General features: G+C 52.1%; 9 protein-coding genes across 14 annotated transcripts; 7 read left to right on the top strand and 2 right to left on the bottom strand.

The window, feature by feature from the left end:
- Positions 1 to 4,432: 4,432 nt before the first annotated feature.
- Positions 4,433 to 37,781, top strand: Sin3b (SIN3 transcription regulator family member B). Of its 2 annotated transcripts, XM_051169466.1 has the most exons (19): positions 4,433 to 4,573; positions 5,173 to 5,279; positions 6,460 to 6,613; positions 11,547 to 11,744; positions 14,169 to 14,312; positions 20,476 to 20,595; positions 22,379 to 22,468; positions 22,701 to 22,819; positions 25,405 to 25,612; positions 26,443 to 26,559; positions 27,273 to 27,511; positions 28,498 to 28,681; positions 30,432 to 30,975; positions 31,101 to 31,270; positions 34,439 to 34,612; positions 34,783 to 34,875; positions 36,742 to 36,836; positions 37,079 to 37,283; positions 37,395 to 37,781. In XM_051169466.1, the coding sequence occupies exons 1-19, from the start codon at positions 4,475 to 4,477 to the stop codon at positions 37,623 to 37,625; spliced, it is 3,291 nt and encodes a 1,096-aa protein (XP_051025423.1). In that variant the 5' UTR covers positions 4,433 to 4,474; the 3' UTR covers positions 37,626 to 37,781. The 2 variants fall into 2 exon arrangements, with proteins under 2 accessions (XP_051025423.1, XP_051025424.1); XM_051169467.1 differs by lacking the exons at positions 22,379 to 22,468; positions 22,701 to 22,819; positions 25,405 to 25,612; ... (8 more) ...; positions 37,079 to 37,283; positions 37,395 to 37,781 and adding an exon at positions 20,780 to 20,954.
- A 5,424-nt stretch (positions 37,782 to 43,205) lies between these two features.
- On the top strand, positions 43,206 to 44,773 carry F2rl3 (F2R like thrombin or trypsin receptor 3). The gene is made up of 2 exons (XM_051169680.1): positions 43,206 to 43,431; positions 43,667 to 44,773. The coding sequence occupies exons 1-2, from the start codon at positions 43,326 to 43,328 to the stop codon at positions 44,743 to 44,745; spliced, it is 1,185 nt and encodes a 394-aa protein (XP_051025637.1). The 5' UTR covers positions 43,206 to 43,325; the 3' UTR covers positions 44,746 to 44,773.
- Positions 44,774 to 75,047: 30,274 nt separating this feature from the next.
- On the top strand, positions 75,048 to 162,881 carry Myo9b (myosin IXB). Its single transcript, XM_051170042.1, is given in 42 exon segments — positions 75,048 to 75,127; positions 92,513 to 93,407; positions 110,044 to 110,138; positions 116,110 to 116,172; positions 117,180 to 117,279; positions 117,508 to 117,608; positions 118,215 to 118,344; positions 119,962 to 120,051; positions 121,110 to 121,226; positions 121,681 to 121,815; positions 124,421 to 124,542; positions 126,580 to 126,721; positions 126,935 to 127,139; positions 127,529 to 127,607; positions 130,806 to 130,919; positions 132,744 to 132,783; positions 134,921 to 135,043; positions 135,679 to 135,759; positions 136,134 to 136,244; positions 138,203 to 138,325; positions 139,741 to 140,057; positions 140,415 to 141,242; positions 142,100 to 142,160; positions 142,904 to 143,025; positions 153,555 to 153,682; positions 153,844 to 154,019; positions 155,695 to 155,793; positions 156,407 to 156,580; positions 156,865 to 156,906; positions 157,546 to 157,657; positions 157,971 to 157,987; positions 157,989 to 158,045; positions 158,362 to 158,478; positions 158,480 to 158,555; positions 158,641 to 158,769; positions 158,883 to 158,988; positions 159,102 to 159,233; positions 160,775 to 160,898; positions 161,294 to 161,341; positions 161,630 to 161,773; positions 162,007 to 162,130; positions 162,235 to 162,881. Coding segments are annotated over 41 exon segments (6,360 nt in total). The 5' UTR covers positions 75,048 to 75,127; positions 92,513 to 92,567; the 3' UTR covers positions 162,651 to 162,881.
- A 5,472-nt stretch (positions 162,882 to 168,353) lies between these two features.
- Use1 (unconventional SNARE in the ER 1) lies at positions 168,354 to 171,114 on the top strand. 2 transcript variants are annotated; one of them, XM_051169794.1, is made up of 8 exons: positions 168,582 to 168,857; positions 169,182 to 169,231; positions 169,306 to 169,384; positions 169,492 to 169,644; positions 170,046 to 170,058; positions 170,367 to 170,394; positions 170,511 to 170,682; positions 170,890 to 171,114. In XM_051169794.1, exons 1-8 carry the CDS (start codon positions 168,723 to 168,725, stop codon positions 171,070 to 171,072), a joined length of 813 nt encoding a protein of 270 aa, XP_051025751.1. In that variant the 5' UTR covers positions 168,582 to 168,722; the 3' UTR covers positions 171,073 to 171,114. The 2 variants fall into 2 exon arrangements, with proteins under 2 accessions (XP_051025750.1, XP_051025751.1); XM_051169793.1 differs by lacking the exons at positions 170,046 to 170,058; positions 170,367 to 170,394; positions 170,511 to 170,682; positions 170,890 to 171,114 and having other exon boundaries at positions 168,354 to 168,857; positions 169,492 to 169,701.
- A 1,053-nt stretch (positions 171,115 to 172,167) lies between these two features.
- Positions 172,168 to 173,995, top strand: Ocel1 (occludin/ELL domain containing 1). Its single transcript, XM_051169629.1, has 4 exons — positions 172,168 to 172,649; positions 173,152 to 173,317; positions 173,570 to 173,623; positions 173,756 to 173,995. Exons 1-4 carry the CDS (start codon positions 172,318 to 172,320, stop codon positions 173,882 to 173,884), a joined length of 681 nt encoding a protein of 226 aa, XP_051025586.1. The 5' UTR covers positions 172,168 to 172,317; the 3' UTR covers positions 173,885 to 173,995.
- Positions 173,996 to 175,191: 1,196 nt separating this feature from the next.
- On the bottom strand, positions 175,192 to 182,378 carry Nr2f6 (nuclear receptor subfamily 2 group F member 6). The gene is made up of 4 exons (XM_051169741.1): positions 181,597 to 182,378; positions 179,034 to 179,128; positions 176,480 to 177,004; positions 175,192 to 175,521 (listed from the first exon to the last, which is right to left on the bottom strand). Exons 1-4 carry the CDS (start codon positions 181,875 to 181,877, stop codon positions 175,250 to 175,252), a joined length of 1,173 nt encoding a protein of 390 aa, XP_051025698.1. The 5' UTR covers positions 181,878 to 182,378; the 3' UTR covers positions 175,192 to 175,249.
- A 3,127-nt stretch (positions 182,379 to 185,505) lies between these two features.
- Ushbp1 (USH1 protein network component harmonin binding protein 1) lies at positions 185,506 to 196,742 on the bottom strand. Its single transcript, XM_051169755.1, has 12 exons — positions 196,614 to 196,742; positions 196,328 to 196,449; positions 195,654 to 196,089; positions 192,692 to 192,817; positions 190,961 to 191,094; positions 190,687 to 190,827; positions 190,230 to 190,397; positions 189,011 to 189,260; positions 187,267 to 187,503; positions 186,586 to 186,671; positions 186,341 to 186,463; positions 185,506 to 186,214 (listed from the first exon to the last, which is right to left on the bottom strand). Exons 1-12 carry the CDS (start codon positions 196,665 to 196,667, stop codon positions 186,037 to 186,039), a joined length of 2,055 nt encoding a protein of 684 aa, XP_051025712.1. The 5' UTR covers positions 196,668 to 196,742; the 3' UTR covers positions 185,506 to 186,036.
- A 1,541-nt stretch (positions 196,743 to 198,283) lies between these two features.
- Positions 198,284 to 205,486, top strand: Babam1 (BRISC and BRCA1 A complex member 1). Of its 3 annotated transcripts, none has more exons than XM_051169787.1 (9): positions 198,284 to 198,449; positions 199,243 to 199,598; positions 200,129 to 200,187; positions 201,049 to 201,169; positions 201,626 to 201,704; positions 203,055 to 203,079; positions 203,716 to 203,845; positions 203,929 to 204,015; positions 205,261 to 205,486. In XM_051169787.1, exons 2-9 carry the CDS (start codon positions 199,293 to 199,295, stop codon positions 205,462 to 205,464), a joined length of 1,011 nt encoding a protein of 336 aa, XP_051025744.1. In that variant the 5' UTR covers positions 198,284 to 198,449; positions 199,243 to 199,292; the 3' UTR covers positions 205,465 to 205,486. The 3 variants fall into 3 exon arrangements, with proteins under 3 accessions (XP_051025744.1, XP_051025742.1, XP_051025743.1); XM_051169785.1 differs by having other exon boundaries at positions 201,049 to 201,211; XM_051169786.1 differs by having other exon boundaries at positions 198,285 to 198,655; positions 201,049 to 201,211.
- Positions 205,487 to 207,921: 2,435 nt separating this feature from the next.
- Ankle1 (ankyrin repeat and LEM domain containing 1) lies at positions 207,922 to 211,687 on the top strand. Of its 2 annotated transcripts, none has more exons than XM_051169768.1 (9): positions 207,922 to 207,983; positions 208,058 to 208,210; positions 208,538 to 208,643; positions 208,723 to 208,828; positions 209,024 to 209,521; positions 209,643 to 209,814; positions 210,895 to 211,054; positions 211,147 to 211,276; positions 211,512 to 211,687. In XM_051169768.1, exons 1-9 carry the CDS (start codon positions 207,922 to 207,924, stop codon positions 211,682 to 211,684), a joined length of 1,560 nt encoding a protein of 519 aa, XP_051025725.1. In that variant the 3' UTR covers positions 211,685 to 211,687. The 2 variants fall into 2 exon arrangements, with proteins under 2 accessions (XP_051025725.1, XP_051025726.1); XM_051169769.1 differs by having other exon boundaries at positions 208,723 to 208,845; positions 209,107 to 209,521.
- The last annotated feature ends 68,190 nt before the right edge of the window (positions 211,688 to 279,877 follow it).

Below are 279,877 nucleotides of genomic sequence, written 5' to 3'. Positions count from 1 at the left end.
CCTTGGCTGTCCTCTACTTGCTTTGTAGACCCGGCTGTCCTCAAACTCACAGAGATCCTCCTGCCTCTGCCTCCTGAGTGCTGGGCTTAAAGGCGTGTGCCACCACCACCTGGCTTAAACTTTAAATTTATGTTGTTATGTGTGCAGGTTTTTTGCCTGTATGTGTGTCTGTGTACCGCACAGACAGTGCAGTGTCCACAGAGGCTAGAAGAGGCTGGTAGATCTCTGAGACAGGAGTTACAGTCAGTGGTGGGCAGGGATTTGAACCTGGGTCCTTTGCTAGAGCAAGCAGTGCTCTTAACTGCTGAGCCATCTATGCAGTCCACTGTTGTTACTGTTGTTAAAGATTTATTATTTTTAATTGAGTGCAGGCATTCGTGGAGGCCAGAGAAGAGCGCCTGGTCCCCTGGAGCTGGCGTTACGGGTGGTCGAGAGCCACTTCATGTGGGTGCCAGGAATGGAACCCAGGTCCTCTGCAAGAAGAACATGGACTCTTAGCTGCCGAGCCATGGCTCCAGCCCCCATGTGTTCTTGTGAGAGAGGCTCTCGCTTGTCCCAGGCTAGCCTGTGAGCATCCAGGCCCCCGTTGCCACGCCCATCTCCCTCAGGAGTGCTAGGCAGCCAGGCTTTTGCAACTCCATCTTGTTTTATGTGGATATGTGGGACCTGAATCCAATCCTAACCCTTCCATGCTGCGTGCTTTACCCAGTGAGTCATCTCCTTGACTCCAAACAAAAAGCTTAAATTATTTTTACATGTTTTCTGCGGCGTGTGCGGGTGTATGTGGCTGAGTGTGCTGACTTGAGTAAGAATGAACCCCATAGGCTCATGTACGTGAATGCTTGGTCACTAGGAAGTAGAACTGTTTGAAAGGATTAGAAGGATTGGGAGGAGGTGTGGCCTTGTTGGGGGAAGTGTGGCACAGGGCTTTGAGGCTAGCTCTCCCTCCCTTCCTCTCTCTCTCTCTCTCTCTCCCTCTCTCTCTCCTCCTCCCTCCCTGCCTCTCTGCCTGTGGGTCAGTGTGTCTCTCTCAGCTGCTGCTCCAGCACCACGTCTGTCTGCAGCCATAATGGACAAACCCTCTGACACCGTCGGCAAGCCCCCAATTAAGTGCTTTCCTCCCTAAGAGTTGCCTTGGTCATGATGTCTCTTCACAGCAATGGGACAGTGACTAAGGCACTGGGTGTGTGACATAGCTTACAAGTCAGAGGACAGCTTGCAGGACAGGAGGACAGAAGGCCTGAACTCACATACACCACCAGGCTTGGTGGAAAACACCTTTACCCACTAGGAGCATCTGTTTCATTGGACCTCAAGCTGTAATTTTTCTTTCTTTCTTTCTTTCTTTCCACAGGTGGGGGTTAGTGTCAGGGTTTCCCCTGGCTGTCCTGGCACTCACTCTGTAGACCAGGCTGGCCGATCTCAGAGATCTGCCTGCCTCTGCTTCCTGAGTGCTGGGATTAAAGGCTCAAGCCACCACTGCTCAGATCAGTACATTTTTATAGTACATGTTTGTTGTGGTTTCGAGACAGGTTCTCATGGTGATTCTCCTGCCTCCCGTCTCCTAAGTGCTGGCTTTACAAACCTGAGCTGTAGTGCCTAGAGCAGGTTTCTCCTCCTCCTCCTCCTGGTCTTCTTTTTAGATCAGTTTCTCCTTCACAGCCACACTGAGAGGAAGTTCCAGCACCCCCACCCCCATCCCCCAGCACCCCTAACCCCTACCCCCATCCCCCACCCCTCAGCACCCCCACTCCCACCCCCAGGCCCCCACCCCTTCAGTCTTCCTGCACACTCAGCCCCTCACAGTCAGCCCTTCTCCCAGGCCAGGAAAACAAGGGCTCTGACTCAGCATTCCTGCAGGGGTGGGGGGCACCCTAGGAAGCTGTATTCTCTGGGGCAGGGACTTAGGGCCTGGGTTAGTTCTTTGTTGCTCAGTAGCAAATTGTTTCGAGATGGGTCCAACCCCACCATGCCTTTATCTGGTTGCTCCTGTGGGTTGACAGTTCTACCCAATGTCACAAGGCCTTTTGTTCAGTGTTTCACAGGATGCCAGGTCCTCTGTGTCCTCAGCCCAAGGCCAGACCTCAGCTCCCAGGGACCTGCCTTCCTGGGAGCTAGCCAGCAGGCCTGATGTTCTGTGCTGCCATTGACCTGCAGGCTGGTCTTTCTCTTGGGATGCTGAGACCAGGCCTACCTGGTGGACTCTCTTTCCTCCAAAAGCTTGGTGAGGGTGTCTCTGTAGCCCAGGCTGGCCTCAAACTAACGATCCCCTGCTCCCGCCTCAGCTTCCAGAGTGCTTGGGTGACAGGTGGGCAGCACCACAGGAAGCTTTTTTTTTTTTAAAGATCTATTTATTTATTTATTATACAGTATTCTGCCTACATGTACATCTGCACACCAGAAGAGGGCACCATATCACATTATAGATGGTGGTGAGCCACCATGTGGTTGCTGGGAATTGAACTTGGGACCTCTGGAAGAACAGACGGTGTGCTTAACCTCTGAGCCATCTCTCTAGCCCCCACAGGAAGCTTCTTAACATCTCTCTCTGGCCTGCATGTTTGTTTAGTCCCATGCACGCATTGCATAGTCACTTGGAGACGGAAGGTGGACAGTAGGTGTGTCCACCTTGCTCACACTTCCCCTCCTGCGTTGTCGGGGTCTCTGGCTGTATGTGTGCTTCTGTGGCTGGGAGGAAACTCCACGACCCCAGGCGGCCTGGGGGAGGAATGGGTTTATTCTGCTCACAGCTGTACATCACAGCCCAGCACTGAGGGAAGTCAGGGCAGAAGCTGGAGGCAGGAGCTCAAACAGACCATGAAGGTGCTGCTCACCGGCTTGCTCCCTATGCCTTGTCAGCCCACTTCCTTAAACACCACAAGACCAGCTCTTCGGGCTCTGGCTTCGGTTCCGGCAAGATGGCTAAACGCATCAAGAAGGTGGGGATCGTAGGGAAATATGGGACCCGCTATGGTGCCTCCCTCTGGAAAATGGTGAAGAAAGCTAAAATCAGCTTTGCTGATTTCTTGCTCCTTCTGTGGCAAGACCAAGATGAAGAGACAAGCCATTGGCATCTGGCAACGCATGGAAACAGTGGCTGGTGGGGCCTGGACCTCCAACACCACTTCTGCCGTCACAGTGAAGTTGGCCATCAGAGACTCACGGAACTGAAAGACCAGTAGAAGCGCTACTGTTTGAGACTTGCCTAGCCTGCAATAAATGAGTGAATTTACATTAAAAAAAAAAAAAAAAAACCACCACAAGACCAGCAGACAAGGACTGGCACCACCCACGGTGGGCTGGAGCCTCCTATATTAACCAGCAATCAAGAAGGTGCTCACAGGCCATAGAGCACTTGCCTAACATGCGCAGGGCCCTGGGCCCTAGCCCCAGCTTCCCCAAAATACAAAATAAAGTAAAATTGGAAGCAGTGGTGGCCTGGTCCGGGCTTTGACCCAGCTGTGGATGGGATCAAGACAATGGGACTGCAGAGATGATTTAGTGGGTAAAGGGCTTACCCTAAGCAAGCAGGAGGATCCATGTTAGCTGGCTGTGACTCTAGCACTGTAGGCGTGGAGACAGGTGGATTGCTGGCCACTGTGTCCAAAATATAAGGTGGTGGGTGGTAAAGACCATCTCTGGCCTCTGTATGCACATGCAGGAGTGAGCTTACCTACACACACACACACACACACACACACACACACACTGTGCAAGAATTCAGTCCACAATCCGGGAGTAGTGGATCTCTGTGAGTTCGAGGCCAGCCTGGTCTACAAAGTGAGTCTGGGGCAGCCAAGGCTACAGGGAGGAACCTTGTCTTGAAAAACCAAAAAAAAAAAAAAAAAGAATTCAGTCCACGAGGCTCTAGAATGGTGGCTGTTCACCTACATGCAGCCCAATGCTCCACCAACCCCTCAGAAGACTCCAGAAACTTTCCAGAAAGAACCAGATCCTTACAAATATCACTCTTCAGGTCTTGAGTCAAAACAGACATGTAGACTTGTTTTTGCTCTATCTCTGTCTCTCTTTTGGGGACAAGGTCAACACCTAAATGTCAATTTCTTTTAAGACAAGCTCTTAACTATGTAGCCCAGTCTGGGTTGGAAGTCTTCGGTGATTCACCTGCCTTAGCCTTCCTGGTACAGAGATTCCCAGGCGAGCCTGAACACCGAAATGTGAATTTTAATTAAATCATGCGTTTTGAGGTATTTTTCAACTTTGCTCTCCTTTTTTTTCCTCCAACAAAATAAAGCAAAGGCTCTGGGCTTCCGGGGTCGCCTCAGCTCTCCAGGTCACGCCGGTTTGGAACGACCTCCCCCGAGCCCCTCGGGCAGCCCCGCCCTTCCAGCGAGCCCCTCGTGCGGACCCGCCCATATGACGTCACGAGTCTCCACCCGTTGGGAGGCGGGGCCCGCGCAAGCGCGACCTGGGCTCAGGCGGAGGCGGGGCAGACGCGGCTCTGACTTCCAACATGGCGCACGCAGGCGGTGGAGGCTCCGCGGGCCGGGGATTCGGCGGCTCCCGCTGGGGTCGTTCAGGTTCCGGGGGCCACGAGAAGCTGCCGGTGCACGTGAGTGACGCCCCCAGTGTCCTCCCGGGGGCCCGAACTCCCGCGGGCTGGCGCCCCGCCGCGCGGCCCCGCCTCGGCCTCTGCTCTGCGCAGCCGGGCCCCGCGGCCCCTACACCCCTTCTCCGGAATCCTTCGGATATCCCGACGGCCCCTCGGTTTCCCCCTAACGCCTCATTCCTTCCCGCCGTTCTTCGGACCTCCCGGAGATGCCGCGGTCCTTCTCGGCGTCTCCCACTCATTTCTGCGGTCCCTGTCATACCCGGGACCCCACGGTGCGCCCCGGAACCCCTCGGTCCTCCTCTCGGGGCCCGTAGTTACCCTCGCCGTCCCTCGGTTTTCCAAGGGACTTCGCGACCTCTCCGAGACCCTTCGGTCTTCCCCGCCGGTCCTCGGTCTAACCCGGAACTCCTCGAGGCCCCTCGGGACTACCCGCTGGCTCTCGGTCCTCCTCGTCGGCCGTCGATTCTCCCCGGAACACCGCGGTTGCCCGCGCAGCCCCGCGTCTCCCCGCGCCACTCCTCCTCTGTCCCTGGCCTTCCAGCCCTCCTCCTCCACATTAGCGTGACCCCGGCTACCCATGGCCTTCTCGTTCCCCGCAGGTGGAGGACGCTCTCACGTACCTCGACCAAGTGAAGATCCGCTTTGGCAGCGACCCTGCCACCTACAATGGCTTCCTGGAGATCATGAAGGAGTTCAAAAGCCAAAGGTAATCTGCAAGGGCCTCTGGGGAGCAGTGCCACCCCACCCCACCCCACCCTCACCATGGCCCCACAGCTGGTGGTCTTGGGCAGGTTGGGTAGCTCTCAGGAGCTGATGGCGATTCTGGAAAGGAGTGCAGAAATTGGGGAGTGGGGGAGATCCAGGCCTGGACAGAGAGCGCTGGGTGCAGTCTTTATTTAAACCATTGATTTGAGGGTCAGGTGAAGGTGCCTGCGAGCGAGCCTGCCCACCTGAGTTCCAGCCCCAGACACTCAATGGGAGGAAGAGAGAACTGGCTCCTACAAGTTGTCCTCCAAGTGGCCCTTGGCAGCTGTGGTACACGCCCACACGCAAAAAATAAATTGATACATGACATTTTTGAGATGTTTGTTTTTAAAGAGTTTTGATTGTGAAAGGCTAGGGGGTACAGATTTTGATTGTTAGTTTTGGAGAGTATTTTCTTGTAAATACTGCAAGAAAATGTTACTTACAGAGGCATACACTTTCTCTTCTTAAGTCTTATCTCTAAGGTGCTTTCCTGCAGCACTTCCCAATCTGGAGCCTGTGTGGCTATAAAGAACACAAATCACAGGACCTGTTTGTAGACACAGAACAGTTAGGTATAGTGAGGTGTCATGGAGTTTTATGCCTATGTCTTCTAGAACCTTCTGGGGGGGCATAGCTTGGTAAGGGACAGGTAGGTGGAGCTAAAGCCAAGGCTGTCAGTCAGTGTCCCCCACATGTTGGCACTACCCTGCCACTGCAAGGCCTGGGCTGCTTTCCTTGTGGACATTCAGGGCACTGAGGCCAGAAGAAGACGTTCCCCATGGCCGTCCTCCATTTTTTCCCAGTTCCCCAAGTTGAAGGCTCTGGTGTTTATATATCTCCTTTAGCTTAAAAAAAAAAAAAAAAATCAAAAAGTATCCTAATTCGTAAAATATGAGGAAACACATTGCTGGGCTATTGATTCTTAGCCCTGTACCCAGCTTTTGGGACCCCTCAGGAGCTCAGATGGCCTGGAGAGCTGTGAATACTTTACAGTTCCTGCCAGACCTAGCCACAGGTGGTCGCACATGCTGGGACCCATTTTAGGAGCCTGAGCTGTGACAGCCTCATAGGCATTTGAGGGAGTGGGGTTTTCATGTTTGCTCCCAGGACTCTTGCCCACTTGCATCTGTTTTTCCCAGCATCGACACCCCTGGCGTGATCAGACGTGTATCCCAGCTTTTCCATGAGCACCCTGACCTCATTGTGGGATTTAATGCTTTCCTTCCACTCGGATACCGCATTGACATTCCCAAGAACGGCAAGTTGAACATGCAGTCGCCTCTGAGCAGCCAGGTAGGCTTCGCTTGAGTGATGTGGGCCTTGAGAGCCACGCCCACGGGGAGCGCAGCCAGGTGGTGGTGGTGTCGTCGCAGGAGCCTCTGCGGCCCATTCTTCTCTAGGTTTTCTAGTCCAAGCCAAGATACACAGAAGCAGTGTCTACAGCCCGAAGAGAGTGGTGGGGAGGTCCTAAGTATGTGGCTGGGCTGTGGTCCAGTGTGGCATAGTACACTAGCATAGGCAAAGCCCTGGCCCAGTCCCCAGCATGTGGGGGTGGGCGCTTAGGGGAGGTGACGCCAAGGTCCAGGAGTACTTTATGTTCAGAGTTGTTGCATCACCAGCTGTGGGGCCTGCCTCAGGGCTGTCCCAGCAAGCCTACCGGGCCAAGTATGCGGTAGCCTCCGATGGCTTCCACTGATCTCACGCCACCAGTAACCCAAGTGGTTGGGCTGTGTGCATGCAGATAGCTGTTTTCTGTCACTGTCATGGGATTGTCAAAGGCTCTTTTCTCAGCTCAGGCTTGCACTCTGCAGCCTTCTGCCACTCTGACGTCAGCACAGACAGGTCTGAAACTGTTCCTCCTGCCTCAGCCCTTCGAGTGCTAGGATGACATGTGACCTACCACAGCAGGCTTTCAGTAAAGCTGGAGAGGGGCCCTGGAAAGGTGGTGTGGCCCGCGGGACCTTCTGAGTGGCTCCTGTGGATGTTATGCCAGGCCCGGAAGTGCTGCCCAGTTTGCAGAGGGAGCTCTAGGAAGCGCATGCTGCTGAGTCCGCACGGCTCTCCATTTCCTGCCTGTGCCTGGAACCCAGGCTCCATGGCGACCAAAGGGTTCGCTGCGCGGCAAAGCAGTAAGACCTTTGTTGACAGCAAAGAGCAGTTCCTGGATGTGTGCACTGTCTGAACATCCTTGCCATGCACGAGAAAGCTGCAGGGAGCCGGAGCTGGGCAAGTGGGGCTGAGCCATGGGTGGCTGAGGCAGAGTGAAGCCAGGAGCAGTTTTGTTTCTTTGATGGGTGGCTTAGGTGACCAAGGGGCTCCAGGGACTTAACAGAAAGGATGACAAAGACAGTCTCACGTCCATAGACAGGTCACAACTGCCAGTCGTAAGTCGCCTGTGAGTCTTGGTGACAGTGATGGCCTGATCTGACCCAGGGGTTTCCTGCTTTCTACCTTTAGAGTTCACAGGAGAAGTCCTTCAGGGTTCCTAGGATCTTAGCGACATCATCGCAGCGGGGAACCTCAGGTCCCCACATGGCAGTGCCCTGCAGATTTCCATTCTTTGAGCCTTTGTTCTCTTGGCTGTTTTCCTCATTTGAGACAAGGCCGGCCCTGGAACCTAACATTCTCCTGCATCAGCTTCCAGAGTGCTGGGATGACAGTCACCCATGATACGCACCCAAACACCGCTGCTGCAAAATGTTGCTTTCATTCACTCTCTGTCCCTTTCTCCCCTCTTTTCCATTTCATTAGTGTGGCCTGACACCCTCAGGTGAGCACTGTCCCCTTATGTGCTGAGAGTGGAGTTGAGGGAGTCCCCATGTGTTGGGATGCCTCTGGTGGGGTTTTGTTTTGTGAGGAGTTCTGCACTCTGGCATGTGGTGCAACCCAGGATACCTGTGCCTTCGCTGCAGCAGCTGAAAGAGCCAGGCTAGTGAGCACTAGGTCCCAGTTGACAACACAGGGCTTGAGGGCAAGCAGAGCTGGGTGCTTTGATTCAAAGTGCCAATTCCAACACTTGGGAGGCAGGAGATTTGCCATGAGATGAAAGCCAGCCTGGGCTACAGAGTGAGACCCTACCTTATCTGTCCTGTCAAAGTCAGGAACAGATAGCCAGGCCCTGCCATAAGCAGGAGGCTCAGAAAACATTCACCTGCTGTTGCTTCCGCCTGAGTCAGCATCTTGGGAACCGTCATGTCAGGGCCCTGGCACTGCAGAATGCCCTTGTGTGGCTGTCCTCCTGACAGCCTTTACCTGTGCTTTTCCAGGTCCTCTCCGTCACTGAGCCGTGTTAGGGAAGGGATAGGAAACCAGCCGTCAGTGGACAAGGGAAGATGGGACACCTAGCTTCTGGGGACAGTTAGAGGAGGGCCTTTGCCACCCTCTTTGGAGAGGCTGGGTCAGTTCTTGACAAGGACAGAAAGTGTCTTGTGTCGGATGAATTCTGAACCACCACTTCCTTGGAGCTGGGTCCTCAGTTTAGCTTGGGGTTTGGATTTAAGACTCCCAATGAGAGACCAGTTGACAGCAGGGATTTTGTGGGGCCCTTAGAGGGATGGGGCGCTTGAGAGAGTTGTCTGTAAAGTGTAACAGGGCTGGAGGGCAGCCGAGAGGCCAGCCTGCAGGACATGGCCTGGCCAGGAAGACTTCTGCTGCTGGGCCAGGAATCAGCCAGTCCAGAGACCCCTCAGAGGGTGGGGAGGACCCATACCTTGGAGTATAGGACCCAGCGGGGGTGGGGGGCGCAGTGAGATAAGGTGTGTGTGACCCAGGCTGGCCTTTGTGGTGGAGGTTGGTCCCTAGGCCGTGGGGCTGGCTGTGCTCGTGTAGACTCTTGAACGTCATGGTTCCTGGGTAGATGTGGGGCTCAGCTGTCTACACATCACCCCATGGGGAAGGGGGTGTGAGTGCAGGCAGGGAGAAAGCAGAGATGCAGCAGGGCCTGTCTGCTTGTAGGCTTGTAGGCTGTGTAGTGGTGGTTTTTATATTTTCCAAAGATCACAGTAGAACATTTTATTAGAGCTGTACAGGTATCACCACTAATGCCAGAACATTCCATCACCCCAGGAACAAGCCCCTGCCAGCCATTCCTGCTTTTTTTTTTTTTTTTTTTAAGTTTTATTTATTTATTATGGACACAGATCTTGTTGTAGAGCGTTGTGAGCCAACATGTGGTTGGTGGGAATTGAACTCATGACCTCTGGAAGAGCAGTCAGCGCTCTTAACCTCTGAGCCATCTCTCCAGCCCCATTCCTGCTTCTTGTCTGTGTATTACCTGCTGTGGGCATTTCATCAGTCGTTCATACTGTAGTATGTGTCAAGCTTCCTCTTGGCTAAGTACTGTTCCACTGGGTGGACACCATGTTTTGTCTGGTTTTTTTTTTTTTTTTTTTTTTTTTTTTTTGTGTGCATGTTTTGAGCTGTTTCTGTTTCCACCTTGTGTTGGCTGTTGGGAGTGGTGCCTCACTGAATGTTGCTGTGTTGAGTCCTTTCCAGTTTCTGGATCTGCTTATAGGATTGTGATTGTTGGACCATAGGGAAATTCTATGTTGGGTTATTGGGGAGCTGAAGGCTGTTTCCATAGTAACTGTTCTTATCACCATCTAATTCCATCTGCAGAGTCCCTGGCCAGAGGGCTGGCTCTCTGTCGTGCCATACTGGCTTATTCGGGGGACCCATGGGATCATGTGGTGCTGGCATCTGAGTGGCTGGGGAGGCCCCAGTCTTGCCAAGGACTTATCCAGACCCCCGTGACCTTGAGTGCAGGCAGGCAGGTTCCTAAGAGTCTTAGCCTTCGCTTGTGATTAGTTTCTGTGTCCTCAGCTTTGGCTTCTGGCACTGTGTCTCCACCCTCGCCATGGTTATCTGTCCGGGCACTAGTACCACTAGTTGCCTCTGATCCTTGAGTTCTGCACCAGCAGATTTGCCACACAAATTGCGTGTTTCAGGAAATGCATGCACCTGTGTGCTGCACATATGGACTGGCTTAGGGCCCTGGGAGTCTCTGTGTCTGAGCCCCACCCCAGCCTGTACTTGTGTTGTGTGTAATCGTCATTCTAGTCCACAGGGTAGAACCATTGACAGCGTACCTGGTGTGAAACGCCTGCGGATGATGTGTGCTTGTGGGAGGCGCTGAGTAACTGTGTGATGCTGGTCCACATTTGCAGTCGGTGGGGGGAGGTCCTGGAGCCTCTTACCCATTGGATACTAAGGCACTGCTGTCTGGAGATGGGATCTTGAATGCGTAAACATGAGCCAGATGAGGCCATTTGGGTGGTCCCTAATTAAATTTGGCTAGTATTCTTCTTTATGTGTGTGGCTTTTAGAGACAGGGTTTCTCTGTGTATCCCTGACTGTCCTGGAACTTGGCTCTGTAGACCAGGCTGGCCTCCAACTCACAGACATCTGTTTGTCTCTGCCTCCCGAGTGCTGAGATGAGAGGTGTGCATCTTCACTCAGGAACCCGAGTCCTTGGTACTGGCACCTCACTCACTACACACACTTTCTGCCTCCAGCCTGTTAAGGGAAATTACCTGTTGTCCAAGAATCCACTCAGGTGCTGTTTGTGCGCCTGCTACCCCGAGGCAAGAGCTGCTGGGAAAAACAGGAAAGTTGTTCAAAGTCACTAAAAGATGACTCTGGAAGATCATGTGAGTGTGCTGTCCGACTAGAACCTTCTGTTCCCATGGAGAAGGTAGGGTGCCTTCTCTAGGACTCTAGACCTGAGCACTTGCCTGTACTGGAGGCCCCAGGTTCCACCTCTGTAACTGCCAGGAAACCAGACACCAGGATGCTGGTTCTCCCTGTAAAGTAGGCTTCCATAGGAATGAGAGAGACATGCTGTGTGTCTAGCGGGAGAAAAATGTACACAAGATGCTCTGATGACTGATGCCTCTCACTTGAGGTGTCCTGGTGCTGTGCACCCAGAGTCCCTGTTGTCATCTGAGGACACTCTTGCTAAGATGGGCACGTCACCCACAGCCCCGCACATAGCTGCAGCAGGGTTCTTTCTCCAGGGTTTGTGACTCCCTTGCATGCTGATCTCTCAGAGTGGAAGCTAGCCAGGCCACATAGATCCTGCCTCAGGAGTACAGGGATGGCCCTGCTGAAACTGCAGTCCTAGGCACGGTGCTTGGAGATCTAGGGAGGCTCCCTTGGGCCCACAGGAACAGTCTCGTCAGCACCGTTCTCTGGCCATCCCACGCCACTCATTGCCTGTGTTCTGCAGGAGAACTCCCACAGCCATGGTGACTGTGGCGAGGACTTGAAGCACATGTCCTACAAGGAGGACAGAGGCCGAGTGCCCCTTGAGTCAGACTCTGTGGAGTTCAACAATGCCATCAGCTATGTGAACAAGATCAAGACCCGCTTTCTGGACCACCCTGAGATCTACAGGTCCTTCCTGGAGATCCTCCACACCTACCAGGTGAGGCCAGTCCACCACAGCACCTGGGGCCTCTCCCTACCCGGGCACTGCTTGGCATTTGGGAGCTCAGGGCCCCAAAAGCTGGCCAGACACTTGCAGCAAGTCACAACCCAGCCAGACTCCATTGGTAGCGTTTCTCAACCAGGTCATAATGCCAGTGTTGAGTCTGGTTCTGGGGGAGTCAGAGGTGGAAAAAGAATGGGTGTTGAGAGGTGTGTAGGCCAGCCATGGCCATCCCTTGGTTCAGTAGCAGGGAGAAAGAAGGCTAGAGACAGCCAGTGAAGGGTCCAGAGGTCAAAGTACACAGCCCTGAGTGTCACATAGGAAATGTTGTGAGCCAGCTCAACAGCCAGCACTTGGAACAATAGGATATGTCTCCAGCACTACACAACACATAAAGTTGCAAAAAAAAGTTTTGTTTGGCATACAAGGTCACAATTATAAAGCTGACCCTGGCTCACCATGAATTTGCAGAGCCCCGTTGATGACCCACATTTGAAGCACAGCTCCAGTGTGTGGTGGGATGTCCAAACCTCAGGTAGTGCCAGTGTGGCTCCCAGCACAGCAGCACCGACCTCCAGGGTGTGCACAGGTGTGGGATACTGGTGTAGTTTTGTGTTTTGGGGAACATACCAGCCAACTGAGTGTATCTTGCTACTGGACAGTGTGTCTGAGACATGTCGTACCACAAGCAAACACAGTTCATTGCAGCATCATGTGAGGCGGCCCTGCTGAAGCTGTCCTGTTAGTTTAAGGAAGCTTGGCACCGTCTGCAGAGGCCAAGCCCAGAGTTCGGGCCACGGTTAGGCATATGCGCTCAGCCTGTTCCACAGCAGCGTCCTCTGCTCAAAGTTAAGAGGCTCAGCTTTGTCTGTGTCCCTGGGAAAGCACAGGTGGCCAGAGCACTGTGCTTGTTACTCTTCCAGTTTGATTTTCGTAGGGGACGGACCTACCCAGGCTGCTGAACTGTCTTCCTTGCCTGCTCCTAAGGTTTTGTTTTGTTTTTGTTTTTTGAGACAGGGTTTCTCTGTGTAGCCTTGGTCCTGAACTCGTTTTGAGACCAGGCTGTCCTTGAACTCATAGCAATCTGCCTGACTCTGCCTCCTGAGCACTGGTCTAAGTTGTATGTTTTAAAACAGTGCTTTGAAGCCAGATGTGGTGGCACATACCCTTATCCCAGAATTCAGAATGCTGAGCCAGGGGGATTGCTGTAAGTCCAAGGGCATCCTGGACTACACAGTAAGCCCAGACTCCCTCCTGAGCCGCCTTGGGATCCTTAAAACCAAAGCAGTCTGTTGGGGCTGCAGTGTTGTCACAGCCGTGGATTCTCAGCAGAGGATGCTCTTGGTTCTCGGGTCCAGAGCATCAGGGTTTGGGTTGGAGTCATCTTACCCTTTCCCTTAGTCGCCCTGCAATGCCGACACTTTCCCTACCAGGTGAGGGTGCTGTTCAGAGGGCTGCTGAGGGTGTGTGAGGCGGTGGGTTCATTCCTAGCACTGTGCAGAAAAGCCACACAAAACAGCTTCCCTTCCTGAAAGGGCACTCCACAGGGCTGCTGTCACGTTGTGGCCACGTGGCCATTGCAGTCTGGGCCCAGTGCTGTGCTCTCCCCTGCCCCGTCTGTCTGTCTGTCTGTCTCCTTCTCTCTTGTTTATTTGGGTAGTGGTGGTTGTTCTCTGAGACAGGGTTGCTCTGTGTAACCTCGCTGTCCTGGCCTCAGAGATCCACCTGCCTCTGCCTCCCCAAGTACACTCAGCGCTGTTCTCTTGACTATGACAGTTACTGTAAGGTGGCATATTTCTACCAAAGTCCTTTTCTTTGCCTTTTTTTTTTCTTCTCTTCCTTTCTTCCTTCTCCCTCCCTCCCTCCCTCCCTCTCACAACATGTCTCGTCCTGTAACTCAGCCTAGCCTGGTGTTGGCAATCCTTCTGCGTCAGCCTTCTGTAATGCTGGAATGTCAGGTGTGTGCTATCACGCTGTCCTGAAGGCCGCCTGGATTCTGCATTCCTGCCTCCATCCTCTGGCCCACCCTGTTGCCTCCAGCCCAGGGTGTGCTGTCTCCTCACACACCTCCATCCTCGTTCTCCCACACCTTGGTCTCCCTCGCCTCTCTTCTCCCTCAGCTTGCTCTTCCACACGTGAGTCCTCCCACACCTCCTCCAGTGGAGCACCGAGAGCCGCTCTCTGTTCATCACTCACCCCTGATCCAGTAATTACGGCTCCCTCTCAGGAAGGGCACCAGGGCTTTCTCTTACTAGGTGCCCTGCTCTCTATTGCCCTGAGCGCCATTGTACCCTCCTCTTCCAGTATGGCAGGGCTCAGGCCACTGAATGTAGAATACACTTATAGTGTAGGCCCAGGGCTGACAGCTACCCATCGCAACACTGGGGCCTGTCTCACCCTCTTTTCTTTTCCCACCTGCAGAAGGAACAGCTGCACACTAAGGGTCGCCCGTTCCGTGGCATGTCCGAGGAGGAGGTCTTCACAGAGGTGGCTAATCTCTTCCGTGGTCAGGAAGACCTGCTGTCGGAGTTCGGACAGTTCTTGCCTGAGGCAAAGAGGTCCCTGGTGAGTGCCAAGTGCCTAGGATCCTGCCTGCAAGCTGAGTGTGAGGAGCTATTCTGCCAGGCGTGTCTCACACACTGTGACTGCAGTTCTTTGGGAGGAAGTGTGTCTTCACATGGAGATGGGCTCTCGGGGTAGGTGAAGGAGGGCTCGGCCCAGGACCACACTGCACTTGGCTTTCTCCTCACCTTACCCCATGTCGTGGCCTGAGGTTTGCCACAGGTGCCTTGTCTGTGCCTTCTTTTTTTATGCATACTAGTCATCTTTGAAAAGTAGAGATGAGCTGCATGAACCATAAAATTCACTGCTTTAAGGTACACAATTCTGGGCCAGGGAGTGGGGTTGGGGGGTTGTTGGTGGTGGTAGTGGCATTACACACCTTTAGTCCCCACACTTGGAGGCAGAGCCAGGCGATGCCTGAGTGTGAGGCTAACGTGGTTGGCAGAGCCAATTTCCAGACTACTCAGGACTGCAAAGGATAAGAGTTCAGTGTCATGCAGTCTGCTTACCGTGTAGTACAATTGTGACCTTGCTAGTTATAGGCTACATGGCTCCCAGAAGGAGACCCTGTCCCCATCAGCACTTGCCCAGTCCATCCCCCGGCTTCTGATCTGCCTGCTCTGGACTTTTGTCACTGGGGTCTGTGTTTTTTGAGATTTGTCTGTATTTAGCCTTTGCTAGTGTTCCCTCTTGTTTGCTGATGGCTGGGTGGTAATGTTCCCAAGTGTGCGTTTTCCCGTCTCATCCACTTGTGTTGTGGACATGGGGCGGTTTGCTTTGACACCATTGGGAGTGGCCAGACATGTACAAGTGACGGTTTAGATGCCTAATGGCCGCTCTGCATCTGAGTGCCCATGCACTTCCTGGGTCACATGTAGTTTCATTTAACTTCCTGAAGAATTTAGTGCTTTCTGCAGTAGTGACTCCATTTCATGGTCCACCAGTGGTCCCATTCCCCGGGTCCTGCCCATACGTGGTCCTTTCCATTTTGTATTAAGCTGTTTTACAACTGTCAGAACAAGATGTGCCTCAGCCTGGGCTGGTTTCCCCAGTGCCGACTGATTCTGTTGAGTGTCGTGTTTGTGTGCTGCCTTTTAAGATAAGTTGTTTATTACTGTTCATGTGTGTGCATGTTTTGCCTGGATGAGTTTTTGTGCACCACATGCATGCAGGTGCCTTTGGAGACCAGAAGAAGGCGTTGGATCCTCTGGAGCTGGAGTTACAGATGGCTGTGGGCTGTCATGTGGGTCCTGGAACTTGGACCCGGGTCCTCTGCAAGAGACCTGTCTCCACAGCTGCAGCTGAGTTGTCGCTGTTGCCCCACGAGCTTCCTACGTGTGTGATCCGCAGATTCTCACCTCTGCCTCCTGTTGTCTTTTCCCTGCTTTTCATGTTTGTGATACACAAAATCTTTTGATTTTTGATTAATTTTTTTTCACATCACTCTTCACCTTAAACTTTAGAAGCTGTTGCTGTGCAGTTGAGATAATGAGATTTCCCTTGTTTTGTTACAGTTTTACTCTTTTGGCCCTTGAACTGCATTTTGTATGTGGGGAGTTGGGTGGGCCTAGCACTGCTGTGCTTGGCACCATGTTGACAGTGTGAGCACTATGTGTGCAGGTGCTGTGGCTGCGCTGCTGTGCAGCTGCCTGTGTGTTCTCAGGCCTCACACGGGCACTGTGGCCTTTGCAGTGACTGAAGAGCAGGAAGCCAGCATCCTCCACCTCCTTGCTTGTCAGGCTTGCCTTCAGCGTGATCCTCCTGCCTAAGGCTCCCTGAGTGCTGAATCACCGTCATGGGCCACTATTCCCCGGGTCATTCTTTTTTTTTTTTCCTTTTTCCAGTTGTAGTTACTGTTTCATGCATGAGTGCGTGCACAGGCCAGCCACAGCTGATACGGAAGTCAAAGGAGAACTTGGGGGAGTTCATTTTCCCCTTTTCACCTTCTGTGTCTCAGGATCACCCTTGAGTCTGCTTTACTCAGTGGACCATGTTGTTAACCTTGGCCTGGTTTTTGGTCTGGTCAGGTGTTTGCATCCTGGCCTATTCCCATTGTTTTCTCAGGCTTCTTACTTGGGCCAGTGGCCAGTTACCTCAGGGTTTGTCACCGTGCCTTGAACCATGTCAGCCATGGGTAGGATGAAACCTGCATCGTCCAGCATAGGGCTGTGGCTTGACTCCCTTCCACATGGCATCTAGGTGCCCTCCAGGGCGCAGATGATGGCAGAGCCTGGGGCCACTGGCCTGCTGTGCGCTCCATCTTCAGCGAGAGCCAGGCTGTACGTTGCCCTTGGGCCTTGCTTCCTCCTCAGAACTGTGACCATCTGTCTACCCAAGTGAGACCGTGAGCTGCTGGCTCACTTCCAGCTGGTGATTGTAGTGCCAGCTCCTGTAACAAATGCAGAAGCACGTTCGCTCTCATCTCCCTGAATGTCTCCAGAGCTGCATGACCTACAGGAACCCTTGAGTGTGCCTGGAGGGGACGAGGCCCTTCCTTTTTGAGTCTTTGCCTCTTTTTCTGTAAGGCTTAGACGTACTAGTGAGGGTCCCCTTTGAAATAATGGCTGTTGTCTTAGTGGCTTCTCTGTCTTGTTTGGTTTTAGTGTCACTGTGACAGACATGGGAGAGCACCTAAGGGAAGAAGGTTCATCTTGGCCCATTGTCTCCTAGGTCTCTGCTGCTGTCCCTGGCTCCCTGGACTCTGAGCCTGTTCTGAGAAGACCCTCAGGGCGGTGGGGCTGATGCAGAGGCTACTTATCTCCTAGCTTCTAGGACCTCCCACAACAGCACACCTAGCTGGATACCATCAGTACATGAGCCTTTGGGGGTGCTCATCTGGATACCATGGTAGCCTATTCTATCAGCAGAACCCCCTGGCTGCCGCTGGGGACCTTACAAGTATGTAGGAGATGGGTGTTAACTTCAGGGTCCTCATGGCACGGCTGCAGATTATAGGTTAGGGTGAGTTTCTTGTCAGCTGCTTCTCAAGCTGGGGCTAGTATGGGTCCTCAGATCTGGCTGCTACATCTGAGAGGCATGGCCCTGTCCCAACCCCTCTTGGAATTGGGAGCCTATGCCGTCCTCTACTGCCCTCCCTGAGCTAGCCCTGAGTGAGTGAAATGATGCTGAGGTGGGGCTGGTGGAGCTGGTGGAAGTAGAGCTTGAGCCTAGTTGCTCCCTCGCTTTCTGCAGTGGTGGGCCTGGTGCTGGGCCTTGCAGGCTGTACACACAGCTCTGACCCTGGGCTGAGGCTCAGCAAGCACCCAGTAAAGCTGGCTGCCCGCCTGTGGCCCTCTTCAGTCCTAGCCCACAGGAAAACCAGAACAGCCAGACAGCTTGTCTGCTGGACCAAGGTGATAGTCCAGACCTTTAATGCCTGTACTCTGGAGGGAGAGGCCCATCACCTGGGGCTACATAGACACTGTCTCAAAAACAACTGCTAAGTCTTAAACCTGGGATGGGTGGGTAACTGGAGTGCCTGTTTAACACATCAAACCCAGTGCTGGCCACCTGTTGCTCAGTAGCTAAGAGTCCTGGCTCTTCCCACTGCCCCCTCCTCCATCCCTGTCCCTCTCTGCTCCCCAGCCTGATTCCTACATAGCGCAGCCCTTTTGGCTCCCGCCTGCTCCCCTGTTGGGTCTTTCTTGGTTGTGTCCTCCCCACTTCATGGCCCAGTTCAGCCGGACCCTCCCAGATGCCTCTGGCTGTGTTCTTCCTCATACCCACAGTAAATCTCCTCAACCATACCTGGAGAATGATCATGTCCTCACCAGATGAAAGGAAGAGAAAAATGGCATGACCACTGAACGTGGCCATGGGGGGTGAGGGGAGCGAGAGGGGCGAAGTGAGGGTGCCTGGGAACACAGAGGCCAAGAGGGCATTAGCAGAGTGAGAAGTGCAGTAAGTGGCCAGGTAGTACTGGCCATGCTGAAAGACTGGTGGCCAGTGTCCACTTCCTATGTTAGATAGGTACCTCAGCGAGTCATTTATGCTGGGTGTCTTTGAGACCTAACAATAGTAACAACCAAACAGCTCCTGCTAGGGAGGCAGAGACAAACAGACGTGAGTTCGAGGCCAGGTCAGCCTGGTCTACAGAGCTAGTTCCAGGACAGCCAGGGCTACACAGAAACTGTCCGGTGGGGGTAGGGGGAGAGGTAAGGTTTCGGGGGAGAGAGACTATTTCTGACACAGCATTCATGGAACTCTGCCAGCTTCCTTCCCTGCACTTCCTCTTGAGTCACTGCCATGACTGAGGGTCTACAGTCCCCCCACCCCCATCCACCCACTCCCGACACAGCAGAGTATGTGAGCAGCGTCAGCGCAGTGTGAGGAGAGCTGCCCTGTGTACCAAGCAGAGGGTGCCTCTCCATCTTACCAGCTGTTGAGTGCACATCATAACATTACAGACTTCTGTAGTTCTCATTTTAAGCCAGGGATAAACTGGTGTCATCCTTTTAAACCTGGCTGTCAGGTACCACCAGTTGAGTCCAAGTGTTCCTTGTACATTGGAGAGCCAGCCCTGCTCTAGTGTCTCAGTAGCCTCATCATAGCTCAGGCGAATGAGCACAGCTGTGGGCCAGGAAAACTTTGCAAAGTGAATGGGCGTAGCTGTCAATAAAAGTTTATTTGTGAGTGGGCTATTTACAGAGTGAACGGGTTTGGCTATCAATAAAGCTTCACAGAATGAGTGGGCTGCCTGCAAACCAATAAAACCTCCTACAGAATGAATGGCTATGGCTGTTGGCCATAGGCCTCATGTGAGTAATTGGCCAACCCAGCCCTGATTTTGGGTCTGCGTAGGCAAAGAGCATTAAACAACTAGTGTGAGAATGAGGGGGCAGTGGCAAGCTCAGCAGTGCAGAGTGCTCTGAAGCTAAGCTGCCAAGCTTCCGCTAACCCCTGGAGGCCTGCTGCACTGCACAGCCCCTACCTGCCTCTGCAGAATTGGGAGTTTGGATCTGTTTGAATTGGAGGGAAAAAGAAAAGTTGCTGGGACAGTTTAGAATCTTTGCGTAACTAAGCTCTGTTTTGGGGGCTGGTTCGGTCTTGTGCTTCTCCTGCCTCAGCCTCCTGAGGGCCAAGGTAACAGCTGTGTGCCGTCATACCTAGCTATTGGGTTTAGGGGATTTGTCTTACCTGAGGCTGAAGGGTAGACTTTTATGTTGTAAAAATGTCTTACCCTCAAGAGAGTAGTTTCTCCTCCAGAGATGATCTTTTAAACCATTTCTTCAGAGCCTTGCTGTGTGCATATGCGGTTGGGCGCTTTCTCCGTAAGACATGGTAACAAATGGCTTCCTGCTGATTCTGCCCTCTGTGTATTTTCTTTTGGTTTTTCGAGACAGGGTTTCTCTATGTAGCCTTGGCTGTCCTGCAGACTCGCTTTGTAGACCAGGCTGGCCTTGAACTCACAGCGATCCACCTCCTGAGTGCTGGGATTACAGGCATGTGCCACTGTGCCCCGCTACTGATTTTTTTCTTGTTTTTGTTTTTACCTTTTTCTTTTTGCCCCAAGCATTGCACATAGCTGCCATGGCAGCAGCACAGGGTCAGCTGGCATAGCTTGCTGCTGTTGTTCTGTCCAGATACATTTTGACTGCGTTTTGCCCACGGCCTGGGCGGGTAGCACATCTTTCACATGGTATCTGTGTGTCTGTGTCCCATGCAGTGGGAGCCGGTGTTAGCGAGTCTCGGCCTCTCCTAGCTTCTGGGAGGAGTACCATCTGCGCCTTGTCAGTTAAACCATCCCTCTTTGTGGTAGTCCACAGACAAGGACACTCCCAAGACATGTCCGTCACTCATGACAAACATTCAAGGCCCCTAGCAGTGACCTGGATGATGTGAGCTATTTCCTGCTGCCCACCCCCTACCTAGAATGCTTTGTGTCTTCTGCAGACACCCAGCCTACCAGAGAAACTCAGTTGTCTCCCTGATAAGCCTCTGGCTCCTTAGAGGCCACAGGGAGCCAGCCTCCTGCAGCCTTGTGCAAGGAGTCTGTACACTCGCTCTCTGCTCCAGAGAAGAGGACCATCTCCCTGTTCTCCTCCAGAGACCCTGGCCTGTGGCACACAGTGCCCACCAGGGCTCTAGACAAAGCAGAATCTGCTGCATGTGCCCAGCTGTGCTGTCTCCCTTTCCCCACATGACCACCACCTGTTTGTGTCCTTAGTTCACAGGCAATGGGCCCTGCGAGATGAGCAGCGTACAGAAGAACGAGGAGAAGAGTCTGGAACACAGCAAGAAGCGCTCGAGGCCTTCACTCCTGCGCCCTGTGTCTGCACCAGCCAAGGTGGGTGCTTGCTGCACATGACAGGAGTGAGGTGGAGGCCCATGCAGCAGGGGAGCCTAGTCTACTGGCCTGGCGCTCCCTCTCCTGCTTTCCTGACCTGAGCCTGTGAGGAGGAAGGGGGAGCTGGAAGGAAGGGTGTGGCGCGCTGCTGATTCTCCTTTTCACTGTCCTGACTCTTTCGTAGGTGGGGCTGCAGTTGAAATGTGCAGTTGTATGGTTTGGTTACTGCACAAATGAGGAGTGAAGGTGGCTGGCAGCAGTTCCTGTCCTACACATCACCCCACGATGGTGGATCTAGTTCTGTCACTGTGTGTTTTCTAGTTGACTTTCTATAGTAATAAAGTTTTTTGGCATTTCTGTTTATTTAGTTATGTGCAGCAGTGTCGACCTCGAGTCACAATTCACTACTATTACTGATATCTTGATACTCAAATGGTCCTGGGCTGGCCAGTGGGACCCTTCAGGCTGCCCGTGGGCCTCCTACCGTGTTCGTCTTTTTCATCCATACCTCACTCTTTAGGGTTGGCTATACAGCCGGGTGCTTCATGCCATGAGCCTGGGTCAAATGCAGGCCCAAGTCTGGTTTATTCATTTGTGTGTGATGCGTGTGTGTGAATGTGGCATGTCTTGGAGATCAGAGGACAGCTTCAGGTCACTTGGGAGCCTGTTTGACAGGCAGGCTTACTTGTAAAGTCATCCCATTGTCCGTATGTCCAGTTTAGAGACAAGTGTCACACACAGCCTTAGTTAGATGTGGCTTCCTCAGGATGCTCCTGATGCTGTCCCTCCCTGCCTCCTAGTCATCCTCTGGCCCACAAAACCACAGTTTCTGTGTTCCCGAGTCTGGGGTAAGGACTGGGGAGCTGCTCCCGGCACTGTGCACTCTCTAGTCCCTGAGTTCGTCCTCGTCCTTGGCTCCGGGCACCGAAGTCACAGCAGGATACATCACTGGCATCTACAGAGCATGCCCCTGGCCCACGCCTGACCCCCCACCCCCACCCCTGGCACACTGGGTGGTTTCCTTAGTGCTTGCCCACCGTTTCTCCAGTCAGTGTTAGTCAAACCCACACTAGGACCTGTTTTACAAAGGCCAAATTAATGTTTTCTGAGCACGTGTGAGGCCTGGCCCCTGTTTTTTCCCAGTCTGTCTACTAAGCATGGGCAAGGCCCTAGGTTTTAGTTCCCAGAGTGGTCTTGGATATATGATGCTCTGGCTTCTCTCAGTGTCTTCTGAGCATGCTTAAAGCCCTGGGTTCTATTTTCCCAGTCAGTGTTTTCCAGCTAGTGTGAAACCTCTACATTCTGTTTCTACGGAGCATTCACCACGCGTTGGTTCCACTTCCCCTTTAAGCACCTGCCCAGCACTTGTGAGGCCTGAGTTCTATTTTCCCAGCACTTACTACACATGCGTGAGGCCCTGCACTTGTTTCCCTGGCAGCTGTCAATCATGTGAAGGCTCGTGTCTTCCCCTGCTCTTCCAGAGTGTGGACCATTACTGCACATGGTCTTGGCCCCGACCTTGTTCTCCACAGCCTTCCAAGTGTGCTCAGCACCAGGTCCCATCCCCAGATCTGACGGTGCTGCTGTGGGCTGGTCCTGAGTTGGAGTCCCTGTTTCACACAGGGCCAAGGAGGGAGCAGCACCCTGATACTTGGTGGCCAGACATCACTGGGGTGCTGGAGACAGAGCCCTGCCAACTGCATCTGGAGCTTCCCCCGAGTTCATGTACCCCCTAGTCCCTGTGGTGGGGACCCACCATTAAGCCAAGGGTTTCTCTCTGCAGAAGAAGATGAAGCTCCGAGGCACCAAAGACCTGTCCATCGCTGCCGTGGGGAAGTACGGCACGCTGCAGGAGTTCTCCTTCTTTGACAAGGTGAGCGCGGCCTGCTCCCTCTGGACATAGCCGCTCTGCCTAGGCCTTCTGACGGGGGTCTGGAAGCAGGACCACTGGTGCATGGCTGCAGAACCAGACCAGACGGGGATGCGCGCATGCGCGCGCGCACACACACACACACACACACACACACACCTATGCAGCTTCTGCAGTGTCCAGTGTGCACACCTTTCATGGGTGTCCCTGTGCCCAACTCTCGTTACTCCCGCAGGTGCGCAGGGTGCTGAAGAGTCAGGAGGTGTACGAGAACTTCCTCCGCTGCATTGCGCTCTTCAATCAGGAGCTGGTGTCTGGCTCGGAGCTGCTGCAGCTCGTCAGTCCATTCCTGGGGTGAGTGGCTCCCACCCTCTGGGCTTCCTCCTGTCCCACTCAGACCCAGGGCGAGGGAGCCATGAAATGGGTTGTTAGTGTGTGATTCATTTCTCTTAAACGTTGGTTTACTTCGTATGTGTGCACAGGAGGCCAGAGGGCAAATTCTTGGGTGGGTCCTCTCCCACCATGTGGGTCTTAGGACCTGAACTCAGGTCATCAGAATTGGCAGCAAGCACCTTTACCCACTGAGCACTCTTGCACACCTGTGGTGGTCTTTATTAACTAAAGGTGTTCCCTAGTTATTGCTGGTGGACTCAACATTTGTAAAAATAATGACTTGAAAGCAGGGTCGCTAGTGCTAGGTGATCATAGGAGCTGACAGTCCTGGCTCCCCAGTGACCCTGTGCACTGTGTGGACAGTGTCCTTGGCTTCCCATGGCGCAGGTTATGACTCTTATGACAGTGTGAGAGCTACAACCATTGAGTAGATGTTTGACCTGCGATTTATAAGTCGTTGACATTGATATTTGGGAACCGGTGATGTATAGCTCCGTCCTCTTGCAGTGCGTCAAAGCAGCTTCTTGGCAGCCCTCCTGTTTTAAGACGGCACAACCCGTATCTGTGGTTCCTCTTTAATGATGTTTTTTCTTTTTTTATATTTTCAAGTTTTTTGTTTAGTTCTTTTATTTCTTATTTTTGGCTTTTTGAGACAGGGTTTCTCTGTGTAGCCTTGGCTGTCTTGGACTCACTTTGTAGACCAGGCTGGCCTTGAACTCACAGTGATCCACCTGCCTCTACCTCCCGAGTGCTGGGACTAAAGGCATGCGCCACCACCACGCCTAGCTGTTTTCAAGTGTTTACATGTGTGTCTACTGTGCTATGCGTGGTCCCCGTGGTGCCTCCTGCAGGTGGTCAGTCTGCTGACCTGCACACCATGTGTACCCTCCCTGGAACAGTAAAATAAGTATACAGAATACAAATGAACAGGAATTGAGGTGGCATTGGATGTGTCCCGTTTACACGTATCCACCCTGACTTTTGAGAATGAACCTACAAGGGCTTTTGTGGGAGGGGCTCCCCTCGTGAGGGAGGGACACTTCACCACCCAGGAAGGCAGTCCCGGTGGACACAGCAGATCTTTGTTCTGCCCTATAGAACAGCCATGAACAGAAGCAAACAAGCATGGCAGCATTGTGTGCCCATAAAGCTTTATTTACAAAAGCAGTCCATGAGCAAATTGGCAGCAGTGTGTGGTACATGGCCTGGCTCAGTGGCCATTCCCAATCCTAGGCTTCTGCCTTCAGAGTCCAGTTTGAGCTTCCTTAGCCTGCAGCAGCCAGTGGAGTCAGAGAAGGCAGCAAAACGAGACAGACGCAGCCTCCCCAAGGCCTCCAGCACAGGGCCCGGGAACTCTGACAGGAGTGCTCTGCCCAGGCCTGGGTACAGCCAGACACTAGAAGGTTGTGTGTGTGTGTGTGTGTGTGTGTGTGTGTGCGCGCGCGCGCGCGACGCGCGTTTTAAAGTTTGTTTTATATACAATGCTTTGTCTGTATATATGCCTGCAGGCCAGAAGAGGGCACCAGATCTCATCGTAGATGGTTTTAAGCCTCCATGTGAGTGCTGGGAATTGAACTCAGGACCTCTAGAAGAACAATCAGCACTCTTAACCTCTGTGCCATTTCTCCAGCCCCACCCCTACCCCATCTGTGTTTTGAGTAGCCTAAATGAGGTCACATCTAGTTTAGAACATCCAGATGGTGACTCAGATGGTGACTCGGGCAGCTCTGAACACCTGCAGCTGACACAGGGCTGTCGGGACACTTGAGTGTTTGTTGTTTTGAGACATGGTTTCTATGTAGCCCAGGCTGTCCTGGAACTCACTCTGTAGACCAGGCTGGCCTCAAATACAGATCCATCTGCATCTGCCTCCTGCATGCTGAGATTAAAAACATGCCACTACACCTGGCTTTGTTTTTTTCTCCCCTTAATTAATTGGCTTTTATGTTCACTGATGTTTTGCCTGCATGTATGTCTGTGTGAGGCTGTCATATCCTCTGGAACTGGAGTTAAAGACAGACAGTTGTAAACTGCTATGTTGGTGCTGGGAATTGAACCTGGGTCCTCTAGAAGGGCAGCCAGTGATTGCTGAGCCATCTCTCTAGCCACTCTTTGGTTTTGTTTTATTTGTTTGGGTTCTTCTGGGGGAGGGGGTTGAGACAGGGTTTCTCTGTGTAGCCTTGCCTGTCCTGGACTCACTTTGTAGACCAGCCTGGTCTCAAACTCACAGCGATCTACCTGCCTCTGCCTCCCACGTGCAGGGATCAAAGGCGTGCGCCACCACACCTGGCCTTGTTCTTTGTTTTTTACGTCAGGGACAGAAAATGAGTGTAGTAGCCACAGAGCTTGTGTTGTGGCTGTGGCTTAGTACAGCTGGCGAGATCTGACTGTAAGAGGGAAGGTGGTTAGTGTTGGTGGGAGCAGCCTCCTCTCTCCCCTGACACTGGTTCAGACCATCGCTGAAGAGCCCTCTCCAGAAGGCCGTTGTCACGACTAGATCATTCTAAGGCCCAGTGTCCACTTACAGTTGCTGTTTGTCTTTGAAGGAAATTTCCAGAGCTCTTTGCACAGTTCAAGTCCTTCCTGGGAGTGAAAGAGCTGTCCTTTGCTCCACCCATGAGTGACCGCTCTGGAGATGGCATAAGCAGAGAAATTGACTATGCGTCTTGTAAGCGAATCGGGTCCAGCTACCGGGCACTTCCCAAGACCTACCAGCAGCCCAAGTGCAGCGGAAGGACTGCCATCTGCAAGGAGGTAGCGCCTGTGGTCCAGAGTCTGGACCTGCTGGTGACATCACCAGAGGCCACCTGAGCTTTATGCTGTGTTGGTTGGCCGTGCTTAGAGCTCATCCTGGTGTGGGGACTTGGTCAACTGCCTGGTTCTGCCCAGTTGCCAGGGGTTTCTATTGCTGTGGCGGAACACCATGACCATGAGAGAAAAGGTTTATTTCACAGTCCCAGCATCCACACAAGGCAGGGCAGGAGCTGTGTGCGCGTGGCTATGAGGGGTGCTGCTTACTGCCTTGCTCACCCTGGTCTCTTAGAACCAAGGCCCTCCAGCCCAGGCACGGCCCCACCCACCAGCCAATCTAGGGGTTCTTTTCTTAGTTGAAGTTTCCTCTTCCCAAATGCCTCTAGCTTGTGTCATACTGAGATAAAGCCAGCTAAACACTGTGTGTGCATGTTCAGTGTGACCCTGGGACACCTTTTCAGGCTTGTGGACAGTTCTTAAGAAGGAACTCAGTCCCACTGAGGTCCAGAGATTTGTACCTGAGGGTCTGCTAGGCACTGCACAGCAGATCTGCCCCACTGCCTGTGTCTGTCAGGGAAGCTTCACTGGCACACAGCTGTACGCATCTGCAGCTGCACTGCCTGTGCCTACTCTCTCGGGATGAAGGGAAAGTTGGGTGTTCAAGACAGAGTAGCGGTTCTCTGAGTATCAGGCCCTCTGTGCAGATGGGTGCTGGACACGCTGTCCTGGGCTCTGCACCACAGCCCTGGCCCCGACTTAGGAGCAACTAGAGGCCTGGGAGGTGACTGCCTTCTGCTCACACCTTCCAAGTGACACCCACTCCTCTGGCCCAGGTTCTGAATGACACGTGGGTCTCCTTCCCGTCCTGGTCTGAAGACTCCACCTTTGTCAGCTCCAAGAAGACGCCCTATGAGGAGCAGCTGCATCGCTGTGAGGATGAGAGGTTTGAGGTAGGTCACGCTGCAGGTCTAACCTGGCTGCACCCTGGCTGCCTGTCCGCCCTGCCCGTGCCTTCCTAGTGTAGGCCAGTCCATCAGTCTCTTTCCTCGGCCATGAGCGGGTGCAAGTGCTAGGGAGCAGCTCCCAAAGCTCCCTCCTGCCAGCTCTTGAGCCGCCAGCACAACAGCACCCTCCACACCACCACCACCACCCTTTGCTTTCAACTAAGACGGGGTTAGTTAACTAAGTTAACTTAGAAGTAAGTTAGCTTTATTTATTTATTTGTTTTAATTTGCCTTTTCAAGACACGGTTTCTGTATGTACTTTTTGCTGTCCTAGATTTCACTCTGTGGACCAGGTTGGTCTCAAACTCAAAAGATCTACCTTTCCCTGCCTCTCAAGTGCTAGGATTAAAGACGGGCACAACCACACCCAGCCTGTTTTTTGTTTTTTTAAGACAGTGTTTCTCTGTATACTCACTTGTAGACTAGGCTGGCTTCAAACTCACAGAGATCTGTCTGCCTCTGCCTCCCTGAGTGCTGGGGTTGAAGGTGTGCGCCTGGCTCTCTTTTCTTTTTATTTGTTTTTATTTTATGTGTATGGATGTTTGCCTGAATGTGTGTCTGGTGCCCATGGAGGCTGGGGAAGGGTGTTGGATCACTTGGAACTGGAGTTAAGGGAGTTCTGAGCCGCAGTCCCCAGCTCTGACCTGCTGCCCCTGCAGTTGGATGTCGTCCTGGAGACCAACCTGGCCACCATCCGTGTGCTGGAGAGTGTGCAGAAGAAGTTGTCCAGGATGGCTCCTGAGGACCAGGACAAGCTCCGTCTGGACGACTGCCTGGGTGGGACATCAGAGGTGATCCAGCGCCGGGCCATCCACCGCATCTACGGCGACAAGGCCCCCGAGGTCATCGAGAGCCTCAAAAGGAACCCCGTCACCGCTGTGCCTGTCGTTCTGAAAAGGTGTCCCCCCTTGCACATCCCTCCCTGACTCGGCATTGCAGGGGAACTGCAGGGACTTCTGACCGATGGGGTCTCTTGACCCTGTCCCCAGGGCTGTCGGCAGGTGCTGGCCCCAGCTGACCTCTCCTTGCTCACTGTGGTCATATCTGTCTCCAGGTGTGTGGAGAGGTCTGAGACCCTCCAGACCCTTCTAGAATGGGAGTCACTGCTTACATAGAATCACACATGCACCTTGTCCATGCCTGCCCGTCACCTCTGGGTGACTCGGCACCTGTGGCAGTGCCCTTGCAGTATGTCCAGGACAGACGCAGTGTTCTCTTCACGTGCCCACCTGGGCCTGGCTAAGTGTCCTGGATGCCAACGATGGACTGTCACTATGAAACATGAGCCCTTTGCCTGCTGTCTCCTCCCACAGCTGAAGCCCTGTGCTAGCCCCTAGGTTTAAGCTGTTGCTGCTCAGCAGGATGCCTGTGAGGAGATGGGGACCCTAAAACCAACCACTGTGGAGAGCTGGCTCCGCAGTTAGGAGTGCCCTGTAACCCAGAGACACGAGGCATGCATGTGGTACCTGTGCACACACGCAGATAGACACACATGCATACAAAATAATAAGGTTTTTAAGTAGCCATGCCCTCTGTGGTTTTGGTTTGGTTGGTTGGTTGGTTTGGTGATAGGGTTTCATGTAGCCCATGTGGACTTGGACTTAGCATGTACCCAAGGCCAGCTTTCCAGCTCCAGATCCCTGAGTGCTGGGATGACATCCCTCCACCACCGTGCCAGGCTTTTTGTTTGTTTGTTTTTTGAGATGAGGTTTTCTCATTGTAACCCAAATCGGCCTAGAACTGGACATCCTCCTGCCTCAGCCTCCCACATGCTGGCTTGCTCTGTGCCATGCAGACCATATGTGTACTTGCTGGGAGGAAAGTAGGCCCTTCCTCCGGGGTCGTAGGAGGCCTGCGTCGGGCACTGAGCCCCTCTCTCCACAGGCTGAAGGCTAAGGAGGAGGAGTGGCGGGAGGCCCAGCAGGGCTTCAACAAGATCTGGCGCGAGCAGTACGAGAAGGCGTACCTCAAGTCCCTGGACCACCAGGCCGTGAACTTCAAGCAGAACGACACCAAGGCGCTGCGCTCCAAGAGCCTGCTCAACGAGATCGAAAGTGTCTATGACGAGGTGAGGCCCAGAGCCACACAGCCCTTGCTGTGGGGAAACTGAGGCATGAACAGTTGCTGCTTACTGTGGTTTGCCTCTGGGCTTTTCTTTCTTCTGTACAGACTGATGTTGTTTGTGTGTAAGTCACTCAGAGGTCAGAGATGTGCTGTCCCCTTCGAGTTGGAGATACATGTGGCTGGGGCTCCCAGAACCCAGCTCAGGCCCTCTGTACGCTCAGCTCCTGAGCCATCTCTCCCATGCCCTAGTGCAACATTTAAGGGCCGAGGTGGTAGCATGAGGGTAAAGCACTTGCCTAATTTGAGGCCTGGGTTCCAAATTAAGGTCACCACGTGGGGGAAGAAAAGGATTTTTGAGGTTTCCGTGTATTGGTAAATCAGTCTCTGTTTCTGTGACAAGCATGTGAGAGAAACCATTTGACAAGAGGGAGGTTGGTGCTGGCTCCTGTGTTGGCACTGCTCAGCCTGGGGCTGCGTAGGGTTTCTGTTGCTTTAGACCCCCAGCGAGGTGGGAATGTGGTAAAGGGAGAAGCCACTGATTGCAGGAAGGCGTGGAGAGGCCCTTAGAGGCATGGCCGCAGGCACCACACCCCAGCCTGGCCCAGTACCCTCATGGTACAGTCACCCAGTGATTGGCCCTGCCAAGTAGGACTAAGCCTTTGGGCAACACTTTAACACTCTCCTTGACTTCCACGCTGTGGTAAAACACAAGGCAGCTTGGGAAGGAAAGTGTTTATCGTCAAGGCAGGAGCCATAGGCAAGAGCTGAGAAAATGCCCCATGAGCCAATCTGATGCAGTCAGTCCCTCTATGGAGGTTCCTCTGTCCAGAAGACCCTCCTGTGTCAAGTTGACATCCCAGCACTATGGTCTAAACAAAGAAGCAGCCCAGGGTGTGCTGAGGTGCTGTGGGGGGTAGGGCAGTGGGCCCACCTATCCTGGGCTCTAGCCATGGTCTCTGAGGTACTGAGTTGAGCTTCCTGGCCCTCAGTAAGGGAGTGTGACCTTGGATGAGGAGGAACCCCCACCCCCAGAAGCTCATTATGCACTGACCACTGAGAGCAAATAAGATACTCAGCCTTGTATAAAGACAGAGCCTGGAGCTGGTGCCACCGAGGGAGGGGCTGAGGTGGGGAGGGATAAGCAGTGGTCATCTGGTCACCGTTGAGTTTGGGAAGGTCATTATCCAGCTCAGCACTAAGGGGCAGTGTATGCGTGGGAAAGAGGATCGCCTGAACAGTGAGCAGCCAGCGTGCTCAAAGGCCCTGTGCACACAGCAGAAGGGAACCTGGCCCAGAGACTGCGCTGCAGAGCATCGGGCTAGGGGCCTGGGCTCCTGCTGACTGAGGAGCCAGGCAGGTGACAGCTGTTTTCATGAGAGTGGGGAAGGACGCCTGAGCAGGTTCCAGCCTGTGTAGTGGAGCTGAGTTGTTGAGTGTCAGGTGGCTGGATACTCTGAGCCTCACTCCAAGGAGACCTTACCCCATGGCCAGGTCATTGGGAAACCCAGAACAGTGGCTGTCTCCTGTTATTGTAGTCCTCATGGGGTTAACGTCCTCAGTGAGAGGGCCTTGGTTTGCCACAGCAGGCTGGGGACTGGACCCTGTCAGGAGAGCTGTGCATCTGCCCCCTGTCAGTGAGATGAGAGGAGAGGTGGTTAAATGACCCCCACTTCCCCAGGTGTGTGTTCACTTGCATGGTGGAGGCGGGGCTCAGGTGATGGGTAGGCTGTGCCTGTGACTCCTGCCCTTTGCAGCACCAGGAGCAGCACTCAGAGGGCCGCAGCGCGGCGGCCAGCGAGCCGCACCTAATCTTCGTGTACGAGGACCGGCAGATCCTGGAGGACGCGGCGGCACTCATCAGCTACTACGTGACGCGGCAGCCGGCCATCCAGAAGGAGGACCAGGGCACCATCCGGCAGCTGCTTCACCGCTTCCTGCCCAGCCTGTTTTTCTCGCAGCAGCGCCCGGGCAACTCAGACGAGTCCGCGGATGAACGTGATCGTGACAACGCAGAGCCAGTGCGCCGACGGCCTGCTGATGAGAAGCCCCCGGCAGATGCTCCGCCTGAGCCGCCCAAGGCCCTGGATGACGTGTACAGCCTGTTCTTCGCCAACAACAACTGGTACTTCTTCCTGCGACTGCACCAGACACTGTGCGCGCGCCTGCTCAAGATCTACCGACAGGCGCAGAAGCAGCTGCTAGAGCATCGGCGCGAGCAGGAGCGGGAGCAGCTGCTGTGCGAGGGCCGTCGCGAGAAGGCTGCAGACCCCGCCATGGAGCTGCGCCTCAAGCAGCCCAGTGAGTGCCTGGGCCTAGGCGCTGAGCCAGCCTCTGCCCCTTAGGCCCCTGGTGGAGGGTGGTGCACGTTGCGCCCCAGAGCCCTGGCCTCCCCGGTGAGTCAGGCATCGCCTTCCTTCCTCCAGGTGAGGTGGAGCTGGAGGAGTACTACCCTGCCTTCCTGGACATGGTGCGCAGCCTGCTGGAGGGGAGCATCGACCCCACGCAGTATGAGGACACTCTCCGAGAGATGTTCACCATCCATGCCTACATCGGCTTCACCATGGACAAGCTGGTGCAAAACATTGCTCGCCAGGTGAGGCTCGCCGGGCCACTGCAGGCTCAGGGGCTCTCCTCACCTGTCTTTTCCCACCTCACTGTATTTGTCACCTTGGAAACTGGTCCTTTCAACATCCCATCAGCCATCAGCACAGCACATCTTCCCTTGTGTTTCAGGGAGGTGGAATTTGGATAACAGTTAGTCATCTCAAAGTGCATCCAGGGTTCATAACATTTGGCGTTGTAACTATCTCTAAGCAAAACCTCTACACCCCAGCTACTCCATGCAGAATTAGGGTCCCAGCACAGAGCTCGCCTTGAGGAGGAGTGTCGTTTGTCTCCAGTCAGTCTCAGGGAGGGCTTTGGGGAGCTGGTTCTTTCCAGGGCTTAAGAGATCACATTACAGATGGTTGTGAAGCCACCGTGTGGATGCTGGGAATTGAACTCAGGACCTCTGGAAATGCAGACAGTGCTCTTAACCTCCAGCCCTAGAGACCTTTTTATTCCATAAGTTTACTCATTTACTTAGGTGTGGATGGACACGAGGGCTACTGTCAGAAAAACCTGCAAGACTCGGATCTCCTTCCACTTGGGGGTTGGTGTGGAGTTCAGCTCAGCTCACCAGGCTTGGTTGCAAGCACCTTTACAGCCCTAAGAAATTTTGTTGTTTTTACTTTTTGGTGCTGGGCGTGGAAACCAGGGCCTGGTGTGTGCTAGGCAAGCACTCTTTACTTTGCCAATTCCTGGCCCCCAAGGATTTACCATGTAAAGTCACAATACTGAAAGTACCCAGGTTTCCAGGGGCCACTCAGTGGATTTTCATGAGCAGAACTTCCTAACCCTGATTCTGCACAGAGGTTTCGAGCTGTGTGTAAGGAGCTACATGCCAGCCGTGACCTCTGTCCTGTGTCCCAGCACCTGCTGCAGGGACCCACCTAACTGTGCTGAGTGGCTGAGCCACATCTGCAATGGGCTCTGCCCTGGTATGGGACAGTGGTGTCCCCTGGTGGTGAGTGGGGCCACACGCTGTTTCCACCACCTGTTGCTGTTCCCACGTGAGGTTCATGATGCACTTCCTTCAGTGGCTCATGGCCTGACTTCTTGTGACCACAGTGGGACTGTGGGGAGCCAGAGAGCCCGTGTTGCACCCATGTTGCGCTCCATCCTCCATCCCGCCCTGCCCAGCATATCGCAGCCAGCAGCTGTCATGCTCCCCCAAATCCTTCTCTTTAAGCACCTCAACTTTGTTCCAGGAGTGAGTCTATGTGTCTTCCTGTCCCTGCGCACAGTAGTGCCACTGCATGTGGGTGGTGGGGAGCCAGGGCTTCTGGGGCTGCATACACTATGTCAGGTGGGGACGGCAGAGGACTACACTACCCTGGACAGCAGCTCATCGTTGGCCCAAAGATCAGGCCTTTTGGTTAAGCGTTTAAAGTAACCTTTCCAGGCTGAGGAGATGGCTCACCGGGTAAGAATGCTTGCTGTGGGATGAAGAGATGGCTTAGCAGTTAGAAGCACTGTCTGTTCTTCCATAGGTCCTGAGTTCAACGCACAGGGTGGCTTATGACCATCTATAGTGGGACTTGATGCCTTCTTCTGTTATACATGTAAATAGAACACTAAAATAAATAAATAAATGTTTAAAAAAAAAATGCTTGCTGTGTTCAAGCATGAAGACCTAAGTTCAAATCCCCAGCACCCTGTCGGGAGTTGGGCATGGCAACATGTTCCTAGTCATAGTTAGGGTTTGCTACTGCTGTGATAAAACACCGTGACCAAAGCAAGTTGACAGAGAAAGGGTTTATTTCAGCTTAGAGTTCTATATAAGAGTTCATCACTGGGGGCTGGAGAGATGGCTCAGAGGTTAAAAGCACTGGCTGCTCTTCCAAAGGTCCTGAGTTCAATTCCCAGCAACCACCTGGTGGCTCACAACCATCTATAGTGAGATCTGGTGCCCTCTTCTGGCCTGCAAGGGTACATGTGGGCAGAGCACAGTACACATAGTAAATCTTTGGGGATAAAAAAAAAAAAAGAGTTCATCATCAAAAGCAGTAACAGTGGGAACTCACACGTGGCTGGAACCCGGAGGCAGGAGCTGAAGCAGAGCCAATAGAAGGTGCTGCTTGCTGGCTTGCTCAGCCGGCATACCTACCCCAGCACCGCAGCGCAGGGCGGCTCCCCCACAGCGAGCTGGGCCCTCCTCACCAAGCGCTCCTTACAAAAGTGTCCTGCAGGCTCGCCTAGAGCCACAGCTATGGAGACCTTTTCTCAGTAGTGCTTCCCTCCTCTCAGATGACTTTATCCAACACACCCCTGTATCCCAGGATGTGGAGGACACAGACAGGAGGATGACTAGGGCTGGCTGGATGTAGTGATGGCTCCAGCCCAGTGGGAAACTGATAGAGCCGTACACCTGCTGTTCTCCTTTGGCCTCATGACAACTCTCACACTCACACTCCCCTCCCCCGACCCCACCCCCGTGTCTCTGTCTCTGTCTCTTTCTTCTCTTCTCTCTCATTCTGTCACAGACAGTGGAAACTATTTAAAAAGAAATAAATGAATTTGAGTAAGGATGGACCCTATCTGTGGCTGCCTCAGACCCCTGCTGCAGCCCCTGGCCAGGCACTCACCATGCCAGCACCATGACCACCTCATCTGCTTCAAGGCTGAACCCTGGGCTGTGCTTTTTTTTTTCTCCTTGCATTTTCAAGACAGGGTCTCTCTGAGTAGCCAGGCTGGCCTCGAACTCAGAGATCCCTCCCTGAGTGCTGGGATTACCAGTGTGTACCACCACTCCCGGCTCCTTTACATCAGCGTTCCTGGTCCCTGTGTCCTCACGCAGATGGTGGGTGGGGAGGATCCGGGTAGTCACCCCTGGGTGGTTGCCTAGCAGTACCTAAGGCCTCCCAGCTGCCTAGCCATCTTTGCATTGTGTCCTTGTTCATACAGTGGGTGAGAGGCCCGTCCCCAGACATCTGGGTGGAACCTTACGTGAGGTCAGTGCTCTCCAAGGGCACGTTTGGACACTGCTTATGCCTAGGCACCATTTGCTGCTCTTAGCTAGTTGGTTTAGTCTGGTGTGGTCTGGCTTGGTCAGATGGTTACTTGTACCACGTGATGTACTCTTCATTCCCCAACCCCAACCCAGTCACAGACTCTGCTGTGTGGGTTGTGGTCAGCTGTGGCCTTGCTCTCTCCCTGCCAGCTGCACCATCTGGTGAGCGACGACGTGTGTCTGAAGGTGGTGGAGCTGTACCTGAATGAGCAGCAGCGCGGGGCAGCTGGTGGGAACCTGGCCTCGCGCTGTGTCCGTGCTGCTCGGGAGACCAGCTACCAATGGAAGGCCGAGCGCTGCATGGCTGATGAAAACTGCTTCAAGGTGAGAGGTGGTAGGGTGGCCTGGACACGGAGAAGGATGCCAGTGGCGCTGTCGCCACCCTGTGGCCTGGGAGAGGCTGTAGGATTGCTGGGCCCCTCCATCTTGCTGTGCCAGGGCCTGGAGGGTGATGGGGTGAGTGATGGCAGCTCAGGCTGTGGCCACCTTCCCAGGTAATGTTCCTGCAGCGCAGAGGACAAGTGATCATGACCATAGAGCTCCTGGACACAGAAGAGGCGCAGGCAGAGGACCCTGTGGAGGTGCAGGTAAGTCCCCCTGTGCCCTCAGCTATGCAGTTCTGTCCTACAGCCTCCATCCTATGCTCACAGCACACAGCACAGCGGCACGGGCCTGCTCCCGCCCGCCCCAGCCTGCTTGTCAGCCCCTCTATCCTGCTGGTGCCTGTAACTCAGGGTGCACAGTCGCCTGTGCTCCGACAAGTGACCCTAGGCCAGGACTTTGCTAGAACAGAGCAGACCCTCTTATCCTGGAAGCCTGAGGTCCCAATTCTCAGAGGAAGCTTCTCATGACCTCTGCCACTTTTGACGGCCCCCGCTGTCCTTGGCTTATCGTGCTGTCACACCACCTCGAGCGCCGGCTTCTGAGTATTTCTGTGTCTGTTCTGTCTCTTAGCTTGTGCTACATGTGCTGACCCAGTCCTGGGACTCTTGTTCCCCAAGAGGCTGGGGATAGGAGCAACTTCACTGGGGCCCTTTCTCAAGTGTTATTTTAAAAAGCCGAGGGCAGCCAAGCATGGTGAGTTCAAGGCCAGTTTGGTCTACAGAGTGAGTCCAGGATAGCCAAGGCTTCACAGAGAAACTCTGTCTTGAAAAACAAAATAATAAAAAAATAAAAATAAAAAGGAAGCAGCAGAAGCAGCAGCTGTCTAGGGCAGCCGGGCGTGGTGACGCGTGCCTGGAATCCCAGCACTCAGGGCAGAGGCAGGTGGATCTGAGTTCAAGGCCAGCCTGGTCTACACAGTGAGTTCCAGGACAGCCAGGACTACACAGAGGGGGAAAAAAAAAGCAGTCTGGGGTTGTAGCTAGGTGGTAAATGCCTGTCTGCTGTGGGTAGACAGAGTAGAATATAAAATGAGGACTGCGCCTCCACAGCCTCACCCTGATCCTGTGTGTAAGGGCCTTACGTGTAAAGGAGCGCGCGCGCGCACCACACCTTTCCTGTCCCTGGCTGAACTATCTAAGCAGAGGGAGGCAGGAGGAGGAGCACCGTCTAGACCTGAGGGCACCAGTGCACACACACCCTGCTGCAGCAGACGCCTGCCTCCCACAGCCTGACCCTACCCGGCCCCCAGTACATACGCACACACACTCCCTGTGCCGGCAGCAGTCAAAGGCAGCTGACGCCCGCTCGCCTCTACCTTTCTCCCTTCCCAAATAGTGAGGAAACATTCCCTGGGGTTTGCTCTCTGCTGTGTGAGGAACACAAGGAGCAAGAACAGCCTAGGGAGAGAGGATGGGCCTGCCTTACACTGCACACCACAGCCCTCTAGGGGAGCACACAGGTGCTTGCTGGACAGGACAAGCTCGGGCCACCTGCTGCAGGGTGGCACTGCCCACGGTGGGGTGGACCCTCTGTCAGTCAGGAACCAAACGGCCCACAGGCCTGTGCACATGCTAGTCTGACGGAGCCACTTCCTCAGTTGAGGCCCTCCTGCTAGGAGACTCTAGGCGAGCCTCCACCCGAGCCACCTACCCAGCCCCTCACCTGGGATTCTAGGTTTGTCACTCTGCTCCCCTCCAGCCCCTCCCTAGAGGATCCTAGGCAGGGGCTCCACCCCTAAGCCACACCCCCAGCCTTTTTATACCTTGATGGCTCTGTACTGTCCACCTTCTTGGTTCAAACCATGTGCCTCCCATGTGGCACATGCCTAGACTGCCTGTGCAGCCATGAGACGCTGCTTCCAGATCTAGGCATCCTCAGGCTATAGCATCCTTTCACAGCAGAGCCCTTGTTGCAGGCATCAGTTGCACATGAGTCCCTCGGCCCTGCCTGGTCTCCCTTGTGTTTTGGGGTTGGAGTACAAACTCTCAAGAACTTCTGGTTTGGGATCCAGGACAAGAGGGGGCCACCTTATCTCAGGCAGTCATAGGGTGTATTTGTCCTGTGCCCAGCACCTGGCTCGCTACGTGGAGCAGTACGTGGGGACTGAGGGTGCAACCAACTCACCCACTGAAGGCTTCCTGCTGAAGCCCGTGTTCCTGCAGAGGTGAGAGCAGGGCCCCACGTGTGCTGCTTGCCAGTGCCTGGTGTGGGGATCTAGGGGGCCATCTCAGCAGGAGCCTCCACCCCTAGGGAGCAGAAGGGTTAACCACTAGCTGGGAGAAGCTTCCAGAAACGGAGAATAGAGTAATGCGGTATCATGCATGGTGGGTTCTGGGTGGGTCTCCATCACCATTGCCCGGGCCTCTGGAGCCTGTGAGTCCCCCTCCCCAAGGCCCCATCCTGCAGGAACCTGAAGAAGTTCCGGCGCTGGCAGTGTGAACAGGTGCGCGCCATGCGCGGTGAGGCCAAGAGCTCCTGGAAGCGGCTCATGGGTGTGGAGAGCGCTTGCGATGTCGACTGCCGCTTCCGCCTGGGCACGCACAAGATGGTGTTCATCGTCAACTCCGAGGACTACATGTACCGCCGCGGGACGCTGTGCCGTGCCAAGCAGGTACTGCATCCACATCCACTCACCCTAGCCCTGAGCCCTGCACCCCCAAATCCAGAGCATGTGAGCCCCACACCCTGGCCCCAGGAATTCACAAACACACCCCACACACAGGTGCAGCCCCTGGTGCTGCTTCGCCACCACCGGCACTTCGAGGAGTGGCATGGCCGCTGGCTAGAGGACAATGTAACAGTGGCGGCCGCAGGGCTGGTACAGGACTGGTTGATGGGTGAGGAAGAGGAAGACATGGTGCCCTGCAAGACGCTTTGCGAGACTGCACATGTACACGGGCTGCCGGTGACGCGCTACCGTGTGCAGTACAGCCGCCGCCCTGCCTCGCCCTGAGCATCCGGAGGGGGCCCCAGCACATGAACCCTGCACCATGCATCCGGCCCCCAGAGGGTTTTTGTCACTTTGAGCCCGGGGTCTCACCTTGACCTCAAGCAAGCAGGAGCTGTAGCTCTTGGCAGTGCAGACTAGACCCCAGGCCACAGCAGGGGCTGTCCCCCGATGGGTCCCCTTCCCTCAGAGTTGAAGATGCGTTCGCACACATATTTATTCCTTCCTGCTCTTGTAGTGGTTGTGACTTTTGCAGCAGCAGCTCCCCTAGCTTCCCATGGGTGAGCCCTCCCCGTGGGCCCGCGAACCACCCTCCATCCCTCAGCTGCCCTCTGCAGGGCCATGTCGCTGTGCCAAACCCAAGGTTCCAGAGAGCACTTGTTCTCAAAGTTTCCTGAGCCGTTTTCTGGCCTGGGCACTGGGGAGCAGGTGTGCCTGCCCAGGCCCGCTGCGTGCCTCTCAGGGGTCCACGGACACCTTCGGGGCGTCTTAGTTTCCTGAGAAGGGCGATGCACATGGGGACTCGGAGCTGCCCAGGACCTTCTGGGCCCCCCTTCCCCAGCGTTGAGCCCAGGTACCCTCGCATGCTTCTGGGGAGCCGCTCCTTAACGTTTTTTGAGGAATTTCTGTTCCAGCCTTGACCTCCCTTCGCAGCTGTTTTGAATGTAGTTTTCTTTTTCTATTTATTTGCACAATAAAGTTAAATATTGACGCCAAGCCGCCGCTGAGTGTCCAGTGGCTTCAGCAGCCTAGGCTGGGAGAAACTGCCCAAAATGACAGCAGCACCCCAACCTGGGAGTGCTTTACTCCCTCTCTGTGTCTCTCTGTCTCTGTCTCTGTCTCTGTCTGTCTGTCTGTCTCTCTCCTTTCTTAGTGCTCTATCTGCATGTGCACCTGCAGGTCAGAAGAGTGCATTATAGATGGTTATGAGCCACCATGTGGATGCTGGGAATTGAACACAGGACCTCTGGAAAAGCAGCCAGTGTGCTTAACCTCTGAGCCATCTCTCCAGCCCTGGGAGTGCTTTCTAGAATATTCTTTACTAGTTGTCTTCATATCCAACAGAGGCATCTTCCATACCTGGGTTGTACTGACACGGGGTAGGGGTGGGCCACCTCACCTCTCCACCACTACCAAGGCCTCACATACACACACTCATTTAGGAATTTCTCTGTGTTTAGCACTACCAACTGGGCCAGGTGTGGTGGTGCATGCCTTTAATCCCAGCACTTGGGAGGTAGAGGCAGGCAGATCTCTGAGTTTGAGGCCAGCCTGATCTACAGAGTGAGTCCAGGACAGCCAGGGCTACATAGAGAAACCCTGTCTCGAAAAACCAAAAGCAAAACAAAACAAACAAAAAAACTACTAACCGCCCCCAACCCTGTGACAGAATGCTGAGGGAACCACTGCCCCTTTCCCCTAGAGCGCCTAACACTATGACCACTCCCAACAGCTATGTAGCCCTTGAGGCTGAGGAGATGGCTCAGAAGTTAAGAGTGCCATCTGCTCTTCCAAAGGTTTTGAGTTCAATTCCCAGCGACCACATGCTGCCTCACAACCATCTATAATGAGATCTGGTGCCCTTCTGGCATGCAGGATTACGCAGGCAGAGCGCTGTATACATAATAAATCTTTAAAAAAAAAAAAAAAGCCAGCATGCCATTAATCCCACTTGGGAGGCAGAGGCAGGCAGATTGCTTTGAGTTTGAGGCCAGCCTGGTCTACAAAACGAGTCTAGGACAGCCAAGGCTACACAGAGAGACCCTGTCTTGTCGGGGGCGGGTCGGGGGAATCCATGTAGCCCTTAAGCAGTGACTCACTAAAATTTTAAAGTGGCTTGCTTCCAGTCCTCTTTCCCACCCTGGTGCTGTGGAGACTGAGACAAAATGGTGCCGGCCCTTGTCAGAACCTCAGTGGGAGCTGTCCATGATGAGGACCACCTTTCCTTCTTCAGCCGACTGCCTTCACGGTGGACTCTGTAAATCTTTGACACCTAGTGAACCTCATTACCCAACGAGACAGAAAAGCGGCCCCACCCCTGCCTGAGAAAGGCCCAGCAGGCCAGCTGTGTATGCCCCCCCCCCCCCCCCGTGCGCATTGTCCAGACCTCTAACTGCCATTTCCAGCCCCTCAGTGGGACTCATCCCAGATTATGCTAATTTGGGATGAAAAGTCTGGATAAAAACCCACCAATCCCTGAGCGTCCCCAGCTCAGGCTTGAAATCCCGCTAATCCACACTGTGGAAATCCCTGCCCCAGACAGTTCCGCCCCCTAAGGAACCCTACATAAAGGCTGTGTGCGCTGGTTCTCAGCTGTCTCCCCACCCCACCCCAGGGGTCGGGGGTGCAGAGGCAGCTGGTCTGTGCCTCCTCTCCTGGATGTGTCCGGTTACTACCTGCTGCGACTCACTCAGCAGAAGGAGAAGAAAGGAAGAAAGAGCCGGAGTCCAAGGCTCCTCAGTTCCTTGGTGTTTAGGGCAACCCTTCCTGGGAGCTACATTGTCTCTGTTAAGGAGGCTTCCTCTCAGAGCTGTGTGGAAGGCAGCCACACAATGCCTGCACAGTGATTAAAGGCACCAACAACCTGAGTTTGTTCCTCAGGTCACATGGACTGTGGCTCACACACACACAACTACTGTAGGTTGTAACAGATTTCTTGTTAAAAATTGTGCTGTGGGACCTGGAGGAGAGGACGGATGGGGCTATGACCAGGATGTAAAGTGAATAAAAAATAAACAAGTGTTTTAAAAACAACAACAAAAAATGACCCACTGACAAAAATTAATTAAAAAAAAAAAAACTGTGCTGAGGGTAGGTGGTGGCACACACCTTTAATCTCAGCACTCGGGAGGCAGAGGCAGGCAGATCTCTGTGAGTTCAAGGCCAAGCCTGGCCTACATAGAGTCCCAGAACAGCCATAGCTACACAGAGAAACCGTCTAGAAAGAGAAAAAGAAAACCAACCAACATTCATGTTGAGGAGCCAGCAAGATGGCTCAGTGGTGAAGAGCACTGGCTGCTCTTGCAGAGGACCCAGGTTCCGGTCTCTCTCCATTTAGAGAGCTCTGAAGGTTGGATATATATTCTCCCAACTTATAGATACTCTCCTGCCTCCTAGTCAGCTGGCACCCAGGTACCTCCAGGACCTCAGATATGTGAAATCCCAGCCTCTGCCTATCTGTGACAGACTTCTTTTACTCAGCTGGCTGCAACCCAGGATCACTCTGTCTGCACTTCGCACGGTGGTCCTCCCAGGGATGTCACAATGATGTTCCTGCAGAGGGACTGCTGATGAGGCCCCTCCTCAGCTGCTTCTCCCCCACCCCAACCCCAGCCACAAATAGCCACATCTTCCTCTGTCAGTGGCTCTGGCCCCTCTCGATGCAGGAACTAACCCCAACATTCTGCTAGACTAGGGCTTGTGAGGAAGGAATTGGCCACGTTGGCGTCTTCCTTGTCCATCTCAAACTGGTCCCAGACTTTGGCTACCCCATGGTGATTCTACTATTCCCAGAATTCAGCACTCTGGGGCTAGCCCTGCCTCTTCTCCATGGCATAACAGTGCAAGGGTCCTTGCTCGCAGACTTCTTTTTACATTGCTGGACTTGAGTTTAGGGTATCAGGCATGCAGTGTGGCTCTGCGCTACATCCCCTCAGACTCCTGTGTAACGTCTCTGAGCCTCAGTTTCTTTTTTTTCTCTTCCACTTTGCCCCACCTGTTTTCAGAAAACTTGTGTGTGTGTACGCGTGGAGGCCAGGGGTCTCAGTCCTATGGTTTCCCCTAGCACTTTTTAATTATTTTTATTTTTATTTTTATTGTTTTTCGAGACAGGGTTTCTCTGTGTAGCCTTGGCCATCCTGGACTCACTTTGTAGACCAGGCTGGCCTTGAACTCACAGCGATCCGCCTGCCTCTGCTTCCCGAGTGCTGGGATTAAAGACATGCGCCACCACGCCCGGCTTATTTTTATTTTTATTTATTTTTTGGTTTTTGAGACAGGGTTTCCCTGTGTAGCCTTGCCTGTCCTAGACTTGCTTTGTAGACCAGGCTGGCCCGGAACTCACAGAGATCCGCCTGTCTCTGCCTCCCAAGTGCTGGGATTAAAGGCGTGCACCACCACCGCCCGGCCCTTCTCTACTTATTTTTGAGACAGGATCGCTCTGTGAACCCAGACTTCACCAATGGACTATGTGAGCTAACTACTGAACCCCTAGGATCCCCCATCTCTACATGCCTGCTCTGCCATGCTGGGTGCTGGGGATTTGAGCTCAGGTCCTCATGCTTGCACAGTAATGTCTCCATAGCACCCACTTCCAACTCTGTGAACTGCTTCTCACCACACAGCTCAGGCTGCCCTACAAGTTGCATTTCTCCTGCCTCAGCCTCTAAGAGCTGGGGTGACGGGCATGCCCACCACCTCATCCAAACTTTGGGTCTCCACTGAGCAGTTCCTGTGACAACTCCCCAGAGTGTCCAGGGCACCAAGGCAGCTAACTGGCTCTCTGCAGCATCATAGCCACCTCCCTCACAAGTCACAAAAGCCATGGAGGGTGCTGCTTACTGGCTTGCTCCCCGTTGCTCAGGATGGCCCCACCCACCATGGGCTGGACCCTCCCCCACTGGTCACCAATTGAGAAAATGCCTCACAGCTGGATCTCAGGGAAGCATTTCCTCAAGGGAGGCCCCTTCCTCTCTGATGGCTTTAGCCTGTGTCAAGGTGACACAAACTAGGCAGGACACCCCCGAAGAGGACTTGAGGTACTCTAGGAAGCAACAGTTGTTGATGTGGCTTTTAGATTTTGGTTATAGACATACAATTATATATGTGTGTATTTATTTATTTGAGACAGGGTCTCACTATGTAGCCCTGGCTGTACTAGGACTCACTAGGCAGATCACACTATCCTCAAAACTCAGAGATCTGCCCGCCTCTGCTTCCTGAATGCTGGCATTAAAGGTGTGTGCCACCAGGCCCACCCATGTGTGTGCACGTGCGCGTGCGTGCGCACATGAAGGCCAGAGGACAACTTGTGGAAGTTCGGTCTCTCCCTCCACGACATGGGCCTGGCATATTGAATTCAGGGCATCAGGATAGCTTGGTGACAAGCACCTTCACCTGCTGTCGTCTTGTTGTCCCTTGTTGGCCTGCTTTGACAGAGCCAGGATGCCCTGGGCTGGCCTATTGCCCTGCCAGCCACAGACAGGAAGCAATGGGGGCTTCTGGAAGGGCAAAGAGCCCCACATGGTGGCGACTTGGAGGAGGAATGGCCTGTCATCCAAACAGAAGCGGTGTGGCTAGCAGGCAGGAAGAGGCCACTTGGTCCACAGATGTTTCCTGTGCTGGGTGAGGTGGGGAGGTTGTGAAGAGGCTGTGGGAGATGGGGGGTGGGGCTGTGGGAGATGGGGGTGGGGATGAAGCCCAGAACTCTTTTCTCCATTCTTGGCTCAGTTTCTTATGAGGCATCTTGGAGAGGCAGAGAGACTTAGGCAGGGTACCCAGACCTCCTGAATGCACACAGGGACCTCCCATGGGCTCCAGGGCGAGCAAGCAGACCACAGTGGGTCTGTGGGTCTGTGAGCTTGGATGTAGGGTTATCGGCCCAAGGTACAGTTTCTCTTCCCGCTGGGGCTCCGGAAGCTGGGGGTGGGGTTGACAGGGCAGGAAGCCCGAGGATGCAGCCTAGAAGCAGAGGCTGACCCTGGCAGCATGTGCTGGCTGCTGCTATGTCCACTGGTGCTGGGGCTCAGCCTGGCAGAGGGCACCCAGACCCCCAGCATCTATGACGATGGAGAGAGTACCGAGGGAGGCCGTGGTGAGTGACTCTGTCTCTTCAAGGGGTTGATCAGAAATGGGGGGGGGGGGGGGGCGACGGATGGGCAGGCTTTTACAGCCTTAGGGCCCTGAGCCCCGAGCCTCTAGGGCTGGGCTGTCCTCCCATTTACTAGCCCAGGGGTCCTGAGTGCTGGAATGGGGACACTGAAGCACTTGTGTCCCCACAGGCAGGGCAGAGCATGGGTTGACTGATGCCGCCGCTCCTTCTTCCACAGAAGGCACTCTGGCTCCCACAGCAGAATTCAACGAGTCGAAGGCCCCCGGCCAGCTTCATCCTCGAGGCTTCCCAGGCAAGTTCTGTGCCAATGACAGCGACACACTAGAGCTCCCGGACAGCTCGCAAGCACTGCTGCTAGGGTGGGTCTCCACCAGGCTGGTACCTGCCCTCTACGGGCTGGTGGTGGCCGTGGGGCTGCCTGCCAATGGGCTGGCGCTGTGGGTGCTGGCCACAAGGGTGCCGCGCCTGCCATCCACCATCCTGCTCATGAACCTGGCCGTCGCAGACCTGCTCCTGGCCCTGGTGCTGCCTCCCCGCCTGGCCTACCACCTGCGTGGACAGCGCTGGCCATTTGGGGAGGCTGCCTGCCGCGTGGCCACAGCCGCCCTCTACGGCCACATGTATGGCTCAGTGTTGCTGCTGGCCGCAGTCAGCCTGGACCGGTACCTGGCCCTGGTGCACCCTCTGCGGGCCCGTGCGCTTCGTGGTCAGCGCCTCACCGCCGGGCTCTGCTTGGTGGCCTGGCTCTCTGCAGCCACCCTAGCCTTGCCTCTCACTCTGCAGCGGCAGACCTTCCAGTTGGCTGGCTCTGACCGTACGCTGTGTCATGATGCCCTGCCCCTGGCCGAGCAGACCTCCCACTGGCGCCCGGCCTTCACCTGCCTGGCTGTCCTGGGCTGCTTCCTGCCGCTGCTGGCCATGTGCCTGTGCTATGGGGCCACCCTCCGTGCACTGGCAGCCAATGGCCAGCGCTACAGCCATGCACTCAGACTGACAGCCCTGGTCCTGGCCTCGGCGGTCGCCTCTTTCACACCCAGCAACGTGCTGCTGGTCTTGCACTACTCAGACCCAAGCCCCGAGGCCTGGGGCGATCTCTACGCAGCCTATGTGCCCAGTCTGGCGCTCAGCACCCTCAACAGCTGCGTGGACCCTTTCATCTACTACTATGTGTCCCACGAGTTCAGAGACAAGGTACGGGCCTTGTTGTGTCGCCATCCGGAGGCCAGCAGCTCCTCTCAGGCCTCCAGGGATGCTGGAAGCCGAGGGACTGCCATTTGCTCCTCTACGCTTCTGTGACTGGTGGCTGAGGCGGGAAGGGAACACACGTGTCGTGTCGCCCAGCACCAGGGAGATGGGTGGAAGAGGGTCAGGCGCTCAGGGTTATCTTTGCCTACATACTGAATTTGGAGCTAGCCTAGGCTATGTGAGACTCTGTCTTAAAAACAAAATAAAACACAGGACACAGCAACAGAGGGCAAGAGTTTGTGACTCTGGAGGCAGAGAATACTTATGAGGCCACAAGATATGGGATGCTGAGGGTCACTGCGGTCCTCCGAAACTGGGAACAAGGCATTTCCCCCTCAGCTCCAGGGGAACCAGCCCTGGACACCCCGATCTTGTCAAGCTGCCTCTCAGAACTGTGAGGGCACAAACCTCAAACGTCTGTAAAGTTGGGATATGTGTGTCTGCATAGTGTGGGTGTGTTTGCACACGTGCATGAGCTCGGGGTACACGAAAAGACCTGAGGATGGCAGAAGTCTGCCTCAATTCCTCCTCTGCCTTTAAATTAAAAAAAATAAGTGTGTGTATGTGTGTGTGTGTGTGTGTGTGTGTGTGTGTGTGTGTGTGTGTGTGTGTATGTGTGTTGCCCACATCCCCTGGAACTGGAGGTACATGGTTGTGAGCTGTCACGTGGGTGTGGGGATGGCACCCTGGTCCTCAGCCAGAGCATCAGTGCTCTTATCTCCTGACTGGGTCTCTCGGGGGATTTGAACCTCATCGCCTGTGTCTAGGCTGGCCTGCCCACAGCTCCCTAGAGTCTGCTTACTGTGCACTGCTCCTGGTTCTGGGGACCCAGCATTAGTGCCTCACACATGCACAGCAAGTGCCGCCCACTGAACCATCTTGCCTTCCCTCTATGATTACTTTTTTAATGCCACCTGGGTCCTTCACAGTGCTCTGCTGTGATTTCCCTCAGATTCTGCCAGGGGCGAATGAAGATGCCCTAGGCCCACCTGCCTTCTTGGCTATGCTCTTGGGGGTCTCTGCCCTTAACAAGTCTCATGGGCTGGTGCTACCACTCCGTGAGCGAAGGCGCTTCTGCCAAGACCCAAGTGTGATTCCCTGGACTCACGTGGTAGAAGGAAAGAATCCACTTCCAAGGCTTGACCTCTGACCTTCACACGTGTGCTGTGGCATGCACATGCATGACAGTCCTTGTGTCCATGGTTACCATCCTCCCCAACCCCAAAGGTGAACTACAGGATGAGCAATGGCATCTCAGGGGTTGGGCCACTGTGCCTCTAAGTCACCTGTTGCCGAGCCCTGTGTGCGAATAGGCTTGCACCTTTGGGACTGGCCCTAGGAAGTACAGCTGTCTGCCAGAGGTTCAAGATCTCCCATGACAAAGCAGGGCATGGTGGCTCACACCTGTAATCCCAGTGCTCCGGAAGCAGATGCAGGCGGGACTCTGTGAGTTCAAGGCCAGCCTGCTCTATGAATCGAGTCCAGGACAGCCAGAGCTACACAGAGAAACTCTGATTCCAAAAAAACAAAACAAAACAAAACAAAACAGATCACCCATAGCTTCGGGGTCAGCTTGTACTTACTAGTGGCTTCTCCAGCAGTCCCCCGGGATGTCCACCTTAAGGGGAGGGCTGGGGTCCTCCTCTGTGGAAGACAGACTTCCAGGCTGCAGGAGCCTTGAGCCTCAGCCTTTCCAGTGTGTGGGGCCACTGGAGTCCCCTCAGATCTGCTGGAAGGAGGTGCCAGGAGAGGTGGACCCGTGTGCAGGGTCTGCAAGTGGCCCAGCCCATAGCGTTAAGTTGGGGTGCGCTGTGAATGGGTCCTGCTGACAAGGCCACACAACAGCTTGTTCCTGGACCTGTTACAGCTGTGGGGCATGTCTTGTCTCGGGGTGTGACAACAGGTGCCGGAGGTGGAGGCTGCTGGGTCTGGCGGGCGACAGGCAACTTTCAAACCAGACTGAGGCAACTTAAGTTCAGAGTGGACCCTGCTCACAAGTCCGAGGTTCTGAACATGTGCCTCAAGGGACTCTGGCCCTACCACAGGCTGAAACTTGACAGCGGTGGGAAAGGAGACCAGCACAGATTTGCCTGGAAACCCAGCAGCACCGGGGAGTCGCTCCTGAGCTGCCCCACCTGCTCAGGCCCAGCCGCGGTCCTCCCTTTCCACAGCCCCTCCTGCCCTGCTTCTCCCTGCTTTGTGCCCTCAGCTGTTCCTAGCTGTGACCCTGATCTCTGATCTCAAGGGCAAACCCTCTCTGGAGTCAGAAGGGATGTGTCCTAGTGTGGGAGGGTGGGCAGCGACAGGGGCATCCACAACCTCACCAGGATCTGTGTCCCACCTACCTGCACATCTGCCCTGAGCACAGACCTGGGGTGAAAGGACTATGCACTCATGGCATACAAGGGCAAGGCTTTAAGCAAACAAGGGTGCCAGGGCACACACACACACACACACACACACGGTGCACACACACACACACACACACGGTGCACACACACACACACACGGCACACACACATGCACACACATACACATGAGCACATGCACACATGCACACACACATATGCGTGCACGCACATACACAGGTACATAGACACACACACACACACACACACACACACACACACACACACATGCCACTGGGGCTACTGTACCTGGTGGGGAGCACTTCTTTCTCTTTATTCACCCCAGCTTGCCAGCACCAGCTGGAAGAGCCCTTGTGGGAGAGCAGGGGCCTTGTCTGGTGCACACCTCCAGGCCCATCTTGTATTTCTGGTGATCCTGGTCCTCACCTTGGGAACTGGTCCTGGTTTAGTCACTACTGCTGTGATAAGCACATGGCCAAGAGGCACTTGGGGAGCAAAGGTTTGTTTGGGCCACCGTCCATGAGCAGAGGAATTCAAGACGGGGACCTGGGGCAGGTGCTTGCTCACCACTCAAGCACACCCTCTTAGCTGTGGAGCCATCTCTCCAGCCCTTTGATGGGACACAGCTTCATGGTGTAGCCCAGGACAGCCTCCTCCTGCCTCAGCCTTCTCACATGAGACTTACACCATACCTAGCTCCCACTGTGCCAAGAGGAGCAGCTGACCCACACTGCCTAGGTCTGCGTGCTATCTCCAGGACATGCCTCCATCAATGGCCACCCCTCAGCTGCATACTTCAAGCTAGACTCTGTGCAGAGGCTGTGTGACCTAGGCCGCTTGCTGCAGTCCTCTGAGCCAGTGCTGGAAAGCTCAGGTCCGGAGGTGAGTGAAGTTCCCTGTGGAAACATCTTGATCAACTCTGCTGTCGCAGGCATCAGCCCATCAGGTTTCCTCCCCCTTTCTAAAATACACACTTTTGTGGTACTCCTCTGAAGAGATCAAAGTCTGTCACTTCTAGGTAGCTCGGTATACAGTGATGGGATTCCCTTTCTCAGTGGGGTCCCTCTCCAACCCTAGAAATTCTAAGGACCATCACATAGCCAGCAGGAAATATTACAAGCTCAACCCTTTCCTCATAAAATGTATTTAGCAAGCACCTGGGAATTCCTGGAAATACCCCACTCTATGCTAAGGAGATCCTAGCCTTCAGCAAATGAACTTTAATCGTACCTGAAAGTTCTTCCCCCACCCATAGGATAATTAAGTACTGTCTTCTCCTTCTTGTGATAGGACTCTGTGCTGCTGCATGCAAATGAGGTCCTGTACCACCCCTAGCCCCAGCGAATCAGACACGTTCACCCTCAAACCCCTCCCCATCGCCCAACGTTTATAAATCCTTGATTCACAAAAACAAAGGCTGGCTGGCTTGCTCTCTCATGCTGGTCCCATTCATCCACCATGGCCATCTGAGACTCCATTTATTCCGGGGAAGAACATCCTCTGAATGCCTGGGGTTTGACTGAAGACTGTTCCGTTGCTGACAGCTTGGTGCTGACTGCGGGTGAAGCACTGCTAGGCCTGCATCTCACTGGACACACCTTCCTGCTGGTTTCAGGCATCCTCCTGCATCTGCCATGCTTAGCACAGCAGCTTGGCAAAGGGTTGTTGTTGGCTGTAACACTTTTGGTATCACCACGGGCTTCTGGAATTCCAGAGTTTCTACTGCTGCCTGATATCAGCAATCTCATTCTAAAAGAGCTAAACTGTAACACCCAGTGGAAAACTCTTCCCACACCCTGGCCTATGCAAGGCTTTGCCCTGAGTGAGAAATGGGACCTTGGACCTCAAGGTCCGTTGTCCAGAAGCAAGTAGCACCTAAACCGGCCTGCCAAGTGCAGAAACCAGGCCAACGCTGGACATTGAATGACACCCTCTGCCTCCTGACTGTGGGGACTGAAGGCCTATGCCATCCCACCTGGGTCAGGATGTTGTATATTTTAGAAACTTTTAACAAGACAATGTTTGATTCAAGCACAATTAATTTTTTCAGTTTTTCAGCTTAAACATAAAGCTTTGTATGTGTTAAGCAAGCCTACCCTTGAGCCATGCCCCCAGCCCCTCACTGGGGGATTCTAGGCAGGGGCTCCACCCTTGAGCCACGCCCCCAGCCCCTCACTGAGGGATTCTAGGCAGGGGCTCCAACCCTGAGTCATGCCCCCAGCCCCACTGGGGGATTCTAGGCAGGAGCTCCACCCTTGAGCCACGCCCACAGCCTCTCACTGGGGGATCCTAGGCAGGGGCTCCACCCTTGAGACACACTGTTCCTTTCTTTACATCCATTTACGTATGCATTTATTTATTCAGTGTGTGTGTGTGTGTGCGTGTGTGTGTGTGTGTATGTGTCCAGGGATGAAATTCATGTCATCAGTATGGCAGCCAGCACCTTTACTCGCTGAGCTGGCTGGCTGGCCCTGCACAAGCATGCCTTTAGAACTTCTCTGCCAACACTATGACCCTAAGACTCTGTGTGGGACTCTCAGGGGTGTTCGGTAACTGTCCACAGCTTTCCCACCAGCCAGTAGGGCTCCCTGGAGAGCCTGAGTCACAGGGACATACTGATAGGCTTTTCACTTGGGACTTGGGATTGCCACATTGGGGCTGCGTCAAGCAAGCTTTCCTCCGGGACACGACCCACTGACCTGTTTTGTTCTCTGAGGCCATCCAACATCTGCCTTGTGGAAACAGTCTGGAGGCTGTTATGGCTGAGGCCACAGCCGGGGCAAAGGGAGGTGGAGGGGCCATTGCAGGAGGAGGGCTGGCTGTCACTGTCACTGTCCACGGAAACTCCACAGGGTCCTCCACAGCATGAACCCATGAGTCATCTTGTATCCATCAAAAAGTAGAAACACTCCCACCCTGTGGTATGAGGAAAGTTTCCCACCACTGCGTCCCTGCCTGCGACAGGGTCTCTCTCTGCTGTCCGCGTTGGTGTCAGACTCCGGCCTCAGTCTCCTCAGAGTTGACACTGTGGCCTAGGTGGCTGCGCTGCCTCTACCGCCACCTGCAGGGAGTAACGGTGGAAACCACTGAGCTGAGGATGGAAACCAAGCTCTTGTACCTGCTAGGCATGCACACTGCCAACGGAGCCATGTGCCTAACCCATTTTTAAGTTCTCAAAAAAGGGTCTTATGGAGCTGGGTGGTGGTGGTGGTGCATGCCTTTAATCCCAGACTGGGGAGGCAGAGGCAGGGGGATTGCTGTAAGTTCAAGGACAGCCTGGTCTACCAAGTGGGTCCAGGACAGCCAGGAATACACAGAGAAACCCTGTCTTGAAAAACAAAAAACAAAACCAAAAACAACAAAAAAGGGTCTTACGTAGCCCAGGCTATCAAGTTTACTAGGGAGTGGAGGATGACCCTGAACTTTTTTTTTCCTACTCCCAGCACTTGGGAGGCAGATCTCTGTGAGTTCGAAGCCAGCCTGGTCTACAGAGCGAGTTCAGGACAGTCGAGGCTACACAGAGAAACCCTGTCTCAAACAAACAAACAAACAAACAAGTCCCTACAAAGTGCATGCATTTAAAGACAACTCCAGCAGAAGGGAGGAAACTGAGTCATGGGAATGTGTCCTTGCAGGCTGTTGCAGGACCACACCCCTTCTTTTTCCTGCCTCCAACATGGTGCAGCCGGGAGGGGACAGGGCTTGGGCTGAAGGCCCTAGCTGTGACACTGCCATGTCAGGGTGAGGGTGAGGGTGAGGGTGAGGCAGGTACCTAAGTGTAACATGCCACCATGTCTGGGCTGTCTTTAGAATCCAAAGGGACAAGCCAGCAGGGCGGTCCATGCTCACGGCCTCAGACCCTGTAGCCAGGGTCTCTAGAGGGTCAGCGCGGAGGGACAGACACCCGTCAGTCAAGGTTCACTCAGGCTGCTCTAGAGTCGCAAGGACAGGGGCTGAGGACCCAGGAGAAACTGGGCTCCATGACAGGCAGGGCGTCAAAAGCCAACACCAAAGTGTTTCACTGGATTGTAGTGAGACTTAAACACAGAATTATAAGAATACGTTTTCATTTTCTCAGATGTGTGCATATGCAGTGCCTTCTACTACAGCTGAGACTATGCCGTGTGGGTAATCAGGGAAGACTGCCAAAGAGCTTAAAGCAACTATTTGGGAGAAATTAACAGTAAATATCATAAAAGCAAGCGTCTTCAGTTCATTAAGAAAAAAAAAAAAATCCCCCCAAACCAAAATTAGTTGGCTACCCTCACACATTGTAAAAGGAGTGCCAATTGCTGAGTGCCAATTCTATATGGATGCTAAGAAGTTGGGAACGGCTGTAAGTCAGACAAGACGAGCAAAGCAACTCAAAGCCCACAGGTGCCAGCTTAGGAACCAGAGCCGAATGCAATTTTAATGGTGGCATTCGACTTTCCCCAATCTCTTCATTACTGACTCTCAATATGCAGAAAGAATCACTTTGCATATAGAAACTGATGAATTTATTTTGGATAATTTAGAATTGATATAGCTTAGCGGTGGCAATGAGAGGGCTCCACTACCGCTGCCTGACCACTGGCCGTCAGGCCCCAGGTGTCCAGTGGGGATGGATTCTCCCCCAGAATAAATGGAGTCTGGGACAGTCATAGTGGAAGAACGGCGCAAACGTCTGTCCCTCCGCATCCTCTGCTGGGCTTATAGAGTGGCCAAGGAGCGGGAACTCTGGTGTCACAGCAGGCTTTTGCAACATCCGAGTTTCCACTAAAAGAGCTAGCTAACTGTGACACTCAGTGGGAAACGCTTTCCAGCCCCTGGCCTCACACACGGGCCTCGCCCGCAGCCGCCCTGAGGGACCTTTGACCTCAAAGTCCATCTGTTCTCGTCCAGAAGCAAGCAGCACCTGGTGTGGCCAAGCCAGGCCACTGCCTGACGATGAATGACAATTGTGACACCTGTACAAATTAAGACGACAATGGCTCCCCTGAAGGAGAGATAAACCTGTTTTTTAGGATCCCAAGTGCGGGATTGGACCGGTCTCGTGAGAGAACAGGTGAGGTTAATTCACTAGAAGAGCAACCACCTCGTGCAGGAGCTTAATTGTTGCCAGCTGAAAAGATCCCGTGAACTGACTCTGGGAGGAGATATGTAAATGAGCCAGAACTGGAGGCGGGGCTTTTTGGAGACTTGGGATAGATTTGGCTGTTCATCGCTACACTTCAAGACGCTCCTAGAGAGAACCGCTCGAGGGAAGGCTTCGGGGCTTTGGCTCCTGCTGAGGTTCTGGGTTCTGGTTACCCTCGGGGTTCCAGCAGAAGAAATCCTGTGGCTCACGCCCGGAGAACCGTTCCTCGGTTTTGTTATTGTGTCCATTAATCCTCATTTCCTACTATTTTGGTTAGTCGGGTTATAAATGACGTATGCTCGGTCACTAAGTTGTTAATAAAATATATTGGTTAAGAAAATTGAGCCTACACTCCCCCATGTCTCCAATAAGATGAACTCTTTGCATTTTATAATATAAAGTACATACAGATATTTCACGCAACCTTATAGGACAAGCAGTTGTAGAAAGATCTAACTGCACCTTAAAGAAAATGCTTATAAAACAAAAAGAGAGAAGAGCCTCCAGGGACAGACCACACGATGCTTTGCTAAGTGACAGGTACTGAAGGACAAGAGAAAAGAGCAGCAGCTAAAAGACACTGGGTTATAGAAAAATATGTGGAGTCAAACCAACCTATACAGGAGAAGGCTGTGTGTAGTGAGAATTTTGGTTTCTTTAAAAAACACAGAAATAAAGCCGGGCGGTGGTGGCACACGCCTTTAATCCCAGCACTCAGGAGGCAGAGGCAGGCGGATCTCCATGAGTTCGAGGCGAGCCTGGTCTACATGGTTAGTACAGGACAGCCAGGGCTACACAGAGAAACATGTCTTGAAAAGCCAAAAAACACAGAATTATTATAGAAACATGTTTCTGTTTTACTCCCAAGAGTGGGACATGGGGCTCTTCACAGCAGCTGACTGTTTTGCCTCATGCTCTAGCAGAGATGTGATTCTGACAGCTGCAGAAAGTTTGTGCAAGTGTGTGACGTTTGGAATTCTGAGGACTTTTCAGAGACTATATAAACGCTCGGGCCAAAGGGCGGGTGGTTTTGTTGGCTGCTGTTTGTTAAGTGGTTGTGAGCAAGGAAACGAGAAGCTGAAAGTAGCTGGTGAGGACCAAGCTTTCCCCAATGGACTCAATGCCCCCCGATCTGTGCCCCCCATTCTCCCCGCCCACCCCCCCCAGATCTACCCCCCATGCCTCTCCCCAGATCTGCCCCCTCCATCCTTTTTCTCTCTCCTATCTAGTGTTAAGGGTTGAAAGGGAAAAAAGGGTTGGAGAAGGGTGGAAGAGAGAGGAGCCCACAAAGTGGCCAACGGTGGCTGAGGGCGGAAGGAGGAGTTTCACATGAGGATGCGCTCCCGCCTTTATTGCCCCAGGAGAAGCTGTGACACCATCAGAGCCGTGAGAGTTGGAGCTGAGCAGGGGGTTCTCCCTCCTGACAGCCTCCTAGTGATAGGAGGGAAACGGGGTGAGGGGGGATAAAGGGTAGGAAAAAAGAACCCACAAAGTAGCAAAGACCAGCCACACGCAATTAGTGAACTTCCTTCAGTCCATGAAAACAAGGCGTGAGGAATGTCAGCGTGCAGAAAAGGCAGCTGGAAAATGTCCCAAAGTAGCAGGACAGGGAGCCCGCAGCATTCAAGGCCCAGGCTGGCTCTGTGACTCATCCTGTCCTGGGAGGGGACTGTGGTCCTTGAGGGCGGCAGGACTGAAGTACCACTGGGCGCAGGTGGGGGCGCCCTGAGCCTCTTCCCAGACTTCCTGGTTCATCAAGGCTGCCTCTTTGCTGGCCTGAGAGGAAAACTCAACCACCTTGCTGACAAGCCTGTGGACAGAGAAACAGAAGGGACAGTTCTATCTGTGGCCAAGAACTCTAATGGAGCCCTTTGAACAACAGTAGTTCTTAAAAAATTACTGCACGCGCACACATGAGCGTGCAGATCAAAGAACATATACAGCGTCTGTTCTCATGTCAGTCACGGGAACTGCGCTCAGGACGTCAGGCTTCGTTGCTGAGCCAGCTCATGAACCTAGCGCTGTCTTTGCGTATGAGCAAAAGCTGTAAGGCAGGGTAGAATGATTGCATTGGCTGCACACCTGGTGGCCGTGTGTGTGTGTGTGTGTGTGTGTGTGCACGTGTGCATACATGTGTGTGCCCACATGTTGCTGGGGACAGACCAGGCCTTATGCTGAGTAAGAACTCTGAGTTCCCTCCAGCCCTCCCTCTTTTGCCTTTTAAAAAAAATATTTTTATTTATTCATTATTATGAATACAGTGCTTTGTCTGCATGTACGCCTGCAGGCCAGAAGAGGACATTAGATGACATTATAGATGGCTGTGAGCCACCATGTGGTTGCTGGGAATTGAACTCAGGACCTCTAGAAGAGCAGTCAGTGCTCTTAACCTCTGAGCCATCTCTCCAGCCCTCTTCTGACTTCTTGAGACAGCATCCAAGTTCCCTAGGCTGACCTTGAACTGATGATGCTCCTGCCTCAGTCCTCTGAGTAGCTGAGTTGACAGGCCTATGCTGGCAGGTGTAGCAGGCAACGAGTTTTGTAGCTAGGGTCTCACTACAACCCTGGCAGCAGGCAGCCTTGAACGCATGTCTTCCTTCTCCTGTCCCTGATCCCAGGGCATCTGCACCTCAGAGGCATGGCCCTCCACCCTCAACAGTGAGCACATTCTATGGGAGGAGACTGTTGGAGCCACACCAAGAGGGGAGACACAGCCCATCAGCACACGACCATGCCTTCCTTCTCTCCCCGTAGCTACTTGGCAGACACCTTCACAACTTGAACAGCCCCTAGGTGACCGAGGGCGACGGTGTGGGCACTGAGTGCATCTGCTGTGTTGCTCAGAGTCCTGACAGGAGACACTGTGCTGGCCAGAGAGTGCTCATGAAGGGCCCACCTCCCCACTCCACGTGACCAACAGTGCTGGTGTGGCTTGCTTCAGAGTGCCTGCACAGTCTTTTGGGGTATCTCCTTAAATGTATTTAGCATTGGGAGAACAGACAGAGCAAGATTCTTTTGGGGTGGCCAAAATGGCTCAGTGGGCAAAGGTCCTTGCTGGGAAGCCTGCTTCATGACCTCAGTTTGATCTCTGGGACCTACATAGTGGAAGAGAGACCAGACTCCCAAAGCTGACTCTGACCTCTGCACTCATGCCCTGCCGTGCACCTGCCCAAACACATGTAAGAACAAACAAATAAATAAAATTTAAAAATAAATCCACCAGCAAGAGTTGGGTGTGGTGGTGCATGCCTGCCATTCCAGAACACTAAGCTGAGGCAGGAAGAGATGCTGCAAGTTCAAAGACAGAATGAGCCGGGTATGGCGGCACACACCTTTAATCCCAGCACTCAGGAGGCAGAGGCAGATGCAGGTGGATCGCTGTGAGTTCAAGGCCAGCCTGGTCTACAAAGCAAGTCCAGGACAACCAGGGCTACACAGAGAGACTATGTCTTGAAAAACAAACATTCAAGAGACCCCAAACACTTTGCTAAGACTGTGCTATGGACAATGTTAGCCTGTGTTGAGCAGCTGTCTGGCCCAGGAAAGGCTTGCGCTGTCCCCTGCTGACCCAGGGCTGCGCTGCCTAAGAGAATGAGACCAACTGGGGTGCCTTGCCCTCCAGTGGCGGTCTCAGGTCCTGTTCTGCTGGACCCTGGCTCCACTGTACCCCGCACTCCAGCATCTCAGAACTCAGAAGCAGGCTGGGAGCTGAACAGTAACAGCCAGGAGGACACAGCTGGCCACCAGGGCGATGTGGTGGCTGTCCCCAAAAGGTGGCTGCCTAGACAGAAGCAGCTTTCACCTGAGATACCAGCCAGTGGGAGTCCATCCCCAACAGAAAGGGGGAGGGTGGAGGAGGAGGATGAAGTGGGGAGAGGGAGGATGGAGAGGGACGTCCGCCCCACACCTGCGGAGCTCCAGGTCCTTCTTGGTGACCAAGTCCTTGAGGTCCTCCAGCACGCACTGCACCTGCGAGCTGGCACCCAGGGAGCAGATGCCCAGCTCACCCAGGAGCTGCAGGGTGGTCCTCAGGGCCGGCTCCAGATCATCTGTGGAGACACAGGCCATTAGAGCAGGACTCTGGTGCCCACAACAATACCCCTTTGTGCCATGTGAAGTGGGGCCTTCTCCCACACTCCAAAAGAGGAGAAAAGGAGGGAGACCCCTCAGCAGAGGCCTCACGTGTCCCAGCTGAGTGAGTGCCAAGGGCACAGGCTGGAAAGTGAATGCGCCGGGCTGAGGTAGCGCCTGCACAGACAGCTGCCCAGGAAGACTCCCTGTGCACCAAGTGAGCTGAGGCTTCAGGCTGCCAGCTGCTGTGAGCTGACAAGCAAGGAGGGCCTGCCAGATGTGGCCTGGACCCTGCACGTCACCTCCTCCACTTACAAAGCATCAAGCCACAACAGCTTGTGAAGTGATGATGCTCCGACAGCCCACTGTCCCAGGCACAGGCCTGCACCACACATGCAACCAAGCGCGGGCCAAGAGGGTTAAAACACTCCTCCCTCACGGTCTGTAGTGCCTATGACCTGCCGCTGTCCTCCCTCACGGTGTGCAGTGCATGTGGCCTGCCGCTGTCCTCCCTCACGGTCTGCAGTGCACGTGACCTGCCGCTGTCCTCCTCCCTCACAGTCTGCAGTGCACGTGGCCTGCCGCTGTCCTCCCTCACGGTCTGCAGTACATGTGGCCTGCCGCTCTGTCTTCACTTGGCAGTCAGTGCAGAGGCCAGTGCTGCGTTCAGCGAGTCAGTCTGTGGAGGATGCTGCGGCTTCCAGGTCAACACTGCCTTTTTTGGAATCCAGTATCTCACGTAGCTCAGGCTGACCTAGAATTCACAGCCTCCCAGTGCTGAGATGATAGGTGTAGCCACTGCACCTCTTCCTCCTGCCTCAGTCCCCGAGAGCTGAGGTTTCAGACGTTAAGCTGTGCCCTGTCCCACCTTACTACTTCTAGCTCCAGAAAGGACTTATGGGTCTGTAACTCCAGTTGCCCTTGGGGGTCCTGGAAGTAATGGCTAGACAAGAGGACAGGAGAGCAGTGGCCAACCCTACGCAGCAGCTCAAGTGTCCCGGCGAGGATGTCTGCTCCAGAGACCCCGCCTCCCCCCTGGCTCACTTCCCAATGGCCCATCGGGGCTCCTCACCAACACTCCCACCCCACCACATACATAGGGGCTCAGGTTCTCCCCTCCACCCTCAGTGCCTTCCAGTGTTAGGGTACCAGCCTGGGTCTGGAATCCCTGACTCAGTTGCCGAGCCCTTCCCACACTGGGGAGGACACGGGCTCTGGCATCTAGGATTTGACAACTGTGGGCCTTGGGGCTCCTCACTGGGTGACAATGACACACAGCAAAGCTGTTCCTACCGAGGAGCTCCTGCCCACTCCCCTGCGTGTGGATGGCCTGCACGGGCAGCTCGTGCCGCGTGGTGTCCAGGGCCGTGGCCAGGGTCCTGTAGTGCTTCTCGAAGCGCTCTGCCACGGCCTGAAGAGGGCTCAGCACCTCGATCTGCAGGGGGAGGGGACACAGTGAGACACGTGGTGCTCACCCACACAGACAGCATCTATCTATGGGATGGAATGAGCCTTGCATATGCCATGTCCTGCTGTGATGCTGCAAGTCTCCAGACTCAGGGGCAAGCCTGTCAGGTGACAGGATCCCGTGACCTGCCCTGGATGGGACACAGTAGCTGTGCTAAGCACCAGGTAGGGGGCAGAGCCAGAAGGTGCCAAGGTGCACAGCATGTGGCAGAGACAGGTGTCACACACGTCCTGGCTGGTTTGTGTCAACTTGACACAAGCTAGTCATCAGAGAAGGAGGAGCCTCGGGTGAAAACAATGTGCCCATGATACAGCTGTGAGTTTTCTCAATTAGTGATCGATGGGGAAGGCCATCGTCACAGACATGACAAACTTTGCCTGTAAAGTCCAAGTGTAATTTTTCCTAAAAACTACTTTGAAATCTGCCTTTTCTCCCAAAACTGCCTTCCTTTTTATTTCTAAACCTTAATACAATTCACACAGGGAAAACTTTTCCCACAGAGAATATTGAAGGAAGGCATCTGGCCAAAGGCTTGAGACAGTGAACCTTGGCTTTGACCATTGTGAGCAGTCAGGCAGAAACTGCTTGGAAGAAAGTTAGGACCTTGACATAACAGCGCCTGGCTAGATACTGTTAGCCGTAGAAAGTTTCTTTAGAATCTGCTCGGAGAGCAAAAGAAGGTGGGTTTGGTATGTCATGCTTTGCAGAGATTTTACAATAAAGGACCCCTTGGCAGTTAGGCTAGGCTTGGACAGCACACCTGTTGGTTTGGGACTGGGAGCAAGTCAACTTTTTTGAATGCCCTATTGATGGTAAAAGATGAGAAAAATCACGATGCAATCTGTAATAAAAAATTGAACTTCACTTTAAAGTACTGGATTGGTCCAAGGAGTAAGCAAGTAACAGAAACAGACAGTAAAAGCACGTGAGAGAGATTAAGTTTTCCTGGGCTTTCAGACCTTCAGCTTGTACCACATGTGCCTGAGTGTCTAGTATTTCTTTTTCCTCTGTTCCCCAACCTCTCAACAGCCGCTTACTATAGCCGGTTGCTCCCCATCGCTTGGCTCCCTTGACAGCTGTTCACCGCCTGCTCAGTTCTCCTACCCTGGATCCACCAAGACTTTTTCTTCTCTCCTCTTCACTGGTTCCCGGAGCTGGTCTGCAGGAGCCCGTCCCACTGTGAGTGGTGCCATCCTGGGCTGGTGGACCTTGACGAGGCATGGAGAGCTCCTGCCTGCAGGTCACGCCCACCCCAATTTCAGTTCCTGTCTTGGTCCTCCTAAACTGTGACTCTGGATAAGTAAGCCAAAGAAACCCTCTCCTCCCCACCTCACTTTTTGGTCACGGTGGTTGTAAGACACAGTCCATGGTGATACCAGGAGCCTAAGCAGGGTGCAAATATGACACCTCGATGCCCCTCCCTCGGGCTCCTTGATGTCAGGAGCATTCTCAGACCCACCTGGGCATTGAGGAAGGCAGCCAGTGCCTGCTGCTTCTGCTGCATCAGCAGCTGCTGCCGCAGCTCCATTGCCTGCCTCTGCAACCTCTCTCTCTCACGGCACATGGCTGCCAAGTCCTTCTCAGCCTTCTCCTCCATCAGGGCCAGGCTGTTCTCCATCTGTGGGCACAAGGCCAACTCAGGCGGGGTGGGGAGATGACAGAAGACAACTGGGCTCATGAGGCCCCTCACTGCTGCTCACCTTCACAGACAGCAGGGTCAGCAGCAGAGTCTGCGACTCCATCATGTCCATGGTGTCCTGCAGATCCTGCGGGGACCCAGCTGTTCAGTCCCCAGTGAGCTCTTCTGGCACAGCAGAACCCTGACCCTGTGCACTTTACAGGTTCAAATACAAAGTGTCTGCAGGGCTGCGGATGGAGCTAGCCTGTGCACGTTGGGCCATTCTCTTATCTTGCCTGAGAATCTAGGGTGTCCCTGCTCAGTCTGTAGGCACCACAGCCCTGGCCTCCATCCCCCCGGAAGTCAGCCCTGTCCTCTCCCCCCACACTCACCCGTCTCTTCTTGCGAGGTGCCTTCTTTTTCTCATGGGTGGTCAAGGACGTGGGCTCTACTTTCTTTGCCATTGTCCTGTCTAGCTGGGAAGCCTTTCCAAACATGCTTTTGTCTAAGACAAAAACCATTTCATTTATTTTAAAAAGGAATGTTTTTCACTTGGTTCTTAGAGAGGTAGCCCAGGTTGGCCTAAGACGCAATCCTCCTGCCCCAGCGCCACCTGGGACTTGGCCCTGCTATTGCCACTCCACCTGGCAGGAGAGGGTCAGACCCTCACTGAAATCTGGGAACAGACTGGGGCTCACAAGCCCTGGCACATGCTGCTCTCCCAGCAGTGAGTGAAACCAGGAACAGGGCTATCTAAGGTTGGGGTCAGCTCAGCCCTGGGACAGGGGCTCAAAGAACCACTTACCGTTGATGGCTGAGAGGTCTAGATCAGGTGGAGCTGTGCCATGCCCTTCCAGCATGGTGGACTGCAGGTCTCCCGTCCCCAGCACTTGGCTGTCTTCTGCCAAAGAATTCCAGGGTCAGTGTCTTTGGGCAGCGAGGCCGAGGCCCGCAGGACTGTTTCTTCCAGTTGTGTGCATGTTGGACCCTCAGAGCCTGTGAGCTCTGTAGCTGAGGCGAGCGGCAGCTCTTCAGACGTCTCATCCTTGAGCACAACCTTACAAAACCATGACCTCAAAAAACTCTCAAACTGAGAGATCCATCTGCCTCTGCCTCCCGAGTGCTGGGATTAAAGGCGCGCGCCAGCACCACCCATCTAACGTCTTTTGTTTGTAATGAAGCTATTTACTGTGGTGAGTGAGACTGCTGTGTGGAGACTGCAGTAGGCATCTGCTCGCTCCTTCTACTAAGCTGGTCCTAGGGATGGAGCTCAGGTCATCAGGCTGAGCCACCCCACAGGGGAGAAGCCTTTTTAAAGATGTACTTTTACTGTTTTGAACAGTCTGTCTGTGTGTCTGAGTGGGCTGGTGCACTGAGTGTCGGCACCAGCACAGGCCGGAGGGGGTGGGTCCTCTGTGCTGCCAGCTGTCTGTGCGGGGACAACTCGGGTCTTGGTAAGAGCAGCATGTACTTTTAACTGCTGTGCCATCTCTCTAGCCTCAATAAATCTCTTTTTAGGAAAGCAAATTACTGCAAGGGGTGGGGGCACATGAAGCAAGTGGGCGTCTGAGTTTGAGGCCAGCCTGGTCTACAGAGCTAGTTCTGAGAGGGCCAGAAACCCTGTGGCATTCTTTGCACCCCTTGCTCCCTCACATGCTTCAGGGCTGAATTCAGCTACATAGCAATTTTGGGGCTAGCCTGGGCTACATGAAAACTTGTGTAAAACACACAAAAAACCTCCCTCGGAAGGCAGGGTGAGAGGAGGGCACGAACAGGACGCTCACCTGCCAGAGTGACTCTGACCCATAAGAATGTACGCAGACATTTTATTTGGCTTTTGAGCCTGGTAGCTCCCTTGTGACCTTTGGTGGGTGGAGTCACAGCTGCTGGTTGTGACCCTGATGAACAGGAGGTCCCAGAGCAGGACGTGGCTAGCCCAGAGGTCAGCGGCATCAAAGCGGAGAAACTAGATTTTACATGTCATTTCATCACTGCTGGTAGACATTCCTGGTACCATGGCATGGCTGGCCTCAATCTCCTCTTTTGGCCAGTGACCGAGAACTCCTGAGCTTCCTGCCCCCACCTCCCAAGTGCCCAGATGTCAGATGCCCCACTGGGCTGCAATTTCTGCACTAGTAAGCAGCAGCAAGCAGCTCCTGGCCAACCCTGGATCTGCAAGTAGTTCTGTGGACACAGGGCTGTGCCCTCAGACACTGTCCATGCTCCCATCACGAACACCTGACTCGGCCTTTCTGACAGAGACCCTGGGATGGCCAGGTTTCATTGTCAACCTGGCACAATCTAGAATCACCTATGTCTGTCTGGACCAGGCTGGGCTGTGGCTATGTCTCTCAGTGGCTGCCCTGGGGGAGGTCTGGCAGCCCCTTTCCTGATCCCAGGGCCCCCCGGGCCCCCCAGCCCCCCACCCCTCCCAGGTCTCACCTTTGCTCCTAGGCACTGCACTGGCGTCCCTTCCCTCAGGTGGTTTTTCTCCTTTGGCTGATACAGGAACCTGCTTTGGGAAGAGACAGTCAGAGGTCAAGCCATCTTTCCCTTTGTGTTCTCTCTCAAGAGGTCAGGGGGAGAATGAGGAGTCTCCAGACCGCGGATTTTGTTAAGCAGGGTCAGTCACATGCCTCAGACACAGGAAACTATCAGTGGGTCTGCAGGACAGCCTTCAACACAGGGCCTTCTCACTGCGCCTGCGCTTCTGTGTGCTGTGGCCCAGAGACCAACTTCCTGTATCATTCTCAGGATGAGATTGTTTTCTACACATATTGCTTCAGAGTTGAGCATTGTGGAAGTTTTGGTTCATATGTAAACATGTGTTTGTTTTAATCCCAGGTGTGAGATATGGGGGCAGGTGTGGGATATGGGGGCAGGTGTGCGATATGGGGGCAGGTGTGGGAAATGGGGGCAGGTGTGGGAAATGGGGGCAGGTGTGGGATATGGGGGCAGGTGTGGGAAATGGGGCCTCCTCCAGTTTTTCCAGTTGAAAACTGCCTCCCGAGAGGGCACATGATGGTTGTCAGCTGTGAACTGCCCTGTCTGGGGGCGTGGTCTTTGCCAGTAGCAATAAATGCCAGACCAGAGAAAGAAAGGGGGCCCTGAGAACGCAGATGGCTGCTGGCGCCCCCTGCTGCTCCTGGTGGCTGTTGATGTGAAGCTGGAGAGATGTCCTGAAATGAGGACTGGACTTGTCCCCAAGGAGCCCTGCGACCCTAAACAGCAGGAAGTAGCTAAGGAAAACCCCGGCCCCTCTCCCCACTCACCTTCTTTCTCCCCGGACCTGGTGTTGGGGTGTTGGAAGGGATTGAGGTGGAGAAGGGAAAAAGATATAAGAAACCAAAATAAAAATAGATTTTAAAAACATGCACACCACTCGAGGAGACAATACAGTTCTACACTGGTGTAAATCTTCAAAGCTTACAAATAGCAACAGCACCATCCCAGGCACGGTGAGTGCCAGTTACCACAGATAAAGCAAGAAAAGCACAGTGGGGGGTGCTGTCAGGGCTTGCATCCCCTCTCCTTCACCACTGGGGCAGCTGACCCTCTGCAGGAAACACGGAGGCAGCAGATCAAACAGGAAAACTAAAACCCACACCTTGCAGGAAACACACAAGCACTCAGACTACAGGCTATTCAGAATAGTGTGAGTGAGAGAGGGAGAGTGAGGGGCACTCTGGGCGAACAGCTGCAACAGCTCTGGCTGTCTACGACAGCATCAGGGCCAGCAGGCTGCGGACTCCAGGCCCACATAGGTGGTGCCAGCCAGGCCCTCAAGGGTGTGAAAAGAATCAGCTGTGAAGAACAGAGCACAAGCTCTGCTTCCCGCCCCGCCTAACAGCAGCGCTCTCCTCTGGCCATGCTCACACTGGGACCCACGCTGCGCTGCCTCAGCCTTGACTCCAGAACTTGGTGTCATCTTGTTCCACAACTGTTCGTGCCTGTGCCTCAGAGCTAATCTGCATAATGAACACACGTGCACAGGCAGCCCTGCTCCTTGTCCTGGCGGGCACTTTACTACTCCCAGGGCTGCGTGGCTCAGGGTCAGTTCAACCGGAAGAACACGCTTTGAAAGTAACTGGACTGAGTGTGGCCCGGGAGCTGCACAGATGCTTAGAGGTGAAGAGCACTTGCTGCTCTTGCAGAGGGCGTGGGCTCAACCCGCAGCTCCCGCCGGCAACTCCAGTGCGCTCTTCTGCCCTCCAGGAGCAGCAAGACTGCACACGATGCACAGACATACACGCAAGTGGGACATTCATGCGCATAAATTCTAAAATTAAACAAAAGAAATAAAGAAAAAAGAGATAAAGGGAAATGTAACCATGAGCCTGGAAGAAGAAGAAGAGGAGGAGGAGGAGGAGGACGAAGAGGAGGAGGAAGAAGGAGAAGGGCTCGCTGGGAGCTTGCCTAGCATGGTGAGTCCTATATTTAACTTCAGCATCAGGAGCTAAAAACAAGAAGCTGGGCCAGCGAGAAGGCGCAGTCAGAAAAGGTGCTGGCCATAAGCCAACAAACCGAGTCTGACCCGTAGAACCCATGTGGTGGAAGGTGACACCAAGCCCCACAAGTTGTTTTCTGAGAGCTGTGTGTGCAGCTGGCCTGAACCCTGCCTCTAATGAAGTAAGAACGCAGTAAGTTTTAAAGTCACCATGAAACTCATTATTTGTACAAGCAGTGCTAATTAAAGTGGTGTAAAGGCACATCCTTAACTGTTGGGCTGACCACGCTACAAAAGATGTGTGATAGTTCACTCTGCCATCCACATGTACATGCATGATTGCACAAGCTGGCATAGTCACACCTGCATCACACACACACACACACACACACACACACACACACAGAGACAGACAGACACACACACAGATACCCCTCCCCCCAGACATGCACACACTGGTGAAGGGTGGTGGCAGAAGTATCCCTGGGACTCTCTGGGCTGGCCAGCCACGCCACAGGTTCTGTGTGGAGCTCGTTTGCAGACAAGGTGAACAGTGATTGAGGAAGGCCCCTGTGTCCATCTCTGGCCTGTACATGCACACAGAGACTCATACACACATGTGCAAATGCACAAGAAGGAAAAAAGTCAAGCAACGAGTGTAGCGCAGTGCTCACTAACTGACATGGAGATGCCATCTGAAGGTGCGCGGAGCCAGGCCACACTCCCCAGGAGGACCTGTCCATGTCTGCGGGAAATGTAAAATGATGTGGCAGGTTGAGCAGCCACCAGACAGGTCCCCTATGAGCCAGCTTCTGGGAGGAATGGAAACACACAACACTGGCCAAGCACCCCTAATCCAAAGCCTGAAATCTGAAAACACTGAATTTCAGATCAAAGTGTTCTCCGGCCCCACAATCTGGAAAAGGCTGCTTGACCCAAAGCGGCTTCCCTCAGGACAAAGACATGAGATCCTCCAAGATTCCTCAGCCAGTGAGAGGATGCCCTACTGGCCCAGCCCTTCTGAGAATCAGTCTGCCTCAGGGGAAAGCTGCAGGCGTTACTATGACAACATAGACACCCAAGACTCCAGCCAGCTGCATGGGCCACCTGCTGGGGCAAGAGGCTCAGCTACAGGGTCCTTGAACCAAAGGACTGCCCGTGAGTTCAGCGTATGAACACACGGGGGCGCTGTGGCCAAGCCTTCAAGGCAGTGGTGGTGGATTGGAAGCTGCCTGCAGGGTGATGTTCAGAATCCCTTCCCTCAGGCCAGCTCTCCAGGAAGCCCCACCATTCTCCCAAGGACAAAGCCAGACAGAGGCTCACCAGAACATTCTGATGATCATCAACTGACCTTCCAGATAACCAGGAACCCGAAGGCCAAAGGCCCAAAGGCCAGCACTGCAGAGGTGAGATGGCACCAACAGGGACGCCCATCAGCTGACTGAACCCCCTCGGACACTTTCTGACTTGCTTCCCAAGTTCTAGCTAAACACTTCAGCTTTTAGGGTGCCAGGGGGTGTGCAGGAAGAACTGACAGCCTTGCTAACCCACCGCTGAAAATATCACACTGGAAACTCCAGAAGCGACGGCACCTACATTGGACATTTCACACCATTCTAAGTGGATGGCAAATGCCCCACGCCAGCTGTGCCTGTGACCCGCCTCAAATGCCTGCTGTCAGTGCCCACCCCTCAGGAGCCACCTGGGATAGTGAGGGGATGGTGCTGAAGGGCAGACTTGACAGAATAAAGGCCCCAAAAGCAAGCCGGTGAAGAAGGTGGGGGGCACAGAGCATGGGGACTAATGTTGGTGCCACTCTAGCCAGAAATTCGTCACTGTGCCCCAGGCCTGGAGGCCACATAGACACTTGACAAAAGCCCCTACGGTGTCCTCCTGGATGGCATCGTGGCTGCCGTGTGCCCTCCGCCCCACCCACTCACAGTGGCTCAGGAGTAAGGTCTTCCTTACCTTCTTCGTTTTCTTCTCGTACTGCAGGTATCGAGACTCAACCACTCTTCTTCCTGCAGACAACAGTGTTTGCCAGACATGAGCAGAAAAGAGCATCCAGAGCCCCCAGCGGAGGGAGCGCTCCCTGCAGGCTGACCTCTGGACCCTCCCAGGTGTGCACTGGCAGCGGTGTCCTTCACAGGACACTTAGTGTGACAGACATTTCTAGAACATCCTTGAAGGAGGGATGAGCATCAAGGATCCAAGCCAGATCAAACACAGAAACATCCCAGGAAGTGGCAGCCAGGGCTGGCGGGGCCACTCACTGGGCAAGCCAGGTGAGGGCGAGATGACTTCCAAGAGCTGTCTTCTGACCTCGGTGTGATCCATGGCAGCCCCCCCCCCTTCCCGCACACATAAGGCGGTGTAATTAAACACCAACCAAACAAGAAAGAACAGGTACCTCGACGGCTCTGTGGTTGGGCGTTCGCTGATCCCAGCACCTAGCGGAGGCTCACAACCTTCGGTACAGGGGATCCAATGGCCTCGCTAGCCTCCAAGGGCAGCTACCCCCTTCTCACTCACCAAAAAGCAATACAACAAAAGTCCCACACCATCTTGGGTCTGCCCTTCTGGGGGAGTCTGTTGTGTTTCACTCCAGTAAAGCTCTGCTGGCTGCTGAGATGCGATTTTCCTGCCTCATCTCTCCATCGGCAGAGAAAGCAGACCCACACCTGTAACCCTAACCCTAGACCGTGCTGCCACTCTGGCACCGCCATGCTGGCACCACCACGCTGCTGTGGACTTGGGGCTATCTTGCCTGAGATCCAGCTGAGGCTCTGAGAGCACAAGAAAAGGATGAAAAAGCGTGGAAAATGCTGCCCAGAGGTAGGAATCTAACCCTGGTCCAGTCAACCCTGTTGAGCCTGCAGCCAAGACAAACAGGCTCGCTGGCAGAAGTGCCCAGGAGGGATCCCAGACCCAAACCATGGGACACTCCAGATTACCCCACACCTGTGCTTCCCAAGCAAATGAGGCCACCAGATTTTTAAAATCTGAGGACAGGAGAGCCCCAGAATCAGGGGAGCCAGTGCACACAGCTCCTGGTTCCTGCATGGTCTGCCCCATGTGAGCCATGTCAGGCCTTTCCCTTCAGGGTGGAGAGCTCTATGCCCACACTCTTTCCTTAAGACTCACTCAGAGCCACGCCCCCAACTAAGACTCACTCAGAGCCACGCCCCCAACTAAGGCACAGCATCACCCATATCCCACCGCGGGCCTGGCCTCATTCACGGTCCGTTCTTTTCCCAGCATTCCACACTCCACGGTTCCTCATTCCTAGGCCCAGCCCATTACTCTGATGGAGAATGTCCTGGGCACAACGGGGCCCCCTTCCCTTAGATTCTCTTGCCTCTGTGCTGCTGAGCCCCTGCGTGGCCCCTGGGTACTGAAAACCCTCCCTCCTTGGGCTGCCCCAGCTGTACAGACACTGCCTGCTGCTCCCCTTCATCCTGCCCCCACACCTCACTTGCGGGCTCTGCTCCACACAATCACCGTGAGCTCTCTGCACTGGTTGCCTGCTCTCCTCTGGTTCCTGTCTGCCCTTCAGAGGCTCTGCTGCCCTCCGATCGCAGCATGACGTCACCATGGCCCTGCTCCTGAACCCAGCGGCGACCAGCAGCTTTGGGAGCAGGACTTACAGCTTCTTCGTCCTTGAATGGTCACTCCAGGAGGAGGCAGGCTGGCCGGCTGCTGGGTCCTTAGGCACCTAGGCTGCCTCACTGCTAACCAGCAGCCGCTGCTGCCTTCTTTGCCTCTTCAGCCACTGCTGCCCCACTGAAGCAGCCCGGGCCTCCCTGGGTTTCAGGTGTGTTGAGTAGCTCCCCCCAGAGCTGGGGATGTCTGCTAGCTAGGCCTGTGTCTGCAATTGGACATGGAGGCAGCTCCTGGCTGTGTTGCCCAGGCTGACCTTGCACTCCTGGCCTCAGGAGACTCTCCTGCCACAGCCTCACAAGTGCTGGAATGACAGGTGTGTCACCATGCCATCTAGAAAACAGGTTTGATCAAAGATAGAGATCTGAGGTCCTGGCCACTTCCAACAGTGGGGGCACCAAAGTCCTGAGTGCCCAGTCATCTTGGACTATGCCTAACAGTGGGGGCCTCCAGGAAGACCCCCTGAGGACATGGCTGTGCTTATAAAACCAGGCAGTATACAAACATGGCAGAGGTTACAAACTAGATTGGCAGGCTGGGGCCACGCAGTGACGGTGCTTACCTGGCATGGTGAGGGCCCACACTTCATCCTGTCACAGCAGTAAACAAGTATCTGCTGGGCTGCAGCTCAGTGGTTGGGTGCTTGCCTAGCACATGTGAGGCCTGGGCCCCAGCCCCAGGGCTAAACTCCTCCACAAAAACCCATAACATCCAGATCACTGCCAACCTGAGGGCCCGAGCTCAATCCTCAGGACTCCTTTGACGCAAGGAGAGAAACACCTTCTCCCAAGTCAACCTTGACCTCACACGTACGCCATGTGTGCTCCTATCCTGCCCCCGACCTCACATGTGTGCCATGTGTGTTCGTATCCTGCTCTCCCTCCCTGACCTCACACATGTGCTATGTGTGCTCCTATCCTGGCCCCCCACCTCACAAGTGTGCTGTGTGTGCTCCTATCCTGGCCCCCCACCTCACAAGTGTGCTATGTGTGCTCCTATCCTGCCCTCCTCCCATGTGGAATTCAGAAAAGTACGGGGTCACTGTAGTCAAATGACACCTCAGTGATGCTGTCTTCAAAAGCATGCCACCGAGCAGTGAAAGCTTCAGACTTGTTTCTGCACTGCTGCCCCCCAAACCCAACCCTCTCACAAACTAGCTGGTGATTCATTTGAGGCAGAGGATCAGAGGTTGACCAGCAACCTGGACTCTGAGACTCTCAGAGAACAGAGCCAGTAAGAAGGCTCAGTGGGTGAGGCTCTGTCTGCCAAGCCCAAAGACCGAGTTCAATCCCTGGCACCCCGCATGGAAGGACAGACTGACTCCCACAGGGTGTCCTCTGACTTCTACACTCACGCTATGGCACGCACACTGCTCCAGTGAGAGAACTGCGTATGTAATTAAAAAAACTAAACCAGCCGGGCATGGTGGCGCCTACAGAGGCAGGCGGATCACTGTGAGTTTGAGGCCAGCCCGGTCTACAAAGTGAGTCTAGGACAGCCAAAGCTATACAGGGAAACCCTGTCTTGAAAAACCAAAAACCAAAACCAACCAGCCAAACAAAAACAAAACAACCAAAACCAAAAACAACCCCCCAAAACCAAAAACCATCAATGAAGACAAAACGAAAACAGCTGCTTTCTTTCCTTAAAGGACCCAGGCAGCGCTCACCTTGCACTCTCCTTCCTTTTGTCTTGGGGTCACTGTGGGCACCAGCAGCTGCAGGCTTCCTGCAGGAGAGAGGGACAGACAGCTGTGTTGTTCATGGTAGCTGCAATAGCTGTGCAAAGGCCAGAGCCACCTTCTGCCAGCTGGAGCTGGGCCCCGTGTGAGGGCTTACCCATCCACGACACACTCCTCACATCTGCGAGGAACATTGGCTACCTGCTTCCCTCATGGAGCCTCTGAGGACACAGGGACTAGAGCTTCCCCCTGGGGCAAGACTCCTGTCTGTCTTATCAGGCTGCTGTGACAACAGGCAGAGAGCTGCTATGGCTTAGCCTGAGACAGGCCACACACAGCACAGGGGCTGGAGAGGACAAGCTCAGCACAGTGGGCAATGCAAGGCAGGCGGTGGTGGGGGGGGGGAGGGCCCTGGGACTCTTTAGCTGCAGTGCTGAGGATGAGGCGGCGGGGGTGGGAGGGGAGTGGGGGGTGTATAGGGGGGTGGGTGGGTGGGGAGTGGGGGTGTGTATAGAGGGTGGGTGGGGAGTGGGGGTGTGTATAGGGGGGTGGGTGGGAAGTGGGGGTGTGTATAGGGTGGTAGGGTGGGGAGTAGGGGTGTGTATAGGGGGGTGGGTAGGGAGTGGGGGTGTGTATAGGGTGGTAGGGTGGGGAGTGGGGGTGTGCATAGGGGGTAGGGTGGGGACACAGACTTCTCTGCACAGGGTCAGCTTTCGAGGCTCTCTGGTCATTGTCACACAGCAACTATTCAACTTTGCTATCTAGTACCAAGGCTAAGGCAATGGGTGGACCATGTGGCAACAACGCTCTAATGAAAGTTTTGGGTTCTTTGTACACTCAGTTACGTTATGTAAATGTTTTTGTTTTAGTCCCAAGTGTGGGGTTTTAGTCTGGGCTCTAGTTTGTCCTCTGCTGTTAACTGTCTCCTGTTAGGCGTGGTCTCCCAGCTGGTAAAGGCCTTCCTGGGAGAGGGGTGTGGTCTAGGACTCTGAGGAAGATACATAGGAAAAGAAGGTGCGATTGCTGTGTCTGCTGTCGCAGGAGATTGGTGTTGCCCCAGAAGAACCCAAATGACCCTAAACAGGTAGAAGTAAAGGGGTCTGCGCTCCTCTCTCCGAATAAAATAAGAGTTTAAAAACAAAGTTCAACATAAAACTTTACTGACAGCAACGTTTAGGTTCGTTACAAAACAATTGTACTCTTTTAATATCTCCTATTTTACTTATGTACTTTGTGTCTGTGCAGTGCTTGTGTGAGTGTGCATGCACCTGTGCCACAGCCTGTGTGTACCATGGTGCCTGTAGAGAGGTCGGGGGACAGCCTCAGTGTACGTCCTCGCCTTCCGCCTTCTCATGGTTGTGTATGGCAGGCTAGCTCGCCTTCTCATGGTTATGTATGGCAGGCTAGCCCGGTCTCCTACTTCTAGAGACTTTGTTTTGGCCTCCCATCTCTCTGGGGGGAGCGCCGGGGTTGCAGACACTCACTACTGCATCCAGATTTTATAAGGCTTCTAGCGACCCAAACTTAGGTTGTTGGTCTTGTTCAGTGAGAGAATGGCCCCTCGGAGAAAGGACCTCGCAGGTAAAGAGTGTCGTGGCTCCTGTAGAGGACTTGAGCACCCAGGGCAGGGGCCTCACAAGCAGCTGTCACTCGGACTCGCCCACGGGACACAGCAGCCTGGGGGTTTCTGCTGCGCTTCTCCCTGCAGCCCACAGGCGGGGCTCAGCCCCAGGGCCCGGACAAGGGAGCATCTCTGACAGTGGCGTGAGCCATGGAGCTGGAGAACACAGGGTCCTGCTGCTGCACAAAGGACAGGTTCACTGGCTGTCCCTCCAGGTGCCCGGGCCTGCCCAGCCATCAGTCACAGAGGCTTCAGCAACGTGGCCTCGTCCTGTCCTGTGTCCACTGCACACCCCCTCCTTTCGGGCGGGGGAGTCTGAGTTGTAGGCAGCTCCTCACAACCTCTTCCCGTTTTCTGCCTGCATGTGTGCCTGCCTGCTACAAGAGGACACCAGGTCTCATTGTAGATGGCTGTGGGCCACCATGTGGTTGCTGGGAATTGAGCTCAGGACCTTGACGAACTGAAAGTATGCTTAACCTCTGAGCCATCTCTCCGGCCCCCACTTTTAAGCATCTTAAACATTACGTAGCGTGTGGTGCTCACGTGCTACGATGTGCACACGGAGGGCAGAGGACAGCTTATGTTCAGTTCTCTCCTTTCACTACAGGAACCAGGAACTGAACTGAGGCCATGAGGCTTGCCGGCAAGTGTCTTTACCTGTTGAGCTGTTACAACCCTACATCAGGGGCGACACACGACGTCCTTTGCTCACATCTGCCTGTGACCCTTGGCCTCCAGACTCCTGGTTTTGTTTTTCGAGACAGGGTTTCTCTGTGTATCCTTGATTGTCCTGGACTTGCTTTGTAGACCAGGCTGGCCTCGAACTCAGCGATCTGCCTGCCTCTGCCTCCTGAGTGCTGGGATTAAAGGTGTGCGTCACCAGGCCCAGTGGCCTCCGGACAAGAAGCAAACACCCCACTGACCTGGCTGGAGTGGAGTGTGGCAAGCCCTTCAGCAACTGTACAGGCCCCTAAGGCCTAGGAAAAGGTCTGTGCTGGGAGTAACGTCATGGCACCATATTGGGTCATGCTTTTCCTTTAAGAACAAAACAAAACAAACAAAAAACACCCCAAACAAAAGCAAAAACTGATGCCCACTTTTGATTCCAGCACTCAAGAGGCAGAGGCAGGTGGATCGCTGTGAATTCAAGGCCAACCTGATCTACAGAGCAAGTTCCAGGTCAGCTGGGGCCACACAAAGAAACCCTGTTTCAAACAAACACTCCCCCCAAATCAACAGAAAAAGGATTTATGCGTCAAAGTGCATATGTGCACCATAGTGTTAACTGTCACTGCTGTTAAATCAGGGTTATGTCAAGTACAGAAGGCAAAAATACTTTACTAGGCACACATGGTGCACAGACATGCAGTAGGCAGAACACTTGGTCACATCAAACACATGGCTAACACACACTATGACTGGGGAATTTCTGTCCAGTGGCTTTGGGCTGTCATTTCTCTCTCCTGAAGCCATCCTCACAGCTCAGCCTCGCTGCTTTCTGGGATATCCCCTAGCTTCGTGGAGCACGAACCGCTCAACACCATAAGCCAAGGTTTCCAAAGCCAGCTGCCCCTTCGCTGCCCCTTCCGCTTAGCTGTCCCTACGTGGAGAGACTTGGGATGCTACAAACCCACAGCCAGAACTGTTGGGCTACGTCAAATCTATTCTTGTATAAAACAAAGCTTTTGTGACAAATTACTTTTAGGAAGATCTACGGCAAACCTGTTAGGACCTATTGTTACTCTGCCTTCCCCACAACCCCTTCTAGCCCTCCTCTCCTCTGCCTGTGCCAGCATCAGCAACTCTCTTTCTCTCCACCTGTCCTCTGAATAACTCCCACTAAGGATCGTGAGCCTCTCCACAGACCGCCTGACTTAAGTTTGCGATCACTCCTTTAATAGCTGTTTTGACTCTTGTATTGGTTGGCAGCCCTTCTAGTGTGTGCTAACCAGGTCATGCAGAACACTGCCCACACTTCTCGCATTCTGACCAATGACTACCAGTCCTAGATGGGAAGTCCTACCCTAACCCCGTGGTGTCCAATCACAGCTCAGAAGCTAGACTCTGCACTGTCCACTGCCCCTTGGATATCTTCCTCTACAAATCTGTCAAAATAAGCCTCTATTTCTTTAAAAAGGTATTTTATTGCTCTTGTTTGTTTCTCTGTGTAGCCCTGGCTGTTATTGAATTCCCCCATGTAGACCAGGCTGGCCTCAAACTGAGATATCTGCCTGCCTCTGCCATCTAAGAACCGGGATTAATGTATGCAATCATGTCCAATTAACAATTAATTGGCTTTGTGTGTGTGTGTGTGTGTTTGTGTGTGTGTGTGTGTGTGTATGAGCGTGTCTGTCTGTGAGCATGCTAAGGTATGTGTAGACGCCCACGGAAGCATCACATCTTCTGGAGAAGAAGTTACAGGCAGTGGTGAGGCCCAACACGGGTCCTGGGGACGGAACCCAGGTCTGCAGGAGCAGTAAGTGCTTGCACACACACACACGAAAATGTGAGACCTTAATGTAAGAAAGCAGCCTCTGCAGGAATGGTGAGGAGCTCTAAAGTGGGTCCACGAGTGACAGAGCCTTCCTATCTGTGTGTCAAGGACAGAAAGTTGATCAGGGGCTGGGTGTGGTGTGCACGCCTTCAATGCCAGGGCTCCAGACACAGAGGCAGACACAGAGGTCTCAAAGAAACCTCGGACAAATAGCGAACCAGGTGCCTATTTAACACATCAAAGTGGATACTGGCCTCCAGGTTCTGACTCTGGTGGGGTGGGAGACTGTCTTGGCCCTCAGGGAGCACACCAGGGTGACCCTAGCACTGAGCATCAACCGCCCAGGTGTAGATTTTTATCGATTTGCAGTATTTTATGATTTAAAAATAAGATATAATAAGATGCCAGGCAACAGATATTAGATTATAAGAGGTTAATTAAGTGAGCATGGGAAGAGAAGGGGGGTGGAGGGGTACCCCGGAGAGAGAGATAGGGGGAAAGAGGAAGAAAGATATGAGAGGGAAAGGAGTAAGAGGGAGGGGCGAGGCAGGCCTGTCCTTTTATACACTGGGCAGGGCCACGCCCCCGTGGCAGGTAGGTAATGACATCACAGGTGGGCCATCTGAAGCAGAATCCTATCACACTGGCCTGCAGGTTCTGACTCTGCTGGGGTGGGAGAATGTCTTGCCCTTTAGTGAGCACACGTGGGTGCCATTAGCATCAACTCGCCCAGGTGCAGATTTTTACCGATTTCCAGACATTACTCTAAAGCAATTATTTCCTAACTCCCAGACTCTTCCCTTACCAATGTCACATAACTTTCAGGAAATAGGAAACTTGAATTCTAAGAAGGAACAATGGAGGCTCCAGTTCTTCCCAAGCTCACTCTACGGGGATGCCTTCGGGCTGTGCACTGCTGCAGTAAAATGCTCACAGTTGGAGGTGGTGGCTCGCACCTGTAATCCCGGCACTCGGGAGGGGTCGGAGTATCTGAAGTTAAGGCTAATTTTGGCTACAGAACAAGCCTCACTTTTATAAAGCCCAGGAGGTTGAGCGCGCCGCCCCTCGCACCCCCGCGAAAAGCTAAGCACCCGGAGGCTAAGCCATCTGCTGCCAACATCAAAGTCCGACGCACAACTCCGACTCTGCCAGCTCCGCGGCAGGCACCGGAGCCGCTCAGAGCCCGGGCTCCCGGCCTAGGAGGGATTCGGGGAGTCACTCTAAGGATCACCGTCCTCCAGCCTCGCCGCCTGTCAGCCCAGGCTCTGGTTTTTGGCCAGCCCTCTTGGTGCCTCTAAATTGCGGCCCCAACTCACCCCACGCTCCGCTCCAAGGAGTCGGCCATTCTCCCGCCTTCCGCTCAAAGGCGAGCTTCCCAGGGCTCCGCCTGCTAGGAGGCAGGGAGCACGGCGCGGAGCTCGGAGCCGTAGGGTGCTCCCGGTACACGGCGCGCGGGGCAAGCGCCAAGCTCACAGCGGTTGGAATCGCCCGGCAGGGAGCCGCGCGAGCAGGGCGTGACTTCAGGACGTCCCTCCGAAGCGCCGGCTTCCGTCCCCACGCCGAGCGCGCCAAAAGCCGCCAGGGAGGGGCGTGGCTACCACAGCGTCCCGCCCCTCTCAGCTCTCCGGAGCTGGAACGCGCCAACCGCAGGGGGCGTGCGCGGCGCGTCTTCGGGTTGGGCGTGGCCTTAAAACACCCCGCCTCCCCGACGCGCTGGCGCCCCGCCCCTCCAGCTGCTCCGGAACCCGGAAGTGAGAGCGAGTGGGGGAGCGGCGGGCGAGGCGCGTCGCATCGGGGCGGGGCGGCCGGGAGCAGCGGGCGGGCTGGCGGGCGTCCGGGCGCGGAGCCGGCCGGGGACCGGCGGCGCGCGGCGGCCGAGGTCCAGGTGAGTCCTCGCGGCGGCCGTGAGAGCCGGGGATGCGCACGGGGTTGGTGCTGGTGGTCCCAGGGTGCGAGGGGCGGGACGCGGCCTGGGGGTTGCTTGCTGCGGACTAGGCTGGCGGGCTTGCGGCGGCTTTGAGAGGCGGCTAAGGAGAGGACGTGGCTGAGGTGGCAACTGGGGGTCTCGGGAAACGGGGGAGGCCACGGAGGCGGAGCCCGGGGGCCCGTGCTAGGGAGAGGGGCGTCTACATTGGCGGTCCGAGCCCCGGGGTGTCTGTGGGGTCTGTGGCAACCCGCTGTTGGGAATGGAACGTGCAAAAGAGTGGGCCTGGAAAGTCACTCAAGAACAGTTCCCCAGAGGGCCAGAGGAGGGGAGAGGAGGAGGAAAGGGAGATGACGGGGTGCAGCCGCTGGAGACTCGCCCCCGCTTTCCCCTCTTGATTCATCTTCTTCCTGACTTCACACCCCGACTGCTGGGTGATCCGCTGGGGCGAGTCCCAGCGCCCTCTGGGTCTCTTTCTCTGTCTGCCTTGGAATGCGCATCACTTTCCGCCCCAGAAGAAAGGAGTAGCTGGATTCTAGGGGCGCAAGGGGGAAGTTCTGACACCCCGAACTGCCTTTCAGAAGGAAGGGAGCCTTGTAGAGTGGAAGACACCCTCTCAAGAGAGTCGCATCCTTGGACTTAAATGGGTAAAAACGACATACAGGAAATGTGTCCCCGGCAGTGGCTGTGAGCTCAGCCCCAGAGAGGCACTGCTGCCAGCAAGCCCTTCCTTTTTTTCTTCTGGGGTCTCCAAGCCCCACCGCTTCATAGGGGAGGCCTCTCTGTGCCTCTCTGGCTCAGGTGCCAGCACTTTATGCAGCCCCTCAGGTGACACCTCCCTCCCTCCCTTGGTACTGCGTAGTCTTTGAGACTCAAGAATTTAAGGAATATGTTCAGGAATGTCTGGGGGCGACATGGACAACGGTAAAGGTGCTGTCACAGGCCTGGAGCTGCCTGGTTTTGGTTGACATGACTTTCTCCCTTCCCCTCCCCCCTCACCAGGACCTCTATCTGCCCTGTTCTTACAGAGGAGGCCAGGTTTGCAGCTCCGTTTGGTATAGGCATCTGAAAATAAAGGAAGCCTCAGAGACATGACTGCCCTATTCATGTCCAGAATGTTCTGGAAGAAAGCTTTCAGCCTAGCTCGCCCCAGGGCACGTGGCCCAGTCATGCCTTTTGCAATGTTGGAGAGTGCTTGGGTCTGGAGACCCCAGGGAGGGCCTGAATCTTCCTATGCCATGGCCACGTGGTTTCCTCTGGACACTCAGAGCTGTGACGCAGTGGGGGTCTCCTGAAAGAAGCAAGGCCCTTGTTGGGGCCTGGGCTGGAGCAAGCCTCTCTGCCTGTTTCTTCCTCTGGATCGGCCTGTGTCAGCCTTTTTCCAGCACTAACCCTACTTATTAACTTTTGTGTCTCTGGTACACACCCTTTGGTTTTATGCAGCCCTGACTTTTCTGTTTCCTACCCTGCAATGCTGAGGATGGAACTTGGAGCCTTGTGCATGCTTGCTGGGTCACAGCCCCAGCCAGGTGTCCTGTAGTCTCGAACAAAGCCCCAAGCTCTAACTTTGACATCTTAGTTGGGCAAAACCCTCTCTCGATTGCAGCTTGTGCCTTGTGGGGACTCAGGGCTCCTCCCTTCCTGACAGGAGACCAGAACTTGTGGCTTCCCTTCCTCCTCCCTCTGGGGTAGCATGTCCTGGACGGGTCCAAATCTAACGGAGCAAGAGCTGGTTGTGTCAAGTGCTTGGCTGCCTCCTGAGAGCAGAGCTGAGGTCTTGTGCCTCAGAGTGACAGCTACACGAACAGGATGACATTCCCGTTAGGCAGGCCCTCACAGCGACAGGCGGCATGGGTTATCACAGGGGCAGGACTGGGGACACCTAGAGCAAGGCTTGGCATGAGGGAGTCCCTTATGATTCCTCAGAAATGATGGCTGTCCCTCAGTGAAACCTGGAACCCATGACGCCAGGAGCAGAAATCTCCATCACTGCGCATGAGACACTTTCTGTGGCCTCTGCTTTTGTTGGTCTCAACTGTCTTTTCCAGTCAACCAGCAGGAGAGTGTCCTTGTTCCTCTTTTCCCAAAATGGGCTCAGGCAGGTGCTGGCTTGGAGATGGGTCCCTAGGCTTCCTAGGCTCAGGAGGCATAGCTGGAGGCCAGGCCCATGCTCTACCTCAAACACATGCGAGCCCGAGAAGTCCCCAGCACCCCAGAAGAGCCAAAGGCCAGCAAGTCCTTGTTAGAGCCCAGCCTCTACAGTAGCCCTTAATCCGGGTTTGGCTCTCAGACTGTCCTGACACTGGAGCAGGACCATTCTTTGCCCCAGGGCCACCTTGTGCACTCTGTGACGCTGTAGTGTCCCCAGCTTATATCGTCGGTGTGGTGGCCAAAGATGATGGCAGGTTGTCACGTGGAATGGACCCGAGGTGAGACCGTATGCTGCGTGTGAAAAAATCTGCCTGCTGTCCCTCCTGGCCTCGGTGTGTCTAGGGGGGGCGGCGGTCTGCAGGAGCCGGAAGAGGTGGGGGGGGCCTTGGTTGCTTGACTCTGCTGACTGGTGGTGGGAGGAGGGATCACCCTGGAGGGACAGGGCAGCTGGGCCAAATGAGGCAGCCTGGCAGGCACAGGGGGGCTATTGTCCCCTTGTCCTTGTGTCACCACTGACCTAGGTTTCTGGAGACTCTGTCCCCATCTGGGAACAAAATGTCACTTTTCTTGCAAGATTAGCTATAGCAGACTGTATTCTTGGAGGTTGCCCAATCCCCACGCCTCTGATAAGCTTCTCCGTGGCCAGGCCCTCAGGTGCTCATTCTCTCCCACGGGCGCGCTTCCAGGCTCTTTTGGGGTTTATGTGTGTGTGTCCCTTGCTATCCCCTCCTTTTTGCCCCCTCCCTAACCAGTGGCCTTAGCTGCTTCACCTCAGTGAGGAAAGTTGTCTCCTCTTAGGCTCAGCCAAATGATGTCCTCTCTCAGGTGTGCCCCCGCCCATCGTGTCCCACCTGCCAGGCCTTTGTGTTTCTGAGGTCCACAACCCAGCTGTGCCAGGCAGCCCCTGCCCAGCCCACCATTCAGCCAGGTCCGGGCGCGGCTGTCTCACAGAGCAAGACAGGCCCCTCTCTTTTGCCCTCGTGGTCCCCGGAGGAGCAGAACAAAGGGCCTTGTCTCTGCACTGCTGTCCACTTTCGCTGGGAAAGGCCTCCACGATTAGGCACGTTGGAAAAATGCTGCTGATGAGCTAGGGATCTGCTCACTTCCTAGTCTGGGCTCCCTGAGAGGTGATTCAGTGGGCCAGCCTGGAGGACTGTCGGAATGACGAAGAAGCTGGCAGAGTTGACTCATTATGTAGGCCCTGGCTCTGCTGTGAGTCGTATGCACAGACGTGTGCACAGCTAGAGCTGGTTCTGCCAGGCGTGTGGACGGGCAACCCACAGGACTTTACTATCATGAGGTTCTGAAGGCCAGAAGTCCAGGATCCAGTGCGGGCACAGCTGCCTGCCTCTGGGGTTGATGCTGACCTACCCCGGCTCGTGAGCGGCCATCTTCCCTTTGTCGCCTGTCTTCATTCTCTGACCTTGTCGCTCTGTCCTACTTCCTCTTAGGCCACCAGCCACGCGGATGAAGGGCCATGTTGGGGACCTTGTTTCGTGTCTTTTAAAGTGCAGGGGTGGGGCTCTCAGAGCGACCTCACGTGCAATCCCAGCAGAAGTGCTGAGGCAGGAAGACCCTGAGTTTGAGACCAGCCTGGGATGTATAGCAACACTTATCTAAAAAAAGAACAAAAAACCAAAATAAAGTTTTTAAGCATCCTGGGCGTTAGGAATTTAGCACATGACAAAGGGTCGGGGCTGGTAGAGGGCTTTGGGGAGACAGGTCATCCCCCCATGCTGTGTCCATCCAGGTTCTCCTCTGTTGAATGAACACTTTAAGGAGTGGGTATGTTGGCTGCCCATGTCAACCCTGTAAAGCTTGCTGTGCGGGAATTTTCTGAATCTTACCCTCCTATTTTCAGGGTGAATCCAGGGAGGTAAGGGTTCTGCCTGGAGGGAGCTGGTGATCTTTGGGGACTTTCTATTGGTTGCCCAGGCTAGCCTCTCGCAGGCCTGCATTAGCCTCCCAAGATTAGCATGGTAGATATGAGCCACCACACATGGCTTTCTTGTGTTTTGAGAAGGACTGTTTCAGAGTTCTGTTTGGAGCTGTGAGTGCTGGGTAAGGGTCAGGTGAAACTTACACACATCACAGAACGGGGCACCCTATTCTAGGTATTCTCATGTCACAGAACAACAGCCCAGCGCAACTCCATCATGGACCAGGTATTGTCTGAGACAGCTGGTCCACAGAAGCTTCTGGGAGGCCTTAAAAAATCTTTGAGTGAAAAAATAAAATAAAAGAAATCTTTGAGTGAGGAGGGAGGGTTGATTGGAAGTCAGGCTTGGAGCTGGCCCTCAGGGACAGTGAGGGAAACAGGAACTGCTTTGTCTGTGCAGCTGTGAGTTCACACCCTGGTTGGAGCTGTGAAGGTGTCCAGGGTTAAGAGTGCTGGCTCCCAGCACCCACGGAGGCAGCTCACACTCACCTGTACCTCCAACTCCCGGTCAGTCTGACACCCTCTCCTGCCCTCCGCACACACAGCCAACAGACACACATAATTAAAAATCAATGAGCTCTTACGGAGTAGCAGGCAGCCAGCCCCTGCAGGTGGGAGTGCTGTGCATCAGCAGCGTCCCTCAGGCCAAGGTTACCCCATCCTATAGGCAGAGCTGCCTGCTCCCATTCTTGGGTGCGTGACGCAGGAAAGCGCTGAGAAATAACCCTGTAGACTCCCACCTTTGGCTACAGGTCGCTGGGATTTCCCCAGGCATTCATTTCCTGGGGAGGATGCTGGAGTCCCTGGGCTTGGGACTGTGACAGGATCTCACTGTCACTTGGAGATGAGTTTGTCAGGGTGGGCATGTCTGTGGAAAGGACATGCAAGCTGAAGAACTTGGGGTGCTTGGGGACCCGGTCTTCTTTCTTGGGTGATGACTCTGAATTAGCTCATGGGTTTAGCAGGGAAAGATGGAAAGGGTAGGGGATGGACACTGAGGTAGATGGTTATCCCCCTTTGCCAGACATGTCCTGAGCCTTGTGGGCACGGGGAAGGGCAAGACTATCATCTCCTGTACCCCTGAGGCTCCAGGGCTCCCCTGAGCTGTGTGACGGTCACTCCTGGCAAAGCCCACTTCTCTGGCCCTGAGAGGTGAAGTCTGTGAACATTCTTTCTCTGTGGTGGCCAGTGCTGTGCCCTGTGGAACTTGAGCAGCGTCCCAGCCCTGGCCTGCGAGGAGCCGGTGACACTCACACTTTGTGTGCTGACAATGTCGCCTGAGGCCACTGATGTACATGAGAGATGCCTTCCACACCACTTGTCCATGCTGGCCCTAGGGCTGGGCTTTGCTTGGCAACATGAGTGCCGCACTCCGAAGTAGATAGGTTTCTAGGGGGTTGGTGGCTATCACCAAAGGTTTCCATAAGAGTAGGCCATGCAGTCCTGGGTCCCCTGAGAGTTCCCGTCTCACAGGACACAGAGCCAGCGCTGGGTCCTAAGGTGGAGCCAGGTTCCTGTGCACTTCTGAGGAAACTTGACATGAGTGTCGGCTTCATGACACTTGGTTGTTACTGTTTGGCTTCTTGTTTTCACTGTTGAGACCAAGCCTGAGCCCCCCAGTGCTGGGCAATGGCTCTACCACAGCGGTGGGTCACTCCAAATCCCCTAAAGTCTCCCAAACCTGGGACTTGCTGAGCTACTCACTTGGCACCTGGCGTCATGGGATAGATGCCGTCAAAAGAGACACTGGGCAGAATGTTATGGGGGTGGGTGGGGGGGGGGGGTTGGGAGAGCTGACCAATGGAGGGCAGGGCCCATATGGAAACTTTTGGGTTTATACTTGAGTAGAATCTTCGCCGTGTCCCTTTGTTTTTGGAGGTCCAGGCTGGGCCTAGACCTGCAGTCTTCAGTCCTCCCGTGTCGGTTACCCAGGCATGCATTATCATACCGGACTTCTTGTTTTGTATTGGCAAATGTCCTACAATTCAGAAAGATCCAAAACTCTAAAATGTTTGTTGTCCCACGCATTTCTTGTCCTGTGGGAGTCCAGGAGCCAGTGGCATTTTTGTTTTTGTTTGAGTGGCTACTTCGTTCCCAGCCTGAGGCCCAGACCTATGTAGCAGCCTGTGAGAGATGGAGAGTCCCATGGGGTGACGTCACTGGGGGTTCCCACACAGCAGAGCTGACTCAGGCTGCACTGTTAGGCTGGTCAAACCTACTCAGAGCCTGACACTAGTCCCTGATGATCTTACCACCCTTAGGGCCCTGGATGGTTCCAACCACAGGACCTTAATCTGACCCTTCTCCTATGCAGGTGGGAGCCTAAGGCCAGTCTGCTCTCCTTAGGGAGATCCTGTTTAAATAATAAAAGGGCTATGGTGGTGTGAGTGCTTTCCTGCCCTTCCTGGGGCCTTGCTACTGCAGTCAGACTACCTGTCTCACCATCTTTAAGTTGAAGGCAGGAATTGGTTCCTTCCAGGTGGCTCTGTTCCTGGGGCCTAGTGACAGGTGGTCTGTGAAAATTCTAGAAAGGTCTTCAGGGATGTCTGTTCTGTGCATGGGACCTGCCTGCTTCCTAGTGTCCTTTGACTTTATTTTGCAGCCCCTGGGACACGGGAAATGTTTTAGAACCTGGGCACTCACAGGGTCTGTGCCCCGCCTCCCACTTGCCTGCTTGTCATAGACCTGACCTCTACCACTGTAAGATCCCGTGACCCCTGGAGAGACCTCCAGACCCTCCACAGTCCCCGCAGCGTCCCTGCCTGGCACAGTGGCAGTCTAAATTTCTCCCCACACGTGTGGGGCCTTAGAATCTGACCATCCAAACTTTGGCTCCTCTCATGGCCACACCGGACAACACCCTGTTCCCAAACTAGTCCCAGTTGGCTCACACTCTCACTGCCCTCATGTGGCCCCTGCCCCATGCTCCTTGTGTCCCTGGGTCCCTCCAGCTGTGTCTGGCTCTGCCTGCTCCCTGCCTCCCCTGCCCAAAGGCCTACCTTGACATGCGGGCTTGAGATGCTTGGGACATGCCTTTCTTTGCTGTGGTGGGTGGTTGTCCTGACACTGGAGGCCCCAGTGCTCCATCCACGCTGCCAGGAGCGTTCCATCACTCCTGTCCAGGGTGCCTAGTGACTCTGGGATGTGCCTTTGCTGTGGCTGAGAGCCGGTCCCCTCTCTCAGGGCCACATTCTCATGCTAGTAACTAGTAGAAGGCCCTGGGGACACAGGAGTGCTGTTCATTGATTGGCAAGAAGGGTGTGAGGGACACGTGTCTGTTGTCCCAGTGGATTGGATCAGGAGTTCCAGACCACCCAGGGCTCCAAAAACTGCCTCAAAGAAGGCAGCTGCAGCAGGCCAGGGGCTCAGTTGGTGGAGGGCTTTCCTAGGGTACACAAACCGCCCAGCTCCATCACAGCACTAAGGAAACATGCCTTACCATCCAGGCAGGACGGAAGATCGGGGATTGAAGGGTAGCCTCAGCTGCATGGTGAGTTAGTTGGAGGCCAGCCTGAGCTACATGAGATCCTTTTCAGAGAGACAGAGACAGACTCTGGCTTTTTTGGGACACGTGCAGGTAAATCCCAGTCAGGAAGAGCTGCCTTGAGAGGTGGGTGGCAGGTAGTAATTAAGGTGGCCCGGCTTTACTTGAAGGGGTGCTGTCTCCAGGGCACCTGCCCCTCAGATGGCAAGAGTGGCCTCGGGAAGGAAGAGCGGCTTGTTCTGTGTTGTTAGGGAGGCTCCACAGGCCCTTCTCATCCTGGACAAGCTTTGGAGACAGATGGCCACAGGGACCTGCAGGGCTGGCTGGCTGGCCGCAGCCTGGAACCACTGCATGTAGAAGACCCCAGGTCCCCTCTTGGGCACCTAGATGCAGTGCTGCGTTGTCATAAGTGGCCACAAGCCTGGTGGCTTCAAACAAGAATGGGATTTCCTGGTTCTAGAGGAGCCTGGAGACTGTCTTCTTCAGAGGCTCCAGGGGAGGCTCCTTCCTGTTTCCTCCAGGATCTGGGACGTCGGTGGCCTGTGGCTCAGGTCACATCCCACCTGTCTCCATCCTCTGTTGTCCTCTGATTTTCTTTATTATATCCTTACTTGATGGGGTCTCGTTGAGTAGTCCTGTTGGCCTGTAGACCCTCCTGCCTCAGCCTCTCCAGTGGGGCCAGTCTTGGGGCTGTAGCTCAGGGGTGGAGTGTTTGCCCAGTGTGTATGAGATGCTGGGTTCCATTCCCAGTGCTGGAAAACAACCCAAACTTAAGTGCTGTGACCGCGGGCTTATACCACCATGCCAGCCTTGTGTCTTCTAAGAGTGCCAGACATTCAGTTTGTTCTAACTTCCTGTGATATCTTCTCAACCCCTGGCTTCCCAAGTAGCTTCACACTCCAAGGCTCCTAGTGGGTGTGGATCCCAACCAACTTCCAGCCTGGCCAGTGGTGCCCTCTGTGCTCCTGGTAAACACTGAGAGCTCCAGCTGGAAAGTAGAGACCCCCTGCTATGCCTTGTAGCCCTTGGGCATCCTGGAATGTGGCCCCACACAGTGTCTGAGCCACTAGACACCTACAGTTCTCCTGGTGTTTCGTGCTAGACTTTGTCTGGAGTCCAGTAAACCCATGGCACATTCCTAGGGCCACCTACACTTTTTATTTTTTCTTTGCAATGTGTTTGGACTAGAAACCAGAGCCTTTGTCATGGTAAGCATGAGCTGCTGTGTACTAGGCCACGCCCCCAGCCCCTCACTGCAGATTCTAAGCAGGGGCTCTACCCCTGAGCCACGCCCCCAGCCTCTCACTGGGGGATTCTAGGCAGAGGCTCCACCCCTGAGCCACGTCCCTAGCACATCTTGTGGGAGGAAATTCCTCTTATGAGTGCCTATATCTTCTGTTGTACACACTGGACCATCCATCCAAGAAACAGCTATGAGGTATTCCCTTACTTCCGGTCTGGCCTTTGCACTGGGCTCATCTTCTATCTGGGGCTGGGTCAGGGCTGTCCTGAGGCTCCTCCAGCTCTGATGTCTGCAACTGTCAGATCAGCTTGTTTCAGTCACTCATCAGCACATTCTGGATTGTTCTTCCAAACAGTAATTAGGTGCTGGGCGCGGTGTGCGTGCCTATGATCCTAGCCCCTCAAGAGGGTGAGGCAGGAGGTGGGCTGTTCCAGGCCAGTCAGACCCTGCTGGGGGTGGGAAGAAGGCTCACACATACAGATACAAAAAGAAACTGAGGGCCACGGGGGACAGAGAGGAATCGTGGGCCCTGGAGGATCCCCCACCTCTCGGCCCGTCCCACCCTAACGCCAGCCTTCTTCTTTTAGCTGGGGGATGATTTCACCCGCTAAACACGTGGCTACAAATTATGGCCTTATATAAACGAGTCGGCTGCCCTGCTCTTTGTGGGGCCCCACTCTGCCTCCTCTGGTGAATTCCAAAGCTGCTGCCAGAATGCTGCTCCAAGCCCCAGCTTTTCACGCAGCAGGCCTGGCATGTGTAGAGCCGGAAGAGTGGCTGCCTGTGTCCAGCCTGCATCCCCACCCTGCGACGCATGTTGTCCTTGCATGGGTCAACAGTTGGTGCCTTCTTGCTGCTAAAAGCTTGGGTGTGTGTGTGTGTGCGCGCGCGCGCGCGCGCGTACATGTGCAGTGTATGTGTGCGTGTGCACGTGCAGTGTGTGTGTGTGTGTTTTGAATTCATATGCGGCATATGTGTGTAGATGCTCATATATGCCGAGTCTAGAGCAGGCTGTTTCTACCCTCTATTTCACTCCACTCTCTTCCCTTGAGACAAGATGTCTTCTTGAACCAGATTTGCTGTGTGGTAAGGCTGGCTGGCATTGAGTTCTCAGGTTCCTCCTGTGTCTGTACAACCCCAAATACTGGGACACCACTTGCACACGTCGCCGGGCCTGGAGCTTTTGTTTGTTTGCTTTGTTTTAGACAGCGTCTCACTGTGTAACTCTGGCGGGCCTAAAACTTATGCTTAGACCAGGCAGGTTTCATCCGCTTGCCTCTGCCTCCGGCGTGCTTGGACTCAAGGTTTGTTGCCTGGCTTTTTCACATAGGTTCTGGGAGGTCAAACTTGAGTCTTCACCATTGCGTAGTGAGTGTTCTTGGTGGCCGAGCCATCTTCCCAGCTCTTTTTACCAGTGCTCAGACCAGGTGCGCTCACTCACCTGTGCTTGTCACACTGTGTGTGTGTTCGGGGGTGTGTGTTCAGGGCCAGCCTTGCATACAGACTGAGACCTTATCTCAAAGTGCATGGAATGTCCCCACTTATCACGTACACAGACTGTGGGGTTAGCAGAGATGCCTTGTGCTGCAAGCACATGCACACATATACACACATGTCGACAAGCGTTTGTGCACACGTGCATGTGCGAACAGACACCCCGTCTACTTGGATGACCTTTCCGTCTGCCCCAAGGGAGTCCTGTACCACCCAAGCCGGGGACAGCACTGCTGTCACTGATGTGCTGTCCTCTATGAGGTGTCCTATCTGGAAGGTCCTCATCGGGGACTCATGCCCTCTGCAGTGTGGCTGCCTTCCCGTGGCATCACAGCCATCTCTTACGGCAGGCTCTCACTGTGTGTTTCAGACTGGCCTCGGACTGGTGGCGGTCCTCCTGCTTCCGCGTCTATGGTGCTAGGGTCCCAGTGCGAGCTGGAGGTGTCTCTGCGCCATTCCACAGAGGTGGACCTCATTCCTGTCCGTGGCTGAGTTTCCCGCTGTTGGGCAGAAGGTCCACATCCTACTGCCCAGTTCATCCAGCGCAGCCATTTTGTTTCTGATAACTCCCCTCCAGTGATCTACTGAGTTGATTTCATTTGGTGACGGAAGCATTGGTGTGTGTTTGAATGTGTGCACTCACGTGTACATGATGGTGTACATGCATGTAGAAGCCAGATGAAAGTATCAGGTGTCTTCCTCAGGTGTGTTTCGCCTTAGCTTGTGAGACTGGAGGCTTGGCAAGCTGGCCAGTGAGCCCTGGACCCTCATGTCTCCCCAGTGCTGGGGTTGCACACACTGCCGTGCTTGGCTTCGACTTTGGGGGTTTTGTTTTGTTTGGGATAGGGTTTCTCTGTGTAGCCCTGGCTGTCCTGGAACTCACTCTGTAGACCAGGCTGGCTGTAAACTCACAGAGATCCTCCTGCCTCTGCCCCGAGGGCTGGGATTAAAAGTGTGTACCACCACCGCCTGGTTCCATACTGGGCTTTTTATGTGGGTTCTGGGGATCCAAACTCAGGACTTGATGTATATATGACAGGCACTTTGCCCACTGAGCTGTCTCCCCAGCCCCAAGGGAACTGTTTTGAACAAGTCAAGGACTGCTCAAGACAGTTTGGGGCTGTATTCCCCCCACTAAAAGTGTGTGTGTGCATGTACGTGGTACATGTTGGGGTGGCAGGGCAAGCACGTTAGCTTTGCAGTATTTGAGAACTGAGAAGCTGATTGCAGCGCAGGAGAGAGCACCAGGCATGGTGGTCACACTTGTCCTGAGGATCACAGTCCTGCCCTTGGAGTTCATGGCCAGCCTGTACCACAGAGCATGACTCCAGACAAATTACAAATAAAGCAACACTGAATATAGTTTCTCAGAACTCCTCTGCCCAGCACTGCCCAGGGCTGCCATGTGACTGAACTGTCTGACTGTCCTCCACAGGGGCTGCAGACGCTGGCTGCACGGCCCCATGTGTGCACCCTTTCCTGACACACCAGGGGATTCTCAGGGTGTGGGGTTTCACATCCACTTAAGACAGGATGTTAGGCCACAGCCTGATGAGAGTCCAGGTCCCAGACGCTGAACATTTCATGAGAAGGTGTTCCGGAAGCCGCAGAGGGCCGGCAAGTCGCCCTGAGAGAGACGTCATGAAGCTGTAATTCTCAAAACTGACTCAGCAGTAGAGCCCCTGCCTAGGGTGCCTGGTGGAGGCCTGGATTCCCTTCTGCCTCTGTGTCCTTGGGTCTCTGTGTCTGTGTTTGCAGCGCTTTCTTTTGTTTTTTTTGTTTGGTTTATGGTTTTTGAGGCAGGCTCTCACTGGGTTTGAAACCCTAGGCTCAAGCAGACTCCCTACATATGCCTGTGGGCAGCAGGTTCTGGTGTGAAGGGGGTGCGTACCCCTGTCAGGAGCTCCTGGGGAGGAGGACCAGTTGCCAGGGGCTCCCTAGGCAAGCCTTACGGGAGAGATTTTCCCGGAAACAAGCAGTCCAACATGGGCAGAGGTGGCTGTCAAAGGAACCCTCCTCTGCCCACGGCCTGGGAGGGCAGCAAGCATTTTGAGCAAGAAGCCTTATCAGTTTCCTTCCGCCTTGGGATGCGGCTTGCTGAGCTGGCTCTGGTAACTCTGCCCCCATGAGCCACGTCCTTGACTCCAAGGAGGCAGTTTCAGAAGCAAGAGCCAGAGCTGGTCACACACAGCCTCAGCCTGCATCTGTAGCACGTCCAGAGAGGCTCAGGCCAGGGGCTTTTGGCAGGGCAGGTGTCAGTGCCCCAGGGCCTAGGCAGCCCCTACCCTCAGGCCCTGCTGCCTTTTCCCATGGGCGATGGTCCCTGTTAGGGAGTGGTGGGTAGGCACCAGTGTAACCTCTTCCCACTTGTGTTCAGCAGCCTGGTGGCAAGCAATCCAGAGTTCTAGGCCGTGCAGTTGGCATGCACCCTGGGCTCACCTCCCAGAGCACTTGCTAGGAGGGGTGGTTTTCTCTGAGCCTGGCTGTGGGCATGTGGGCCCAAGCGTGGATGTGTTTAGGCTCATGCGGGAAAAGGTGTGGAGGGGCTTGTGCGAGGGCATGTTTGTGTGAGCTTGTGTGCAGAGGGTGTGTGTGTGTTCATGCACATGTGTTTGTGTAGATGTGAGTGTGTGGGCATGCAGGCGTCGTGTCATTTGGCAGATGTTTTTCAAATGCCGCATGGCAGACTGACCCAGCTACACCGTCATGAGGTGATGTCGTGTGGAGGGTTCCCTGTTGTACCTGTAGGCCATTTTTGACTGAACATCCACCCGCAGTGACTGTTGGCGTGCAGGCGTGTGTGACTAAGGTGTAGAATTTAAGTTCTCACCCGTGTTCCTCACACAAATCATTCTTGCCTTCTGGTGGCACCAGCTGGAACATTCTATGATTGACTCTCAGAGTGACCCGAACTGCCAGATGAGCCCCTGCTGCACTCGGACTGCCGCCCATGTCCTTGGTGAATGAAAAGGGTCTTTAGATGTAGCCCAGGTTAGCCTAGAACTCAGGATCCTCCTGCCTCAGCCTCCCATGTGCTGGGGTGACAGGTGTGTGTTACCAAGCCTCGTTTTTTTATTCTTTGGTCAGTTTTCCTTTTGGTGTGTACGTATGTGTGTGTGTGTGTATGTGTGTGTTAGTGTCCTGTGGAGGTCACAGGACACCCTGAGGGAATAGGTGCTCTGCTCCAAGCAGGGGTAGGTCCTGACATCCAGCAACCACTGTCATCTGCAGAGACATTCTCAGTCCATAAAGAAGTGATTGCGTCACCGGAAGCTTTGTGTGGCATTTGTAGGCTGTGCTCTGAGCCTGCTGCCGAGACCAGGGGCAGAGGCTCTCGGGTCTCCTGACCCTCCTCACCACACCACCTGAAGCAGCCAGCAGCTGGCTTCCTGTCTGGCCCGCTGTGTTCTAGTGGGTGCTTCTGTTTTACTAAAGTCCTGTAAAACTCGCCAGTTCCTCAGCAGTCAGTAGGTTAGTGCTGTGCATCCCAGAACTTGTCCGCAGCCCTGGAAGACCTGGCTCCCGAGCCCCCCAACCCTCCATCCCCCCAGCCCCCGGCAGCCTCTGCAGATTGGCTTGTTCCGGGTGTTTCTTGTCACTGGGTCACACACTCAGTGTCCCCCTGTGTCGGTGTCTGTTTCTTTGTTTTTGTCATGCAGGCTAGCCTTGCCTCAAACTCCCTATAAAAGCAAAGATATATTTGAACTCCTGACCTGTCCCTCTGTTTCCACTGGCGCAGTGTTGGGCGACAGGTGCAGCTGCCTCCAGCCTTGGGGGATGGAACGCAGGACTCCACATGCGAGGTCGGCACTGCCAACTGAGCCGTAGCCGCATCATGGTTCCTGACTTCAGCCAGGTTGTACTGTGCACCGTGCCTGTTCCCTCTCATAGCTGAGTGGTGTTCCACCGTGTGGCTGGGCGATACTTTATTCGTCCATCAGTGAGCATTTGGTGTGTTTCTGCCTTTCAATGCAAGCCACGCTGGATGCATTCATGGACTAGGATTTGAGTTCCTGAGTCTTGGGGTCTAGACAATCAGAATGCCAGGTCTGTGTGTGTTGTTGGGGGCTAGCGGCAGGTGAGTGTCAGGGCAGCTCCTCCCGTGCCCGTGGATGCTGTGCTGGTTTCTAGTTATGAGCTCTCAGGAACACACTGCGGGAATATTTGATGCCTCCCTGGTTTCCCTGGAGAGATTCATGGCGGTGGGGACACCTGCTTGCTGCTGAGTCCCATGACCCGAGTTCAATCCCAGAACCCTCACTGTGGAAGAGAGAATTGACTTCTGCCAACTGTCTTCCAGTGTGCGCCTGTGTACATAGTTGGGATTAGATAATAGGGAGAAACAATGTCCCAAGGCCTGTGGTGCACAGCTGTCACCCCAGCACTCAGGAGGCAGAGGCAGCCCTATGCATTGAGCCAGCCTGGTCTACATAGAGGGTTCCAAGGTCCCAGAGCCTCATAGTTTAGACCCTGTCTGAAAAGACAGACCAAAAACAGAGCAACAACCAATAACACTGTCTGTGCGCGCGCGTGTGTGTTTATGCTTGTGTACACTCCTGCCATGCTGCACAACCAGAGATCAGAGGACTTTTGGGGAATCAGTGTTTTCTTCCTTCCTTCCTTCTTATTTTGTTCTTTTGAGATTTATATATATATATATATATATATATATATATTTTTTTTTTTTTTTTTTTTTTTTTTTGAGGCAGGGTCTTGTGTATCCTAAACTTGCCATGGATCTGAGGCTGGCTTTGAACTCATGATCTCGGCCTTCCAAATGCTACAGTAATAGCATTTACTGTAACAGCAACCCCACACAACCTCTGCGTGCTTCTGAGGCACAGTCTCCCATTCCTTCAGCTCTGGTAGCTCCCACCCTGACTCTCTGTGACACTCTGAACTACAGAGGTGTGCCACCACATCTGGCTCTCTCTGTGGGCTCCAGGGATGCAACCCAGCGTCAAGCTCCAGCGGGCACTCTGCCCTCGGGGTCCTCAGCTGCTGGTCCTGAACACAGTCAGCCTTGTCTAGATGTCTTTTTCTTCTTTTTCTTTCCGAGACAGGGTTTCTCTGTGTAGCTTTGGCTGTCCTGGACTTGCTTTGTAGACCAGGCTGGCCTCGAACTAACAGAGATCTGCCTGCTTCTGCCTCTCTGAGTGCTGGGGTTAAAGGCATGCACCACCATGCCCAGCTAGTTTCTATTTTTATTTTTGTTTTATTTAGTGTGGGGTGTTCTGCATGCACCTGTGTCTGTGTGCTGCTGCATGCCTTTCATAGTTAGAACATTTAGACATGGGTGCTGCAGAGCTGGCACAGCAGTTAAAGTGCTGTGTGCTTTTCCAGGGGACCCAGCTTCGGTTCCCAGCACTCCCACAGCAGTTCACAACCGTCTGCTACCTCAGTTCAGGAATCCAGGGCCCTTTTGTGGCCTCTTTGGGCACTATGGTATGCAATGGCATCTATGTTTAATTCCCACGTGCAAGTTTTTCTACAGATCTGACTGTGGGGCTGGGTGTGTTTGGGGCTTTGTCTGCTTGAGTGTGTGTTTCCTGCTGTTTTGAAACACTGGGTGTTGAAGGCCTCTAGGCTTCTGCTGCCGAGTCATACTTCTGCAAAGTCAGAGGCTGGCAAACGTCTGGAAATGGCTACAAAGTAAATATCGTAGCTCTCTTTCTCTCTGGCTGCACACCCCAGCCCTCCTCACTTTTTAGTTTGAGGCAGAGTCAACCTGAGTTACCCAGGCTGGCCTTTAATTCGCCTCCTTGGGCCTCAGCCTCCCTGGTAGCTGGGTGGATAGGTGTGGGCTGCCAGCGAGTGTGCCTATGTGCACTGAAGCAAATATTTATTTTAGAGCCTCAAAAATGCCAGGCAAGTTCCCCCCACTGAGCTGCACCTCAGCCTCAAGTGATTCCACAAAGATGTGCTCTCCCAGCTGCTGGCTGAAGGGAGAGACGCAAGGGTGAGGCTTGTCTTGTCTGCCTTGAGCGTTGCCATGGTGCTGCGGGAAGCGTCACTGTCACCTTGTCACAGGACTTCTTTCAGCCTTGTACCTCCTGCTGCTTCTTGGCTCAGGATCCCAGAGCTGGTGTCATCTTTCGCCTCCTGGTCCAGCCTTTTAGGTGTGTGGTGCCGGTTCACACTTCTGCAAAGTCAGCAGCCAGCTCACGGCTCTTCAGCCCTTGGTCTCTCTTGTCACCGTCCTTTTTTTTTTTTTTTTTTTTGTATTGTAGCAAAAGCGGCCACACACAGTATTTCTGCCTTGGACTAGAACTTCATAAGAACAGGCAATGAGACCACCACACCCACTATCTCCTGGCCATGAACGAACTCCTCTTCATCCTTCAGAGCCCCTCTTTGATGGCACTGCTCCTTTTACAGCTTCTCAGCTCCCTAAGATAATTACTCCTACTATGTCTCATTTGCTTTTGGGGTTGCAGACCAGCTTTTTCTGTCAGTCTTTGAGCAAAGGCTTCATTAGTCTTCAGTTGGTACACAGTTGGCTCATGCACTTGGCCAATACTGGTTTTGTGCCTCTTGCTGCAAACCACCACACAGACTATTACCAGCATCAACTCATGTTCCTTTTTTTTTTTTTTTTTTTTTTTTGCAGCCTTTACAGGATTGGGGTGTGGCTCAGCAGTAGAGCCCCTGCCTAGAATCCCCCAATGAGGGGCTGGGGGCGTGGCTCAGGGTGCAGCCCCTGCCTAGAATCCCTCAGTGAGGGGCTGGGGGCCTGTCTCAGGGGCGGAGCCCCTGCCTAGGATTCCCCAATTACCCCCTACCTCCAGCTTCCCCTGGGTGTTTTGCCTTAGCTCAGGGGTATTGCCCCTGCATTATCTGTAGGAGGCTCTGGGTTCCATCATGTTTGCTATGAAGGAAAAAGGTAAATGGAGAACTTGGGTCCTCACACAAGAGGACTCAACAACAAGCTGGTTGTTTCTGGTCTGAGCTGCCTTAGTGGGTTCCTTTGTTGGTCTGTCTCTGTCTCTGTCTCTGCCGGTGAGATCACCAAGCTACTCTCTTCCTCCCTTCTAGTGGCAGGAGGCGCGCGCCCGCTGGTGAGGCATGCTGAGTTCCGGAGGCCGGCAAGATGAGTGCGCAAGAAGCGGGCAGCTCCGGCCGTCGGCAGCAGGCCACCTACCAGCTGCACATCTACCCGCAGCTGTCCAGCACTGGGAGCCAGGCCTCATGCCGCGTGACCGCCACCAAGGACAGCACCACGACCGACATCATCCAGGACGTGGTGGCCAGCCTGGGCCTAGACGGCTCAAAGCGCTACGTGCTGGTGGAAGTGAAGGAATCGGGCGGGGAGGAGTGGGTGTTGGATTCCAGCGACTCGCCCGTGCACCGCGTGCTGCTGTGGCCACGACGCGCCCAGGACGAGCACCCGCAGGAGGATGGCTACTACTTCGTACTGCAGGAGCGCAATGCCGACGGCAGCATTCAGTATCTGCACATGCAGCTGCTGGCCCAGCCCACAGCGGCCCGGCGCCTCGTGGAGCGTGGGCTGTTGCCAAGGCCTCAAGCCGACTTTGACGACCTGTGCAACCTGCCGCAGCTGACTGAAGCCAACCTGCTGCAGAACCTGAAGCTGCGCTTCCTGCAGCACAAGATCTACACGTACGCAGGCAGCATCCTGGTGGCCATCAACCCCTTCAAGTTCCTGCCCATTTACAACCCCAAGTACGTGAAGATGTACGAGAACCAGCAGCTGGGCAAGCTGGAGCCGCATGTGTTCGCGCTGGCTGACGTGGCCTACTACACCATGCTGCGCAAGCGGGTGAACCAGTGCATCGTCATCTCGGGCGAGAGCGGCTCTGGCAAGACCCAGAGCACCAACTTCCTCATCCACTGCCTCACGGCGCTCAGCCAGAAGGGCTATGCCAGTGGCGTCGAGAGGACCATCCTGGGTGCAGGGCCCGTGCTGGAGGTGAGCACTGGGGCCTGGAGGCAGAGGATGGCATGGGGAGCACTGGCCTGCTGCCCCAGTTCTCTGTGGTGCTCAGGGTCTTCCCAGCACTCACTGGGAGAGGCTGGGTCTCTGTGTGCAGAGCTTGCATGCCACTCAGGTTCTGTGCCTAGCACCACACACAGAGAAAATGCACCCAGGGTGGCGGGCGGGGCTGGATGAGGCAGGCCAGAAGGCTGCGAATTGGCTTCCTAGAACCATTCTGTGTATCTGGTGGGCGTCGAGGCTGCCTCCAGCAGGCCCTGGGGTGGCTGGGAGGAGGGGGGGGGAATGGCTGGCACCACAGCTTATGGGGAGGAAACCATCCCAGACTCCACACCTTATGCCTGCTGCCCAAGCTCCCCAGTAACCAAATTCCACGGGAGCCATTGATATGTCACTGTGGGCAAGCGTCTGGGCATGGGCGACAGGAGTGAGCCCAGCCCTGGGCATTTTAGGGCGAGATGTCAACATGTCTCGGGCCTGCAGCTCTGAAGTTGGGGGTCCCATGCTCTGTTCTTCTTCGTCTCTCTTTTTAGTGGTATGCTTTCTTTCTTTTCTTTGTGTTTATGTGTGTGTATGTGCACATGCGTGGGTGTTTTGCTTGCATGTGTGTCTGCCTGGTGCCTGCAGAAACCACAAGAGCATCAGATCTCCTGGAACTAAGTTATAGACAGACGTTAGCTGCCGTGTGGGTGCTGGGAATCGAGCCCGGGGCTCTGGAAGGGCAGCCTGTGCTCTTAACACTTGAGCCATCTTGCCAGCCCATCTTTCTCAATAGGCTTTTATTTTTTTACTTTTACTTTTTAAAGATTTATTTATTTATTAAGTATACAGTGTTCTGTCTGCATGTATGTACACCTGCATGCCAGAAGAGGGCATCAGATCATGTTACAGATGGCTGTGAGGCATCCTGTGGTTGCTGGGAATTGAACTCAGGACCTCTGGAAGAGCAGGTGGCGCTGTTAACCGCTGAACCATCTCTCTAGCCCTCAACAGGCTTTTTTAAAAGTCAGTTACTTTTGTATGTGGGTGTGTGTGCACAGTGTGCATGTGGAGGTCGGAGGTCAACTCCAGGCTTAGCTTCCCTCCATGTGACTTCCAGGGATGCAGCTCAGGGCATCATCACGCTTGGTGTCAAGCACCTCAGCCACTGAGCTGGAGTGCTGGCGGCCAGTGGGCTTGTTTGTTTTGTTTTCTGAGACAGGGTTTCCCTGTGTGGTCCTGACTGTCCTGGAACTCATTCTGTAGACCAGGCTGGCCTTGAGCTCAGACCCCCCTGCCTCTGCCTCCGACTGCTGGGATTTAGAGTGTGCTCCACCACCCAGCTTGGTGGGTCTGTTTCCGAAGCAGCCTGAGGGAGAGAGTGCCGAGCAGGGAGCAGGCCTCTCTGAGCCTCCTCCAACTTCCGCCTTCTGTTTCACGGGCACCTCGCCCTGTGTTCACTGTATCTGAAGGCAGTACTGCCTGCCTTCCTCAACCATCACCCCGGGCGGTGCCCATCCCCGTGGGGTTGCTGGTCACAGGGTCAGACTCACTATGCCCCTTGCAGTTGGGCCTGGTGATTCGTGTGTCTGAGGTCCCTCTGCTTTTTGTAACTTGGGAGCTTTTTCCCCCTTGCTAAGTAACATCCCCTGACAGTTGATCCTCCGTATGTGGGGGGCTCTGTGTCCAGAGTCAGCTGACCTGTCTGTGTGGGGGCTGGGTGTTAGCACTTGGGCTTAACCCCCCAAGCCCTGGGCATTGCTATAGGGCAGAGCTAGGAGGCTGGGACTCGATGGCCAGCCAGACTAGACTAGCACTGTTCGAGGGGTGCCGCCTATGCTGTCCTCAGGCCTCCGTGCCGTATGCACAAGCGTGAAAGCTCAAATGGGGCTGGAGAGGTAGGTCAGTGGTTAAGGACCAGAGTTCAAGTCCCAGCACTCACATGGTAGCTCACAACCATCTATAATTCCTGTTCGAGAAGATCTGGTCCCAAGAGTTCCTGCACATGCAGTGCACATAAACACATGCAAGCCCCACCCAGAACAGAAACAAATATAGGGGCTACATGTGATCTGTATTGATCATGAAGACTTCCCTGTCATTGTCCCCAAACAGGACTGTTACCAGTTTCTCAGTCATGTGGAGGATGGCACGAGAAAGGCTTTAGAAGGGTGTGGCCTGGGGTGTCTTGAACCAAGCCTACCCCCATCCTATGAGTGCTGGACCAGGATGGGGCATGACCCTGAGATGGGGGACCTCCCTGAGGGGTAGGTAGCTCCCATGACCCTGAGATGGGGGACCTCCCTGAGGGGTAGGTGGCCCCCATGACCTTGAGATGGGGGACCTCCCTGAGGGGTAGGTGGTCTTCCCCCACCCCCTGCTCCGCTCCCGTTAGCCCATGGCGTCCTGCTCTGCCCCTGCATGAAGGGCTGCTGTCTGCTGTGCAGTCAACTGCCCTTGGTTCTAGCTTGCTGCATTCTTCTGGCTTCCGCTTTCCCCGGGATCATGCAGGCGGCATGTGAGGTCACAGAGCTCAGCTGTGCCCCAGCGCGGGCTGTGCTTCTGCTTTTCCCCACAGCCCAGAGGAAACCTCAGCGTCCCATGCTGCGTAAACTTAAAAAACCCCACTGAACAGAGTAGGTTTTCTACCTCCCACCCCAGCCTTCGGGAGCTGCAGACAAGAGGACAAGGAACCTGGGGCCAAGGACTACTTAGAGAATGTGAGGCCAGCCTGGGCTACATGAAACCCTGACTCAAAAAGAGAAAAGAAGTTAGGTTTCCTTTTGAATCTGGCTTCCCTGACTTGTCAGTTCATCTGTGCAGATCAACTGCCCGCCCTACAAATACAGGTCAGCCTCAGTCATCAACAGCCAGCCATCAGTTGAGGATAAGAAATGGAAAAGTCCCCAAAGAAGCCATTTGTCAGGCCGGGTGTGGTGCACACCTGTGATCCCAGCCCTGGGGAGGCAGAGGCAGGTGGATCGCTGTGAGTTTGAGCTGTTTGTCCTGTTGTTTTGTTTCTTTGTTTTGTTTTTCGAGACAGGGTTTCTCTGTGTATCCTTGCCTGTCCTGGACTCACTCTGTAGACCAGGCTGGCCTCCAACTCAGAGATCCACCTGCCTCTGCCTCTTGGGTGCTGGGATTAAAGGCGTGCACCACCACAACTGGGTGTTTGTAGGTTTTAAATTGAACTTGCTCTGTGTGACATGGCGAGCCCTCTCGCCATTCCGCCTTGTGCATGAAGAGGACCCCTGTGCTTGTGTGCGCTGTGCTGCAGTTGTCGTGTGTGCCTTGCTGATAGCACCAGAGGCGAGAGTGGAGATGTCAGGCAGAACCCGCAGCCCCTTCTCCCACTGAAAAGGTGAGAGTGCGAGAGAGGCCGAGGGAGGCGCGAGCTAAAGGAGCCCGCACTGTGATGATTCCTGCAGCCCTGTTTCCAAATGAGGTCAGACGTCCACCTTCTGGGCCAAGGATGGAGGCGTGACTTTTGTGGGGACACACATCCATCCACAGTGGCCCACATAGACTAACCACTGGTGACACTCAGAGACTTTATTCCCAGGGCAAGTGACCAGCTCCATAGTTGTCTCAGGACCTGTCCTTTCTCTTGTGCTGGTGAAGCCACTGACCCTCTTCCTCCTCCATCACCGCACGCCCCTAGGAATGCTGGCACAGTACTGGCTGCTGTCGCTGTCAGTCACTTAGTGACTGCTGTGAGTCAGATACCAGTCCTGCTGCCTTCCTTCTTGGGGCCTTAGCCAGAGAACAACCTGGCCCCCTCGTTGGCAGTCTCAGGCTCAGGAGGGTGGTGGCATTGCTGGGTTCTGTGAGCCAGAGCCAGCTCCATGGCAGGCAGGCAGCATGCTTCTGGGGGTGTCTGTCAACTTGAGGCTCTCTGCTCAGTGCTCAGAGCTGGCCTTCTGAGTATGGGCACTGCCTGTGATGGTGCCAGGTACTTCTCTGCACCCCAGATGCCAACACCTACCAGAACCCCTGAGAACATGACCTCCCCCTAAACACTGCCTGTAGGCAGGGAATCCTGCCAGAAGGTTTTCTTTATTTCTTTTTAAATTTTGATTTAGTTTATCTATTTACTTACTATTTTGGGACAGGGTCTCATTGTGGCCCTGCCTGGCCTGGAAATCTATAGGTAGACCAGACTGGCCTTGAACTAAGAGAGCTCCGGGTGCTGGGACTAAAGGTGTGTGCCATCACAACCCCTAATCGTTATTTGTTTCTTTTATTTACTTCTCTAATTTCATTTTTAATTATGTGTTTTGGGTGAGCTGTGTACATGAGCACTTTTATTCCTTTGTTTTGTTTTATGTTTATTTTGAGACACGTACCCATGTAGCTCATGCTAGTGTCAAACTTAGTATGTAGCCGAGGATGACCATGGACTCCTGACCCTCCTGCCTTCATCTCCCAAGTGCTAGGATGACAGGTATGGACCATACAACTCACTCCCTCCTTGCCTTCCTCCCTTCCTGTGTTTCTGTATTGCCAAAGCTGCTCTCAACTTGTCCATCCCCCTGCCTCAGCTTTTGAGTACTAGATAAAAGGCACTGGCCAAGCCAGGAATGCCTTTAATCCCAGCTCTTGGGAGGCAGAGGCAGGTGGATTACTGTGAGTTCAAGGCCAGCCTGGTCTACAAAGAGAGCCCAGGACAGCCAAGGCTACACAGAGAAACCTTGTCTCAAGGGGGAAAAGAGGCCCTGGCCAGCAGATCCAGCAAGAGCCTTGTGTTAGCTAAACATCTGGGGCCCCTGTCCCCTGGTCACAGCTGCCGGGGGCCAAACCAAACCCTAGTATATCCTAGGTCACAGGTTAACCCAGCTCATGTGAGTTGCTAGCCTCACTCAGTCCTATCCTCTCAGGGTCTCAGGCTGCACAGGCCAAAAACAAATGCAGCTTGCAATGTCAGGGACTTTTTCTCAGCTCCCCAAAAGGAGAAGTTGGGTTGCTTTGAGGTCAGAGTGTCATTGGGCCCTGTTGTCCCCTCAGGCCCGAGTGCAGCTCGCAATGCAGCGCTGGCCAGAAAACAGGAAGACCCCTGTGGAAGGCAGGGGCCTGTCCGTCAGTGTCCCTGCATTCCTCTGTGACAGTCGCCACTTCAGAAGATGTAAGGAGAGCAGAAGCCAGGGCATCCTCCGGGGACAAGGACAGGCCCTGCACACTGCCACCCTCAGAAGAGAGACACGGTGTGGGCTATTGGCTGCCTTAGCTGACAACAGCAGTAAGCCACCTGGGGACTTTGTGAACATGGTGAACTGTCACTCTCAGTGGGCACAGCAGAGTAGCCTAGGACAGGGGGCAGGCTCAGTCCCGTGAAGCACGGCACATACTGGCTGGCCCTGCTGTGTCTCCAGCTGCTGCTGGAATGTGTGGGCCAGCATGGGCCCACATTCATGGCTGCTCTCCCCGGGCCCTGCCTTCACTGAGCCACAGGCCGGGCCACAGCAGCAGAGGAAGCTGAGGAGGGAGACAGTGCACAGCTGCGGCCCCACGAGCACTGCCTGTGCTCCAGAGCAGGAAGTGTCCTGAAGTTGCTGCTACCTCCCGCCCAGGGCCAGGGTGTGTCCACCCTGTAGGTGGCCAGGACCTTTACCCACAGACCATGGCTTCTTGATGGCTTGGCTCTGCCTAGCCACAGGGACATGGCCTCAATGACATGAGGAGCCTGAGAATCCAGGAGAAGGTATTTAGCCAGGCTGACGCAAGTGGAAGATTCTAGAAGTGAGAGTATCTCAGCCTGAGTAGTGGGTTGTTTGACAGTCTTGATATTGACAGATAAAAAAATGTATGGTTCACGGGCTGGAGATATGAGTCAGAAGTTAAGAGAACTGGCTGTTCTTCCAAAGGTCCCGAGTTCAATTCCCAGCAAGCACAGTGGCTCACAACTATCTGTAATGGGATCTGGTGCCCTCTTCTGGCGTGCAGGTGTACATGCAGGCAAAACACTGTATACATAATAAATAATAATAATTTTCTTAAAAACCAGGTGTAGTGGTACAGGCCAGTAGTCCTAGCACTTGGAAGGCAGAACCAGGCGGATCTCTGTGAGTTCAAGGTCAACCTGGTCTACAAAGCAAGTCCAGGACAGCCAGGCTACACAGAGAAACCCTGTCTTAAAAAAACAAAACCAAACAAAATACTAATAAAGAAATCTTTTTTAAAAATGTGTGACTCAGCCAGCTAGTAATAGTGCACACCTTTAATCCTAGCACCCTGGAGGCAGAGGCCAGCCTGGTCCTCACAGTGAGTTCCAGGACAGCCAGGCCTACACAGAGAAACCCTGTCTCAGAAAAAAAACCAAAAGAATAAAATAGTGTGGCTCAGTTACATGTGGCAACATGCGCCTGTCAACATAGCACTTGGAGGCCAAGGCAGCTGCAGTTCCTGTTTGTCAACCAGAAGTGCGGCTCAGCAGCTGCTGTTGTTCTGAGGGGACCCTCTAAAGTGTCCTGTTCTGGAGCTTTGTCCCAAGGCAACCATGTTGGCAGCTGGTGGACGTTGTTGACGTCACTGGCACTGAGGGGGTTTGAGGGGTCTGTTCTCCAACTCAGTGCTTGTTGGGCCAGCGCTCACAGTCTCAGTGAGGGGCTGGGGGCATGGCTCAGGGTGGAGCCCCTGTCAGGGTCAGTAGGTCCCTGCAGGGCTTCCTCACTTCCATCTACTGCCCTCTGCAGAGTCACACACCTGATCCTCCTCCTGCCTCCATCTCAGGACTGCCCGGATGACAGGTGTGTACCAGAGGCCTGCTTTGTGTGGTTGGGGGTGTTATTCAGGCCCTGTGTGCACTGAGCTATAAGCACCCTACCAACTAAGCTACAAGCACTCTGCCAGCTGAGCTACATGCCCAGCCCAGTGCTGGTTTTCTTGTAGACAATGGGCATTCATCCCTTTCTAAAGGGTTTGATTTCTGGGCTTCACTTTTTCATGGTTAACTGCAGTTTGAAATACTAAGTGGAAAAATCCAGAAATGAGCAGTTTCAGGTTTCACCGTTTCATGTCAGACGCCTGAAGGCTTCCTGAGTGTTCAGGAAGATATAGGCCGAATGCTGGGTTTGGCTCTGCCCATGCTTGTGGATGTCCACTGGGAGGCTGAGGTGTTTGGTTTTGATTATCAGCTTGACACAGTTGAGAAACAGCTGTGATGGCAATGGCTGGACCGTGTGGGTCTGGATGATGCCATTGAGGTGGGAAGGCACACTCTGGGCGGCGGCACCCCTTGGGTTTAGGTCCTAGCCTGGGTGAAGAGAGCAGGGAGCACTGTGTGAGGCATTTGTTCCCTGCACTCTGAACTGTGGCTGTGACCAGTTCAGCAGCATCCTCGATGCCCCATGGTGATTGATGCAGATGGATGCTACATGGGCTGTGAGTCAAGTTACCCCTGCTTCCTGGGGGGGCTTTTATGAGGTTACATTGTCATAACAACAGGAAAGAACATGAGTAGAGTTGTGGAAAGATCTGCAATGGGCTATGGGCGTGGATCAGGGGTGGAGCCTCTATCTAGAATCCCCCAGTGAGGGGCTGGGGGCGTGGCTCAGGGGTGCAGCCTCTGCCTAGAATCCCCCAGTGAGGGGCTGGGGGCGTGGCTCAGGGGTGCAGCCTCTACCTAGGATCCCCCAGTGAGGGGCTGGGGGTGTGGCTCAGGGGTGCAGCCTCTGCCTAGGATCCCCCAATGAGGGGCTGGGGGCGTGGCTTGGGGGTGCAGCCTCTGCCTAGGATCCCCCAGTGAGGGGCTGGGGGCGTGGCTTGGGGGTGCAGCCTCTGCCTAGACTCCCCCAGTGAGGGGCTGGGGGCGTGGCTCCAGGTTCCATTCTTTAGTGTACACATGCAAATACAACATGGATAAACATGGCTTTCTTGTCATTCTTACTTTTCGTTGCTATGACAAAACACCTGAGGTGGACAAGTGAAAGGCTTGTCTTGGCTTTTAGTTTGAGGGTCAGTACATGGTGGGCTTTGGGTCTGAGATGAGGTAGCTGGTCTGTTCCTCACAATTGCTGGGGTCTGGGGTAGGGAGATCAGGAGCAAGCGCTAGCTGCCAGGGCATACTGCAGTGAGCTGCTCCTCTAGCCAGTTCCTGGCTTTTTCCTGGCAGCATATTTCTTCATGAATCCGTGGGTGGATTTGAACAGTAATGAGTGAGTGCTTGTGGCGCAGCTGCATTGGGACCAAGCCACAGGAGACTGCCATTCCCTAGGCCGGCTCACACAGCAGCCGCTCACCGCACTCATGTGTCCAGTGTGCTGTGGGGCTGGGCAGAGGGCATGCACGGTCTGTGCAGGCCTTGAGCAGTCCTGGAACTCACCCCTAAAATACTGAGTGGTGACTGTACTTCCGTGTACATGTAGAAAGTTCTAGAGCCCTATAGAGATGTCAGTGTCATATGTGCCATGTGCATTTGCCTGACTCCTGTCCCCAGCCTGGCTCCTGGCACAGATGCACAAGGAAGTTTTAGAAGTAGGCATTCCATAATGTTGAGAGGCTGTGTTTGCCCATGCAAGAGTCTCAGTAGTGGCAGGTGACTTTACAGTGCTGGTGGCCAGGCGTGGGTCGTGTGTGTGTGTGTGTGTGTGTGTGTGTGTGTGTGTGTGTGTGTGTGTGTTGTATACGGTCCAGAGACCAGCCTCAGGTGACGGTCCTCAGCCTCAGGTGACTGTCCTCAGCCATCTTCTTCTTAGAGACATGGTGTCTCACTAGCCTGGACCCTGCCCAGCAGGCTAGGCTGGCTGTGGCCTTCAAGCCCTAAGGACCCTCCTGTCTCTGCCTACTGGGATTACCAGCCCCCGCTACCGTGTCAGCTTCTTTTCATGTGGGTTTTGGGTGCTAGGCTTAGGTCCTCATGCACACACAGCCATTGCTTTACCGCTGGGCTGTCCACTGAGCCCCCTTCTTTATGACCCTGCCATCACCACGTCCCTGGCTTGTAGAGTGAGTCACCAGCAACTGCCTGGAACTGCTTTCATCCTGCCTGCCAGGGACATGGAGGCCACCAGGCCCAGAGACTGAACAAGACCCAGGAGTCCCCTTCAGTCTCCCGTGATCCCTGCACTTCCTTCCTAATGTGGGGGTTGTGATGTGAGCCTGTGGGTACCTGGAATCGTAGCAGTGTCCGTGGTGTCTGATGTGCCCTTAGGAGCTCGGAGACACACAGAGAGGATTTGATGAAAATCACAGCCTGAGTTGGTGAGGCAGAGACACCAGCAGGAGGTAGTGGCTCCTGCCTGGCCACAGGCTAGGGAGGAGTGGTGAGCGGCCATTGAGTTCCTGGCTTTGGTGTCTGCACCCTCTCCACCTCAAGGACACTGAGAGCTGGAGAGCAGTGGGGGTACCCACAAGAGCCAGTGCTTCTGCAGAAGAGAGAGAAAGGGTAGGCCAGCAGCCGGCCATGTAGGGAAGGCGTGGGGTGGATGAGGGAACACTGTGTTGACAGCTGTGTGTCCTGGGACCATTCCTGGGAAGGGATGGAGGAGCCATCAGGGCACCAGAGTGGCACTGGGCAGGGGCAGCTGTCACTCCAGGTCTGCCCTGAACCCTGCAGCCTCTCAGCTTCTCCCTGGTGCCGCCCGCAAGGGACAGGCCTTTGCTCACCCGCCTCAAGGCTATTTTAGACTTAGGAGATGTTACATGTTTGGGAACACTGCATCTAAGAGTAGAGTGAATTATGGGGTATAGTTTAAGCATCCAAAAAAGATCTCCTTGAGCTGAGTCCAATAGGCCAAGCCTGTCATCCCAGTGCCTGAGAGTTTGAGGCAAGGTTGGCATCATCCCCAAAGTATCAGATGTCTCAGAAGAAGTGCACAGGGCCTGTGTGAGTGCTGTGATCTGTAGTGCTTTGCTAAGGGACCAGGCCGCGCTGTCGGGGCGTGAGTATCCCCTGTGCAGACCAGGCCCCACACTGCCCCCTTCCCCCCACTGCCAGAACTCCTGAGCCATTAGACCTGCACTGACCTCCCCCTCAGAAACACCCCCTCTCCAGATCTCCAGGTGAAGAGAGCAGCGTGCAGCACGCAGATGTCCAGTCCAGCAGCTACTGGAAGCTGATGCAGGAGGATCATGAGGTCAGGGTCAGCTGCAGTTTACACGGCCAGGTCTGAGGCCAGCCTGGGCTACATGAGATCATTTAAAAACCATGAGGACTCTGTCCACTCAGCCTGTGGAGTGGAGGGTAGTCAGAGGCAGTGTGCTTCAGCTACAGAGGTGGTGTGTTAGCTCTAGGCCTCCACGGCCCAGGAGAGTGACGCCAGCTAAGCGCTTGGTTTGTCTGCTCAGCATTGGCAGGGAAGGGAGCTCTCAAGCTTTCTTCCCGACCAGGAAGAGAGAGGAAAGTGGGAACTGGGGAGATGTGTGCTCCAGCATGGTAGTAATCACTCCACAGCAAACCCAGCCCCGCCTTGCAGACAGACTGTGGTGTGCATGTGTGGACACCTCCAAGCTGTGCCCTGAGCCCCTCTTTGGGTGATGCTAGGCAAGGCTGCATCCTTGACCCATTTGCCCAGCCCCTCACTCAGGGTGTAGCACTTCTTTTTAAAATTTCTATTTCACGTGCATTGGTGTTTTGCCTGCGTGTGTGTCTGTGTAAGAGCATCAGATACCTTGGAACTGGGGTTACAGACAGGTGTGAGCTGCTGTGTGGGTGCTGGGAATTGAACCCGGGTCCTCTGGAAGAGCAACCAGCGCTCTTAATTGCTGAGCCATGTCTCCTGCCCCCAGCACTTTGAATGTCAGTGTGGCTAGCCAAAGGCAGGCAGGTAAAGCTTTGGATTTGAAGCCAGTCTGATCCATATAGCAGACTCCATGGTAGTGGGGGTCACGTAGTGAGATCCCATCCCTGGGAAAGAAACAAGATGGCTTGTAGCTACCTCCATGTTCACGGGATCCCAGGGCATAAGGCCCCTCACACAGCAGCCCTCTCCACCTTCCCATATCTGTGCCAGCACGCTTGTATAGAACTTGTAAAGTTGTCTATGTTTACAAAAGCTGTCGCAGTTCAGGACCTATGCCTCTGCCCTCCATCTCTGAGTGCTAACTGTCACTGCGTCCTCTGAAGCCTCTGAAAACTGCCCAGTTCCAGCCCGTGTGACAATGCCTATGTGCAGGCAACATTGCCTCCAGGGGCTTCCACATACCTGCACCAACATACCTGAGCTGCCTCTTTCCGCTGCCTCAGTTTCTCCGGGGTCTGGGGTTCCGCCAGCGCTTGTTTCTTGCCTGTGTCAGTTGAGAGCAGGACGCTTCACTGTAGTTCTCCTGTGCCTGTCCCTGCAGCAGGAGCGGGGCCGCAGCGCTGCAGCTGGGGGCCAGTGTTGGCGACATTCAGGAGAGTGCACATGACTGTCGTCCTGCCTCAAATGGAAATATTCTGGAGGCTCGCTGCCTAACGGTCCGGCTTCTGCCCTCAGCACCTCAGAATAATTTGGGCCCAGCAAGAGGGCTCAGTGGGTAAAGGTGACTACTGCCAGGCTTGAGAACCTGAGCTCAGTGCCTGGGACCCATGAATGGAAAGATGGAAGTGACTCTGCAAGCTGTCCTCTGGCCTGTCCATGCAGTGCAGCCTCGGAAATCACTTAGTAAACACTTAGAAAATACTTGTTGTAGCTTTTGAGACAGCTCTCACTATGTAGCCCTGGTTGACTTAGAACTTGCTGTGTAGACCAGGCTGGCCTCAAACTCATAGAAATCCTCCTGCTTCTGCCTCCTAGGTGCTGGGGCTGACGGTGTGGACCACCATCTCAGTGTTTCTGTTACTGTGATGAAACACCACGAGCAAAAGTAACCTAGGAGGAGAGGGCTTAATTTGTGTACACTTTCACACCACAGTCCATCATCGCAGTAAGTCAGGGCAGAACCTGGAGGCAGGAGCTGGTGCAGAGGCCATGGAGGGCGCTGCTCACTGGCGTGCTCCTCGTAGCTCCTTATAGACTCAGCACCAGCCCAGGATTATCACCGCCACAGTGAGCTGGGCTCTCAGATTTCAACATCAGTCAAGGAAGCTCCCCCCCAGACTTGCCCGCAGTGTCTCCTGAGGTTCCCTCTTCCCTCTAGCCTGTGCCAGGCTGGCATGAAGCTCCCCGGGACCAGCACCATGCTTCTGTTTTGCTTCGTCTAATGGTGTCACGTTAAATAAATGTAGCTGTAATTCTATGATCCCGCTGCCTCAGCCTCCCAAGTGATAGGCTCATAAGCCTTTGCCACTGCGTCTGACTATACGTGGTAATGCATACTAAGCCCTTTAATTCCTAGGGAAAGCTGGTTGTGGCTTACACCTGTTATCCCAGCTCCTGAGGAGTTAGGGAGCAAGCCTGGGCTACAGTATTTAGACTGTGTCAAACAATACTTTACCTGAGAGAGGTTTGTTTTTAGAAATTTCAGTTTTCTTTGTTTTTTAATTTGGCTTGTTTTTGAGCAGTGGTTTGATGTAACCAGACCTCTAATGTGATATGTAACTGAGGCTGACCTTGAACTCCTCAACCTCCTGCTTCCATCTCCCATGTGCTGAGATGACAGGTGTGCCCTACCACAAGTCTGTGCGGTTGTGCACTAGAACTCAGGGTCTCGCAATGACACCACGAGCTTCTTAAGGTAACAGGAGGCTGCTGGTCTAGTTAAAGCCTTGGCAAGGCACGTGTGGCTGGGCGACGCCTCGGGTGAAGTGACCAAAGACCTGGCTTCCCACCTGAGGCACTCATACAAGTCACTGTGGGGCATTTGTCACAGAGAGGAGAGCCAGTCATCCAACCCTGCTTCAGAGCAGACAGTGGACAGGCACATTGTGATGATGGCTTGTGGGGGGATAGGGGGTAGCGGGAGAGGAGGGGAGGCTAGTACTTGGTCCAGTTGGTAAAGTAGCCAGTAGCAGGTGTGAGGCCGGCTCCATCCCCAGCGCCCTCTTCAGGGAGTGGCTATGACCCAGCCTAGGGAGGCAGGACAGGCCAGTCCCTGGGGCTCCAGGCCGGTGAGTAACCCTGTCCCAAAAGTCCAAGGTGGATGCAGCCTGAGGAGGGACATCTGAGTCTGTCCCCTGTCTATTCATTCGTTAAAGAGTAGGCTGGGGACATTGCTGTCCATAAAAAACCCGAGTCAGTGTCCTGATTCTACTAGGACAGACAGCCAGAGAAAGCCACGGCCTCTGCTGGGGAAGCCCAGGAAGTCTGAGCCAGGCTGTTCCCCTCTGTGGTCTTCTTGGAGAGAGCAGAGGAGAGCCCTAGATGTCCCTGTGTGACATGGACAAAGTCTCAGGATTTGTTCAGTGACTCAGCAGACTGTTGCAGACCTGTTGTCCTGCTCTGTGAGGCCAAGGAAGAGGGTTGGGGTTGTGAGCTAGCCTAGGCTACATGGTGAACTCCTATGTCAGTAACGATTTGTATCATTCCCGGTTTCTCACTTGCATGTGTGGGTTGGAGAGGCGGTTGTGTGCACGTGTGCGTGCCATGACTCAGGAGTGAGTCAGGGCAACCTCAGGTGCGGCCTTCACCTTTCACCTTGTCTGAAGTAGGGTCTCTGTTTTCTGCTGCCCAGGGATTCTCCTCTCCCGCCTCCAGTCACACTGTGTGACCAGCTTTATGTTAGTTCTGGGGATTTGAACTCAGCTTCTCACACTTGCATGGTGAACACTTCACTCTCTGTGCTATCTCCAGCCTTACTTGAGATTTGCTGCTGTTCTGTTCCTGGTGGGAATTGGTCCATCTCAGAGTGACTTATCTTGGCCTCCAGAGTCCCTTGTTCTGGTTCCCACTTCATCTGTAGGTGACACTTAGTGCCTGCTATGGTCAGGGGGCACTGAGCGCGGGGGTGGGGGGGCTTTGTGTCTCACAGTCACCCAGCCTAACCACATCCCTGACGTGTGTAGTTGCCATGTGTCCATTTACAAGCAGCTTTCCAGAGCCTGTGCTGAGCCCCAAGGCCGGAAGAGACCAGAAGAGCCTCTAGGTGGAAGTAGGGTGTGAGGCAGGCCCTGGAGAGCTTCCTCCTTCACTGAGCGAGGAGCTGTGAGGTCAGGCTGACGCTCCACTTCCTGTCGCTGCATATGCGGCTCACCTCTCCCATCGGCCCCCTTGGCCTTGGCTGTCATTCTTCAGTGACTGGGTTGTCCCCATGACTGCTCTGCCCTTCACAGCAGCTGTCAAAAGCAAGTAGGGAGGGGCCAGGGCTGACAGCACTCCTGTGACCCCAGCCACTCAGGGCTGAGACAGGGGCAGCTTGGGCCACAGAGAGAGAAATACCCATCGAAAAAAGCATAAGGGGCTGGTGCTCAGGCCGCAGCACTAGGTAGTTTGGGGTGGCCCTCACCAGCTGTTGCAGTACTTGAGAGGCTGAAGCAGGAGGAATCCATGCCTACTTATCATTTGAGGCTAGCCTGGGCTACATGAGACCCTGTCTCAAAGGCAAAGGACCCCCCAAAAGTCTAAACTCTTCCACTCATTGCACAAATCAATCTCTCTCTCTCTCTCTCTCTCTCTCTCTCTCTCACACACACACACACACACACACACACCTGCATCCTAGAGGAAGCTATAGAATTTTCTGTTCAAACAGTCAGCCAGACCTTTAATCCCAGCACTCAAGAGGCAGAGGCAGGGCTAGCCTGGTCTACAAAGTAAGTCCAGGACAGCCAAGGTTACACAGAGAAACCCTTTCTCGGAAAAAAAAAACCAAAAAAACAAAACAAAACAAAAAAGCAAAAAAAAAAAAACCCTCACAAAACCATTGAGTCAGTTTTCACTGTCCACCTGTTTGAGGCAGGTTGGTTTCATTTCTGCCATGGGGCCCTGCTGGCTTCTGGGCATGTGTCCTGTGTCTGTCATCCTGGTGGCTTCTGTGGCTCTGAACTCAGGGCCCCACATTTGCACCATATGTGCTTTTCCCACCCAGCTGCTCCCCAACCTCCTTTCTCTCTTTTTAAGGGCAGACAGTCCCCGCTGTGTGTGCTCACAGCATGCTTGCCCTGGCCTCCCAGGCCGCTTAGCTTTGTGCTCCCCTGGCCCTGTGCCCGCGCAGGTCTGCAGAGCTCATCCTGCTCTCTTCTCAGCAGCATGCCCACTAAGATCAGCAGAGAGGAGAAGCGTGTGGCCGTGAAGCTGAGCCCTTTCTTCCCTTGGCACCCGGCCTGGGCCTGCGGGTTCAGTAGCGTTGGCGGGGTTCTCCACCCCTAGACGGTGCTATCCCCTCCAGCCCCTGGCCAGCCTTGTGCTCCGAGACACATGCCATGCCTGGAGCTGTTCCCTCCTCTACTATCATAGCAGCGACCGGATATTTTTAGCCTGGCTTTGAAAAGTCGCTGTGTGCTCAGACACATACCAGACGCGTGAGGTCACCAGGCACGGACAAAGCCCTGGCCTGCAGGGTCATCTGTAATCGCAGAATAAAAAAGCCAGCCCCACAGCCTCCCCTGCATCCTGCAGACCCTGCTGCCTGGCTGTCCTCTGACCAAGGCCTGCCGGCTGAGAGGGCTGTGTGGAAAGTTGTCCCCAGCGCTTTAAAAGTGAGCCCTGTACCTCTCGGGTGTAGAAGAGATTTCTAGGGCTCACCTGTTGGAGCAAGCAGCCTTAAGGTTGAGGTGCCTTGACAGCATCTCTGAGAAGTCGGCTGTCCTAGCTCAGACATCCTAGCCCCACAGGGGACAAGGCAGGGCATTTTATGTACCCTTCCATGGGGACTCACTTCAGCTCCTTTAAGCAAACAAACCAGGGTCTCTTTGCAGCTCCCTCCATCATCCCAGGACACCTGGCCCTCCTAACACATGGGAGGCTGAGGCAGGAGGATGGTTGCCAACTCCAGGCCACAGAGTGAGAGAGCCAGTCTTACAACAGGCTCTGGAGAGAGATGGCTCAGAACACACACACACACACACACACACACACACACACACACACACACACAGACACACACACAGACACACACACACACACACACACACACACACACACACACACACCCCACACCCCCTATGAGGCTTTGCATCCTAACCCCAGAGTGACAGCCATGTTGTCAGCACTCACAGGCTGAGCACATGGAGACATGTTTCACACACACATCTGAAACTTGCTTTTTTTTTTTTTTTTTTTTTTAAATTTTTTATTGGAGATGGGCAGTGGTGGCACACACCTTTAATCTCAGCATTCAGGTGTCAGGTGGATCTCTGTGAGTTTGAGGACAGCCTGGTCTACAAAGTGAGTCCAGGACAGCCAGGGCTACACAGAGAAACCCTGTCTCTTAGGGGGAAACTTTGTTGGGCTGCCGAGATGGCTTGAATTTCACGGACTCTTAATGCTCTCTTCTGGTCTTCATAGGTACACAAGGTGCATGCAGAATACTCAAACACATTAAAAGGAAAACCCTTAAAATGTTGTTCACTGCAATTATCTATGTGTGTCTCTGTGTGCACATGCACATATGGGGGTCAGAGGACAGCTTGCAGGAGTTGGTTTTCTTAGAACTGGGTTGTCAGACTTGGCAGCAAGTGTACCCACTGAGCCGTCTCTCTTGCCCTGTGCCTTGTCTCTGAGTATGTAGCACCCACCTAGCTCTGGGGACAAGAATGCTATGCCCACAAGGAGTTCTGGGGCCAGGTGGTGGCCGTGGAGACTCCATGCTGGCATCTGAAGTTCTGCCTTTGTCCCCTCAGGCCTTCGGAAACGCCAAGACTGCCCACAACAACAACTCCAGCCGCTTCGGGAAGTTCATCCAAGTCAACTACCTGGAAAGCGGCATCGTGAGGGGGTAGGTCACTCTGTCTGGGCCTCTCAAGCTAAGGCTGGAATCCAGCGCTGCGCCCCAGTGTACCCCCTGAGCATGGCGCTGAGGGGCAGGTCTGTGCACTGAAGCCCTTCCGTGTGTAAGTGCTGGGGGTGTCACAGGCAGCATAGGGGTGTGCTCTAGCACCAGCTGCATGTGAGGCCCTTACCCGGAGACAGAGCTAGACAGCAGTGTGATGAGACGGTCCCAGGAAGTACTGAAGGGCCAGCAGTGGCTAAGCAGAGGTGGACCGGTAGATTCATGGCTCAAGGGATAGATGTGTGAGTGGCTGGATTTATGTGTAGATTTTGTGTATAGGCAAATGGCAGCTTGGATGCCTGAATGGATTCCTGGGTGGGTGGATAGATTGAGGGTTTTGTGGGCAAGTTAGTGGACGGGTGGGTGGCTGCATGTGTAGATTTTGGATGGATAGATGGATGGGTGGGGAGGTGGATGGATGGGTGGGTGGGAGGATGGATGGGTGGGTGGATGGGTGGGTGGATGGATGGGTGGGTGGATGGGTGGGTGGATGGATGGGTGGGGAGGTGGGTGGATGGGTGGGTGGGTGGATGGATGGATGGGTGGGTGGGGAGGTGGGTGGATGGGTGGGTGGATGGATGGGTGGGGAGGTGGATGGATGGGTGGGTGGGTGGGTGGATGGATGGGTGGGTGGGGAGGTGGGTGGATGGGTGGGTGGGTGGATGGATGGGTGGGGAGGTGGATAGATGGATGGGTAGATGGATGGGTTGATAGATTTGTGGGTGGATAGGTTGAGGGTTTTGTGGGAGTGAATATATGGGTGGATAGATCGGTAGGTTGGTGGATAGGTTAGGAATTTTATGGATAGATTGATAGGTCTTGTGTGAAGGAGGTAGGGATGACTAGTGGGTGGCCAGGCAGACTTTCAGATGGCTTAGTCCGCAGAGAGCATTGGTGAGTGGATGAAGAAATGAGTAGATTAGTGAGTAGGCGGTTATGTGCACAGATGGAGTCATGGGTGGATGGATGGATAGACTTGTGGGTGGATATTTTGGTCGATGGGTTGGCTCCTGGGTGGGTGGTAGGTGGCTGAGTAGAGTAACAGGTTGGGTAGGTGAGTGGGTGGGTGAGTAGGTGCCTGTCTCAGGACTGGGTAGATGTGTGTAGCCTGAACGTCCATGGGTCAGTGGATGAGTAACAGGCAGACCTGTGTGGTAGTGGCCACAGGGGTGGGCTGAGCACCAGATCTTGACAGGTGGGTATAAGGGCATGAGGCAGGGGTGGAGGTGGCTTTTGGTGGACGTGCAGCCTCGTCACTCACGGGCATGCGCCACTGGGCAGCAGATGCACTGGGATGCTCTATAGCACAGTAAGGTTTGCCGCAGTCCCAGGATTCAGGCCCCTCTGTGTGTCAAGGCCGTGGACAGTCGTCTGCTGACAGCTCACACTGGATGTGGACGGAAAGGCTGACCCTCTGGCAGCCCTCCCTCCCCACACTGGGCAGGCTCTGCTGAGGGTGTGGACTGAGGGTCCTGATGAAGGTCAGGTCAGCTCTGGACCCTTGTGACTTCACGTTCCGTGCTTAGCCTCAGCCCCCACAGTCCTGCCTGGGGCTCAGGTGCCACCTGCGCTGCGTGCCCATGGATCCAGCTGGCATACACTCTTCACCAGGATACCTGGGTCATGGCTAAGCTAATCTCTCCTCCAGGTGGGGAGAGTCTAAAGGCAGCACTACAGTACAGTGACAGATGCTCAGTACACAAGATGGCTGCCGAGTAGCTGACAGGAGGGGTCAGGACTATGAAGGACAGTGTAAGGATGGCATGGATCTCATCTTTCTCTTGAAACACCACATGACTTCAGACTTACAATCCACTTACTTTGCAATTTTCCATTTCTTGTTTTCCAAGCTTGGGTAACAAACTACTAGGACAGAACATGAAGCCAGATAAATAAGTGCTTGGTTAGGTCACTCGCACACTCTGTCAGGTACTGCTGCTGGCCCCTACCTAGTGGGTGCAGCCTCCCCGCCGCAGGCTCCCAGCATGCTTAGGGCCAGTGGCCCTGGTGACTAGATCTTTGGATGAACTTTTCTCTCTGGGGCTCAGCAGGCTGCCCGGCTGCTGCCTCACACCCCTGCCCTGCTGCATCGTTGGGCATGGTTCAAGAAAGGAATTCCCTTGTGATCAGCATCCATGGTCCCAGCCTCGCTTCTGAGCCTCGGGGCTGCCATGGCCTGCCGTTTGCCCACTGTGTCCACTCACACTTCTGTCCTGTGTCTTCACACAGCCCAGGGCAGCCATGTGATCGTGGTCCAGGTTCCCCGGTTCTGAGACTTCAGCTCCCGGTGTGTGCAGAAGGGCTCAGAGGGGCCTCTGCTCTCATAGGACCCCCTGCTGGCTTCAGACCTTTAAAACCAAAACTTAGGGGCATACTTTCAGTCCCGGGCAGCTGATGTTCTCCTCAGGCTTCCGTGGGCACTCACTCACGCGGCACAGACACGTGCAGGCAACGCACTGGTTCACATAAAATAGAACTAAATTCAAAATCTAAAAAGCTGGGGGAATTGTCTGGAGCGGAGCCCCTGCCTAGAGTCTAAAACAGAAATCACCAAAGACTGGGAACAGAGAGCTGGCCAGCCATTTTCTAGCAAGTGGTAGCCTGGTTCCACACAGCTGACCTGTCCTCTGCTGAGTAGAGTGATCTACCCCTGCATGCAGGGAGAGGGGTGAACATTCAGTACAGGAGACTGGCCCTAGGACAGGCTGAGAGGCTTAGGACAGGCTGAGAGGTGGGGCAAAAGGAGGAAGTATTTGTGTGACCTAAGCACTCAGGAGGCAGAGGCAGGGAGATTGAGAGTTCCAGGGCCAGGGTCAGGGTCAGCTGGGATTGTCTGTGCGCTGTGTGTACGGTGCCCACAGAAGCTACAAGAGGGTGTGCAGCTCCAGCAATTTGGACTTACAGACAATTGTGCATTGCCTTGTGGGTTCTGGGACTGGATCCCAGGTCCTCTGGAAGAGCAGCCCCTCTTTAGAGCCCAGCCATCAGCTGGACAGTGGTGGCACACACCTTTAATCCCAACACTCAGGAGGCAGAGGCAGGAGAATCCCTGAGTTCGAGGCCAGCCTGGTCTACAAAGCGAGTCCAGAGAAACCCTGTTTCTAAAAAACAAAAACAAAACCAAAACCAGCCATCTCTGCAGCTCGTAATCTTAGTATAAAAGAATCCAGAGTGGGGCAGTGCCATAGGAACCTGCCCTGCACACCGAGTCTCCCTGCAGGCGTAATGGCACTGTCCTACAGAGGCGGCTCTCACAAGAGTTCAGGGCCAGCCTGATCTACAGAATGAGCTCCAGGGCAGCCGGGTCACAGTGACACCATGTCTCACAGCAACAGAAAATAAACAAAATTAGAAGACAGGCTCAGGTGGAGAGGTTCTCAGATGCTCACAGGCCGGACCCTTCCTTCCTGTAGGGTCCTGTAGGGTCTCAGCTCCTTATGTGTCATTGGGAGCCATGGTACCCACCCGAGCGTGGGGGAGATAGTTTGCAATGCCGGAGAAGGTGCCAGGAACACCACAGGTCCCAAGGAAGCAGGCACTGCCGCTCCTGCAGCCCTGGCATCCAGCACGTTCCAGCTTCCATGAGGGGCGTGCCCACTCCACACTAACCTGTCCTGTGACCTGAGAGGTCCTGGGCGTGCCTGAGGTACTAAGATGCTGTGGGATGTGAATCCGCAGAGCACTCATGGAAGCCGAGCAGGCAAGTGTGGCAATAACCTGTCATCCCAGCGCTCAGGAGGCAGAGGAGTTGGGGGGGGGGGTGGTTGGGGTCCCGGGTCCCAGAGCAAGCCAGCCAACTACAGTGGCCAAATGGGCGAGCTCAGTGCTCAGCGAAACTCTACCACAGTATGGAAGGTGGAAATTGATCCAGAAAGACTTGAAGCCTCCACATGTACAGGCACCCACGTACACACACGCAAACCCACGCACGCAGTGTCCTCATACCTCATGGGAGGCCTGAACTGAACCAGGAGGAAACAGTAGCTCCAGAAAGCCAAGTTGTATGGATACAGCCAGGGACCCTTGTGGGTCAGTTGCCCCTGCGCTTCAGCAAAGATGACGTGAGGGCAGCCAGGAAGATGATTCAGTGGTTAGAGCGCTGGCTGTGCCAGCCTGACAACCAGAGCTCCACACCCACAAACCCGTGTGTGCCGTGCATCCATCATCCCCTGCGCCTAACGAGCCAGAGTCCACACAACCAGCCAGAAGCTGTGAGCCACGTGACCTGCAGTGTACAGCAACACGAACAAGAGAGATCCTTCCAGTCAGCTGACCCCAGACAAGGAAAGCCTTGGTTGACGGATAGTCCGGATCAGGCTGGCTTGGCACTGTCTATGGACCCTGTCTTGGCTTCCTCCCTGGGCTGTTTTATCACAGCAGTCTAGAGTAGAGATCCTGAGGGAGACCAGGAATCCAGGTGTTGTCTTCTAACACCCGCCATGCTGTGCCTCACATGCCACCCTCACACCCTAAGCAGACAAAACTTACCTCCCCCCTTCCCTGAGACAGAGTTTGTCTGTGTAGCCTTGGCTGTCCTTTGTAGACCAGGCTGGCCTTGAACTTATAGTGATGCACCTGCCTCTGTCTCCCTGAGTGCTGGGGTGGAGTGGGGGATGGAGTGCAGCTCAGCCAGAGAGTGCTTGCTTGGTGAGTGCAAGGGGTGTCTTGTGCTTTCATATGTAACAAGCAGAGCTAGCTCAGTGATAGGGCCAACAACCCAAGAAGAGGAAAAGACTTAAACACAAAACAGGGTCATGCCCAGCTGTGGCGCACGCCTTTAATCCCAGCACTCAGGAGGCAGAGGCAGGCCAATTGTTGTGAGTTCAAGGCCAGCCTGGTCTATAGAGTGAGGTCCAGGACAGCCAGGACTACACAGAGAAACCCTGTATCAAACCCCACCTCAAAAAGCCCCACACAGACCAGTAGTACAGGGCAGACAGAGTGCTCAACATGCGTGAGGCCCCAGGAAAAACAGGCCAAACTGTAAATTTACTATTTTAAAATCTCTGAGTGTACACACACACACACACACACACACACACACACACACACACACACACACACACACACACACACACACACACACACACACTCTTCTGTGCAGGTGGTCAGGGGACGATCTTCTGCTCCCGCCCTGCAGGCACCAAACTGAGGGTCAGACATGGCAGCCACTGCCTTTACCTGCTGACTCACTTCACCAGCCCAAGTTGTAACTTAAACATGAGCTGTGTGTTGTCGGCTGTCAATAAGCAGGCGGGCGGGGAAGCCACGTGAGCTTACACGGAAATACCCCTGGCAACCCTCTGCCACATGCCTTCACCTGCCCTGGCTGGTCCCCTGTCAGGCTCCGTGTCCCGTGCTCTGTGTGCCAGGGAACACCGTGGTCAGCGGCTTCCAGGTTCTAACTTGAAGTCAGAGCCACGTGCGTCAACTTCAGGGCGTCTGTAGCTGCTTATTCACACAGGCAGCACATGGTCCCTCTTGTAGGCCGGAGCAGAGATGTGGCTTAGGCATGAGCGCTTGCCTCCCGAGCAAGCACAAGGCCCTGGTTCCACCCTTGGCACTACAGAAACCCCAGCAGCACGCAGAAGCAGTGGCTGAGGAGAAGCAGGGTTCGAGGCCAACCTCAGCTCCACAGTGAAACCAGGCCTCACAAAGCAGCAGAAGCTGGATCTCAGCTCAGCAGAGAGTGTGTGTGGCTGCATGTGTGGTCCCAGCACGGGGTAAGCCAGGCGGGGTGGCATGTGTCAGTCACCCCAACACTCAGAAGGTACAGGACGGGACAGGGAGTTCATAGGCGGCGCCTTGAAATGGATGGTTCTTGTTCCTTCCTCAGCTCTAGCTGAAGCAAAAGCTAGAAGAACCATCAACACTAACGTGTTACATCTTATTTCTCCCTTTTTTTCTTTCATGACAGAGCTGTTGTGGAAAAGTACCTGCTTGAGAAGTCACGCCTGGTTTCCCGGGAGAAGGACGAGCGGTGGGGCATCATCTTCCTTTTTACTGTGCATGCCTGTTTGCCGCATATTTGTGAGTGCTTTGTGTGTGCCTGCTGCCAGGGGGCCCGGAACTGGAGGTCCAGGGGATTGTTAGCCAGCACGTGTGTGGGTCCTCTGCAAGAGCCCCCAGCTCTCCAGCCCCCAGGGTGTGGTAATTGGCAGAACACAATCCTACTCAAGCTTTGGCCCTCATAGGGGTGCAGTAAGTTGAGGGGAGCCGTGGTTGGAGTCTTCAAGCTGTCCATTCTTCGTCTTCTCCACACGCCTGCCTCCATGGCCTCCAGCCTTGGGCCCTTCCTGCCCACCCTGCACGCTCCAGGCTATTCAGTGTCAGCCAGAAATGTGTTTGAGAAACACCTCAGAGCCGGCCCAGCTGCACATTCTGTGAGCCAGCACTTGGGTACTGAGGCAGGAGGATGTTGAGTTCCAGGCCAGGCTGGGCTTCAGGGTGAGACCCAGGCTTACGGAACAGATCTTCTCCACTCACCTGAGAAACTCCTTTTTTGTAATAATAATTATTTATTTATTAAGGCAGGGTTTCCCTGTGTGTCCCTGGCTGCTGCCCTGGTACTCGCTCTGTAGACCAGGCTGGCCTCAACTCAGAGATCCTCCTGCCTCTGCCTCCCGAGTGCTGGGGTTTAAGGTGTGCTCCACCACACTAGCCAAGAGGTGTTTATTTGAAGTTTTTTTTTTTTTTGTAACTTTATTATTATATTTGTTTATTTGTGTGTGTGTGTGTGTGTGTGTGTGTGTGTGTGTGTGTGTGTGTGTGTGTTTACACGTACACGATACACATGTGTCGTCCAAAGACAGCTTTGGGAAATCAGTTCATTCACTCTACCAAGTGTGTCTCAGGGATTGAACTGAGGGTCCTCTGGCTTGGCTGCAGGCGCCTTCACCAGCTGAGCCATCCCACCCATGCTGTATCTTGTTTAATGTGTCCTTTCCTCTACTGTGGGCCCTGACTCGCCCTGCTGGCCACCCGCAGGAACTACCACGTGTTTTATTACCTGCTGCTGGGTGTCAGTGAGGAGGAGCGCCAGGAGTTCCAGCTGAAGCAGCCTCAAGACTATTTCTACCTCAACCAGGTAAACAGCTGCAGCCATGGTGCCACCTCTGGACCCAAGGCTGTCTGCCACGGGGAGGTCAGAGGCCGCCAGCCCGGCCCTGCGGGGCCCTCAGCCCAGCCCTGAGCACACTACACACAAAGGCCCCCATTCATGCAGCTCTGGCCCCCTCCTGTCCAGCCTGAGTCACCCTGCTCACTGGCCTCCCAGCCGGAAGTGCCTGAGTGCCCACGCCTTTGTTTTTTTTAGCATAACTTGAATATTGAAGATGGAGAAGACCTCAAACATGACTTTGAAAGGCTTCAGCAGGCCATGGAGATGGTGGGCTTCCTGCCCGCCACCAAGAAGCAGTAAGTGGGCTGCTGAGCCACCAGGAGATGACCCGCAGCCCCATAGGGACAGGCAAGGGCTGCAGCTGGGAGCTGGGTGTGGTGGCACACAGCTGTCACCCCACACTGGGGAGACAGAAGGCTTACATGTCTGAGGTCAGCCTTTGCTGCAAGTGAGGCCTAATCTCAAAAGAAATTTTAAAAAGGCAAAAGGGAAAAGGTTGAAAGTTCAAGGCCAGCTTGGTCTCCATAGTGGATTCAGGGCTGCTCAGACCTAAGCAAGACTCTGTCTATTAGCAAAAACAAAGAAGCAAAAAAGTTAAAGTACATTTGGGTGGTGATATGGATTAACCGTCTCTGTCTTGGGAAGATGTCAGGTGAGGCTAGCCTGGGCTACATAAATTGACCCTCCCACCCCCATCTCTGAAACCATCGTGGCTGGGGCACAGTTGGTAGCAGGAGTGAGCTCTGGGCTCTGTCTCAAGCACCACCTGAGCCAAGTGTGGTGTCCAAGCGGCAGCAGCACTGGGCACGGGTGCAGGGGCTGTGGGGCAGGACGTGGCTTCAGCCTGGCTGAGGAGATGAGGCGCAGAGACAAGTGCGGGTGATGGCCCCTCTCTGTCCCAGGATCTTCTCCGTCCTCTCAGCCATCCTGTACCTGGGCAACGTCACCTACAAGAAGAGAGCTACAGGCCGGGATGAAGGCCTGGAGGTCGGGCCCCCCGAGGTGCTGGACACCCTGTCCGTGCTCCTGAAGGTACCCTGTCCCCACCATCCTTCATTGCCCCTGGCACAGCGCAGCAGCCTCGGTGCAGGGCAAGCAGGGAGCTTCTGTCGCCACCTGCTTCCTCGTGTCATCGCAGGATGCCCCCTTCCCGCTGCTGTCAGTGTCTGTCTGTCTGTGTGTGTCTGGCGCCCACTCTGGAGTAGGCAGGTGCTGGTGGTTAGGTGTTCTAGCTCAGTCCTCTCCACCACGGTAGCTGCAGGGCACTGGAAGCCACGCCCTCTGTGCTCTCCTTCACGCATGTGCACGCAAGCACACACGCAAGTGTAAAGAAAGGAAACCAGAGACCGCCAGGCTGAGGCTGCAGGTCTGTGTGGCAGCGGGCTAGCTACTGTGCACAAAGCCCTCTGTTGCATCCCAGTGCCACACAAACCTGACGTGATGGCACATGATTGTTATCCCAGTACTCGGGAAGTAAAGGCAAGGAGATAAGACGTTCAGGTCCAGCCTGGGCTATATAAGACCCTGTCTCCAAAAAACACAAATTGGGAGCTGGTGCATGCCTCAAGTGTCAGGCATGCACGTGGTGCACTGCCAGAGATTTAGACAGAGCACCCATGCACACAGCTTTTTTTTTCCCCCCTCGAGACAAGGTTTCTCTGTGTAGCCTTGGCTGTCCTGGGCTCGCTTTGTAGACCAGGCTGGCCTTGAACTCATAGAGATCCACCTTCCTCTCCCTCCCAAGTGATAAGGATTAAAGGTGTGCACTAGCATACCAGCTCACAATTTTTTTTAACAGTGAAATTTAAAACATACACTTTGGGGTTAGGTGTGGTGGCATAGGCCTGTCATCCTAACCAGCCTAGGCTGAGGCAGAGGATCTCCAAGTTCAAGACCTGCCTAGGCACAAAGCCTGCATGTGCAGATGCAGCTAGGATTTTGTTCATCCCACTGGGGCTCTACTGACCCCTGGTGGGAGAAGGTGGAAGTGCCACCCACGGCCTTGAGTGCAGAAGACCTCACTGCTGGGGAGGCGCTGCAGGGCCTGGAGCCCCTGGGTGAGTCTTGGTCTTGCCCTGCTGAGCCAGGCCTCTCTCTGCTTACCTTTCTGTTTTCTTTATTTTTTAGATAGAGTCTCACTCTGGCTGGCCTAGGACTCAGAGACCACCTGCCTCAGCCTCCTGAATTCAGGCGTTAACTACGTTCAGTATGCCACCATGCCTGGATGGACTTGTGGTTCTTGCTTTTAAGTTTTATATTGCTTTTTTAGTTTTTTTTTATTTACCTCCTTATTTTTGAGACAGGGTCTCACTTTGTAGCTCTGGCTGACCTAGAGTTCATTCTGTAGACCAGGTTGGCCTTGAACTCATAGAGATCCACTTGCCTCTGCCTTCTGGTTCCAGAATTAAGATCTTAATTCCACACCTTGGGAGGGGTTGTTTGTTTTGCTTCTTAGGTTATTTTTTTTTACCTCATGTGTGTGCAGGTAGGTATGTGCTTACGCATGCAGTGCCTGTGGAGGCCAGAAGAGGGTGCTAGGTGTAGGGAGGGTCCCCCTCAGCCCAGCCTCTGGGGTCTGTCCGCCCTCCCCCAGCTCCCTAATGGTGCACACGCCCCAACAAGTGCCTCCCCTCCCCTCCCGGGAAACAGGTGAAGCGGGAGACCTTGGTGGAGGTCCTGACCAAGAGAAAAACGGTGACGGCCAACGACAAGCTCATTCTGCCTTACAGCCTCAGTGAGGTGAGTGTGAGCCCTGCAGGGCTGTGCCCCTCCCACCCCACGTGCGCGCCTCCTGCTGAGCCACAGAGCACTGGGCTCTGCATACAGGCCGGAGGGCTTGGTGTGTGTGTTGGGTGCAGCACGAGGTTAGCAGCAGTGCCTCTCAGAACAGATTGGAAATGGCAGCAGTGCACTGTGCCAGTCATGCAGGTGAGGCCTCGCCACTCAGAACAGAGATGTTTGCTGTTAGCCTTTTCACTGAAAGGAAGTCCTTCGCAGCTTGTGTCAGCTGCCACCAGCTGTTCTTTTGTTATTGGCTGGTAGACAGTTTTACTCCATAGCCCAGGCCGAACTTAAATTTGGGACAACCCAGCTACCTCGTGTGGCCGGTATGTGCCGCTGTGCCCCAGTGTCCAGGCCATCGTTAGGTAGAGTTACTCTTCCTGAACACAGGCTTTACAGTCCAGGGTAGTGGTTACATTCCCAGCAGGCTTGTGGGCAGTGAGCCTCTGTGGGCTCCTCTTGACACGGCTTGACCTTTCTGCAATGCACCCTATCCCTGGGTAGTCAGGTATCCCCGGGAGACCCCGTGTGAGTGAGCACCCCCAGCAGAGACTGTGTTCTGTGCGCTAACATTGCTGTGACAGCCAGGAAAGTCAGGAGCAGAGCGACACTTGGACAGCTGCAGCAGATGGTTGGGAGGAGGGTGTGGAGGAGCACTTCTGGCTGTTCCACAGCCATGCTGCTGACAGCCATGCTGCTGACAGCCATGCTGGTGACGTGCCATGTTGTGGTGGAGCCCCAGGCTCTGAGCCTCCATGGCTGCTGTGACCCAGGGCCAGTGTAGGAGCAAGCAGACTTCTCTACCAGGAAGGTGAAACCCTGGGTGAGGGCTAGAGATGGAGCAGCCATAACATGCCTCTGCCCAAGGCCCCAGAGTCAGAGCCTTATAACACCTGTGCCAGGGTGGCTGTGGCCACAGCCATCCGCAGTCTCAGCCCGAGGAGAGAGTTATCCTGGGATACATGAGACTTTGTGAAAATAAGAAAAATCCTAGTGAGTCACCTCTCTGTTCACAGGCCATAACTGCCCGAGACTCCATGGCCAAGTCTCTGTACAGCGCCCTGTTTGACTGGATTGTGCTGAGGATCAACCACGCCCTCCTCAACAAGAAAGACATGGAAGAGGCTGTTTCTGTGAGTGCCCAGGCCCTGTCCTTGGGACAAGTCATGGATGCTAAGAGCCTGTGGGCTCTGCAAACACCAGGGCGGCACAGGATCGCGTACCCTCTACAGCAGTGGCTCTCGGCCTGGGGGTCGCATATCAGAAATCCTGAGTATCAGATGTTTACATTATGGTTCAAACAGAAAAATTGCAGCTATGAAGTAGCAACAAAAAGAATTTTATGGTTGGGGGTCAGTGCAGTGTGAGGAACCTCATTAAAGGGCTGCAGCATTAGGAAGGCTGAGAGCCACTGCTGTGCAGGGACCCAGGCGTCTGCACTCGGGCTGCAGCACGCAGATGAGAGTGAAGAACAGCGTGAATGTGGTGGGCTAGCCTTCACCCCCCAGCCCCACCCAGTCCACCCAAGTTCCTCTCAAGGGCAGCTTTCCCCAGAGGCCTGGCTGTAACCGCGCCTCGTCTTCCCAGTGCTTGTCCATTGGCGTCCTGGACATCTTCGGGTTTGAGGACTTTGAACGGAACAGCTTCGAGCAGTTCTGCATCAACTACGCCAACGAGCAGCTGCAGTACTACTTCACCCAGCACATCTTCAAACTGGAGCAGGTAAGAGTGGGCATCTGCCCGCCCCTGACGCCCACCCCACCCCAGCCAGGCGCCCCCTGACGCCCACCCCACCTCCAGCCAGGCGCCCCCTGATGCCCACCCTACCCCCAGCCAGGCGCCCCCTGACGCCCACCCCACCCCCAGCCAGGCGCCCCCTGACGCCCACCCTACCCCCAGCCAGGCGCCCCCTGACGCCCACCCCACCCCCAGCCAGGCGCCCCCTGACGCCCACCCCACCCCCAGCCAGCCACCCCCTGATACCCACCCCATTCCAGCCAGGCACCGCCTGACGCCCATCCCAGCCAGGCACCCCCTGACGCCCACCCCATCCCAGCCAGGCACCCTCTGACACCAACCCCACCCCCAGCAGTGCCCCTCAGCATTAGTAGGGCATGGGCTTAGGACCGCAGGTGCCCAGTCTGTGGTGCTCTATCCCTGACTCCGTGGCATGCTTAGCCCTCTCGGGTCTTCCAGATGCTCAGGTGCCACTGCATCAAGGCAGTGGTGTGCACCTTCTCCTAAAAGTGTTTAGAGCATGGCCCCTGCTGTGACAGCCTCTCTGAGGGCAGGACCCATAGGTGTGGGGAGGCAGCCGAGTGCACATTCTGTAACCATATCTGGCCCATCTGAGGCCCTGTCCCAGTCACGCACATGCACCCCACCTCCTCACCCCCCCTCACCCCCACAGGCTCTGTGTTCTCTTTCCTGCTTTCTGTCTCTGTATTCTTGACACTGGCTCTCGGTCAGTGGAGTCATATGGTGCTGGCCTTCACACTGCCGGCCTGTTTGATTTAAGAGGACAGCCTCCCTCCTTATCCTTGTTCAAGTGTCAGCATTCCATTCCTGTTTAAGACTGAGTACTCCGCCGGACATGGTGGTGCACACCTTTAATCTCAACGCTCTGGAGGCAGAGGCAGGCGGATCGCTGTGAGTTCAAGGCCAGCCTGGTCTATAGAGTGAGTCAGGACAGCTACACAGAGTCCAGGCTACACAGAGAAACCCTGTCTCAAAAAACCAAAAAACAAAAACAAAAACTGAGTACTCTGAGCTGCATGGCTGGGCCGAGTGAATTCATGTTGAATTCGTGCTTCTATAATTTGACTTGTAAACACACACATATAAGTCCTCTTGGACATGCGCTTTTGGTTCCTGTGAGTCACACCTACGGGGAGGATTGCTGGAGCCCACTATGGCTCTCTGAGCTGTCTGAGAGGCCACCCTTGTGTCCACAGTTTACAAGGCACTCACCACCTCCTTACCTCTTTGATGCTATGCCCATGCCCATGCCCATCCTGGCCTGTGTCCAGGCAGATGCCACCTTGTTTGCTCAAATGGAGAAAGTGCCTCCCTGCCTGTTTTGAGACAGGGTTTCATGCAGCCCAGGCTGGCTTTGATCTCACCATTGACAAAGTGAACTGCCGGTTCTCCTGAGTGCTGGGGTGGCAGGTGTGCGCCACCACTGAGTCCCACCTGCTGGAAAGCAAGTGCCTTAACGAGTGCTGATTTAGGTGTCTGCCGGAGTGTAGCCTGGTGGCTCTGCTCTCTGTTGCATACACTTCTTCCTCCCTCTGACTCATGGGGGAACCCGGCTGGATTCTTGTAAACATTGGCTTACTCTGCAGCCATGGGCTATGGCTGTGGAGCTTTGGACATGACTGCTCCCAACCGGGTGGCAAAGAGAATGAGGCAGACGTGGGGAGTAGCTCTGGGGGGAAGAACACATGTCTCAATAATTTCTCATTTTCATTGTGTGTTTACAAAATCACTTTGCGATGTATCTGTTTGTTTTCTGTCATGATAATATAACCCCCAAGGCTGAGAATGTTAGAAAGGAGGAGGTCACTTAGTTTACCACTTTGGAGGCAGTTAGGGCCCTTGCTACAGCGGGTAAGGTTCAGGAAAGCATGTGACATGAGGCAACAGAGCAAGCTGGCATGGCAGTCACACTTGTTCCTAGCACTGAGGAGGCCAGGTGAGCAGGGATTCATCCTGGGCTGTGTAGTGAGCTGGAGAGGAGGCTGGGCTGCATCAGAGGACAGCACTGCTGTGGTCAGCGCAGGTGCGCAGGTGCTTCCCTGCAGTGTGTTCCCGCACACTCAGCACTTCTTATCGGGGACTGTGAACTTTTATGGGTTTTTTTGTTTGTGTGTTTTGTTTTTTGTTATGTGTGTGTGTGTGCATGTATACACACATACATGTAAGTACATGTGTGGAAGCCAGAGGACAGCTTGCCACGGTGGGTTCTCCTTCTATCATGTGGGTCCTGAGGACCAAGCTCAGGTCATCAGGCTTGACCACGAGACCCTTTACTGTAGAGCCATCTTGCTGCTACCAACCAGCTTTGAGTGGAAAATCCCTTTTCACAAATTACATCAATAGTGAGACTGTTTAGACTTGTTATTTTCATGATTTCTTCAGCAATAGGGCAGCGGGGGTTGTAAGTCGTGTAGAGATGGCAGGAGGGTTGGGGGCATGGCTCAAGGGTAGAGCCCCTGCCTAGGATCCCCTAGTAAGGGAATGGGCGGTGCTCAGGGGTAGAACTTGTGCGGAAAGCCCCCTTTCTGAATCCAAGGCAGTGCCCTCCTTAACCTTTGTCATCCCGCAGGAGGAGTACCAGGGTGAGGGCATCGCGTGGCACAACATTGACTACACGGACAATGTGGGCTGTATCCACCTCATCAGCAAGAAGCCCACTGGCCTCTTCTACCTGCTGGACGAGGAGAGCAAGTGAGCATTCCTGCCCCGTCCATCCCACCACATGCCAGTGTGGGGACCAAGCCAGGTTCCCTGAGCTGCTTGCCTTCTCAAATGTGTTTGCCCAAACCCTGGGCCTTGCTTCTGCTCAGCATGCTCTGGAAATGGCGGGCATGTGGCTCTCGTATTGTGGCTGAGCACATCTTCACTGTATGCTCAGCACAGGCAGCTCGCTGGGTCCTGGGAACAGGGCTGTGGCTGTGCAGAGGCAGCAGTGTGTGCCCTGCTGGGAAGGGCAAGAGGCATCTCGGTCACCAGCTGCACTTGCAGAAACCAGGTGGCTTCCAGTTGGTTGCTGTGGCTGTGCTAACAAGTCTGCTGCCCCCCCCCCCCACCCCCGGTGGTCTTGGAGACTGCATGCCCGGAAACAAGAACTGTCAAGTCTTAGTGCCCCACTCCATGACAGGCTCCCCTGGCAACACCAGAAGAGGCTGAGGAACTCCCCTGGCCGTGGTGCTGTGCCTTGAGGAGGCAGGAGGCTGCTCACCACAGAGGGAGAGGTTTCTGATGTGGAGTTCCTGTCAGGTGTGCCAGAGCCCTTGGTTCTGTCCCCAGCACCACCTGTGGTTCTAGCACTTGGGAGATGGAGTCCAAGGCCATTATTAGATACACGCCAAGTTCATGGCCACCCTGGGCTACATGAGGCACTGTCTCAAAAACAGAAGCAGAGAAGAGGGGTAGAGTCCCAGAATCCCCTGCAGTGAGCTCTTCCTCCCTGGCATTCTGACGTCCTCCCACAAGGCCGAGGGTCCTGCTGCAGACCCAGTGCTCAGGCCAGATTCTCACCCGGCGAAGCAGAGCCACAGAGGAGAAAAGGTCCAGGGAGCAAGCTTCTGACAGGCAGGCTGTCTGCTGCACCTGAAAACAAGAGCAAGGGTGGGGCTGGCCTCCAGCTGCCTGCTGCAGGCAAGTTGACAGGGCAGGCACATGTCTGGCTGTATTTAACGTTTATTGTTACTGGGTGCAGCGTGGTGTTGTTGGGTGGCAGTATGTATGTGCACACAGAAGTCAAAACACAAGCTTGAGTTGTTTCTCTCCCTCAACCGTGTGGTTCCTGGGTAGAGTTCATGTCATCAAGCTTGGCCACGAGCACCCTCACCTGCTGGGCTGTCTGTCTGACTGGCTCTGCTCGGAGTTTCCTGATGCAAGCCATGTTAATATTTATCACCACAACATTTTTTGTATTATTATTTTCTCCTTTTGGTGCCCAAGCAGTGAGTGCCCCACCTCCCAGACCGTCTTCTCAGCCCCAAGTGCCAGACAGACCCCCCTCCTCTCCCCAGCTGTGGAGCCCCAGGGCCTGGCATCTGGTACACATCTGGCACTGCCTGTGTTTACAGTGAGGCTGTGACCAGCAGGGTGTGACAAAGCCCAGGGAGGCGTTTCCCTCCCCAGGGGCAAAAATAGCCTGGTGTAAGGGGCCTCTTACTGCGCAGTCTGCCTTTCTCCCAGGGCAGGACAGAGCCTGGCTTCATCTGCCAAGCCGCACTCATGATTGTGTGATGCTCAGGGCCCGAGGCCACAGCTCCGGGGCGCTCATCCTCATACACGTGGATCCAAAGCTAGAGGCCGCTGCAGTGGCCTGAGGTGCTGCCAGGCCCACGCCTGGGGGGTTGACAGAAGCCAACAAGCCTGGCTGGTCAGCAGTGGAGGGGAGCAGAGACAGCCTTGTGGGGTGGATGAGAGTTGTCCCTCTGGACCTCGCTCTTAATCCTGTAGTCCCACACTTGCCATACGGATGTGCTTAGTGCGTGGTGAGAAGCTGACAGACGCCAGTTTAACTGCCAGCAAGCCCAGAGAGCCGAGTTCAAACCCAGGGTCCACGTGGCGACACTTGCAGGCTGTCTGACCTCCATGCGTGCGCGCACACCATGTAAAGAAATCAGTAAAGGGGTCCTGGCACTGACTGCACTCCGTCCATCCTCTGCCCACACTGCTGGGCATCCCCTTGCCCAGCGCCTTCCCACCTTGCACTCAGTGTGGGTTCTTCATATCCTCCCCTGTCCGCAGCTTCCCGCATGCCACAAGCCACACCCTGCTGGCCAAGTTCAAGCAGCAGCACGAGGGCAACAAGTACTTCCTGGGCACTCCTGTCCTGGAGCCTGCCTTCGTCATCCAGCACTTTGCGGGCAGAGTCAAGTACCAGATCAAGGTAGGCCAGCCACGCCCACATGAAGTGCCAGATCAAGGCGGGGCAGCCACGCCCACATGAAGTGCCAGATCAAGGCGGAGCAACCACGCCCACAGTGTACTCAGGGCCCTTGGCTGCTCTCAGAGGGTTACTGGGGCCGCCCTGTCACCCTCTGCATCATGCTCCTGGGCATCCATGGCTCCGAGCAGTGACCAGCCTCCTCCCCCTCACCAGGATTTCCGAGAGAAGAACATGGACTACATGCGGCCTGACATCGTGGCCCTGCTGAGGGGCAGTGACAGCTCCTACGTGCGCCAGCTCATCGGCATGGACCCTGTTGCTGTGTTCCGCTGGGCTGTGCTACGTGCTGCCATCAGGGCCATGGCTGTGCTGCGGGAGGCTGGACGCCTGCGGGCAGAGAGAGCTGAAAAGGCGGCAGGTAGGAGCTATCCTCCATGGTGCCAGTCCAGGGTGCAAGTAGCATGGCTGACAAGCAGTTATGGCTCACTCTAAAGCTGGGCAGAACCCCTTGGGGGGCAGTCAGGAAAGCCATGGCTTGGGGCCATACTGAGAAATTAGTGAGAATCTGTCTTCAGGGCTACAGAGAGGGGCTGAGGTGCAGCTTGGCAAGAGGAGCCCCTGCCTAGAATCCCCCAAGGACGGGCTGGGGCTTGGTTTGGGTAGAGTACTTGCATAGCACATGAAAGGTCTGGGGTTTAATTCCTGTTTTCTCAAAAGAAGAAAAGAATTGGTTGCTTATTCCACAGGGGTAACAGCCTTCGTGCTGAGGGGACACTGTCAGACAGGTCCATTCTGTGTCCCCAGCAGGTATAAGTAGCCCTGGCACTCAAAGTCACATGGAAGAGCTACCACGAGGAGCCAACACCCCTTCAGAAAAACTGTACCGGTGAGTGAGACTTGAGTTTGCTCTGCCTCAGCCCCATGAGGTGTCACTGTTCACACTGTCGTGGAACCATGGAACCCTGTTCTATCAGCCAGGGGCCTTGTGGCTCTGAGTAAGCCCTCAAGTGGCTGACTGGGCCCAGAAGACCCAGAACAGAGAGGCCCGTGCTTGGATCCTCTCTGGGCCCCAGAAGGCAGGTCCTGGGGTGGCATCAGCTTTGGGGAAGACTAGGCAGGTCAGCACAAAGGCCCCTGAGGGAGGCTATGGGCCTTTGCTACTGCAGAGGGACACACTGATGAGAGTCTCCCAGCCTGAGGGCGGCTTGGCTGTAGAATACTGGACGTGAGGCCTGTGTTCTGTTCCCAGGGCTGAGAGGAGCAGGGATAACTCCTCCTGGACAGCACACTACCTTCTACTAAGTTTCCCTGCATGGTCATGGAAGAGGCATTTCGTGAGCCTGGGCAGTGACTAAGCTGTCCTCATGGCTCCAGGGGGTAGAAAAGTGCATGGGAGTGGGTAGGGAGTGCTGGCCTGTGCTTGTAGCTGCTTTGGGGACTGAGGCAGAAGAATTGAAATACTGAAGCTGGCCTGGGCTGCAGAGCGAGACCATGCTGACCATAATGGTTGGAGGTGAATATCTGTGTTGTGGCACCTGCTTCACACAGGTGAGCGTCTGTGCTGTGGCACCTGCCTCACACAGGTGAGCATCTGTGCTGTTGTACCTGCCTCACACAGGTTAGCATCTGTGCTGTGGCTCTTGCCTCACACTAGTGAGCCTCTGGGTTCAGTTCCCGGCACATCACTTGCGATGTGGCAGGGCAGCCATGTTCAACGACTGCCAGAGGAAGTTCAAAGTGAGGAAAGCCGTGTCTCAGTGGCCGTAGAGCCAGGCAGGCCCCTTGGACACGGAAACTGTCAAGGCAGGTATGGTTATGCACAGCTGTCTTCCTAGTGTGACTCTGAGTTTATCCAGGCTGGGCTCTGAGCCAGATCAGGAGTTAGTTGTCCACAGGGGCCAAGGAAAGGAGAGGCCTCCACTCTGTGCATAGCTGTCTTCCCTCGAGTGGCGTGTGCCTAGCCAAGCTATGTCAGTGCTGTCTGCGGCTTCACTGAGAGCTTCTCCCTTGCAGCTGTACAGGGCTAGATTTCTCCTTTGAGCGCTCTGAGGAGTTGGATGTTAACGCTTTTGAAGACATCATGGCTTTCTATGAGAGCAGGAAGTAAGTAGCAGGCAGACCTTCGCACCTAAGACCAGGGAGGCACAGGCCAGGGCCGCCATCTGGGAGCTCAGAGCAGTGTCCTTCCTGGGGACACACTGCCACATTTGGCCAGGTCAGGGCATATGTGGGGTGGGTAGAAGCCACTTCTCTGAGCACTCTAGACAGAAAGGCTGCATAGGAAGTAAAGGGACCCATTAACCCTGTGTCACCTGTGTCATTTTTGCTCTTGTGCCTCCCTGGAGGGCGAGGGAGCGGAGGTAAGTATGGCATCCATCCAGGCATGAGGCATGGTGCATGCTGTCACACTATGGGGCTGCACACAGGGGCTCCTTCAGGCCACCTTTCGGAGCCTAAACATGCTTTTAGAATAACTGGGGTGAGGCTGGTGAGATTGTCCCAGGAGAAAAGGTGCTCGCCACCATGTCTGCCCACCTTAGTTGGACAGAGCCAAGATGTCCTCTGATCTCCACAGTGCACCGCCCCCCCACACACACATACATGAATCTATACGCACACACATACATGCTCGCACCCTCAGACACACACAAACACATGCACCCTCAGACACACACACACATACACACACAGGTTCACACATGCACCGTCAGATACAAACACACATACGTAAGTAGCTACTAAGTAACAAATAAGAACCAGGGCCGGAGTTAGTGGCAGAGCAGCTGCTGAGTGTCTTGGTTCTTGGGCACCATGCCGGCAAAAGTGTGGACTGTGGAAGTGCCTCAGTGTTCTTGCAGAGGACCCAGCTGCCAGCGCTCCTGTGGGCCAGCTCACAACCACATGTGCTTGTAATGCTGAGAGTCCTGACATGCTCTTCTGGCCTTCATGGTCACTGCACTCATGGGCACAGTACCACACATGTCTACATACATAACGGACATAGTTAAAAATTGTAAAACGTTGACCCTCTTAAGGTGGGGTCTCAGCCTCAGCCGTGTGGCAGATTGTTCCTCAGGTGGCCTCACCTGTGTATCAGAGGGTTGGACAGTTCCTGGCTGCCATTTGCTGGGTGCAAGAAGTTCTAAACCTAGGAATAGCAGTCACGTGTCCCCATGTCTGGACATGGGACTAGAATGAGGCAGTGTGGCCACTAGCTGAAAAGTGCAGACAACGAGGGGTCATTGTGGGCACTAGGGAAGGGCAGAAGTGCAAGGTCCTAGCTGCTGGACAGCTCAGGGTGAAAGCGCTCGCTGCTGCTTCTGATGCTCCTAGGTTTGACCTCCAAGTCCCCACATGATGGAAGGAAAACTGGCTGCTTGGAGCCGTCCTCTGACCTCCACAGGCTGTGGCATGATTAAGTAAAGATTAAGTAAAAGCCACTTAAAAAATAGACCCTGAGCCAGGCATGGTGGCGCACACCTTTAATCCCAGCACTCGGGAGGCAGAGGTAGGCAGATCACTGTGAGTTCAAGGACACCCTGGTCTACAAAGCGAGTCTTAAGACAGCCAGGGCTACATGGAGAAACCCTGTCTCCAAAAAAAAAAAAAAAAAAAGACCCTTGCACTGGCAAGACAGGCCTGCAGCTGAGTGCTCCCTGCTGGAGTCAGTCTGGATCCCAGCACCTCACAGATGACTGTCATTCCAGGTCCAAGACAGCCAGCACCCCCACTGGCCTCTAGAGCACACGCGTGCATGCACACTCATTCATATACATACATGTGTGCACACACATGTAAATAGCTGTGCATTGTATGAGTTCAAGGCCAGCCAGTTCTGTATATCAAGATCCAGACTGGCCAGGATCCTGTCCCAAGACCGTGGGCTCAGAGACAGTAGCTGTTCCTGGTTCACTTTCCTCCCTCGGGAAGGAAACGGTGGTCGCCCACACGTGTGCCCTGTCCTCAGATGCATGTTTTGTCTCCTGTGGCCTGGGGACACCCTGATGGGCACTGGGGGCCCCAGGTGGTGGGCCACACTCTAACTGTTCTTCTCTCTGTCACCGGGTCCCTTTCTGGCCCCCAGCGATTTGCATAACCAAATCATCAAGAGCCTCAAAGGACTGCCATGGCAGGGCGAGGACCCGCGGAGGCTTCTCCAGTCCCTCAGTCGGCTCCAGAAGCCCCGCACCTTCTTCCTGTGAGTCCCCCAGCTCCTCAAGTGCAGCAGCCACCGCCACCACCCATTCACACCTGTCACCAGCCTAGCTGGCTGCTTCTCCTCCACAGGCCACTAACACTCCCCCCACCCCCACCCCCCGCCCCGCTCCTTTCCCGGAACTGCCTTCCTGTCCAGCTCTGTGCCAGCCATTGCTGACAGATCTAATGTCGATGGCAGCTCCCTGAGCTGAGCAGTGGCCCCGACCAAGTCCTCTCTGCCCTGGGCACTTCCAGAGCGCAAGCTTCACTGCCTGCCCTGTGCCTGCTGTGACCTTGTTGTGAGCCATGGAAGTAGGGACATGGAAGCCAGGGCCCGGTTTGTAGGCTGGGGTCCCACCCACCTCTGCCCACATTTCACTGAGCCCCCTTGGGGTTCAGCATTCTCTGAAAAATGGGGTGCTGGTTCTCAAGCGCCTCTGTGCTGACCTAGCACCACTGGGGTGACCTCTCGGGGCACCCATAGTCACCAGCCACGGGCCGGTTGAGAGTAGCACTGTACCCATAAGAATCCTGACTTCTGTGGGCTTCTCCCCAACCTCACCCTGGAGCCAGGGTCTCACCATGTTGTCCAACCTGGCCTCTACCCTCAGGTCCTCCCGGGGTGGAGAGATTTCTCAGCAAGTGAGAACGCCTGCTGCTCTTGCAGTGCGCACAGTTCATTCCTAGTGCCCATGTTGAATAAGGCACCCGCAAGTCCAGCTTGAGGGTGCTCTCTTCCAGCCTCTGTGGGCGCAACACTCTAGTGCACATTTATACAGACTTAAAAAAAGAAATCTTCAAAGAATCCTCCTGCCTCAGCTCTGGGAGCAGCTGGGGCTTCAGGCATGTGCCACTGTACTTAAAGGTGACATTTGCATGTGTTTCTCTTGCTTTCTTTCAACCCAAATTGAGATGCAGCTGAGGGCTAGAGTGTGGCTCACACAGAGCTGCTGGGATTCAGTTTTCATAGCCCTGAGATGTGGAGCACACAGCAGCTCCTGGCCACACGCACAACGAGCAGGGCTCTTGTGTATCTCACCCAGGCACCGTGGCACTTGCCCAAGCACACACCCAGCATGAAAGAGGCGAAGGCAGGAGGATTGTGGGTTTGAAGCTAACCTATCTCAATTGGGGAGGAAAAAATAGTATTGCATGCCTATCGTCCTAGCACTGGGATTGTGGAGGCAAAAGGATCAGGAGTTCAGAGTTATCCTCAGCTACATACAGGCCAGCCTGGGCTACATGAGACCCTGTGCATTAAAGAAATTGTACTGTGAGATCATCAGTGCTGATCCCAAGCCCTGGGCCATGGATCTGGCTTCCAGTTTTCCTTTCCACCACCAGGAGTCCTAGAGCTGAGGCATGGCCCAGAGGCAGGGCATCACCTCGGGATGCAGAAGGCCCTGGGACCACCCAGCATGGCAAACTGATAATGAGTGCCATGAGGAAGAGCTAGTGAGGAGCCACTCGGCCTTCCTGTTCTCTGCAGGACAAGTCTCTGTCCCTCCAGTGGAGAGTTGACATCGCAGAGTAGGGTCAGGGCACCTTAGGGCTCCAGTGCTGTGCGCGTGGGCAGCTGCTGTGTACAGAACCCTGGAGCCTCCGGCACACTCTGCACCCTCAGATGTGGCAGATCTGCAGTTTGGAAGGCAGGCGCCTGCTGGTGTCTCGGGAGTTGTGGCGACCTTGCTGCACTTGTCTTCTCTCTCTCGCTCTCTCTCTCTCGCTCTCTCTGGATCTAACCTGCAAGGTGTGGCTTGCTGAACTAACACAATCCCCCAGCCCGGTGTCCCTCTTGTTCACACCATTTTTAATATTTTGACAGGAAGAGTAAAGGTATCAAACAAAAGCAGATCATTCCCAAGGTAAACCCCATGCGCAGACGGCGCCGTCACAGTGGCTTCAGAGCACCTTTCTCAGGTTGCTTTGAGACGGGGAGGGAGGGAGAAACACTGAGCTTCTGGGACCTCTTTCATTCTTCTCACTCCTCCAGCTAACTCTTCCTCTAATATGAAGCCTTATTGGGGGTAGAGGCTCTGCCTAGGATCCCCCAGTGAGGGGCTGGGGCCGTGGCTCAGGGGCGGAGCCTCTGCCTAGAATCCCCCAGTGAGGGGCTGGGGCATGGCTCAGGGGCGGAGCCTCTGCCTGGAATCCCCCAGTGAGGGGCTGGGGGTGTGGCTCGGGTGGAGCCTCTGCCTGGAATCCCCCATGAAGGACTAGGGTAGAACCCCTACTTAGCCTTTATGAGTCCCTTGGTTCCCAGGACTGAAGTCAGAGTCCTTTCCCCACTGTGAACTTGCAGTTGTCTTGGGGTTTCATCAGAGTTGGACGATGGGATCCCTCGCCCAGGAGGAGCTGAGACCCTCTCAGGAAGCTGTAAAGAAGGAGAGAAGGAGCTAGGCTCCGCTCCTCTCAAACCTGCCCTCCTAGTGATCCAACTGGAGCTCTGAAGGGTCCTCCCCACTCCCCAGCTGCTGCTTCCCAGAAGCCATTGGGCTTATCCTTACCAGCATGGGTCAGGTGCTGCTTGTGAGACTTCTGCAGGCCAGGCCTGGTCGGAGTTCCCTGGGGGACTTAGAGGCCCAACACAGTGACCACATTGTGCATGCCGCTGTGCTGAATAAGGACGAGACACACAAGTCTGTGATAGGTCATAGGGCACACACTTGCCCCACACCCTGGAGATGAGGCCAGTATGGGCTACAGTCATGAAGAGCAAATGGCTGCAGTCAGTGTAGAGATTTTGTCAGTTTTTGCTTGCTTGTTTGTTTTTTAATATGGCCAGTAACTCTTGTCCAAAATTCTCTAGCTCAAAAGCAGCTGAGATTCTTGGCTGTGTTTTTAAGCATTCTGAGGCATTTGCATACAGACGGTGAGGTGTTGGCATGGCATGCAGTTTACATATGGAGTGTGCTCCCTTTTCACCGTAGACTCACAGCCCGAAAGTAATCTGATACAATATCACTAATAACTGTGTGTGCATGTGTGTGTTAAAACTTCCATGCCCATGCCCAGCGGTGGTGATGCACGCCTTTAGCCCCGGCACTCAGGAGGCAGAGGCAAGCAGATCTCTGAGTTCAAGGCCAGCCTGGTCTACAGAGTGAGTTTCAGGGCAGCCAGAGCTGTTACACAAAGAGACCCTGTCTTGGAAAAAAGAAAGAAAGAAAGAAAGTTAGATCTATGCCCAAAATACTATCATATAGGGGCCATGAGCTATCTCAGGGCAAAGATGCTTGTTGCCAAGCCTGACCATTCTTCGGTCCCCAGGACCCACAGATGTGAGGAGGGAACTGGTTCCTGCAAGCTGCCCTCTGACCTCCACACATGTACACATACAATAAAGTTTTTAAGTATAAGATTGGCTATGTAAGCCAGGCATGGTAGCACATGCCTTTAATCCTAGCACTTGGGATGCAGAGGCAGGTGGATCGCTGTGAGTCCAGGACAGCTAAGGCTACACAGAAACCCTGTCTTGAAAAACCAAAAGCAAACAGAAAAATTGGCTATGTATTGTAATGCGTGCCTGTATTCCTCTAGGAAGCGATGAGGCAGAGGACTGTTAGCTGCAGGCCAGACTGCAGAGCAAAACTGTCCCATACATGAAACATGGAATCTAAGAGTGATATGTGCCTGTCCTTGCAGCGGTTGGGAGCTGGAGCTGGGGCTAAGGAGTTTGAGGTCACCCTGGGCTACATGAAACTTGAAAGCATGTTGGTTTCGGTTTGGAGGTGCAGAGGCATGGAATCCATATGCCGTGGGAGCCGCATGGCCTCTGGTATCACACATGCTCTGTGTAGACAGGCCTCTAGCCTGACCACGGCCAGGGGAGGCATGCTGGCATGTGACGTCTGATGGCCTTAAGCTCATGCCCCTCCTGACGTAAGCAGGAATGACTTGATCCTTGGCCCCTGTCCTGAGGGTATGGCAGGCCATGGCCTGTACCCGGGCCAGGGCCCCCTGTGGGCTGTGGAGAGTAGGCCCAACCCTGTGTGTCTGTCCTAGAACCTGCTGGACTCCAAGTCACTGAGGCTCATAATCAGTATGACTCTGCACGACCGAACCACCAAGTCGCTGCTGCATCTGCACAAGAAGAAGAAGCCGCCCAGCATCAGTGCGCAGTTCCAGGTGGGTGTGGTCGCTCTCCAGGGCCCCTCCAGACGGATGCCATCCCATGCCCCAAAATGTGCTCACGGGTGTCTGGCATTACTTATGTGCCCTGAATACAAAATTGTCCTTGTTTCAAAACCACTGAGATATAACAGGAAGCCATTACTTAGCAGTCAGTCACCATGGATGCTGAGCTGTGTTCTGAGGCCATAACTCTTCCCCTGGCTTCCAGGAAGCTCAGAGACATTGTTTGTTTGTTTGTTTGTTTGTTGAGACAAGGTCTCATGTCCTCCAAGATGGCCTCAGTCACTAATGCTCCTACCTTAGTCACCCAAGTATGAACATACTCTGGGTTGGGGGTGGAGCCCAGGGCCTCTCCACAGATCTGTGGGCTGGGGGTGGAGCCCAGGGCCTCTCCACAGATCTGTGGGCTGAGGGTGGAACTCAGTGTAAAGTGTGAAAGGGCTATGCTCAGCCCCAGCTCTGAAGAAACAGAGAAAGGGAGACAGCCCCCACCTCCACACTCCCCTCCAAGCTCTCCTGTCCACTGCTCTGTGCAGCAGTGGTGCCCTGGTCTGTCCGTCAGTCCTTCAACTCGCCCCCTCCGCGCCCACACCTGGTCAGCAGTTCGCATGCATTCCCTCCTTGTGCAGGCATCTCTTAACAAGCTGTTGGAGGCCCTGGGCAAGGCTGAGCCCTTCTTCATCCGCTGCATCCGCTCCAATGCCGAGAAGGTAAGTGGGGCCAGAATGCACAGGACCCTGTGGACCCCAGAGAGCAGGGGGCAGGCTTGAGCCCTAGGCTGGGCCTAGGACGCAATGGGGAGAGCCTCTGTCCTGCTGGAAGGCCCCGGTCCATCCACAGCACTGTGATGCCAGGGATGCACACCTGCCATCCCAGAACTGGGGGTCCAAAGCTGAAAGTCATCCTCAGCTACCTAAAGTATTGGGTAGCCTAGGCTACATGAGACCCTGTCTCAAAACGAAACAAAATAAAAAGGTTGGGCCAGAAAAAGCTTTACCCTCCAGGGGTGGCCAGCTGCTGGGCTGGGGGATGGGGAGCCGTCCGCATGACGTCCCGCAGGCCTCAGCACTTGATGCCTTTGCAGAAGGAGCTTTGCTTCGATGATGAGCTGGTGCTGCAGCAGTTGCGCTACACAGGCATGCTCGAGACCGTGCGCATTCGGCGCTCAGGCTACAGCGCCAAGTACACCTTCCAGGTAGGCCACCTGCGCCTGCTTCCTCTGCCCTGGAAAGATTCCTGAGCTGGTACCAATCCTGGGAGTCACAGGCCTTGACTGGCAAACTACTAGGCTGATGGACGCACACATGGACACGCCACAGTACATTGATGGAGAACAGGTTGTCAGCCACGGCCACCAGCACCTTCACCTCCTGAGCCCAGGGACAGCAACTGTAACAGTGTTGTCATGCTCCACAGTGTCCAGGAAGACCCAGGACCCTCCTGTGCCTCAGTTTACTTAAAGCACACACTTTAGCTGGACATGATGGCTCTTTGAGCTTCCAAGAAAGGCGGACAGGAGGGTTGCTGTGAATTCCAGGCCAGCCTGAATGCAGGATGAGACTATAAGGGCCAAACCAAAAGATACCGTGGTTAGGGGTCAGGATATGAGCACAGGAGCAGACAGCAGAGCCCACAATCATGACACACCTCCTCCAATGAGGCCACACCTCCTCCAATGAGGCCACACCTCCTCCAATGAGGCCACACCTCCTAGTTCTTCCCCCTCCTCTTCCTAGTCCCTCCTCCTCCTCCTCCTAGTCCTGCCCCCTCCTCCTCCTCCTCCTAGTCCTGCCCCCTCCTCCTCCTAGTCCTTCCCCCTCCTCCTCCTAGTCCTGCCCCCTCCTCCTAGTCCTTCCCCCTCCTCCTACTAGTCCTTCCCCCTCCTCCTTTTAGTCCTGCCCCCTCCTCCTAGTCCTTCCCCCTCCTCCTCCTAGTCCTGCCCCCTCCTACTCCTATTCCTTCCCCCTGCTCCTCTAGTCCTGCCCTCTCCTCCTCCTAGTCCCTCCCACTCCTCCTCCTAGTCCCTCCCCCTCCTCCTCCTAGTCCCTCCCACTCCTCCTCCTAGTCCCTCCCACTCCTCCTCCTAGTCCTGTCCCTTCCTCCTAGTCCCCACTCCTCCTCCTAGTCCCTCCCCCTCCTCCTCCTAGTCCTTCCCCCTCCTCCTAGTCCCTCCCACTCCTCCTCCTAGTCCCTCCCACTCCTCCTCCTAGTCCCCCCACTCCTCCTCCTAGTCCCTCCCACTCCTCCTCCTAGTCCCTCCACTCCTCCTCCTAGTCCTGTCCCTTCCTCCTAGTCCTTCCCCTATCCCCCTCCTCCTAGTCCTTTCCCCTCCTCCTAGTCCCTCCCACTCCTCCTAGTCCTGCCCTCTCCTCCTCCTAGTCCTTCCCCCTCCTCCTCCTAGTCCTGCCCCCTCCTCCTAGTCCTTCCCCCTCCTCCTACTAGTCCTTCCCCCTCCTCCTTTTAGTCCTGCCCCCTCCTCCTAGTCCTTCCCCCTTCTCCTCCTAGTCCTGCCCCCTCCTCCTCCTCCTAGTCCCTCCCACTCCTCTTCGTCCATATTCAAACATGAGCGTGTCGGGCCATTCTCATTCAGACAGCACACCCTCTACAGTGTTGCTCTTTCATGTCTTGTGCCCACTGTTCCACAAAAGTCAGCCATGGTCACTTGTGCTTACTTTTGCACAACTTCCAGTCAGTCGCAGCCATAGAACAACAGCTTTGAGAGCTGGACAGATGGCTCAGCAGATAAGAGCGCAGATTGGTCTTACAGAGGAGTCGAGTTGGATGCACACACCCACATGTGGTGGAGGCTCACAGCTGCCTGTACTGGCAGCTCCAGGGATCTGCCACCCTCTCTTGACCTCCATGTGCACTGCACTCACAAACATGTGTGCATGCGTGAGTGGGCACACACAGAAACATATACATGTAATTAAAAATTAATCTTCAACAAAAAGAAAACCACGTTTGAGCTTCAGAAAATAAGTGTGGGGTGGGCTAGGGCTGAGCATGCCTGGGGCCCACATTCTACCCCAGCTGTGCCAGCCGCACATGGTCCCCAAGCAGCACACACAGGAGAGGGACCTGGTGGGCCGTGCCAAGGAGGTGACTTCAGCCACCGAGGCACTTACACTGTCCTTCCCTGCCACATGCCAGGATTTCACGGAGCAGTTCCAGGTGCTGCTGCCCAAGGATGTCCAGCCCTGCAGGGAGGCCATTGCTGCCCTGCTGGAGAAGCTGCAGGTGGACGGCCGCAACTACCAGATAGGGAGGACGAAGGTGAGCACTGCCACCCCCACCCCACCCACGCAGGACCTCCTACTATGCTCCAGAGGCCCCTGCACTCTGCAGTACAGCTCTGTCCCTGACCAAGGCCGGGTCCTGAACACAGAGTGCCCCTCACTCTCTGTTCTGGGAGTTGGAGAACAGAGCATCACTTCCTCCCTGGCTCCCGTTCACATCAGAAGATGGGGACACATAGGAAGGATCACATGACAAGACAGGATGCAGAGAGAAGGCTGGGGCCAGGCCAGCTCCTGCAGACCCCCACTTAGCCTGTAGAGAAGCAGCAGATCCCATGAGGATCACGGGTGATGGCTCCCGCTGGCCCCAGCTCAGTGTCACCACAGTGACCCAAGCTTCCAGAACAAGAATGGTGAGGAATGAGCCACCCCCAGCCTCAGAGCGTGTGGGTGGCATCACTCAGCTGCCTCTGCTGACTGTGCAGGCCCAGAGTGAGGCACAGGGACCCAGCAGCTCCATCCTTCAGTGTGAGCCCAAGAGAACTGACACCAAATGTTCCCAGGAGCACTTGTACCATGTTCCAGCTAGTCACAGCCGTGCAGAATGTGCCTGTCCACAAGAAGGAACAAAACACTGCAAACTACAGCGTGAGCTAGGGGACATAATGAATGATGGATGCCACATACAGGAGGCATTCACTGTGTCATCCCTTTGACGTGAAATGTCAGGATGGTTACGACAAGACTGTTCTTGACCAGCCTGTGTTGTGTAGCAGACTTGTGTCAGAACAACAAAAGAGAAAGACAGGACTCTGGAGATGTCCAGCTAGTTCGTGCTTGTAGGCAGTCACGCAAGAATGAGGACCTGAGTGGGTGGGGGGTCGCATGTGTCTGTCATGCACTGGAGCCAAGATAGGAGCTAAACCAGTGGCTTTGAGGTTCAGTGAGTGACCCTGTGACCCTGAGACCCTGTGACCCTGTATCGAGACAGAAGACTTCGCTGTGTCAGTTCTACTTTGTTTTTCTTTCTTTCTTTTTCTTCTTCTTTTTTTTTTTTTTCCTCTCTCTTTTTTGAGACAGTCTCTCTGTGTAGCCTTGGCTGTCCTGGACTCACTTTGTAGACCAGGCTGGCCTCGAACTCACAGAGATCCACCTGCCTCTGCCTCCCTGAGTGTTGGGATTATAGGAGTGCACCACCACGCCCGGCTCTTCTATACATTAAACAATCCCTGTATGTGCTAGTGAGTAGTCAGGAAGAGCGGGCGTGCAAGTCCAGCCTTGGCTACATGGTGAGTTTGTGGCCAGCCTGGTCTACACAAGAATCTACTTGGCAAAAGCAACATAATCCCAGGCCACTGAGGCCACAGCTCTAGCTCCTGACGTGGGTGGCGGCATGGCCCCTCCTGCACGGGCTCTGCGGGCGTGCCACCTCAGCCCCTGCCCTGCCCACAGGTCTTCCTGAAGGAGACAGAGCGGCAGGCCCTGCAGGAGAGGCTGCACGGTGAGGTCCTGCGCAGGATCCTGTTGCTGCAGAGCTGGTTCCGGATGGTGCTGGAGCGCAGGCACTTCCTGCAGATGAAGGGTGCTGCCCTCGCCATCCAGGCCTGCTGGCGGTCCTACCGAGTGCGCCGTGCGCTGCAGAGGACTCAGGCTGCCGTGTACCTGCAGGCCACCTGGAGGGGCTACCTGCAGCGGCAGGCCTACCACCGCCAAAGGCGTAGCATCATTCGCCTGCAGAGCCTCTGCCGCGGCCACCTACAGCGCAGGAGGTGAGGGGAGCCAGTAGCACTGAGGACCTCAGTCGAGGTGCAGAGAAGTGGGGAGGGCCTGGCCACAAATCAGCATTTGCAGGCACAAGAGGGAGTAGGCTGCTTCCTCCACCTGCCCCTCAGAGCAGGTGTTTCAGGCTGGTGGAGAGGCGGCTAGGACCATCTCAAAATAACCTCTCTTGTCCTGTGCGCCCATCCCAGGCACCCAGCCCTGGAGGTGGGGAGACACCACTACCTGGGGGGAGAGGGGCACACCATTACCCAGGTGGGTGCTGCCTGGGGCTCGGTAGCCCTCTGTGCCCCCAGAAGTCACACAGGAGTTCCCATCTGGCAGTGTCCCCCTTTGCTTCCCACTAGCTTCAGCCAGATGGTGTCAGAGAAGCAGAAGGCGGAGGAGCGAGCTGGGGCAGAGACCTCCGCGGGCGGGCCGGGCCCTGTGGCCACTGAGGAGCAGCTGTCTGAGCACCCTGTGCAGCACACCAAGGGCCCCGAGAGTCTGGGTGTGGAGGCTGAGACCCGGATAAATGACAGGTCTCCAGTTGGCACGTCCCCACCTCAGAAGGAGGCACCCAGCCTGGAGAAGGGGGCCCCAGCCCAAAAAACGGTGCCAGCCGAATGTCATGAGAAAGTCCCCAGCAGCCGGGAGAAGCGAGAGTCGCGGCGGCAGCGAGGGTTGGAGCATGTTGAGCTACAGAACAAACACATCCAGTCCTGCAAGGAGGAGAGCAGCACCCACAGAGAACCTTCCAGAAGGGCCAGCCTGGACATAGGGGAGAGCATCCCTGAGGACACAAAGGGACCCAGGGAAGATGGACTGCCCTTGGAGGTGTGGACTGAGGCCATAGCCCCCTCTCCTCCAAAGCATTTGCAGGTGGGAGGAGCCCCACCTCAGAGCCCCGGTCCCGGCCCTGTGCAGAGGCCCACCAGCCTAGCCCTAGACAGCAGGGTCAGTCCTATGGTCCCCAGCAGCACCCCTGAGTCCCCCAAGGATAAGGACAAGGCAGAGAGTCCCAGTGGCTCCACCCAGATCCATCGATACCAACACCCAGACATGGAGCGCCTGGCCACAGCTGTGGAGAGCTGGCGAGGCAAGAAGCTGCTGGCTGCTGGTGGCACCAGTGCCATGCTGAGCCAATCGCTGGACCTGAGTGAGAAGCACCGGGCTGCAGCCCTCACTCCCACAGAGTAAGCTACCCGCCATGAAGGGCTGAGGCCACCGGGGGTGGGCAGCACCAGCTCAGTGCCCCAGGGCCATGAGTGTGCCCATCATTGCCAGGTAGGCACGTGCCCTGCAGAGTGGAAAGCACAGAGCAGGAGTAGCTTGCTGGGCACACACTGGGCCCTGGCCATCCCCAGCACTGCAGATGGTGTGCTGGCCAGGCAGCCTACGTGAAGGACCCTGCAGGTCCTCCGTCCCTCCCTGATCCCTGGGTCTCAGTTTCCCCATCCATAACTGGGGCTCGCTCACAGAATGTTAGCCATGGCAAAGAGAGAAGGGGCATGGCTGCCTGCACCTGTGTGACTGACGTCTCAGGGACACATCTCCAGCCTCTGGGACCAGTGCTGGGCTGAAGAGAGTGTGGAGTTGGAGGTGGGCCACCTATACAGGACTTCTTGGCGGTGTACTGCTGGGTGGAGGCCGGGAGTGTGTGTGGGAGACCCTGTATCAGGATGTTGGGTGCCATCCTGGCCCCTCTCATCACGTGTGGGCAGCCTGCCGGTCAGTGGTGGGCAAGGGAGGCTAGACCTGTAGTTGATCTGACAGGTGAGTAGGTAAATAGATAGCGGCTCAGAGAGAGATGCAGGGACCAGCGGTAGGTGGATGGGAAGGCAAGCTGACTGGAGGTGGGCAGGGCCCTAGATGATGGGTGGATGGATGGGCGGGTGGGCGGATGGAACAAGGGGTTGATGGAAAGGATACTGGATAGCTGAGTCTTTGCTCAGACAGGCGAGAGCAACCCCACCCAGGGAGAGTCACTGCACTGAGTCTGCAGCCCTCTGCGTGGTGCCTATCAGTAACGCTGTGGTCTGTGGTCTCACAGGGAGAGGCGCATCTCTTTCTCCACCAGTGACGTTTCCAAGCTGTCTCCGGGCAAGGTACAGGTAAAGCTGTAGCATCCACCCACACATACACACACACATACACACACACATATAGACACACAGACATATACACATGCACACACATACAGACACACATATACATACACCCACTCACATATAATACAGACATATACACACACACAAACATGCACACACACATGCTGAGCAAGCTTGACAGTGTACCCCTGTCATCTTGACACTTGGGAAGCGGGGACGTACAAGCCAGCCTCAATGCTGAAAAGTTCTAGAGCAACCTGACAGCCTTTCTCTAAAGGTGAAATGGGGACTGGTGGGATGGTCCAGTGGTTAAGAACACTTGTTGCTCCTGCAAATGACTAGGTTGTGCTCCCAGCCCTCCGTGCCCGATGGCTCACAATCTCTGGAGGATCCATGTGTGCACTCCGTGAGCACCCACACACACGCATATTTCTGCACACACACACATAATTAAAAAATAGAATCTTTGGCAGGTGGTGGTGACACACAACTGTAATCCCAGCACTCAGGAGGCAGAGGCAGGCGGATCTCTGTGAGTTCCAGGACAGCCTGGTCTACAGAGTGAGTTCCAGGACAGCCAGGGCTACACAGAGAAACTCTGTCACAGAAAACCAAAGTATTAAATGGAATCTTTAAAGATAGAAAATTCAGAGTGGAGTTGGGGGTGGGAATGGAGAGATTTGAGCCAGGTGTGGGCCCCTGCTGAGGCTCTCACCCAGCATGCTCCCTGCACTTGTCCCTTGCAGGCTTCAGCTGAAATCGATGGGGACCTGAGCACCAAGAAGCCATCCATCCACAAGAAGAAGTCGGGAGATGCGTCCACTGGTCTCGATGCGGGCCTGTCTCCTGGCTCCCAGGGTGACTCGAAGTAAGTGATCACGGCACCACCCACCAAAGATGCGCAGGGCCCTGCTGCAGCACCCCTGAGCTGGTTGCATCCATGAGGCACAGTTCCACACAGGTTTGCTGGACAGCTGCCTGCTGAGCCTTCTCACTTAGCCCAGCTTGGGACCACCTCGGGCACCAGGGTGCCACATGGTGGTAATACTGCCCCAGGAAGCCACAGGCAGTCAGGTGGTCGGCCTGATGCCACAGGCGGGTGTCAGAGGCTGGTGCTGTGCCTTTCTCTAGTCTTCCCTGTAAGGAAACACCGTGACCACGGCAGCTCTTCAGAAGACAGCATTAGTGGGGGCTTGCTTGAGGTTTTTGGGTTTTTGGGGGTTTTTTTGTTTTTGTTTTTGGTTTTTCAAGGCAGGGTCTCTCTGTGTAGCCTTGGCTGTCCTGGACTCGCTTTGTAGACCAAGCTGGCCTCAAACTCACAGTGATCTGCCTGCCTCTGCCTCCTGAGTGCTGGGATTAAAGGCGTGCACCACCGCACCCGTCTTGCTTGAGGTTTCTGAGGGTTTGTCCGTAATCGTCATGGCGGCAAGCATGACACCAGAGCAGAAGCTGAGAGCTACATCCTGATCTGCAGACAGCCTGGCCTGGGCTTTATTACTGTTTGTTTTCCCAGACAGGATTTCTCTGTAACTGGCCTGGCTTTTGAAACCTCAGTGCCCACCCCAGTGACATACTCAGTCCAACAAGGCCACGCCTCCTGGTCCTTCCCAACCAGTTCTGCATCCTGGTGATCATAGTTGGGCGTTTGGGGCCATTCTCATTCAAACCAGCACACTCTCCATCTTCACATTTTAGGTCAGGGTCTCTCACAGAACCTGCAGGTCATTGATTCACCTAGGCTGGCCAGTAAGTGCACATGTTACCCAGGACTAGCTGCACACTGACCACTCAAACACCAGACTCAGATAGATGGAAGGTTATTGAACACTGAACAGTTTTATCTGGGATTTACAACAAGTTTTATTTTTCTGTAAGTCCTCTGAAGTTACAAGTAGGTAAGAGGCTGTGTCATTAGGAAACTTGGAAGTCACCCTTAACACGTCTGTTAACGTAGAGCCATCTTTGGTATGTCAGTTGGCATTATGGGTAATCATTTGTCCCGTAGCCAGGGAGCCTCCTTTGACTTAGCATTTCAGCCTGTTGGGTGGGACAATGGACGATTGTCTCTTTTGTAACTACTTCCAGCTGACAGGAGGATGGTGTTACAGGAGGATGGTGTTTCGGGGCTCAGGAAGGCTGACGTGATAGACAAAGGCTGGGCAGTGGGGCAGGTATCAGAAGCATCTGATTAGCTGATCCAGTTGACAGAAGGGGAGCAATCACATTGGCTGGACTGGTTTACAGCACCTCTCAGAAAGCCTGGGCTCAGCCGCTTGCAGTCCGCAGGGGATTCCTGGATGGAGTCTGTCAGCCAAGGGAAAATCTGCTGAGACAAATAAAGACTAGGGACAGAATTAACATTTTTTAGTAAGTGGGGAAGGTGAAGAACCCCAAGTCATGGGACATTCCCATTTTCAGGAACAGTTGGACAGTTGGATGCGCTTCTCTGGAGCCCATTTGACTTGTGGCAGGTGGAGCAGAATCAGTTTGAAGCTTATAAGAATCTTTTTAAGTTTACAAAAGGAGACAAGTTGCTTTGGGACACAATTTAAAATCTGATAAATGTTAAAGCTCTGAACAGTCTTTTTTGGGGGTGTTGTTGTTGTTGTGTTTTAACGTCAATAATAATATGTCAATAATGATTACTATTGTATTAAGACTGTTCAGGCCGGGTGTGGTGGCGTATGCCTTTAACCCCAGCACTCAGGAGGCAGAAGAAGACAAATCTCTGTGAGTTTCAGGCCAACCTGATCTACAAAGTAAGTCATCCAGGATGGAGAGGGCTGTTACACAGAGAAACCCTGTTTCAAAACAAAACAAAACAAAACAAAAAACCCAAAGACAAACAACAATAATAACAAAAAAACCAAAAAAGACTGTTTTAACATTTATCATATATATTTGTAGCCTTAGGCTTTATATAAGTTTTATTATTTACCATGAGACATAATGGCTGATTATTGGGAGAAGCAAAGTGAGTTTCTTTAGATAAAAAAATAGAATAGCAAATAAGTTATTTTTTAAATTAGTCTAGTCCTCAATGTATCAGACCTGAGAAGGGTAAACTACAGCAGCAAATACAATCTAAATAGCCTGTGTATTAATTAAAATGACAGTTTACCCCTTTACCCAGACGCCATCCCATCAGGCTCCTGTGATGTTGATGACCTGTTGAGGGCACAGTCTTCAGCTGCCAGGCTCAGAAGAGGCCTTTTCATGGGGGAGGAACATGCGGCCAGCCTCACCTTGTCTTAGGCAACATGGGGCAAGCGGTTCTCTGGGTGTCCTCTTTGTCCACAGTTCAGGCTGGGCCCGAGCAGCGGCCAGGCACTGGGGCAGGCTAGTCCAGTGGTTAGCATTCCACAGTCCAGGTGGAGTCAGCAGTACCCCGTCTATCTTCTTGGAGACCTGGGAGTCATCGTTAGGAGCTGGGGTCTCTGATATAGTGAGCTTTTTTACTAGACGTTTAAGTGCCAGATCCAGCAGATCTCAGAGTGTCCGAGGATCATCCATCGATTGAGTATAGCTGAGCCAAACAAACTGTGTTTGTATTTAGTTACCCGTTTTAGGATTAACCATGGAAACATAAAACAAGAGACTAGAGAAAGCTTAATCTTGTATTTAACTGTCCCAGTTCATAGCATACTATATTTCTGAACATATTAAAGAATTTGCTCATCTGTAAAGTGATCAACCATCACAGAGATCTGTCTGCCTCTGCCTCTCTCAGTGTGGGATTGAAAATAAATACAGCAGTCCAAATAAATCAGTCGTGACTGTAAGCATAGTCAGGAATATTCCAAAGAGTACAATAAGTCATGAGGCAATTGGCAGTCCACCTGCATGCCTCAGTCACCTTCAACAGTCTGTAACACAGTAACAGCCGTTGACCGAAAGCCCCTCAGCACCAGAGCCCTATGTATGGAGACTGGGCACTTTTTTAGTCCTCATATGGCACATCATCATGCAACGTAGTATTTTCGTGTGTGTGTGTGTGTGTGTGTGTGTGTGTGTGTGTGTGTGTGTGTATGTATCCCAGTCTCCTAGTAATGTTAGTAAACACAAGGAGGCCAAATGTGACTTCTGTAATCCACCTGTTAGTCTGAACAGACCCTGTGAGTCAGTGGCTTTTATTTTTATTTCTTTTTAATGTTATAACTTCTAAAAATATATATAGCTCTCTAGTTGTGGTAGCTGCCAGGACTTAGTGACGCTTGTAAGTTAAACAGGTGTACAAGATTAATGTCTTAAGACCAATTGTCCTGTCAAGTTTCTGTATGCTTTATTGACTTTTAGAGAACATAGAAAAACAAAGTACCCAGAATGCTTCATTGCCTTAGGGGTGAGTGCCTTTGCCTCTCAAGTACTGAAAGGTATACAGTGCCCCAAGAGCCATGCACTCTAACCTGAAAACTTAAGGACATGCGTTCCCCAAGGCAGCTATACCAGACCAATTTTATGACTCCCTGTAGTTGTTTGGTTTTTGCTTTTATTTATTTATTGATTGATTGATTGATTGATTGGTTTTTTGAGACAGAGTTTCTCTGTGTAGCCCTGGCTGTCCTGGCCTCGAACTCACAGCGATCCACCTTTCTTTGCTTCCCAAGTGCTGGGATTAAAGGCATGTGCCACTACTGCCCAGCTGTTTGTTTTTTAATTTTGAGGTATCTAAGTCAATTTTTAAAATTTATTTATTTATGAGTGTTGTATTTGCATATATGATGAAGAGGGCATCAGATCCTATTTAGATGGTCATGAGCCACCATGTGGTTGGAACTCAGAACCTCTGGAAAAGCGGTCATTGCTCTTAACCGTTGAGCCATCTGAACAGTCCAGCCCAGTAAGTCAATTTTTAAAAAATATTTATTTATTTATTTATTTATTTATTTATTTATTTATTTATGAATGATATATACAGTGCTCTGCCTGCATGTACACTTGCAGGCCAGAAGAGGGCACCAGATCTCATTGTAGATGGTTGTGAGCCACCATGTGGTTGCTGGGAATTGAACTCAGGACCTCTGGAAGAACAGCCAGTGCTCTTAAATGCTGAGCCATCTCTACAGCCCCGTGTAAGTCAATTTTTAAAGCATATAAAGAATAGCAAATTATTTTTAAGGTTGTTATGCATTTAATGTATCCAATAACAAGTTTTTTATCTTCTTTTTTTTTTTTTTTTTTTTTGAGACAGGGTTTCTCTGTGTAACCTTGGCTGTCCTGGACTCACACTCTGTAGACCAGGCTGGCCTCGAACTCACAGCGATCTGCCTGCCTCTGCCTCCCAAGTGCTGGGATTAAAGGCGTGCGCCACCACCGCCTGGCAATAACAAAATTTTTAGAGACATTTTTATGGTCCATAGTTTAGAAGTTCAACTAGAGACAGAAATTTTATCAGGTAAAGCTTAAACATCAATAGTCAAATTGTAATAGTCAACTCTTTGCCTAGGGAACAATATATTCAACAGTGGGGCACCTAAGTCTTCAGATTCATTGACTTAAACAGGAATAATATCATTTTCTTTTTTTTTTTTTCTTTTTGGCTTTTCAAGACAAGGTTTCTCTGTATAGCCTTGGCTGTCCTGGACTCGCTTCGCAGACCAGGCTGGCCTCGAACTCACAGAGATCCACCTGCCTCTGCTTTCCGAGTGAGTGCTGGGATTAAAGGTGTGCGCCACCATGAAATCATAGGGTGTAACCATAATTTTTAGAAAACAAAACTAAATTTTAACAGTATAAACAATTTAGTGTTTCTCAAATCAGTATTAAGTGTATAATTTTGATGTTATAAAGTTTTGCTACCAGCAAAATGGTCTTGTACATGATTGCATGGAGGTGCAGCTTTAGTACCTCATTAATCAAACAGAGTCTCAAAGCATGCTATAAAACAACAACAACAACAAAAAACAGGATTTCAAATTAGGCCTTTTGTGGTTAATTTAAAATTATGGCCTAATAAATGTTTATTATTAGGCTAATTATCATACAGCGGTATTTTCTAACTGGCTGACAACCAGTGAAAACACAGACACCTGTTACATTTAATTACAATGAGCCTTTGCCAGGGCACCTCCCAGCCCTCCATCTCCTCCCACCCACGGTCCCCATGCATTGCTGATGCCCTCCATGGCGCCGGTCCATCCCTTCTCCTCTGATCCTGCCGCCGCTCCTCCTCCTCCTCTCCTCCCTCATCATCTCTGTTTCCTAAGATCCTCTCTGTCTGCCTACTGGTGGTGGTGCACGCCTTTAATCCCAGCACTCGGGAGGCAGAGGCAGGTGGATCGCTGTGAGTTCAAGGCCAGCCTGGTCTACAAAGTGAGTCCAGGACAGCCAGGGCTACACAGAGAAACCCTGTCTTGAAAAAAAAAAAAAAAAGATCCTCTCTGTCCTCAAAGCCTTGGAGCCTTAAGCCTTAACCGCATCTTTCCCATAAGCCTCTCCAGGTGTGTTGACTTTTTATTGGTCAAACAAGAATAAGTTTTTCGGCAAGGTTACAAACATCATTTTGCAGTACGTGACTGCTGGTTTGGGCAACAACCAGACCAACCCCAACAGTGCCTGATCAAAGAGGTGTCATTAGAAGTTAACTCTTACCTTCTTTTGTAGTATTTTGGAGACCCGTGTCTTCATTGGTTTGTGTCATTTGTTGTTGAGAATGACTCTAACTCTAAGTTATGAGTGTAAGTTACCTTTTTTGGTTTAGATTTTTTTGACCATATTTAATAATTTATAAACCAATAATCTGTAACCTTGATATCCAGAACATAATACATTTACAAATTGAAGACCAACCAGAAACAAACAGGTAATGGCCATATACACTTATATGTTTTAGTTCTATTTTTAGAGACAGGGTTTCTCTGTGTAACAGCTCTGGTTGTCCTGGACTCACTTTGTAGACCAGGCTGGCCTCAAACTCACAGCGATCCACCTGCCTCTGCCTCCCGAGTGCTGGGATTAAAAGCGTGCTGTTCTGTTTCTAAAGCAGGTTTTTTTCAAATTAACAGAACAAAGGTATGTAATACCCAGGTAACCAGGTGGCAAGCAAGGGGGGAAGGCAGAGTTACACCATTTTGACTAGCTAAACAAAATCAATTCTCTTCTGAGTACATTGTGTTTAGGTAGCCAGACAAAGCATTTTAAGCTGATTGCCTAGGATATAGGCCTGGGGACTTTGCAGTGGCACATAGCAGCGTGTTGTGATTTTGTTTAAGTAAAGTATATAGTATTCAAAAAGCATGGTATTGTCAGTCAAGGCCGCTCAAGCTCCGGCAGGCAGGCCCGAGAAGCTGCACTTAATTTCACTTTATGATCAAAATGGAGACTTAAAAACAAAATGGCTTCTGTTTTGCTACAGAGAGGTCATAGAGTTTCAGCAGGTTACAACAGCACCATTCCCACCTCTCTCCTGATGATGTGTGTGCTCCAACCCTTACATGGGTGCCCTGATCCCAGCTGCAGACCTCAGACTCGCTCAGCAAGCATGTGAGCCGTTCCCCAGTCACTGCCACTTACTTGTTTGTTTGTCTGTTTATTCATTTATTGAGAGGTTTTATGTGGCTCCGTATGTCCTGGAATTCACTGTGTTGACTACCTGGCCTTGAACTTACAGATATCCATTTTCCTTTGCCTCTTGGGTGCTGAGATTAAAGGCATGTACCACACCCAGACCTCCATTTTTTTCCCAATGAAGTCAAAACCAGATCCTAGCTAGGCTTGATTAGACACACTTACGACCTCAACCCTGAAGAGGCTGAGGCAGGAGACTGGCTGTTGTTTGAAGTTTGAAGCTGTCCTGGGCTTTACAAAGTCTGTCTCAAAATGAAAACACAAAAACTTAGAGTACCTCCTGCCTCTCCCCTCACCTCTGGGAACCCATCCTGGGTCCTCAGAGCTTGAAAACTACATCAAGGCATTGTGCCCAGATGGCCTTGCTATACTGCTCTAGAGTGGGGCCAGAGCAAGGAACAGAAAAACACAGAACAGGCATCAGAGGCCCCTGCTGCCAAGACTCCTAGCCTCAGAAAATGTCAGAAGCCAGGGGCCATAGCCAACAGGAGTTATCTTACAGGAAGTCCAAGACCCAAGATCAGTGGGCTCTGTTTCTCCTGAGGTCCCAGAGGACTTCTCCTGGCCTGGTTCTGGGAACTCCAGGTATCCTCGCTTTGTAGACAGATAACTCCATGGATCGCTCTCTAACCCAATGGCTCCTCTGTGTAGGCTCAATTTTCTTTTTTTTTTTTTTTGGTTTTTCGAGACAGGGTCAATTTTCTTATCAATTATATTTTATTATGAACTTATTAAGCGAACCTACCTCCCTAACAACCCAACTAACCCAAACAGTCAGAAAAGGATATCAAAAAACACTACAATGAAACCTTAAGGATATCAGTCCCTGGCATAGTCAGTAGGATTTCAGTAAATCAGCAATTCCACCAAAGTTGCTCCTGGAACCAGGAGCAGCAGCTGGAACCTCAAGCCTCAGCTGGAGACCAAAGCCTTGAAACTTTCCCTGGAGCAGTTCTCTTTAGGAGCCTCTTGAAGTGCAGGATGAACAGCCAAAACCCAAGTCCCAACCAAAAAGCCTCCTCTCCTGTTTTGGGCTCATATATATATCTCCTCTCTGTCTGTTCAAGGGTGTTTTTCACCAAGCTCCCCACACACAAAGTAGTTTGACTTCTATGTAGAAAAACGTCCTGCTTTCTCACATCTAAGCGGTAAACATCCTGCCCTCTTCTCTGTCCCACACTTGGAATCAAAACAGAAACAGGTTTATCTACCTTTCACCTTTGAAATAACTTTTGGTTGCTTACACTGCCAGTGAAGGAGTCCTGGACTGGAAACACACTAGCCAGGGGCTCTACCCCTGAGCCACGCCCCCAGCCCCTCACTGGGGGATCCTAGGCATAGCTCCACCCCTGAGCCACGCTCCCAGCCCCTCACTCTGGGATTCTAGGCAGAGGTTCCACCCCTGAGCCACGCCCCCAGCCCCTCACTGGGGGATTTTAGGCAGGCTCCACCCCTGAGCCACGCCCCAGCCCCTCACTGGGGGATCCTAGGCAGGGACTCCACCCCTGAGCCACGCTCCCAGCCCCTCACTGGAGGATTCTAGGCAGAGGTTGCACCCCTGAGCCACGCCCCCAGCCCCTCACTGGGGGATTCTAGGCAGGGGCTCCACCCCTAAGCCATGCTCCCAGCCCCTCACTGGGGGATTCTAGGCAGAGGCTCTACCCCTGAGCCACGCCCCCAGTCCCTCACTGGGGGATTCTAGGCAGGCTCCACCCCTGAGCCACGCCCCCAGCCCCTCACTGGGGGATCCTAGCCAGGGGCTCCACCCCTGAGCCACGCCCACAGCACCTTCTGTTTTGTCTTGGAAGAACACTTGGGTTTGTGTTGACTTAGTTAATTTATGTCTCATCCTGTATTCCTTCAGATGGCCACAAATACAAAGATCCCAGTCAGAGTCTGAGCTAACAGCCCAAGAAAACTTTCTGGTTGGTAATCACTTGCCCTTACAGTACCCAGCAGCCACTGTTCATGGTTTGTCATTTCTCTGGCTTCCTTCTGATGCAGTGCCCATGAAAGCCATCGGGGACAGGAACTTATCTTACTGTTTTATTGAAATGCTTTAAATGATTTTCCTCTATATTGTCTGTGAGTGCACACACGTATGCTGTGGCATGTACATATATATGGAGGTCAGAGGACAACTTGCTGTAGTCAGTTTGTTTCTTCCACCACATGCTGGGTCGCAGGGTCATCAGGCTTGGTGGCCAAGTGCCTGTACCCACTGTGCCTCTCACCAGTCCCTCATGTTCTCTGTATGACACTAGGACAGGCTGGGTCCTGTTTGCGTCTTCATCCTCTCAGGCAGACACATGTCTCTGTTACACTTCTGTCCAGTACCCATAATGAACCCTTGTGTTTGTAAGTGGCCCTGGTCAGTTTTCAGACTGTTTTGGTTATTTGTGTGTGTGTGGTTGGTTTGGTTTGGTTTGTTTGTTTGTTTGTTTGTTTTTGAGACAGGGTCTCTCTGTATAGCCCTGGCTGTCCTGGAACTCTCTCTGTAGACCAGGCTGGCCTTGAACTCAGATCCACCTGCCTCTGCCCCCTGAGTGCTGGGATTAAAGGTGTGCGCCAGCACCAACCAGCCTTCTTGTTTTTAAGAAGGAGAAGTTCAGGCTGGAGAGATGGCTCAGAGGTTAAGAGCCCTGACTGCTCTTCCAGAGGTCCTGAGTTCAGTTCCCAGCAACCACATGGTGGCTCACAACTATCTAGAATGTGATCTGATGCTCTCTTCTAGCCTGCAGGTGTACATGCAGCCAGAGCACTGCATACATAATAAATAAATAAATCTCTTAAAAAGAGAGAGAGAAAGAAGTTCAAATCAGGTGTGGTGGCACAGGCCTCTAATCCCAGCACTCAGGAGGCAGAGGCAGGAGGATTTCTGTGGGTTCCAGGCCAGCCTGGTTTACAAAGTGAATCCACAACAGTCAAGGCTTCACAGAGAGACCCTGTCTTGAAAAACAGGCAAGCAAACATTTAAAAAGTAGAAAAAGAGAAGTTCAGTCACTGTAAAGAGCGCGGCAAGCCACAGCAACAGTAGAACCTTCCGGTTTTGCTGTTTGAGACTCCAGCTCCTTCTGTAAACCAGGCATTCCTCGCATGTGTGGCAAACACCCTGTGCCAGCCTCCCGCCAACTGGACTGTCATGTCACTCAGCTTTCCCTGCCCCTCACACCTTTTACACAAGGTGTCATGCAGCCCAGGCTGGCTTTAAACCTGGGAGCTCCTGGTCTCCTGCCTGCTTCCAAGTGTATGCCCCATGTCTGGCCTCCATTTTTTTGTTCTACATTGCAAGCAGAGCATGGCTTCCTTGGTAGAGGCTCTGTATCCCACTAACATTTGCTTCTCGGGCCTTAAACCTCTCACAGAACTGAGATGCAGTGCTCCATTCACACACGCGTCCAGCTGCCTCAGACGCCAAGGCCAGCCTGGGCTGCCTAGAGACTCTGTAAAGCAAAACATCTGGGTGTGGTGACACAGCCTTCAATCCAAGGTGTGGTGACACAGCCTTCAGTTTAAGGTGTGGTGACATGGCCTCTAATCCAAGCTGCTGGAGGGGCTTTGCATTTGAGGCAAGATCCTGTCTCAAAAAGGAAAAGAAAGAAAAAAAAAATGGGAATAGAGAGACAGTTCAGTGGTTAAGGGCACTTGCCCTGCTTCCAGAGGACACAAGTTCAATTCCCAACACTCACGTCTGGTGATCCATCACTGAAACTCCAGAGGAACCGCACCCGTCCTTGAGCCTCCAGTGGTACTGCACTCACATGGCAGACACCCCCACACACGCATACCCGTAAGTAAAGAATTAACAAGAAACCCTTACGTTCTCTGCAGATCTGCCTTTAAGCGGCTCTTCCTGCACAAAGCCAAGGATAAGAAACCCAGCCTGGAGGGTGTGGAGGAGACTGAGGGCAGTGGCGGGCAAACCCCACAGGAAGCCCCCACCAAGAAGAGTCTAGAAGGTTGGTTCCCCTTAGCTTCCAGGATCAGCCGCCTGGCCGTGCTCATAGCTGCTGGCCCCTGCAGCACGCACTGCGCCCTGGGCATGGTCGGGGCTGTGCACCTGGCATGCATCTGGGTGCCTGTTTCTGACCTTGCTTCTGGCTGACCCATGTCCCCACAGCTCCTTCTAGCCAGCAGCACCGCCAGGCTGCAGGCGAGAAGCCCCCCAAAGGAAAGAAGAACCGAAATCGCAAGGTGGGCCAGATCACAGTGTCCGAGCGGTGGCGGGAGTCGGTGTTCCGCAAGATCACCAACGCCAATGAGCTCAAGTTTCTGGACGAGTTTCTGCTCAACAAGGTGAACTGCCCAGGCTGGAGGTAGATAGTGCAGTCACCGGCTGCCCAGGCTGGAGGTAGATAGTGCAGTCAGCGGCTGCCCAGGCTGGAGGTAGATAGTGCAGTCAGCGGCTGCCCAGGCTGGAGGTAGGTAGTTCAGTCAGTGGCTGCCCAGGCTGGAGGTAGGTAGTTCAGTCAGCGGCTGCCCATCCTGGTTCTGCATTCTAATGCCCGACATCAGGGCATTAAACAATACAGAAGATTTCAGGGACCTGCCCACAGGAGGAGGCACCTCCCCGCAGCACTCAGGACAGAGCTGAGCTCAAGACGCGGTGGGGGCACATGATCAGGTTTACAGAAAACAGCAGTCAGGCTGTCGAGGTGACTCAGGGGTAGATGTGCTTGCTGCCAACCCTGATGACCCAAGTTTGATGCCCCAGACCCACACCCTGGAAGACAGAGCCAGCTCCATTCATATGATAACATGCATCCTTCAAATTAAAATATATATTCAGTATATATGAGTATTTTGTGTGCATGTATGTGTGTGTCCCACATGTATGCAGTGCCCACAGGGGCTAGAGGAGGCATTAGATTTCCTGGAGCTAAAGTTTACAGGTAGCTTCAGGCTCTGGTGTGGGTGCTGGAATTGAACCCAGGTTCCTCTGGCACTGCAGCTGTTAACCACTGCACCCACATATCCCCTAGCCCCTAAACTGTTGTTGTTTGGCTGGTTGCTTTTGGTTTTTCTTTCTTTTTTTGGTTTTTTGAGATAGGGTTTCTCTGTGCAGCCTTGGCTGTCCTCGACTCACTTTGTAGACCAGGCTGGCCTTGAACTCACAGAGATCCACCTGCTTCTGCCTCCCGAGTGCTGGTTTGGTTTTAGTTTTGGTTTTGGTTTTTGATTTTTCAAGACAGCGTCTCTGTAGCCCTGGCTCTCCTGGATATCTCTCACCCTAAGTCAGTGTGTGTGCTGTAACGTTGGTGTGAGCCTTGTTCCTGGCTGAGGGGGAAGCCAGGCTCCACCTTAACACTGATGTCTCTGGAGAGGTTCCGGCAAAGGGCTTCGCTGGGAGGTCCCAGTGCGCAGGGCTCTGCTGCACAGTGCATGTCCCCTTGCTCTTCCTGCGTGAATCCACAGCTGCAGTTGCCACAGGCCTTGGGAGGCTGAGGCAGGAGGACTGCAAGTTCCAAGCCAAACCATTCCAAAATTTACTCTCTCGCTGGAGAGATGGCTCAGAAGAGCACTGGTTGTTCTTTCTGAGGTACTGAGTTCAATTCCCAGCACCCACCGTGTGGCTCACACCATCTGTGATGGGATCTAATGCTGTCCTCCTCTTCGACATTCAGGTGTGCATGCAGATAGGATGCTCATATACTTAAACAAATCTTTAAAAAAAAAACTTCTTTGATGAATTAGGGTTTGGCTGAGTGGCTGAGGGGTACAGTGCTTGCACCACCTGAGGCCCTGGTCCACCCAGGCACTGCAGAACCCCAACGAATCCAAACACACACACACGATACCCTTTGGGCTAGAATGGCCAGGCAGAACAGGGGACCGCCTCCGTTCAGAAGCTGTGGACCAGCCTCTCCCCGGCCCCCTGTCCACCTGTGCTTGTTTAGGGCTTTCTAGATGCCGCGTGTCTCACGCCTGCTGTGTATTCTGAGCCAGCAGCCTGACTGCTCTCTCCGCGCAGGTGAACGACCTTCGCTCACAGAAGACGCCCATCGAGAGCCTGTTCATTGAGGCCACTGAGCGCTTCAGGAGCAACATTAAGACCATGTACTCTGTGCCTGTACGTGGTGACTGCATCCCAGCTGCCAGTGCCTCCCCAGACCCACCCCACTGCCCCCTGCTGGGACACGGGGACACCTTGTCATGTCCTCACCCCACAGCCCTCTGCTGGGACATGGGGACACTTTGTCATGTCCCCACCCCACAGCCCCCTGCTAGGACATGGGGACACCTTGTCATGTCCCCACCCCACAGCCCCCTGCTGGGACATGGGGACACCTTGTCATGTCCCCACCCCACAGCCCCCTGCTGGGACATGGGGACATCTTGTCATGTCCCCACCCCCACAGCCCCCTGCTGGGACATGGGGACACCTTGTCATGTCCCCACTCCACTGCCCCCTGCTGGGACACGGGGACACCTTGTCATGTCCCCAACCCCACAGCCCCCTGCTGGGACACGGGGACACCTTGTCATGTCCTCACCCCACTGCCCCCGCTGGGACAAGGGGACACCTTGTCATGTCCCCACCCCACAGCCCCCTGCTGGGACATGGGGACACCTTGTCATGTCCCCACCCCACAGCCCCCTGCTGGGACATGGGGACACCTTGCCATGTGCCCACCCCACTGCCCCCTCCTGGGACACAGGGACACCTTGCCATGTCCCTGCAGAACGGGAAGATCCACGTAGGCTACAAGGACCTGATGGAGAACTATCAGATCGTGGTCAGCAACCTGGCCTCCGAGCGTGGGGAGAAGGACACGAACCTGGTCCTCAACGTCTTCCAGTCATTGCTGGACGAGTTCACGCGCAGCTACACCAAGGCCGACTTTGAATCCACCAAGGTAGGTGGCTCCGCCCACAGCCCACAGCCCCACAACGCTGCCTCCCCCCCCACCCCCGTGCAGCTGCTACTGTGCCTCCCCCATGTCTTCCTGGCCCAACCCCGCCCATTTGGTCACACGCATCTCTCGCTGGCTCTGTGGGCATCTGCTGCACTGAGCAGGCCACGGGTGTTAAGGGGCCTTAGCTACTCCAGGCTTGGAGGGCTGCAGTGCCCCAAGGCCCATTCCCAGGTGACAGTCAGGCTGGGCAGGCGTCCCCACATGGCTTCATCTCTGTCTCTCAGCAGAGCAAAGCCCAGAAGAAGAAGCGGAAGCAGGAGCGTGCCGTGAGTAGTCGTGTGTGTGTGTGTGTGTGTGTGTGTGTGTGTGTGTGTGTGTGTGTGTGTGTGTCTGTGTAGTCACATGCCGTGAGTAGTCGTGTATATGTGTGTGTCTGTGTGTGTGTGTGTTCACATGCTGTGAGTAGTCGTGTGTATGTGTGTCTGTGTGTTCAGCATGCCATGGGTAGTCGTGTGTGTATACATGCTGTGAGTACCTGTGTGCGTGCATGTCTGTGTACACATGCTGTGAGTAGTCGTGTGTATGTGTGTCTGTGTCTGTGTGTGTGTGTCTGTGTGTGTGTACATGCCGTGAGTAGTCGTGTGTGTATACATGCTGTGAGTAGTCGTGTGTGTCTGTGTCTGTGTGTTCACATGCCGTGAGTAGTCGTGTGTGTCTGTGTATACATGCCATGGGAAGTCGTGTGTGTATACATGCTGTGAGTACCTGTGTGCGTGCGTGTCTGTGCACACATGCTGTGAATAGTCATGTGTGTGTGTGTGTGTGTGTGTGTGTACATGCCGTGAGTAGTCGTGAGTATGCGAGTGCATACATGTCCAGACTGGCTCTTATGTACATCGTGTGCAGTCTGGAGAAAGGAGCTGCTGTTGAGACAGCAGCGCTCACTCAGCACCCCGCCCCCCCAGGTCCAGGAGCACAACGGACACGTGTTCGCCAGCTACCAGGTGAACATCCCGCAGTCGTGTGAGCAGTGCCTCTCCTACATCTGGCTCATGGACAAGGCCCTGCTGTGCAGTGGTGAGCCTTGCCTTGTCCTGGCCCAGTGCGTGCCCTCCCTCTGCCTCGTGCCCGCTCCTCAGAAGGCTCCTCAGCGCATGTGCATGCACACACGTGCACAGAAGCAGATGACGTGGCTGCCTCTGTGTGTACGAGCAGCTCATGCAGCTTCAAACATGAGGCTGAGTCCCCAAGGGACCTCCTGTGTGACCAGTGGTCACCACCGCCATCCTCTCAGGAGAAGCAGGGCACTCCCTAGACAGTGAGGGACCATGTGTTCCCGGCGCCTGGGGTCCTGTGTGCACACTCAGTGACCTCTCCTCTGGCCCTGTAGTGTGCAAGATGACCTGCCCACAAGAAGTGTGTGCACAAGATCCAGAGCTACTGCTCCTACCCAGGAAGGAGGAAGGTGAGCTGCCCATCCAGGGCTCCGGGGGCGAGGCAGGAGGGGCTGTGGCCTCCGGTTCCGCTGCAGGACACACCCATTCCTAGTGCTGAGGGAACCCTCAGCTGGGCGCCAGAGTGTGGGGCCCCATGTTCTTGTTACAAGAATCAGAATCCACTTCTTGCAGGGGGATCAGGGTACCATCTCCCCAGGAAGGGCCATCCAGCCTGTGGGTGCCGCATGGAGCAAGTGGCCCCTCCCAGGCATCCCTTCAAAGACGGAGGGGAAGGGACGGGAGGAGGCTGGGCACCCAGGTCTGACTCCCCACCCCACACTGTAGGGTGAGCCGGGGGCCGAGCCAGGCCACTTTGGGGTGTGTGTGGACAGCCTGACCAGTGACAAGGCCTCCGTGCCCATTGTGCTGGAGAAGCTTCTGGAGCACGTAGAGATGCACGGCCCTGTACACCGAGGGCCTCTACCGCAAATCAGGCGCTGCCAACCGGACGCGGGAACTGCGGCAGGCACTGCAGACAGGTGGGCACCGCGAGCTTGTGCCTCGGCCGCGCCCCGCTGGCCAGTGCCTCACATACACCGTTCACGCACATGTCCTGCCCTGTAGACCCCGCCGCGGTGAAGCTGGAGGACTTCCCCATCCACGCCATCACCGGTGTCCTGAAGCAGTGGCTGCGGGAGCTGCCTGAGCCCCTCATGACCTTTGCGCAGTACGGGGACTTCCTCAGGGCTGTTGGTGAGCCATGAAGGAGGGATGAGGCCCGGGCATGTCCTGCTGGGGCCTGCGGTTTGGGCTGGGTTTGTCTCCCCTCGGGCGCCACCTGGGACTGACAGCCCCATTGTCCCCAGAGCTGCCAGAGAAGCAGGAGCAGCTGGCTGCCATCTACGCAGTCCTGGACCACCTGCCTGAGGCCAACCACACCTCCCTGGAGCGACTCATCTTCCACCTTGTCAAGCAAGTGCCCCTCTCCCCGGGAGCTGAGCAGCTGTGCCCTGTGGCTGGGTTGCGTGTCCGTGAGCCTGGCATTGGGGTCAGAGCCAGGCGCAACCTAACTGTTGACTCTGCAGGGTGGCCCTGCTTGAGGATGTGAACCGGATGTCTCCGGGAGCTCTGGCCATCATCTTCGCACCCTGCCTGCTGCGCTGCCCTGATAACTCCGACCCCCTGACCAGCATGAAGGATGTGCTGAAGATTACCACGTGAGTCACCTGGCCCCAGCTGGCCGCAATGTCCTATATCCTCACAGTGGGGAGACTGAGGCAGGAGAATCTGGAGTTGCAGGCCAGCCACAGAGCAAGGCTGTCTCCAAAATCAAAGAAAGCTCACTCAAAACCGTGGCTGCAGCTGGGTGAGGTGGCACACACCTTTGATCTCAGCACTCGGGAGGCAGAGGCAGGTGGGTTTCTGCGAGTTTGAGGCCAGCCTGGTCTGCAAAGTGAGTCTAGGACAGTCAAGGCTACACAGAGAGACCCTGTCTCAAACCTCCCCCCGCCCCCAAAGAAAAGGCTGCTTAAAGAATAAGCCCAGAGGAGATTGCTGGTGACTGTGGCTTGCCTGGGTGGGGGACCAGCGTCATTAAGTTCCTTTTTTAATCAATATCTTATGGGGAGGCCACATACACCATGGTGCTTATTGGAGGTCAGAGGACAACTTGCTTCTGTGTAGGTCTGTGTGGAACGCCACCTGATGACTTTGGCATCAGATTTGGAGCCTTAACCCCTGAGCCATCTTTCTGGTGGCTCCTTAGGTTTCTTCAGCAGCCTTCCCTCAACTTCCCAACACACGCTCGCACATGCGCACCCCTTCCTTTTCTGTGATGCTAGTGTTGGAAGCAGGCTCCACATGCCTTAGAAGGCTTGCTCAGCATGTGCTGTAATACCATTTTAACTAAAACCTAGTAGTTAGTAAAAGGTGAATTTGAGGTGAGTGAAACTGGGGTTCCAGAAGCCACCACAATGCTGGCAGCGTACAGGTGGTGCTCCCTACAGGGAGAGCACAGACTCATGTCTCCCTGTTCAGGGAAGACCTTGTTCTGGGTCCCTTGAAGCATTCGAGAGGAGAGTCTCCCGAGCCCAATGCGGAGGGACAGCCAGGAAGCAGCTTCTGTCCTGCCGTTTGCACCGCACTCGCATGCGGGGAGCCTTCAGCAAGGCGGCGGTGTGGCTCTGTGTGGAGCTTTAGCTTGACGCATAAGGATCTAGGTGCCATACTCCACACCTCCTCTCTCACCATCGCCCATGAAAAAATTAAAACCTTTCAGGAGAGGACCATTTTATGGCCTGTCACCTTTGGCCGCTTTCTCAGGGTAAGGCTTAAGGGGAGCTTTCTGTGGTCCCCAGCTTGCGCCTGGCCACCAAAGGTAGGTGAGAAAGGAGCCTAAAGCCACTGGGAGGTGGGGCAGACTAGTTTCCCATGTTCTCAGCACTCCAGTCATAACAGGGGGTCTGCCCTGTGACCCCTGAGGACCTGAAGGCTCCCCTTTGTCCTGTCAGGTCTGAGCTGAGTCCCTGGTACTCACTGCCAGATAGGCTTTATGGGGGAGTTAGAGTACTCCCCCTGCTGCTGCTAGGGCTCTGCTCCCCACCTGCACTAGCCTTTTACCTCCATCCTGGGTGCTGTCAGCGACACGGGATGGGAGTCACGGGGTCAGAAAGGCACTCGGCCCAGCCCCTGCTGGCTTTGTGGGACTGCCCTCCCCAGTCACTGGACAGGAACCGACCAACTTCGTGCACGTGCACAGGTGTGTGGAGATGCTCATCAAAGAACAGACGAGGAAGTACAAAGTGAAGATGGAGGAGATCAACCAGCTGGAGGCAGCCGAGAGCATCGCATCCCGCAGGCTCTCCCTGCTGCGGCACAATGCTGTGAGTGCTGCTGCCTGCAGGCCTTCCCTGGCTGCGGAGGGGCTTAAGCCCCGCCTCCTGGGCAATGGGGCGGTTCCCCCATTCCAAACTTAGAAATGGGCAGTGTGGCCAGGAGCCTGTGGAGGCCCAGGTGGGGCAAGAGCTCTGCCTTCACCAGAAGGCTGCCCACTTAGATACAGGCTATCCCTGGGTGGGTGGGTGGGGTAGTTCTCGCCTGAACGTAGCGCACAGGGACTTACCATCGCAGAAGCACCTGTGCTGGTCCTGTGGGAGGGGCAGGTCCTGGCTCCCGTGGGCGCCGGTGGGTCTTCAGCCTGCTGCCAGCTGGCCTGGTCCTGCTCGTGCCTGTGTGGCAGGCTCAGCATACCTGTTCACCTGTGTTATCTCTCCCCTAGCTATGGCCTCTCAAACTGGGGTTTTCGTCTCCCTATGAGGGGGTCCGGGTATGTACGCATTGCGTGGGCCGAGCTGCATGTCTCCAGGTGCACACTGGGTAGTCTTGGCCATAGCACAAAGCATGTCCTAACATCGTGGAAGTGCATGCTGGTCCCTGGTCCCCACTAGATTGCTGACAGCACCAGGCACACAGAGCACTAGAGGGGGGGGATCTACCTCACAAATCACTACTAACTTAGATCCGCAGCCCCTCCCTTCACCCAAGCATGGGCTCCGCCCACACCCTGAGCTCCGCCCTCCAGCTCTGAGTCAGACCAGACTCTTCTGTGTTTCAGACCAAAAGCCCCAGGACCCCAGTGGTTCAGGACAGCAACCTGGAGGAGCTGGAGGCGCTCCCCGAGGAGGCTGCAGGCGGCGATGAGGACCGGGAAAAGGAGATTCTCATGGAGCGGATCCAATCCATCAAAGAAGAGAAGCAAGTGTCATGCACCCCATTCTCTCTAACGCTCCCCAGGCTGGGCAGGTGCTCTAGGCAGGAACATCTTAGACCTGCACTGAGGCCAAGCTGGTTGTAGGGTTGGAGGCCCAGATGCCAAGGGCATCACTGACTGTGCTGAGCGTGAGGGAGGGGCTCAGAGGAACAGGACCACTTGCTTTGGGGATCTTCTGCTGGAGGGAATGGTCTCAAATATGGTTCTCCACCCTCAGGGAGGACATCACATACCGGCTGCCGGAGCTGGACCCGCGAGGCTCTGACGAGGAAAATCTGGACTCTGAGACATCAGCCAGCACCGAGAGCCTGCTGGAGGAGAGGGGCGCGCGGGGGGCTGTGGAAGGTCAGTGTCAAAGTGGCGTTCGATGACCTTTCCCGCAGTGGCAGGCCCAGGGCGGGAGTCCACCCACGCCCCCGCGGCAGTAACCTGGAGTCTGTCTCTCCAAGGGCCCCCCGCACCTGCTCTCCCCTGCCCCAGTGTGCCCACCCCGAGCCCCCTCCCCGTGGCCGCCGCCCCTCCACGCCGAAGGCCGACATCCTTCGTCACGGTCAGAGTGAAGACACCCCGGAGGACCCCTGTCATGCCCACGGCCAACATCAAGCTCCCGCCGGGCCTGCCTTTGCACCTGACCAGCTGGGCACCTGCTCTCCAGGAGGCCGATGTTCCAGTGAGGCGCAGAGAGCCACCCGCTCGCCGACAGGACCAGGTGCACTCTGTATACATCACCCCTGGGGCTGGCCTGCCCTCGCAGGGCACCCTAGAACCCCTGGACCACAGTGCCACACTTCCTGGGGCCAAACGCAGGTACTCCGACCCCCCTACCTACTGTCTGCCCCCCAGCTCTGGCCAGGCCAATGGCTGAGGACTGTGGTGGGCAGTCTGCACGTCCTGGAACCCCAGATCTGGGTGCCCCCGCTGTGGAGCTGGCCTTCACTGTCTGAGAAGGATCCAGAACGAAAGGCTCCCAGAGGGATGAGGTGGGCACCGGCTCTGTGTGTCATGGAGGCCAGGAGCTGATGGCCAGAAGTCACCAGAGGCCCCATCTGCACAGCAGTGGCCCTTTGTGCTTCAGTAACTGTTTCTCCGTTTACATAACATTAACAGCCTTAATGGAGGACCAAACTTTTTGTATGTGTGCGTCTGGCTTTTATATTAACTCTTTCCACTTTGTAACCCGGACATGGGCGTGCCATGCCTGTGATATGAACATGTGGACCATGCCTAGCTGCTGCGCTCCACACCAGTGGACAGTGAACGCAATAGGGCATCTTCTGCCCTTCGAATGCCTCCCAGCGGTGGCTATCTATCTGGCCAGAGAGCTTTCCACAGGGTCACAGCTGCTGGCTGAAGACAGGACAGGTGTAGGAAGCCTGAATGCAGCCCACAGCTCTGCCCACTGAGCCTTGGCAAGTGCAGCGGAAGTGGTGCCACCTTCCCTGTGGGATGCAAGCAGCCAGAGACTCAGGACCTTTAGGGGCCAGCAGTGCGTGTCCCGAAGTTCCTCTGCAGCGACAGTCTGGGCTCTCTAGAGCCCAGCTCCCTTCTCAAGCCCTCCACCCCTGCCCTGGACACACAGACACCAGCCTTGGACCAAGGAAGCCATGGGAGGTGTGAAATAAAAGTGCTTGAGAAGTGTTGCTGTGGCCTTGCTGCTGCGGCTGGGGGGGTCCTGCCTGAGCACCCAGCCAGCACTGCCTGAGTTGTCCCTCCCAGAGTCAGGACTGAAGAAGAGCTGCCATTAGCCCAGGTTGCACCTGGGAGCTGAGTCGGGAGCTGCTGCTGGCTAGCTCAGGCTACAGAGTCAGGCTCTTCATGGAGAGAGAGAGAAAAGGGCCCATTCCTCAAGGAGGCTGCAGCCCTCGGGTTGGCGCTGGGCCTGCAGAGGCCAATCCAGGGTGGGCATCCACGTCCTGAAACTGCAAACTACTGAGCAGTGAGAAATCCCACATCCCCCCCTCAAGTGATGGGCCCAGGACTGGAGGGGCGGCTAAGAACTCTTGTACGTGGTGAGGTTCCCAGCACCCACATGGGGTCTCACAACCTTCTGTAAAGGCAACAGGCTCAGAAGTTGAGAGCTAGCCTGGGCTGTGTAGCCAAAGGTCCACATGAGTTATTTCCTGTATACCTGAGTGCCTGAGCACGGGCAACTAGGCCGGCCCATCCCGAAGGCCAGAGCTGTCTGCAGAGCCAGGCTCGAAAGGCTTTCTACCTTCACAGTGCCACAGCCCTGCAGTACACGTCCTTGTGTGCTGACCCCAACTGAAAGATGTTCGTTGCTGCTTTATAACTAATTTTGCTGCTGTTAGGAATCATGGTGTAAATAGCTTTTGCAATGGTTTTAAGTGGCTGCAGCTGCAGCTCTAGCCAGTCAGGCTAGCGGCCTCTTGCTCTGAGCTTTACCCACCAGCAGCTGGGGCTGGCCGTGTCTGCAGTTGTAGTAGGTGGCACCTGTAGGTGTTGCAACTCCTGGGCAGGCCTCAGGTGTCAGTAGCCTCTGGTCTGGTGCTCTCCTGCTGACAGGGTCACATTTCTCATCGCTGCTCCTTTTCCTGCCACCTTGAAACTTTTTTCAAATGTCTTTTAATCCAGTGTGTGTGTGTGTGTGCGCGCGCGTGCGTGCGAGCATACACGTGTATGCTCTTTCTCGTGACTGCAGAAGATGGCGCTGAATCCCCTTAGCTGGAGTTACAGCTACGTAGGCTCGGTTTTAACAATTATATTTTATTATGAACTTATTAAATGAGCCTGCCTCCCTTATAACCCGACTAGCCTAAATAAAAGGGAAATATTAAAGAACATAATAATGAAACCTTAAGGATATCAGTTCTGAGGAACGATTCTCCCCACGTAGTAAGCAGGACCTCAGCAAACCCGCAATTGAACCAAGGTGGCTGCTGGAACCTGGAACAGCAGCTGAGACCCAGAGCCTCAGCTGGAGCCCAAAGCCATGAAGCTTCCCTGGAGCACTTCTCTCTAGGAACGTCTCTTGAAGTGTTGATGAGCAGCCAAAACAATCCTGAGTCCTCTCTCATCTCCTGTTTTGGGCATCTATCCCTTCAGATCTCTACTAGGATGTTTTCCGCTGGCAACATCCAAGCTCCCCCATGAAGTGGAAAAACATCCTGCCCTCTCTCACTAGTCTGTTCCCCATCCCGCACTCGGGATCAACACAAAAACGTGTATCTCCTCAGGCGTTTGTGAGGCTGGTAGTACTGGGACTCTGGACTGTCTTCTGAGCCCTGTCTCTTGCTCCCCATCCCCTACCATGCCCCGCCCCCTTCTGTTAGCTGGCCTTGCACTCGAGATCTGCCTGCCTCTGCCTCCCTGAGTGCTAGGATTAAAGAGGTATGCCATCATGCCCAGCTTAACTTGCTTTTAATAGGTAAAATGAGGTCTTTTATCATTTTTCTGTGAGCATGTGTGTTAATGTCATTGCTATCTTTCTTGTCTTTTTGTTGTTGTTGTTGTTGTTTTGTTTTGTTTTCCGAGACAGGGTTTCTCTGTGCAGCCTTGGCTGTCCTGGATTCACTTTGTAGACCAGGCTGGCCTCGAACTCACAGAGATCCTAAATCTGCCTGCCTCAGCTGGGATTAAAGGTGTGCACCACTACCACCCAGCTCCACTTCATCTTTTGAGACAGCTCTGAACCTGAGCTCCCTGACTGACTGGGCTGGCTCCATGCAGTGTTCAGCTTATAGGACTAGCCCACTCACTACATCTAGCCTTCTTTCTCTCCCCTCCCCCACCCCCAAATTAGTCTTTAGTTATTAAAAACCAAAGAGCCGCACATGGTGATGCACGCCTGTAATCCCAGCACTGGGCAGGGGCACATAGATCTCTGTGAGTTTGAGGCCAGCCTGATCTATAGTGAGTTCGAAGCCAGTCAAGGCTACATAGCAAAATCTTGACCCTGACCTGTCAAAAAAGCCAAGGGGCCCTGAGGCAGCCACGCAATAGCTTCTGGGGTCGGGTTTGAGTAGATACACTTATGGGGGAGGCCTTGGGAGTCCTAGGTCACCCTGGCTGGCTTCCAGGACAGGTGGCTGCAGCTCACGGTAAAGCTTGGAGGCCTCAGCCTACAGCAGTTCCAGAATAGGATCCTCTTTGGTCAGCTTTTGGGGTTCTCTGCTGCCCCCTCTTAGGGTCCATTTGGTGCCACTGGGCAGCTGGGCTGGTGAGTTCCTCCAGAGCTCAGCTCTGCCCTTCAGCAGGGACCCTGTGAGTGGTCGGGCTGAGACCTAGCTGGGGTGAAGGGCCAGCACCTCGCCTCCCAGGACTCACCTTGCCTGGCTTCCTGACACAGTGCCTCTCTGGGTGCCAGCTGCCTCCCCTCTTCCTGGGGATCTACCTGTGAAAACTCCAAGGCAAGCATCACCCGGAGATCCCCACTCCCAAACCTGAAGGGTGCTATCGCCTCTTACCGTTTTTTGGTTTTTTTTTTTTTTTTTTTTTTTTTTTTTTTTTTTTTTCTTTTCCCGAGACAGGGTTTCTCTGCGTAGCCCTGGCTGTCTTGGACTCACTCTGTAGACCAGGCTGGCCTCGAACTCAGAGATCCACCTGCCTCTGCCTCCTGAGTGCTGGGATTACAGGCGTGCGCCACCACTGCACCCGGCTAAGATTTATTTTTATTTCATGGTAATGGGTGTTTGCACTGAATATATGTGACTGTGCACCACATGTGCCTGGTGCCTGTGGAGGCCAGAAAAGGAGCATCAGCCCCTGGACGAGGTGCTGAGATGTGAACGTGCATCCTCGGGGAAGCAGGATGCCCTCAACATCTCTCCAGGGTCACCATTGCCTTTTGATGTCAGAGGCAGCAGCAGGGAAGCCTGCAGTCTGGCCCAGCCCCTGGCCTACACTGGCTCTTTATGTGACTAGATGTTTGAACACAGGCCACTGTCCTTTTCAGGGACGTCCCTCACTCTCAACACTTCCTCAGCCTCCTGCACAGCTGTGGTCAGTTCATGATGAGCTCCACAGAACTAACTATTCTGCCAGTGCTCTTCCTGGCCGCCGCACAGCTGGGGAGGGAAGGCCTTGCACCGTGGACCCTGAATTGTGTCCTCTAGGGCATGTTCTGAAGTGAGCAGGACCCCAGGTGACCTGAGGCGTGGGAGAAGGCCAGGCCAGTCGAAGCAATGGCAGCTAGGGCCAGGCCTGTGGTGGAAGGAGAGAACCTAGTCCTGCAAGCTGTCCTCTGACCTGTGATGTGTGACACAGCAGCACACACGCACCGCTCTCCTGTAGGTACATCTGTGCAGGCCGCAGAGTAAAACATGCGCACACACAGCACAGCACCCTCCCACCTAAGGACGGAGAGGCATTCTGTCAGTGTGGTCACGACGGTGCAGGTGCCAGTGTGCTGCTGCACGATGGGGCTCTGTCCCCAGAAGCCCTGGAGAGCTGGTTCAGGGTTAGGAGAGCTCACCGCTCCTTCAGAGAGCTGTCTGTGAAGAGACACCATGACCACGGCACCTGGAGAGCTGGTTCAGGGTTAGGAGAGCTCACCGTTCCTTCAGAGAACTGTCTGTGAAGAGACACCATGACCACGGCAACTCTTATAAAAGAAAACATGTAGTTGGGGCTAGCTCACAGTTCTGGGGTTTAGCCACTTTCGTCACAGCGGAAGCATGGTGGCATGCAGGCAGAGGGAGCTGAGGCCGCCTCGTCTGGAGCAGCAGGAAACGAACTGGAGTACGGCAGGAGGCCTAGCGTAATTTTTTGTTTGTTTATTTGGTTTTGGCTTTTTGAGGTTTCTCTCTGTAGCCTTGGCAGTCCTAGTCTTGCTTTGTAGACCAGGCTGGTCTCGAACTCATAGAGATCCACCTGCCTCTGCCTCCCAGAGTGCTGGGATTAAAGGTGTGCACCACCATGCCTGGCTTCTAGTTTGAGCTTTTAAGGCCTCAAAGCTTGGTCTACAGAGTGAATTCCAGGACAGGCAAGGCTTAAAAAAAAAAAAAAAAAAGCCTATGTGTGTGGCGAGGGGGAGGGGGCTGTCCTCAAAGCCCATCCCATAGTGACAAGACCACACCTCCTAAAAGTGCTAGGCTCTATGGCTTCCTATAAGAGCCATTTTCATTCAAACACAAGGAGCAGGGCTCAGCTCCTAGCACATGACCGTCATAGTCACCCTTATTCCAGCGCCAGGGGATCCAGTATTAAAGATTTAAATAGTTCTTTTTGGACAGAGTTTCTCTGTGTGGCTCTGGCTTTCCTGGAACCCACTATTTTACACCAGGCTGGCCTTGAACCGAGATCCTCTTGCCTCTGTCCTGAGTGCTGAAATTAAAGGCGTGCCCCGCCACCGCCACAATTAAAATGTAGACGTTTGTGTGTGAGGCCCCTGACTCCCCCCCCCTTTTCTCTCTACCTCTCTGTCCCTCCCCCCGCCGCCCCCCAGCCCTGATGGCCCACTCACTGTATCTTTCCCGGCCCTCCTCCCTCCATCCCGGGCGAGAGCTCCAGATGCAGGCGGCCAGGGCTGGAAACCGCCAGGTCTAAGGGGTGGAAGCGCCGGCCTGGCACGCCACCGAGCTGAGAAGCCCCAGGCTGGGCCCAGGAGAAGACAGAGGGCATGACCTGGCTGTGGAACCTGCGCACTGAGCTCGGGATGCTTCGTAGCAAGAACTCAATGACCCGGGATCGAAGCTGGAGGGCCCGTCCTTCCAACCAGGGCTCCTCGGACGTGATGGCGGTTCCGGGCCCGACCGGGCTACAAAGAGACTCTGCCTCACAAAGCGAAAATATGCCGAACAACAACATTACCATTTTAGAAAGATGCTCTCCTGGGAGGAGAACGATTTACCCTTGTATAAACTGCGGCTTTAAAAAAACAAAAAACGCCACTTCCGTCCCCAGCGTAGCGGGGCAGGTCCTGGAGGGGAGGGACGATCGCCCGGAAGACCCCGCGCAGGCACTTCCGCCCCTTTCTAAGATGGCGCAGGCGGAAGGGGCCTGTCACCGCCCGCTGGCGACGTCGCGCCTGGAGTTGAACCTGGTGAGGCTGCTCTGTCGCTGCGAGTCGATGGCGGCAGCAAAACGGGAACCGGACGAGTGGCGACTGGAGAAGGTGAGGGAATCCCATGCCGTCGCAGAGGCCTCGAGCCCTAGAAGGCGAGGATGCGACCCACAGGCCGCTGGTCACGCCCCTTCCGGCCGGCGCCGCGCGTCAAGTGTCGCTCCGCTCCTCGGCGCACACGCCTCCTCTCGCTGGCCCCACCCCTTCAGCGCAGGCCACGCCCTCTGAGTGCCCATGTTTTAAGTTGCGGCGCCCGCCCCCGACCCCCCCCCGCCCGGTTCCTCCTCTCTCCCGGCCCCACCCCTCTCCCTGCTGTGACTCCTGCAGTCCACCCAGGGGCCCCTGGCCTGGCTGACACCCATTCCCCCCCCCCAGTATGTGGGTGCCTTGGAAGACATGCTACAGGCCCTGAAAGTCCAAGCGAGGTGAGTGTGGGGGCAGGGAGACGTGCCCCCCCAGCTCCACAGCAGCAGGTTGATTACCTCCTGCTGCCTTTCAGCAAACCCGCCTCGGAAGTGATCAGTGAGTACTCCCGCAAGGTGGACTTTCTGAAGGGCATGCTGCAGGCCGAGAAGTTGGTGAGCCTGCCCTCCCACCCCCTCGGGCCAAAGTCGGGGTCCCACGGTCCTCAGGACCGGGTCACAGCCCTCCAGTGACTCATCTTCCCCTTCCCATGTCTCCTCAGACCTCCTCTTCCGAGAAGGCTCTCGCTAACCAGTTCCTGGCCCCTGGCCGCGTGCCCACCACAGCCAGGGAGCGGGTGCCTGCCACCAAGACTGTACATTTACAGTCTCGGGCGCGCTACACCAGTGAGATGCGGAGTGAGCTGCTGGGCACGGTGCGATTCTCTCTGTCCCTCGTCCCTGGGGCCAACCTCTAGATAGCAACAGTCTAGAGACAGATGGAAATAGTACCAGACACCTAGAGGGTCCACAGGGAAGGCTTCCCCAGGGGAGGCAGAGGCAGGAGGATCTCTATGAGTTCGAGGCCAGCCTGGTCTACAGAGAGTGAGTTCCAGGACAGCCAGGGACACACAGTGAGACCCTGTGTCAAAAAATAAAACAAAATGAGAGCGGACCACATCTGCCTAAGCCCCAGCAGAATTTGGGTGAGTGTCTTTACAAAAGTACAAAGACTATAGCCTTCAGAGGGCTTTACGGGGGTCAGCCTGAAGCAGAGAGAGAGATTTGGGGATGACATTAGAGTGTACAGCCTCATGCCCCTCCCCTTCTCCCACAGGAGTCATCAGGAGGTGAGTCGTCCTTGCCCCAGCTGCCCCATGCCTCTCACGCCTGCCTGGCTGCTGAGGGTCACCACGGGTCTTCTGAGTCACGCCTGAAGGGGAGGCAGAGAAAGAGAGTGTGGTCCCCAGGAGACACAACGCAAAGCACCCCAGCACCCCGCTAGGCCACTGAGAGGGACCTGGGACCTTGGGGATAGGAAAGGTGTTCTGTGGAGCCCTGTGGCAGAACAGCATGCTGGGTAGCCGACTTGGCCCAGGTCAACGTCAGGAGTTAGAAACAGGAAACCAACCATCTTCCTTGGCTCTTTTGTTTCCAGAGATGGAGACGGACATGAGGAAGCGCGGGTGAGTGTCTCGGGCACTGAGGGTGGGTCCTGGGCCCCGGGATCCTCGGGAAGGTGCCACGTGGGTATCTATAACCACCTGTTACTCCTGGGTACCCACAAATGCGGGGTCAGCAGAGCGAAGGGCCCCAGACCTGCGGATGAGAAGCAGTCGGCATCAGAGCTGGACCTCGTCCTCCAGAGGCACCAGGACCTCCAGGAGAAGCTGGCTAAGGAGATGCTTGGCCTGGCCCGCAGCCTCAAGACCAACACGCTGGCCGCCCAGAGCGTCATCAAGAAGGACAACCAGGTGTGGCAGCACCGTAGCCTCTGCTCAGCGCTGAGGAAGCTCTGAGGAGAGGCCAGGGCGACTGCTGGTTTGCTGGTTGAGGGGGAATTTAGTAAAGCCTGAGGTGGGGGCGGCTGAGGCATACCCGGCCGAGGACGCAACATCACACGGGCAGGACCACCGGGCAGGGCAGGGCCCATCTGGTCTGAGTCCCTGCTTCTGCCACAGACCCTGTCACACTCACTCAAGATGGCCGACCAGAACCTGGGGAGGCTGAAGCTGGAGTCGGAGCGGCTGGAGCAGCACGCGCAGAAGTCAGTGAACTGGCTGCTGTGGGCCATGCTCATCGTGGTGTGCTTCGTGTTCATCAGCATGATCCTCTTTATCCGAATCATGCCCAGGCTGAAGTAAAGAAAGCCCGCTGTAGTGCCAGCTCGCACACGCACGCCGGTGGTGCCCCCTGCAGGCAGCCTTCAGCCTCCGCCTGTTGGCTCAGGGCTCCAGACGCTGAGTCCCAGGGCAGCCTGTGCTACACCACAAGACCAGGTCTCAAAACCAGGAAGGCTTGTAAGACGGTTCAGACAGTAAAGGCACACTTGCCACAAAGCCCGGCAACTGGAGTTCCACCCCAGAGCACAAACAAAATAAAATGCAGTAAGAATAAGGAACAAAAAGCAGATGAAAAGCTATATTTTTATTTTGAAAGACTTTTAAAAAAGATTTATTATGTAAACAGTGTTCTGCGTGCATGTACACCTACACACCAGAAGAGGGCACCAGATCTCATAGATGGTTGTGAGCCACCGTGTGCTTGCTGGGAATTGAACCTGGGACCTTTGAAAGCACTAGCAGGCATCTTAACCTCTGAGCCATCTCTGCAGCCCGAAAAGCTATATTTAATAATAAATAATATATTTACTGTAACCCCAGCTCCAGGGAGCCTGACACCTCTGTCCTCTGTGGTCACCTGCACTCACATGCCCACACCCAATATAATAACATAATAAAAGTCTACACTTTGTAGGGGACGGACAAGGAAGTGACTCAGTAACAGTACTTGTTGCCCAAGTTGTAGATCTGGGTTCGAATCTCCAGTCCCCATCTAAAATGCCAGGGTGGGGAGCAGGAGCCTGTGATCCCAGTGCTAGGGGAGGCAGGCAGATCAGCCAGCCCAGCGAAGGGGAGCATCTGGTTTAGGGGAGACGTGCGTACACTGAGCAACTAAACCAAGTCAAGTTGGTAAAAACTACCTGGACTTCCCAACAAGCGCACTGGGGAGTGAAGGGGCGGGCGGGGAGCCCTGGCCGCAGCCCCGCCCACCCACGGAGCCCGCCCCGGGCGAGCGCCCGCCCACCCGCCCGCAGTTCCTGCACGGCTGCGATCCCGGCGGCAGGGCCAGCTGCAGCTCCGGAGCAGGTGACACCGAGCGGCGTGGACGGGTGACCCACAGGCGGTTGGGGGCTGCGGGCTGCGTCGGGCCGCTACTGACCCGCACCGCCACGGACGCGCGGGGGTCGCCGGGCCCGGGGTGGCCGTGACGTCTGGCCCTGGGCGGGGTCATGCAAATGACGGCGCGGTGACGCCGCGGCGCATCTTCCGGAGTCCGTCGACAAGGGGCGGAGCCTGGGTTGCGTGGGCAGCCAACCGCGCTCGCGTATGCAAATACCCACAAGCCCCGCCTCCAGGCGCGGTGCTCCGGCCGGGCGGTCCAGGCGCCCGGGCGCTACTTGCAGTTCGCGCCCCGCCGCCGGGGGTCGCCCGAGCGCCGCCGCCCTGCGCATGCCTGCCCGGGAGCGCGCGCAGCCCCACCCGCCCGGCCCCAAGCCCCGCGCCCGCCCACCGCAGTGCCAGCCTGGGTCCTGGGAGCATCGCAGGAGGACCCGGAGGATCGTGTTTGCGGACGAGCTGCGCACCCAGGCTTCGCTGCAACCAGACAGGCCTCCTGGGGACCTGGTACCTTGCTCCAACCCAGTGCCCGACTACGAGCTGTAAGTGTCCCCTTGTGGCTTTTTGTTGTAAGACCGGGTCTGGCCGTGTACCCCAAGATAGCCTCTAAAATCATGATCCTCCGGCCTCAGCCTCCTAGAGTCACATGCCCGCGTTGTTTCCTTTTTTTCTTTTTCTTTTCTTTTCTTTTCTTTCCTTTCCTTTTCTTTTCTTTTCTTGAGACAAGGTCTCTCTGTGTAGCCTTGGCTGTCCTGGACTCCCTCTGTAGACCAGGCTGACCTCAAACTCAAAGAGATCCTCCTGCCTCTGCCTCCCAAGTGCTGGGATTAACAGTCGTGCACCACCGCACCCCTCCATGCTTTTTAGTGTCTGGAAACCAGGAAAGAACAGTGAAGCTTGAGGGTTTATGAAGTTAGGCAGTGGGGGTGGGGGGAGACGGTATTTTGGGTTGCGGTTCCAACATGGCAAAGAGAAGCGATTGCCACGATGGGGTGGAAGGCAGATTTCGTTCCGCTCACCCACCGATCCCTTCCAACCCGGCAGTAAGTACCCGCCAGTGCGCAGCGGCCGGGAGCGCAGCCGCTATGCCGCCGTGTTCCAGGACCAGTTCTCCGAGTTCTCGGAGCTGCAGCGGGAGGTGGAGGCGGCGCAGGCCAGGCTCGGGCAGCTGGAGGCCCTGCTGCTGTCGCTGCCTCGGCCGCGAACTCAGGTCAGCTCCGGAGGGGGGCCCCAGCACCCCTCTGTGCCTCACCCCTTGTTCCCGTAGCTCCCCGCCGCCCAGCACCCCTCTGTGCCCCAGCCCCTACTCCCTCGTGCCCCGTTTCCCCGCCACCCCCGTGCCCTAGCTCACCTCCGTGCCCCCGAGCTTCCCCGTTCCCCCCCCCCCCCCGTGCCCTAGCTCATCCTCAGCTCCCCGCCCCCCAGTTCACCTTCCCGTCCCCTCCTCTCTTCCTCTTTTCAGAAGGAGGCTCACTTGGCAGTTCGTGTCAGGAGAGAGTTTGAGAAGAAGCGGTCGGTGAGTGGAGAATCCTGGGCCACAGCGGTGTCGCTGTGGTCTGGCGCTGCCCTGAGGCTGGGCCCTGTAATGAGAGCTTGAGGGCCTCAGGCCAGAGTGCAAGGAGGACTCCCTCAACTCTTGTTCCCCTAGGATCCTGGCTTCCTAGATAAGGAGGCTCGCTGCCGATACCTGAAGGGTAAACTGAGGCACCTCAAGGCCCAGATCAGAAAATTTGATGACCAAGGGGACAGCAGCAGCGAGGAGTCTGTGTACTTCTAAGTGTCGTGCAGATGGTGGCTGGCTCCTCCTTCCATGAGGAGCCGCACTCCAGTTCCTCCAGGGAAGAGAAACCTGTGGAAGATCCCAGAGAATAAACATGGATTAGATGCCTACTGTGTGCAGCTGCCTGGGCTACAGGGTGAGCCTGTTCCTCCCAGACTACAGGTTTCTGTGTGTGATGGGGACACGGGGTGGGGGAGGGGCAGTGTTTGGGGCCTGTCCGCAGGGGCTGCACCTGAGGACACTCTGGTCCCCTCCACACCACAGAGGACCTCACTTTCCCTGACCTGGCCTGGGGTCAGTGTTGCACAGGCTGTGTGTCCCCCTAAGCCACAGAGGATAAGAGCCAGGCCAGTTGCAAGCCAGGAGTCCAGTTACCTCTGGTCCTGGAAAGGTGGCACAAGTTAAAACCCAGGGAAACCGAGATGTCTTCCAACAGAGGCCACATATGTGGGGTTTTGTAGGAATGACCACAGGACTTGGGCATGCTAAGCATAGAGCTAACACTCAACCCACCCCAAAGTTGTGCCCCTAACTCCCTGGTACATTTCTTTTTCTTTTTTCCTGAAACAGGGTCTCTCTGTGTGTAGCCTTGCCTTCCTAGACTCCTTTTGTAGACCAGGCTGGCCTCGAACTCAGAGATGCTTTTGCCTCTGCCTCCTGAGTGCTGAGATTAAAGGCGTGCGCCACCATCGCTAGGCTGTGCACTCCCTACACTTCAAAGTCTGTCCCTACCTCCTTACAGCGACTTTAGAAACAACTTATGTTTCTTAAGAAACAACTCAAACTGAAAAAGGGTCTTGATCCCATGAACCTCAAAGCGCCTGAGCACTCCAGGTGCAGCTTGGCCTCACTACAAAGATGTCTTGGGAAAGCCTCCGCCAGGGCTCTCCTTAGCTCTCACCTCACCGGAACCCACTTAGCACCCAGTAGGCCCTGGTTACCTCCTCAGCACTGCAGAAGGAAATGGAGGCTGAGCAAGTAGGGAGGGGAATATCTTTATTATTGGCCATGATTTCATCATCCCATAGTGCTGACCACGGACCATGTATCCAGGGGACCCTCCTGGCCCACAGAACCCCTGCCCAGCCCCAGGGGCTTTTCCAGACACCAGGCCCATACCCACCACACCAGGGGCACCACCACGCTGGCACCAGACCCTCAGCCCCACCCGGACCAGGAGCGGCCAGGAGGACAAGGCTGGGGCCTTGAAGATCTTTTTTTTTTTTTTTTTTTTTTGGTTTCATGATTATTTAAAAAACAAAACAGTTAAACATTTCACAGTCTTTAAAAAAAGAAATCAGTCTCAGGAGAGAAGCTGGGGACCTGATCCCCAGATCCATGTGTCCTGGAAGCGGTCCATCACTAGCCTGAGCCATAGGGCCAGTTGAAGGTGCTCCCTGACAGCAGCATGTCCCGGATGAGCGTCTCAATGGGTGTCTTGCCCACCAGGCGCATGAAGAAGAGCTGCGAGATGAGGGACGCGGGTACAGCGCGCAGGGCCGGCAGCCTCAGCAGCAGGCGCCCAAAGCGCTGGGGCTGTGACGGGTACTGGGCACGCACGTACTCGGTGAGGGCCACCTGTGCCTTCTCCTGCAGGCTCTCCACATGGGCTGGGTCAGAAAGGCCACAGGCATCTGCAGGAAGCCGGGACCAAAGGACAGTCACGATTCAGGAAGCAGGGCGAGAAAAGTACAGGGGAGCAGGCTATGGACGCCACTGGAGGAGGGCATGAGTGCAGACGGGAACCCTGGGCATAGTCTGTGTATCTAAGGCAGGGTCCACCACAGACAAGCAGCGTAGAACTGAGGGACCTGCACCCAAGAACCCTCTGAAAGGGTCAGCCCCACCCTTTGTGGGAGGGGCCTTCAAGCCACGCCTCTAACCCAGTCTCCCTCAGCCACGCCCACTGAAAGCTCACATACTGTCTCTTGCCTCAGCCCACCAAGGGCCGAGGTGCCAAGCCTTCACACTACTGAGCAAACATTTAGATAAGGTACTGGGGACCATCTCAGAGTCTCTAAGACAGTGTCGTCCCCCAGCAGAACAAAGGCATGTATTGGCCCTTGAAGTGTGACCTGGGATGAAACCTAGGGTCATTTTTGGTGTCCTTCATCCAAGAGGCGTGGCACTGGAGGCACAGTAGGGCACTGTCTGGCTCAGTCTTGGGAGCATGATGGGGCCACATCAGAAGTAAACCACGGGGCATGGTCTTAAGCAGCTTAGAGCATTGTCAGGAACCTGGGGGCGGTGTTAGGTCAGAGTGAGACTGGGCAGGTGTACAGGCATCACCTGTGCCAAAAGGGTGTGACCTGAGGCACTGTTCCCTCACTCTGGCTTGGGAGAGTGGGGAGGGGGCGACGAACTGGCCCAGGTTGGTAGGAGAGGGAAGGGCATGGCCTGGGTGTCCCGGGCTGGATCGCAGTATCTGGGCCAGGGGTGTGGCCCGTGGGTGCAACGTGGCTAGGGTCTGTTTGGGAGCCTGATCTGTGGCAGGCTGAGTGGGGTCTGCTCAGGGGCGTGGCTTGTCCGTGGGAATGGGCTGCTTGGGGCGTGGCCTGCCTCGGAGGGGTCAGTCTGGGCGGGGCGGCTCACCAGGCGTGAAGAGCGCGATGGCCTTGAGGCAGCCGTACTCGGCGGCGTCCACCTGCAGGCGGCCCAGCTTGTCCACCTGCTCCTGGAAGGCGCGCACCTGGTCCATGAAGGCCACGGCGCGCTCGGCGGCCATGGGCGCGGCGTGCAGCCCCGCGGCGGCCAGCAGCGGCGCCGTGTGCAGCGGCAGCGCTGCCTGCGCCGCGTTCAGCACGAACAGCTCGCTCCAGCTGAGCCGCAGCAGCGCCACCTGGTCGGCGGCCGGCAGCTCGGGGAAGAAGGGCGCGTGGCGGGCCCACTCGACCGTGCTGAACAGCAGGCGCGCCGCCAGCTCGCACACGTTGTCGATGCCCAGCACGGCGCCGCCGCCGCCGAAGCGCCCGGCCGCGGGGTAGGGCTCGGCACGCAGCAGCTGCGCGATCAGCTCGGACACCGGCGGCCCCGCGAACTGCTCCACGCCCGCCGCGCCCGGGGGGCTGCAGGCCGCGGGGCCTGGGAGCGCGTGTGGGATCCGGCCGCGCTGCACGGCTGTGGAGGGAGACGGGGCGGCGTCAGGCATCAGTGCGGGACGGCCACAGGGGACCGGGCACGCGCTGGCCACTAGCCGCGTCAGGGGCCCAGCCCCCCAGGCTCCCGTCCTCTTGCAATGTGGAGGCCACATCTGTCAATCACCGAGAACTCCGGATCCGTCGGCGTGTCCCCCCACCCCCGCACCCCCCACTTCTTCCAGCTCTCCCTTGTGGGAACAGCGCTAATGCGGCATTGGTAGTGGTCCCCAAGCACAGGGGCTGCCATTGTTAGCTTTGTCCAAGGTGGTGCATACAGTCACCCCAGCTCTGAAGCACAGAGGCAGGATGGCCAGCCCAAGCATAAAGTAAGTTTGAGGCCAGACTGGGATACATGAAATCCTCTTTTCAAAAAACCAAACCAAAACAAACTGGAAAAAAGTCAACGCTTATCTGAGTCCTCAGTCACGGTTGGGGTGAAAGTAAACTGAGGCACGGAGGGGCACGGGTTGGCTCCCCAAGGCATTTTAGCATGGGGAGGGCAGCCTGGGCGGGAAGCCAGGAGGCCGCTAATGAGTGTGCTTTAATGAGCTGGCACCTGTCTCACTGGTGGGTGAACTCCAGGTCAGCCCAGGTAGAGCCAGAGTTAAGGATGGCAGAGAAGGGGGGTGGGGGTGGGGGACATGTCAAACAGCTGCAGCTGTGTAAGGCTCCAAATGCTCCCCGATGGGAACCCCATCCAGCCTTGTGCCCAGAATGTCCCACATCTCAGAATCCTGCTCCTCCCCACCCCCTCTTCCTCCTCCATCCAGTCTACACTGCTGGAATTCAAATGTCAGCACACACCTCTCCCATGTGCTGTCTGTCCCTGTTTCCTCACATGTCAAACACAGCAGATGACCACTAAGCTACTCCCGAATCTGAGTGGCTCTGCTTTCAATAGTGCCTGTTGTGTGCACGGTAATTCCAGCCAGGAGCCATTTGTTGAACACCTACCGTGTACCAGGGCCTGGCGCAGGCCCTGTATGGGTGAAGGGTGTTGGTTTCAGAGCAAGGTAGATGTTTTGTAAGCAGGTGAACTGAGGAACTAACTCTAAAGGAGGTGAGGGGACACCAGGGACGCCTGGAAGGAGGACCAGCTGTGCAGCCATGCAGCCGTGCAGAGGCTCTGGGCGCCACGGCACCTGGAGCGCAGTTCTGTGCAGGAAGGTTGGAGATCACAGGCTCCGGCTGGACACCTATCAGGACTTGACAAGTCCTCAGACAAGTCGGGCAAGGACAGGGCAGGAGTCACTGTCACACTTAAAAGGACCAAAGAGTCACCAAACGAGGCTGATGTGCTCCAGTGTACATGCATGTCTGTGCGTGCAAACGTGTGCATTTGTGCACACATGTATTTGTGTGTGCCTGTGTGCTTGTGCATGTATGTGCAAATGTGCAGGAGTACATGTGTGTTTTTTTCCTAATGAGGTTTTGCTATGTATCACAAGTTAACTTCAAACTGGAAATCCTCCTGCCTCAGCCTCACAGGAACTGGGACAAGCCTGCACCACTATGGCTCTCAATCTGAGGTAAACCATAAGCAGTGGGCACTCTCAGGTCCTTAGAAACTCACAGGAAGGTGACCAGCGTCAGACAGCTAGGTGACATCCACGCCCCAGATAGCCTCCCCTCCCCTCACTAGTCCCAGCTCCCAACCCTCAGGGCTGAGTGGCTGCCCCAGGTTGCACTTGGATTCTGGGGGGAGCTGAGAGGATCTGAGGTCCAGCTGTCCAGTATGTCTGTCCACCCAGGTCTCCTGGGCGGGGACAGGCTGCTGGGCCTCCCTGGGGCTATAATCTGGCTGAGTCCTGCCTTCAGCAAACAGAGTAGAGAGTAAACAAATAAAAATAAATAAATAAAAATCCCAGCTCAGAAAGGGAGGTCAGCAAAGAAAAAGGGGGGAGAGCTGCCCTCTGAGGTCAGAGATTCAGGCAGGGTATCTGGTATCAAGGCTGGATGCCCCCCCACCCCCAGGCCCCGGCCATGGCCACACCCACATGGCTACTCACCCTCCTTACGCATGCCCACCCGGAAGCACTTCTTGAGGCGGCAATATTGACACTGGTTCCGGTGATGCTGGTCAATCTGACACTCGCGGTTGGACCTGGAGACACAGGCCAGGGTTCATAGTGATGCACCTGAAAACCGGTGACACACACCAGTGGGGGCTCCCTGGATGGTGACGGTAGCCCCAGAGGCACACTGTGGGGACTCAGTTCCCCAATTTGGAACTGGGCAATTGGATCACAAGGGGTGTTGAAGGACAGCACACAAAGGGGCCATTTTAGGAATGGGTTTTGAAGGATGAATAGAAGTTTCCCAAAGGGACAGAAACAGAGAAGCCTTTTCTGGCAGCGGCTACAGTAGAACGGACTTGAAACGCCAAAGGACGAAGAATGACTTTTCATTTTTCTTGGCCACGGCACTGTGTGACCCCAACATTGCTGCCCCTGCTGAGATGTAAGGGATGAGCAGAGCCTGTCCCTCCGAGAACACCTGCCGCCCCCCCGGTGCCCCCCCAGCTCTCCACAAGCCCAGGACCCTTGCTCTGGCCAGTGCTCGAGGACCGTCCAATCTGGGCACCAAGGAGCCATGGAGTAGAAATCAAGCCGAGGGCTGGGTACTGGCCTCTCCACCCAGCCTGCTCCTGCACCACACACCAGCTGCTGCCCCGCAGAAGAGCCCAGGGGTCCTGGGGGCTCTGGCGGGGTGGGGGGCAGCCCCAGCTCAGGGCAGGGTTAGGCAAGGCCAGACCCTGTGGCTTTTCAAGGCCCCAGGAAGGGGCCCAGCGGGGGCAGAGAGGTCTCAGGCACAGGCAGAACAAAGCCAGCAGCCAGGTGGCCGGGGGGATCAGGTCGGCCAGGCGGAACTGGCCAGGCCCTGGGCGGGTGGGCCGCACTGAGGGAAGGCCTTCCCGGCTGCAGGGATGGGACAGTAAATCCTTCTAGCCATTTCACCTGATGTGACTAGGTGCCTCGTTCCAATGGCTGTCGCTGTTTCTGTGTTTGAAAGGGGAGGGGGGAAGGGCCACTGTCCCCTCGCTATGCTGTCCAGGCGTGGCTGGGACTGTGTGACACACAGCAGCCAACTTCTCAATCCAGCATGACCAGACTCTGCTCACACACACACTGGCTATGGCTCCCTTGGTGCCACCTGCCTCACCTGAGAGAGCAGCCCCCTAAGCCCCCCTGTTCCCTCTTCTGCCTGCCATATCCCAGGACTTTGAGGCCACTTCCTGATGCCTTCCACGACAGATAGCTGCTGGTCCACTAAGATTCAGAGAGGGCAACCAACCACAGAAGGTCACACAGCATAGGTAGGTCCTAAGGAACCCAGAGAGCAGGCCTGGCCCTGAACCTGCCCCAGCCCCCTTCCTCTCTCCGAAGACCCAGCCAGACCCAGGGACTCATTCCAGTCGCGAGAATGAGGCCAAAGTCTGGTGGCCCAGTTACAGATGGAGGAGGGGCACAAGGCCGGTCCCCACCAAGTCCAAACTCTAACGTGCTGGCAGGCCCCAGCTGATGGGCCACTAGCAGGTACCTGTTGGGAGGGGAGCCCCAACTCCACACGCCAGCCCCCACAGCTCCACCTGCTAAGCCCACCCCGGGGCCAGGACCCTTCGGATAATCCTACAACTTCTCTGGGGGCTCTGCGAACCTGAGCAGCAAGGCTGCCTGCCCTATTCTGAGGCCCCAGCGGCTGTGGGTGGTGGTGGTGGTGTGCAGATCCCGGCTTCTGCATGCCTTGAAAGTGGTCTGCAACCCCTGTCCTGGACACCCAACCTCTTTTCCAAGAGACTTTCTGTCCCCAGCGGCAGCCAGTAAGCAAGGCCACGCCCTGCCCCGCAGAAGGGTCCACACCAGGCGGCATGTCCCACGGGTCCCTCACTTAGAACAACCCCTAAGTTTAAGGGATCGTCCCGGGGCCCCCGAGGCTGCACCAGCCCGAGAGTGGGGGGTGCGGTCAATTCCGGTGGCCTTGCTGGCCCTCCGGCGGTGGCTTCCGGTGACCCAGAGTCCACGGGGTGCCCCTCTGTTGGACAGGCCCAGACCCCCGTGCACAGCAGCCCCCCCTCTGCCAGCGAGGGCAGCCATGCGGAGCCACCCACCCGGGCGTCCCTCCAGCTGCCCGCGCCCTGGCGACTTTGGAAGTGATATTTGACCCAAGGGCGCGCCGGATCGATCCGCGCGGCCGCAGACAATGGCCCCTGGACGCCTCCAGCCCCGCGATGCGACCTGCACCTCTGATTCCCACTGGGCACCACGCGTGACGGGCCCCCATGAGAAAACGGGCACTGGGAGCTGGAAAGGGGGTCCCCACTTCTGACAGTACCCCCCGAGCACTGCCTGCGTAGCAGAACCAGCACTCCAGGGCAGGGGGACAGGAGTAAAGACCACCTGCGGGAGGGGGGGAAGGACGATCTGCACACATGCAACGCCAACTGTATACCCGATCGCGACCCGGGCCGTGCCCGTGGCCTGGGGCGGGGATGCGGGTGCGGGGAAGGTCAGCGCCAGGCCCAAGGTGACCGTGCAGGTCCGGGCCGGCCCGGTGGCCGCGCGTGGGGCTCACCGGCAGGTGTAGCTGAGGTTGCGGCGGATGCTGCGCTTGAAGAAACTCTTGCAGCCCTCGCAGGTGAACACGCCGTAGTGCTTGCCGCTGGACTTGTCCCCGCACACCACGCAGTCCACCTGCAGCCCCGGGCGCTCCTCGTCACCCGGCTCCGCGTCGCTGGCCGCCCCCGGAGGCGACGCCGAGTCGTCCTCGGTCGCGCGTGGGTAGCTTCCACCGGCCTTGTCCACGCCGTTCGTGTCGCCTCCGGGGCCGCCCCAGCCACCGGTCACCATGGCCATAGCCCCCGGGACGGCGGGGCTGGGGCGCCCCGAGGCGAGCCCGTCCCCTCTGGGCACGCCTGGCGACCCGAGGCGGACCCGGCTACCCTGCGCGCATGCAGCCCGCGCGCTTGGGGGGCTCCGGTCGCACCCCCCGAAAAAAAGTTTTGCTGCAACTTCCTGCGGCCGGTCCGCGCGCCCGGCAGGAACTGGTCGGGCCGGTTCCAGGCCAACTTTCCCACGCGTGCCCGCGGCCGGCGGGGGCGCGCTAGAGGCGCGAGTCTGGGGCGCCCGGGCCCCGTGGTCCGGAGTCCTGGGGACCCGGTGGGGACGCGCGGGCCATGGCCCGGCCCCGCCGCCCAGGCCAACTTAGTGGCTCGCCATCCGAGCGCGCGCGCGCGCCCCCGCCTCCAGGGGGGGAAACTTTGGCCGCAAGTTGCGCGACGCGGGGGGAGGGGCGGCGGGAGCGCGCGCCGGAGACCCGGAGTCCCGGACGCCGCGCGCCGCCGGCCGCAACCGCGGAGGTCCGGGCGGTAGAGCCGAGTGGGGAGTGCGACCCGCGGCCTCCCCCGGCTCCTCTCCCCGCCGAGCGCGCGCGCGACCGGCCTGGGCCTGCGCCTGGGCCCGAGCCTCGGCCTCGCCCTGGCGCTCGCCGCCGGCCCCGCGCTGCGGCCGGCCTGACACCCGCGTTCCATCGGCGCCGGCGGGGGCGGGGCGGGGGCGCGCGGCGCGGCCGGGGGCGGGCGCTCGTTGCCCCGGCGACGGCCGCCCTTATAAGGGCATGGGGTAGCCGCGCGCCGCCCGGAGCCGTGGGCCGGCGAGAGGGCGGGGCGGGGCGCGCGGCTGACCCTCCCCCACGCGGCCGCGCAGCCTTAACCCCTGCGCGCCCTGGCTGCCCGGGGCCTCCGGGAGGGAGCTCCGCGCCGCTCCGGGCAGCCGCGCCCTCGGGGGACATCTGCGCCCGGGCACGCCCCCACCGCACCCGCGCGCGCCCCGCATTGCTTCGCGCGGCTGCCAGCTGGAGCTGGGGACCCCCCACTCGCCCTCCCTACCCAAAGTCTCGGCAGCCTGGCCCGCCCCCCGCCCCGCGCTCTGCTCCGGTGGACACCTGGTGCCCGGAGTCTGGGGGTGGGGAGGCCGCGCTGTGAGGTCAAGGGGTGCCCCCTCTGCTTTCAGGCCCTCAGGGCGGGGAGAATCCGGGCGCCCGTGGCCGGAGGAGGCCGGAAGGCGTGCCAGCCCAGGGCTGTTGTCCTGGGTCCCTCCTTCATTTCCTTTCCTTTCTCCACTTCACAGAAAGGGCTTGGCCTGGTCACCGACCGGGCCCCAGATGTCTCCCTCGCTGTCCCGAGCCTCCCAGCTGCGGTCACGCCCCTGACGCTCCCGCCTCGCCCCCCCCCCCAAGTTTTACGGGAACGAGCATTTATTAAGCACCCTTTGTATGCAGCCCCCCCCCCCCAGGGCACGCATTTATTAAACTCCCTTCGTGTTCGAGGCCTAGATGTGAGTTGAGGCCTGACTCCCCGGCCTGTTAATGTTTAACCGGTTAACAGGCTGGAAAAGTCCCTCCTGGGGTGACCTTTCACCCCTGAGTCACGGTTCTGCCTCTTCCGCAGGCCTGGGTCCAGGGTGGCGGGCCACCCGGGCACACTCCCAGCCCGGACTCCCTGTGCCCTCTCTTCCTGCTTCTCTGCCTGCTTAGGGGTCTTGTGAAAATCCTCCCACAAGATGAGAGCACACATCAGGGGTTTCTGCTGGCCAGGTCCGCCCAGCCGGGTGCCAGGTGCCTCGGACCTGCCCAGGAGAGTCCGCCCGGATGCCAAATGGAGATCCAAGTACAGTGGGCAGGAAGGACCAGGGTCAGACTCCAGCAAGGGCATCCCAGGGCTATGAGTAGCCTGAGCTCTGCTTTAGTGGGGACAAAACCGGGATGGCCCAGAGGATACATCATTTTGGGGGTCATAGTTGGTTTTGGGGGATGAGGACAGCCCTAGACTGGACTTGGTTGCACTATCTCAAGAAACGATGGGGGGGGGGGTTGGAGGAAAGAAGGCTCTGGAAGTGGGGGGAACTGGGTCATCAAAGTTTACATAAACAGGGACCTTGGGAGACTAGTCCAAAAGGAAGAGTTTGGGGTGGGGAAAGTGAGCCCCAGAAGCATACAGCCATGTCCCAGCCGCCCTACCACCCTCTTGATCTTGGGGCCCAACCGAGGGTGGGCCGGGCCGGGCCCCGCCCCCATAACCCCTGCCCGTGGCCCCGAGGTGACATTTGACCTTGTGGCTGCCGAAGACCCAGGGACAAAGACACTGGGCCCATCTGCCGCTGGGACGTCCGTGGGAACAGCCAGATACTGCTGAGGCGGCCTGGGAACCCCCGCCCCCCATCCCTAGGCGACCTTGGCTGACCACTAAAGTCTGCCGGCTGAAGGCTAGCAAAGCTGTGTAGACTTGGGTCAGCCAGACGGGCAGAGGTGTTTGCCGCCAAGCCTGGTTCCCCATTCCCAGAGCCTGCAGGTGAAGGGGGGAACCCGGAGATGGGGGGGCAGCTCCCACACACACCAGCACGTGTGCCTCACCCGTCCTTATCCCTCAGAGCCCACAGAGTGAGGTGCAAGCACAGGTCCCAACCCCAGGGGAGACCCAGCCTCTGACTCATGTGACCCTGGGGCACTGTGGCCAGCAGAGGACACACAGCTGTTCTGCACACCTGCACAGGTGTGGCCTGCAGGCTAGCCCTGCGCTGAAGGTTTCAGCCTGTGGGGGTGGGGAAAGCTAAACCCCAGCTCAGTCCCTGAAGCCAGGGGTGTGGCCTTGTACACTGCTACTCAGTCAGCTGCTGCTAGCACACACATATTACAGACACACTCACACACACACACATTACAGACATACTCACACACACACACACACACACACACACACACACACACGGACTCCATCCCAGGAGCCCCTTTCTGTCTGTGTCCCAGATATCCCCACTTAGAGGCTTGCTTCCATAGCATGACATTAAATTTCATTTTAGTGTTTTAAATTGTGTGTGTCTGTGTGTGTGAGTCCCAGGAGGCTGGATCCAGGTTCCCTGGAGCCAGAGTCACAGGCTCACAGGCAGCCTGTTCTGTGGACTCTGGGAACTGGACTCTGCTCCTCTGTGAGAGCAGTAAGTGCTCTCAATGGCTGAGGCATCTCTCCAGCCCCTCAAAAAAAAAAAAAAAAAAAAGAAAAGAAAAGAAAGAAAAAGAAAAAGAAAGTGTTGTGGACACTCGGGGTTCTTGTGTGGAGGCCAGAAGACAACTCTGTGAAGCTCGTTCTCTCTTCCACTTTCATGTAGGGTCTGGGATTTGAGCTCAGATCTCAGATTGCCACACTTAGCAGCAAGCACCTTTGCCCAATAAGCCATCTGGTCACAGTTTCAGTTTTATCTTATTTACTCACTCATTATATTATTTCTATTTTTCTATGTGGGAGTTAGGCGTGTTTTGCCTGCATTTGTGTCTGTGCACTTAAACACCGAGCCATGTCTCCAACCCCTCACTCATTTCTTTCTTAGACGCTATCTCACGCAGTCCAGGCTGTCCTTAAACTATGTAGTCAAGGATAGCCATAAACTAAGTGCTGGGGTCACGGGCAGGCCCTGGGGACACAACCCAGGGCCCTGTGCATGTTAGGCCAGCACTCTGCCCAGCCAGTGCTGTCTTCTCCTGCAGAGCTCTGCAGAAACCTCCCACTGCTTGGTAAGGCCGCATGGAACCAGGCCACGTCCACACAGGCTTGAGGGATGGGCAGGCAGAGGCAGGTCTGAGGGCTTCAGGTGGGAGCAACAGGCAAGAGCCTTCTATTTCCTCTAAAATGCATGTCCCAAAGCAGTCTGGGATTCCTCTCCCAGGGAACAAACCTCCCATCCATGACACTAACCTGAACCCTTTCCACCTCAGTCCCCTCTTGGGAAGATGCTCGGGCGCCAGGGGCAAAGGACAGGTGGTACCCTGTTTTGTTTAATTGCACGCGTGTATGAGTGCGGCATGTGTACACTAGTGCAGAGGCCAGAAGGGGGAGACAGAACCACAGTGGCTGCTGAGTCTGGCAAAGGAACCAAAGTTAGGAGAGCAGAATGCGCTCCTAACGGCTGAGCCTGCTCTCCAGCCCGCCACCCCTGTGTGCCCCATGCAGACTTGGTCCGGGTCCTACAGGAATGTCTGGGCTGGCTGGAGAGCCCTGTGCTTCCCCAGGGCCCTGGTGGTGGCTGCCAGCACCGCCAGCTCCTCTGCCTGCTGGACCTGCATCCGAGCCACCTGCTGCTCCAACGTCCGGCGTTGCTCTTCTTGCTTCCGGTGGGCTCCTCTGAAGGCCAAGGCCAGAGCGCTGCAAGCAGGAGGGAGGAGATGCCTGGCTGAGCTGGGACACGGTCCCATGGGCTTGCCTTCTTAGAAGCGGGGAAACCGAGGCCCAGAGAGCGCTGGGGTGCTTCTGAGCCGGCCCGAGCCGCACCTGTGAGCCTTGCACAGCTCTCTGTTCAGCTCCGCACTCTGAGCACGTCTGGTTCGGCCCTTCTGAGCCACATGTTCCAGCTGCCGACGCAGGGACCGCAGCTGTGCCCGCAGGTCCACCGCCCTGCAAGGGTTCGAGAGGCCATCTCAGCCCTGTCCTCTGTCCTCCCCACCACACCTCGGTGTCTGCTGTATGCCGTACCCCCAGCCACATCCACCCCAGCCCCACCGAGGCCTGACACTCACCTGGCCAGGGATGCTGACAGTTCCTGGGATACGTTTTCAGAGTCCCACGCTCTGCCCATTTGGCCACCCGGGAGGGCATGAGGGACCTAAGGGACGGGCGGTTGGGAGAGAATGCGCTGGACTCACCCTAGGCTGGGCATTGAAGGCACCCAGATCCTGGCCAAAGCCTGTTATTTTAAATTATTACATGTATACATGTTTGTGTAATGCCCAGATGTCCCAGATCACGAGACCCCCAAAATGACCACCAGGACACCATACTGATGCAACAAACACAGGGTCCTGTATTATAGGCTCGAGCTCAGATCACAACACTTCCCGAAGCAATAGGATAGGCGTGGCGCTGAGCTTCGAGGGTAATGGGCTTATAAAGGGGGAAACCCGCTAGCAGGGTAGTGAGTCTCAGGAATGTCGACCTTTAGGCAGGTTGGGTGGAGGCTGGATCACCAGGAGAAGCTGTGGGTCACAGGAGTGTCGACACAAGTGTATGTCGTGCACAGCCATGTGCGTGCAGTGCCCACAGTGCCAGAACAGGACATATGATGCTCTACAGCTACAGTTAAGAGAGATGCGCGTGAACACCGTGCTGGGGGCGCTGAGACTCGAACCTGTGGCCTCAGCAAAAGCATCCAGCGCCCTGCAGCCCGCCTCGGGCAGTATGGGGGATGGCAGGAGTCGTACCTGGCAGTGCTGCTGCCCCTCCTCTCCGTTCTCTTCCTCCTCCTCCTCGCTGCTCGGGTCCTCGCTGCTGCCCCCGCTGCTGCCCACGCCCGCGAGGTGAGCCTGCTCCCAGCGAAGCTGCTCCAGGAGCAGCAGGTGGGCGGGGCCCTGGGCACGCAGAGCCGCCTCCCGCAGCTCCAGCCCGCGCTTCTCCCGCCGAGCCAGCTGCAGCCTCAGCACCAGCTCGGCCAGACCGTCCTGGAGAGGTGGGGGCTGGAGTCAGCTGCTGGGGAAACTGAGGCCCCCAGGGATGCCCTCGGAGGCCGGGGAAAAGCCTTCCTCTTGTAAAAGTCACAGCTGGGAAATGACCTTGTGGAAGCTTCTAGAATTTCTCAGATGTCACCTCTTTTTGTTCTATTTTTTGAAATTTATTTTATGAGAAGGAGAATAGTGCAGGCCTAACCCCGCCCCCAGTACCGGAGGCAGAGCCAGGTGGATCTCTGTGAGTTCAAGACCAGCCTCATGTTCACAGAGCATTGTAAGTAGCCAGGGCTACATGCGGGGTTGCAACGTGAGTGCAGTGTTGGAGAGGCCAGAAGGGGGCGTCACAGCACCTGGATGGAGTGGGAGTTGAGCAACTGTGAGCCTCCATTTGGGTGCTGGGATCTGAACCCTGATCCTCTGTAAGAACAGCCAGTGCACTTAAACTGAGCCATCTCTTCAGCCCAATTCTCCTATCTTTTACATTTTTTTCCCTATGACTAGGATTCTCTGTGTAGCCCTGGCTGTCCTGGATTCGTTCTGTAGACCAGGCTGGCCTCAGAACCCACAGAGATCCACCTGCCTCTGCGTCTTGCTGGGATTAAAGGAGTTCACCACCACTGTTCAGCTACATTTTTGCTTTTTTTGTTGTTTTGTTTTTTTGTTTTTTGAGACAAGGTTTCTCTGTGTAGCCTTGGCTGTCCTAGACTTGCTTTGTAGACTAGGCTGGCCTCGAACTCACAGTGATTCCCCTGCCTCTGCCTCCAGAGTGCTGGGATTAAAGGTGTGCACCACCACGCCTGGCGATTATTGTACATTTTGAGACCTGGTCTCACTGTGGAGCTCAGCCCAAGGGCCCTGATCCTTGTCTCAGAGCCCAGTGCTGTGGATCAGGGTGGGGGCGGGTGGGGGACCGAGGAAGAAGGGGGTGCTCACTTTTGCTAGGCAAGTGCTACACTACTGAGCCACCCTGCCCCCAGGCACAGGAACGCCTCACTCTGGCTGCAGCCCAACATGTCCCACAGGAAGAGGATGCTGGAGAAAAAGCTTCACCCAACCTGGTGGATATGCCTATGACGGAGCATCTAAATTAGGGTACTAGACCTAGGTTGGGGTCTTGGGCGGAGTAAGAAGTGAGTTGAATCAAGCATCTCACTCTGTGTCCTAACTGCAGAGGCAATGTGAGCCAAACCGGCTGCCTCCCCCTGGGAGTCACCACTTCTCTGATACAGTGGGCTGCTCCCCGGAGCTGTCAACCATGCCAGAACAAGCTTTCCTTCCTGAAATGGCACCTGTCAGGCATTTCATCATAGAAATACAAAGGAAATGTCTACAATCTTATGGAAAACCCAATCAGGAGGACAAACTCCTATGCATCCCTCAAAACCTCAACTCCAATTCTCCATACGGGAGCACAGCTCCCTACCCAAGGGATACCCTGCCTCCTGCTGGTCTCCAGTGACATCATCAAGGGTGTGCTGTGACAGTCTCAGCACATTCCTACCCGAGTAGCCGCTAGGTCCCGCTGGATCTGAGACTTCCCCAGCCTGGGCAGGGCAGGGCCGGGCTGGATCTCCAGAACGGCCTGCACTGTTGCTTCCGCGTGGGGCATTGTGGGCCTGGGTGGAGTGGCAGGGCCAAGCGCTGGGGGGACCTTCACCAGAGCCCACCGCTCGCGGAGATGCTGGACATAGCCATGCAGCCGAGCAGCCAGTTCCTGTGGGGTAGGCGTGTCCACACTGCTGCCCTCTGGGCTGTAAGAGAGAAGAGGCCAACCTATTTCCACACTCAGCTCTGATGAGCCAACAGCATCCAAGCACAACCTATAAGAAGAAGACAGTCTTCCAGCACAATAACATGGCAGGTGTGGCGCTCAGTCAGGAGAGTGCTTGTAGCTCAGTCCATAGACAGCTTGCTTAGCATGTGTGAGGTCCAATGCCTGGCACAATATAGACACACTGGCTCTCGGGAGATGGAGGCGGGAGGGTCAGTGGTTCAAGGTCACTCTCAGATACATAGCAAGGTGGTGGAGCGTTAGTGGGAACCACGCCAGGAGTTTGAATTTCATTCTGTAGCGTGGACAGCTCACACCAGACACTGAGGTTGTGCTGGCAGCTAAGACTCCCAGTGCAGAGACAAAGCCGGGAGCTCGCAGGCACTGTGATGCATGCTGTTTTAAGTGTATTGATAACCCTGCCAGGTCCACACAAGACGTCACCAGTGGCACCTTCCTTTGGGGCTACATCATGCCTTGGCCACTTCCTGTACCCCTGTTCTTTACTTCCTGACTGCCATAATGGATTGACACATCTGAAGCTGTGAGCCAGCGCTTAATAATGACCTAATAAAACTTAATAAACTTCTCTTCACTGTTTTTTTCCCCTCCAGTTTTAGAGGCTGAAACCAGGGTCAGTGTGAGGGTACTTGATGCTTTCTGTATAGTATGTGTGTCTGGTGTTTATTTATTTCAGACAGGGTCTCGCTGTGTAAACCAGGCTGACCGTACACTCCTCAAACTCTGCCTCCTGCGTGCTAGGATCATAGGCTTGTGTCACCATACCTGGTGCCACTGAGTAACCTACTCCAGTCAGGCCTTGTTCCACTCAAATATGATGAACTCTGAGCCAACCCTGGGCAGTGACCGTGACCCCTGTGCAGCAGGCTCTGGGATACGCCTCCGTCACCCTCATGGACCAGCATGCTCCTGTGCTTCCTGCAGGTACCTGGGCTGCGGTGCCTCCTCTCCATCCATGGCCGCTTCACTCTTCACCAGCAGCTGACGCGCTTCCTTCTCAGCAGCCTGTAGGTCACCCTTGGTGGCATCAGCTCCAGCTCCTGAGCCAGCTGTCCTCAGAGCAAGCAGCACCCCGTATGCCTCCTCACAATCCTCACTGTGGGACAGGTTCTGAATGTTTCAACATGGAGCCCCAAGCCCGGCATAGGTAGGCCTGGTCTACACAGAGTTTTCCAGGTCAGCCTGGGCTATGCAGTGAGACTCTGTCTCAAACACACAACAACAAACCACAAAAAGACACTACCCACCCTCCATGCTTTGTGGGTCAGAGCAAGACCTTATGGTGAGGCAAAGTGCCTTCTGAAGGTCCTGTGTCCCTCTGCACACCCTGGGGTGCAGCCCCACCCCACCCCCAGCCACCACCATCACTGGGAGCAGGCACAGACCTATACTGCAGGGCCAGGTGTAGGGCTGTGGCCTCGGCCTCCCGCTGGCCCAGCTGCATGCTGAGGCTCTCACATCGGCCCTTGTAGCTCTGGAGCACAGCCAGCAGGAGGCGGTTGAAGCACTTCAACTTCTCAATGCTCCTGCCTCCAAAGGTGGACGACGAGGAAGGTAAGTGAGGCTCCAGTCAGTCGGAGCCATTCCCCCACCCTCACAACCCAGTGACAGGAGGTGCGGTGCCCTTAAAAGCTCAGCAGCCGTAACATAGCTGCCCACCCCTGGAGCTGCTGTATCTGGTCTTCCATGAGGTGCATCTCTGGAGCTGGATGCTGTGTAGAAAGACATCCAAAGATCCGGGTTCTGGCGTCACTCTGGAGGCGTTGGTTGAGGGGGCGAGCCACAGGACAGTCCTGCCAGGAAGATATAGCTTGGCTTACCTATCATCAAAAGCGTAAGAGGTGGCAGGGTGTGGTGGCGCACGCCTTTCATTCCAGCGCTCGGGAGGCAGGTGGATCGCTATGAGTTCAAGGCCAGCATGGTCTACAAAGTGAGTCCAGGACAGCCAGGGCTACACAGCGAAACCCTGTCATGAAACATCCCCCCCAAAAGCCCTATAGGTGTTTTTTTTTCTCTTTTTGAAGGCTTAGGGTTGAACCAGGGCCTTGGATCATGTTACACATCTGGTTTAGCACTGAAGTAGAGCTGAGACATTGGTTTGTTTTGTGTGTGTGTGTGTGTGTGTATGGCACACATATATGAGATGTATGCATGATGTCTGTCTGTACATGCATGTGGGTGCGTGTGTGCATGCGTGTGTGTGTGTGTGTGTGTGTGTGTGTGTGTGTGTGTGTGTACACCATTGGCACATGAATGAATGTCAGAGGTCAACTTCTGAAAGTCATTTCTCTCTTTTCACTTTGTGGCTCCCAGGGATTGAACCCACGTCAACAGGCTTGGCAGCAGGTACCACTAGAAGCTGAGTCATCTCACTTTTTTTTTTTTAAATCTGGAGACAGGGTCTCACGAAATTAATTGGCCATGATCATTCTTTCTCAGGCCCCTAAACAGCTTTGAACCACCAACCTGGTGATTTAAGCTTTTTATTTTTTATTTTAATTTTATGTGTATGGGTGTTTGCCTGCATGTCTGTCTGTGCATCTGTGCATGCCTGGTGCCTGGGAACCCTGAAGAGGGCAGCAGATGCCCTGAAACCATAGTTACTGATGACTGTGAGCTGCCGTTTGGGTGCTGGGAACTGAACTCAGGTCCTCTGTGAGAGCAGCTAGCACCTCCAAGCACTGAGCCATTTCTCCAAGCCCTGTTTAGGCTTTTTCAGATGGGTTGTATGAACAGTTTCCTCCAAGATAGAAATGTTTCATGCCTCAAGAAAGCTCCTTAAGCAGGACGGCAAACAACAACAAAAAGCCACAGGAAGTCCCTGGAACTGAGCACATGCTCTAGGCCCCGCCCAGCCAGAGGAAGAACAGTCCATCTGCAACTAGTGAACAGCTGCAAAGAAAACTGGGAGACCAGACTTTCTGCCTGGGAGCAGTTTAGATCAGAGTAACTAAGGCAGGGCACTCTCCTACCTGCATCTCTGCAGTGAGCCCCAGGTTCCCAGCTTTCACGAGCCATCATCCATGCTTAGCTAGCCTTTGGTGATGCAGCTGCCTTTGAGTCATTTTGGCTCCTGTAAGTAACCCCTCACCCATAATCCTATATGTAGCGCCAGCAAAACTCATTGGTTCACCAAGTTGGACTTCAGTGGTGTCCATACTTTGATGTGTCATGGGTCCCTGTCTGTGGTGAGTTGATGTGTGTGGTGTCTCTTCAAGAAAAAGTTCTGTTATACTAAACTATGGACTCCCATGAAGCTCACATTGCAGCCTAAACCTCCCCCCCAACACACACACACACACACATACACACACACACACACACACACACACACACACACACTGAAAAGCCGAGGACGTCATAACCCGGGCTCAGAGGCTCCAGGCTTACCTGAGACGTGCAGGTTTCCCCTTCTGCCCCAGAACTGCTGGAGTTGCTGTTTGTATGCTGGACTCGGAGAGTGGAGGGAGGTGGGGAGGCCTCTAGCCGCGTCAGGGAATCCTCCAGCTCCTGCACCTGCCAACGATGGGGGTCTCAGACCGTGGCTTCATGCACCCCCAGTTCTCTACAGCACCAGGAGCTCTGTCCATGGGACCCAGGACAGGCCCCCTTCTGCCACTCAACACCCAACCGGGGCAGTGACTGGCATTGGGATGGGGGGAGGGGGACAACTGCTGTTTTATAATATTTTTTAAGATTTATTTTTTTTATTTATTTTTTTGAGACAGGGTTTCTCAGTGTAGCCTTGGCTGTCCTGGACTCACTTTGTAGACCAGGCTGGCCTCGGATTCAGAGATCTACCTGCCTCTACCTCCCGAGTGCTGGGATTTTTATTATTTTATATGCACTGGTGTTTTGCCCGCATGTGTGCCTGTGTGAGAGTGTCCGGTACCCTGGAACTGGAGTCACAGACAGTTTTAAGCTGCCATGTGGGTGCTAGAAATTGAATCCCTGTCCTCTGAAAGAGCATCCATTTCTCTTAACTGCTGAGCCTTCTCTCCAGCACTTCATTTTTTCCTTTCTAAATTTTTAGGAGACTCTGTTTCTCACGACCATCTGGATCTCCTCAGCTGAAACCATCCTCTCACCCCAGCATCCCAAGAAGCTGGGATTCAAGTGTGCACCACCACACTCAGAAAGGAGAATTTCATTTTTATGTTGGTGAGAGGAACCTCTGCAAGCCAAGTGCAGAGCCACGCCCCAGCCCTTCACTGGGGGATTCTAGGCAGGGGCTCCACCCCTGAGCCACGCCCTCAGCCCCTCACTGGGGGATTCTAGGCTGGAGCTCCACCCCTGAGCCACGCCTCCAGCCCCTCACTGGGGGATTCTAGGCTGGAGCTCCACCCCTGAGCCACGCCCCCAGCCCCTCACTGGGGGATTCTAGGCTGGAGCTCCACCCCTGAGCCACGCCCCCAGCCCCTCACTGGGGGATTCTAGGCTGGAGCTCCACCCCTGAGCCACGCCCCCAACCCCTCACTGGGGATTCTAGGCACGGGCTCCACCCCTGAGCCACGCCTTCAGCCCCTCACTGGAGGGATTTTAGGCAGGGCTCTGTATGTATACTTGCCTTAGTCCTGTTTTTACTTGTTTTGAGATGTTTGTCTAGCTTGTCAAAGTTAGTGCTAAATTGTGATCCTCTTATCTCAGCCACTGAAGTTCTTACCATTTCAGGCTTGTCCCACCACATCTGGGCTTAACCTCCCTTAAAATCTGCCCATTTCTGGTGTCCTCCACCACTTCCACTACCCACCGGCACCACTGCTGTCGCTGCGCCGCCACCATCAGGATTATGGTCCATCACCAGACCGTTCCCCCCACGGTCAGCAGATGGCGCAAGGGAACACCTGTAGCAGGTCGGTTCCTCTCAGAACCCAGAACTCTCTGAGGCTCCCACTATAAGCAGAGCACAGTTGCTCGTCCTGCCCAGCTCTCAACACCAGGCATACATGGCCGCCCCCCTTCGCCTTCATCTCCTATCCCAGCCACTTTGAGCTCGGGATATGTGCCGGTTTATGTTTTTTGGAAGAGGGACCACAATTGAGAAAATGCCCCCCCCCCATGGAGCTGTGTACATTTTCTTAACTGATTTTTGATGGGGCGGGGCCACTCCTGGGCTGGTGGTCCTGAGAGAGGGCCCAGCTCACTGTGGGCGGGGCCATTCCTGAGTTGGTGGTCCTGGGGGAGGGCCCAGCTCACTGTGGGCGGGGCCATTCCTGAGTTGGTGGTCCTGGGGGAGGGCCCAGCTCACTGTGGGCGGGGCCATTCCTGAGTTGGTGGTCCTGGGGGAGGGCCCAGCTCACTGTGGGCGGGGCCATTCCTGGGCTGGTGGTCCTGGGGCACGGCCCAGCTCACTGTGGGCGGGGCCATTCCTGAGTTGGTGGTCCTGGGGGAGGGCCCAGCTCACTGTGGGCGGGGCCATTCCTGGGCTGGTGGTCCTGGGGCACGGCCCAGCTCACTGCGGGCGGGGCCATGCTTGGGCTGGTGGTCCTGGGGCAGGGCCCAGCTCACTGTGGGCGGGGCAGTGGAGCAATCCATACAGAGCAAGCCAGTGAGCAGCACCCTCCCTCCATGGTTCTGCATCAGCTCCTGCCTCATGGTTCGGTTCCTGCCTTGGCTTCCCTCAGTGATGGAGAGGGCCTGAGAGTTCTAGATGAAATAAATCTCTTCCTCACCAATTGGTATTTTATCACAGCAGTAGAAACCCTAAGACAGGATTCTCCTCTCCTCTCCTCTTCTTTCTCTCTCTCTCTCTCTCTCTCTCTCTCTCTCTCTCTCTCTCTCTCTCTCTCTCTCTCTCTGTTTTTCCAGGGTCTCAAGCAGTCTAGGCAAACTCTCTACCATTGAGGTACTCTGAACCTTCTAAAAAACAAACAGAAAGTGGGGAGCGCCATGGTTCACTCTTGTGATCCCAGCACTGGGGGAGGCAGAGGCAGGTGAATCTCTATGAGTTCAAGGCCAGCCTAGTCTAGAAAGTGAGTCCAGGACAGCCAAGGCTACACAGAGAAACTCTGTCTCAAAAAAAATAAATAAATAAAACAAGCAAGCAAGCAAACAAACAAACAAACAAACAAAAGCAGAAAAAAAAAATTGATACAGGGTCTGCAACCCAGGCTGGTCTTGGAATCAATCTACAACTGAATATGGCCTTGGTCTTGGCCAGGACCAGCCTCTGACTAGAGATCGTCCCCTCCTTAGTTTCCTGAGTGCTGAGATTGTGGGGTGTACCCTGCCTGTCTCCCCTCTGTCCTCGCTCCCCCTCTTTCATTTTGCTGTCTTCCTTGGTCACCACCACCATGTCATTGTTGACTGAGTAAATGTGCATCTATTCCTCCTCCCTGAGCCCCCAGCTCACCTGTCTCTGCAGAGTTGCCTTCTCTGCCTGGGCATCCTTCAGGAAAGCTTGAGTGCACGCCAGCTCATCCTCTCGGCTGCCCAGGGCCAGTCGCAGCCAGGCATTCCTCTCTATGAGGCGAGCTGCCTCCTGCTGCCCAGGCCCAGCGGCTTCTTCCTGATCAGCAGTGGACCCTGGGGCCCCCTGGTCTCTGCCTTCTGTATCCACCGGCCTTGGGATGCTCAGGGGGCGGTGGCGCCACGCGGCCACCGCTGCCTCCAGGGAGCTCAGCCTGCACTGCAGGGTTTCAAACACGTTGGGTGCTGATGTCTCAGCATGGCCAGCATCCAGGGGGGCTGCCTGCGGGGCCTGGCGGGCTCCCACCTCAAGATTGCACCATTCCTCTGGGATCCAGGGAAGGGCCTCATGGTATCCCACAGCACAATCATCCTCGGTCCTGTCAAGATAACCCAGGCACCCCGGCCACCCGAGGCTCAAGTGGGGCCCCGACGACAGACGGCCAGACCCCAGGGTCCCTGGGAAGAGGATGAGCAGTAAGTGAGCTGCGAGGCTTGAAGGAGGAAAAGGAAGGGACGGAAAAGAGAATGTGGGGTTACTGCAGGTGCTTGGGGACAGGGGGGCAGACTTGTGAGGTGCCCAGCTGGCCTAGGGGGAACATACTGAATGTGTCCTACCGGCTGCCTGGGTCCCTCTGCTCAGGACCGAAGTGCTCCCGAAGCAGCTCAGATTTGGCCTCGAAACTCCCACCGGTGGCCTCCACCTCCTCTGAGCTCTCAGCCACGGGGTCCAGCTCCACCTGCGAATGACCCCGCCCCCCATCCACACACAGGCTCTCAGGCATCAGGTGCAGCTCCCCCTGCAGAGGACTCCCCCACCACAGCTTCCTAGCCATGCAACCACGCAGGCCTGGGCTCCCAGGACCCCTGGAGGTGGGTGTGGCAGGGTGAAAGGCACACTTACAGGCGGAGGATGCCTCCCTCGGCGGCTTCGGGGCCGTGTAGCCCGGGCACTCATGGCCTCCTTCTCCCCGGACTACAGCTTGCTCTCTGCTCTGGCCTTTGTCACCTTGGGGTCCTTGGGTTTTTGTTGTTGTTGTTGTTTTGTTTTGTTTTTGGTTTTCCTAGAGGAGTATTGGGGTCGTCTGTGTTGATTGAACACATTGGAATATTTGAATGCCCCTCTCTGTGGCGCCCACCGCTTGTCCGTTTGCCCCCTACAACCCGTCTCTTCCCTACCTGGCAGTTCTCCTCTCTCAGCTGCCTGAGTGCATCTCTCTTCTCTGTGTCCTCCACTAAAAATCTGCTTTCCTTCCAGGCTTCTTCTATCACCAAACTCCCTCACCTTGGGGGCGGTGCTGCCTTCGCTCTGCTGCTCCAGGCCACCTTGGGAAAGGCCTGAGCTCCTGGGCACATCTCAGGTCATCCAATGGCCACTGAGGTTGCACTGGCCAAGGCTGGCTTGGGAGGTGGCTGGGAAACAGGAAGCCCCTCTGCCTTGGTCACATGGACAGTTATTGTCTTGTTTCCTTCTCCAGGATGCCAGCTTCCTCCAGCACGGGGCCAGGACGGAGGGCCAGGACCTTTGTCCCACTTCAAGATACCAGCCCCGCCCCCCAGCCCCAGCCCTATAGCCTCTCCATTTCCATTTTGGGTTTCTCAGGGTCCCCCTGTCACCAGGGCTCACTCCACTGTTAAGGTCTTTTTTCCCTCCCCTTTATTATTTTTATTTCTGTGTGTTTCTAAAAACAAAACCAAAACTGTAGAAGTGAGTGGGCTCCAATATTGGCATAGATCTTGGTTTTTTTGTTTGGTTTGTTTTTTTGAGACAGAGTTTCTTTGTGTAGCCTTGACTGTCTGGGACTCACTTTGTAGACCAGGCTAGCCTTGAACTCACAGCGATGAGCCTGCCTCTGCCTCACAAGTGCTGGGGTTAAAGGCGTGTGCCACCACTGCCGGGCGGTATATATCTTATTTTTCATTACTTTGCTCTATTTATTTGTGTCTGTGGTGGGTAAGCCACATGCACGTGTGGAGGTCAGAAGACTGCTTGTGGAAATCGGTTCTCTCGGATCGAACTCAGGTCTTCGGGCTTGATGACAAGCGCCTGCACCTGTTCAGCGGCCCACAGCGTTTCTCTTCAGCTGTGCTCAGGCGTTGACGCAGCATGAGGCTGTGTACAGTGTGTCTGTCTGCCGGCTTCTTTTTACTTTTTCTTTACATTTTGGTTTTTAGACAGGCTCTCACATAGCCCAAGCTTGCCTACATGCCTGATCTTCGTCTTCGGGCCTCTGGAGTGTTGGGATGACAGGTGTGCACCGCCAACCCATGCCAACATATTTAAAATAAGTAATTGAGAGGCCCTTGGCAAGACCAAGCTGTGTCCTACCCCGTCAATCATCAGTTGGTCCCGCCCAGCTCGGCCTCCTGCCCTATCACAGCAGAAGCCTTGACAACCACAGTCTGATTAAGCCAGAACTCCAAGCTCCGCCCAATCTTGCTTCAGCCCAAGGGTCACACCCACACCCTTAAACCATACTCCAGCTTGTTTTCCTCTAAACTGCACGCCTAGGATCGCCTCAGCCTATCAGCTTCCTTGTCCCGAGGCCGCTGAACTACATTTCCCAGAAGGCGTCTCGGCAGAGCTCACACACTTCCGGTCAGGGAGATGGCGGCTGTCTAGACCCCGTGATTGACTGGCTGCGGTACCCAGGTTGCGGGTGGGACCTGCAGCGGTGTGGACGGGTGCGGGCTCCGTGTCGCCGTGGGCTGACTGCGACCCGCCTTGCCGCAGCTCCAGGTTCGTCCCACGTGAGGAGTTGGAGGCTGTGAGGTCCCGAGACGGGACGTGACCACCCGGGGCCTGGCCTCGCTCCCGTGCACGACCCAGCGACCCAAGCGCTGGAGCCTCGGGTGACCGAACTCGCCGCCTCGGGAGGAGCTGTGGGCAGCCGCAGGCCGACCTCTGCAGCGCCCGGTGACCGGGCAGCCGCGTGTGTCTGCTCGGTGCAAGCAGTGGAGCGCTAACGCTGGGCCACGCTTTAGTGGTACAGTGCTTGTGGCTCAGTGGGTACAGTGCGTATAGCTCAGTGGGTAGGGTGCTTGTGGCTCAGTGGGTAGAGTGCTTATAGCTCAGTGGGTAGAGTGTGTGTAGCTCATTGGATAGGGTGCTTACCTCACAGTAGGTAGAGTGCTTGCGGCTCAGTTGGTAGAGTGCTTGTGGCTCAGTAGGTAGGGTGCTTGTGGCTCAGTGGGTAGGGTGCTTGTGGCTCAGTAGGTAGGGTGCTTGTGGCTCAGGGAGTAGAGAGCTTGCCTAGGGCTCCCTGGGCCTCCATCCCCAGCACCACATAGACCAGTGCGGTGCTGCACTGCCAGCAGGAGGTGGATGCGGAGGTACTAGGTCATCCTAAGCCACATAACAGGTTAGAGTCTAGCCTGGACCACACTGAACTGTCACAAACAGAAAGTGAGAAAGCTGCTCCCTCCTTCCCCTGAGGGTGGGCCCTACACTCTGTCTTAAGGGAGCTGCTCTGTAGCCTTCAGACTCCTGTGCTCAGCTTCTCCTAGTAACCCAACCTTTAAACACTCTTCAGGCAGGATCCTGGCTTCTGCTGTCCCGTCTCCATCCCACCACCCCGGAGCCATGGAGGTGGCTGAGGCCAACAGCCCCACCGAGGAGGAGGAGGAGGAAGAAGAGGAGGAGGAGGAAGGAGAGGAGCCTACCTCTGAGCCCAGGCCTCACACTCGCTCCAACCCCGAGGGAGCTGAGGACCGGGCCCTGGGGGCTCAGGCCAACGTGGGCAGCCGCAGCGAGGGTGAGGGCGAGGCAGCCAGTGTGGATGATGGGGCCGCCAGTGTCTCGGGAGCCGGGCCCAAGCCCTGGCAGGTACCAGCACCAGCGCCTGAGGTCCAGATTCGAACACCAAGAGTCAACTGTCCAGAGAAGGTGGTATGTAGGGGGCTTGGGTGGGGATGGAGGGGCTGGGGTGCTCAGACAGGCACTCCTGCCTGGTGAGATTCTCTAAGATGTGGCCTACAGGTTACACGGGCACCACACGCTGGGCGGCTTAAACATCAATCACTGAATTTAGATTGTTTTTTATTTTTATTTATTTATTTATCTTGGTTTTGTTTTTTTCGAGACAGGGTTTCTCTGTGTAGCCTTGGCTGTCCTAGACTCACTTTGTAGACCAGGCTGGCCTCGAACTGACAGCGATCCTCCTGCCTCTGCCTCCCAAGTGCTGGGATTAAAGATGTGCACCACCACGCCTGGGCTTTTTTTATTTTTTTATTTTTTTAATGTTGTGGCACCTGGACCTCCACATAAGTCACTCACCATTTCCTGGGGGACTCTAGGCAGGGCCCCAGCCCCAAGGTACAACCCCAGCCTTTCTTGGGCGCTGCAGGCTGGTCCCACCCTGGCTGTTCTAGCTCTGTCTGGTTTGATCCTGTATTCACTGTCTTTTGTTTATGTTTCAGATCATCTGTTTGGACCTTTCAGAGGAGATGTCTATGCCAAAGCTGGAGTCCTTCAATGGGTACCGTAGCATTGGGCTTGAACACAGGCAGCTCAGAATGCACAGAGTCCTCCCTCCACCCAATTGGATGCAGGTGTCCGGGACACTGACAGTTCAGGATTGTGGCCTTCTAGGCTCCTATCCATATGTGTGACAGGCTTAGGAGCCAGCTGACCCCAGAGGGGCCTCAGGCTGGTGGGACAGGCCACCTTCCGGCTGGTGGAAGCTGCTGAGCTCTGTGTGCCCCTGGCATCTGGGGTACCAAGTCTCACACTCGGACCGGCCTCAGAGCCAGTGGCACACACCTGCCGTCCCAGCACCTGGAGGTAGAGATGCAGTCAGGAGTTCAGGGTCCATCTGGGCAGTGTGTGGTACTTTGGATGCCAGTTTGAGGCTAGCCTACACTACACGGTGAGTTTGAGGCTAACCTGGTGTCTTAGAGTTCTCTAGAGGAGCAGAACCGACAGAATGAGCGTAGGCATGGACGGGGTTCATCAGAGTGGCCCCCATGGGTGCTCCCACAGGCCTTGGGGCGGGATGATGTCTCAGCTGGTCTGCAAGGTGCTCCGCAGTCCTGAAGTAGCTGCTCTCCGGCCAGTGCGGGGATGGACTTGCTAGCGAGAGGGACAGCGAGCCAGCGAGGGGTAGCCCAGATTTCAGGCGGATTCTCCCACCTCAGAAGATCAGATCTTCACCCTTGACATGACTCAACCACGAGAACAGTCCCTGGCGGGCGTGCCCGCCCAGCCACTTGGGTCTTAGTTAATTCCACATGTAGTCGGGTTGGTAACCAGGACTAGCTGCGACATCGGAGTCTCTGCGCCCAGTGGATGTCACCCTGTGTCACCCGTGCCGCTGTCCCTCCCTCACTCCCACCCCCAGCTCCAGGACGAACGCCCTGAATGTATCTCAGAAGATGGTGGAGATGTTTGTGCGCACCAAGCACAAGATTGACAAGAGCCATGAGTTCGCCCTGGTCGTAGTGAACAATGACTGTGCCTGGGTGAGGCTGGGGGACAGGGACCCTGGGGACCTCAGGGCCTGGGTGAGGCTGGGGGACAGGGACCCTGGGGACCTCAGGGCCTGGGTGAGACTGGGGGACAGGGACCCTGGGGACCTCAGGGCCAGGGTGAGGCTGGGGGACAGGGACCCTGGGGACCTCAGGGCCAGGGTGAGACTGGGAAACAGGGACCCTGGGGGACCTCAGGGCCAGGGTGAGGCTGGGGGACAGGGACCCTGGGGGACCTCAGGGCCAGGGTGAGGCTGGGGGACAGGGACCCTGGGGGACTTCAGGGCCAGGGTGAGGCTGGGGGACAGGGACCCTGGGGGACCTCAGGGCCAGGGTGAGGCTGGGGGACAGGGACCCTGGGGGACCTCAGGGCCAGGGTGAGGCTGGGGGACAGGGACCCTGGGGACCTCAGGGCCAGGACCAAGCACTGAGGTCCCACCTTCCCCACAGCTGTCCGGCCTGACCTCTGACCCACGAGAGCTCTGCAGCTGCCTGTATGACCTGGAGACAGCTTCCTGTTCCACGTTCAGTATCCTTGTCGCTGTCCCAGCCCCGCCCCTCACACTGAGATGGGGTTTCATAAGGGTTGTGGGGTCCTTCCAGCACAGAGCCCAGGTTGGGCTTCCAAAATACAAAACAAAACAAAAGAACCACCAGGGCACAGAATCAGTACTTTTCTGTAGATGTTGGTTTTTGACACAGGGTTGTCTTGCTTGTAGCCCAGGTTGGACCATGATCTTCCTGCCTCAGCATTCTGAGAGTAGCATGGCAGCGGTTCAGAACCACGACCCTTATTTATTGAGCCAGCACTCTGCAGCCTGTGTGTATAGTTTCATACGCAGCTGCCCTGTAGACCAGACTAGTTTCACACTCCCAGAGATCCACCTGCCTCTGCCTTCCAGGTCCTGGGATTAACCAGCCCCATCAAATATGTAATTAATATATTTTCAAGACTATTTCTCTTGTAGCCAAGGCTGGCCTTGCATTCCCAGTGTAGCTGAGGCTGGCCTTGTATTCCCAGTGTAGCCGAGGCTGGCCTTGCATTCCCAATATAGCCAAAGCTGGCCTTGGGCTGCTGCTTCTCCTGCCTCCACCTCCACAGCGCTGGCACGCCAGTGTGCCTCAGAACCTCCACAGCGCTGGCACGCCAGTGTGCCTCAGAGTACCACACAGCTGCACACATGCTAAACTGAGCTGCAAGCACTCCAGCATCTGAGCAACTGAACCCAGGCCCAGCACAGTTTGGGTTGTGTCCAGTGAGACCACAAATGGAATAGCCCATGTTTGACATTCTAGGAGGAGTCAAAAAGCCGAGGCAGGAGGATTGCAAGTTCTAGGCCAGTGCTAGCTACAGATCCAGACTCTTTCAAAACCACAAAATCAGAAAAGAATGAATAAAATAAAAAAGCAACAACAGAAAGCTGGCCGTTAATACACAAGACTACCAAACCCCAAAGCCACCGGGAACCAGGCTCCATCAGTTGCCTGGCATCCTGAGCCTGGGTGGGACAGGTGTCAGCGAGTGTGTGTCAGTGTGCAGCAGATCTCCAGGGAAAGCATCACCTAAGCAAGGGCCAGTATACAGTTGGTGCCCACTTAATGGTGATATTTGCCTAGAAAGCTACAACTGTGTCTTTCAGCCTGTGGCCCCTAACATGGAAGGTACACCCCCAGAATTAAAGAAACAGAGAAGATGTGGTAGACAGGGGACCCCAGAAGGCCTGCAGAGGGGAGAGGAAGCAGGCTTGGAGAGGTGCAGTGCTGGGTGGGGTGGGGCACATGCTGCCTGCTCCAGGGGGAGGTGCCCACCACCTCCCAGGATCCAGGTCAGGGAAGCCCCCGCCTCCAAGCTGGCACCTCATCCTTAGCATATCTCCAGATCTGGAAGGCCTCTTCAACCTCATGTGAGTGCTCATGTGGAGTGGGGCGTGGCCCTGGGTTCCCTCCCCAGCAAGGTGCAGACAGATGATAGCCCCTAAGGCTGTCCAGTGAAGCTTGAATTCGTTTTTCCTTTGAGAATACTTGTTTGTTTGTTTTTGTTTTTCGAGACTGGGTTCTCTGTGTAGCCCTGGCTGTCCTGAATTAGCTTTGTAGACCAGGCTGGCCTCGAACTCACAGAGATCTGCCTACCTCCGCCTCCCAAGTGCTGGGATTAGGCATGTCCCACTGTGCCTGGCCTTTGAGGAATACTTTTTAAAGGGGTCTTTACTTTTTTACATTTTATCTGTATTTTGTGTGTGGGTATATGTGCCACAGCGCATGCGTGGAGGTTGGGGAACAGCTAGTGAGGGTCGCTTTCTGCTTTCACCTGGTGGGAGGCGTGACCTGCATTGAACTTCCATCTTCCGGCTTGGCTGCTGGTGCCCAGCCGGGTCGCCCTGGCCCTGGCTCTGCGTTTACCATGCAGGCCCCAGGGTCTTGGGTGTGGCCTTCAGCTGAGAGATGGCATCGCTGATGTAGCCGAGAAGCCCCCTCCAGCCTGTGAGGAAGGGGCCAGTCTAGGGCGATGCCCCTGGGTACCGAGCCCTCCCCCTCTGTAGCCAGCAGAAGACCGAGCTGCCAGTCACCGAGAACGTGCAGACCATCCCACCCCCCTACGTCGTGCGCACCATCCTGGTCTACAGCCGCCCTCCCTGCCAGCCCCAGTTCTCCCTGACTGAGCCCATGAAGGTGAGCCTGCGGGGAAGGGAGGGCAGTGGTTAGACACCAGAGGCCGAGGTGAGAGCCTGCCGTGCCCCTCCCGCCCGCTGCAGAAGATGCTCCAGTGTCCCTACTTCTTCTTCGACATCGTTTACATCCACAACGGCGCCGAGGAGAAGGACGAGGAGCTGAGCTGGAAGGTGAGACTCTGTGGCAGGAGACGGGGTGGATGTTGTGGGGTGGGGGGCATCTCAGGCCTGACTGGGGCCTACCTCGCCCTGCTCTTTACCGGGCATTGAGCTGTTGGGAGGCATGGCTTGAGCAGCCCAGGGAAGGGGCGGGGCCCTGCCACACCGTCCCTAGCACCTCACCCGTTTCCTGACTACCCTGCCTCCATCCATCGCTCTGGACCCATCCCAGGTTGTTTCTTTACCTCTGAACTTGCTGTGTGACCTTGAGTGGGAGCTAACATCCATGAACTTGAGTTTACAAGTGTGGTGTGTGGGTCACATGACGGTGCTTCCAGACAAGCCTGAGGACCCAAGTTCAATCCCGGGAGCAGCGTGATGGGAAGAGGCAACTGACTCCCAAGATTGTACTCTGACCTCCATGCACCTACTCAGCGTGTGCGCACACATGTACACATACACGTGCACACACACTCCATAGGCACACCTGAAACTGCAGCCCCTCGCCCCTGAGTGCAGTACCTGACTGGCTGAGGCCTCAGGCATGGCGACCTGAGGGTGTTTCTTCCAAATGACTCTGGTCTGATGGTTCCGGGCTGGTCAGCTGTCTGATCTCACAGTCTTCTCTGCAGCTGTTTACTAGTCTCAGAAGGACTTTACTGACTGGGGGATGAGGGGTGGGGGGTGGGGGTGCAGACTAAGGCATCTGCTAAGTTTCAGGATCTTCCTGGTGCCATTTGGGCTGTTTACCTAACTGCTTAAGGAACTTCCCTGCAGGATGGAATGTTTCACTCTAGAAGGAAACTGATACACAGCTGGAGGCTAGCCTGGACTACAAGAGTGAAAACACTAACCCTGGAGAAGCCCTTCTGTGGGGAGTCGACCTTGCCCCTCCCATCTGGCTTGAAGCAGGGTCTTGTTGCTCCGCAGCTGTCATGACTGGCCCAGAGCCACCGGGTGACCTGGGGTTAAATGTGCCCTGCTGCATTTAGCTTTCTGTGGTAGAGTTTTGAGCTCTGGTCCATACGGCAGGCCACCTCCTGGCCCACACTGGGCTTATATAGAGTGCCAGGCCCCAGGTGCTAGGTGGGTGTCAGGAAATGTTGTTTGTTAACGGCAATAGTTTAAGGCCTGGCCAACTCGTCTTCACCCCTCAGAGCCCACTCCAGATGCCCCTTCCTCTGGAAGGCCTCCAGGGACAGGGAGGCCTGTAAGGTCTAAAGCAAACCCTGAACAGCCCCTTGCTGGCCCCTGCAGGACATGTTCGCCTTCATGGGCAGCCTGGACACCAAGGGCACCAGCTACAAGTATGAGGTGGCACTGGCAGGCCCCGCCCTTGAGCTGCACAACTGCATGGCCAAGCTGCTGGCCCACCCACTGCAGAGACCCTGCCAGACCCATGCGAGCTACAGCCTGCTGGAGGAGGATGAGGAGGCCGGTGAGGGAGAGGCCACCGTGTGACCTGTGACCTGTGACTATGAGGAGAAGCGTCTACACCCTCGTCCTGGCCATACCTACTCAGTCCCCTGTAAATTTATTTTTCCTGGGACCATTTTGTCATCAGAATATAAGTCTGAGGCCTCTGAGCCTGCCCTCATTTCGGGTTCACTGAGACCTGTTGTTATTCTATGAGGGACAGAAAACAGGTGCTGAGCAAGTCAGCAGTGTGTGGCTTCAGGCTCAGCCGTGTCTGGTGATCCGGGCTGTGCTGCTCCCTTCAGAACCCACCCCCAGCTGTCCTCTCCTGTAGGAAGTCCCTCAGAGATGTTAGAGCTTTTGTAGGTGGGACTGGGCACCCAAGGGTGCTGGCTCCCAGTGGAAAGTGGGTTGGGATAACACCTGTCACCCCTCATTGAACCTGTGTAGCCACATGGCCTCTTGAGCAGTCACAGGTCCCAGGACCCTGATGGCCTAAGCCAGGGTGGGGACATACAGCGGGTGCCCAGGATCCCTCCCATCCTCCCAGGCCAGGGCAGAGACGCTCACCCACTCTACCTTCTCAAAGTGGCAGCGAGTGTGGGTTGGGCTTGCTTTAATATGGGAGGCTGAGGCAGGAGGAGGGCCCATTCTAGGTCAGCCCTCCCCCCCCAAAGTGTGCGGGTGTGTATTCTCAATCATGAATGGTAGTGGTAGTTTTAAAATGTGAGTGTTGCCCGGGGCGTGGTAGCGCACGTCTGTAATCCCAGCACTCGGGAGGCAGAAGCAGGCGGAACACTGAGTTCGAGGCCAGCCTGGTCTACAAAGTGAGTCCAGGACAGCCAGGGCTACACAGAGAAACCCTGTCTCAAAAGAAAAAAAAAAAATTGTGTGCTGCAGTTTCTCTCCTAACGTGGCTAGCTCCCAAGTAACTGGGACTGGAGTTTGTTGTTCATTTAGCACGGGTCATGGCACAGCACTGAGCAGTTATTACTCCGTTCTAATCCTCTGGCTCTGTGCTCTGGCTTCCTCTTTGCCAGAATCCCGGAGATACTTGCACTTTATGGCTTCTCTGCCCCACTGCTCTTTTCTCATGATGGTTCCCTGGACCCCCCCCCATCCCCCACCCCACCCCCTTGGCTGAATCCCACTTCCTCCTTCTCCTCCCCTGGCTGGCAGGAAGTCCAGCCCTATTTTCTGCTCAGTGATTGGCTGTTAGGCTGCTTTTATCAGGGGACAACTAGGGACAGGAGCTTCTCAGAACAGACTGCGAACAGATATGGGGGACAGAACTCAGCACAAATACATTATGCCTACATAGGAACCTGGCGACCAGCCATTTGCACAACACCTGGGTTCCATTCTCACGTGGGGACTCACAGCTCCAGTTTTCAGGGATCCGCTGCCCACTTCTGGTCTCCATGAGCACCGGGCATGGTCTGAACACAGACAAGAAAGCAAAACACCAATACGATGAATTAATTTTTAAAAGTAGGTCAGGGGCTGGAGAGATGGCTCAGAGGTTAAATTAAGAGCACTGACTGTTCTTCCAGAGGTCCTGAGTTCAGTTCGCATCAACACATGATGGCTCACAACCATTTATAATGTGATCTGATGCCCTCTTCTGGCCTGCAGGTGTACACGCAAATAACGCATTCATACATTAAATAAATAAACCTTAAAAAAAAAAAAAAGTAGGCCAGCTTGACTAAATACTTTCTGGCCCCTGCATTTACTGGGCACTTAGTGTTGATCCCTGTCCTCCCATTTGCAAATAAGGAAAACGAAGGTCTTTAGAAAATTTTGGTTGGTTGTTTTGGAGACAGGGTTTCTCTATGTAGGCCTGGCTTACCTGGAACTCACTCTGTAGACCAGGCTGGGCTTGAACACATAGAGATCTGCCTCTGCCTCCTGAGTGCTGGGATAAAAGGTGCGCCACCACTACTGGGCAGACTTTAGAAATATTGTGTGCTAGTGGATGTCAATTTGCTTGCTCTTTCCAACCTGTGGGTCCTGGGGATTGAACTCGGGTCGTCCGGCTTGGCAGCAACGACATTTACCTGCAGTATCACCTCGCTGGCTCTCTCAAAGGCCTTCCCCACAAAGCGACAGTCCCAGGCCTCTCCGCTGGATTGGAGATGTCCAATGCTGTTTCTCGGGAGCTGGATCCCAGCACTCGGCTGGGTAAGGCAGGAGGATGACGGTGAGTTTTTGAACAGCTTGGGCTACCAAGGAGTTGTTTAAAGACATGTATGTATGTATGTATTTATTTATTTATTTATTTATTTATGGCTTCGCTCTTTATCCCGAGCTTCTCTGGAATTCGCAGGCATCCTCCTGACTCAGCTTTCCAAGTGCCTGAGCGGGTCTCTCTATCAGCTGCGCGGGTCCAGCCTGTCTACCCAGGGTGGGGCGGGGCCAGAGGCCGAGGGGCGGGGCCGCGCGTGCGCAGACGGTCGCCGCGCGAATTTGAACCGCGGAGGGCGGTGACTCCGCCGGGACATGTCGGATGCTGCCAGCCTGGCACTGCAGCTGCTGGCCGCACTGCGCGAGGAGGAGCCGCGGTGAGGGGGCGCGGGCCGGGTCCCTACCCTGGCGGCGGGGAGGGCTGGACTCTACCGTGCCTGTCCTCCCGCAGGCTTGTGGAGGGGCTGCTGCGCCTCGGGGCGGACCCCAACCTGGTGCTGGAAGATGGCGCGGCGGCGGTGCACCTGGCTGCCAGAGCGCGCCATCCGCGCGCCCTGTGTTGCCTTCGGACGCTGCTGCGCCGGGGCGCGGACCCCAATGTTCGGTGAGGGGCGGCCCGGGTGCGGTGGGAGTGATTTGGGGGACCCGGCAGAGCTGGGCATCAGGTCTAGCAGATGGAGCTGTCTGCTCCCAAGGTCGGGACAAGGTGTCGCACGCCTGTCATTCCGGCACTCAGGAGGGTGAGGCTGGGGGATGACGGAGAGTTAGAGCCTCAACTTTCCCCGTCACCTACAAGAACTTGACCGTGGTAGTGGGCACCCATCATCTCATTACGGGGGCGGGCTTAGGCAGGAGGAGCAGGACTTAAAGGCTAGCCTGGGCTATGAGACTGCCTGGGAAAAGAATCCCCTCTCGCTCCCCCCTGTCCCAGGTCTGCAGAGGCACTGACGCCCATGCACGTGGCCTCCGCGTGGGGCTGTTGCAGGGCCCTGGAGCTGCTGCTGAGCAAGGGGGGCGACCCCTCGCTGCGAGACCAGGTTAAGACCCCTCATGGGAGCATGAGGGAGGGGCGGGAGGTCGGGCTGTGGGCGTCTCCTGCTGACGGTGTCTGTGCAGGACGGACTCCGGCCCCTGGACTGGGCACTGCAGCAGGGACACCACAAGTGTGCACGCGTCCTGCGGGAGCTGGACACGCGGGAGGAGACCCAGGAGTACACAGGTGAACAGAGCAGTTCGTATGTCATCTCTCATATCAATCATTCTCCGTCATCTGTCCATCATCAATCCCATAGCTATTGTGTCAGTCACCTATCTGTCAATCATCTGTCACCACTATGTCATCGTATCTATTTTATCTATTTGTCTTTTGACTTATCTAGCTACACATTTATAAAGCTGTTTATCTATATTTATCTTTATTTTCATGTAGACCAGGCTGGCCTTGAACCCGCCACATGCCCAGGACGTGTCTCCCCAGCGTCCCCTGGATTCTCTCAGCAGCCCTGTGTGGTGCAGGACTCAGAGCAGTGCGTGGGCAGACCTGAACCATCAGTGGCTGCAGTGGACAAGGCTGCAGAGCTCCGGAGCCCTGAGACCTCGGGGAGCCCAGACTGCAGCAGTGATGCTTCGTTTGTCACCGCGGTGGAGGACTTTCCGCAGCCCCAGGGCCCTGTGGGGACACTGGGGCCTGTGGCAGCCAGGGAGGAGGCACCAAGTTGCCAGCTGCAGGCCCTGAAGTTAACCACGGAGGGTGATGGGGACCTGGGGCCGTGGCACACCCATGGCCCGGTGGCCCCCATGTCCGACCTGCAGCTGCTCCAGGCCCTGCGAGCGCTGGGCCACAGCCCTGGCCCCGTCACACCTTTCACCCGAGGACACTACCTGCGGAGGCTGCAGGAAGCCCAGGCTAGCCCTGGTGAGTCCCAGGGTGGTATTTGGAGTCTGGCTACATTCCCGGAATCCTGTGGTCCAGGCTGTAAGACCCACCACCCTCACCAGCCTTCCTCCTTGGCTCTGACTCAGTTTCTCCTCCGTAGCTATCTCAGGACACAGCCCAGAACTGTTGGAGGCCCTGAGGACGGGCCATGTCCCCAACTGCCAGGAGGATGAGGCCGCCCTGGCTCAGTACTTTGATCATCCGGACCCCAGGAGGAGGTGGCGGGAAGGCGTGACAAAGTCCAGTTTTACGTATCTTCTTCTGGACCCCAGGTATGATGGTGTCAGAAAAGCCAAGCTTGGCATCAGAACATGGCTTGGGGCAGAGCAAAAGCCTGGCTCGCAAGGGCTGCCCTGGACGGGTGAGGGAGGTGCTGCCGGGTGCTGATGGTCTCTGCCTAAGGACGAGCGGACCGACTGGGGCACCCCAACCCCGGGCTGGGTTATAACAGGGAGATTCTGTATCAAATCCTCAAAGCAAGTAAACAGCAAAACCCCCAACAGACTGGGGATTTGTTTTTGATTTGCTCTGTGTCCCCAGGGAAGGGCTAGCCTTCCTTCTCTGTTTCTTGGCTTCCTTAGAAATGGGGTTGTCCGGCTGTGAGTATACTTTCATGGCTTGTAAAATAGGGTGCCCTGGATGTTGGTTAAAGTGGCTGTTGTTTCTAACCAAATCTCAATGGTTGGATTTTACCAATACTCGGGAGCCAGATGTTGGGGGTGAAAGCCTGCTAGCTCAGAGAGGCAGAGAGAGCGCCCAGCTGACCTTCCTCAGCTCATGACGTCCCAGAAGGAAGACTTTCCTACGCCGGCTCAAACAAACAAAACAAAAAGCAAAAAAAACCCTCAAACTGAATGTCCCTCACTTCCATTTCCTGTGCGTCTCTCTATCCGTCCTCCTGACAGCCTCTTACTCTGTGTTTTTTTTCCTGTTTACTCCCCATCAACTGGTTGCTTGCTCTGCCGCTTGCCCTGTGGTTGATTTTATTTAAGTCAAGCAGAAGGCTCTTGGATTCAACCTGTGTGCTAGGGCTGAGCCACACCACAACTAGGAACAGGTGTGTGTGCTTTTTTTTCTTCAGTAAACAACATAGTCTTGGGGTTCACAGTATGATTAAATATCCTGCAACAAATGGCCCCATGGCTGTGGGGACAGTGGCCACTTTCCCTTCTGAGCCATCTCCCGCCTCCCCTTTTAAAACACATTTTATTTTCTGTGCATGTGTCTGCATGTGCATGGCAATACACGTGCAGTATGGTGCTCATGTGGCCATCAGAGGACAACCTGTGGGGGTTGGATGGAACTCAGGTCAATGGAGGTTGGCAACAGATGCCCTACCCTCTGTACCCCAGGCTGACGCAAGGCCTGCCCGCCAGAGCCTCCTCTCTCACGCTGGCCGAGAGTCTGCAGTGTTTCGTGCGAGCCATCTTCTACGTGGGCAAGGGGACCCGTGCTCGGCCGGATGCCCACCTCTGGGAAGCGCTCAGCTACCGTGATCAGCCAGGGAAACAGGTGAGGCACAAGGAGACGGGTTGGGCGGGTCAGCTAGCCTTCAGTCGGGGCGGAAGGTGGCTTAGGACCCAAGCCCGGATTTCCCTTCCCAGGCCTGCCCCAAGGTCCGTCAGATCTTAGACATCTGGGACGGCGGCCGCGGCGTCATCTCCCTGCACTGCTTCCAGCACGTAGTGGCCGTGGAGGCGTACACGCGGGAGGCTTGTCTGTTGGATGCCTTAGGTAGGGATCTGGCTTGTACAGCTGAGGTTGAGTAAAAGGCCTCTGGGCTCCGAATGCCCGCACTGCTTCCTTTTGTTCATTGTTCATGTATGTATTCATTTGCACGGGAGCAGTTACTGAGCGCCAAGTGTGTGCCTGGCACGTGCGCACGTGCACATGCACAGTCCGTGCCCTTTGTTGTGGTGGGTAGGGTGCGGTGGAGGCTCTCCTGTGACGTCACCTCTGTTCTGTCCAGGGATCCAGACACTGACCAACCAGAAACAGGGCCACTATTATGGAGTGGTCGCCCACTGGCCAACCCCACGGCGTCGTCGATTGGGGGTACACCTTCTACAGCGCGCTCTGCTAGTCTTCCTGGCTGAGGGCGAGCGGGAGCTGAGGCCGCAGGACATCCAGGCCCGAGGCTGAGGACTGAGGACATGACCATGAGCCGTCAGGGTGTCTCAGTGGCCCAGGGTCCCTGGGGACTGTGTCCCCAGCTCAAGCCTCAGAGGATGTAATGTGCTCGCACACGAGTGTGTGTGTGTGTGTGTGTGTGTGTGTGTGTGTGTGTGCGCGCGCCTCTGCGTAGGATACATGACGCTTCTGGATGAGTAGTGAGCTCCCCGTGGTGGGAGGAAAACAAGCCAAAGAGCAGAAGGTTCTCTAGAACACTCTATTTTGTCTGTGTCTCATTTTCTGACGCAAGGAGGAACTTAGAGATCCGGCTAGGCGTTGGTAGCGCTGGTCCTACTTTTGCTTGGCTGAGGCAGGGAGGTTTCCCAGTTGAAGCCAGCTTGGTCATCTCAGGGAGAGTGGGGATTGTGTTTGGTTAGAGGCTGCCGTATGTGTGGTGGCGACAATCCTCCCCCTGCGGCTGTCTACAGACCGGGACCCTGGAGCGTTGTAGGAGCCCGAGGTCTTGGGAGACCATCTCAGATGACGCGGGAAGCAGGGCTGAAGCGCTCAGGTGGCCGCAGTGGTGGGGTGGGGGAGTGTGCGCATGCGTGCTTCTCTCGTGTCCCCGGGGCTGGCCGGTTCCTTACCCTTCTCCATGCACCTCGTGGCTGCCCTTCCTCTTCCCTGAGCCTCAAGCAGCGCAAAGCAGGATCTGCGCGCGCGGCACATCGGGAAGTCCCTCCACTGTCCACCCTTCAGCCCCATGCGGGAGGATGCCTTGTCACCTTGCCAGATGGAGCCTCACCAGGTGTTCCTTCATTCAGTCAACACCCATTAAGCCCCCCCCCCCCCCCCCCCCCCCCCGTTTTCCCGGGGCAGGACCTCTCGACCTTGGCTCTGCTGACACTTGGGGCCGTGGTCTGTGTTGTAGGGTGCTGGGCAGCCTCCTTCAGGTCCCTCTCCTCCGCGGATGCCAGGGAAGCCCTGCCCTCCTCTCCGGGAAGGCTGCCAACCTGTCTGGAGGCATATCCACCTGGAAGCCCCACTGAGGAGGAACAGCCCCGCTGGCGAAGCCGGCTCACCTGTAAGCCACGCCCACTTAAAGCTGAGCCACTGCAAGGCTTGTTGCCTAGAAACCACACTCCGAAGCTGTGAGCTGGAGACCCTGTTCCCTTGGATTTCTCATGGCACATCGAGGGCCACGCCCCCAGTCTCTTCTTTCCAGGCTGCTGTTTGAAGAGGGGTGCCTTCAAACCAGCAATCCTCTTGCTTCAAGTGCTACCTGAGGGCTAATTGTGGGCCAGACACTTAGTTCTCAGTTCAATTTTTTTTTTTTTAGTTTTTTGTTTTTCCAGACAGGGTTACTCGATGTAGTTATGATTGTCCCAGATTAAAGGTGTGTGCTACCTCTCTTGGCTCCAGCTCAGATCCTTTTATTTTGAGATTTATTCATGTACTTTATGTATATGGACGTTTTGTCCACGTGTACATCTGCACATCAGAAGAGGGCATCAGAGCCCATGGGACTATAGTTGCCGTTAGGAGCTGCCGTGTTAGTGCTGGTACTCTGGTACCCTGGTCCTCTGGAAGAGCAGCCACTACTCTTCACTGCTGAGCCATCTCTTCAGTTCCCCCAGCTCTAATTTTATTTTATATTTATTTATTTATTTTTAATTTTAATTTGTGTACGTTGGTGTGGGGGTGTCAGATCTTGGAGTTACAGACAGTTGTGAGCCGCCATGTGGGTGCTGGGAATCGAACCCGGGTCCTTTGGAAGAGCAGGCAGTGTTCTTAATCACTGAGCCATCTCTCCAGCCCCTACCCCAGCTCTAATTCTTAATGTCACTGAGGAGCCGGCAAAAGAAGAGTCAGTCATTAGCAAGGGCTCAGAGCTACAAGGGACCCAGGATGTGTGTGAGTGCTGGCCTAGCGTGCACGAGGCTTTGGGAGTGCAGGGAGGGCAGGGGACAGGAAAGTTAGGGACGTTGTGTTGCCTCTGCCTGCCAGGCCGGCCTGAGCTGCCCAAGAGAACTTGGTCTCAATACACCAAATGTTGGACCTGTGCTTTGCTGCCCTTAGACAGGGGATGGCCCTCTCTGGTCATCAGCCTTTTTAGGAAATGTTTTGGGTAGCTGTTGGTGGTGGAGCAGGTCTGTGGTCCTGTCAGGAGGGTCAGGAGTTCAAGGCTGGGATCAGTCATATAGTGTGTTTAGAGTCACCTTCAGTTATAACTCACAGAGCAAAGAAATAAAACTGAAAGCCAGGAAGCTGTTGGGGTATGGCCAACATATGCTGTGAATGCATATGCAGCCTGTCACATGAGCTAGGATTTCCCTCTCTGCATTTAGGGACAGGCCTTCTGCATGTGGATCCTTCCATGGGCTCAGGTCTGCTCTGTCCAGAGGTTCAGGACTGGAAATGTGACCTGCAGTGCCAGGCGTGGTGGTGCACTCCTGTAATCCCAGCACTTGGGAGGCAGAGGCAGGTGCATCTCTGTGAGTTTAAGGCTAGCCTGGTCTACAAAATCAGTCCAGGACAGCCAAGGCTACACAGAGAAACCTTGTCTGGGGGTAGGGAGGGGATAAGTGGGGTGGGGGGGGGAGGAAGTGACCTGCAGTACTGTGTCCCTCAGCCCCAGATCTCACTTCAGAGGGTGTGTGTCGTGCATGTGTGCACACACATGTATCCATGATTCTGTGTCTCCCTCTCCAGCTGTGTGTGAACTCTCTGACTGACCCTACTGGACACGTAGCGAGCTCCCGTGGTGGTGGTGGGGACAAGGAACATTAGAATTTCCCACTGGGTCTTGGCATCCTCGGGGAGTAGGCAGAGAGGCGGGGGTCAAAGCAGGAACTCCTGCTACAGTCAAAATCTGGAAAGATGGGCCTTTGGGCTGCCCGCTTGCTCCTCCTGGGCTACTTTTCTTCATATTTACACAATTCAGGGCTCTGCCTAGGGAATGTGCTCCCCACAGTGGGTGGGACAACCAACAATCAGTAAAATGCCCCACAGACATGTCCTCTTTCACACTGATGTAGACAATTCCTCCTTAAGAGTCTGTTCTGGGGGCTGGAAAGATGGCTCAGTGTTAAGAGCACTGGCTCTCAAGACCCACAGGGCAGCTCACAACTACCTGGGGCACCAGCTGCAAGGGACCTGGCACCCTCTTAGGACTGCCACAAGGTTGTGTACACATGTAATTAAAAATAAAAATTTCTGGGTGTGGTGGTGCACATCATTAATTTTAGCACTTGGGAGGTAAAGGCAGGAGAGTCTTCGAGTTCAAGGTCAGCCTGGGTTATACAGTACGACCGTGACTAAAAACAGACTCACCAGGCCACAGGCTTCTCAGGTGAGGTGAGGTGGTGCCAAGTTGACATTTTAAAGTCACGATTAGAGAAACCCAAGTGTGTAGGCTCAATTTTCTTAACCAGTATATTTTATTAACAACTTAGTGACCAAGCATATGTCACTTATAACCCAACTAACCACAACAATAGGAAATGAGGATTAATAGACATAATAACAAAACTGTAAGGATATCAGATCCGAGGAACGATTCTCCTGGCACAATCAGCAGGATTTTCTTCTGCTGGAACCTGGAGTAACCAGAACCCGGAACCTCAGCAGGAGTCAGAGCCTCGAAGCCTTCCCTCGAGCAGTTCTCTCTAGGAGAGTCTTTGAAGTGCAGCGATGAACAGCCAAAACTATCCCAAGTCTCCAAAAAGCCCCGCCTCCAGTTTTGGGCTCATTTATATATCTCCTCCCAGAGTCTGTTCAAGGGATCTTTTCAGCTGGCAACAATTAAGCTCCTGCACGAGATAGTCGGTTTTCTAGTGGATTAACCTCACCTGTTCTCTCACGAGACCGTTCCAATCCCGCACTTGGGATCCTAAAAACAAGTGTATCTCTCCTTCAGTCGTGGCCTGGTTAGGTGGCCTCTTCTGGCCCTACTGGCCCTTGGGAGGCCAAGGTATAAGGACTGAACCGGAGGCCAGCCTGGGCTACTCACTAAGAGTCTGCTTGGCACTTACAATTTTATTTTAGACTTATATGTATTGGTGTTTTGCCTACATGTGTGTCTGCACCACATGCGTGGGAGAGGACGCTAGATACCATGGGCCTGGAGTTACAGGTGGTTTTGAGCCTCCATGTGGATGCTGGGAGTCCAACCCAGGTCCTCTGCCCGAGCAGCTTTCCAGCCCAGTTTGCTTGGGGTTTTTCTTCTTTTCAAAGCCAACTTGGAATCTATTTGAGATTTTAGTAGGATGCCCATGTAGCATGGATGTGGCCTTCAGGTATCTTAAAAGGCATCTATCACCGTGGCGTGTGTGCCCAGCAACTCACAGTCCACACAGGAGCTTATCTGAACCCCATTGAGGTTCCTGAGGAGCCCCCCAGAAGCTGAGTTCTCAAAAAGTCAGCCTGTGTGTGTGTAGGCCACTTCCAGCAAAGGCCATTTTGCTCTCTTTTTTCCTAATGTCTGTAGGGACCCATTTTGCCTCAGGATCCTAACACCTAGTCCTCAGTAAAAATGGGATTTCCTTGCCACAGAGGGACAGAAGGACAGAGGGCAGGGATAAGGGACAAAGACAGGAGCAGAGGAGGAAGCAGAGGAAACGGATAAAGGAGAGGGAAGTGATATTTGTGCCTGAGGAAAAAGGGCTCTGGATAGAGAGGAGATGCATGGCATGCAGGAAAATGACGGTTTATGAAAGTAAAAGCGGAAACCCCATGTAGTAGAAGTTTGGTTTCTTTATGTTATGTAAACAGGTTTTTGTTCTAATCCCAAGTGTGGGATTTAGAGTTGCTCTTCATTTGTCCACAGCTGATAATTCCCTCATGCACCTTGGAGAGGGGTGTGGTCTTTGCCAGCTGCAGTTAGTTTAATTCTGAGGACTCGGAGAGGGTATAAATGTCAGAGCCCAGAGAGAGGAAGGGACTTGGAGGAGATGATGGAGGAAGAATGCTGCTTGCTCATCCTGTTGCATTTGCTGTTGCTGGGCTGCTAGATACCCTGGTGCCCGAGACTGGTATTTTCCCAAAGAAACTGACAATGCGAATGAGCCAGAATTAAGTCTAAAGAGGTCTATGTCCCCTGTGCCATCTAACCTTTTTCTCCTACCTGAGGTCAGGGGGTTGGAAGGGAGGTAGAGGCATAAGGAGCCCTGTTAAAATTATTTCTACATAACAGTGTTTGTTTCTTTTTTTAAATCTGGCTATCATACACATAGTTGTGACTCTCTTATATTTGTTTAAAAATAAGCTTCACAACACAATCCTGAGCGGTATAAGTCTGTTCTTAACCCTCTGTTATCCTGACTTCATCTTTGCCACAGTCCCCACATTACTTGCTTTTTAGTTCTTCCTTTGCTTTACCTGACTCTTCTTTGCCCATGGCTGAATCCCCTTCTTCCTCTTCCTCTTCCTCTTCTACTGCCCCTCTGTTGACTGGCAGGAAGTCCAGCCCTACTATCTATCCTGCTCACTGACTGGCTGTAGGTTCCTTTATTGACATATCAGGAGGATAATTGGGGAACAGAGTTTATACACAATAACCTTATGCTAACATCTTCCCCCTTTAGCCTAATAAAAAGGTTTTTACGATAACAAGCTATATATAATGTAACAATTATGAAAATTGTTAGATAAGACATATTTGGTGTCTTTGGATAAAGCATTTTACTATCTATCAATTTCTATCATCCTAGACAATTTAAGTTTAATTGTGAGACTATAACTATCTAGCCTTCAACCCGATCAGAGACTTAAGAAGGAATAAATATTACCTAAATATGCAAGAAGTGTGGTCAGGCAGCTTCCAAAAGTATAGGAGGAGTTATTTGGCTGCTTAGACAGTCCTCAAAATTCTTCTGTAACATTGAGGCATCATCTTCAGCCTTTGGGCCCAGTGTATTTGACAGACTTTTCTGTGAAGCAGGAATTAAAAAGGACTTGTGTACCTTGTCCTTGCAAAGCAGTCGATTCTCCTGCATCCAGTTAGTCCTCTTTGGACAGTATTCTGTCTGTAATTGACACAAGGCCATTTTCTTACCCAGCGGCTGGCTTGCCACATATGACACCTTTGATGCTCTTTGAAGAACAGGGGTGCTGCCAGGAGCAGACCTGTCTCATTGTCAAAAATAAAATAAAATAAAATAAAGCTCTAAGTTATTAGAATCTTTAAATGCCATATTCTGTAGATCTTTGAGGTTTTGAAGACCATCTATCGATCTTACCTGAATTGCTTGTTTCTAGCTTTTTTTCTTTTTGAGACAGGGTTTCTCTGTGTAGGCTTGACTGTCCTGGACTCACTTTGTAGACCAGGCTAGCCTTGAACTCACAGCGATCCACCTGCCTCTGCCTCCCAAGTGCTGGGATTAAAGGTGTGCACTGCCTAAGATATGAATTTTTTTCTTTTTCTTTTTTCTTTTAGACTTATTTATTATGTATACAGTCTTTTATCTGGAAGCACACCTACAGGCCAGAAGAGGGCATCAGATCTCATTATAGATGTTTGTGAGCCACTGTGTGGTTGCTGGGAATTGAACTCAGGACCTCTGGAAGAGCAGCCAGTATTCTTAACCTCTGAGCCATCTCTCCAGCTAAAGATGATTTTTATCTATGCGATTTAAGAACAGCATGATAAGTCCTGGGGGATTTGTAGCCAAAGATTTGCTGGCTGTGCAGAGCTGAAGTCCTGGCTGGATTCATTTTCATGTCTTGGTCAGTCTCAGAGCTGTTCCCATGTGGAGGGAGCAGCAAATTATGTTACCTGTCCTGTTGGGTCTTGGTTTTCCTTCCTTCTGTCTGTAGCCAAGATCTTCAGGGTGTCTCCCCTGTCAAATCTGATTTCTGTCAGTTTGGATGGAATACATAGCTCTTTGTTTCCTGTTGAGACAGGAGCACATTCTCCTCCCCAACGCAACTCGTTTCCTGTCCTCCGTTTTGGAACTAGGACCTTCATATGCTGATTTAACTCAGCAGTCCTTTCTAAAACCCAGTGCGTCTCAGCAGTGTACTTGTCTCATTTAAAAATGTTAATATTGGGGCTGGAGAGATGGCTCAGAGGTTAAGAGCATTGGCTGCTGAGTTCCCAGCACTCACGTGGTGGCTCACAACTGCCTGTGACTTCAGTTCCAGAGGATCTGACACCCTCTCACAGATATCCATGTAGGCAAAACACAAATGCAAATAAAATAAGTTATTAAAAAATAAAAAAAATTAAAACCAATAAGTCATTATTTGATCTTTTTGGTGAGATATTATATTCCCCTTCAGTTTTCTGACTATCTTTTAAAAATTATTGTTAGATCTTTTAATAATTGTTTGACCTATAGAATTATATATTAGCTGGTTATGGTGGAGCACGCCTGTAATCCCAGCACTCAGGAGGCAAAGGCAGGCGGATCTCTGAGTCCTAGGCCAGCCTGGTCTACAAAGTGAGTCCAGGACAGCCAAGGCTACACAAAGAAACTCTGTCTTTAAGAAGAATAAGAAGAATAAGAAGAAGAAGAAGAAGAAGAAGAAGAAGAAGAAGAAGAGGAAGAGGAAGAGGAAGAAGGGTATGTTATATCTGTGGCAGGTTTTATGTCTTAATATCTAAAAAATAGTTTTATTCCAATGGATACACACGCTGAAGCACCATCAGCCCCAGTTTACAAAGGTGTCTCCAAGACAGTCCTCATCTCTAACAAATGTGTAACCCTAGAATCCTGCTTTCCAGAATCTAAGGCAAGGCCCGTTGGAATTCTGTACATGAACCTATGGCATGGTGCATGGATCTCAGCTCTCTGATTTCTGCAAAGTGGAGCACACAAGCCACGGTGTGACCTTGTTCCAAGGCAACACCACACAGCATCTGTGCTCCTGCTTCCGCATATCGACCTTCAGGCAGTAACTGAGCCTTGAAGGTGCACACACAGTATCCTGTCTGACATGGCGGCCTAAAGCTGAGGCCTTTCTGGCCAGCATCTGGCGGAGCTGCCTTTCTGCAGCTTCTTCCGGCCTTCGTGCGTCTTCCTCATCTGGAGCTACCTCTTTTGTTGTTACTCTAAGTCCCAGGTTGGATTTCTCTGAAGGTTCCCTATTTTGGTTCAAAGATTCCTCCAACCTCTGTTCTATGGCCTTTAATGTAGCATCTAATTTCTCAGCTTCTTCCTTTCTTCAGTTTTCTTTCTTTCTTTTCTTTTTTTAAGATTTATTTATTTTTATTATGTGTACATTGTTCTGCCTGCATGTACACCTGTAGGCCAGAAGAGGGGCCCAGATCTCATTATAGATGGTTGTGAGCCACCATGTGGTTGCTGGGAATTGAACTCAGGACCTTTGGAAGAACAGACAGAGCTCTTAACCATTGAGCCATGTCTGCAGCCCCCTCTTCAGCTTTCTTATCCTGTTCTCTCCCTGAGAGGACAAACAAACTAATTGTCAGTGAAAATTTTATTTGTAAACTAAGAGACACAAACTCAGATGGAATCCAGAAGTGCCCTGTCACTGCATCTTCCGTCTTCTCAGTCTGTCTTTGGCTCCTGCTTCCAGGGACAGGCTCTTTTTCCCCCTCCCTCACTGGATCCCGACCCCCACTCTGGGAAGTTATTGGGTCCACAAGTGTTTGCTCCTCTGGCCTGCAGGATTCGTGCAAGAACCTCTTTTGAAAGGGACTTAGCTTCCCACCTTGGTTAGTGAAGTCTGGCTCTAGAAGCTTCTTGTGTTAAAGAGCCATTTTTTTTTCCCCTCTTAGCAAGGGCCAAAAGAGTGGCCTCTGTGGGGTGTGTATGTATAAGGTTTTTTTTTTTTTTTTTTTTCTGTAGCTGGCTGGAGGCTTCACTGCTCTGTGGAGGGGTGTGTGTGTCTGTTTAATCAGGAAGGTATCAGTGCCTGTCTTAGAAAGTGTGGTTTCTCCCTCCCTCTCTCTCTCTCAGAACTAAGAAATGTTCTGTAGTTTTATTTTCTACAATTTTCTGCCCCACATTGGGTGCCATTTGTTTTTTGTTTTTTGTTTTTTTTTTTTTTTTTTAAGATTTATTTATTATTATCTGCATGTACACCTGCCTGCCAGAAGAGGGCACCAGATCACGTTATAGATAGTTGAGAACCACCATGTGGTTGCTGGGAATTGAACACCTGACCTTTGGTAGAGCAGTCAGTGTTCTTAACTTCTGAGCCATCCCTCCAGCCCTAAAGTTATTTTTATATGTGTTTTTTTCTCTTAACCCTGCTATCATTCAAATAATTGAGACCTTTATATTTGTTTAAAAGTAAGCTCCACAACGCAACCCTGAGCAGTGTAAGTCTGTTCTTAGTCCTCTGTGTTATCCTGACTCCATCTTTGCCACAATGCCCACGTTACTTGCTTTTTAGTTCTTTTCTTTGCTCCAACTGAATCTTCTTCCGAGGAACGACTCCTGGTGTAATCAGCAGGATTTCTTCTGCTGGAACCTGGAATAACCAGAACCCGGAACCTCAGCAGGAGCCTGGAGCCCCGAAGCCTTCCCTCAATGGTTCTCTCTAGGACTGTCGCAAGTGGAGCGATGAACAGCCAAAACTATCCCAAGTCTCCAAAGGCCTCACCTCCAGTTCTGGGCTCATTTATATATCTCCTCCCAGAGTCTGTTCACGGGATCTTTTCAGCTGACAACAATCAAGTTCCCGCACGAGGTGGTTTGTCTTCTAGTGGATTAACCTCACCTGTTCTCTCACAAAACCATTCCGATCCCGCACTTGGGATCATAACAAAAACAGGTTTATCTCTCCTTCATCTCCCCCTTTCTATTTAATAAAATAAGCTATATACAACAAAATAAGAATTATCCATTAAGTCAAGAAAAAAAGTTGCCAGGCCGTGATGATGTCACTATGAGGACAAATGTGTCAGGGGGGAGACTAAGCTGGCAGGTAACGGGGCACATGGCTGGGCAGTGGGCAGTGGCCAGGTCAGCGGAGTCGGGTTAGAATAGCTGAGAACATGCCCAGCTACAGTGCTAAAAGCTTATCAATAAGTGTAATAGGTCTCTGTCATTATTTGGGTGCTAAGGTGGGCATTGAAATATAAACCATACATTAATTTTACATATTACTTCAAAATAGAGTGGCCCTCATGAGTCAGTCACTGGCCCAGGACAGAGGGCAGGTGTCAGGCTTACTCCCCTGGGGATCTTTGTTCTCTTAGGAGGCCTGGTTAAACAAGCCTCACTGACTCCATGACAGGCTTCAGTTTCTTGTTAGCTTGGAGCAGGCCTGAGACTCCATTCCTCAGACATGAGCTCAGCGGTTACTGGGAATACCACAGAAAATGGCTGCCAATCAGGGACAGCCTGGCCTCCCAGCTGGAGGAAGATAAGGCTGCTCAAGTTTAGTTTATTACTGGAAATCTCTTGTTTTAATGTTTGTTTATTTATTTATGTATTTATTTATTATGTATACAGTGTTCTGCCTGCACATACACCTGCTCACCAGAAGAGGGCACCAGATCTCACTATAGATGGTTATGAGCCACCATGTGGTTGCTGGGAATTGAACTCAGGACCTCTGGAAGAGCACGCGGCCCTCTTAACAGCTGAGCCATCTCTCCGGCCCGAAATCTCTTGTTTTACGACTAACTCATGACTATACCTTTTCAGTCTGCCGGTACTTTTTCAGTTTGAATGCTCCAATCTGTTAAAGGTCACCAACCCTTCCCTTGTAATTCCCGCGAATCCTTTTAAAAAGAACCTGCGAGCTCACCTGGAGGTCACCTTTGTCTACATGGTGACCCTTGTATGCTGGGCTTCTGCAGAAATAAAAGCTCCTTGCTTTTGCATATAGCTTTGGACTTTTGGTGGTCTTTGGAGATCACCATGGAGATGTTCATAACAGTCCCCAAAGGGACAGAAGCAACGAACAGGGCATAACAGTAATTTTCTGGGAGTATCTTTAGCGAGACTGCTCAACTTTATTCAGGGTTAGCAAAGGCTATATAGTTCTTGGGGAGTGAGTGGAGGGCCCCAAGGGTAGATGTGTATTATCATCCAGGGCTTGAAGTCTCAAGCTTTGTCTGCATTGGCGTTTCTAGTTTTATTTTGTGCGTGTGTTTACATGAAGGTGCACGCAACACACACAGCAGCACGGTCCTGTCATCTGAATGGAAACACAGGACCTAATTATCTCACGGTCAGCCATGGGGAGAGTGTTAGCAGGGAACTGCGTTAAAGGTCCACGATACGGTTAAGCAAGTGTGCATAGAGACACTCTCCCGGTGAGGTCAGGCAGAGACAAGGAGGCCTCCTCTGAGAAAGCGAGTCCTTGGGTCTGCACTGAGCTCGGGAGAGCTGTGCAGACATGGCGGTCTGCAACCTCAACCATCAGGGTTTTCCAACAGGTAGGACCCTCTCTCTGCGGCTATGAAAGGATTTCATCTCTCCTCAGGCACAATTCTGCCTTGCAATTTGTTTCTGTACACAGGGTCCTCCAAGATCGAAACAATCCAATGGGGAGGCTCCTTAAGCAGGAAGGTTAAAAAACTCCAAATGGCATCAGGAAGTCCCTGAAACTGAGCAGATGCACCAGGCTCCTCCCTGCCAAGGAAGAACAGCCCTTCTGAGAGTAGTGAGCGGCTGCAGAGGAGACTCCGCGGTTACAGCAGCTGGGCTGTGAGGAAGGTTTAGACCAGAGTCACTTAGAAGGGACACTCTCCAGCCTGCAGAGTGTGCAGTGTGAGCTGTCACCCATGCTGTGGTGGGCTTGGTGATGCAGCTGACTTTGAGCCTTTTCTGTTCCTGTAATTAACCCCAATAAGTTCATTGGTTCACCAAGCTGGACTTGGTGATGCTAATCCATATTTGGTGTGTCCTGGCCTCCCTATCTTGAGTGAGTACATGTGTGTTGTCGCAGATTGCCAGGAGAAGGCTTTGTCACGCAGTATGTATTGCTGGTTTTTTTTTTTTTTTTTGTGCGTGTGCTTACATGCGGTTGCGTGCAACACACACAGAGGTCAGAGGACAGCTTCTGGGAGTCAGCTCCCACTTTCTGCCATGTGCGACCTTCAGATCAAACTCAGGTCGTTGGGCAGCAAGTGCCATTGCGCGCTGAGCTGCCTTCCTGCCCCCTCCCCAGCTGTCACTAAGTTGCCCTGGGTGTCCTTTATCCCACTCTGTAGTGAGTTTAGTTTGATGTTGGCATCATCGTCCTCTGGTGCCAGGGCTCCCTGAGTAGCTGTGATGACAGGTCTGCACCACTGTGCTGCCTGAGCCTCCACCTCAACACAGCGCACATGGGACAACCTCAGACCCAGGCAGATTGAGGGGATGGGGTCCATTGAGGACACAGTAACAGAGATGAGGACCCAGAAATGGGCTGGCAACTGGGGTTCAGAGCTCACACATATACTAGTAGACTGAGGCAGGTGCATTGCTGTAGGTTAAAGGCCAGCCTGACTCCATGGTGAGACCTTGTTTGAGTGGGCGCAGGGATTCCCAGGAGAGGCACACTCGTTGGTCACGTCACTCACAGGAGTCAACCCTAAGGGCGCAGGTTTGGAACCCCAGCTCCTCTGGCTTCACGGCACTTGCAGAGGACCAAGCTCTAATTCCCAGCACCCACTTGGTGGTTGACAACCATCTGTTCCTACAGTTCAGGGAATCCAAAGCTTTCTTGTGGCCTTGGTGGGCACCTAGTATGAACATAGTGCACACAGACATGCAGGGTAACCACCTGCACACATGAAATAGAAATACACTTAAAAGGTCAAGGCTAGCCTGGGCTACAGAGTAAGACCTTGTCTCAAAATAAAAGTCAAAAAGAAAGAAAGAAAATGCCCAAAGTCTGCACCTCAGTGTTTTCATTGCAAGCATTTTGTGCACCAGCGCCGTGTCTGTACGTGCACACACATGCATGCACATTACCCTGCACACATGAACAACAAACGGCTTTAAGTGACTTACCAAGATCACCCAAGAAAGGGACGGTGACTCTCCTAGCCATGTTCTAGAGACCCTAGGCCTGAAGGAAGAGGAGAGTGACCCAGAGACACTGGGAAAAGACAAGTCAGAGAAGGGCCAAGGAAGTGCAGCATGGGGTGAGATGCCTGTTAGAATCAGGTGGCCATGAGACACCCGTGTGGCTCACATAGCATCGGTGGCCATGAGACACCCGTGTGGCTCACATAGCATCGGTGGCCATGAGACACCCGTGTGGCTCACATAGCATCGGGTGGCCATGAGACACCCGTGTGGCTCACATAGCATCAGGTGGCCATGAGACACCTGTGTGGCTCACATAGCATCGGGTGGCCATGAGACACCTGTGTGGCTCACATAGCACCAGGTGGCCATGAGACACCTATGTGGCTACATCTCAGCACTTAGAGGAACCACCTTCAACATCTGTGTCCTCTTAGCCACCCCAAGACCTAATGCTCCATGCGGACACAGCTGGGGGGTTCATGGACCTGTGTGGGCCCTGCCTCCACCTGGATCCTTTATGACACCTTTAACAGGACTGTCTTTGGAGCACCTGCTCCCTATAATGACACAGAGACTTTTTTACTAATTACAAAAGCTTGGCCTTAGCTTTGCTTGCTCCCAACTAGCTCTTAAAGCTTAAGTTAAGCCTTTGTATTAATCTACTTTCTGCCGTGTGGCCCATCACCTCCTAGTTTCTTAGTCCCCGTACCTGTCTCTCCCTCTGCCTCTGGCTGGCCAATCTTCCCACTCCTGCCTGACAGAAGGCGACCCATCCCCTCTTGCCTCAGCTACAGGCTAGTCAGCTCTCTTTATACCAATGGCAAGGTATGAGAGGGAGTGGTTACAAGCTGTGATGCAGGTGCTGAGAGTAACAATCCGAAGTCCAGCTTGCAGTCAGATCTCTGCTGGTACAGTAGCCAACGCTTTAACATACAAGGCAGTCTCTACACAGTGCACAAAAAGATCACCCCAACGTCTCCTCCGTTTAGTCCAATCAAAGGCTGTTTCTATAACATCAATAAATTATTTATTTTTCGGTAAGACTTGCATTCAAAATGTCCAGCCCAGCCTTGGAGAATGTGCACTGCCCAGTCTATCTTGGTGGGGCCAAAGTTCTGTACTTAAATCACTTTCTATCATTATTTAAGCTTTTATTTATTTTTTAAAAGATTTATTGATTTTATTTATTGCATATGAGTGCTTTATCTGCAGAAGAGGGCATCAGATCACATTATAGATGGTTGTGAGGCACCATGTGGTTGCTGGGAATTGAACTCAGGACCTCTGGAAGAGCAGGCGGCGCTCTTAACCACTGAGCCATGTCTCCAGCCCTATTTAAGCTTTTATATACTCAACTTTCATAACTTGCATTTACCAAGCTAATAACATCTTTTTTAGACATTTAAAACATTTTCTTAAATCCTTCACATGTAAGTTTTTATGTCTCTCAACCTTATAAAACCTATCTCTTTTGTGACTTTCTTTTCTGAATTTGATGAAGGAAAACTCTAAGACTATAACTTTCGCCGGGCGTGGTGGCGCACACCTTTAATCCCAGCACTTGGGAGGCAGAGGCAGGCGGATCATTGTGAATTCGAGGCCAGCCTGGTCTACAAAGTGAGTCCAGGACAGTCAAGGCTACACAGAGAAACCCTGTCTTGAAAAAAAAAGGGGGCGGGCTGGAGAGATGGCTTAGAGGTTAAGAGAGCTGACTGCTTTTCCAGAGGTCCTGAGTTCAATTCCCAGAAACCACATGGTAGCTCAAAACCATCTGTGTGATCTGCTGCCCTCTTCTGGCCTGCAGGTGTACATGTAGGCAGAGCATTTTATACGCAATAAATAAACAAATCTTAAAAAAAAAAAAAAAAAAAGACTATAACTTTCTAGTCTTCCATCCCATCAGAGACCTGGGAAGGATAAATATTACCCGACTAGACAGAGTAAGCAGCGTCTGAAACTAGAGCAAGAGACAGCTGGACAGCTGGACAGCTGGACACCTGGACAGTCACCCACGCTTCCCCTGTAATGTTGGAGCATCCATCTCTTCGGCCAGCTACCCAGAACACCTGACAGACCTTCCTGTGAAACGTCAGTCATGAATAACCTTGTCTCAGCAACGGTCAGCAGTCAGCTCTCTGTGTGTCCTGCTTGTCCACAGCTTGGACAGCACGGTGTCAGCAGTTGAGGCAAGGGCAGTGGCCGCTGCTTTGTCACGTTGGATGCAAGCTCCATGTGGAGGTTCTTTGATGCTCATCATCACCTTTTTTGAAGTAGTTTGGGGGTGCTGCCTGCAGCTGATGTGCCTCACTGTCAGGAATGACTTTTATTATTGAAATATCTTTAAATGTTATATTCTGTAGATCTTTGAGGTGTTTGAAGACCATCTATATATCTAATATCTATATCTATCTATCTATCTATCTATCTATCTATCTATCTATCTATCTAGACAAACATTGCTAGTTTCCAGCTATTTATTATCTGATTAATTTGAAAACAACTATAGGAGGCTAAACAAAGCTTATTTCTGTTATTAATTAAAGTAATACCTAACATGACCATAAGTTTGACTGAGTGACTACTAGCTTGAATTACTTAATTATCTGAAACAGTTTGTGAAACTTCACATTACATTTTAAAAATTAGTTACATAGGAACAGGCCCTAAAATAACAACCTTAAATTTTATCAACGTACAAAACTCTATACCAACGTACAATATTTGAGTTTTCTTTTTTAGTAATTTATTTATTTATTTTATGTGCATTGGTATTTTGCCCACATGTATGTCTTGAGAGGGTGTCAGATCCTGGAGTTACAGACACTTGTGAGCCGCCATGTGGGTGCTGGGAATCGAACCCGGGTCCTCTGGAAGAACAGTCAGTGCCCTTAACCACTGAGCCATCACTCCAGCCCTCTTGTTGTTTTCTACTCTTTATGCTCTCATTCTTATTATCACTCCTTTTTCTTCTCATCCCCTCTCCCCACCTTTTTCCCCTAACACTAGATAAGAGAGAAAAAAGATAGAGGAAGGATAAAGAAAGAAAGAGAGAAACGTCTGAATCTAACTTTGTTTTCTCCCTGACCAAGACCATTAACAACTTCCCACCAACCTCCTTAAAAGAAGAGAAACAAACCAAACCCACCCACTCTACCTCTCGGCACTGGGGCATCGTTCTGTTAAAATTGCTCCCTGCCATCTGAAGGTGATGGCACAATTTAGGGACCCTAAGAAAAATGGGATAGTGCCCAAGTCCTGGCATAGCTAGATGTATTATTTGTCGCCCAGTGTCTGTGCGACAGGAAGCTACAGGGCTCACCTGAAGTCCTGGCTGGCACGGTCTGGGAGGCTGGACCATCTCAGCGAGGCGTTTGGAAGTTGCTCTGTGCGCAGCCTTCTGAGCAAACAGTTATGAGGCCTCAGTGAGGTGGGACCATCTGGGCTACTTGTCATGTTTTCATTGGTGTCTGGTCCTTTGGTTCTTTAATCACAGAAACTTTTAAAGGTCATGTGAATTTCTGTGTTAACACGCAAGGAACGTGCGGTGTGCACAGATCAGCTAAAGACAGCCGCATGCACTGTCTGAGCAGGTGGAAGGCGTGAAAATGTGCAGGTCCATGTGACTGTGTCACCTGTTTGGTTGTTCTCGGTTTCCTCCTTATGTCTGCAGCCAAGATTGTCAGGAGACCTCCCCTGGTCAAACCTCATCTTTATGATATTTGAAGAAATCTACAGCACCTTTCCTAGGCAGTGAAGTCAGCGCACCACCGGCTGCTTTAATTCCTCAGGCCCTTCTAAAATCCAGTGTTTTCCACCAGCTGTGCTGCTTGTCTCATTGACATTTAAAAAAATGTAAAGTCCGTAAAGTTTTATTTATCTCTCTTCTGTCCTCTTCTGCTCTGTGAGAATTTCCTGTTGGTTCTCTCCACAATTGCTTGTCCTGTAGGACTGCAATATATATATATTTGTAGCATTTTCTGTGCCATAATGTCTAAAAATTGTTGCATCCTACTGGATACGTGCGCTAATATCATCAGCTTCAACCTGCAAAGGCACCTTTAAACAGCCAACGCCTCCAATAGATGTGCACTCTCAGAGTCACACCTTTCACAATTCAAGGCAAAAGGACATTGAAATCCGGAGTACAAATCACTCGTATGAGGTATCAACTATGTATATATTTTAGATTTTCAAGCTACAAAATCGAACACATAAGCTATTGTACGGCACTGCTCTACGGTGGCGCCATCAAACAGAATCTGCATTTTTTTTTTGTTCTTTGTTTGTTGGTTGGTTTTTGTTTGGTTGGTTTTTCACAACAGGGTTTCTCTGTGTAGCCTTAGCTGTCCTGGACTCGCTTTGTAGACCAGGCTGGCCTCGAACTCACAGTGATCCCCCTGCCTCTGCTTCCCGAGTGCTGGGATTAAAGGTGTGTACAACCATGCCTGGCTGTTTCCCTTTTTTTAAAACACCACACCCAGCCAGAATCTGTATTTTTAACGCAGTATATTGTCCTTCATCTAGTAGCTGATCCTTGGCTATATTAGTATTATCTCTAGTCTGACCATGTTTCAGAGCTGACGACTCTTTAGCTGTATGGGCTGCCATTCTGGGACTCCACCACTAGGTGGAGCTGTAGGTTTTAGATCGGAGTCATCAGAAGATTATTCTGGCTTTAAGATTGCTCTAATATCGGCTCTATGGCTTTTAACCTAGTAATCCATTCCTCAGTTCTTTTCTTGTCTAAGTCTGCTTCATTCTGATGTTTTCTTAAAGAAGATATAAAAAATTCCAATCATTACCAAAAATATAATTATTTGTAAGCTGATAATCAAAACAAAATTATAAGAGATACAAGCGCCCTGCCATTGTGTTTTCCTTTGTTTTATTTATTTACGTTTTGGTTTCTCGAGACAGGGTTTCTCTGTGTAGCCTTGACTGTCCTGGACTCACTTTGTAGACCAGGCTGGCCTCGAACTCACAGAGATCCGCCTGCCTCTGCCTCCCGTGTGCTGGGATTAAAGATGTGCACCACTGAGCCTAGCTGTTTTTCTTTTTCTTCTTCTTTTTTTTTTTTTTCAAATACTAAAAATATTTTCCTTCTTATAACATTTTTAAAAGATTTATTTATTTGTTTAATGTATACATTGCTCTATCTGCATGCACCCCTGCAGGCCAGAAGAGATCACATTATAGAGGGTTGTGAGCCACCATGTGGGTGCTGGGAATTGAACTCAGGACCTCCGGAGGAGCAGGGAATGCTCTTAACCACTGAGCCATCTCTCCAGCCCCCCTTTTATTTTCTCTAACTCTCTCCTTCCTTCAGAGACTTTATTTGATTATGCATATTTACAGAACATTTTAAGTTATTTCTTTTTCTCTCTCCTTCCTTCAGACTTTAGCTTTGTATTTAAACTCAGTATTTTTCTATGACTGCCTATGTTCAGTTTCCTTACTTTTGTTAGCATCTACGTACATTTTAAAACAGTTTTTTTTCCTTTACTGCTTTCAAACTTAATACTTATCTTTGTATCTAAGTTCTCTGAATTCTGTTCTCTGTTCTCCTAATAAAATGCTAGCCAGCTAGCCTGGCGCAGTGGCACACGCCTGTAATCCCAGGACTCAGGAGGCAGAGGCAGATGGATCACTGTGAGTTCGAGGCCAGCCTGGTCTACAAAGCGAGTCTAGGACAGCCAGGGCTACACAGATAGACCTGTATGAAAAAACAAACAAACAAACTGAAAATGCTGACCATCCAAGACTGAACGATAGAGAAAATAGGATGGGACATTTGGGTCGAGCAAGGGGAGGAGGAGAAAGGGAGAGGGAGCTGTGTACGGATGAGGAGAACAAGAGGCGTGGTGAGAAAGAGTCAATTCCAGACACAGTCATAATCAACGTATTGGGGGCTTCGGCTGGGAGAAAGCTAGCTTAGCTTGGAGGTTTTGTATGGAGTACTCACTGCTCAGTATTGTCCTCAAGACTAATTAAGTAAATCATTATCTCCAACTGTGCTTATTTGGGCAAAGAGCTGGCTAAAGGCACGCTGCTGCAGTACAGATTCCTGAGTGGCACCATGTTAGTAATCATCCTACAGGTTGCAGCAGCCACGGCGTCTCCCAGGCATGACAGGGTTCCAGAGAAGGGTGGGAGAGTGCTTCAGAGAGAGCTGGTGGCCTGTGGTCCTCACAGGCAGAGCCTACCACCACTCAGGGTCAAGGGGACCGAGAGACTGGCCTGAGGCAGGCAGAGCCAGGAGCCTGTGTGACAGGAGCTGCTAGCTGGGCTGCAGAGATACTTGGTGGGAGCCAGCTATGTCCGTGTGGAAACGAAGGGAAAACCTGAAATGTCAACAGACCTGGGAATTCCTAATGAGAGAGTTAGAGATTTAAAAGAAAAATGTTTTCTGTGTTAGAAAATGGAAAAATGCAGCCAGGTGCACAGCTTTAATTTCAGCACTTGGGAAGCAAAAGCAGGCAGGTCTATGTGAGTTCGGGCCAGCCTGGTCTACAAAGTGAGTCCAGGACAGCCAGGGCTACACAGAGAAACCCTGTCTTGAAAAACAAAACAAGAAGAAGAAGAAGAAGAAGAAGTGACACAGAACATCTAGGTTCCTTATCAGCAAATTATTTCTTCAGTAAAAACAGACGTAGAGAAGGAAAGACTAAAAAAAAAAAAAACGTGAGGACGGGAGCCATAGAACAAAGGTCAGAGTAGTTTTAAAAATCAAAATTAAGAATCTTCAGAGAACTCCAACCAGGATCCTACAGCGACAGCAAAGAAAGTAGTTCCAGTGAGAAAAATCCACAAAGGCTTACGGAAATCGCAGAATGCTGGCCCCGAGACGGGTGATAATCAGACTAAATATTGTGTTTATATTGTCAAGGATCAGTTAGCAGATGAAGGTCTATATATTGAAGCAAAAGTGCAGATTCTGTTCAGTGTCACCCGAGAGCAACGCCATACAACAGGTATGTGTTTCATATTACAGAGTTTGGAAAACTAAAACATGTGCGCTCTGCCTAAATTCGTATTCTGACTTCCAATGGGCTTTTGCATTGAATGCTGAAAAACGTAACTCTGAGAATGTAAGTTTGTTAGGGATGGCGGCGATCTCAGAAACGCCTTCACACCAGTCGCAGACAACAAAATACAACACTATTTTAGACATTATGATATAGAAATCTTGCAGATGTATCTTACAATCCTATATGACAAGCAATTGTAGAGAGAGCTAGCAGGACTTTAAAGGAAATGTTCACAGAACAGAAGGGATCTGGGATCTCCCAGAAATAGATTAAGTAATGATTCATTGACTCTAAATTTTTAAAATGTCAATGAGACAGATAACACAGCTGCAGAAGGCGCTGGATTTTAGAAAGGACTGCTGATATATATATATATATATATACAGGAAGCCTGCTGCCTTGGAGGAGAGGCTTTGTCTTTGTTTCAGCAGGAGAGGAGAAGTTAAAATAAAAACCACGTGTAGCTGAAGGAGACCCCATTAGAATCTTAGCTGCAGACCGGAAGGATGAAATTGAGACCCACAAACTGCACAACATAATTTGCTGACCGCTCTGCATGGGAACAGCTCTGAGACTTTCTGTCGCATGAAAATGTCTCCAGCCAAAACCTCAGTATCGCTTAGCCAATAAATCTTGTTGGCTCCAAAGTCCTCGGGACTCATTGTGCCTTTCTTATGGCACAGATAAATCTTTATTTTACAGTGTGGTTATACAGTCCAGACTAGCTTATGAAAAAAGACAGATGCCTTTCACCTGCTCGAAGAGCAAAGAAATGATTGTCAGCTATATTGTGAACACTGTACACTCCTCATGTATGTTTATGAAAAGTGTATGTTATATATGAAAGTTTATATGTTTACAGAACAAAAAGGACAGATACCAGTGGAAGCAGCCTGACAGGATTCATCTGAAGGATGCTGAGATGCTGAGTCATGATTCTTCCAGCATCTTGCTTGATCCAATCACAGACAGCCTCAGTAGCTGTCTTCTCAAAAATCTACAGCCACAACAACTTGAAATGGCTCGCTAAATCATCCAGCATCACAGACTGTCTCAAGCAGGACTTCAGTGCAGCCCTGCACTTTCAAAGCACACAGAGACTGGGCAACAAATGTTAGGGCAACTACCCTTATTAAAGCTGGCCAACATCGCACTTTTCCTGGCTACCCCCCAAGGACAGCAATGCCTTCAGAAGCAAGAAGCAATTTTAAGAGTTCACCGTCCCATTTTTCAAAAGGTAGGGTTTGTGGTTTTTGTTCATTTCATTGGCTGCAAGTTGTCAGATGGTCTTAGTCAGACAGGAAACAGTGTCTAGTAGCTTAGACTCTCTTTCATTTTCTTTTTCTATCTGTCTTTGTCTCTTGTCTAGTATTATGGGAGAGGTGGAGGGGTAGGGATGAAAAAAAGGGGTGATAAAGGAATAATGGGATAAAAGCGTAGAGCTGCTGCTACCCATAAATCTTATGTTGGTATAGATCTCTGAATATTAATACAAAATTAAGGTTATTTTTGTTACAATACGATGTATACATGTTTCGTCTCTTGTATGTGACATTGTATCTATACACCTCACTTAAAAATACAGTGTCATGTTCTAGTCATTTCGAAAGCTGCTGTCACAAACTGTTTAGGATAATTACATAATACAAGTTAGAAGCCAGTCTGTAGGCTTCGACATTTTCCAAACCTACTTTATTTGGGGTTCTCTAATGCTTACACCTCCCTTCCAACCCACCTACCCTAGATAGGAGAGAAAGGAAGTTTATGGGAACAGGAAAAGTAGACCTTTTTAATAGTCAGTTCCTGGAAATGATTCCCCTGGCGTAGTCAGGAGGATTTTAGCAAACCAGCAATTCCACCAAAGTTGCTGCTGGAACCCGGAGCAGCAGCCGGAACCTGGAGCAGCAGCTGGAACCCAGAGCCTCAAAGCTGGAGCAGTTCTCTCGAGGAGCATCTCGAAGAGGAGCGATGAGCAATCAAACAATACTGTTGGACTCTCCAAATTGTTGGACCCTGGGAGTCCAATTCAGTAAGGGGGTCGCCATGAGACACCACTCAAGTCACACCAACTGACAGGTATAGGTAAAGTTTATTACTGACACACCAGAAGTCCCAATTGTTGATGTGTCAGGGTCCCTCAGCAAAGGACCCCAGTAGCTGTTACAGACTGCTTATAAAGGCTAAAACCCAAGCCAGGGGGAGGAGCTGACCTTTAAACTGATTGGTTGGGCTGCTGTATCTGAGGTATGTGAGCAGGATGATTGGCTCAGCCGGAGTTAACTCGGGGCAGAGAGCAGGCCAGTGTGGGGGCTTTCCCCACGGGGTGTTTTCCTAAAGCTGCAGGTGGTGTTTTGTTTTGCTGGTTTCTTGGAACTAGGGCAGGGGTCAAATGCCCCGAGCTTGGTCTTGTTTTTCAGGCTTTTCAATACCCAAAAAGCCCCCACCTCCTGTTATGGGCTCTTATATGTATCTCCTCTCAGAGTCTGTACTAAGGTGTGTTTCAGCTGGCAACAACCAAGTCCTCCTTGCACTGGGTGGTTTGTCTTTTAGTGGATAAACATCACCTGTTCCCTGTCAAGTCTATTCCCCACCACACACTTGGGATTGAAACAAAAACATGTGTGCATCCACTACATGAGTCAGTCAAACTCATGGCCATATTAGATACTAGTTTAGTTAATTGTAGAAATAGGCTTTCTAGGTTGAACAGATAGTAGTAATAGCTGGGAATGAGCAATGTTTGCCTATTCAGAGATACAACAGATAGAGAGACGATCTTCAAAACCTCAGAGATCTATAGAATGTGGCATTCAAAGGTGTTTTTATTAATAACTGTCAGACATGTTAGCTCCTGGCAGGAATTCTACTTCAATGAAGATTATGGGCGTTTAAGGACCTCCAGATGGAGTTTGCTTCTAATATGGCAAGTTAGCCGCTGGCCAAAAACTGGCCGTACATCAACTGCAGGTGCAAGCTTTCTGGACTTGCACTAACTAGATGCAGGAAGTGTAATGAGCATGTAAGAGCAATGTCAACTGCTCAGTGTAGAAAACCATAATAAGTGTGTTATGAAGTGATAAGGACAGCTGTAGCCAGCTGAGCTAGTAAACATGAGTGGCGTATAGTAATAGATAAGCAGACCTGAGTGTGTGATGTGATAAAGAGTAAAGAAACTCGGTGAAAAGTATATAAACCGTGGTCGAAAGCCATTCAGTATCTCACTTCCACCATGGCTGCATAAATCCCGACTGCCTGGAACGAGATCTACCGAACAGACCGAGACTCTGCCCAAATACCCAAACACGAATGACGGCTCAAGCTCCTAGGACCCTACTGCTGTAATCAGAAGTCGCAGCTCTGGACCTGTCGTCGCTGACACGACTCTCCATCAGGTCGTATAACCCTGATTAGGAATGTTAGATGCTACTCCTATTAGAATTAAGATAGTTATGAATGCTTGAGTATAAGATAGAACAGTATGGAATGGTATCATTATATGATTTTGGCCATTTGTGTTTTTTGATTGATTTGGTGTTGTTTTTGTGTAGTGGTGACTGATATTCTTGAACCCGTTTATGTTAATAAACTTAGCAACTGCAAAACCACTGATCAGTCTCAGATTGAGTTCATTCGGGATCCTGAGTGCGAAGTACTCAGTGCTCGCGACAGTTGGCGTAGTCGGCAGGATCCCGAATGCCCTTATAAATGGTTAGGGCCAGATGGTATTACAGTTTATATGTAATTGGATTAAAACTGCTTGCAAACAGTTACCAGGCCATTACCAGACTCCTCGAAGCCAACTCCAGGCAACTGGAGGAAGAGCAGGTTAAAGGAGCAGGGAAAACCTGGGTCAGAAACACCACCCTCCCTAAGGGTGTGGAGTAAGACGAACGCAGTACCCGAAGCCAACCCAGTTCCTGGGGAAGAGCGGGGTAAAGGCACAGCGGAAAGAAAACTGTATGCAAGTAATGTTCAAATTTTTAAGCAAAAGAATTGAAAGAAGAGCTGATTTGAAATTCGAAAAATTACATAAATCAGTTGGTCTGAGTGATTTTCAGTGGTATTGGAGAAAGAAGGAAATTAAATTTTTATATCATTTGGCAAGCTTACTGTGGAGATGAAGTCCATAATTAAGAAGATGAGGGGTATGGGTATAAACCCAGTTACAGGAAACCCACCCATCAGTCAGGAAGAACAGAAATGGATGGGAACAGCACAGGCAGTAAAAAATAGACTAGGCATGAAACCAATCGATGTAAATTTAGATTTAGTAGATCCAGCGCTGGTAACTCCACTAGTGGAAAAAGCACCCAAAAATGAGGTGCCTGCAATTCTAATGAAAACGGTGCAAGATATAGATAAAGATAGAGTAATGGGCAAAAGGCTAGCCATGAATATAGTGAGGAAACAGAAGGATCTGGCCAATCCAACTGAACCCTCATACTCTTTCCCGGTTGTAACGACCAGTAAGAGGACTCCAATTAGAAATATTGCCAATAGACTGAACCCCTTCAGTAATGGCAACCAGCCCCATTGGACACCGGGAACAGAAGTTAAAGAGTCCAGGCCATATTCCCCACAGGAGTTGGCAGACTTAAGACGGGACTATGCCCAAAATGGTCAAAAAGATGCACAGTACATGGTCAGACTGTGGGAAAAAGGGGCTGACACAGTCATATTACATGAACAGGAGATGAGGAAAATTAAGGGGATCATAGAGAACCCGTCTATCTATGAAGCATTGGAACATGTGTTGGACACCACTAAAGGTGACACACACCCTCTCCTGGATTGGATTACTGCAGCCTGGCGACTGGCATTCCCAACCCTAGATTTAACACAGTTTGAAACAGCAGGAAGGTGGAACACATATGCAGAGGCAATTAACGTATGCAGAAAATTGGGTATCCTATGGTTTATATATAATGAGGCAGCAACCCCCCAAGCAGCACCTTTTCTTCCCTCCTTTAGACGCATCTTACTTAAAGGAGCTCCTCAACACCTCAAGATGAGTCTAACTGGAGGCTTGCAAAATTGCCAGACAGTGGCAGACAGTATAACCTTCTTCAAGGGTTTCAGAGAATTAGAACAGGAAAGAGTAATCTCTTTCCAAGCTAAAACTAGACCAAATCCCCCACAGAAGCAAAGAGTTAGACCTTTTCAAAATATTAAAATTAGACCTTTCGGTAAACCAAATTTAAGAATGCCAATAAGATACAACAATCAAAGACCAGGAATCTTTAAAAGATTCATAGGTCAGAAGGTATCACCATTTAATAGACCAAGACCCAATCAGTGGAACCAACAAAGACAACAGAGACAACAAAGACAACCTTTTTTAGGCCAACGGGGCCGCAGGGGCCCCTTCCCTCAAAACCAAGCCAGACGCTGGCGATCGAACCAAGGTGGCAAATAGTAGAAGATACCAGACCCTTTGTAAATTTTCCCATAGAAATTAATGGATTTCTTAAACCAGTAAAATGGCTTCTAGATACAGGTAGCCAGATAAGTATTATAAACTGTCACCCTAACCAAAATAAGGGATTTAAAGAAATAGAAATACAAGGTGTGAATGCAGTTAAAAAAGTACCAGTAATTAAGGTACGTATAGATTTATTTGGCAAAAAGTATGATTTAGATATGGCAAGTTTTATGGCACCCTCCAGTGTTTTAGGTATAGAACATATTAAAAAATTATTTCCAAAATTTTTACAGATAAAAACAATTAAAAAATATTTTAGTAATTTAGCAGAAGTAAAAATAGAACCAGTAAGATTACCAGATATTAAGCCATCCTTCACGCCACAATACCCAATTAAAGGAGGTATAGAGGATATTACAAAAACCTTACAGGAATTACTAAAAGAGGGAATTGTTACACCCACCCAGAGTTTTAATTATAACTCCCCTGTGTGGCCTGTTTTGAAACCAATGGAAAATGGAGATTTACAGTAGATTATAGAAAAATTAATGAACTTAGCCCAAAGATGCCAGGGACATTGCCGGATGTAGAGGATATATTCCTAAGAATTAGACAAGCCACCCCTAAATGGATGGCTACTATAGACCTTTCAGATATGTTCTTTGGAATACCCTTGCACCCAGCTTCACAAGAAATAACAACCTTTACTTGGCAAACAAAACAATACAAATTCTTAAGATTACCCCAAGGTTATTTAAATAGTCCAATTATTGCACACACCACCCTGATGAAAACTTTAGAAGATTTTGAGTATCAGGGGGTGGAAATAGTATCCTATATAGATGATTTAATGATTTTTGGACAAGATGAAGATAAAATTCAAGAAACAGTAAAAAATTTAATACAACACCTGAGAGACAAAGGCTGGACCATAAATATGACAAAGGTCCAAGGCCCCAGTAAACAAGTGAAATTTCTGGGAGTACATTGGTCCACAGAAGGACCCAAGATCCCTGAAGAGGTAATAAATAAACTGGACAGATTAGAACAGCCAAAAAATAAACAACAGGTACAGCATTTGATAGGATTATTTGGCTATTGGCGCCAACATATTCCCTATCAACAACTCCTGTTGCAACCCTTATATAAGATAATTAAAAAAGCACATGATTTTGAATGGACAGATGCTCAAGAAACAGCGGTCAGAACCATGATTGACCTGATCAGACAATATCAATCCCTTGGCTATATTAATAAAGGAGACACAGTAATAATAGAAGTATATATACTAAAGGATATGGCAATTGGAATATTTTGCTAAAGGAAATAGGTTAACTCCAATCGGCTTCTATTGTAAAAAATTCCCATGGTCAGAAAATAAATACTCTCTGTTCGAGAGAACCATCTGGGCTACATATGAGGCATGCAGAACTACACATTCACTAATACAAAATAATCCAACAGTGATCCGAACTGAGATGCCTATTATAGACTGGATAAAGGCACCAGGAGAAGCATGGGCAGGACTACCAATGGAAGGCAAGGTCCTCCACTGGAAATGGTATCTGTCAGACTTCTTCAAACATAATAAGGTCTCAACCCAGGGCCGTATATCCCAAACCTCGGAAGATGTTCTAAGGTCAGGGAATACTGAGAACCCAACATGGTTGATACCACCCAGTTTAATCCCCAAAAATACTGAACCTGGCCCAGATCAGACCATTGGCCTGTGGGGCACTAAGGAGTTCAGTAGAGAAATACCAAATGCGTGGTTTACAGATGGATCATCAACAACAACAAACAGTATAGTGAGGTGGAAAGCTGCTGCCTATAGGCCAGAAGATGGTAAAATAATCACTGACCAAGGAATAGGAAAATCAGCACAGCATGCTGAAGTAATTGCAGCCTTATTGGCAGCTAGACAATCAAGACAGGAAAATAGAAGAAATTTGAATTTATACACCAATTCATGGTGTGTAGCAAATGGGATAGCAGTCTGGTCGGGCAAATGGAGAAGGACTGACTGGAAAATAAATGGTAAACCTTTATGGTCAGGAGATGCATGGAAGGAGTTAGCAGAAATAGGACAGACTGTTAAAATTACAGTTTTCCATGTAGACGCACACACAAATAAACAGGATGAAATGCATAAAAATAATGACGTTGTAGATAAACTAGCAGCACTGATGGCTGATGTAAAAATAAGAAAACATATAGGATTAAGGACACTGGTCCCACAAAAAAGATAATTAAAACTAAGTATGAGGTAGTTAAACCTAATACTCAACCTATTGGAATTACAAGTAATGAAATTGTTTCATTACATAAGGGAATGGGACACATTGGTGCCCACTCCCTCAAACATTGGTTTGATAAAAGAAATATTAAAGTATCATGGCACTGTATTAGACAAGCCTTAAGGAATTGTGAGCAATGCCCCAATGAGAAGTTACGTTTTAATCATAATTATCATGGAAACATTGGTTTCCGAGCAGGTTTTAATTATCTGGTCCAAATTGATTTTATAGGACCACTTAAGAATTTTAAAAATCGATATGCTTGTACCATGGTAGATGCAACAACAGGCCTAGGACTAGCAAAAGCAGGAAACAAACCCGATCAACAAACATGCATACTCACACTTTTACAATGGTGTGCACAGTATGGCGTACCACAAACCATTCAGTCAGATCAAGGCTCACATTTTACAGGAAAAATAACACAAAAAACAGCCAGATTACTAGGTATCATGTGGGATTTCCACCAACCATATAATCCCACAGCAGCTGGTGCAATAGAAAGATTCAATGGATTGTTAAAAACACAATTAATACATAGACATAAGGAACCATTACAAAAAGCATTAAATTGGTCCATTTTAGAATTAAATTCAAGACCAAGACTTAATAGGGACAGCCCATTACAAGAAGTAATAAAACTAAATATAGATATAAAATATCCACAGGAAGAAGACAGAAAAATCAATAGACCACATCTGTGCATCCACAAAAATAATAAGGACAACTCAATTGCCAAAGCAGAAATAGTGGGCCCAGGACCGGGAAACACCTTTGGATTACACAAGGTAAGGGAGATTTACGTTTGGCAAAATTAGAAAATTTAGCATAAATTATGTGGTCATGGAACAAACTAATGAAAGCAATGATGTTATTCCTAATGTCCATGGCAATAACAATATGGATGATTTTCCCGATCCTGGATGCTCTACTAAACCTCTGCGAACAAAGTTGGCAATGGGAATACACAACAAACAAAACATTTGTAATGCATGGGGCTGCAAAAGCAGTAAATTATACAGTATGTTGGTTGCATTTTTTAAATTGATACTTATATTGATCTGCATAACACCAGCATATGCTGATGGAGGTTCTTCTACTACTACCACTGCTGGCTCTACGGCTGCTACCATCACAATACCAATTAAATTTAAAACAAGAGAAACATACAATATAACAAATAGATTCCCAGAATACTGGAAGGATTTTAGGGACTGGACACATGTCACCAATAGATTTAATAGTTTTTGGCAGAAATACTCTTACTGTATTGAATATCAATGGTATTCTGGCTGTGAACAATATTCAATGGCAGTGGGAGCATCATACCATCATAAAACCTTTATGATGGATATGACCATGAATGCCACAGATCTAGAGGAACAAAATCCCCTAAAATGTCACTGGATAGAATTTTGGGGAAACAAAACCAGCCATATGGCAATATATTCCACAGCCTGGAAATCCTGGACAAATTTAAAAACCATTACACTTAAAGTTAATAACAAATACAGAACAATGGCCATCCAGTATTATGACTTTTATGCAAGTGATAAACTATTTGAAACTTTCACTTGCGGAATGGCCATGAACACAACTTATGCAAGAACTTGGTTTTCACCATTATTCTCAAGTACGTGGGCCAACCTACCTGGATATTGGTATAATAAAACAACAAAAGCATTGGAGGAACAAAAATATGAATATAATGATGAGGAATATGAGGTGGAAACCACCAGCACAGAACAAACAACAACAACAACATGCAATCCATCAAAAGAACTTAATAGAAATTGTGAAATAGTTAAAGAAAAATTAGAACCAGAATTAGTTAAAAAGGGAATACCACCTCTCCCGAAACCATGGGAAATCGTTGTCCAAATTCATTTATTAAACAAATTAACAACACAAATATAACAAGCTCCAACATATTATGTGTAGCAGACTTTCCAAACTTACCATTTTATGGAAGTCTCTACCCTATAAATATGAATGGAGACAAATATGGAATAAATCATACAGATCCAAAAACGAATATACCATATAATTTAAAAATTCCACAGGTAAACGGAGAACCTTTGAAATGGGAAGAATGGAAAAAAATTTTACCACTAGGAGTAGATCATTGGAGAATGCCACTAATTTTGACTGAAATTCTTCCCCAACCATGGACAATAAATAGACAAAGAGATAAGAGACCACAATGTATTAGACCATCACATTTATGCAGTCCAACCATTCAAAATTATAATAATACATGTGATAATAATAAATGTCCATTAATATGGGCATGCATACCAGACATGCATGGTAAATCCATTTCAAAATCAGATAACAACAAGAAGGAAGTGTAGAAATTAAAATACCAATGGTCAATATAACATCTTATTATACATCGACCCTTGCAAATTCTACAGTATTAATATTAAATAATACAGACAATTTTTATAATACTTCCTCAGTTTGGATATATAATGGTACAGAATTACCTTATCATATTACCTTTAACATGTCTAATACAGCTCATAGATATAAAGACCCATTAAATAATAATAAAGATTTTTATAAACATGAAAGATTTATACACCTTTGTGTATATCAAGCTTCAGGATTAGATGAATATCCAATACCATATGATATAGAAACAATAAATGGGACAATTTTTAGGCCCAGTAAAAATATTACTGTATTTGGGAAAAAGAAGCAAACAGCAATAATAAATATAACAGATGCCTACGAAAATATAACATACAAACTACCATTAATAGCAGAACTTCAGCCAATGCCAATATTACAAATGGTCCAAGGAAGATCAGAAGGAGGAATAAATTTTGATTATAATAACACCGTAGTAGTTTACAATACAGGAATTAACAAAACCCTTTTGTGGTTTAAAACTTTGTTTATGACCCCTACATCAAGATCAAAATTTTACCACACTGGCTTCCCATACTACTTTTCATCGTGGTCAATAAATCCACAATATGATGAATGGGAACAAGTAGAATGGATTGCACACAAACCAAAGGGAATGAATCAAACAGGATTAATTGATTGGGACGAAGTAACTTATTTACATTACACACATAATACATGGCCTGACAGAAAACCTCATGAAGGTAAATTAATGTACAGAGGCTCAGTTATAAAAGGAAATGATGAATTTAAATTATATTCAGCACACTTCCCCCAAGGCTATATATACCCACCACCCAGTACAATGCCTACAGTGATAGAAGCCCCAATGATTGTGCCAGACCTAAGTAGCCCAGCCAAAGTAATACTTTTCCCAAAAGTAAGGAAGATAGCAATGAAAGTAGACTTGAATAAATTTCAACCACCAAAAATCTATTGTAGCTCTGTAATGACAGAGTTCACAGGACTACAATATACTACACCTATTAAAGCGGGCAGAAAACCTCTACAATTCTTGGTACTGGGAGCAGTACTGGCAGGAGCAATAATGGGAGGTATTATGGGTGGAGGTGTATCAGCAGCAATAGTAGAACCCATTAAAGCAGAAATCATGCACATACAACAGGTAAATAGGAAAACTTCGGAAGCCTTAGCAGCAATCTCCAATTCCATTGATGCCCTAAATGTATTAAACCAACAAATGAGAGCAGAAATAGAGATAATCAAAATGAATTTGCTGCAAAGGAAGACTGGCTAAACTTACAGGTAACACAAAATCACAACACAATGATGTGTTTACAATATAAAATGACAATTGACAGAATGACCAGGGAATTAGACACACTCTTCACCACAGGATTCGGAAGAAGAACACCTGAGTTCCAAACTTTAATTAATCCAACGGAAGAATCATTCTGTGAAGAAGGAATATGCACCATACATGTATTACAAATATTTTTAGATAATGCATTCAATGCATACCACACCAGACCCATCCCACAAAGATGGGAACATAAATTAGACCCGTGGGAGTCAGCCAAAAGTAAATGGCTTACTCCACTGGATCACTTCTTGTTCACCCAAATGAATAATACGCCAGTATACATACCACAAGAAGAATGTTACAGTTTAGGGGCAAACACTTTTGTGTATCCACACTTGCCAATAACCAAATTAACTGAAACTCGATTAGCACCAACAACTATGACAGATACAATTCAGGATATGGGTGATTGGACACATCTAGTATGTACAAATGACAACATACCAATATCATGTACAAACTTAGATGATGAAACTCTTAACGATACAATAACAGAATACAATATACAACCAGGGTGTTGGTTGGTGCATAATTGCTCTATTTTAACAGCTTTAAATAGAACCCAGGTCACACAAATATCCATACAAACAACACATTTATATTCATCTCCTACAATTTTTCTAGAAGAACTAGAAAAAGAACATTATAGGCAATTTATAGCAAAAACACAAGAACTACAAAAATTATCAGAATATAACCAAAAACAATTAGATTCAATTCATAAAAAAATAAAAACAGCACAAACTAGTCTAACAAGAAGTATGGCAGAAACCCATAATTTGGTAGGTCTGATAAGAATCAATACATATATTCATAAGGACTGGAATGCAAAAATGAATAAATGTAGTTTCTTTGATATAATGGCAAGAATAATACAATTAGACTTTGTGTGTTTACGTTTGTATGGATGGTGGGAATGGTTTAAAGAAATAGTCTGTGTATCTGGAATAGCTATTGCATTGATAATTGTCTTGAGAATCCTTATGTGTTTTAGAAGCAGAAATAAATATGCCACGCTGCGGAAACGTCAGCGGAAGGAGGTGTGACCTCCTACAGAAAAATGGAACAAGAATCTTTATCACTTACTTCTATCACAGACACTTCGCTCCAATAAGAGACCTACTCTTTAGAATGGGACTATTATATGGACATATTGGCGAAGAGTCGTGCCACTTCTGTAAACACCGTTATTCCTCAAGATTCCTGGCAGGAACCCCGAACACAGACCGTCTCCTGCTATTAATGAACCATTTTCTACACCACAAAGAAGATTATATAACTAGGCATCCTATAGACAGGATTTTACATGTATTAGCTAGCCTTGTATCTTGTTTTATTTGTAAAGGAAATCACTGTCATTATGAAATGTGTAAAAATATGATAAGACACACACCAGAAAAGTCAAGACAATTATTGAATGGTGATTGGTATTGTAAGTGTGCGGTAGAATGTATTTATCAACCAGGAAATTTAGAATCATGGTGTATTAGAATATTAATGAAACCAATGATAGATGAAATGCTTATAGAATTTTCAGCATATATTACCTGGTATGAAATGAATAAAAGATATAAAAGAATGAAAAGAATGACAATTAAGAATAACATGAGAAAACCAATTACTGAAATAACTCATAGCACGCGACCATATGACTCTGGAAACCCTCGCCCTATGAGGCCAAATGAAGAGGATAATTAAAATTCCCTCTTCTAACAGTGACACCTTTTATGCTGACCACATTTCAGGTGTCAGGGGGTGGAATGTAATGAGCATGTAAGAGCAATGTCAACTGCTCAGTGTAGAAAACCATAATAAGTGTGTTATGAAGTGATAAGGACAGCTGTAGCCAGCTGAGCTAGTAAACATGAGTGATGTATAGTAATAGATAAGCAGACCTGAGTGTGTGATGTGATAAAGAGTAAAGAAACTCGGTGAAAAGTATATAAACCGCGGTCGAAAGCCATTCAGTATCTCACTTCCACCATGGCTGCATAAATCCCGACTGCCTGGAACGAGATCCACCGAACAGACCGAGACTCTGCCCAAATACCCAAACACGAATGACGGCTCAAGCTCCTAGGACCCTACTGCTGTAATCAGAAGTCGCAGCTCTGGACCTGTCGTCGCTGACACGACTCTCCATCAGGTCGTATAACCCTGATTAGGAATGTTAGATGCTACTCCTATTAGAATTAAGATAGTTATGAATGCTTGAGTATAAGATAGAACAGTATGGAATGGTATCATTATATGATTTTGGCCATTTGTGTTTTTGGACTGATTTGGTGTTGTTTTTGTGTAGTGGTGACTGATATTCTTGAACCCGTTTATGTTAATAAACTTAGCAACTGCAAAACCACTGATCAGTCTCAGATTGAGTTCATTCGGGATCCTGAGTGCGAAGTACTCAGTGCTCGCGACAGGAAGTCAACAGCTGAGCTTTGCCAAGACCAGGTGGCAGCAAGTCCTTTACTGTTCCTGCTTATCATAAAAGCCTGTCAGATTTTTTTTTTCCAAGACAGGGTCTCTCTGTGTAGCCTTGGCCATCCTGGGCTCCCTTTGTAGACCAGGCTGGCCTTGAACTCACATCGATCCACCTGCCTCTGCCTCCCGAGTGCTGGGATTAAAGGCGTGCACCACCACTGCCCGGCTTCTGTCAGATATTTTGATCCCAAAGGCCGAAGCTCCAATGGTGCAGAGAAAAGTTGGGTGACTGTCCAGGCAGCTGCCAGTTTCTGTCATCTCTATGTTTTAAAAGCGGCTTGCTCCGCACTTCCTGTTTACTCAGGTAATATTTATTCCTTCTCAGGTCTCTGATGAGGTTGGAGATTAGATAGTTACAGTATCACATGTAAGCTTAAGTTGTTCAGGCATTAAGAAAATACTTTAAAAGTGTTCTTGGCTAAATAGACTTTTCTAGTTGATTAAATACAACCTATGATAGAAAATAACTTAAGTACAAAACTCTGAAGCCACGAAAAGAGGACAGATAATAGAGTGCTTCCTCTGAAGTTGCCATGGGCTGGGCACTGTGAATGTCACACTCACATGATAGTTTTCATAATTGTTCCTATTGTTTATAGTTCATTATAATAAGAGAACGAGCCTTTTATTGGGCTAAAAAGGGGAAATGTAGACTCTCTTGTGTACTCTATGGAAGCCTACTAGCGGAAGCAGGAAACAGGAGGTGGGAGGGAGTTCCAGGTGTGGGAGACGAACTCTGGGATAGAGTCAGAGGCGGGAGGTTCGCCCTGGACTTTGAAGAAGACAGACACACGAAACTGGTGAGAGGTGACAAGCTATGTGCCACAGAGGACAGAATTAACAGGTAAGATAACTTGTGAGCTAGAGAACGAGCCAAAGATGATATCATCAGCATTTATTCATAAATAATAAAGTCTTAGAGTGGCTATTTCAGGAACTGGGGCTATGGAGGGAAATCTACACTACGGTTTTAAATCATTCAGTGTGTGATGTATTTTTGTCATCATCTAAGGGGAGCTGGTCACATGTTGCTAATGGTCTTGGTTGGGGAGGAAACAAAGTATAGGAGGTTAGGCTCTGGGGTTCTCTCTCTCTCTGTCTCTCTGTCTCCCTCCCTCCCTTTCCCTCCTCTCTCTCTTCCTCCCTCTTTCTCTCTCTCCTTCTTTCTATCTTATCTAGTGCTAAGGAGAAAAAGAGGAGAAGGTATTAAAAGGAAAAAGGAGGATATATGAATGATTTTTTTTTTTTTTTTGCCTTTTTTGTTGTTGTTGTTGGTTTGTTTGGCTGTTTTTTCGAGACAGGGTCTCTCTGTGTAGCCTTGGCTGTCCTGGAACTCACTTTGTAGACCATGTTGGTCTTGAACTCACAGCAATTCACCTGCCTCTGCCTCCCAAGTGCTGGGATTAAAGGATTGTGCCACCACGCCCAGCACAAAGATGGGAAATTATTTTTGTTTTTCTTTTTTATTTATTTATTTATTTATTTATTTATTATTTATTTATTCATTTTTTTGTTTTTCAAGACAGGTTTTTGTTGTTGGTTTGTTTGGTTGGTTGTTGGTTTTTCGAGACAGGGTCTCTCTGTGTAGCCCTGGATGTCCTGAACTCCCTTTGTAGACCATGTTGGTCTTGAACTCACAGAGATCCACCTGCCTCTGCCTCCTGAGTGCTGGTATCAGAGATGTGTGCCACCATGCCTGGCTCTAAAGAGCATTCTGTAAGGCAAAAATTTTACATTGGTACAGATCTTTGCATATTGGTACAAATGTAAGGTTATTTGTGTTGCAGCATGCTGTGTATACGGCTCAACTCATCTAAGTTATTGTTACCTATACAAGTCATTTAAAATGTAACATGAGGCTCTAATTCTCTTGGGATCTGCTATTACAAACTGTTTAAGATGCTTAAGAAATGCAAGTTAATAGTCAATCAAACTTGTGCTCATGTTTAGTTACTAGTTCAGTTATTTTCAGAGATAAGCTTTATTTAGAACCCTGTAAATGTTTTTTTTTAACGTTAATCAGATAGGAAATGGCTAGAAACAAGCAAAATTTGCCTATTCAGATATGCCATAGATGGTCTTCAAAAACCTCAGAGATCTACAGAATGTGGCATTTAGAGATGTTTTATTATTAAAAGGCTTTTTGATAGGGAGGCATGTCAGTTCCTGTCAGCACCTCCCATTCTACTGCCAAGAAGATGATGGGCATCCAAGAACCGTCATACGGCGTTTGCCAGCCCATATGCCCAAGCTAGCCACTGGGCAAGCAACTGTCCTTGCCTCAAGTGCTGACAGCAAACTGTCCGAACTGTGGACAAGCAGGACATGCAGGAATTTCAACCGCGAAACTGCCAAGACAGATTAGGAAGCCCTTACATTTCTGGCTTCTCAAAGTCTGTCATGTACTGGGCCAGAGGGCTGAAGATGACTCCCCTACAGTGCTGAGGGTTCTCGGGTGACTGTGCAGGCAGCCAGCTGTCTCTGTCACTTCTATAGTTTTGGAAGCTGCTTGCTCTGCAGTTGGTGTCTACTCAGGTAATATTTATTCCTTTTTAGGCCTCTGATGGGGTTGAAGACTAGATAGTTATATCCTCACAATTAAGTTTAAGTGGTTTAAAGCCGGGCATTGGTGGCACACACCTTTAATCCCAGCACTCGGGAGGCAGAGGCTGTCCGATCTTTGTGAGTTCGAGGACAGCCTGGTCTACAAAGTGAGTCCGGGACAGCCAAGGCTACACAGAGAAACTCTGTCTCAAAAACAAAACAAAACAAACAAACAAATAACAAAAAAAAAGTTTAAATGGTTTAGGATTTTAAAAAAATGTTTTAAAGTCTAAGAAAATATTTTGCGTTGACAAATTCAAACTAAGATAGAAAATGATTGAAGAAGAGAAATTTGAACTCACTAAGGTAGGAGTGAGTTTCTCCAAAGTTGCCAAATATAAATGGACTGGACATTGCGAATGTAATTCCTGCTCGACAGTTTTCATAATTCTTCTCATTGTATGTAGTTTGTAGGATTAGATTTTTCAAACCCTACTTCAACCTCACTTCTAACCCACCAACCAGAGGAATGGGAGAAAGGATGTGAATAGGAGAAGGGGCTGTGGACCTGTTCAGATGTAGTTGCCTGGGTCATTTCCACTCTGTCTTCTCAGTATTCCAGCAGCCCAGTCCAATAGCCAACACCAAATAGCAGCACGAATCTGTAAAGGAGGCTCGATCTGGCAGACACAGCCAGGCACCACCAAGTCAGCATGAGCCATCAGAAACGGCTGGGGAACCATGCGAAGTTCTCTTGAACATTTCTCTCTGTGAAATGAAGGCCAGTGAAGACCAGCAAAGACCAGTGAAGACCAGCGAAGACCAGCGAAGGCCAGCGAAGGCCAGCGAAGACCAGCGAAGTGCTGCATGGCAGCGCAGCAATGCAAAAGTGTCTTCCCACTGCCTGTGGCTTCTGTTTACTTCTTCCAAACATCACAAGCCTGCTCACATGTCAGCTTCCAGAAAAACATCATGTGTCCTGTGGAAATGTGAAAGCTCATGCCCTCAGAGTAAACCCCCGACACACACACCAAGTTCCTTGAACAGCTGATAAACATCACCTGGGGCCAACCAATCAGAAATGGGGCCATGAACTTCAGATGTGTTTGTGAGGTAAAAATACCCCTTCATGAGCGGGCCGTGGTGGCGCACGCCATTAATCCCAGCACTCGGGAGGCAGAGGCAGGCAGATCTCTGAGTTTGAGGCCAGCCTGGTCTAGAAAGTGAGTCCAGGACAGCCAAGGCTACACAGAGAAACCCTGTCTCAGTAAACAAAAATCAAAACCTCTTCGTGGTCAGGCTTGCGTGCCTGAGCCAATCAATGTAAAGGGCTCGACGCTACCCACCCTCTTAGCCAATCACAAGCCGCCAAGGTTTGGCAACGCCCACTTGCAGTTTTTTCCTTTAAAAACCCCTAGACCCTACACCTTGGGGCTGCTTTCCCAACCTGCTGCATCAGGGATGGTTCAAGGCCCGCGCTCGAGCTTGTAATAAAGACCCTGTGTGTTTGCATTGGATCTGTGGTCCTGGTGGTCTCTTTGGGCACCACCTGATCGGTAGGTGCTCTGTGTTCATGTCTGTTTCCTGTCTACATTCTCAATTCTGAGCCTCAAGGTGTCTGTATTGCAACCTAAGTGACTAAGGGCAGTTAGTCCGGTGGAGCGTGCCCACCATGTATGGGCAGAGGGCATGATATGCTCTCAATTGTTGTGTTGTGTAAATTCTGGTGAGAGGCAGACCTTACCCACACAGGAACCCGGATCCAAAATGGACTGGAGAATGAGAGCAGGACTTTCTTTTAGCCACCCACAGCTATTTGGATCTTCAGAAGCATTAAAACTGTCTCTCAGTCCTGTGCCCTCATGGTAGCATGGCCTACATTGGGGAGTCCTAGTCCAAGCAGGATTGTGATCGGTATAGTTTGAGTTTGAGCTGGTTTGTGGCAAACAGATGGATCCTCCATCCTGGTGGTGCCAGATTCGGGTCGTTGTTTTTAACCACAAAGGGATCAGCAGACCTGGTGTTGGGGTAGTGGACCTGGCAGTGATCCCGTCGACGTTCAAGGCTGTAGGTGTTGTTAGCAGGATGACGTGTGGCCCCTTCTAGCGCCGCTCAAGGCTTCCTTGGCGGTGTCTCTTGACACACGCCCAGTGTCCCAGCAGGAAACGGCGGGGTTCTGGTGGAGGACCTAATTCATAGAGGGCACGTAAGTTAGGCCACACACGTTCATGGGCCCATCGGGTAGCTTGGACCCTAAGCAGAAAGTCGTTATCAGTCATTTCAATTATAACAGAAGCTTGTAAGCTTGGGACAATGGGGGCAGGTATTCCATACATTGTTTCCAAGGGAGTAAGTCCCATTTGGTATGGGGAGTTCTGTGCCCTCTACAGAGCACAGAGAAGGAGGATCACACAGTCTGTGCCAGTCTCCATGGTGACTTTAGTTAAGGTCTCTTTCAGTGTTCTAGTCCGTCTCTCTACCTGCCCTGAACTCGGGGGTCTGTACATACCCTGTGATTTCCAATCTGCCCCAGTGAAGTTAGCTACACCCTGGCTGGCTTTGGACATGAAAACTGGCCCATTGTCTGATCCAATTAGATGAGGGAAGCCATACCCGGGGAGGATGCCTTCTACCAGTTTCTTAGCTACAACCGTAGCTGTCTCGTTTGTAGTAAGGAAGGCGTCGGTTTATCCAGAGAAAGTACTCACGAATACCAACAGATGCTTGTAACCACACTTCCCGGCTTGACTTCTTTGAAGTCAATCTCCCAATAAGCTCTCGGTCTCTTACCTCTGAGGCAATTTCCAGAATTTTCTCTGTTTGGGATAGCATTTGTCAGTTGATGGGCTTTGCATTTGCTTACAATTTTGCCAATTTTGGCCTGTATGTCCTCTGGATTGTCTCACTGCACTGGCCCTTCCCGAGTGCCCATGTGGGTGGTCCTGTGCATCTTTTTTTTTTAAAAAAAGATTTATTTATTTATTACATATACAGTGCTTTGCCTGCATAGCAGAAGAGGGCACCTGATCTCATTACAGATGGTTGTGAGCCACCATGTGGTTTCTGGGAATTGAACTCAGGACCTTTGGAAAAGCAGACAATGCTCTTACCCTCTGAGCCATCTCTCCAGCCCCTGTGCATCTTTTAAAGGATAATATTAGGCAGAGTTCCAGGAATTATGATCTTACCATCTGCTGATCTCCACCATCCGTGGAGCAGTGGGCTCCCGGGCAGGTCTGAAGCCTATTTGACTTCTTCTGGAGTGTGGCCTGCTTGGCCTGGTAGGTTAGGGTCACCCGGATCAGGAAGGACCATGGCCACTGTTGACACCCAGCCTTGGAAGGCGGCTTCCTTGGCAGCCAGATTATTACCTCTTGCTCTGGCAGTGTCAGATTTTTGGTGATAGGGCAATGGATGATAGCTAATTTTGCTGGCAGCCATAGGGCCTTTAGGAGGTAGAGAATGTCTTTGTTTTTGGTGGTTTTTCCTTCTGAAGTAAGGAGTCCTTGTTCCCTCAGCCTCAGCGGTCACTGGCACTCTTGTAGGAAGCTGCTACCGTCTGTGTGCCAGGTGTGGTCCGCCCCCGGGGTGGGGACAACTGTGACATCTGCTCTGGTGCTCCGCACGTGTGCCAGTATCTCAGTACAGTCATGGAGCTGTGCCTCAACATCTGGATCAGGCAGGAGGGGCTGGGTTCAGTGTGGCCAGCTGTTGGAATATAATTCTACCAGGATTAAGTAACAGAATTTGGGTAGTAAGTAATTCTGGCGTTGCTGAGCCACCGGGCGGGCACGTGTCTGAGGACCCCATCTGTGGCATGAGGGGTCGTGATTGTCAAGTTCTGTCCGAGAGTCAGTTCATCAGAGTCTTTGACAAAGACTGCCACAGCCGCTGTCATCCTCAGGCAGGGTGGTCATCCGGCCACCACGGATCCAGTTTTTTGATAGATAGGTCACAAACCTTTTCCAAAGTCTGAGTTAGAAGCCCCCGAGGGTCTAATAGTTTGGTCCCCTTATTTGGACTTGCATTTTTGGATAGCAAACCTCGTCCCCTAAAGGGATAGGGACACTCAGGTATGACCCTGAATGAATGAGTTACCCATCCAGTCCCCAAGGTGACAGTTCTTCAGGTGTATATGAATACTGTTTAGTGCCCAGAGCCCCTTGGACCCAAGATCTTTTGTTGGCTAAAGGTCCTTCCGCCTTTAAAAGCACTGAGTGTTGAGCTCCTGTGTCCACCAGGCACTTGACGGTTTCCCCTCCACCTTTAGAGTTGCCCTGGTTTGGGGGAGGGGCTCCAAAGCTTGTCTATCCTAATTACTGTCCTCCCCAGAGAAGAGGACTCTGGCCTTTGGTCTCTTGGGGGCACTTTGATTCTGACCCAGGGTGGTCACCGGCTGCGTCGCTGTTTCTTCTTTACCACCTCGGGCTGCAGTTGTCACCTTGTGTTGTCCGGATCAGTGGCAGCAGCCAGCAGCACTTGGGCTAGGTCGCAGTTTTGCTGTTTCTCTGCTTTTCCTCTGGACTCTGCTATTTCCACCACCAGGTCGCTGAGAATTTTCTCACCTAATCTCTCCTGTCTCTGCAATTTCTTTTTAACATCCGGGGCGGACTGGTTAATGAGAGCCATGGCGACCGTGTATTCTCTGAAAGCCTCCATGATCCTCTCAAGGAAGTTGGCTGGGCTTTCATGAGCCTCCTGTCTCAGATCATAGACCCTAGTCAAATTGATGGGCTGGGCCATCTGGTGGCCACTTTGAGACCTGCCAAGAGAGTCTGGTGATAGACCTTGATGCGCGCCCTGCCTGTACCAATGTTGTGGTCCCAGCCTTGTCTGATGAGTGGAAACGCAGCATCGACGTCTGCGGTGTTCTGAGTTGGGACTCCTGGTGGCCTCTGTACCTTCTTCCTCCGGGCCACCAGGATCATGCTGTCTTGTTCCTCTGTGGTGGAGAGGGCCTGCCAAAACTGCTGACGTCACACCAAGTGGGCTGGTGAGGGAAGAGCGCAGTTTCTAACAGACTAATTAACTCTTCAGGAGTCTCAGAGAATGGACCATTTTGGTTTTCTTATTTTTTATTTATTTTATTTATTTTTTTTTTTAGCAAGAGAATGGATCATTTTGGATTCTCCAATTATATGTCTGAGATTACAGATTACCCGATAGTGGTGGGGCTGATTCCTGGCCTCATCGATGGGCCCTGTTGCTCGCAGAGGTAAGACTATGGAGTCTGCCTCAGGGGTGGTGGCTCTTCGACTGTGGGTGTCTTGAGCTGGGCCTCCTGCACCACTTGGGGCCGGGCGTTGACATTAAGCCACACCCTGCGGACACCTTCAGGGCAGTGTTTTCCCACGAGGCTGTGTGGATGCAGTGCTCTGTGATGACCAGGTATGGCCGTGGGCCGGGTGACACTAGCCTGCCCAGCAAGCAGCTCCAGGATGGTGTGGCAGGACGCAGTGGTGGAGCACCCCCCCCACCACCGTGACGCTGTTCAGTGAGGTGGACCCTTGGGTCACCAGGCCCATCTGAGCCCCGTTCAGACCGAAGCCACTCTCTTCAATGTATTTGTCACTGATTTCCAATTCATCTGTGGTCCTGGAGACTGTCAGTGAGGCCACTGGACCCCAAGGCCTCACAGAGATCTGCCTGCCTCTATCTCCCGAGTGCTGGGATTAAAGGCATGTGCCACCACACCCAGCTCACACGGGGTCTTTATTACAAGCTTGAGTTGCTAATTGTACCTGATGCAGCAGGTTGGGAAAGCTGCCCTGAGGTGCAGGGTCTAGTGGTTTTTAAAGGAAAACCCCGCAAAGGGGAGGTTTCCAAGCCTGGCGTGACAAGCAGGTTTTCAAAGCCAGACTTTCCTAGCCAAGGCAGGAAAATGCCTTTGAAAAGGGGGTCTTGGCAGGGTGTGGTGGCGCACGCCTTTAATCCCAGCATTTGGGAGGCAGAGGCAGGCGAATCGCTGTGAGTTCGAGGCCAGCCTGGTCTACAAAGTGAGTCCAGGACAGCCGAAGCTACACAGAGAAACCCTGTCTCAAAAACCAAAAAACAAAACAAAACAAAAACCAAACAAACAAAACCAACAACAAAATGAGAGAGAGAGAGAGAGAGAGAGAGAGAGAGAGAGAGAGAGAGAGAGAGAATATGGATCTTGCAGGCCAGAGGAGCAAACACTTGGGGACCCAATAACTAGCCAGAGTAGGGGAGGGGTCAGGATCCAGCCAGGGCGGCAGAAGAAGCCTGTCTCTGGAAGCAGGAGCCAGAGACAGAAAGAGAAGCCTCCAGCCTCTGACCTGGTGAGGCCTAAAAGGGAAGCTGGGTCTAGGAAAGCGAAATCCACAGTGAGAGGATTTGAGATTCAGGAAGATTATTTTCTATGTTGAAAATGGAGGAAGACCCAGTGACACGGCGCTTCTGGGCTCCGTTTGGGTTTGCTTCTCTTAGCACACAAGTAATTTTTCCAGTGACAGCGTCAGTTTTGTATGCCCTCTTCGGGAAATGTCAGTATAAGACAGACTTGGAAAGGGAAGAAGCTGAGAAATTAGATGCTACATTAAAGGCCATAGAACAGACGTTGGAGGAATCTTTGAACCAAAATAGGGAACCTTCAGAGAAATCCAACCTGGGACTTAGAGTAACAACAAAAGAGGTAGCTTCAGATGAGGAAGACGCACGAAGGCCGGAAGAAGCTGCAGAAAGGCAGCTCCGCCAGATGCTGGCCAGAAAGGCCTCAGCTTTAGGCCGCCATGTCAGACAGGATACTGTGTGTGCACCTTCAAGGCTCAGTTACTGCATGAAGGTCGGTATGCGGAAGCAGGAGCGCAGATGCTGTGTGGTGTTGCCTTGGAACAAGGTCACACCGTGGCTTGTGTGCTCCACTTTGCAGAGATCAGAGAGCTGAGATCCATGCACCATGCCATAGGTTCAGTACAGAATTCCAACGGGCCTTGCCTTAGATTCTGGAAAGCAGGATTCTAGGGTTACATGTTTGTTAGAGATGGGGACTGTCTTGGAGACGCCTTTGTAAACTGGGGCTGATGGTGCTTCAGCGTGTGTATCCATTGGAATAAAACTATTTTTTAGTCATTATGACATTAAACCTGTCACAGATTATAATTCTATAGGTCAAACAATGAAAAGATCTAACAGTAATTTTTAAAAGATGGTCAGAAAACTGAGGGGGAATATAATATCTCCCCAAAATAGATTAAATACTGATTTATTGATTTAAAATTTTTAAATGAGATAAATACCACACCTGCTGAGCCACCTTGGATTTTAGGAGGGACTGTTGAATTACATCAGCATGTAAGGGTCCTAATTCCAAAAGGACAGGAAATACATTGTTTTGGGGAGGAGAATATGCCTTTGTCTTGACCGGAACAAAAAGCCTTGTGTTCCATCCAAACTTTTTGAAATAAGATTTTGAGAAGAGGAAACCTCCTGAGGATCTTTACCATGGAGATTAGGAAAGAAATCAAGACCCAACAGGACAGGTAACATAATTTGCTGCTCCCTCCACATAGGAACAGCTCTGAGACTGACCAAGACATAAAAATCAATCCAGCCAGGACTTCAGCTCTGCATGGCCAGCAAATCTTTGGCTCCAAATTTCCCAAGACTTATCATTCTTATAAATAACATAAATAAAATTTTATCTTACAGAGAATCATCTTTAACTAAACTGTGTTCAGTGCACAGCCCATACATATGTTAATATAAAAATATATACCTTTGAAAGTTAATAATTTGCAGAGCAAGAGGACCAGACACCAAAAAAGACAAGACAAGCAGCCCAGGTGATCACATCTCACAGATGGCCTCGAGGACAATGTTTGCTTGAAAATCTTCATTAGAGACAATTTCAAAATGGCCGCCTAGATCGACCAGCATCACAGACAGTTCCAGCCAGGACTTCAGTTAAATTCTGAACTTTCTCAGCCTACAGACACTGGACAGCAAAAGTTTCAGCTACTTTTCCTAAGACTAAACAATAGCCTAATTTTCTTGGGCCTCCAAAAAAGAAAATTACGTGCCATTCCCATGTGGAGGATGGATGGCTTTTGGCCATTCTTTTTTGTTTTGTTTTGTTTTTGTTTTTGGAGACAGGGTTTCTCTGTGTAGCCTTGGCTGTCCTGGACTCACTTTGTAGACCAGACTGACCTCGAACTCACAGGGATCCACCTGCCTCTGCCTCCCGAGTGCTGAGATTAAAGGCGTGTACTACCACGCCCGGCTGGTTTTTGGTTATTTTATGGGTAATAGATGTTTGCTGTTATTTAAAGGGATTGGTTATAGGAATGATAATTGAATCTACATTTAGACCAAATAGCATTAATAAGTCAAAAATATTACATTGGTATTTATTTTTGTATTATATTTGGTTACAACATGCTAAGGTATGTAATCCTTAAATCTGCAATGCTAAGTTCTAGTCATTTTGAAAGCTACAATTACAAACTATTTTGGATAAACAAGAAATGTGAGCTGGGCGGTGGTGGCACAAGCCTTTCATCCCAGCGCTTGGGAGGCAGAGGCAGGTGGATCGTGTGAGTTCAAGGCCAGCCTGGTCTACAAAGTGAGTCCAGGACAGGCAAGGCTACACAGAGAGATGCTGTCTCAAACAAACAAAACAAAACAAAACAAAACAAAACAAAAAAACCCCCAAGAAATGTATATTAGTCAGACAATCAAACTCATAGTTATCAAACTAGACACTAGTTTAATTAATTACAAAGATGTTTTCTAGAGTGACAGACAAAATTAAATAGCTAGAAACAAGTAATTCATATAAGAAAGATAGTTGGTAGTTGGTCAGATATCTACAGAATATGGCACTTAAATATTGTATTAACTTAATTAAGGTTTTTTGTTTTGGTTTTTCTGACAACGAGACATGTCTGCTCCTGGCAGCACCCTAGCTCTACTTCTATGTCTGACGAGGTTGAAGACGAGATAGTTATCATCTCACAACAAAACTTAAATTGTTTAGGATGATAGAAATTAATAGTTATTAGAATTCTTTATCCAAAGATGCCAAATATGCAAATATAAATCTTACCTAATAATTTTTGTAATTATTATTTATAGTTTGTTAGTGTAAGAAAAGGAGCCTGAGGCTGGCGAGACGGCTCAGCGGTTAAGAGCACTGCCTGCTCTTCCAAAGGACCCGGGTTCAATTCGCAGCACCCACATGGCAGCTCACAACTGTCTGTAACTCCAAGATCTGACACCCTCACACCAATACACATAAATTAAAATTAAATAATATTTTTTAAGTGGCTGGAGAGATGGCTCAGAGGTTAAGAGCACTGACTGCTCGTCCAGAGGTCCTGAGTTCAATTCCCAGCAACCACATGGTGGCTCACAACCATCTATAATGTGATCTGATGCCCTCCTCTGGCCTGCAGATGTACATGCAGGCAGAGCACTGTATACATAGTAATAAATAAACAAATCTTTTAAAAAATATTTTTTAAAATTACCTTTATCAACCTATACATGTATTTTTAACTCTTAAACTAAATCTTATAGTAACACTGTGGCTGTCTAGTCTTCAACCCCATCAGAGATCCAAGAAGGAAATATTATCTAATATGAAGGAAGCACAGGCAAGCAACTTCCAGAAGCAAGGCAGGATAGAGAGAGGTGACTGCCTGGACAGTCACAGGTTTTTCTCTATTGTTGGGGCATCCAGACGTCAGCCTTCTAGCCCAGTATATCTGACACACATAATTGTGAAACAGCAGTTTTGAAGAATTCGTCCAGCCAGTGTCCGCAAAGCTGCACAGCCAGTTACTCAGTGCCCTGCTTTGATGACCGTTTGGGCGTCAGTCTGTCATCACCAGGAGAGACAAGGACAGCACTTGGGTCCAGCGGTCATTCTGCTTATTTCATCTACGCCCATCATCTTCCTTGAAGTAGATTGGAGGTGTTGTCAGGAGCAGGTGTGTCTCTCTGTCAGAAAAGCCCTTTATTATTAAATGCCATAGTCCATAGATCTCTGAAGTAATTGAAGACCATCTTTCTATTTACTATTATGCATATTAATATCTATCTATTAATTATATATCTGTTTATTTATCATTCACTTAACTCATCTATCTTTTTTTAAAGATTTATTTATTTATGTATATAAGCACTCTATTGAATGCATGCCTGCATGACAGAAGAGAGCATCAGATAGAAGAGGGCATCAGATCACATTGTAGATGGCTGTGAGGCACCATGTGGTTGCTGGGAATTGAACTCAGGACCTCTGGACGAGCAGTCAGTGCTCTTAGCCTCTGAGCCACCTCTCCAGCCCCCATCTGTCTATCTTACTATATCTAGATAAACAAACATTTCTTGTTTTTAGCCATTTACTATTTGCTTAACATATATATCAGAGACTAGATAAAGCTTATTCAGTAATTAACTAATTTAGTATCTAGTAACATTTATAGATGACTAACTACCAACATTTATCTCTGACCATCCTGAACAGGTTATTAGCTTTCATAAGACTAGAACTGTACATCAAATTTTCAAATGAGTTGTCCGTAAACATTGAATGAAATAATCTTAAATTTCTAACAATATACAAGATAAAGTTTAAATTTTTATCAATATACAATACACACAGCAAAAGTTGAATAAAATAGTCTTAAATTTCCATCAATCTACAATATAATGTAAAATATTTGAGGCTAGTAGATTCAATAATCTACCTTTTATTCTATATTCTCTCTTTTTATCCTTCCATACTCCCCCCATTCCCCAAATGCTAGATAGGAGAGAAAGATAAGAGAGAAGAAGGATAGAAGAGAGACACCCCTAAATGTAACTTTCACTAACTTATAACTAATACCCCTAGACAATAATAAACATTGGTAACTCACCAAAACACCCACCCCACCTATAGGGCATAAGGGAGTCATGTTCTCAAAATTACTTTTTGCTGTCTGAGGGTAAAAACATCTTTTTGGTACCCTTAGAAAAAAACAAGATATTGGCCAAGTGCTGGAAAAGCTAGCTGGGTCTGTTTCTGTACAGTCTTTTTGGGATCAATCCTTTGGACTAGCCGCTTTAATGTTGATATGCACGCAGTTTCTTGAGGAAACAGTAGCTGAGGCAGTCTTCAAGGTTGAATTACCTGGGCCACCTGCTTTGTCTTCATTATTATCTGTTTTTTTGCTCTGAAAGTAAGCAAACTTTTGAAATAATTAGTGTAAGTACATTTCTGCATATATATGGAACCTGCAAGGTGTATGAATTATCCAAAGATAAGCATTTGCCCTATTTTTGAGCAGGTGTAAGCCATCAATTTTATACATCTGTTTAATCTATAATATCCAAACTGTATGGCAGAGTGTCATGCTATAAGAACCCTTAGGACTCTCTTGCTATTCAAACACATTCATGTTTTGGGTACAAGGAGGTCTTCCTTGGTCAGATTCCATCTTTATGTTTTGTCCATAACCATATTTTTTCAGTCCCTGTAGATACTTAAGCATAACTGTTACAATAAGTTGTATCAGTTTGGCCTAGGAAGTCAATAAACTGACACAGAATCTGAAACATACTTTAAAGCTGCAAGCACTACACCAGGCAGAATCTAAACTGACTCTAATCTACTTGTAAAACAAAACAAACTACTCTAAACCTCATAACATACATATATCCCAAGCACTTGCCAATCTGGTCCTCGAAGGCTTCTTCCTTCTCCTGTTAACTGTCAACCATTCTCTCTCCCCATCAACTGTCAATTCTTGGCTCCTCCCCCTCTCCAGGAAGTCCTGCCTTCCACTTCCTGTTCTGCCCAGCTGATTGGTTAAACAGCGCTTTATTGAAAGTTGTTACATCCACTCAAGACATTCCTCCACAATTCCCCTTTTTAGTCTAAAAAAAAAAACAAACAAACAAACAAAAAAAAAACCCAAAATCTTTTACCTATACATTTACTCATTTTTAAAAAATATTTTATTTATTTATTATTTACCCAGTACTATGCCCCCATGTGTGCCTGCACACCAGAAGAGGGCACCAGATCTGATTATATATGGTTGTGAGCCACAATGTGGTTGCTGGGAATTGAACTCAGGACCTTTGTAAGTGCAGACAGTGCTCTTAACCTCTAAGCCATCTCTCCAGCCTCTTACCTGTACATTTATATTATTACACTAATATACAATATACACACATCAGAACCACAAAACAATTGTTATATTCATAATATTTTGCTGTCTTCAACCCCATCAGAGACTTGAGAAGGAATAAAATTAATTACGTGAGTAAACAGGAAGTGCAGGTTAACAGCTTCCAAAATGAAAAAAGTGACAGGGACATTTTGCTGCATGAACAGTCACTCAAAACTCTTTAACACGTTGGAGCATCACCTTTAGCCTTTTGCCCAATATATCTGACAGACATATTTGTGAAGCAGGGACTATTGAGGACTTGCCTACCCTGTCTTGGCAGAGTTTGGCCGTCAACTCCACCTGTATCCAAGCTTGCCCATTTCAGGCAGAATTCTGTCTGTGGCAGAAACAAGGACATTTTTTCCCAGTGGCTGGTTTGTCACGTCTGAAGCCATCTCCATAAGGAAGTTTCTCGATGCTCATTACCTTCTTTGAGGCAGGCGGGGTGTTGCCAGGAGTCAACCTGTCTCATTTTCAAAGAATCCTCAAAGCAATAAAAAAAATCTTTAAATGCCATATTCTGTAGGTCTCTGAGGTTTTTAAAGACCTTATCTAAATATTTTACCTTATCCATCTATTGAACCTAGGATATATATTCTTGTGATAAAATTGAATACTACAATGAATTAAAAATAAACTTATATTACGTCAATATATAATATTCTATACCAATGAATTAAAAACAGCCTCGTAAGTAACAATTAAGGCTTTAAGTTGAAGAGTAGATTCAATAATCTTCCTTTGGTCCTATCATTCCTGTATATTTCTATATTCTCAGAGAAAAAGCCCTGAGTCCAGCCTTGTTCTCTCTCTGAATAAAACCAATAATAACATAACCAATTCCCAATGAAGATAAACATTCATAGCCCAAAACCTTACCCAGCCCCCCTTTAAGGGAAATGGGATGGTGTTCTCTTTTTAAAAGCTTCTTCAGGCTGATTTGGGAGGAATAATACCTATGTAGGGGCCCGAATAAAACTGGGGAAATGGTTAAACAAGCTAGAGATAGCATTTGTGGTCCAGTCTCTAAATGTTGAGAAATTCTGTGTAGGGCGGTCTGAAATGCTGGACCAATTGGAGTCAGGAGCTTTCTTCAAAGCTGTCCTGGGAGATGTTCTGTTCTGATGACAACAGCAACCGAAGCACTTGTGGATGGAACTTGAGGGATGCGGGATGTCAGCATCTCAGCATGCTGGAGGATGAATCCTGTTGGGTCTGATCCAGCATCAGTGCCTGGTATTTTTGTTCTGAAAATATATAATTTCTCACAAGCATCATACAATTCTAAAACTACAAATGCACGAGGTGTGCAGGATTCACAGGACAATTGAAGCTAGTTTTGTAGTTTGAATTCATGTACGAATAGACTGCCTTAAGTTAGCAGTCTCCCTTTCATCCAGGTCAGTTTTATTTTGACCTTTTTCTTTAAAAAAATTTTATTTATTTATTTATTTATTTATTTATTTATTTATTTATTATGTGTAGAGTGCTTTGCTTGCATGTACACCTAAAGGCCAGAAGAGGGCATCAGATCACATTACAGATGGTTGTGAACCACCATGTGGTTGCTGGGACTTGAACTCAGGACCTTTGGAGGAGCAGTCAGTGCTCTTAAGCACTCTTAAGCACTGAGCACTCCCTTCTTTTTCAAAGAGGAAGTATAGTATTACTATTACCAAAGAACATACAATCATCATTTAATTGAAATCAAAACAAAATTGTATAGTTCTATTTATTTATTTATTTATTTTGTTTTTTCGAGACAGGGTTTCTCTGTGTAGCCTTGGCCATCCTAGACTCACTTTGTAGACCAGGCTGGCCTCGAACTCACAGCGATCTGCCTGCCTCTGCCTCCCGAGTGCTGGGATTAAAGGCGTGCGCCACCACGCCCGGCAAAAAATGTCCTTCTCTAGGCTCTGTGGTGCCTGATGTATAGGCCAGGATGCTACCTGTCTCCTGAGAAAATGTATCCCGTTTTAGAGACTAGCCAGTTGCCCTGAGCAAAAGAAAAGGCATTAAGGTTACCCTTTTAAGTATATGAATTTTAGCCTTTGAGTTTTTGGGACGTAACTAGGCTGATGTGTACTTTGTCACCTGTAAGTCCTTGGTGTCTTTTTGCATCTGGTGTGACCACCACCTGTCCCCTGTGAAAGTGGCTCACGTTTAGAGGGATAAGCCGGCTGCCAGAGCAGTGACACCTCAACTCAATATACAAAGGCTTTTCAATGTGGAAGGCATGCAGTTTGCATGTCTGTTAATGAAAAATTTGTCGGTTTAAATCCTAGACTGGTGCCAGGCATGGTGGCACCTGCCTTTAATCCCAGCACTCAGGAGGCAGAGGCAGGGGGATCGCTGAGAATTAGAGGCCAGCCTGGTCTACAAAGCAAGTCCAGGACAATGAATGATTCACAGAAAGACCCTGTCTCAAAACAAAACAAAACAAAACAAAACAAAACAAAACAAAACAAAAAACAAACAAAGAAAAAAATCCTAGGCTGTTTTGCAAGTAATTTATCAGCAGTTGGGTCACACCTGACTTACTGGTGGAGACCAGGCTGGTCTAGAACTCACAGAAATCCGTCTTTGTCTTCATGGTGGTAAGATTAAGGGTGAGTGCCACCACCACCCTGCACAAATATTTCATCTCAATTCCAGTCAAAATCTACAAAAATCTCAAGTAATATTCAAGAGTTAACAAAAAACTATAAGTCTTGGGTCAGTTGTGAAGCCCTGTCCAACATTCTTTTGATTTAGTTATTTCTAATTCCCATAGGTGGACCCTTTCCAGAGAGAGCTGACAAACACTTTGCAGCTAATAAGTTCTGAATTTTTGCTGCTACCAACTCTATGGAAAAGAGTTTGGTACCTTCTTCCCTTCTCATTGTTGGTAACTTAGCCTGGCATCTATCAGCTTTCTGCCTTTCTCGCTGAACAACGAAAGCCATGAAAAGGCCAAAAGGGATCCAGGAGCCTTTTGCCACAGCGACTTGGAGAGGAACCATGCAGTCTTTATTTTATTATCTGGGTTATCTTTTAGGGACCTATTCTCCCCACCAAACTATAACAAAGTATCCTTTTTCAAAGGTGTGGATACACTAATACATTGGGCACCAGTTTGTTGCAATTAATTGTGTCAGTTTAGCCTAGGAAGTCAATAAACTGACGCAGAGTCTGAAAGAGACTTTAAAGCTGCAAGCACTAAACTGGGCAGAATCTAAACTGACTCTAATCTGCTCGTAAAATAAAACAAACTACTCTAAACCTCATAACATACATATATCCCAAGCACTTGCCAATCTGGTCTTTGAAGGCTTTTTCCCTTTTAACTGTCAACTGTTCCCTCTCCCCATCCACTGTCAATTCTTGGCTCTTCCCCCTCTCCAGGAAGTCCTGCCTTCCACTTCCTGTCCTTCTGCCAACGGATTGGCTAAACAGCTCTCTATTGACAGTTGTGACATCCACTCAAGACATTCCTCCAAACAACCATGTCCTCATCTCAAAATTATTGCAGGTTTCCAGTCCATTGTTGACAGATCTTTATAGTATATTGGTTGTCCTAGTTCCTCAGTTTTTTCTATAACCCAATGTCTCTCCACTGCTGTTGTCCCTTCATCACCAACATTAAGAAAATTTAAAGTCAACAAAGCATTATTTAATCTTTCCCTGTTCTTTTTTCCCCTTCCTTTTTGTTTAATAAGCATCTCTTTTAAGGTACAGTCAGCTCTTTCTACAACTGCTTGTCCTGCAGGATTGTGTGGTATACCAGTAATGTGCTTTATATTATAATATGTGAAGAATTTTTTTATCCTATGAGACATATATGCAGGAGCATTGTCAGTTTTAATTTGTGCAAGTATTCCCATAATTGTCATTATTTCCAATAAATGAGTAACCACACAACCAGCCTTTTCAGACCTTAAGACAGTTGCCCTTTGAAACCCTGAATATGTATCAATGGTATGATGTATGTACCTTAGTCTTTTAAATTCTGCAAAATGAAACATATCCATCTGTCAGATTTCATTCCTTTTGGTACCTCTAGGGCTAATTCCATCAGGTAATGGGATTTGATTATATAAAAGACACATAAGACACCTTTTAATTATTTCTCTGGCTTGTCTCCAAGTGGTAGAAAATTTTTTTTCTTCAATCCCTTCCTGTTAACATGATGTTTTTAATAAAGTTTTGAGGCGTTGAATACATTTCCTATTAATAGTTTGAGTTCCTCATTTCCTTGTGCCAGTCAACCTGTAAACCTGTATGGGATGGAATATGAGTAATATACAAGGCATAGTTTCTAATTCTGATGACCTGTAGCAGTTCTATAAATAACGTAGTTAATTCTGAGTTATCAGGAGTAAATTCAGCAGTTTCTATATGCAGAATGACTCTTTCTGCATATTGAGAGTCAGTAATCATATTAAGAGATTCAAGAAAATCTACCAATACCATAAGGATTGCATACAATTTTGATTTTTGAACTGAGGTAAATGGGCTTTTGATCACCTTAGTCGTTTCATCTTATAACCAGCCATACCCAACTTAATTTACATCAGTGTATAAGGTAGGTGCCCCTGGAATCAGTGTCCTCCTTATAATACTTGGAAGGATCCAATTAGCTCTTTTTATAAACTGTGTCCGTTTGCTTTTTGAGTATTTGTTATTTAATTTCTCCCAAGTAGTTACTACAAGCCCTTTGGCAGTCGTCATTGATTACCCATAATGACATAATCTCAGCATTAGTAAGAGGCATGACAATTTCCACCGGGTCTGCCCCTGACAGTTGATGTAATCTTATTCCACCCTTTGTAATCAATTCAGAATTTTTTCTATGTATATCTTCATTTTTTTACTTTGTTTATTCGCTAAGAAAATGCATTCCATGATTCTATCTTCCCTTTGCATAAGGATCCCAGTAGGAGAATGTGTTGAAAAAAAAAAAAAAAAAAAAACCAGAATGCAACCACGTTTAGGATCAATTCTATCCACACAAGCCTTTTGTAGCTTTTGTTCTACCAGAACTAACTCCTTCTCTGCTTCAGCGGTTAGACACCATGGACTGTTTAAATCTCAATCCCCTTGTAGCCTCTGAAGCATGTTACTTAATTCATAAGTAGCTAATCCAATCATAGGCCTTAGCCAGTTAATATCTCCCATTAATTTTTGAAAGTCATTACGAGTTTTCAATTGATCTCTATGGAGCTGTACCCTTTGTGGTCGAATTTTTTGTTCAGTTATTTTATACTCTAAATAGGTAATTGAATCTCCTCTTTGTATTTTTCTACAGCAATCTGTAATCCCCAGCATGGCAGAATTCTTTGTGTTTCCTTAATTTTCCTAAAGTATCAGTATCAAAATCAGCCAACAAAATATTATCCATGTAATAGTAAATTATAGATTGAGGAAACTGCCTACACATTATTTCTAATGATTGTTGTACAAAATGTTGCCATAATGTTGGACTATTCAACATTCCCCGTGGAAGTCCCTTCCAATGGTATCTCTTCATTGGACCATTATTGTTAAAATTAGGTACGGAGAAAGCAAACCTTTCCCTATCCTTCTCATGCAAAGGTATTGTGAAAAAACAATCTTTTAAATCAATTACTATTGTAGGACATGACCAAGTTTACAAAGAAGATAAAGGAATTCCAGGCTGTAAAGGAGCCATTGGTTGAATTACTCTATTCACTGCTCTTAAATCTGTTACCATCCTCCATTTTCCTGACTCCCTTCTTACCACACACAGGGGAATTCCAGGGGCTGGTAGACTCTTCTGTATCCTGAGCCTCCAGCTGCTCTTGTACTAAATGGTGAAGCGCCTGCAATCTTTCCTTTGTTAAGGGCCCCTGCTCTTGCCACACAGGGCTGCTTGAAATCCATTTTAGGGGCAAGGCTGTTGGCACATCAGCAGTGGCCCCTCTTATAAATTTGGAAACTTAATACCTGAGAAGTTCTGTTGCAACAATGGGTGTGGCTTGTGGTTGCTCCTGATTATTCATCTTAATACCTTCCCCAGAGCACGTGCCATTTCACCGCTAGCTTCATCATTGTCTGTCTCTGTAATGGCAGGAATATTAATCTGAGTACCGCATTGTTGTAAGAGATCCCTTCCCCCTAGAGTTATGGGTATGTCAGCCACATAGGGTCTTAGCTTCCCTCTCTGCCCTTCTGGTTCCACACACTTAATCCACCATATGCTTTATTTGAGATAATTTAACAATTCCTATAATTTCTGTATAAACCTTCTGGAGTGACCAATATGGATTCCAATGCCTGTTGGAGAGAATCATGATGTCATTGTCAGTGCTCACCAGACCTTCTATTTCACCACCATTCATTTGTATTGTGAATTTAGGTCTCTGAACATTAACCATTGTTTGCCAGAACACATGTTTTCCTGTACTCCCCCAATACACCTGTTCTTTCTACTGGAGTGGCTTTGCCCTTAATGTAGGGAAACAGCAACAGTTGAACAATTCTATCCCCTATGTTAATTCGCATCTCCTGCTTTACATATGCCATGACTTTGATCTCCTCTTTACAATCCCCATCTATAATGCGAGGACGCACAATAAGACCTTGAGAAGTCAATCCACTTCCTCCCAGAATTATTCCCACTGCCCCCGAAGGCAAAGGGCCCTGAACACCAATGCTGATTTTGTTACATTCAACCTGTGGAGACAGTGTAAGAGACATCCAGATCCAAGGCTGCGCTGCCTTCAGTAGCATGCTTTAGGTCATTGACACCTAATCCTCATTTTCCTGCAAGTCCGTTATGTGGGAAAGATTAAGCTTTGTCACAGGTGGAAGCAGTCTTGGTGGGTTTTACCCTTGGGGCACCCCATGAATACCTTGTGACAGACTGAGTGGAGCCATCCTGGGCCTGGAATTCAGGAAGCAGACCTGGGAACCCGACTTGGGCTATTGTTTTTCTAATGGACCCTCAACGGGAGAAGGAGACCACCCTCCCCACATGACTCAGGCAAGTGCGGAGGAGAGAACAACAGGTTCAGCCCGGGCTTGAGTGTGTGTGGAGCAGCAGACAGGCTGGACCAGCACGCGGGCCAGAGAGACACCTAAGGACCCGTCCTGTGGAACGGATGCTGGAAGGTTCGCTCTTTTGTCCATTTCACCTTTTTTCTTTTTTGTGTAAGTTATTTGGGTTGTATAATAAAGTTTAATTATTAAGAAACAGACCCAACATCTGGCGCCCAACGTGGGGCCTGATGGGTTCCACAGTCCCTAAGGGTATGAGGAAAGATTCAGTATTCGAAGGTACAGAAATGCTGTTTCAGGATATCAGCAAAATCGCAACTGCTGTTTCAAAACTCTTTTCTGCCTTATACTTAGAGGGAATTCTTTGTTTTTTCATTGTCCTTTTATTACAATATTTTATGCTTAGAAGGATTAGAAGGAAGGCTAATGACAAAAAAGCTGGAAGGGTCAGTAAGTTCTATTCTTTTGGAAAGAGTGCAGATTTGACTGGACAGATGGAAAAGCTGAGGAAAGAAAATGAAGGGATGGGAAAGTGGATAGAATTTTTGGTAATTGAGAGTGATAAAGGACAAAAAAATACAGAGACCGGAAAGCCAGAAAAAACCGGAAGAGTCAATAAGCTCTATTCTTTTGGAAAGAATTACTGACTTGACTGAACAAATGGGCAAAATGCAGAAAAAAACTGGAAGGGCTGGAGAAGCAGAAGGCACCTTTGGTTAAAAAGGGTGGAGAAGGTCAGAAACCAGAGACAAAGGAAGCCAGACTGACCAAAAGGTCTTTGGAAGTATATGTCCCAGTGGAGGACACCTCCACAGTTGCCCAGACACCTTCAGCTTTTCCAGTCACTGTAAGACATGTGCCCACGCAAAATGGTGCTGAGGGTTATGACGAAATGGCCTGGCGTCCCGTAGACATGATGGATTTAAGACATTTTAAGGAATCCATCGTCAAATATGGTATGCACTCTGCCTTCATTAAACAAATGTTAAACAGCTGGGCCACTCAGAATAGACTTGTTCCCCAAGATTGGAAAAATTTAGTTTCAGCGGTATTGGAAGCAGCACAACAGTTACAGTGGTTATCATGGTGGCGAACAGAGGCTGTAAGAACAGAACAAGAAAATACGACACAGGAAATAAATATTAATAGAGATCAATTGCTTGGGGAAGGACAATATACTAACATTAGAGAACAAATTCAAACTGAAGATAGAGTGATTGAACAATGTCGTAAGGCAGCCTTGAGAGCTTGGGAGCTGGTAGAGGAACCTGGGAAAACAACTATTCCATTTACTAAAATGTTCCAAGGACCCCTGGAGCCCTTTACAGAATTTCTGCAGAGATTCAGATCTGCTATGGATAGGGTGTTGCCAGATTCGGACACCAAACAGGCATTAAAACTTATCATGGCTTATGAGAATACAAATACTGAATGTAAGAGGGTGCTTAGAACATTAAAGGAAAGAGGCGCTCCATTAGATGACTGGGCAAAGGAGACAGTTAATATCAACTCTCAGGAATATCAAAATAATATTGTGGGACAAGCTTTAGCCAGAGAGCCCAGATATCCTAATACTCGGTGCTTTAATTGTGGTAAAACTGGTCATGTGAAAAAAAACTGTAGTGTTAGAAGGCGCAATAACTCAGGAGAAAACGTAACTCGTAGGAGAGAACAAGGAGGTTCTGGTTATGACGGTAATGAGGTACCAAGACTCCCAGGGTACTGTAGTCGCTGTGGGAAAGGGAAACATTGGTCTCGGGATTGTCAGTCTAAAAAATGTGCAAAGCAATATTTTGCCGACGGGAAATGGGAGGAGGGGGCCATCAGCTCGGGCCCCTGTAAGCAATGCCAGCCAAATTCCTTTTGCCAGTCCAGAAATGACAAACCCGCAGGAAAACGGGAACTGAGTGTTACTGATCTAATGCATGCTACTGAAGGCAGTACAGCCTTGGATCTGGCTTCAAATGTGTCTCCTACTCTATCTCCCCAGGTTGAATGTTCCAGATTAAATACTGGTGTTTTCGGACCTTTGCCTTCAGGCACAGTAGCAATGGTTCTGGGAAGAAGTGGGCTGACTTCTCAGGGTTTTCTTGTGCATCCCGGTATTATAGATGGAGATTCTAAGGAGGAAATAAAAATCATGGCATGTGTGAAAAAGGAGATGAAAATTGATGCCAGGGATAGAATTGCTCAACTCCTACTGTTTCCTTACATTAAGGGCAAAGCCGCTCTAGTGGAAAGGACTGGTGCGTTCAGAAGCACAGGGACACGTGTGTTCTGGCAAACAGTAATTAATGATCAGAGACCTAGCCGGGCATGGTGGCACGCGCCTTTAATCCCAGCACTCGGGAGGCAGAGGCAGGTGGATCGCTGTGAGTTCGAGGCCATCCTGATCTACAAAGCAAGTCCAGGATGGCCAAGGCTACACAGAGAAATCCTGTCTCGAAAAAAAAAATGATCAGAGACCTAAGTTAATTATACAATTAAATGGTGTTAAAATAGAAGGCTTGTTAGACAGCGGAGCCGATGTTTCCATCATTTGCCAGAAGTCTTAAAACCAAAATTGGCCACTTAAGAAGGTTTATATGGAAATTGTAGGAATTGGTAAGTTATCTCAAATAAAACAAAGTGTACAGTGGCTTGAGTGTGTGGGACTAGACGGACAGATAGGGAGGCTGAAACCCTATGTGGCTGACATTCCCATGAATCTATGGGGAAGAGACCTCTTACAACAATGGGATACTCAGATTATTCCTGCAAATACCGAGATAAACAAGGTTGAAACTATGGGTGAATTGGTACATGCTTCTGGGGAAGAGATTCATGTAACTGATCAAGGGCGACCACAAGCTATGCCCAGTGTCCAATCTCAAAACTCTTCAGGTTTAGAGTGTCAAAATTTATAAGAGGGGCCACTGCTGAGATACCAACCGCCTTGCCCCTAAAATGGATTTCAAACAGACCTGTATGGCAGGAGCAGTGACCCTTAACAAAATAAAAGTTACAGGTGCTTCACTGTTTAGTGAAAGAACAGCTGGAGGCTCAACACATCGAAGAATCTTACAGTCCCTGGAATTCCCCTGTGTTTGTGGTAAGAAAGGAATCAGGTGGGTGGAGAATGATAACAGATTTGAGGGCCATAAATAAGGTGATTCAACCCATGAGTTTGCTTCAACCTGAAATTCCTTTGCCTTCCTTGCTACCTAGGTCTTGGCATATAATTACGATTGATTTAAAAGATTGTTTTTTTGCCGTACCTCTACATGAGAAGGACAGGGAAAGGTTTGCTTTCTCAGTACCTACTCTGAACAGTAATTCTCCAATGAAGAGATATCATTGGAAGGTACTTCCACAGGGAATGTTGAATAGCCCAACTTTATGCCAGTATTTTGTGCTTTAGAAATAATTCGTAGGCAGTTTCCTCAATCTATCATATACCATTACATGGATGATATTCTGCTAGCTGATTCTGATCCTAGTGTTGTAGAAAAAATGTTTCAGGAAGCACAAAGAATTCTGCCATGCTGGGAATTACAGATTGCTGTGGAAAAAATACAAAGAGGAGATTCAATTACCTATTTAGGCTATAAAGTAACTGAACAAAAAATTTGACCACAAAAGGTACAGATCTGTAGAGATCAATTGCAAACTCTTAATGACTTTCAAAGATTATTGGGAAATGTTAACTGGTTAAGGCCTACAATTGGGTTAGCTACCTATGAGTTAAGTAACTTGTTTCAAACATTACAAGGGGATTTGGATTTAAACAGCCCTAGGTGTCTAACCGCTGAGGCAGAAAAGGAGTGAATTCTGGTGGAGCAAAAACTTCAAAAGGCATATGTGGATAAAATTGATCCTGAACTTGGTTGCATTCTGGTTATATTTTCCTTCAAAACATTCTCCTACTGAGCTTCTTATGCAAAGGGAAGACAGGATCATAGAATAGATATTCTTGACAAATAAACAAAACAAAAAATTAAAAACATACATAAAAAAAAATCTGAATTGATTACAAAGGGAAGAATAAGGTTGCACCAACTATCAGGGATGGACCCGGCGGAAACTGTAGTGCCTGATTCTGAGATTATGTCATTATAGGTGATTAATGAAGATTGGCAAAGAACTTGTAGTAACTATTTGGGAGACATTAACAATAGATACCCAAAAAGCAAATGCATACACTCTATAAAAAGAACTAATTGGATCCTTCCAAGTATTGTAAAGAGGTCACCAATCTCAGGGGCACCCACCTTCTTCACTGATGCAAATAAATCAGGTATGGCTGGTTATAAGTCTGATAAAATGACCAAGGTGATTAAAAGTCCATTTACATCAGTTCAAAAATCAGAATTATATGCAATCCTTATGGTATTGTTAGATTTTCCTGAATCTCTTAATACAATTACTGACTCTCAGTATGCTGAAAGAGTTGTTTTGCATATAAAAACTGCTGAATTTACTCCTGATAACACAGAATTGACTATCTTATTTATAAAACTGCAACAGGTCATCAAAAACAAAAATTATCCCTTGTATATTACTCATATTCGATCCCATACAGGTTTACCAGGTCCATTGGCACAAGGAAATGAAGAGATCGACAAATTATTGATAGGTAATGTATTCAAAGCCTCAAAATTTCATGAAAAACATCATGTCAATGGTAAGGGGTTGAAGAAAAGATTCTCTATCACTTGGCAACAAGCAAGAGAAATAATTAATAAGTGTCCTACATGTTCCTTATATAGTCAACTGCCATTACCTGCTAAAATTAACCCTAAAGGTAACAAAAGAAATGAAATTTGGCAGATGGATGTGTTCCATTTTACAGAATTTAGAAAAATGAGGTATGTGCATCATACCATTGATACATATTCAGGTTTTCAACGGGCCACTGCCTTAAGTTCTGAAAGGGCTGACTGTGTGATTACTCATTTGCTAGAAATAATGGCATTTATGGGAATATCTGCACAAATTAAGACTGACAATGTTCCTGCATATGTGTCCCTTAAGATGAAAAACTTTATATATTATAATATAAAACATGTTACTGGTATACCTTGCAACCCCACAGGACAAGCAGTTGTGGAAAGAGCTAATCATACCTTAAAAGAAATGCTTATTAAACAAAAGGGAAGGGTAAAGCCACCCAGGGACCGATTAAATAATGCTTTGTTGACTCTAAATTTTCTTAATGTGAATGCTGAAGGGACGTCAGCTGTGGAGAGACACTGGGTGATAGAAAAAACAGGAGTTGGGACAACCAATATTCTACAAAGACTTGTCAAGTATAAAATGGAAACCTGCAGTAGTTTTGAGATGGGGTCGTGGGTATACATGTTTTCACAGGGAGTGAAAAAATATGGCTACCAACTAAACTTATAAAGATTAGATCTGACCATATAACAAGTGAATCTTAAGAGCTACCTGGTTCTTAACAACTTGACAATGTTTCTTATAGCTTGGAAAACTAGTGCCCTCTTCTGTCCTGTTAGTGGATATGCAGGTAGAGCCCTGTATTATTTACAAAAAGCAGGACAATGCTGAAGAAGAAGCAGGCAACATGGGTGATTTAACCCCAAAAGCATGCCTCTGGCACCTCGAGCAAGGTGCCTCAACTGATGTTTCCTTGAAAAATTATATATATACTAACATACCTGTATTAATGATTTCAAAAGTCTGCTTACTTTCAGAGCAAAAAACAAGACAATTATGAAGATCGAACTTCTGCCTCTGGCACTACTGCTTCTTCCAGAAATTGCATGCATATTAAATAAATCGGCTAGCCAAAAGGATCGATCTCAAAAGGAGTGGACAAAAACAGCTAGCTTTTCCACTGCTTGGCCAATATATTATTTTTCTAGTGTACCCAATAAAGATTTTTCTCCTAAACAGCATAAAGTAATTTTGAGAACACGACGCCCCCATTCCCAGTAGGTGGGATGGGTGTTTTTGGTGGGTTACCAATGCTCATCTTTGCCTAACGGTGTTAGTTACAATTAATAAAAGTTCATTTGGGGATTTCTTCTATCTTTCTTTCTCTCTTACTTTCTATCCCTTTTAATATTAAGAAAAAGGGGGGAAGGAAGGGAGAATACAGGTTTTTAGAATAAAAGGTAGATTATTGAATCTACTAACTCCAAAAATCCTACATTGGTATTATAGATTGATGAAAATTTAAGACTTTTGATTGATGGAAATTTAAGACTTCAACTTCTGCTTCACATTGATAAGACCGTATATTGTCATTCATTTTTGTCTTATGTATTGTATGTTATGTGTTGACAAAATATTATATGTTGTATGTTAGAAACTTAAGTTCATTTTGTTCAATGTTTATTTAATGTATTATTCATGTGCCACTAATGACTTATGAAAAACTATTAATAATCTGTTCAGGAAGATCAGGGATAAAAGTTGGTATTTAGTTACGTAGAAATCCTACTAGATACTAACTTACTTTGTCATAGACCAGGCTTGTTTAATTTCTTGTATATGTCTTCAAAGGAATAGATTGATAACTGTAAGAATAGATAGAGTTGGTCTTCAAACTCTTCAGAAATCCACAGAATATGGCATTTAATGATGAGGGCTTCCCTGACAGAGAGAGACATCCGTTCCTGGCCGCATCTCCATTTGCATCATTGAAGATGGGGGCTTCAAGAGACGCGGGTGACAGAATGGTCACTGGACTGAGAAACTGCTGTTATCTCTACTGCTGATGACAGGCTGACTGTCTGCAATGATCAACAGTGATGGTGGAAAGTTGACTGTCCACCTTTGAAGAGACGCGGTGGACCAGCCCATCGGATTTCCTGGTTCAAAAAGCAGTTTGTTGGATGTTTTGGGCCGATAAGGCTGAAGACTGATTGCCCCAATGAAGGAGAGAATCCGGTGACTGTCCAAGCGGTCTGCTCTCTCTGTCTTATGCAACTTGGAAGTTGCCCACCAGCACTTCCTTTATTAGATAGATTTTCCTTCTTGAGTCTCTGATGGGATTGAAGACTAGATAGCCACAGTGTTACTAGAAGCTTTAGTTTAAGAATTAAGAACACATTTATAGATTAATAATTACAATTTCTCATGAAAGAAAAGTACTCTCTTTGGTAGGATAGTGGAATAATTTCTCTCAGGTTAACAAGTATAAGAGGACTTGGTTATGTACTTGATACCTGATGATTGTGTATATATGTGTGTGTGTGTGTGTGTGTGTGTGTGTGTGTGTATAGTTCATAATTATTTTTAAAAGTGAAGGGGGATGTGTGGGAAAGATTAAGCTTTGTCACAGGTGGGTGCAGTCTTGGTGGGCTTTACCCTTGGGGCACCCCATGAATACCTTGTGACAGACTGAGTGGAGCCATCCTGGGCCTGGAATTCAGGAAGCAGACCTGGGAACCCCACTTGGGCTATTGTGTTTCTAATGGACCCTCAATGGGAAAAGGAGATGGCCCTTCCCACGTGACTCAGGCAGGTGAGGAGGAGAGACCAACAGGTTCAGCCTGGGCTTGAGCACGTGTGGAGCAGCAGACAGGCTGGACCAGCACGCGGGCCAGAGAGACACTTAAGGACCCATCTCCTGGAACGGATACCGGAAGGTTCACTCTTTTGTCCCTTTAACCTTTTTTTCTTCTTGTGTAAGCTAGTTGGGTTGTATAATAAAGTTTAATTATTAAGAAACAGAGCCAACACTCTTAATTCCTGGCTGGTCAGGGAGAGCCAGCTTGTATTGTTGGCAGGGCCCTGAGCCGATGGGCCCCTCCTGCCATTTCCTGTCAGCAAGATATTACCTGGTACATCTCGTTTAGGTTGACAATCCCTAGACCAATGTTTTCCTTTCCCACAGTGGCTACAGTACCCTGGAAGTCTTGGCACCTGGTTACCATCACGACCAGAAGCTCCTTGCTCTCTCCTATGAGTGATATTTTCTTCTGGGTTATTGTGCTGGTTACTTTGAGGTCCAGAACATTTACCTCTACAATTTCTTTGCGCATGACCAATTTTACCATAATTAAAGCACTGGTTGTTATGATACGAGACCGCTGCTAGAGCTTGTCCTATAATACTGTTTTGATGCTCCTGGGAGTTAATATTAGCTGTCTCTCTCACCCATTCATCTCATGCAGCTCCTATGTCTTTAATGGTCTAATTGCCTCTTATTTCAGTTTTTGCATCCTCACATGCTATGGTCAGTTTCAGTGCTTGTTTGGTCTCAGAATTTGGTATGGCTCTATCTGGAGCACTACCCAATCCCTGCAAACATTCTGTGAAGGCTTGCCCAGACCCTTGAAATACCTTAGAAAATGGAATGGTTGTCTTTCTAGATTCTTCTACCATGTTCCAAGCTCTTAAGGCTACAATATGACATTGTTCAATTACTCTATCTTCAGATTGGATTTGTTTTCTTAAGTCAGCATATTGCCTTTCACCAAGCAATTGGTCTTTATCGACATTTATCCCCTTGGTCATAGTCTCTCCTTCTGTTCTCACTGCCTCACTTCGCTGCCATGATAACCATTTAATTGTTGTGCTGCTTCTTGTGCCGCTGAAACTAAACTTTTCCAATCTTGGGGAACAAGTCTATGCTGCATGGCCCAGTTATTTAACATTTGTTTAACAAAAACCGAATGCATTCTATACCTGATGATGGATTCCTTAAAATGTTTTAAATCCAACATATCTATTAGACGCCATGCCATTTCATCATGCTCCTCAGCACCATTATGAGCAGGCACATGTCTTATAGTAACTGGAAAAGCTGGTGGTGTCTGTGTAGCTCTGGAAGATTCCTCTATCAGAACATTTTTCTCCAAAGACCTTTTTGTTTGTTTGCTTCCCTGATCCTCTAGTTTCCGATTTTCTTCACCCCCTTGTAGCGAAGGTGCTTTGTGCTTTCCCAGCCCTTCACTTTCTCTCCACATTTTCTCCAGTTGTTCAGTCAAGTCTGCAATTCTTTGCAAAAGGATAGAATTTGTTGACACTTCCAGTTTTCCTATCTTATCAGTCTTTCTTCCAATCCTTCTAAGAATGGAATATAATAAAAAGACAAAGATAAAACAGAAAATTCCCTCTGAGTATGAAGCAGGAAAGAGCTTTGCACCAGCAGCTGTGATTTTGCTGACACCCTGAAACAGCATTTCTATATCCTCGACATTTGAATCTTCCCTCATGTCATTAGAAATTACAGAATCCAGCAGGACGTGGTGACACACTTGGGAGGCAGAGGCAGGTGGATCACTGTGAGTTCAAGGCTAACCTGGTCTACAAAGTGAGTCTAAGACAGCCAAGGTTAGCACAGAGAAACACTGTCTCAAGAAAACAAAATAAAACAAAAAAGAAATTACAGAATCCATCGGGCCCCACATTGGGCGCCACTTTGTAGGCTCCAATTCCTTAATGATTCTACTTTATTAGGGATTTTATTGAAGGCATGTACCTTCCTTACAGCCTGACTACCCTAAATAGGAGGGAGGAGAGATTAAGGCGAACAAGAATGAAACCTTCTGGGTGTCAGTTCCGAGGGGCAATTCCCCTGCCGTAATTCTCAGGAGTCTAGCAGAAGCTGCACAGTTGGTGGACCAAACATGGAGGTCTCGACCCAGCTCGCTGCTGCCGCCAAATCCTCCAACTCCCTGCGCTGAGGGCAGGCACCTCCAATTTCTCTCTCTGGTTCCCCAATGTCCTTCTCTCCGCCCCCTCCCTGCTTCCTCCTCCTAATCAATGATACTTTTGGCAATACAGTACCCCATCGAGAATCTCGGGCCCTGTCCTATGTCTTTCTCTGAGTCTATACTAAGGTGTTTATCCATTTGTAGAGACAAAGTCTCCGTGGAGTTGCCATCCCAAGACTGTCTCCACCTTGGGCCAGACTAAGGCAAGGTTGCATTCTCTTCCCACTGGGGTTCCCCTAATGGATTACTGACTTCACCTCCCCAGGAGAAACAGTTCATTCACCTCCTTCCCAGGCTTTCCTGGGATGCCTTCTAGAACCTTCCCAGGCTTTCCTGGGATGCCTTCTAGAGACTTTCAAGTCCCCATGCTAAGTTTACACACCTCTGCAACCAAAGTTGAGCATATCCAAAACTAAACCTTTTTAGTCGTTGTCAGCAAACGGGTAGAATGGAGAGAAGTTGCCCATGGTCAAACTTTTTCTTTGCTCTCCCAAAATTTTTAAGCATTGTCTCTTTCCCTATTTTAAGCTTTTTCTCTCTGATTGATGTAGACTCAATTTTCTTAACCAAAATATTTTATTAACAACTTAGTGACCAAGCCTACGACAATTATAACCCGATTAACCAAAACAGTAGGAAATGAAGATTAATGGACACAATAACAAAACTGTAAGGATATTAGTTCCGAGGAATGATTCTCTGTGTGTGAGCCACAGGATTTCTTTCACTGGAACCTGGGGTAACCAGACCCAACAGCCTCAGCAGGAGCCAGGGCTCTGAAGCCTTCCCTTGAGCGGTTTTCTCTAGGAGCCTCTTGAAGGGCAGCGATGAACAGCCAAATCTATCCCAAGTCTCCTATCCCCTGCTGCCAGTTCTGGGCTCATTTTTATCTCCTCCCAGAGTCTGTTCACAGAATCTTTTCAGCTGGCAGCAATTAAGCTCCTGCACGAGGTGGTTGCTCTTCTAGTGAATTAACCTCACCTGGTCTCTCACGAGACCGTTCCGATCCCACATTTGGGATCCTAAAGAACAGGTTTCTCTCCGTCAGATCGACCTCACAGCGATTCACCTGCCTCTGCCTCCCAAGGGCTGTGATTAAAGGAGTGCTTTACCACTCCCGGCTCTGTTGGTGTACTTTTAACCTACTATTTTTATTTTGTGTTCTTTAAATCTTTCTCCCTTCTCCACCCCAATCCTGTCCAACACTCCAACACCCAGTATGGAAGAAAGAAGGTGAGTGGGGAGAGGGGATGTGGCTTTCCTTAGCTGCTTCCTGCTCTTTAGGGCCGTTGGGTTCTTTGGGGGGCACGTGCAACTTTTATTTCTGGATAACCCGAACTTCTTCTAGTCAAAGTGCATCAACAGCAGCCAGGAGCAGCGGAGTACCAGCGCTGGATCGTGCCCCCTAGCGGCATTTTCTCTCACCCTCCACTCCCCAAACTCTGGTGAAGATGGCTGGGCAAAGCTTGTTCTGAGATCAGGTCACACAGAGGGCTGACAATTGGGTGGGGGTGGGGGTCGGGGTAAATGTAGGCACCATGTGTTCTTGGGCAGAGGGAGCCAGATTCGTACACTCTCTGTGGGGAAAGGGAGCCCAGGGCTTGAGGAAGGGCAGGGTAGCCAAGTGTGCTTGGCCAAAAATAAGAGAGCGGAGAAACAAAGAACTAGGTTTCAATCCACATACTAAGTCTCATACGTTTAGCCTAGAGACGAGCATCGGAGCTAAGCTGACACAAGGCGAGATAAAGCCTAGAAGAACGGGAAAAGGGACAAAAGGCTTGGGGTCAGGAGGACAGAAAAAAGGGACAAAAGACTCTCCCTGCTGGGGGACCCCGGGTTTTAAAGCCCTGGGTTGTAAATAATGCAAGAGGCTACCCAGGATATCTCCTCAACACCTGTCTCCAGGCTTTACATATGAGAATAAGATAATGATAGATACAAGGTACCAGATATTATGTTGTAGAGGAGTTTATTAAATGAGCATGGGGGGAGAAGGAAAGGGGGCAGGGGTACCCCAGAGAGAGAGAGAGACAGAGACAGAGAGACAGGAAGAAGAAGAAAGAGGAGACAGACAGACAGACAGAGGAAGACAGGGGAGTGAGAGGAAGAGGAAGAGAGAGTAGAGAGAGAGACAAAGGAAGAGACAGAGACAGGAACAGTGAGAAGAGAGAGACCTCTCGGAGGGTCTGTTCTTTTATAAGGCCCTGGGCAGGGCCACGCCCTGGTGGCAGGTAGGCAATGACATCACAGATGATGTCACAGGTAGGCGGACTAAAGCCGAATGCTAACACCAGGGCCTCTGGCCAATTCTCAGGCTGCTTTGAAGTGTCTTATTGAAGGGAGCCAGGTTAGTCACACCTTTTCTCCAAATAGAATTTTATGCTTACTCTCTGAAGACAGAGGAGCTGACTTAGACCTCTGCCCAGAAAAGCCCCACATGCCAGCGGCTTTCTTCTTTTTCAGAGCCCCCAGTCTCTCTTTGAGGCTGGCTTTTATCTCCACTGACAAAGACCATGTCGCTGCATGAGGTAGTTCCTACTCATAACAAAACGTAATTGCATATACTGGCTCCACCAACCTCCTCACTCAAACACGTATGTAATAGAAGTTTTGGGTTTTTTTTTTTTTTAACTAATGTTGTGTTGTGCTATGTAAACATGTTTTTGTTTTGATCCCAAGTGTGGGATTTTTAGTTTGGGTTTCTGTTTTCAGCAGCTGATAATTGCTTCATGCAGGGTGTGATCTTTTATAGCTGGTGACAGCCTCCTGTAGCCAGGAGAGGGACGCGGTCTTTGCCAGCAGCAGGTAGTTTAATTCTGAGGATTTTGAGGGGTATAAATATGAGAGCCTAGAGAGAGAGAGAGCGAGAGAGAGGAAGTGTGGTGGCTTGGAGATAATGGAGAGAGAGAGAGAGAGAGA

The sequence above is a fragment of the Acomys russatus genome, chromosome 27 (genome assembly GCF_903995435.1).
Source record: "Acomys russatus chromosome 27, mAcoRus1.1, whole genome shotgun sequence".
Lineage (NCBI taxonomy): Eukaryota > Metazoa > Chordata > Mammalia > Rodentia > Muridae > Acomys > Acomys russatus.
The sequence above is the reverse complement of the archived record's forward strand: the minus strand, read 5'-3'. Positions and strand labels throughout refer to the sequence as shown.

Bases quoted from the DNA above. Each gene is read 5' to 3' on its own strand.
- Sin3b (XM_051169466.1), top strand. From the start codon at position 4,475: ATGGCGCACGCAGGCGGTGGAGGCTCCGCGGGCCGGGGATTCGGCGGC. The intron at 20,596-22,378 runs GTGGGTGCTTGC...TTCTCTCTGCAG, and splicing joins CTGTGTCTGCACCAGCCAAG to AAGAAGATGAAGCTCCGAGG. The intron at 27,512-28,497 runs GTGTCCCCCCTT...CTCTCTCCACAG, and splicing joins GTGCCTGTCGTTCTGAAAAG to GCTGAAGGCTAAGGAGGAGG.
- F2rl3 (XM_051169680.1), top strand. From the start codon at position 43,326: ATGTGCTGGCTGCTGCTATGTCCACTGGTGCTGGGGCTCAGCCTGGCA. The intron at 43,432-43,666 runs GTGAGTGACTCT...CTTCTTCCACAG, and splicing joins GAGTACCGAGGGAGGCCGTG to AAGGCACTCTGGCTCCCACA.
- Use1 (XM_051169793.1), top strand. From the start codon at position 168,363: ATGACCTGGCTGTGGAACCTGCGCACTGAGCTCGGGATGCTTCGTAGC. The intron at 168,858-169,181 runs GTGAGGGAATCC...CCCCCCCCCCAG, and splicing joins ACGAGTGGCGACTGGAGAAG to TATGTGGGTGCCTTGGAAGA. The intron at 169,385-169,491 runs GTGAGCCTGCCC...ATGTCTCCTCAG, and splicing joins TGCTGCAGGCCGAGAAGTTG to ACCTCCTCTTCCGAGAAGGC.
- Ocel1 (XM_051169629.1), top strand. From the start codon at position 172,318: ATGCAAATACCCACAAGCCCCGCCTCCAGGCGCGGTGCTCCGGCCGGG. The intron at 172,650-173,151 runs GTAAGTGTCCCC...CCAACCCGGCAG, and splicing joins CCAGTGCCCGACTACGAGCT to TAAGTACCCGCCAGTGCGCA. The intron at 173,318-173,569 runs GTCAGCTCCGGA...TCCTCTTTTCAG, and splicing joins TGCCTCGGCCGCGAACTCAG to AAGGAGGCTCACTTGGCAGT.
- Nr2f6 (XM_051169741.1), bottom strand. From the start codon at position 181,877: ATGGCCATGGTGACCGGTGGCTGGGGCGGCCCCGGAGGCGACACGAAC. The intron at 179,129-181,596 runs GTGAGCCCCACG...CTGTGTCTCCAG, and splicing joins AACCTCAGCTACACCTGCCG to GTCCAACCGCGAGTGTCAGA. The intron at 175,522-176,479 runs GTGAGCCGCCCC...GGCTTCCTGCAG, and splicing joins CATCGCGCTCTTCACGCCTG to ATGCCTGTGGCCTTTCTGAC.
- Ushbp1 (XM_051169755.1), bottom strand. From the start codon at position 196,667: ATGAGTGCCCGGGCTACACGGCCCCGAAGCCGCCGAGGGAGGCATCCT. The intron at 196,090-196,327 runs GTAGGACACATT...TTATCTTGACAG, and splicing joins CAGAGGGACCCAGGCAGCCG to GACCGAGGATGATTGTGCTG. The intron at 190,828-190,960 runs GTGGGCAGCTAT...CTTTGGAGGCAG, and splicing joins CAGATACAGCAGCTCCAGGG to GAGCATTGAGAAGTTGAAGT.
- Babam1 (XM_051169785.1), top strand. From the start codon at position 199,293: ATGGAGGTGGCTGAGGCCAACAGCCCCACCGAGGAGGAGGAGGAGGAA. The intron at 199,599-200,128 runs GTATGTAGGGGG...TTTATGTTTCAG, and splicing joins TCAACTGTCCAGAGAAGGTG to ATCATCTGTTTGGACCTTTC. The intron at 203,080-203,715 runs GTGAGTGCTCAT...CCCCCTCTGTAG, and splicing joins GAAGGCCTCTTCAACCTCAT to CCAGCAGAAGACCGAGCTGC.
- Ankle1 (XM_051169768.1), top strand. From the start codon at position 207,922: ATGTCGGATGCTGCCAGCCTGGCACTGCAGCTGCTGGCCGCACTGCGC. The intron at 209,815-210,894 runs GTATGATGGTGT...TCTGTACCCCAG, and splicing joins TATCTTCTTCTGGACCCCAG to GCTGACGCAAGGCCTGCCCG. The intron at 211,277-211,511 runs GTAGGGATCTGG...TGTTCTGTCCAG, and splicing joins TTGTCTGTTGGATGCCTTAG to GGATCCAGACACTGACCAAC.